This window comes from Labeo rohita, chromosome 3, assembly GCF_022985175.1.
Source record: "Labeo rohita strain BAU-BD-2019 chromosome 3, IGBB_LRoh.1.0, whole genome shotgun sequence".
NCBI classification, from domain to species: Eukaryota; Metazoa; Chordata; class Actinopteri; order Cypriniformes; family Cyprinidae; genus Labeo; species Labeo rohita.
In genome coordinates this window covers 20,770,291-21,015,729 of record NC_066871.1, presented here as the reverse complement: position 1 = coordinate 21,015,729, position 245,439 = coordinate 20,770,291, and the positions used below count along the sequence as shown (strand labels likewise).

At 37.3% G+C, this 245,439-nt stretch overlaps 8 protein-coding genes across 22 annotated transcripts in view; 2 read left to right on the top strand and 6 right to left on the bottom strand.

Annotated features, from left to right (window-relative positions):
• The window catches only part of ccndx (cyclin Dx), a 4,194-nt gene extending 106 nt beyond the window's left edge, over window positions 1-4,088 (bottom strand). Inside the window, exons 1-4 of the mRNA XM_051106271.1 lie at window positions 3,718-4,088; window positions 2,321-2,536; window positions 351-671; window positions 1-263 (exon numbers count right to left, since the gene is read on the bottom strand). The exon at window positions 1-263 is cut by the window's left edge and continues 106 nt beyond it. Of these exons, the coding sequence (XP_050962228.1) occupies window positions 123-263; window positions 351-671; window positions 2,321-2,536; window positions 3,718-3,927 (888 nt within the window). The 5' untranslated portion in view covers window positions 3,928-4,088 and the 3' untranslated portion in view covers window positions 1-122. The remainder of the gene's footprint in view (window positions 264-350; window positions 672-2,320; window positions 2,537-3,717) is intronic.
• An 8,909-nt stretch (window positions 4,089-12,997) lies between these two features.
• tbc1d17 (TBC1 domain family, member 17) lies at window positions 12,998-22,802 on the bottom strand. Its single transcript, XM_051106246.1, has 17 exons — window positions 22,649-22,802; window positions 21,886-21,981; window positions 21,219-21,296; window positions 19,821-19,938; window positions 19,545-19,731; window positions 19,355-19,466; window positions 19,099-19,269; window positions 18,888-19,013; window positions 18,687-18,790; window positions 17,109-17,203; window positions 16,906-17,022; window positions 16,706-16,806; window positions 16,524-16,623; window positions 16,304-16,401; window positions 14,139-14,255; window positions 13,920-14,006; window positions 12,998-13,827 (listed from the first exon to the last, which is right to left on the bottom strand). Exons 1-17 carry the CDS (start codon window positions 22,673-22,675, stop codon window positions 13,642-13,644), a joined length of 1,920 nt encoding a protein of 639 aa, XP_050962203.1. The 5' UTR covers window positions 22,676-22,802; the 3' UTR covers window positions 12,998-13,641.
• A 2,053-nt stretch (window positions 22,803-24,855) lies between these two features.
• akt1s1 (AKT1 substrate 1 (proline-rich)) lies at window positions 24,856-30,952 on the top strand. 2 transcript variants are annotated; one of them, XM_051106268.1, is made up of 6 exons: window positions 24,856-25,011; window positions 25,614-26,230; window positions 26,306-26,579; window positions 27,045-27,128; window positions 28,121-28,290; window positions 28,582-29,086. In XM_051106268.1, the coding sequence occupies exons 2-6, from the start codon at window positions 25,847-25,849 to the stop codon at window positions 28,591-28,593; spliced, it is 924 nt and encodes a 307-aa protein (XP_050962225.1). In that variant the 5' UTR covers window positions 24,856-25,011; window positions 25,614-25,846; the 3' UTR covers window positions 28,594-29,086. The 2 variants fall into 2 exon arrangements, with proteins under 2 accessions (XP_050962225.1, XP_050962224.1); XM_051106267.1 differs by lacking the exon at window positions 28,582-29,086 and adding an exon at window positions 29,857-30,952 and having other exon boundaries at window positions 24,857-25,011.
• Window positions 30,953-35,883: 4,931 nt separating this feature from the next.
• zgc:195001 (uncharacterized protein LOC567531 homolog) lies at window positions 35,884-49,061 on the bottom strand. The gene is made up of 5 exons (XM_051106427.1): window positions 48,968-49,061; window positions 40,599-40,634; window positions 37,066-37,128; window positions 36,822-36,961; window positions 35,884-36,669 (listed from the first exon to the last, which is right to left on the bottom strand). The coding sequence occupies exons 1-5, from the start codon at window positions 49,020-49,022 to the stop codon at window positions 36,259-36,261; spliced, it is 705 nt and encodes a 234-aa protein (XP_050962384.1). The 5' UTR covers window positions 49,023-49,061; the 3' UTR covers window positions 35,884-36,258.
• Window positions 49,062-57,672: 8,611 nt separating this feature from the next.
• On the bottom strand, window positions 57,673-62,052 carry emc10 (ER membrane protein complex subunit 10). Of its 2 annotated transcripts, XM_051106891.1 has the most exons (8): window positions 61,895-62,052; window positions 61,652-61,718; window positions 61,454-61,566; window positions 61,216-61,329; window positions 60,020-60,204; window positions 59,225-59,318; window positions 58,565-58,667; window positions 57,673-57,976 (listed from the first exon to the last, which is right to left on the bottom strand). In XM_051106891.1, the coding sequence occupies exons 1-7, from the start codon at window positions 61,988-61,990 to the stop codon at window positions 58,581-58,583; spliced, it is 756 nt and encodes a 251-aa protein (XP_050962848.1). In that variant the 5' UTR covers window positions 61,991-62,052; the 3' UTR covers window positions 57,673-57,976; window positions 58,565-58,580. The 2 variants fall into 2 exon arrangements, with proteins under 2 accessions (XP_050962848.1, XP_050962847.1); XM_051106890.1 differs by lacking the exon at window positions 58,565-58,667.
• Window positions 62,053-70,375: 8,323 nt separating this feature from the next.
• mybpc2a (myosin binding protein Ca) lies at window positions 70,376-111,203 on the top strand. 5 transcript variants are annotated; one of them, XM_051106215.1, is made up of 32 exons: window positions 70,376-70,493; window positions 85,201-85,236; window positions 85,338-85,352; window positions 88,445-88,462; window positions 92,001-92,021; window positions 92,402-92,416; window positions 92,923-93,006; window positions 94,781-94,929; window positions 95,007-95,124; window positions 95,482-95,530; window positions 96,765-96,821; window positions 97,271-97,443; window positions 98,033-98,165; window positions 98,318-98,442; window positions 99,233-99,338; window positions 100,799-100,959; window positions 101,096-101,261; window positions 101,477-101,583; window positions 101,666-101,695; window positions 101,775-101,917; window positions 102,590-102,749; window positions 102,857-102,961; window positions 103,085-103,273; window positions 103,788-103,922; window positions 104,069-104,236; window positions 105,652-105,740; window positions 105,858-106,053; window positions 106,996-107,135; window positions 109,079-109,238; window positions 109,363-109,499; window positions 109,613-109,799; window positions 111,092-111,203. In XM_051106215.1, exons 1-32 carry the CDS (start codon window positions 70,472-70,474, stop codon window positions 111,121-111,123), a joined length of 3,426 nt encoding a protein of 1,141 aa, XP_050962172.1. In that variant the 5' UTR covers window positions 70,376-70,471; the 3' UTR covers window positions 111,124-111,203. The 5 variants fall into 5 exon arrangements, with proteins under 5 accessions (XP_050962172.1, XP_050962173.1, XP_050962174.1 ...); XM_051106216.1 differs by lacking the exon at window positions 92,001-92,021 and having other exon boundaries at window positions 70,377-70,493; XM_051106217.1 differs by lacking the exons at window positions 88,445-88,462; window positions 92,001-92,021 and having other exon boundaries at window positions 70,377-70,493.
• Window positions 111,204-117,439: 6,236 nt separating this feature from the next.
• On the bottom strand, window positions 117,440-196,983 carry lrrc4ba (leucine rich repeat containing 4Ba). 5 transcript variants are annotated; one of them, XR_007827455.1, is made up of 6 exons: window positions 196,284-196,372; window positions 182,965-183,126; window positions 157,893-158,400; window positions 151,676-155,590; window positions 118,389-118,467; window positions 117,440-118,198 (listed from the first exon to the last, which is right to left on the bottom strand). XR_007827455.1 is itself a non-coding variant. In XM_051106220.1 (4 exons), the coding sequence occupies exons 3-4, from the start codon at window positions 158,136-158,138 to the stop codon at window positions 153,638-153,640; spliced, it is 2,199 nt and encodes a 732-aa protein (XP_050962177.1). In that variant the 5' UTR covers window positions 158,139-158,400; window positions 182,965-183,126; window positions 196,813-196,983; the 3' UTR covers window positions 147,520-153,637. The 5 variants fall into 5 exon arrangements, 2 of the variants coding, with proteins under 2 accessions (XP_050962177.1, XP_050962176.1); XR_007827457.1 differs by lacking the exons at window positions 117,440-118,198; window positions 118,389-118,467 and adding exons at window positions 122,741-123,252; window positions 132,058-132,178; XR_007827456.1 differs by lacking the exons at window positions 117,440-118,198; window positions 118,389-118,467 and adding an exon at window positions 122,741-123,252.
• A 16,646-nt stretch (window positions 196,984-213,629) lies between these two features.
• med25 (mediator complex subunit 25) lies at window positions 213,630-238,507 on the bottom strand. Of its 5 annotated transcripts, none has more exons than XM_051106221.1 (20): window positions 238,310-238,507; window positions 237,709-237,849; window positions 237,589-237,634; window positions 237,395-237,519; window positions 237,132-237,230; window positions 236,938-237,058; window positions 235,723-235,882; window positions 234,353-234,474; window positions 232,310-232,385; window positions 231,974-232,215; window positions 231,780-231,866; window positions 228,754-228,839; window positions 228,601-228,658; window positions 227,102-227,209; window positions 225,758-225,931; window positions 221,991-222,098; window positions 221,750-221,821; window positions 217,064-217,222; window positions 214,333-214,441; window positions 213,630-214,156 (listed from the first exon to the last, which is right to left on the bottom strand). In XM_051106221.1, exons 2-20 carry the CDS (start codon window positions 237,831-237,833, stop codon window positions 214,050-214,052), a joined length of 2,184 nt encoding a protein of 727 aa, XP_050962178.1. In that variant the 5' UTR covers window positions 237,834-237,849; window positions 238,310-238,507; the 3' UTR covers window positions 213,630-214,049. The 5 variants fall into 5 exon arrangements, with proteins under 5 accessions (XP_050962178.1, XP_050962180.1, XP_050962179.1 ...); XM_051106223.1 differs by having other exon boundaries at window positions 214,333-214,438; XM_051106222.1 differs by having other exon boundaries at window positions 228,754-228,836.
• Window positions 238,508-245,439: the final 6,932 nt, after the last annotated feature.

The window sequence follows — 245,439 nt, the reverse complement described above, 5'->3', positions numbered from 1 at the left end:
AATTAGATCACTTCAGAAGTTATTACATAAGACAGAATGTAAATGTCACATTGTGTTTAAATCAGTTTCACTGATAAATAAAAGTGAGATGCAATAAATATCACTCATAAATTAACCCTGTATTAAAAGTCTATTTCTCTTAGGTCTGTGGGTGTGCTGGCTCTTTCATCTTCAATATCACCATCTTTCTCCTCCTGTGCTCCATTTCTCAGTCTCTCCCTTAGAGCTCCTTCTATGAGCTCAGTGCAGCACTGCAACACCGCCTGTTGGCACAAGCAGGAATAGTTTCAGATAAACAGTTAACAAGAGTCACATAGACACAAACAAGCATTCACATATCAGTTGCTTACCACATCAGTCTGACAGAGTGTGGCCAAGGCAGATGTCATGACACTCAGTTCTCCCGCACTCTTGGCCTTTAAACCACGCAGGGCAGAGTTCAGTGCAGCCGCAGCGACCAGTGATGGAGGTGTTCCCAGAAATCGCGAATCACACACACACAAGGCAACAAGTGTATCGCTGTGGCGCCGCAGCGTTGCGAGAAAGTCTCCTGTATCTGCGTCAACATCCTTGAGTTCCCCGAGAGTGCGCAGGAACTGTGGGATAAAGTCTTGAGGAGTCACTGCTGCCACATCCCACCGCAGAGTCGCCAGGACCACACGCTCCATTTCCTGTTGGAGTAAAAGTATACAGTTGAAGTCAAAAGTTTACAAACACCTTGCAGATTCTGCAAAATGTTAACTGCTATACCAAAATAAGAGGGATCATACAAAATGCATGTTACTTTTTATTTAGTACTGACCTGAATAAGATATTTCACATAAAAGATGTTTATATATAGTCCACAAGAGAAAATAATAGTTGAATTTATAAAAATTACCCCGTTCAAAAGTTTACATCCCCTTGATTCTTAATACTGTGTTGTTACCTGAATGATCCACAGCTCTGTGTGTGTGTGTGTGTGTGTTTTTGTTTGTTTGTTTATTCATGAGTCCCTTCAGCATTTTTGTGTATTTGAACCTTTTCCAACAATGACTGTATGATTTTGAGACCCATTTTTTCACACTGAGGACGATTGAGGGACTCATATGCAACTATTACAGAAGGTTCAAATGCTCACTGATGCTCTAGAAGGAAACAAAATGTATTAAGAGCCGGGGGGGGTGAAAACTTTCTGATTTTAAAGATCTGTAAATTTAACTTATTTTGTCTTCTGTGGAACATGTAAGTATCTTCTGTAGCTTCTGAAGGGCAGTACTAAATGAAAAAAAAAAAAAAGATATTTAGGCAAAATAAGAAAAATATACAAATATATAAAATAAATAAAAATATCTTCATTCTGTTCAAAAGTTTACATCCCCGGCTCTTCCTGAGGCATCAGTGAGTGTCTGAACCTTCTGTAATAGTTGCATATGAGTCCCTTAGTGTGAAAAGATGGATCTCAAAACCATACAGTCTCATACAGGTTCAAATACACAAAAATGCTGAAAAACCAAAGAATCTGTGGGAGCTGAAGTAGTTTTCTGAAGAACAGAAGGCAGTTTAACTGTTCAGGACAAACAAGGGACTCATGAACAACTACCACTAAACAAAAACACAGCTGTGGATCATTTAGGAAACAACACAGTATTAAGAATCAAGCGTATGTAAACTTTTGAACAGGGTCATTTTTATAAATTCAATTATTATTTTCTTTTGTGGATTATATGTAAACATCTTTTATGTGAAATATTTAGTATGAGCCCTCTTATTTTGGTAAAATAACTGCAAATTCAGCAAGCTGTATGTAATCTTTTGACTTAAATTGTATATACTGACTTTCAGTGTCTATGTATATGTCATTTTTATTGCTCCTTTATTTCTTTCCTTCAAAAGTTTATGCTTAAATGATGAACTTTTCTACCTTATTCTTTAACGCGGAAGTAAGCCTATGGGCGAGACTTTCAGTTCATTAGCCGCTATAGGGAAATAACAAGAAGAACACCAACGTGCAGTAAACTGTGAAACTGTATGCACTACAAACCAGTGTGTTCATAATTAAGAAAAACTCTGAAATAATATGGTACGACAAACCAATTTGCAATATTTAGAGCAAAACAAGCTATTTTGTACAGCTAAAAATAGTTTGATGCGGATGACACCAGAAACCTACAAATGGCTGCTCCCCCGCATATTGGAAAAATAATGTGGAAAATTGAAATAATAAAAATATAATTATAATATAATATAATTATATAATTATAATAATTATAATTAAATTATTTAATTAATTATTACAATTTTTTTATAGATTAAAAAAAATAATAATATAAACACTCACCCGCAGGTTTGATGAGAGAAAGTCGTACTCCGCTGCCGCACAGAGCGTGTCTGCACTAACTGTGTCACTTTCTGTCAATTTTGAGGCCACCAGAATACAAGCTGCAGCCAGACAGGATGGAGAGACAGGCAGGGATAGAGTGGCCGACAGATATCGATCCAACAGGGAGACAGCCAGGGGAAATACAGACTCATCACAGTCACATTCACAGCACACCTATATGAAAACACAGAAGATGAACAGGATGATTTAAACAACAACAAATCTCTTCATAGTCAAAGCAAACATATAAAAGACTGTAAAAACTTTGTCCCTGTCATTATAGTTAACATGCTTCATGTTGATCTGAAGTCCTCAAATAATTTGCTATTGAAAGGACAGTTCACTCAAAAATGAAAATTGTTGCAATTTGCACATTTCTTTCCAAACCTGTATGCCTTTCTTTATTTAAATTTTTTTTTTTTTTTTTTTTATTTTACCCATACATATGAACATTTAAAACATTATTACAAATATATTCCTTTGTGTTTTTAATTTTTAGGACAACCATTCCTTTCACTATAAATGTGAAATATACTTTTCCGTAGGGTTTTTTTGTAAATGCAGGTAATACTGACATAATTTTTATCGTTGTATGTTTAGAACTAGACTTTCACATTTAGTAGTTTCATTTTTGTCACTTTTTCATGGCTTTTTGCTACTTTCATGTGATAAATCACCTGTTATATAAAGGCATGTGGGTTTAAAACTGATGAAGAGCCTGCAAGCTGTTATTATTTTTGTATTTTTGAAGCCTAGTGCCAGCTTATTTTCTGTTTTCATAACAAATATATTTTTGAACCATTGTAAGCATTTTACCAGTCTTCATAAAGCCCCAAAATCTTATTCCATAGTCCACTTTCCCAGCTTTTCTGAGTGTTTCACTGTTGTTACAAGTGTTTTCTGTGAAAATGATTTAATTTAATTTCACATTTTTATGATTTAATTAATTATTAGCTCTTTGGGAATTTATGTAACTCTAACCACAATTTGGGAATCTCTACACTGTAAAAAATAAAAAACACAATTTGTTGAGTCAGCTTAAAATAATTTGTTACCCTGCTGCCTTAAAAATTTAAGTTCAGTCAACTAAAATAAGTTTATTCAACTTGAAATGTTAAGTTGTACTAAGTAACAACTTAGATATTTGTGTTTGCTAAACTTAACAGATGGGTAAGTAACCCAGGTGCCTTAAAATTTTAAGTTGATTCAACTCAAATATCTAAGTTGTCACTTAGTATTATTTAACATTTCAAGCTGAATAAACTTTTTTTGAGTTGACTGAACTTAAAATTTTAAGGCAGCCAGATTAAAAATGATTTTAAGTTGACTCAACAAATTTTAGCTTATAAAACTACCTCCATGGTCCACTTGGCCAGTTCCTCTCTGCGCTGTGGTTCTCTCTGGATGAGAGAGATGTAGAGAGGAGACGGCAGGTACCTCTCCTCTGATTGCAGAAGTCTCTGAATAACCCTCAGTCCGGAGGCGCTGGGGTCCCATGGGGCTCGAACCGAAGACTGAGTCCTGTCCTGGCCCTCTTCCTCCTCACACCACAGAGACACAGACATCACTCCTGCCAGCAGTTGTGATCCAATACTGTCTCAAAAGTCTTGGTCCTGAGTAAAAGAGCTTGGTCCCTCTTTAAAGTGCTTGGGTTTCAGTGTGCGCTGGTGAGTGAGTGTCTGTGTGCGTTTCTTGCGTTGTTCTCAGCCCTCTTCTCTCTTCGGTCCGCTTATATATCCTCTGAGTGAATGGGTGGCTGCTGAAAAAAAAAATGAGAAAGTGAAGAATAAAAGAGGGGTGTGTAAAATGAGTGGAGTAAAAAAATAAAAGACCACAATACTGGCTGAGCAACAATGGCATCAACAGGTGGAGAGAGGGAGAGGGAGAGAGAGAGGGAGGAGAGAGGAGCGCAGACAAGAGAGGGAGTCGCCCAGAGGGACAGAGCAACAGCTTGTCACCGTCAGTGAGCGAAGAAAAGAGAGAGAGAGGAGAGAAAGAGGTCATCACCATGCTGTGACAATGGGAATGAATAACAATAAGACATGGATGTTTGTTGACAGTGAAGGGTATCTGATAAAGATAGTGCGATTATATTTACACATCTATATATCAAATAAGGATTTAAAACTGCATATGCAGTAATTCGTGGATGTATTTGACTCTGGAAAAGTCTGGCTAGTGGTTGAAGGTCATGGTTTTTAAAGCTTTCTTAAGGCACATTCCACAAATATGTGACCCTGGACCCCAAAGCAGCAATAAGTAGCACGGGTATATTTGTAGAAACAGTCAAAAATACATTGTGTGGATCAAAATGGTTGATTTTGCTTTTATGCCAAAAATCATTAGGATATAAAGTAAAGATCATGTTCCATAAAGATATTTTGTACATTTCCTACCATAAATAAATCAAACTTAATTTTTGATGTAATATGCATTGCTAAAACCTTAATTTGGACAACTTTAAAAGCGATTTTCTCAATATTTGGATTTTTCCCCCCCTCAGATTCCAGATTTTCAAATAGTTGTATCTCAGCCAAATATTGTCATATCCTAACAAACCATACATCAATGGAAATCTTATTTATTCAGCTTTCTGATGATATATTTTCAAGTATAAATCTAAATTTCAAACAGTTTACTCTTATGACTGGTTTTGTGTTTCAAGGTCACATATGGTCTCATAACTTTAGCATTAGTGGTGCAAATGTCATTTTTGTTTTGTGACACCAATTAGAAATGTTAGATAAACTATTATCTAACATAAAATTAATGTTGCAAAAAAAGGAGTGAGTTTTGAAAACCTCAAATAACTGTATCTCTCGGAAATTGTGATTTTGGTCTGTCTCACGTCAGGCTTAGTTTTGGCAAATTATACTGAATTGGTATTCAGTTTTCAGTTTCAGTTTAGTTTTAATGATTAACTCAAATCTGAACTATTCAATCCTATGTTGTAAAGAAACATAATTAAACAAATATTTCTTACGTTTATGGAAATATAATATAATTACCACCTTATAGTAATTCTTTTAAAATTGTGTCTATTCAATTTGTTAGTCACATGCATATGATTATATGTGACCCTGGACCACAAAACCAGTCATAAGGGTGCATTTTTCAAAACCTAAAAACTGAATAAATAAGATTTCCATTGATGTATGGTTTGTTAGGATAGGACAATATTTGGCCGATATACAACTATTTGAACATCTGGAATCTGAGGGTGCAAAAAATCTAAATTTTGAGAAAATCGTCTTTTAAGTTGTCCACATAAAGCATATGCATAAATGCATATGCATAAAATGTATAAAACAAAAATCAATAATTTTGACCCATACAATGTATTTTTGGCTATTGCTACAAATATACACCAGCGACTTAAAACTGGTTTTGTGGTCCAGGGTCACATATTATATTATATTATATTATATATTATATTATATTATATTATATTATATTATATTATATTATATTATATTATATTATGCACATTGGGTTAAAAAGTCACAAATGGCAATAAGGGAATAGAAAACAGAACTCATACAGTGGCCTGCATTAATACTGGCACCCTTGGTAAATATGATCAAAGGTGGCTGTGAAAATAAATCTGCATTGTTTAACCTTTTGATCTTTAATTTAAAAAAACAAAAAATCACAAAATAACCTTACACTGAAGTAAAACAATGGAAAGTAGGGGAAAATCTCATTATGAAATAAATGTTTTTCTCTAGTTCACGTTGGCCACAAGTATTGACACCCAATTATTGTGATGTCCCTTTCCCAAGATAACAGCTCTGAATTTTCTCCTATAATCCCTGATGAGTGTGAAGAACAACTGACAAGAGATCAGAGACCATTCCTTCATACAGAATCTCTCCAGATCCTTCAGATTCACAGCTTTTCTCTTCAGTTTACCCCACTCATTTTCTGTAGGGTTCAGGACAGGGAAATGTGATATCTATGGCAGAAGCTTCATTTTGTGCTCAGTGACCTTTTTTTGTTGATTTTGATGGGGTTTTTTTGGTTTGTTGTTATGATGGAAGATCCAACCATGGCCCATTATAAGATTTCTAGCAGAGGCAGTCAGGTTTAGATTTTTTTTTTTTCTGTTGGTATTTGATAGAATCCATGTTGCCATGTGTCTGAACAAGACGTCCAGGACCTCTGGCAGAAAAATAGGCCCACAACATTAAAGTTCCAGCAGTATATTTAACCGTGGATATGGGGTATTTTTTATCCCTGTTTGCACCAAACCCATCTGGTGGGTTTGCTGCCAGAAAGCTCTTTTTGTAGTTTCATCTGACCATAGAGGCCAGTAAATATTCTGTAGTTTGTTTTTGGACACACAAGGAGATTTTTTCTTGAAACCCTCTTGAACAACATGTTGTGAGGAAGGCACTGTGTGATATTTTGTTAGTCTTTCTGACCCCAAGACTCAACGAATCTCTGCAGTTCTCCAACTGTGATCCTTGAAGAGTCTTTGGCCACTCAGACTCTCCTCCTCAGCATGCATTAGGACGATATAGACATATGTCCTCTTCCAGGCAGATTTGTAACATCTTTAGTTGATTGGGACTTCCTAATTATTGCCCTGATAGTGGAAATGAGGATTTTTTTAATGCTTTAGCTCTTTTCTTACAGCCACTTTCCATTTTGTGAAGCTTGACAATCTTATTCTACACATCTTGGGAATGCAAATTTGTCCTTTGTGTTCCTCATATTTATAATCCTGTGGAACAGGAAGTCATGGCTGGACAATTTCATACTCCTAGTCACCTTGGTGTGCTAAAAAAAGGTACATATGAATAGAAATATACTACAGAGAGATATCTAGGGGTGCCAATAATTGTTGCCAACATGAATTGGAGTTGTTTAAAACAACTGAAAGTGGGGGAAACTCAGTGTTTTTCTCCAATTCAATGATAGGTTAGTATTTTGTGATTTTTTTTTATGAAAGATCAAGAAGATAAACAATGCAGATTTATTTTCACAGCTGCCTTTGCTTATATTTACCAAGGGTGCCAGTATTAGTGGAGGCCACTGTGTAACATTAATACAATAAGATCAACATTTTTTGAAGGTTAAACACCTGCTTTCGCTGACCTTTTTAAGACAGGGATTCCAAATCGTTTTGTCAGGCAGACACCTTTGACCTTAAATATTTACTCGAACTACCCTCTGAGATTTTCATTTAATATTTAAATAATTTAACAGTTCACAGTTCTCAGATGATGGTTAAGGTTTGCGTGACAAAACAAAGATCTAAAAGTGTTTTTAGTTAAGTGCTTTATCTTATTGAATGTGTTCAGTTTTTAGCATTGGATTTTGGAATTTAATTGTGTTTATTTCTGCAGTTTTTGTAGTAACACCCTTTTGAGGCCTCATTACATATTCTAAACAAGACAAAGTTTTTGTCTTGTCTAGAATATGCAATGAAGCCTCAAAAGGCTGTTACTACAAAACTGCAGTAAGAGTGAAACTGATAACCCAGAACACCTGATTTTCCAGGTCTGAAATGACATCAGGCTCAGAGCAGATGGAAAAGCTTTTTGAAATCGGATACAGGAGTGTGAGACGGAGACTGAGACTGATGGGTAGAGCTGGAGAGTGTGCAACTTTTGTTTTGGTCGCACTGAAGTCACACTTACTCACGTGCCACCTAATCACCCCATCACCCCCTTTTTGTGCGGAATCTCATTGTCAAAGCAACTAGTCTCCCATTATGCCTCTCCATCTCGCACAGCACACACTCATCCAGCCCCTCCCTGGGCCTGTGGCAATCTGGTGTCCTGTTTAAAGAGCGGTGAGTCCTCATGGGAGGGCTGGGCGAGGTATGTGCAACAGACAGTGGAGCCGGCAGGTCAATGAGCCGTATTGTCTCTCTTTACAAATCACTGTCAGACACCAGTGCCTGGCCTTCTGCTCCCACTCACTTCACACACACTTCACACGCTCGCACTCGACTCCTGGATGGCCCTCACAGTCACAGCAGGACACGTTTAAGTGGAGACCTCAGGACTGGATTTGTCAGCATGTCTACAGGTGGCCGAACATTTCAGAAGTTGAGCTTTTGTAATAAAATGAGTCACACAAAGTTGATTCTACCTTTCATCACAGCAACAATTTGTAGAATTTAGTGCATTCATTCACAGGAAATTAGGTATTTGTGTGAATTTCATTTGCTTCTATAGCTTTTGTGGTCCAAACACACCAGTGCTAAGACCAAAACTTTCACCAAGTCAACTTTAAAAATTAAGTAATAGGCCTACATATACAGTTGAAGTCAAAAGTTTACATACACCTTGCAAAATCTGCAAAATGTTAATTATTTTACCAAAATAAGAGGGATTATACAAATTCGTACTACTGTCTTGTTACCTGATCCACAGTTGTGTTTTTTTGTTTGGAGATAGTTGTTCATGAGTCCCTAGTTTGTCCTGAACAGTTAAACTGTCTGCTGTTCTTCAGAAAAATTCTTCAGGTCCCACAAATTCTTTGGTTTTTCAGCATTTTTGTGTAATTGAACCCTTTCCAACAATGACTGTATGATTTTAAGATCCACCTTTTCACACTGAGTACAACTGAGGGACTCATATGCAACTATTACAGATAGCTCAAATACTCACTGATGCTCCAGAAGGAAACAAAATGTATTAAGAGCCAGTGGGGTGAAAACTTTTGAACTGAATGAAGATGTGTACATTTTTCTTATTTTGCCTATATATCATTTTTTTTTTTTTTATTTAGTACTGCCTTTCAGATGCTACAGAAGATATTTACATGTTTCCCAGAAGACAAAATTAATTAAATTTACCCTGATATTCAAATTCCAAAAGTTTTCACACCCCAGCTCTTAATGCATCATTTTTCCTTCTGGAGCATCAGTGAGTGTGTGAACCTTCTGTAATAGTTGCATATGAGTCCCTCAGTTGTCCGCAATATGAAAAGATGGATCCCAAAATCATACAGCCATTGTTGGAAAGAGTTCAAATACACATAAATGCTGAAAAAACAAAGAATTAGTATGACCTGAAGGATTTTTCTGAAGAACAGCTTTAGAAGCAGTTTAACTGTTCAGGACAAACAAGGGTCTCCTAAACAGCTATCACTAAAAAAACAGCTGTGGATCATTCAGGTAACAAGACAGTATTAAGAATCCAGTGTATGCAAACTTTTGAGTTCAACTGTAACTCTCATGACACAACAATAACCCTCTAAAACTGATGAAGTTCTCAAATGCACAAAGAAAGACTTCACTCAGACACCATAGAGCTGCTTGAAAAATAACTAGATCTTAACTCAGAGCAGATTGAGTTTGAATGAGACACTCTTCTTGTTTTCTGTTCTCCAGTAAAGCGAGGTCATGCCGGCCGTAAAAGGGACAAGATGAGTCTCAGGAGTAAAAGCGTGTGTTTGTGTACGAGACAAGAAGGGTGGCAGATCGCAGGGCTGTTTAAGTGCCGTGCTAAATTCATAAGTTGCAGCTGTATTCAAACAAACACAGTGGGAAAATGAAGGGAGGGCTAGAGAGAGACGGCCAGAGAAAAGAGGAGGACGAACTGTAGAAAGAGCAGTGAGCAGGACGGTGAGGAGGAGGCGTGGTTCTCCACCCCTCATTTTCCAGCTCATTTGGTAGGACAGTGGGCAACAGTGACCCCATTTACCCTGATCTTTTAACCCCAGTCAGACACCTGCTGATGGAGTGTGTGAATGTGTTTGTTTGTGTGACGACGGCACTGGTGGTGAGCCATGCTGCTCTGTGCCAGACATAAATTAACTGGTTTAACAAAACATATGTCAAATGTAGAAATAAAAGATTTTCCGGTTCATTAATTCATAATTTTTACTATAAACGTGGATGTTTTTGTTTCTAAATTTTAAAAAAAATAAATAAATAAATTCATTCAAAATAAAAGCGATCTAATAACTTCTCATCTCTCAGTTCATTCTTCTTTTAAGACTTTTTTTTTTTTTTTTTTTAAACTGGATAATCTGTTGTTAATCCTCCACTTGATGAAGTGGTTTTGTCAGATTTATTCACTCATCCGAAGAGACAGAGAAGGGTAAAAACCAATAAAGATTTTAAATAAATTTAAAAAATATTTATCTAGGACTCTGGAATAAAAATATCTGAATGAACTTTTACATATAATGTAATGCTAATGTTTGACATCAAAATTATAATGAAGTGTTATAAAGTTTTTTTTAATCACTGTATATTTAGGTATTAATATTAATAATAATAATAATAATAATAATACATTCATTAATAAAAAATAATACTGATTTTAAATAAACGTAAAAATATATATCTAGGGCGTTAACAATGAAGTTGTTTTTTCATTATTATTATTTTTTTTTTTTTTTTAGCATTTATTAAAATAAAAACTAATATTTGAATGAACATATATAATGTAATGCTAGTGCTTTAAATCTGTGTTACAGATTTTGATAGAGTTATTAATAATTATTGATATAGAAAGTCCAGAGAATTGTACTGTAGTGTTTTTTTTCCAGTTTGAGCAAAAAACCTAGGATTGCTAGTTTGTAAAAGTAGGTTTTTGACATCTTCTTGATCATTTAATAAACAATTTGATTGACAGCAGTGGTTCTAGAGACAAAGTTTGTGAACAATGGTGGCTATGTTTTTTGAGATATGCAAATGTCCTTATAGACACTTGTGGCACCTGGGTCCAAGACCATGCACACTGATTTTCATGATAAAAGGAAAAATGGTTGCACCGTTATAGCCATTTTTATGTTTTTTTTTTTCTTCCTAATAGCTCTGCGATTTTTGTCCTGTGACCTATAGGTGTTCTGAGTTTGCAGAGATATCTCATTCTGTTCAGGAGTTATAGGCATTTTACTAAAAGTGGCCCTCCCCTTTTTAAACGTCTTGGTGTCCGTTTGTGATGGTGATTTGAAAGTTCAACTTTTTTAAAATAATTATTGATATTCACTCTCCAGAGAATCTTTCTGCACTAGTTCGGTTCTAACAGGGCAATAAACCTAGGACTAGTTTGCAAAAGTAAGTTTTTCAAAAAAATGTTTTGTCCGGTGTGAGCCAAAGATTCCAATGACGTAAGACACTTACTTACTTAATACTTCATAAGACCAATTTAAAAAAAAAAAACCAAAAAACATTTTTAGTGAATTGTTGGCCTTTTGGAAAGTATGTTCATTTAGTGTATATGTACTCAATACTTGGTAGGGGCTCCTTTTGCTTTAATTAGTGCCTCAATTGGGCGTGGCATGGAGGTGATCAGTCTGTGGCACTGCTGAGGTGGTGTGGAAGCCCAGGTTTCTTTGACAGTGGCCTTCATCTCATCTGCATTTTTTGGTCTCTTGTTTCTCATTTTCCTCTTGACAGTACCCCATAGATTCTCTATGGGGTTCAGGTCTAGTGAGTTTGCTGGCCAGTCAAGCACACCAACACCATGGTCATTTAACCAACTTTTGGTGCTTTTGGCAGTGTGGGCAGGTGCCAAATCCTGCTGGAAAATTAAATCAGCATCTTTAAAAAGCTGGTCAGCAGAAGGAAGCATGAAGTGCTCTAAAATTTCTTGGTAAACAGGTTTTCAAAAAACACAGTGGACCAACACCAGCAGATGACATTGCACCCCAAATTATCACAGACTGTGGAAACTTAACACTGGACTTCAAACAACCTGGGCTATGAGTTTCTCCACCCTTCCTCCAGACTCTAGGACCTTGGTTTCCAAATGAAATACAAAACTTGCTCTCATCTGAAAAGAGGACTTTGGACCACTGGACAACAGTCCATTTCTTCTTCTCCTTAGCCCAGGTAAGACGCCTCTGACGTTGTCTGTGGTTCAGGAGTGGCTTAACAAGAGGAATACGACAACTGTAGCCAAATTCCTTGACACGTCTGTGTGTGGTGGCTCTTGATGCCTTGACCCCAGCCTCAGTCCATTCCTTGTGAAGTTCAATCAAATTCTTGAATTGATTTTGCTTGACAAGCCTCTCGAGGCTGCGGTTCTCTCGACTGGTTGTGCATCTTTTTCTTCCACACTTTTTCCTTCCACTAAACTTTCTGTTAACATGCTTGGATACAGCACTCTGTGAACAGCCAGCTTCTTTGGCAGTGAATGTTTGTGGCTCACCCTCCTTGTGAAGGGTGTCAACGATTGTCTTCTGGACAACTGTCAGATCAGCAGTCTTCCCCATGATTGTGTAGCCTAGTGAACCAAACTGAGAGACCATTTTAAAGGCTCAGGAAACCTTTGCAGGTGTTTTGAGTTGATTAGCTGATTGGCATGTCACCATATTCTGATTTGTTGAGATAGTGAATTGGTGGGTTTTTGTTAAATGTGAGCCAAAATCATCACAATTAAAAGAACCAAAGACTGAAACTACTTCAGTCCGTGTGCACTGAATTTATTCAATACACATGTTTCACAATTTGAGTTGAATTACTGAAATAAATGAACTTTTCCACGACATTCTAATTTATTGAGATGCACCTGTATATCACCTATAAAGCTAATGTTTTTATGAAGTATTGCTGAGAAAGCTTTTTGTACTAGTGGTCATGGCTACAAGGTTAAAAAACCCTTAAAGCTGGGAAGGAATGAGAACGAAGTGGACATTTGGCAAAGAAAAATACCTCATACTCAATCTCAGGAACTAAATTTCAATGTTTTATTCTTAAGCCATATGAAAAAGCCTGATGTTAAAAACTAATAAAAATAGTAATATGAAGTAGCTCTTGCTACATGCATGCAAAATGGTTGTGCACAGCATTATCGTCTGAGTGTAACAGTATAGAGAGGGTAAGGTAAGTGAGGGAGAGACAGGCAACAAACAGAAAGGCAGAGAAAACAGAACTAATATACATCATCATACAATACATAATGTATAACATGGTTTTGGGTACTGCGAGTATAGTTGATCAAACAATTAGATATCTATAACGCTCATAAATGCATAAAATATTAACAGCTAAAACATGAGCTGCGACTATAATGCACACACACTAAGCATCACAAGATGGAAGCGTTTCCTCTCTGTCTGCAATGCCCACAGTCATTCACACATCACTTTAAACAGCATATGGAAAATATTCTGCCCTTCTTAGGAAAGTACAGTATAAAACAGTCAGCTGATCTCACTTGTATTAGATGCTGCAGATCTAGATTTCCATTTGAATTTGAATTACATTCACCATATTTTAGAAACGTTAATCATTATTTTTTGGAATATTCATCATTATAGTTAACTTAAAATTATCTGTTTTCCCTTCTGCCAATCACCTTCTGGAATTATGGGTAGGTAGGAGGCGGGCGCTGTGGTGTCTGTTCATTAAACGGCGGGCAGGATGAAGCTCCTCTGGCCTCTGACTGAGCGAGAAGAGCATCTGTCTCTGCGGGCTCTGAGTCTGGACTCACTTCTGATGAGCTGGATGGGACACGCCGTCCAAGAACTTCCTGTACTTTCAAAGGCAGCTCCTGAGAACAGAGCAGTCAGTGAGCATTATGTAGTATGCATGACCATGGTTATTCTTCAAAGCATATCAGCAGTCATATCTGTCCCGTCTCACCTTGCAGTGTGTCAGCTGCAAATAAATAGCCTCTGCTCCACAGAGTACTGACTGCAGATCCAGCTTCATGGTCAGCTCATTAATGTGCTGGAAACACACACACAAACACACACAAACACACACACACACCTTTAGAACTGACCAACTAACTGACTGTGTATGTCATTTTCCTGGTTCTGCTTCATATATTTCCATGAGCTGAAACAATTCTATACACACCTTCAGTATAGAGTTAAAATCATGATTTGAACCAATCAGCTCCTCTTTTTGTGACTCAAGAATGGAGCAGGCCATAAGTAAGTGGAAGTTTTCACAAGGCAGACGGGTCCACAGAACCTGCAAAACATGGGAAACGGTTGAGTTACGTTTCAGTAACTATTAAAATCATTTTTGTTATTTGAAATAAAATAAAATATGTAACACTTTACAATAAGGTGTCATTTTTTAACATTAGTTAATGTATTAACTAACATGTACGAACAATGAGCAACACATTTATTACAGTATTTATTAATCTTTGTTAATGTTAGTTCATAAAAATACAACTGTTCGTTCATGTTAGTTCACAGTGCATTAACTAATCTTAACACACAACTTTTGATTTTAATGATGCATTAGTGAATGTTTAAATTAATATTAACTAAGATTAATAAATGCTGTAGAAGTATTGTTCATTCTTAGCTCATGTTAACTAGTTAACTATGTTTAACTAATGAACCTTATAGTAAAGTGTTACCATAAACTAAAATAAAATAAAACTAAATTTAAATACTTAATACTTTAATATTTTAAATATTAGATGAAAAAAAAAAAAAAATCAAAAATTAGAATTTACTATTGCATCTTGCAGAAATAAAATTAGCTGAAACTGAAGTACTAAAACTACTAAAACTAAAACTGAAATAAAATAAATTGAATCTAAATAATAAAAAAAATTAACAAAAATGTACAACTACTGAAACAAAAAATAAAATAAAAATAAATTAAATGTAAATACAAACATTAAAAAACTACTAAAACTACAACTGAGATAAAACTAACTTAAATGTAAACAGAAATATTTTTTTAAAAAAATCTAAAACAATTTTTTTAAATATTAGTTGTAAAAATTGAAAATCATAAGTTACCATTGCATATAGCTGAAATACTAAAGTACTACTAAATACTGAAGTACTAAAACTAAAACTGAAATAAAAATAAATTGAATCTACATACAAATACTTAAAACAAAACTACTGAAACAAAAAGTAAACTAAAATAAATTAAATATAAACACAAAGATTAAAACTAAAACTACTGAAACTACAACTGAAATAAAACTAAATTAAATCTAAATATAGATATATTTAGATAGAGATATCTAAAAATATCTTTAAAAAATCTAAAACTTTTAAAAATGACACAAGCACATACAATTACATTAATTAAATAAAATAAAATTTGAATGAAAACTAAAAATATACAAACACAAGCTAATTATGTACATAATATATAACATAGAATTTAAATAATACTAAAATAACCCTGATGAGAAGATGGTTAATATTTAAAAAAATGAATATAACAAATCAATATTAAAAATCTAAACTTTTGTGCTGCTTTTGTGTATGTAAATATAATGTGAAAGCAGATGACATATTCTTTAATTAAACAGTTAATTAGTTAAACTACGCAATACAACAGTAAACGACTGTAAGTTCACATGCTGTATTGTGGTTAACATTTGAATCAGTATGTTTAGCTAAAATATATTAATTATTAATGAATTATAAATGTATTATATTTAATATATTATTTTTGAAGATGGTGCTATTTATATCAATATTTTAAAAATAAAAAAGTGAACAATTTATTTGAATAAAGTTGACTTCACCTTTCCTATCACATTGTTTGTGCTTCCTAAACTTTAGTTTTACTAACTTTAACTTTACTAACTAACATTTTATTCATCAAAGAAACATGAAAAAAGAAACACAGCTTACAAAAAAATATCAAGCAGCACAACTGTTTTAAACATTGATAATAATAAAGATAATAAAAAAATCAGCATATTATAATAATTTCTGAGGGATCATGTGGCAATGAAGACTGGAGTAATGGCTGACGAAAATTCAGCTTTGCATCACAGGAGTAAATTATATTTTAAAATACATTAAAACAGAAAACCATTATTTGCAATTGTTTTTTCTGCATTTTTGACCAAATAAATACAGCCTTAATGAACATAAGAGACTTGTTTAAAAAAAACATTACAAATCTTACTGATCCCAAACTTTGAAAAGCAGTGTGCTGTTTTTTGTTCAAGACAAGAACATACACACACTCACATACAACATAATTGAAAAACACTGTTTAACATAGTTAACTGAAATGTCTCAAATTACCTCCCAAAGACTCAAGATGTCTTCAAAAGAGAATTCTCTCTTAAACCAAATCAGCAACCAACGGAAACAGAAACAAAGTGAACCACTGTCCTGAGAGTCTAAGAGAGTAAAAAACAAACAAACAAACAAAATTAAACCAGCTGTGCCACCATGCATCAGCCGAAAGAGAAAAAAACACATAGGAAGTAGAGGTTCATAGAGAATGTGTGTTTGTGTTTACCCAGGTAGTCACACAGCTCTGGATCAAGTGCTCTCAGTAGGAGGCTGAGCTGAAGCAGCTGCTGTTTCATGGCCTCCTGAGACTCTTCAAAGTTTTGGTGCTAAAGACAAATAAAGACTTTGAGAACCAGAGCTAATGCATCGTTCAAATAACACAATCAGAAAACAAGTGTGTTTACTGACCACTAAATCCATAAAGCCTGTCAAACACCAGAAGGACTCCACCTCATTCTGGGTAACAAAGAGGAGAGGAGACAGCAGATCACTCATCCCCTGGACATAACCTAAAGAGCAAAGTTTGAGAGAGAGCGATTAAGAGAGGTAACAGCATCCTCTAGTGGTCAATAGCTGGAATTAAAATGACATAAGGGAAATGCACATACCCAGATCAAAGTTATACATGCAGTACGTCATCAGCACATCATGAAGCAGCGCAAGTCCTGGGTTCTCATTTCCAGAAAAGAAGGAATTGTGCCTGTCTGTTCGATTCACGTCCCGTTCTGTCCAATCAAAGAGCAGGAGAAAATCAGATGTAGAAAGTGACCGGTTACACATGCTGTAAGATCGATGAAGCAGCTGAACGTACCTATGAGGCTACGGTATCCTCTGAAGAGAGAGTTCCTCATCTCCTGCTCTTCACTAACTGATTTCCACTGAACCTTCATCCTGAAATATTCATCCCTAAAGTGAAAAAGAACAAGTGTAAAGATAAAAAAAAAATTAAAAGAACAATTTAAATTGATATTTCAGGTTTTTAAAAAGGAAAGATGGTAGACACAATGTTCATGTCTTTCTGTATTCAGTTGAAAATAAATTAAGGTTTTCCTGAAAAATATCAGGATTTTTCTACATATAGTGGACTTCAGTGGGGATCAATGGGTTGAAGGTCCAAATTGCAGTTTCAATGCAGCTTCAAAGGGCTCCACACGATCCCAGCCGAGGAACAAGGGTCTTTTCTAGCGTAATGATTGGTCATTTTCTAAAAAACGACCACAAATGCTCATTTTGCACTAGCTCTTTGATGCCTGTGAGCAGAGTGTCTGTGAGCTCATGCAATACGTAATCACGTTGGAAAGGTCATGCGTGGTTATTTCTTCGTCTGTGGACTTCAGTTCAAAAAGGTAGGGTAGGAAGAAAAACATCTCGCTTTCTCCTCCAACTTCAAAATCGCCCAACATCGTTGTTTTACCTTTTTTTGTAAAGGGCGTTTGTCTTTCTTTGCATGTTCTTTTTGCTCAGTACTTCCCCGTCATGCGTGCATGATTATGTAATGCGTGATGTTGAGCTAGTGCAAGATGAGCATTTGTGGTTAAAAACTATAATAATTTTAATGTAGTTTTTTTTGCTTTACATTAATCAAGAGTGACAGTAAAAACATATGTGACCCTGGACCACAAAACCAGATTTTTCTTGTAAGCCAAAAATCATTAGGGTATTAAATAAACATCATGTTCCATGAAGATATTTTGTAAATGTCCTACTGTAAATATATCAATTTTTTTATTAGTAATATGTATGGCTAACAACTTCATTCAGACAACTTCAAAGACGATTTTCTCAATATTTCGATTTTTTTGCACCCTCAGATTCCAGATGATCAAAAAGTTGTATTTCGGCCAAATATTGTCTTATCAAACAAACCATACATCAATGGAAATCTTATTCAGCTTTCAGATGATGTGTGGTCAAAAATGGACCCTTATGACTGGTTTAGTGGGCCAGGGTCACATATATTTTTTTCAACAACCACATCAAAAAAAAAAAAAAAAAAACCTAAAATATTCCTCTAAAATATTAGGCAGCACAACTGTTTTCAACATTGACAGTGCTGAAGACTGAAGTAATGACTGCTGAAGCTTTTCAATCACAGGAAGAATTTACATTTTAAAATACATTACAATAGAAAACAATAGTTATTTTTTAACAGTTTTTGTTCAAATAAAAGTAGCCTCGGTGAGCATTAGAGACTTTTAAAAACGTTTTTAAGAATCTTACTGAGCCCAAACTTTTAGACAGCAGTGCATATCCTGTTCTAAACTTAGACCTAAAGTGACACAGGAAGCCACAATAGTTTCAAATCGTTATATGGGTTGAGGGAACAAGTACACTATACAATGTTTGTCACATTTATGTTGTGTGATAAAACAAAAAGTGTTCAGCTTACGTTTTCATCCTAAGTATGTCCTCTCTTTCTTTGGTTGTGCTGTTCCACGGGTAGAACCCAAGTAAGAACTTCCACACCTCCCTCCGCAGAGATGGAACAATGCCCTAGAACAACAACAAACAAGATTTTATTCAGTGAAAACTTCATTGGTTCGTGGCATGTAAGCAGAATTAGTAGAAGATCACTGAAACGTAGACGCACCCCTCTAAACACAAGCTCCTTGACCTTTTGTGGATCAGTAACACGGCCCTCTGGATCCAAAAACTGATCCCAGTTATCCAAAGGCTTTCCTCTTTTGACCTCCGGTCTGGGGCCGAGCTCTGCCCCCTGGTGGATTACACAATCTCCTTTTACGTTTATACATAATCAATCAACATTTACACACAAACAGCCAGGGCCCTATGTAACTCACGCAGGTAATGAGTTCAAAGCCTGGCTCCTCATCAGATGGGTGTGGGAAATGGGCGTCCTGAGGCGAGCGGTTACTGAGCGGCGACTCTGGATGTCTAAGCGCTCCCCGGAAGAAGTTAGTCACTTTGGAGAAGCCCCCGAACGTGGTCGCGTACGGGTCCTGAATGAACCTCTACAGATACAACCAATCAGATGGCATGTTTACAGGCCCTTTTATGGCCCTTTAACAGCATTAAAACATAACAAATATGACTTACAGACACTAGATCTGCACTGGTATCATCAAAGAGGTGCAGCTCATCAAACGACTGCGACAGGGCCCCAGAATCATGTGGGTATGCCAGGAAGAGCCTACCATCCATGGGAGACCTTACAGCAGAATGTGTCACATGAGTATGCAAATACGTGGGTATTAAAATGCATATGATAAATTAGCATGCCACTCACGGGGCCAGTCTGATGTAACGCTGCATGGCTTTTAGCAGCTCTCTAGTGCCCCCGCGATGGAAGTGCAGGGGAGGGAGAGGATCGCCCCCTCTGGTGGTCAGCACCAAAAAGTTCCTGCCTAGAGAGAAGCGAGCCCTCCGAAGAGAGTACAGCTCTGAAAGGGGCAGGGAGAACGAGCCCCACTGACCTGCCAAAAGACATAAATGTATGTGAGCATGTACAGTATGTAAATACAAGCGCACTTCATCTGACACCAGTATCAGTTTAGCACAGCACCTGTTTCTCTGACTGGTGGATGCTCTTGCCGTCTTTCCCGCTTGACTGTACTGATGACGGCCCAGTCTGGCTCATAGCCTGGGTCAAACTTAGTTTCTTCTTCCCCTCCTTCCCCATCCTTTCAGGAAAGAGAATTCAAGAGAGATTAAGACAGAAGATTAAGTGACAGGATACTATTCAAAAGTTTGAGTCGGTAAGATTTTTAATCTTTATAATGTTCTCACACTCAACAATGCTACACTTATTTGCTCAAAAACACAGTAAACAGTAATACTGCAAATTATTATTACAATTGTTGTATATTTTAATAAATTTTAAAATGTAATTTATTCATGGTGATAGCAAAGCTAAATTTTCAGCAGCCTTTCCTTCATGCTGATTTGGTGCTCAAGAAGTATTTCTTATTATCAGTCAGTATTTTTGTGGACACCGTGATACATTTTTTTAGGATTCTTTGTTGAATAGAAAACAAATATTTATTTGAGATAAAAATTCTAACATTACAGAGTTTCTACCCATTTTCCATTTCAAAATTACATACTTTCCCTGACTTAAATTTACAAACCGCTCAGTAGATTTTCAGATCATATTTAACATGATTTAACATTTAACAATCTTACTTTCAGATTTATATCTGGTATATACTACAGTCGACTGTAAATATTTTTATTTTCTCAGGGTTTTTTCATTTCTTTTCTTAAAGTGACAACATACAGAGTCCCTAAAAATAAAAATAAAATAACAGATATTTTTACATGCACACAAGAAACTTTTTCATGCCCTTGAGAAACTATTCACATGTGCATTCTTTGCATGCTTATGCATTACAATTCCTAGTTTTATATAACCTATTTCCTTATGAATAAAACCAACATGGATGTACATTAATTAACACAGATCTATTGCTTAAAATTTGGCTTTTCTTATTGTATTACCTCTAATATCAAGGCATAATGTCCAATTTAACACGTCCTCTATGGCAGCGCAGAAACCTTGACACGAAATGGGCTGATGACATAAAATTTGCCAAGATCAAGGGTCTATAAAAAGACTGGTACTGTAAAAATTTGGCTTTCACTAGGGCAGTATGCAATATTTCAAGACCTTAGGTCTCTTTAACGCATACTTTGTGGAGACCAAGAAACCACACCACGAAATGAGCTGATGGCACAATAGGTCGCTCAGTGTGCATTGTCCTATATGCTAAGTTTAAAGGTTTCTCCTGGCACATAAAATAAAAGGAATAACAGTATTTTTTTATGGTTACTTTTCTTAGATAAGACATCTTTAATTACGTGTGCAGCCTTCAAATGCGACCTCCGGAGGATGCAGCTATTGATTTTAAACGAACATGTGACAAGTGACCTTTGAACTTTCTCAAGTCATTCTCTTACCAACCTTTTTGGTGTAGAGGACAGCAGGAGCATTTCTCACGTCCTCCTCAACAGGACTCCACTCCAGTGCCGGCTCTCCATCCTGAAAGAGTTTAAATGTGATAACAGCCTTTAAATACTTGTAGGTTTTATAAAAGGGTGTTAATAAATAGACAACTTAATTACTAACATGTAACATCATTATTAATACACCGCAATTTAAAAGTTTGAGATCTTATATATTTTATATAATAAATAAATAAAAATATAAAGAATCCTGGAAAAAGTACCACAGGTTCCAAAAAAATTAAAAAAAATAAAAATTAAGCAGCACAACTGTTTCAAACACTGATATTAAATCATCATATTAGAATGACTTCTGAAGGATCATGTGACACTAAAGACTCAAGTAACAATAATGCTGAAAATTCAGCTTTGCATCACAGGAATAAATTATATTTTACAATATATTAAAATAGAAAAACATTATTATAAATTGTAATATTTCACAATTTTTCTGTATTTTTAATCAAATAAATGCAGCCTTGATGAGCGTAAGAAACTTATTTTAAAAAAAAACATTAAGAATCTTACTGATCCCAAACTTTTGAACGGCAGTGTATAGGCCTATAATAACATCAAAGTGTTTAATAATAAAACATGTCGATCCTGATACAGTCTGTTGATCGTACCCGCTCAACTATCCTGATGAAGCCGGGGATAGTTGTGTCCTGATTGCTCCTCTTCGCATTGGTATGGAGGTAAACACCCTCCTTTTCAAAGATCAGCTGACAAATGACATAATACATCACACTTTTACAGTAGGAACAAATGTCAACAGAAACAAGATGTCAGTACATAATGATTATCCTTTAGTTTGGACCATATCAGCAGCATTTAACAGACACAATGAATCTGAATGTTTTTTCTAATAACCCAAAAATAAAATAATTGTAGCTTTATGACTACAGTGGACATTTTCTGATATACTACAATGGATTGACAATTCAACGGCTTACAAATGATATATTTCAGAAGTTAAATAATTTTGGAACAGATGATCACATGGAGGAAGCGGTAATGTCAGCTGCTAGTTTTCTATCATCTGTAATATATCTTTACGTTATGATCACAGCTCTTCAGTTAACTGGTTTGACCGGTGGCGCCGTTCAATAAAATCCTCCTTGCTAAACGTGTTACCCAATGGGCGACAGTGGTATTTGAAATATCAGTCCAACATGAAGACATGACAGTGACTAAACCATCAGACTTGAACGACATGCCAGTCATCAGCTTGGGCTATCGCTAACTAGCTCCAGCTATGGAAAAACTTATCTTAAGACATTAAATATGTAAAAACGTCAGAACTGTGTATACAGGTTTACGTGATGTCATGTCAATGTGACATCGTCGATATAAAACTTAAGGTTGCTGACAAACACTGTCGCTACTCACCTTGTGACTCTCTGGCTTCGCGTCCATTCCTCCTCCTGTGCTCACGTAGTTTGACCAAAACAATCACACTTCCGTTTTTTTTTCCTAGATGGCACCGCCCACTTTAGCAGCAGCCAATCAGAACGTCACAAATCATGACGTCGCCTTTATATTGTTATTTTCAAGATAGTGATAATGAGTGTGATGTTCTTAGCCCTGTATTTGTTGGTTTTTACAATAATACAATGATCTGTGAAACAAATAAGATGTCAGAATCATGGAGGGGGTCGTTGTTAAAAGTCCTCCAACTGACACCATAGATTCTGTCATCATTTAAATTTACTAATTTTCAATACTCATTACTCGTTTCAACATGCGTTATTATTATTTTTTTTTCCTTCTGTGAAACATAAAAAGAGATTAGCCAGAATGAATGTGATCATTCACTTTCGTTGCATGGAGAAAATATGCAGTGATAACTGAGGCTGATCATTCTGGATAACAATCTCATATTGTGGTCTGTTGAAGTAAGGCAGTCATGTTCAAAACAACATCGGGGTGAGTAAAAATACGCCAAATTTTAATTTCATTTTGCTCTTTAAATTTCCGTAAAAACTCGTTATTATGAATAAGTACAAATCACTATAACTCTTGGAAGTACAAGCAAAATATCTGGAGAAATGTGACACCAGAACATTAGCTTATTGCACATGGAGTCCAGTAAATCATTATATAGCATTTATTATCAGCTTATTTCAATGTCATACCTGCTCTTATTTGTTCTTTCTGAACGTTACCTCTGCAAATGTGTTGACGCATGTGTACGCGCAAGACCACCGCGCGTGCGTCTGCCCCAATGTTGCCATATCCGCCTAAAACGCGTTTTCTGTGCTTGTTGCGATCTGTCTTTGCAGATGAATAGGAACAGTGTCAGTGTTGTACCGAATTCTAGATAGCGTCTATAGGGTCTGTAATGAATTAGGCTGTTGATACTTAAAGGGATAGTTCACCCAAAAATAAAAATTCTGTCATTAATTACTCACCTTCATGTCGTCCCAAACCCATAAGACCTACGTTCATCTTTGTAACACAAATTAAGATATTTTTGATGAAATCCCAGAGCTTTCTGACCCTGCATAGACAGCACCTACCACGTCCAAGGTCCAACAAGAACACTGACAAAATAATCCATGTGACATCAGTGGTTCAACCATAATTTTGTGAAGCTACGAGAATACTTTTTGTGCACAAAAAACTAAAATAACAACTTAGGAGAACAATTCTTCTCCTCCATGTCACCCTAGCACCATGTCGAAGAGTACCATGAGGCATGCACGTGCTTTGATCTGCACGTAAACAACGTATGCGCGTAGTGTTGCTGATGTAGAACACACACACACTGCGCCTTTTTTACATATAGGGGAAAGAACATGCATGCTGACACGGAGTGATTTTCATTTTTGAGTGAACTATGCCTTTAAGAGTTCCAACAGGGTTTATTTGCATCAATGCACCCACTTTTTTCTGGATTTCTTATGTTTTTCCAGCCCCATGATGTGTAAATGTGCCGATAATGGTGGAGGACGATGACTTGGAGAAGAGGAACTTTTGAATAAAGTCTTTTTTTTTTTTTTTTTTTGTGCACAAAAAGTATTCATAGCTTCGTAAAATTACTGTTGAACCACTGGTGTCACATGGAGTGTTTTACCTATGTCCATACTACGTTTATGAGCCTGGGAACATTTCAGGTACATTGCTGGGTCGTGCTGTGCCAGGTCAGAAAGCTCTCCGATTTCATCAAAAATATCTCAATTTGTGTTCCGAAGAGAAACGAAGGTCTTACTGGTTTGGAACGACATGAGAGTGAGTAATTAATGACAGAATTTTCATTTTTGGGTGAACGGTCCCTTTAATAATGTAATGTAAAGAAACTAAATATTTTGCTATTTTAAACATATTTACAATATTAATTTTTCACAGTATAAATTAGGAAAATATATACAGTGGATGGCTTTTACATTTTAGGACGGTGTCCCTCACACAATGATGGTCATATTAGGGGTCCTTGGCATCTAAGACAATAAAAACCCTGGGTAACTTTACGTTGTTTGCGTGTGTTTTCTATGCTAACTGATCAACCCACACAAAGAACGCATGAAAAGAAACAGGTCGCTTATTTAGTGCTTGTTTTTCAGCCCATTTGCGTGTTTCTTTTGCGCAATCTGGCAACACTGGTCTGCTCCTACTGTAAACAGCGCTGTGCGCGTCGCTGCGCTGGAGTCTAGGGGAGAGACAGGCACGGGTAACAGGCTCCTAACAAAGAGGGTTCAATAAAGTTTAGAAGTAAAAGACGATTGTGACAGAGGCGGGAGGATATTACGAGGGTAAGTCAACTATTTGCTTTTCCTTTCTCGAATTATCCCGATGCATTTTTAATTGTGCAAAACGTTGAAATAGATTTTTAGCTGCATTGCTAACGCTGGAGCGCACTGGCCTGTGCATTTCAGTTGGCCACTTACCAATGAACTGATCAACAAGCTCTAAAGCAGTTAATGTCGTAATGCAAATACCCCGCTCTTTAGCCGCCGATTTTGCCAACTGCATATTAAAGCTGACAGTGACAAACAAACAAACAAAAGCAGCAGAAAACAGGTTGGTTGTTCGTCATGTTGTCCCGAAAACGCGAGAAACGGACAGACCCGCTGCATGCAACTATACAACAGGCCTCGAAAATAATTTTTAGTGTTTTACAAAACCCGAGAACGTCTTAAACAAACGTGTACGTGTGTTACACGTGCGAGGGAATGGAGGCGGTACCCGTCAAAGTGAGTGGGGGGTTTGTTGTACAGCAGTTGATGAGCTTGCTGATTAGTCAAACAAACTGGTTTTCAAGCTGCTTAACAGTTTTGAATCAAAATGCATGTTTGTTTTAGCTTGATATTGTGCTCTTGGTATGTATTCATGCATATTATCTTTTCTTTTCCAGGTAACATCAGCAAGTGGTGGCATCCTCCCATCTCTCCCCTAGTTCTCTCACCGTCACCCATTTCAAATGTGCCTCTACTAACAGTCCCATCAGCATTAACTAAACCAAGTTCTCATTACCAAAGAGTGCTAACCACAAAACGCATTTCAGAAACACACCAGCATTTCAACATTCCAAAAGAACGAATTCCCAAAACGGTTCAGCAGAGCCATAGGTTGTTGCATAAACACATCATGGCCTCTGTCACCAAATCCTCTAACCCCGAGATCCCCGATAATCACAAGGAGAGCTGGCTGGCGCTGCTTGCTGCCGCTGAGGCTTACAGTCAGACGTCCGGATGTGATTTGGCCATTCTCACCGCGTATAAAAAGTTCCGTCCTTCCGGGGTTGAGGTAGAAGGAACGAGGAATCATGAAGGTGGCGGATCTCAGGTGCGGAAGTTTGATTATGCGTATCACGTTTGGGGACCAGGGGCCCTAGCTGAGTCATCACGGCGATACATGGATGACATCGCAGTTCTGCACTCCACCACTGTACTGACGGCTCAGAGACACACGCGTTTGAATACAGAGGAAGGAGGAGCCAAACTGGCCACGGATGTGCCGTCTGACAGGCTGGTGAGTGCAAATCTTATTATGTTTATGCATTTTTTGATCGCAACAGCTTTAGATTTACCGTGTCTGTTTCTAAAGACCTTGACTGGAGACGGAGTCGGGACTGTTAGTCCCAACACGAGGCTCTATTCTCAGAGCTACCCGTCGATCTACAGCTCGGCCACTGCCATTGGCCAGCCAGGCGGTCAGCATGGGAACGGAGAGCGTGACAGGGAGAAAGCGGCAATGGAGGAACATGAGAAGGGAAGGGAAAGGACGGAAATTGTGGACTTGGAGGAAGAGGAGGAGGAAGAGGAGGAGGAGGAGGAAGAAGATTTGGATGGAAGGAGACGTAACTTGAATGAATCGGCGGGTAAATGCACCTATTTTTTTTGTTTTTCATATAAGAAGTGATTGTCGTTTCAGATCTCAAATTCAAATTGAATGTAGGGTTCGTACAAGGTGCTTAAAGTTCTTGAATTTGACTTTTGAAGTTTTAGGCCTGGAAAACCCTTGAAAACATTAATATTCCAGAAGAGGTACTTGAAAAGTTCTTGAATTGTTGAAAGACAATGGATCTATGAAATAAGTGTTTAATTTTGTCAATAAGCACACATCTTTTCACAAAATTCACAAAATTCACACAATTAAAAAAAAAAAAAAAAAAACATACAAACAACATTTTTATTTATCTATTTCTCTTTTTTTTAGAATTTGCAGTAAAAGACATTATTTGATTAGATCTCTGATTGAAGTTTTTGGGAAAAAAAAAAAGAGTAGTATTTAATTTTACAGTATTTGTACAAAATCTGTGAATGGATCTTTCTTTCTTTTTCAGGTGTCTTCTCAATGGACGAGGATTCTCTGTCCCGGGACTGCGAGCCCTTCTTTGAGTCTGATGGGGAGGAGGAGAGCACTGATGGTGAATTTATTATTATATTTATTATATTAGGATTTTTTTTTTCTACATAGGAAAGTACCAGTATAAAAATTCTGGTAAAAGCCAAAAATGACTTAAAAGTTGTTGCCTATTTTTTTTCACATTTAGGCATCACAGGATTATAATGTGCAGCATGAAAAATAGTGTTTTATTTATTATTTATTTATTTAATATACAAGTGTTATTTCATTATTAGTGTTTAAAATTAACTTTAAGTGGCTATTAGGTGATGTTTAAAGTTTTCTAAATGTGAAAAAAGGCAAATCAGCAAATATAAAATATCCTAATATTTTAGCAGAGACAGGTTCACCATTGTTCAAAAGTCAGTATGTTTGTTTTTTCTTAATTAATACTTTTATTAAGCAAAAACACATTATATAGAATCAAAAGGGACAGTAAAAAACTTTTTTAAAATGTTGCAAAAGATTTCTGTTTCCAGTAAATGATTTAGTTTTTTCAAAAAAATGCTTTTTATTTTTCAAAAAATAAATAGTGAGACGAAAAATGCAGTTTCCACAAAAATCTTAGGCAGCACAGCAGTTTTCAACATTAAGAGTGATGACACATGATTTTTTTTTCTTTTTTTTGCAGCAAATCAGCATATTCGAATGATTTCTGAAGGATCATGTGGTACTGAAGACTAGAGTAATGATTAATTAAAAATCACAGAAATAAATGACAGTTAAAATATATTTTAAGTACTTTTTAAGTCATTTTGATTTGTAATAACATTTAACTATTACTGTTTTACTGTGTTTTTGATCAACTAAATGCAGCCATTAGAAACTTCTTTCAAAACATTTTAAAAATCTTATTCTGTAATCACAAGCGAATGGAAAAAATTCATAGAAACTGTTTCAAACACTGTTCAGTAAGTGTTGTTCAAAGAGATCATTATCCGTATTATGACACTGTAACATCCATGTGTTTTATTGCTGTCGTTCATATATTTATATCTGTTTTATTGCTGTCAGGCTCTCTGAGTGAGGAAGCTCCTCCCCCTCCACGTGGCCTGGCAATGGGTCACTTGGCATCTCGTTCTTCTAACCCCATGGCAATGGCTCGTTCACTGCCCGTGTCTATACCGGTGTGGGGTTACAGGAACAACCATGCTGCTCAGGGTGACTCCCACAGTGGAGAACGGGTCAGTTACACATCCGCTTCATACCTGCCCTCATCCACATAACCTTCTAAAACAGTTTCATACAGACTGGTAATTTAAATGACTTTTTTTGCAGATTATGTGTGCACTTTCAATACAAAGGATGTGTAAAATTTTAGGTAACAAAATTATGCCACCTACTAGATTACACTAGATTACTCATTAGACCAAAATTTGAGGCAAAATTCTATGTATTATTCATTGATAAGACAATTTCATAATTACTCATCCTCATGTCCTTCCAAATCCATAAAACCCTTTGTTCATCTTTAGAACACAAACTGATGTTTTTGATGAAATCCGCAAGCTTTCTGACCCTGCATAGACAGCAACACAACTACAAAAAATATCTGAATTTGTGATTCTGAAGATGAACGAAGGTCTTAACGGTTTGGATTGACATGAGGGTGAGTCATTAACGACAGAATATTCCTTTAATATGTTGCAACACACCATTTTTGAACAATTTGATTCAAAATGGGGGAAAGGGCTAAAGGAAATACAGATTGTCAGTATAAATACTTCTACATACTTTATAAAAGTTGGGATTGGCAAGGTTTTTTAATTGTTTTTGGAAGAAATCTCTCGTGTTTGTCAAGCCAGTATTTTCCACTTTAAAACTATGTTTAAATACATTTACTTTTTGGAAAATCTATACTCTAAACATAAAGGTCAAATATAAGTTCTAATATTATTGTACTGCATTATTGACCTAGTTACCAATAGAATATTTTGTTACATACACCTTGCAGAATCTGCAAAATGCCCCCCCCCCAAATGAGAGGGATCATACAAAATGCATGTTATTTTTTTTTGTAGCACTAACCTTAATACGATATTTCATAAAAGATGTATACAGTCCACAGGAGAAGACAATAGTTAAATTTATAAAAATGAACCCATTCAAAAGTTTACATACACTTGATTCTTAATACTGTGTTTTTACCTGAATGATCCACAGCTGTTTTTTTGTTTTTTTTGTTTGTTTGTTTAGTGATAGTTGTTCATGAGTCCCTTGTTTGTCCTGAACAGTTAAACTGCCCACTGTTCTTCAGAAAAATCTTTCAGGGCCGACACATCCTTTGGTTTTTCAGCATTTTTGTGTATTTGAACCCTTTCCAACAATGACTGTATGATTTTGAGATCCATCTTTTCACACTGAGGACAACTGAGGGACTCTTATGCAACTATTACAGAAGGTTCAAACGCTGACTGATGCTCCAGAAGGAAAAAAAAAACCAAAAAAAAACACTGCATTTAAAGCCGGAGGGTGAAAACTTTTGAACAGAATGACGATGTGAACATTTGTTATTTTGCCTAAATAAAATGAACAAAACAAGGGACTCGTCAACAACTATCAGAAAAAAACAGCTGTGGATCATTCAGGTAACAACACAGTATAAAAAATCAAGTGTATGTAAACTTTTAAGTTACATCACTTTAATAACGTAATTGAAATATTAATACATTTTAAATAGGGTAACCCATCTGTAATCTGTAACCCATTACATTGCCAAAGTAACCTTCCTGACACTGCTTTTATTTTAGGTGGGCTGTACAGACCTGGACCACATAGCTGCCAGTATGAAAGCCCTGCTGGTCCCTGGAGCCACAGATGGAACGGAGATGTTTGGAGCACTGCCACGACCTCGCCTAAACACGGGCGACTTCTCTCTCAAGCACTGAGAGAGGACGAATGTGTGCGTATGTATGTTCGAGCGTGCATGAGAACGAGAGGGAGGCGAACCGTGAGCATGTTTGTGTGCGAAAGTGATTTGAACAGAACTGGAGAGTTTGATGGATGTTTTTAGCAAAGATGTTGCCAAATCTGAAGCTTCTCCCGCATATCATTAGTATTTCTACGGCACTGAAAGTGGCGAAACCATTACCAACCCTTCACTTCTGCAGCAGAAGGAGGAGAGGTTTGATAAGCATGTCTTAATTGGGAAATTTCTTTTGGTTTTGACTGGATGGTTGTGGCAGAGTTTAGCTACGTAGTTAATTTCATTGACAAACACTAACAGAGCAAATGTACATCATTACATTACTAATCATACCCAGTAACTATCCTCTGCAGTGTGGGATTTACTGATGGAATATGAGCCTATTTACACGCTGAGATACTCGCATCAGATCTGTCACCAGAGGAGCATTGTACATTAGCAAACACTACACTTACTTGGATATATAGACTGCTGTGTTCAGATGTGAATTCAGTAGTGTATATTCCATGGCAGGATTGCCAAAGCTGACTAGATGTTAATGTGAATGCTTGCAAATGATGTCACTCTCTGCCTGTGTGCACTCACTTTTATTTCAGATTCTGTCCTGAAGACTTTCTAAATCAATGCTTTGTAAAGCAAAAGACAGTGAAAGGACAAAACATTAGGGAAACACAAATGTTTGGGATTTTTCATCCAAAAATTACATTTCTGCATTATAACTGATTAATGTGTACGAATGCAGAAACGAGTTGTTGATTCGTATGATAACTTCTCAAATCTTGCTAGACTGAAGGATATGTCAAATACGAGGGTTTACAACACTACAGATGTCAACCAGCTATGTGTTCATCTTAAACATTTCACAACTGTTCAATGTTTAAGTAAATGCGTTTTGAATAAACAAGTTGTCTGTTGTTGAATCCTCTTGCCCTTTGCGTCTTGAACTTAAAAGTTCAAACATTTTGTCTTGGTGTGGTTGAGCAGGCTGAAGAAAATCTGTGTAGCTCTCTGTGGAAACTCGATGCTTCCTGTCCTCAGCAGAGGGCGGTGTTGTTCTTTTGTAGTTTTTATGTACACGCTATCCTTTATACATTTGGCAGACACTTTTAGCTGATGCAACTTCCAAATGAGTAATGCAACAAAACAATTCGTCTTAAATTCATTCACATTCCATTAACACAATTATGACGTTAAAAGTAAAAATTGTTGGACTTATAAGAAATCTGAGTCGAAATTATGACATAAAACAATTACAAAAAGTATGGTAAGTTGAAAAACATCATGACAAAATTTTAAAATAATGAAATGGTTATAGTTGAGGTCAGACGTTCACATACACCTTGCAGAATCTGCAAATTGTTCATTTTGCCAAAAGAGGGAACATGCACAAAATGCATGTTATTGTTATTGTTTATATTTCATGTTTGCATATAGTCCACTATAAATTTGACCTGTTCAAAAGATTACATACACTTGATTCTAAATACTGTGGTGTTACCTGAATGATCCACAGCTGTGTTTTTTTTTTTTTTTTTTTTTTTTTTTTTTATAGTGATAGTTCATGAGTCCCTTGTTTGTTCTGAACAGTTAAACTGCTTGGTTTTTCAAAAAAATACTTCAGGTCCCACATAGTTTTTCAGCATTTTTTGAGGATTTGAACCCTTGCCACACTTTTCTCCTTTTCACACTGAGGAAAACTGAGGGACTCGTATTTAACTATTACAGACGGCTCAAATGCTCACTGATGCTTCAGAAGGAAAAACGGTGCAGTACATTTTTCTTATTTTCCCTAAATATCATAATTTTTTTTTTTTAAATTTTGTACTTTTTTTTAATTTAGTCAAAAATTAGTAGGAAATGTAGAGGCCCCTGCTTTGAATGACTTCACATCTGTGGCTGCAGGACATCACTAGTTTCTCAAACTGTGCTGGATGCCCATTTTCCACAAGTTGATATGATTCTTTAGGGTCTTAATATAAAGTCTATAATATACTTTGGTTAAAAATTCTCAATGGTTGTGCAAAACAACACCCTTTTTACCTTGTCAAAATCAACTCTGCAAAAATCATCCTGTTCTGGTCGAGGCTCCTTTAAATGTCAATGAGCTCTGCTCGCCCCGCCCCTCTCTACTGTCTGTGGAGTGACAAGTCTGTTTAGCCGTTAAACTTGCTAACTAGCACGTTATTAGGAAAAGTGATTGCAGAGATTCATAAAAAAACCCTTATACTCACTTCTGCTGTAAGTGAAGCTGGATCACGAATGATTTGCGCGAACATAGACGCATTTATGTAAATCAGGAGGCGCATTCCCTTTACAAACAAACGTAATCTACTGCATCTTCAGCGGCTCAGATGTCGGGAGTAAATGACGACCACTATGTTCATTATTACATCCAGCAACACAACACCTCAATCACTCAATCGGAGATATTCTTGTCTAACTTACATCCCTGCTCCAGCATCGAAACAAAGGAGGTCAGACTGTTACAGCTGATCTGAGATAAGACACTCATGTCAATCAACTATTGTGGGAGTGGCCTCTGTGGGTGTGACGCAACAACGACAGGCATCTGAGAACGGCTCGATTTGAAAAAGGGGATATTATTTTTACAGATTAATTAAAAACCACTGCATGGATTTTTATCATTATAGGGTAGAATTGTACATACACTGACAACACACATTAATGTTCAAACAACATGAAAAATTGAACTTAGCATCCGATGACCCCTTTAAACGTGCCAAGACAGATCTTTACCCTGTTCAGTGCTGAACTGGCCAGCAATTCCAGCTGCAGTGCTGAACCCATCCCCCATTGAGAATAGGATTTGTCAAATAATGAAGGAAGTAAGCATTATATATATATATATATATATATATATATATATATATATATATATACACACACACAGTAGTCAACATTTGAAGTGGATCAAAACAACTTTCATCAAAGTTGTCCTAAAACCAAAATAATACCCGTTCTCATCTTAGGACAACTTTTTGATCCACTTCAAATGTTGATTACTATATGTATATATATATATATATATATATATATGTGACCCTGGACCACAAAACCCATTTTCCACAAGTTGATATGATTCTTTAGGGTCTTAATAAAAAGTCTCTAATATACTTTGTTTAAAAATTTTCAATGGTTTTGTAAAAAAAACACCCTTTTTACCTTGTCAAAATGAGCTCTGCAAAAATCATCTCATTCTAAGGGGTTGTTCCTTTAAATGCAAATGAGCTCTGCTCACCCCGCCCCGCCCCTCTCTTCTCTCTGTGGAAAGATGCTATTGTTTACATTAGCCGCATGTAGCCGCTAAACTTCCTAACTACCACGTTATAAGGAAAGGCGATCGCAAAGATTCATAAAATAACCCTTATACTCACTTCTGCTGTAAGTGAAGCTCGATCATGAATGATTTGCGCGATCATAGACAGATATATGTAGATTGGGAGGCGCATTCCCTTCACAAACAAATGTAATCCACTGCATCTTCAGCAGCTCAGATGTCGGGAGTAAATGACGACCACTATGTTCATTATTACATCCAGCAACACAACACCTCAATCGCTCAATCGGAGATATTCTTGTCTAACTTACATCCCTGCTCTGGCATCAAAACAAAGAGGGCGGACTGTGACGGCTGATTCAAGGTAAATCACTCATGTCAATCAACTATCGTGGGAGCGGCCTCTGTGGGTGTGACGCAACAACGACAGGCATCTGAGAACGGCTCGATTTGAAAAAGGGGATATTATTTTTACAGATTAATTAAAAACTGCTGCATGGATTTTTATCATTATAGGGTAGATTTGTACATACACTGACAACACACATTAATGTTCAAACAGCATGAAAAAGTGAACTTAGCATCCGATGACCCCTTTAAGTATGGGATAATTTTAGTGCCAATAAGAATGAACATAACTTTATAAAACTGAACGTAACTTTCCAAGAAACGATCAAAAATATGCCACTGCAAAAGAAGAAAAACACAATGAAAATGAAAAAATGAACTCAGTCACGCGAATTTAACATGCTCTTCAAATATGCTTCATTCTTTGTTAATGATTTTCAAAGAATCGTTTTCGCGAATCATGGATTCTGAATGCGTTGCCACAACTTTCGCTTACGCTTCGCAAATTTTCGTTTGCTGTTTTGGCACAAACCTCTCGTGGGGGCGGGCTTAACAGCGATCTACTCTGATTGGCTAATGAGCTTTTGATGGACAGTTGCTCTCTGACCTGGAAGCACAGACGGTGACGTCAGTGGCGCACATATTGGAAAGTTGTTGCAGTGTGCAATACGTCGTGCTTTGTTTATATTAAGTATTAATGTTATTAGTATTTCACCTACGGTCGTCTCTTAGTTTCTAAAGATGAGCTCCCAGGAAAGACACGGAGCAGCATCATCTTCCACCTCAGCTTGTCCCTCAGGGCAGCTTGAAGTAAGTTCGTGTTGCTAAAGTAACGTAAATCAATAACATCGATAAAAGTTTTATTCATGTACAGTGTGCAACAGTTCTGATAGTTTCTATAAACAAAGCACGACGTATTGCGCCACTGACTTCACCGTCCGTGCTTCCGGTTCAGAGAGCAACTGTCCATCAAAAGCTCATTAGCCAATCAGAGTAGATCGCTGTTAAGCCCGCCCCCACGAGAGGTTTGTGCCAAAACAGCAAACGAAAATTTGCGAAGCGTAAGCGAAAGTTGTGGCACCGCATTCAGAATCCATGATTCGCGAAAACGATTCTTTGAAAATCATTAACAAAGAATGAAGCATATTTGAAGAGCATGTTAAATTCGTGTGACTGAGTTGATTTTTTCATTTTCATTGTGTCCTTCAGGTGTTTTTTTAGCAAACTCCATGCAGGCTTTCATGTGTCTTGCACCGAGGAGAGGCTTCCGTCGGGCCACTCTGCCATAAAGCCCCGACTGGTGGAGGGCTGCAGTGATGGTTGACTTTCTACAGCTTTCTCCCATCTCCCGACTGCATCTCTGGAGCTCAGCCACAGTGATCTTTGGGTTCTTCTTTACCTCTCTCACCAAGGCTCTTCTCCCCCGATAGCTCAGTTTGGCCGGACGGCCAGCTCTAGGAAGGGTTCTGGTCGTCCCAAACGTCTTCCATTTAAGGATTATGGAGGCCACTGTGCTCTTAGGATCCTTAAGTGCAGCAGAAATTTTTTTGTAACCTTGGCCAGATCTGTGCCTTGCCACAATTCTGTCTCTGAGCTCTTCAGGCAGTTCCTTTGACCTCATGATTCTCATTTGCTCTGACATGCACTGTGAGCTGTAAGGTCTTATATAGACAGGTGTGTGGCTTTCCTAATCAAGTCCAATCAGTATAATCAAACACAGCTGGACTCAAATGAAGGTGTAGAACCATCTCAAGGATGATCAGAAGAAATGGACAGCACCTGAGTTAAATATATGAGTGTCACAGCAAAGGGTCTGAATACTTAGGACCATGTGATATTTCAGTTTTTCTTTTTTAATAAATCTGCAAAAATGTCAACAATTCTGTGTTTTTCTGTCAATATGGGGTGCTGTGTGTACATTAATGAGGAAAAAAAACTGAACTTAAATGATTTTAGCAAATGACTGCAATAAAACAAAGAGTGAAAAAATTAAGGGGGTCTGAATACTTTCCGTACCCACTGTATATATGTATCAAACACATGTTTTTGTTGTTGTTTGTTTGATTGGTTTTTGTTTTTCTTGTAAAAAAAGTACTTTTAAATGTCTGGGTCTTCCAAACATTGATTAGCCACCCCAAGACCTGTACCTCGTTTTAATAACATGTCAGCAATAAAAAAGAATACCACTCACATATAACACATCACTATTATTTTGAACTAGTTTATTAGACCACAGAGATAAATATTGACTACAGTATTTGCATCTGTCATCACATGGAATATAAAACTAATACAGTGACTATTCAAAATCATTAGTATAAAGATTAATGCTACACCAATGAAACTGCTGATTAAAAATACTAAAATACTACATTTTGAATCAACCTAGTGGTTAGTAACAGGCAGATTCAGGTTTAAAATGCAAGTCTCCATTTACAGTTTCAGTAGTATTACTCATGTTGCTGTATTTTATTTTCACTCCCTACCTATGAGTCTTTCTCAAAGTTTCCTGTCCTCTTTCTTACATCTCCCTTACCCTGTTTCCTTCCAACCCCTACTTCTCGCCACGTATTCACTCCCCTACTGATCCTTCTTTCGGATCCAGCAGTAGGAGTTCCTGCCCACCCAGAAACCAGGGAAGAGCTTCTCCTTGAAACTGGTTGCAAACCGATGAATCAGTCTGACCTCCTTGGAGCCGTTCTCTCTATTTTCAACTAGGAAGAACTTGAGGATGCCAGCTGGCTGGTCGGCGTAGATGCTGATGACGGGACAGAGGGGAGCCTGGAATTCGATGTTCTCTCCGTTGTGCCAGACATGGTAGCAGGATCCGGCCCAGCCCACACCCCATGACAGGTCGTTCTCTCCCAGGCCACACGGGCCATCCTTAGCTTTCCGCCCTGCGCTTTCACACGCTGCCCCGATCACCACCCAGCCCTCGCAGTCCACCTCCCAGTACCCACGATTGCCCAGAAGACCCTCCTTACACAGCACCTTCAGGAGGATATAGTGAAAGTTATCCTAGCAGCAGTTGTCTGTCATTTGTCTGTCAAATAATTCTGTCATTATTTATTCCTCCTTACGTCATTTAAGACTTAAGACACTACAAAACAAACATGTAGAGACAGATACGGAGACTTACATACCTGTGGTGAATGTTCAAATCTCTCTGGCCTGTCCAGAACAGGACACACTTCCTCTGACATACGTGACACTTTGGCTCCACCTTCTGAAAGCCACAGCATTTTCTGAGCAGTTCTTTCATCCAGAGAGAGATTTATCCAGTCTAAGGGAGAAACAACATTTTAGAGGTCAAGGGCCTATTAAATTGTAAAACAGAACTATATAAAAAGCAAGAAACAAGACAGTTCCTGTAATGTTTATGCATACATTTCATCAGCTCTTCTCTAGTAGTGGGTTCAGTGATGTTGGGTTCATATGGTGGCGCCTTTTCTGTGATGGAAGGAAAAAGAAAGAGCAAAAGGTCATTATATTCTATACCATGACTGCATAATCCGATTTAAATGTCAGCTGTCTGATGGAGGCCCAAGCTTCATGCGACTTCCATTGTATTATGATCCTCTCCCATTAACACTGTTAAGACAGAGAGGTGTAAAGGCAGCAGCGCTCACCTTGAAAGAGTCACGGTAATGATCGCACATGCAAACCATATTGTCAGATTTACATGCTATTTTGAGCCGAGTATAAGTGTCTGTTCTAAGAACAGTATGTTCTCCAAACCTTAAATGTCTTGAAATAATGATCTGTGAGATGGTTTTTAGTGAGCATTGAGCTTGGTGAAATTCATTTTTTATGAGCCCTGCAGTGTTTACTGAGCTTTAATGAATGATTAACAAAAACAAGTGACACGTATTAAAACAAATAGTTGAACTTTAGTTCACAGATAAAATATGCACAAAATTTGAAAACTGTTACCTCATTCTTAACAAATTAATATTTTGGGATAATTTTAAAATGCTTAACATTAAATTTATACTTATTTTTAACAAATGTAACATTAAATACATTAATGTAAGCATGAAAATACTATACTATAAATACTCTAAATGTTTTTAATTATTTATTTGTGTAAATACTTGTTCCAGTGGTTCATTATTCAGATAAAACCTAGATTACATTTGAGAAAACAACAGCAACCGATACAATTCTGCTGTGCAGTTTTACCGTAACACTGTAATTATTATTCTGTTTATTAAAACATAGTATTTTTTTTATCATGTTTTTTTTAGATTTATTTTTTTGGCCTTTTTGCCTTTATTATGACAAATCATACAGGACAGGAAGCGAAGTGGGAGAGAGAAGTCGGGTCGCCCATAACGAAACAGCGCTGTCAGTGCATGTCAGTGCATTGCCCACAAGGCTATCGGCGCCGACATGTTAGTGCTTTTTAAGTATTTTTACAATTATTTAAAAAAATAAATAAATAAAATATATATATATATATATATATTAATTACTCATGTGTGTTGTGCTGTAGAACCACGTTCACTGCGCCTTATTTACAAGCAGAGGAATGCACACATCTGTAGTGATACTTTTGTAAACCCACATTGAAGACTGACACGGAAGAGAAGTTGATTAAGTTTTCTTTGTGCACAAAAAGTATTCTCATAGCTTCATAAAATGAAGGTTGAACCACTGATGTCACATGGACTATTTTAATAATGTCCTTACTAACTTTCTGAGTCTTGAAGGTGTCAGTTGCTCCCGAAAAATACAGGTAGTGACAACCACATTTACAGAAATTCTACACAGTGTGTACAGAACCGAACTGAACAACTAGTTGTTTATGACATATTTAAACACGCATCAGAAATGAGTCTTTGTCTTTATGTGAGATGCAGGAAAATAACAGCGGAAGAAGTCTTAACCTTAGCACATTTTCATGTCCGCAGGTTGAAGCAACTCCAATAATGTGATATTAAGCCCCTGGAATCCGAATTTTACCAGGGGAACCCTGCCAAAAAAAACCCTGTACTTTTATCTCCGGAAATGCTATTTTTACCGGGGGACACCCTCAAAATGTGATTGGGCTAGTTTTGAGTAGCAAATGGGCGGATTTTGTTGTGAAAACCTGGCAACTCTGCTAGTTGTGCTCAGGAGCCCTGTGGTAAAGTATCAGTGTTGCCAGATCCTCAAAAAAAACAACAAGGATAGCGCCCAAATGCTTTATGTTTTATAACACAAAAAAAAAAAAAAAAAAAAATCATATATTTCACATCTGCAACAGACCACTTTATTAACTCTATAAAGTGCCTAGCTTTATGAGCTAAGACCAAACAACATGCCTAAAAGTGCTTGTAAATATGAGGACATGGCAACACTGCAAGTCAGCGCTCTCTAAAGCAGCCTCCCGAGCATAAACAAAACACAGCATGTCTATCAGCGGTAGTCTAGTTAAAATCGACATACAAAAATAGTCTTTAGCCAGAAAATGGCAGATGCCAAATGGCTGAATTCGTATTCACTCCCGCCAGACACCAAAACGTTGCTATGGGTACAAATGCGGGAGTGACTGATGTTCCGTACACACATGGAACGATAATTTATGGGACTCACATCAGCATTTAAATGTGGTTGTCACTCCTAGCGATAGCCATTTCGAAGCACTGCTTCATGAACCTTCGGTGAATCGTTTTAAAACAGTGGTTTGGAGAGCGTATCAAACTGCAAACAAGTCATGTGATTTCACTAAATGAGGCTTCATTACATCATAACTGTTTCGAAACATTTCGAAATGTCAATCAGGGTTGCCAGGATTCCACAACAAAACCCGTCCAATTGCTGCATAAAACTAGCCCAAAACTGGCCCAATCGCATTTCGAGGGGGCCCCCCATTAAAAATCATGTAAATATCAAGTTACTGGGGTTGCTTCAATCAGCGGACATGAAAAACAACCCGGGGCGACAGTGTTAAGGTAGCCCAGTTCTGCGGAAAAAAAACGCAAACTTGGCAACACTATGGTTTGCCGTTGGGGGCCCCTCAGTGATGAACCACTGAACCAGCGTCTATGGTTTTTACCTGATCTCAGATCAGTTTCATTAATTTGTAGACATTTTAAATGAGACATTTGTGTAATTAAAAGGATGAGAAGTAGTTATTAGTCTCTTACTGGCCTCTATATAGAAGCTGTCCATATAACAGAGCAAGCCCTGTATATTATTAGAAAATATTTAAAAAACCAAATATTAAACATGGTATATTATATTTTTTATTGCATTTTATGTATTATACTTTCAATAAACCATTTGCAATGGGTTTTTAAAAGCTGTTTTAATGTATGTTTTAGCCTGAGTTTTTGTTGCAGCTGTACACTTTTGACTAGCAGGCATTACTAGCGTGTGGTGTTTCAAATGCTTCGAAGCAGGGAATCATTTTGCGAAGCAATTGGTTTAACTGATTCGAAGCTCCGAAAAAGTTTGTTTCTTTCATCACTAGTCACTCCTGAAACTTGCAGTGTGTACGTGACCTAAAACAGTGATATCTAAGTGGGAGAGGTATGTATACATTTGAAACAGTCTTCCCATAAACACCATTGTTTATTTATTCAGACCAATTTGTGGATGCGGGTCGTGCACAAAAACTACATTTATCTTGTCACACGAACAACACAATAAGCCAATCATAGCGTGATGGAGGCACTTCCTCCTGTCATGTGACTTTTCCCCCATTCATTCTCAATCACCCGCAGTACGCTCAGTGGGCTCAGAGGAGGCAAGAAAGATGCTTTCTGCTGCTGTAACTCTGTACTGGTGTCGCTGTTGGACAGTGTCACTTTAGGAAAAAATCTTTTTGCTGATTTGCTGACATGTTTTTGGACGGTGGGGTTTTGTAAAGCAGCTGTAGCAACAGGGGGCGCTCTGATCAAGACAGTGAAAACTCAACAGGATTGCATAGTTACCTGCAGGATTTGCCTCTGCTCTTGATCCTTTTCTTCCTGTAGGGGTGAAAATGTAAATCAATTAATATCAAAAGTTCCTATTAAACCACTTTGGAAATGATATTGACATTGTACCAGCATTCTAGAGCCTTCCTTTTCCTTGCATTGCTTTTCTGATCCCTCTTCCTTACCTCTCGTGCGCAATAAATCACCCTGCGGTATGCCATTCATCTACCCCCACTGTTGTTAGCACTGAATCATATAGTTTACCCATGCCTGTCAGGGTTTAGGTTACATCTAAGAAGCATGCTAGGCCTAAACTTACATTCACCATGGACACACATCATAGGCTCTGACAGCAGTTTCCAAGAATACATTTTTGTTTCTGCCGCACTTCATTTCCACGGTGTTAGTGGTGTTGGCATGCTTATGTCCAGCACTGGCCTTGCAGGTTTAACACTTTTCTTGTTACTGCTGATTTTCTCAGGCACCTTCTGAGAAATCCATCCGCAATCCTCTGGCTCATGTGTTACAGCTCACACATTTTTGCCACCTTTTGTTAATGTGGACATTAATATTAACTGCCGCCTTAGGTTATCATAATTATCAGTGGCATTAAGTGCACTGGTGAAATTTCAGTTTAAGTGTTAATTGTGGCAGCAGGGCTAAAACTTAGGGCTGAAAAGGAAAATTTGCTTTTTTGAGCCTTGCAATGAGCATTTCTTAATAAAGAGTATGTCTTATATTGTTTTCTGGTTAAATATCAAGAAATTTGAAAAGAAAAATGTTTAAATTTATTAATTTACTTGAGAAGTAACAATACTAAAACACTGATGTTTTAAGATAATGGTACAATAAGGTGTCATTTGATAACATTAGTTAATGTATTAACTAAAGTACAAACAATGAACAATACATTTATTGCAGTATTTATTAGTCTATGTTAATGTTAGTAAATAAGAGAGTCGTTCATTGTTTGTTCATGTTAGTTCACAGTGCATTAACTACTGTTAACAAACAAAACTTGTGATTTTAATAATGCTTTAGTAAATGGTGAAATTAACATTAACTAAGATTAATGTAGAACTATTGTTCATACTTAGTTCATGTTAACTAATGAACCTTATTGTAAAGTGTTACAGAGAGAATATATATGTAATTGTTAAGTCTATTTTTACTACAAACATAGATTTTGTTAAAATATTTTGATAAGAAATGCTGAAAATAAATGTAAAACAGTTTATACACTTGTTTTTGCCTTAAATCTTAATATCTTTTCCAGTGTTGCTCCTGAAATAAATGTTATTTTAAGGTGATTTTTAGAGGTTTTACTTTCAATATTTTTAGATATTTTATTGTTTAATTTTTATATATATTAAGGTAAAAAAAGACTATCTATCTATCTATCTATCTATCTATATGTATACACATATATAAAATATTTTAAAAAATAATAATTTAATTAAATATGTAATACAGATATAACACATTTTTTCAGTGTAGGGTTTGGTTATTGGCTAATTGAAAAAAAAAAGTTACTCGACGAAGAATTGTCTCACTTTCAGTGAAATCATTTACCATCAGCAAAAAAGTCCTGCTGTCAGTAATTCCTCTGTCATGTTTAAGAAAGCCTGAGATGCTGGTAAAAGTGGTTTGTACTTGAGACTCTCGTTTGATTGGCTGTGCAGTTCGGGCGATGGGAGGGGACAGGGTGACTGACATCACTATAATGGGTCTTCGTGACAGTGTCATGCACCTTTAAGTGATCGGGTCAGCTGTGTTTTAGCACATATAGGACGGGGACTTCAGTACACCTGTTCAAGACCCCCACCACTGTTCGTGATCTTGCTGAAAATCACTGAGAACAGACTGTTCAGAGGTCACCATCATCATCATCATCATCCTTATCATCATTTATTTAATTTGTTACTAACTACTATGTACACTTTAGATACTAATATGTACCTTTAAGATACTTATTTATCCCATTTAGGGGTAAATAATATATAAAGATGTAATTTTCTGCTTTTTTACCTCAGCATACTATCTCAGTATTGTATCTTTCTTTCTCAAAGAAACATGCTCTATGGACATTATGACGGGGAAGCCCTTATAGGCCATCAAGTAATTATGAGATACAAGCTCATACAAATGAAAAGAAGCAAATGTCACAGTCATTAATCTTTCTGCAGTGAAACCTTAGAGATAATCCTGGTGCACGTATAAATTCCATCAGTTGCTTGGGCGTTATAGAGGAATGGATGGTGCAGGAGCGAAGGGAACAGAGGTGGTAAAGGGATCAGGGCTAGAGATTAGCAACTGCTGCTGACAGGTCACTCCATCAGTCATAGCCTGTTTCAGCCTCTCTTCGGGACCTCTCCCTTATAGGGGCTGGTATGGAGGGAGTCAGGAAGAACAGGAGGGAGGGGTCGAGCATAACACTCAGCATACTATACTATACGCATGGTCATGAAGCAGAGCTCCAAAATAAAACAAATCAGAAAGGTCTAAAAATGTCGGATGTCGAGGCTGTGTTCACGCAATTCGAAGCCATGCTGACAGCTCTTCCAGTCAGGGTTTTCTCCCTGGTGTGAGATTCAACCCTGGTGTTTTGTGAGTGGTGACTTGGTGGAGAATGACCATGGATGGAAGAATGCTGTAAACAAGAGGTACGCGGAGGGGGTCCGGGTGAAAGCCTTGTTTCAAAATCCCAAATGTCCAATAAGGGATCATTCACAAAGCCCCGCTCACTTACATCTTTCACCAGACAAACACATAATTGTGAAAGACTGATGGTCTGACACAGATTGCAGATCAGGAGTACAAAGAGTACTGCATATAATAATAATTATGATTAAAATGCTGGGTTGTTTTAATCAAACTTTGGGCCAAATATGGATCAACCCAACTTTTTGGTTGAAAATGTGACCCTGGACCACAAAACCAGTCTTAATTAGCACGGGTATATTTGTAGCAATAGCCAACAATACATTGTATGGGTCAAAATTATAAATTTTTCTTTTATGCCAAAAATCATTAGGATATTAAGTAAAGATCTTATTCCATGAAGATATTTTGTAAATTTCCTACCATAAATATATCAAAACTTAATTTTTGATTAGTAATGTGCATTGCTAAGAACATAATTTGGACAACTTTAAAGGCGATTTTCTCAAGATTTATTTGCACCCTCAGATTCCAGATTTTCAAATAGTTGTATCTTGTCCTGTCCTAACAAACCATACATCAATGGAAACCACATTTATTTGGCTTTTATGATGTATAAATCTCAAAAAACCTTGACCTTGACTGGTTTTGTGGTCCAGGGTCACAAATTTGATGGAAAAATGTAACCGTTAAACAGCTGGGATAGTCCATATTTGACCCAAAGTTGGGTTAAAACAACCCAGCATTTTTTTAAAGTGTGGCATTTTTGTCTTGTTTTCCATTAAAAAATTAATAAATACATAATTCTGCACACACTGTAAGAATTAGTAGAAAAAGTGTTTCTTAAATTATTAATTCACTTCCAAATAATTTCTGTTAATTTTCTCACCCCCGTGTCATCCAAGGTGTTCATGTCTTTCTTTCTTCAGTTGCAAAGAAATTTAATTTTTTGAGGAAAATATTCCAGGATTTTTCTCCATATAGTGGACTTCAATGGGGATCAACGGGTTGAAGGTCCAAATTGCAGTTTCAATGCAGCTTCAAAGGGCTCTACACCATCCCAGCCAAGGAATAAGGGTCTTATCTAGCAACAGATAAGACCCTTATAGGAATCTTTTCCTTAAAAAAATACGAATATATATACTTTTTAACAACAAATGCTCATCTTGCACTAGGTGGACATCATCAAAATCTCAATCTTATTTTCTCCTCAAACTTCAAAAATTGTCCAACATCATGGTTTAACTTTTTTTGTAAAGGGCGTTTGACTTTCTATGCACATTCAGTTTGTAAACATGGGGTCAGTACTTCTGCCTATGTCACACATGACCTTTCCATCGTGATTACATAATGCAGTAAGTTGAGTGCAAGATGAACAACTGTGGTTAAAAAGTATATACTTTTTTTTTAAAAGAAACTTACTGATGGTTTCACTAGATAACACCCTTATTAATCAGCTGGGATGGTGTAGAGCCTATTGAAGCTGCACTGAAACTGCAGTTTGGACCTTCAACCTGTTGATCCCCATTGAAGTCCACTATATGGAGAAAAATCCTGGAATGTTTTCCTCTTTGCGACTGAAGAAAGAAAGACATGAACATCTTGGATGACAAAGGGGTGAGAAAATTTTCAGGAATTTTTTATTCTGAAAGTGAACTAATCCGTGAAGTCAATTTATTTTAAGAATATATTTTTATGCAAAGTAAGACAAAAATACTTAAGAACTTTTTTTTGACAGAAAGTTTGTTTGTAATTGTGGGCTGAAATAATTCAAGCGATAAAGAAAGGTCAGATCATTCACCCCAGTGGAAACTGTGAGTGTGGCACTGTGGAAAATCCATGTTGTATTTTGTTTCTACATTATAATTTATAACCTAAACATGTTGTCAACTGAACCTCATTGTCAGCATTTATCAAATATTTAGAGTAAAACTGGCATCATATCAACTGGAACAACCACTGAGTATCTTTGAACTTCACCTCTTTTTAGCATCAGCAGCTATGTTGATGACCTCAGGGTCTTTTCTAGGCTTTGCTGTCTTTCTCTCGTGATGACAGTGCAGAAAGCAAGCTGTTTGTGTTGGACACGTCTGTAGCGTGCCTGGCCAACCCCTACCATGCACCCAGCAGTTACGGGGCACGCTGGTATGGTTCATATTTGGTGGCTGGGTCAAGGAGACGCTATGCATGATGATTTGAAAGGGAAGGCGATAGATTTGATCTTGTGGCCCCCCAAGTGTTGAAAAGCACATGCTGGGTGTCGGCCCTCTGTTGATTGCTTACTTGAAACAGGCCCGATGGAAAATAACAAGAACAGACAGATGCACAAATAGAGGGATTCATGTCTGTAAAGGGAGATTTCAGAGGTGTGACCCATCGCAGTCCTGAGAAAGACATTCTACCCGCTCGCATAAGAGACCTTCTTGGATTTTGGTTAGATCAGATCTCTCTTAACATTGATTGAGTTGGTTTCCGTGCTGACTTGTAGATTGCTGAGTACTACACATTCACTGTGTACCATGCACAAGTGCTGTCTAATCTTCCCAGATAATGCCTTGCCCATTAAGTCAAACCCAACTTGGCTAAATCTCAGGAGGCATAAATAAAACAGGATAGTAGAGCTGTGAAGATGAGTTACTGTGGAGGGTTTTACACTTCATTACCTCCCGTGATCAAGAAGGTGGCATGTCATCATTGATAAGTTAATAAGAAACCAGCAGGAGCCTTCTTTCATCTTTTAATAAGGTGCAAGAGTGTCCTAACAAGGAGAACAGCAGTACTACAAATATTCTATTCTATTCTATTCTATTATGTTTTTTAAAATTTTATATATTTGCTGAGGTATTTCCAAGAGTGTCTTAACAAAGAGAAAAGCAGTACTAAAATTCTATTCTATTCTATTCTATTCTATTCTATTCTATTCTATTCTATTCTATTCTATGTTTTTAAATTTTACATATTTACTCAGGTACAAGAACGTCCTAACAAAGTGAAAAGCAGCACTAAAATATTATTATATTACATTATATTATATATTAGTTTAGTTTATATTACATTAGTTTATATTATGTTTATAAATTTTACATATTTACTCAGGTACAAGAAGGTCCTAACAAACTGAAAAGCAGCACTAAAATATTATTATATTATATTATATTATATTATATTAGTTTAGTTTAGTTTAGTTTAGTTTACATTATTTTTATAAATTTTACATATTTACTCAGGTATAAGAAGGTTCTACCTAGGTAAAAGGCATCACTAAAATATTATTATATTATATTATATTATATTATATTATATTATATTATATTATATTATATTATATTATTTTTTAATTGTTCATGTTTACTCAGTTTTCTGTGTTGTTTTAAGTGAATATATATATTTTTTAATATTTAAATGTACAAAATAAAAATGAAGTTAAAAATAAATAAATAAATAAGCAAACAAACACAATTCTCAAATTAAAATCCAACTAAAATTTAAATGAAATCGAGAGCGAGAGAGAGTGAGAGATAAACAGAGAGAGAGAGAGAGAGAGAGAGAGAGAGAGAGTTGTTGAGATGACAGATGAGGGCGACATGTTAAAGTAGACGGGTGAAAGAGGTACCATGCAACTATATTAACACCTGAAAGAAGATTCATCTTTTGAATGCTTATCATTTCACTTGTATATCAATCTTACTGTGTGATACTGAATTTGGAAACATTTTAAAATATGCAGTGATTTACTTATAGTGTCGGGCATACACAAAATACCTTTTTGTGTATACATAAATGCTGAGTAAACCACAGCTATAAAGCCTTTCATATGGGTACATTATATTTGCATTCGTAGTACTTTAAATAGTATGTAAGTCTAGAGGATTTCTGACAACATGCTTATCTTAAAATATATGCCGGCTCGGGAGAGTGTACAAGGTCTTGTATGACCGTCTTTCCTCTCATAATAATTTGTTGTCAAAAGATTGAGTAGAGCAGCTGCTAAACTCTTTGTCACTGTAAAGACTATTATTATTTTCCTGTGAGATGTTAAGCTGTGCACAAGAGCCTGGAGAGTAACAGTATGACAATAACGCTCAAGGTGCCCTCTCCTCATCCTGTCGCCCATTAGTCTTTCCTGTGTGCCTTTGATCTCGGCTGTCTCAGAGTATACACAAACTGTCAGAATAACCCTCCATCAAGTCAGCATTGTGGTGACACTTTTAGTTTGTGTACTGTCACCAGCACTGTAAATACTGCAGGTCTTAAGCACGTAGACTGGGTCTGAAGTGTCTGGAAATATGTCTGCTTGCATCACCAGGTGCGTACTATAGTCTGAGATGAATTATTGATTACATTTTAGACACACACACATACACGTTTATATAGCATTCATCTATATGGGAACATTTCACAGACTTTTGTTTTTATATAAAGCTAGTTAGAAACAGTAACCTAATCCTAACCTAACTCTGACAGAAATCACTTATATATTCCTGTTTTCTTTGTCTGCATGATTTTTTATTAATTTAATTTAATTTTGAAGACATCCCCAAATGAGATTTTGGATTTTTTTGTCATATTTTTTACAAAATAATAGGCACATTTGTTTCCCCAAAATATGGTTAAGTAGGTGTACACACACACATGTTTGTTTTTGTGAATTGTGGGGACTTTCCATAGACTTCTATAGTTTTTATACTGACAAAACAATATTGTCTATCCCCTAACCAAACCCTAACCCTAAACCTACCCCTTACAGAAAACATGTTTGCATCATTACACTTTTAGATAAACATCATTTACTATTTTTAATAATTTTTTAACATTAATTTCAGGTTTTACTATCCTTGTGGGGACATTTGGTCCCCACAATGTAGCAAAAACAAGTACACACACACACACACACACACACACACAATATTTCCCCTTGTTTTCCAGTTGTACCAGTCAGTCAAAGTACCACATGCAGCATGCATTCATATGTACTATTCCTGCTGTTTTTTATTTTGTGACATACTAAGATGAAAAGGAGAATACATATTAAAATAACATTTAAAAAAAAAAAAAAAAATATATATATATATATATATATATATATATATATATATATATATATATTTACACATGTAAAATACATACAATAAAATATTTACAAAAAATATTAAGCAAATAAAATAAAATGTTTATAAAATAAAAAATAAATTAAATAAAAATTAAATAAAAGATACATATAAAATAAACTAAATTAATATTTTAAATTTAAGTTGTTTTAATGTCCATTTTATATTTTCATTTATACGACTTATTTTATTAATCTAAATAAATATACCATAACCATATAGATTTCGTTTACTAGGGCTTTTCCTCAGACAACTTACTTTTTTCTCTTACATAGATTTGCTATTTTTCTATTCATCATGTTTTATTTTGCATTCAATTTCTATGTACTTGTGTATTTCTATTTTATTATTTATATTATGTAAATTTTCTTTATTGCCTTCATTGTTTATCTTTGTGAAAGTTCATGTACATATACATTAGCACTGTTTTAAAAGATCCTAAAGCTTTACTTATTTATTTGCTAGTGCCAGGTTCTTAAAAATATAAAACAACATCCAGTGATGCATTCATAGGAAGTTACAGATCTTAGTAGCAATGCGTCCTGGCACACAGGTGAATCTGTTCTGATGATAATAATGAACTGATATAGGTGAGGCAATGAGAGCAGCCCTTACCTGCTTTCCTTACTTCAGGCATGATTCCGTTGGTGCTTGGGGTACTACTTGGCATTGCAGGGCTGGGTGAGTGTCTTTCGACTCTAAATTTCAGTCTCTGGGCTCCCTTCTTATTCACTCCGCGAAAAAGGGGGAGGAAAAGACACTGCCTACAGGGAGGGGAGGGGGTCTGTAGGTGGTCGATGTGCTGAACATGAGTTCCATCCTGTCACATAAACCACATGTAACTCACAAGTACCAAGAAATGAGTCAATAAAAGGATACAGCACACATACATACACAGTTATGAGTATGGATCTATATACGCAACGCCACAGTGAACTGATAACTGATACAATAACTGATATTTTGTAGACTGCAAAATAGTATGGCATTTTACCTTATTTTACTAAACGTGTTTGGTACAAGACATTTAAAAAATGAATGTTTATACAAGGAGAAGACAGAATAGGGCCTTTGACCTCAGAGTTCAGCAGGGGGTCTGACATTGCACTCACATTACTGTCACGTCTGAAGGACATCTTCACACGCAACCCAAGGCATTTTTGTTTATGTTGTGGGAAATGTTATGTATCCACAGCAACTTTGATACAGAGGTATCAGAACTTTGCAAATGGATCAGAAGGGTGTCATAGGGAGCTGAAGATTTACATTAATCTTCCTTCCAAAACACCTTGATTGAATGATTTACAGAAATTGTGATTAGTTGCAGCCAGGGGACTTAGAACAGTCCGTGTGGAAAACGCACCAATCGGAGGCGCTTAGATTAGTCAGCACGGAAAACGGACCATTCTGAGGCGCTTAGATTAGTCAGCCCCGGAAAATGCACCAATCGGAGACGCTTAGATCAGTCAGCACGGAAAATGCACCAATCGGAGACGCTTAGATTAGTCAGCCTGGAAAATGCACCAATCGGAGACGCTTAGATCAGTCAGCACGGAAAATGCACCAATCGGAGACGCTTAGATTAGTCAGCCTGGAAAATGCACCAATCGGAGACGCTTAGATCAGTCAGCACGGAAAATGCACCAATCGGAGACGCTTAAGATTAGTCAGCCCCGGAAAATGCACCAATCGGAGACGCTTAGATCAGTCAGCACGGAAAATGCACCAATCGGAGATGCTTAAGATTAGTCAGCACGGAAAACGCACCAATCGGAGGCACTTAGATCAGTCAGCGTGAAAAATGCACCAATCGGAGGCACTTAGATTAGTCAGCCCCGGAAAAAACACCAATCGGAGGTGCTTAGATTAGTCAGCGTGGAAATCACACCAATCAGAGACGTTTAGATTAGTCAGCACGGAAAAAACGCCAATCGGAGGTGCTTAGATCAGTCAGTGCGGAAAACGCACCAATATGAGGCACTTAGATTAGTCAGCACGGAAAACGGACCATTCAGAGGCGCTTAGATTAGTCAGCCCCGGAAAAAACACCAATCGGAGGTGCTTAGATTAGTCAGCGTGGAAAACACACCAATCAGAGACGCTTAGATTAGTCAGCACGGAAAAAACGGCAATCGGAGGTGCTTAGATCAGTCAGTGCGGAAAACGCACCAATATGAGGCACTTAGATTAGTCAGCACGGAAAACGGACCATTCGGAGGTGCTTAGATCAGTCAGCACGGAAAACACACCAATCGGAGACGCTTAGATTAGTCAGCACAGAAAATGCACCAATCGGAGACGCTTAGATTAGTCAGCACAGAAAATGCACCAATCGGAGACGCTTAGATCAGTCAGCACGGAAAACGCACCAGTCTTGTGCATTTTGACCCTGTTTGCAGCAAACCTTAGCTCATGATGCCTCCCAAAATGATATAGCACCTTTTCATAGTTTCTTTATCAAAGGACGGATCATAAAAACAGCAAAGCTGTACTAATCTGTGGTGGATCCACTGACCATTATCACTCAGTAATGAGAGACAATTCTTCATCTCAAAGCTCTGAGTGTTAAACTACATGGTACTTCTTTAATGCTTGAAAGCAGACTGCCGATTATGTAAGTATCTGGCCTGTCTTCATTCCTGATAAATGAGACAGGTGTATTCCTCGTCCCTCAGCCACTCATTCTTTTCACACTCTTCCTCTTAGCACCTCTGTTCTCTCTTTATCATTGTAATGAGAAACAGCTTCCCTTCCACAGACCACTCTGTTTCATTAGCTCCTTGCACTTTGAAGACTTGTAAGCTAGGCAGTGGAATTTTAATAGGTGGCAACTGTATGCTAAGTTTAGCTAAAATAGAGAGCATTGTGTGGGTATGTGAATGTATAGGACGTTTCAGGAGACACCCTAACCATACCTCCCTCTGAAATAGCATCGGCGGAATGACAATGATTTGTAGGCTAACTTGCACATAGGTTAACACTGTTTGTGTTCTAGTCTATTCTGCATAAATCAAGATAGACTATATATAATCTGCATTGCATTGTTGTTCAATGCTAGTTACCTATGATTTATGCAGAACAGATTGCTATATCATTGTGTAAATTATGCTCAGCGATAATAGTAATAAGAATAATAAAAAATTGACGAATGTAAAATATAATTTATATAATTTAATGTAGTTTTGTTATATTCAGAGTATATTAAATGTTAGTATACTTTATTATACTTATATAACATTATTATACTAAATATTATTATGTATTATTAAGTTAATATGGATACTGTCACACCCCTGGACTGTTTTGTATTGGTTTTTTCCTCATGTGCCCATATATGGTTGTTCCTGTTCCTGTCCTTGTTATCATCATTATTAGTTAATCACCATCACCTGTTTGTGTATCATTAGCCACCCTTCATAAGTTTGAGTTCAATGCTTTGTGTCCGGTCTTGTCAATAAGTATGTGTGTTCCTGTCTTCCTTTTGTGGATTTACCTGTGTGGATTATATTAAAGACTTTTCTTAGCATTTCATTGTCGTGTTGCGCCTTCCTCCTCACGTGTTGTGACAGAAGACGGGACCTTTAAAAAAGTAAGTGGCGTGCTACCCCGCTTTTTTTTTACTTAGCGTTTTTGTCAGTTTTGAATTTTCAGTTATGAATAACCCGGCCGTCCTCGTCCTCCTGCTGGAGCAGGGGGAATGCTCTCTTGAGGACCATGCCCCGAGAAAGCCTCGCTACCTTTGCCCACCATCGCCTCAGGACTCCACTCCTCCGGATGCACCTCGTCGCTTTGTCCCACAGGCTCCATTGGGCTCCTCCCTCCAGCTCCGCCTCAGTCCTCTGTCGCTCTGGCTCCGCCGTGGATCTCCGCCTCAGTCGCCTGAGCCTTGGACTCCACCTTGGCCCTCCGGATTCTTGGTGTCACCTGGCGTCTCCGCCTCAGGTTCCACCTCCACTTGCTCTGCCGCCGTGGGCCACCATCATGGCTGCGGCCTGGGTCTTGCCTGGGGCTCCTGCTCCAGGTCCCTTCTGTCTCCACCCTGGCGTCTTGCTCCGTCTGATCCGCCCTGGACCCTTCTGTCTCCACCCTGGCTCCTTCCGCTTTCTGATCTGCCCTGAACCCTTCTGTCTCCTCCTTGGCTCCTCCCTCTGTCGTCACCACCCTGGACTTTGTTTGTTACTTTGTCCTCCTCCCGGGAGTCCATCCACCCCCAGAGCCTCCTCCTACACTGATTTCCTGTTGTCATCCCACATCTACTCCTTTGTCCACCTCCTAAGTCCCCTCCGTCCATCCCTGTTTTTTTTTTCTCTACGGTGCAAGGTTGCGCCTTCCGGGAGGTGCATGTGCCCATATATGGTTGTTCCTGTTCCTGTCCTTGTTATCGTCATTATTAGTTAATCACTATCACCTGTTTGTGTATCATTAGCCACCCTTTATAAGTTGTTTGAGTTCAATGTTTTGTATCCAGTCTCATCAATGAGTATTTGTATTCCTGTTTTCTTTTTGTGGATTTACCTGTGTGGATTATATTAAAGACTTTTCGTTGCATTTCATCGTCGTGTTGTGCCTTCCTCCTCATGTGTTTTGACGGATACATTCATATGAATATATCACATTTGATATTACACTTGTGATATTAGTAATATTAATATTATTAACAACACACACACACACACACACACATATATATATATATATATATATATATATATAGATAATTACTATGTATTAGTGTTGTCAAACGATTAATCACGATTAATCACATCCTTAATAAGTCTTTGTTTATATATATGTGTGTGTACTGTGTATATTTATTATGTATATATAAATACACACACATGCATGTATATATTTAAGAAAAAAATTTTTATTTTTTAAAATTATATAATATAAATATATGAATATAAATATATACATGTAAATATTTTTTTAAATATGTACTGTATATGTGTGTATTTATATAGGCCTATACATAAGTATACACAGTATACACACATATATTATGGAAACAAAAATGTTATTTTGGATGATTAATCATGAATAATCGTTTGACAGCACTGTATTATTAGTCTGTTCTACACAAATCACAAGTACTTATATAGCATATTAAATTATATAAATGTATTATTATATCACTGACCACTTGACCAATGTCAATGTCATGTAAACACAAGCTCAGAATACTTTAAAATCACACTGGCATCCCTGGCAGGTGTGCTCCGAGTAACATGTAGTCATGGCAACGCAACTGGTCACATTGTTCCAGGATGAGAGATTTACGACTGTCCACTGACAAAGGTTTCTGTTTCCTTTTCCTGCAACATGTATGTGCTGCAGTCTCATATGTCATGCAATTCCTTTTTTGGACACGAATGCAGTGGATTTGGTTTGAAAATTAGATGTCAGCAAAGATTGCGCAAGTGACACACACCATGTATCTCCTGCAAACAGATACAGCAACAAAATTTTAGTCAAAATTTGCAGATGTTTGGTATCTTAAATAAAACACTAATTCAGTAAAACTAGCATGTCAAATTGTGTTTGTTTCTCTTATTTTGTGTCTTTCTGTGTGTGCTCAGAAAAAGACAGCGTCAGACGAAGACTGAAAGACTGAGTGAGAAAGAAATCCACCTACCATGGCACACACACCACTGTTCTGTCTCAGTTTCAGCCATGTGCTTCTTGGTATCCACACATTCATCAGAGCTGCGATGATAGTTCTACACTGAATGGAATCCCCATGTTAAGAAATTCAGAGTTACCCAATACCAAAAAAATACAGAGGGATGAACTTTGTAAAGTCAGATACACTTTTTTACTTCTCATTAGCTTAACACATCTAAAGCTGTAGAAACAAATCAACATCTCCTGCTGCACGGCCCTTTGACCTGGTACATTTTAGCCCACCAGAGCTGTTTACAGAGGCCTGTAAGCACAAAGCTGCCAGACCTTTGCATACCAGCAGATCCTTTTACTTCCAAATTCATTCAAGCTCTCTCCTCCTTGCTTTAGAGTTTAACTGTGACATTGACTTTGGCCTGAAGAGACAGAGACCAACAGTGATTGATTGAGGTCATTGACTTGTAGATGTCCTGCTCCATGGGACTACAAAATCTTTCAGAGAACACGGGTGGGTGGTGTAGTTGAGGGTTTAGAGAAACACGATAGATTGTTGTCGGCGCTGAGCCTCGTAAGATCCAGATTTACCACACACTGCCAAAGTTACACATGAACGGACCCCAAGACAAACAGACACACAAGCTGAGAATGACCGACAGCTGACAAAGATAGCCACAGGTCTGCGGGAGTCGTTCTAGAACATTCTCTCCCCAAGTTCTCGTCTGTTTACAGCATACAAACTAATAGCTGCATGATTAGCAACGTCTTAGGAAATAGGATGGGTAAAATCTCGAAAAGCCATGTCTGTCAAAGGTCAAGCTTTGATGATTAATCTCAACCAACTGTGTCCATGAGCTGCTTTTATCTGAATCTCAATGTAAAAAAAAGTTTCGTATCAACCTTATTTTTCAGTGCGGAAGTAAGCCGTTTTCTGTGAATTTGCAAAAAGAATAGAGGGATTGCACTTAAGTCACCGTTTGCTCAGTTACACGGATGCTTGGCCATATTGGCAATACTCAGATGTAAACAACAGCATGGATTGCACGGTTAATGTGCAAATATGCTGTTTGGCTAATTTATGCTGTCTAAACCACGAAAAATGTGGTAATAGGTGGTAAAGCTACGTACAAGCAGTTCACCTACATGACTGGAAATGATAAGAACAAACACGAACGTTGTCAAGATTCTTGCCCTGGAAATCCTGGTTCAGTGTGGCCAACCACAAACACATTTTGCTCCTCAGATGTTTTTTTGCACTCTTCTCCTTGATTTGTCATAACGTTTGGCAGTCTATAGTACTCCAGATGTGTTTACCGCTCCGGCTGATTAGTACAGCCCAAAATATGACAATAATTGACCATTTTCAGCAGCAACGATCAGCAAAATATGCAAGTTCAGTGCCACCAATATGGCCAATTGATGACACGTTGTGAAAACACTCTATAGAGGGTTTGCATTCAAGAAGGTTTGGTCAGTTACCCGGATGCGTGGCCATATTGGTCATACTCAGATGTAAAAAACAGCATGAATTGCACAGATAATGTACTACTGAATAGGTTGTCCTGTTAATTTTCATTGTCTAAACCATGGAGAAAAAAAACCTGTGGAAGCTGCTAACACTGCTGGAAAAAAAAAAAAACAGCTAAAACCAGACTGAGCTGGTTGGTTGGTTTTAGCTGGTCATCCAGCCTAGTCTTAGCTGGTCAGCAGGCTGGTTTTAGAGGGTATTTGGCCACTTTCTTAGCTGGTCAGACTGGGTGACCAGCTGGAACAACTAGCTAAAACCAGCTTGACCAGCCAGGCCTGGGAGACCAGCTAAAACCAGCTACTGCCACCTTAAACCAGCTAAGACCAACCAACCAGCTTGGGCTGGTTTTAGCTGTTTTTTTTTCAGCACGGAAATCATATAGAGAACGACATAGCAAGCAGGAAAGGGCACAATATTTTGCCAAACTGAAGTTAATAGGTGGTAAAGATACAAGTGGTAAGGCTTAAGATATTAGCCTAATATTTCACCTACCTGACCGGGAATGATAAGAACAAACACGAATGATGTCAAGATTCTTGCCTTGGAAATCCTGGTTCAGTGTGGCCAACCACAAACACATTTTGCTCCTCGGATGTTTTTTTGCACTCTTCTCCTTGAGATGTTATAACTGTTGGCAGTCTATAGTACTCCAAATGTTTTTCCAGGTCCGATTGATTAGTACAGCCCAAAACATGACAATAATTGACATTTTCAGCAGCAATAAGCAAAATATGCAGGTTTTAGTTAGGTTCAGTGGCATTGTTTACATTCGGTGCTGCCAATATGGTCGATTGATGACGAGTCCTGACTCACTTCATATGAAAGTGCAGTAAACGGTAAAACTGTTTGCACTTCAAACTCGTGTGTTCATCATGAAGTTAATACATTAAAATAATATAACAAGACAGTCTGCAATATTAAGGAGCAAAACCAGCTGTTTTGTACGAAATAGCTGGACACTGATGAGAAGCTCGTACATTAAGTTTACAAAGGCCCGTGTCTGCTCTTACGAGAAACATAGGGCGAATAAAGCCCATTAAATACTAATTATACTAAATCATTTTTTAAAGTCAAACTAATTTTAACTGAAATAAGAACCTACCTTCCAATTTAAGCTGTCCCACTCTTTTCTATTTGAATGTATTTTAAAACGTTACCTATTCCAGTGATAGTAAAGCTGAATTTTCAGCATCGTTATTCCAGTCACTCCAGTGCCACATGATCATTCAGAAACCATTCTAATATGTTGGTTTACTGCTCAAAAAACATTTCTTATTATTATCTTTGTTGAAAACAGTTGTGCTGCTCAATATTTTTGTGGAAACAGTGACACATTGTTTCCAGGATTCTTTGATAAATACAAAGTTCGAATAACCAGCACTTACGAAATAGAACATCTTTTGTAACAAAATACCTAGTCACTTTAGATCAATGCAATGCATCCTTGCTGAAGAAAAATATTAATTTCTTTAAAAACATGAAGAGTTCAGATGCAAAACCAGCTAAAAACCATCTTGGTCAAAAATGAGATAATGATACTGAGTGAATGCTCCTAAATTCCAGCCTCAGCCCAATCAGAAGAAGCAGTACTTATATAGAAACCTATACAAAGTAGCCAGAAAAAAAAATGCTAATTTTAAAGAAATACGTCAGATGGATTTAGGGGCTTTTGCATCTGAACTCTTCACATACACGTACAATGTTTAGGCTATGTGACTGTAACAATACGCATTTTAATGTTTGATCTGATTTATTACCTAGCCCCTTTGACTTACATTCTAAGTATAATACTGTCAGCTGGATTGTTGTTTGTTTTTACAACTTAATCTACTGTCTTAATAACGAAATCAAAATACTTCAGTAAATCCAAGAGAGCTTAACAAGTCATTTTTGCAGGAATATTTTAGTTTATTTAGGGATGAGCTTATACCACATCTATGATGAACAGATATTTGGTTTACAGTAAATGACTAGTTATTTATGGCATCAAGGTGCAGAGAGGAGTGGTATTACCAGCATCAACATGATTCCAAACAAACTAGCTCAAATGGCACTGGGTGAGGAAACAAGACTAGGATCAACAGACAAGAGCATGTAGAGATCACCTGTTTCAAAATGCCTGTATTAATAATATGAATAGCATCACTTGTAGTAAAAAAAAACACGCTGACAATTTCAACGGTCGTCAAACTATTTTATTAAATCAGTAGTAAAAACGCAATTCAAGAATGCAGTTATAAGTTAAACTTTTCCATCATTATCTCTCTAGAACGTTCCTTCGTTTGTAAATGTATGTCATTATGCGTGTCAATGAACTCAAAATCTGCTTTAAATTATTATGTACAACACAGGAGTTTTTGTTGCCACGGGAATCATCGTCCTCCGCCATTGGCCGCCCCACCTCCGGCTCCGCCTCCAGACTGATCCTGAGCTCCAGACATCATCAGGAAAAGAACGAGAGGGACAATATACATCCACTGGTGATGAAAGAGAAAAGAAAAACACAACAGAAAGCTTTAACAAATTTGTGAACGGTTTAAAATGCAACATGATGGTTCCTCTCCAGAGTCAATGATTAGGTGCAGGACAATTACAGGCCATTGAATTAATTGGTTTTCCCAAGCAAATCATTTTCAGTTTCATCCTTCCTTGCTCTCTCTTTGTCCGACCTCCACCACTTACTGCTTCTTACAAATGACTTTCCACTGGGAGGGAGAAATCAGGAGAAATGAGACTGAAAAAACAGGACAGAGTGAAGCAAGCAGCGTGGGTCATGAACATCTCTGAGCTTGAGACTAAAATTACCGGCCAACCTGATTGTGAGGCCAAAAGGCCCTATTTAATCAAAACACCACTGATTTGGTCATGACCCAGCAGGAAACGTACACAGAAAAGCACAAGGACGCACACAAACAACTGAACACCAAGCTGAAACAAAGGAAGGATCAGAGGATTTGAGTTTGTATGTATGTGGGTGCGTGTGCTGGCCCAGATACACACACAACATTGAGAAATGCAGCTGGAGTGACAGAGTAACCAAGTAGGCTAAAATGAGATTTCAGTACTTGAAATGAATGGAAATCAGCTCTGCTCTCTGGCGCCCCCTGGTGGGGTCTGTGCTGAACTGGTGGCCATGAGGAACACTGCACCTCCCAGAATCAAATACCACTGGAACACAGCACAGACCAGCACAAAGTCAACACAGACACAGCACAGTCACAGCATAGTGAATGCAGAACAGCCGACCACGACACACGGCGCTGGAGAATTAAGAGATCGGTCACAAAGAGGGACATTAGTAATGCTAGGCGTATTCAGCACTGTCTGGAACGGACCAGCAGCTTCAACACTGAGCACAGCAGCAAATGAAATAACGGTTAGCTCAAAAAAACAACACTCGAAAACATACAGTAACGGTCAGCTTAGGCAATGCAGTCCACTAGTTCCAAAACACAAACTGTTAAACAAACAAAAAAGCTAAGTTTAAAGAAACACAGTAGAGCAAAAACTATTAGCAGGAATAGAGGCCATTTGGAAAGGGAGTGGAATAAAGGATGAGAAGAGATTAATGTGATAATACAAAATGTTTTACACTTTTACTACCTAGACAGCTGGGGAAAATGATCACATTAATTAGTCAAATGCATACATAATAATTTGAATGAACTTAACAGAAAGCCAAAGTGAAAAATTACATGTCATTCTGAAAAAATAAAAATACTCACATATTTGGCAAAGAAGGATTTCTGCTCTTGTGGGTTTTTGCCTTTCTTTTCCATTTCCTGCTCCATCCTCTCAATGTAGGGTGCTGTTTCAGGTCTAAACCAGAGCCAGAAGAGACAAACTAATTTCTAAATGAGCCGATAATAAGATATGCAGGCAATGGAATTTGTGGGTGTAACATTTGCATAGTCTATTAAATATTTATCCAAGGCTGCAAGTGGTCAAATAATATAGCACACATTTTTCTCAATTTATTATGGGCCTCTACAAGCTTCCTGGGATTCCCCGATAAGGTAATAAGCTTTATAAATATTTACAGTTAGTTATAATAACAATCTTAATTAAAATGTTAAAAGGAAAAAGGAGGGCCTTGGAATACTATCAAAAAAAGTATCAGAGGTAGCAGTTTGAGAGTGTGCCTGTGTCTGGTATAAACTTACACTGTATAATAACGTGTACTACAACATAAACACTTCCTGTGTTCCCGTAAACCAAAAGGCTTTTTAAAAAAAAAAAAAAAAAAAAATTAAATGGTGTTTTATAGATTAAAAAAAAATTAAATTAATTCAGAATTTAAAAAAAATAAATTAATAAATAAAAATAACTTATATATATATATAATAGACTAATAGACAGTAACGTCCTGTGAGGGCTAGGTTTATGTGAAGGGTTTGGGTAGGGCTGATAGAAAATATAGTCTGTACAGTATAAAAACCATTATACCTATGGAAAGTCCTCATAAACCACATATGCAAGAAAGTGTGTATGTGTGTATGTGTGTTTTTGTGTACACTCACGGAGGTGCAGTGACTGGCGACACAACGCTTACTGTTGTGTTAAAGACTTCCAGGTCAACCTCATCCTCCACCTCTATCCCACGACATGACCCAGGGATTGTTACTATGGAAACGCCAATGACGTATCCGCTGACATCAGTGTGAAGCGTGATGACATCACTGAGGTGGGACTCCACTAGCGAGCACTTGGGAGAAAAGCAAGACAAGATTTATAGCTAAAATGTCAAACTTTAGTATTTATATAAGTAGTATGTATAAATATTTATATAATTTTGGGGTCGGGAATGTTTTCGAAAATCTTGTGCTCACCAAGGCTGCAAAGTACAGTAAAAACACCATTCTAACATGCTGATTTGGTCACCTTTTTTTTCCTTCTTCTTTTTATCATTATCAGTGTTATAAACAGGTGTGATGCTTAATATTTTTTGTGGAAACAATTTCAGGTTTCTTTTATGAACAGAAAGTTCAGAATAGCATTTATTTGAAATAGACATTTTCGTAACATTATAAATGTCTTTATTGACACTTTTTGTCATTATAATCTATTTTTGTCAGATGAAAGTATTAATTTCTTCTAAATAAATTCTTAGTGACCCAGAACTTCTGAACATTAGCATTATGTGTATATATATATACACATACATACAGTCAGGTCCATAAATATTGGGACATCGATACAATTCGATATAAAAAAAACTGTCTTCAGTTCCTGCTTGTTCCTGGGGCATTTTCCCTTCAGTTTTGTCTTCAGCAAGCAGGAACTGAAGACAGTTGCAGTAGAGGCCTGGCAGAGCATCACCAGGGATGAAACCCAGCGTCTGGTGAGGTCTATGCGTTCCAGACTTCAGGCTGTAATTGACTGCAAAGGATTTGCAACCAAGTATTAAAAAAGTGAAAGTTTGATTTATGATTATTATTCTGTCCCATTACTTTTGGTCCCTTAACAAGTGGGAGGCACATATGCAAACTGTTGTAATTCCTACACCGTTCACCTGATTTGGATGTAAATACCCTCAAATTAAAACTGACAGTCTGCAGTTAAAGCACATCTTGTTTGTTTCATTTCGAATCCATTGTGGTGGTGTATAGAGCCAAAAATGTTAGAATTGTGTCGATGTCCCAATATTTATGGACCTGACTGTATACATCCCTAATAAAATATATCTAATGTTGGTATTCGCAGGAGGTTGACTTACAGCTCTAACGAATGTAGTAAGGTAACCTTCAGACTGTCTCTCTGTCTGCCGATCCATCTGTAGAGAGACTCTAGGCACTCGAATCCTGTACAGACCATCAACTGCTGCCACATCCTGAAGGACACAGGTAGAGAAACCAATATTATACCAGAGAGACAGCAGACACGCTTTTAACATGAAATTCTTCCCCCTTTTAATCATAAATACCCTTGATTTCCCACAAGCTGCATCTTCTCACCTTCAGTGTATTCCTGTCTTTTTCAGAGAGCTGGTTTTGGGAGAGATACACACCGTTTTCTCTTCCACCCCTGAATTGCAGGGCACCACGAAGGCGAAATCTGGGGACATCATCTGAAACAAAGACAAGCAGTGACTAAAATGTAAAGAGGCACATTAATACACACACTAATTATTAATCAACTACATGAATACTCACCCACTTCAAATGAGTGCTCTAGTGGCACAGAGAATCCGCTAAAATCGGTGTCCACCGCATCTCCTGACTGGCAGGGGGAAAAAAACATTCACATTCAGTCAGTGTCATACATTCATCTGCATACAGACAGATCACACAGCAGCCTAGCTGCTAGCATGCTAACAAGCGCCCTACGCAAGACAGCAAACACACGTAAAATTCAAACCACGTGACTGTGAGATTTAAGAGATATATTCGTCTTACCCTTCGACCATTATTGCATTCGCCAGACTGTGTCCATAAAAGCGTTACAGTTGACAGGACGGACAGAATAAGCGACAAGACTCTTATCATGGCCATTTTGTCGCAAGCCTTGAAGGACTTTCCCTCTGTGGACCGGAAGTACGGCGTTTCAAAACAAAAGCCGCTGAAACGTGCTAATCAAAGCACACTTTTTTGTTTGTATTCACTAAACACGTTTGGCCCTGTTGTTCCTGACCTTGAAAATATGTTTTTCACGCTCATTTATCTCGAAGTGAGGCTCTCTACCTCATATTTGTGCTTTGTTTCTGTTAACCATTAGAATGAACTAGAGAAGCTTTGCCAGATTTCGGTGCAAAAACGAGTAACCCGCTCTGACAAAACAAGCCTGACATACACAACTCGCCTCGGCCAAAAAGAATATTTATACTTTAGTACTTTTTTTAGTCAGTAAAAAAGCTACAGCAAAACTACGACAAATGTAGGCACTTTTATGAACAAGCTCAAATGCGCTTATATCAAGCGGACATGGCAACACTGCTGTTTTTTTTCTTGTCCATTAGAGGGCGCGCCGCGCACTAGAGCGCAGTCACATTGAAGAGATGTTAAAATGTGCAGTTCTCTCGCCGGGCGCAGTGGCGTGCGCCTGTAATCCAAGCTACTGGGAGGCTGAGGCTGGCGGACCGCTTGAGCTCAGGGGTTCTGGGCTGCAGTGGACTATGCCGATCGGGTGTCCGCACTAAGTTCGGTATCGATATGGTGCTCCTGGGGGAGCTCGGGACCACCAGGTCGTCTAAGGAGGGGTGAACCGGCCCAGGTCGGAAACGGAGCAGGTCAAAGCCCCCGTGCCGATCAGTAGTGGGATCGCGCCTGTGAATAGACACTGCAGTGCAGCCTGAGTAATATAGCGGGACTCAGTCTTTTGTGATTTTCATCATGTTCTCATTTTAAGTTGGATTAAATTAATGTGTTAGCTTATAAATGTACTTTTTTATTTTACTTTTAATTTTATTTGGTGCATTAGTTAATCTTTTCTACTTCCAAAATTAAAAATATGCTGATAAATGCGTTTTATTTGCAATATTGCACAAAATTTGGGTTATTTTAATGCCATTATATTGGCCAGAAAAGAAGTGATGTACTGCCCCCTCTGTTTACGAAATTGAAATTACACCTGAATTTTGTGCAGCATGAATCACTGAACCAGTAGGAGTCGCTGCTCGCATTATTATTATTATTATTTTTTTATTCAGTTCATGAGAGGAATTTTTCTCCTCGGTTATAACTCATATTTAGAAGTCTTTTTTTTTTTTTTTTAAGATATTACTTTATGTCTGCAAAATCATGTGGTCCACTGTAAGCACAAGATGCATTTCCAAAAGACATTAATGGGAAAACTGGACAAAAACATTTTTGAAAAGCATAGAGAAGGTAACGTGAACGTTCAATAAGCATGTTCACCCAATTTACAGGGTTCTCTCTGTGTTACTGTGTTTTGGTTAACCTCATTATACCCGGGGCCAGTTGTTCAAAAAGTTTAATCTGGATCAGAATGATCTGGATTTGGAAATCCACCCTTTAGGGGCCAGAAGTAATCTGGTTGGATTTTGGCCATCGGACTGGATCAAATCTTGAAAATGAGTTGTTCAAAAGAAGAAAGGGATTCTGAATTAGGATTAGATCACAAATCTTGGTTTTGAGCTGGAATAAATCCTCAGTTTGTATTGTTCAAAACATTTTAGTAAAATTGGGATTCTTTTGATTAAAAAAAACAAAAAACAAAAAACAAAAAAAAACTGCATTATTCTGATCCTAGCAGAAGGGTGGATTTCAGAAACAAAAATGCAATAAAACTTTAAAACTGCTTCAAAAAATACAACATTTTAACATGTAATATATTCCCAAATCCCCAATATCAAACAAAAATATCTGTCAATATCAAACAAAAATATCTATATAATTTTAAGATTTTTTTAATCATTGATTGTAAACTACATTGACAATATCATCAGAGATGGATGAGTCAGAAGTTATTTGTCTAAATGCAATGCAAAATTAGAATGCAAAACATTGGCATTTTTTCCCCATCTCATTTTTTCCCCATCACTATGTCCCTTTAGGGGCTCCGTAGAGCACAGGTAATCCAGATTTGGAAATCTGAAAAAGTGTGTATCTGGATCAGGTTCATCCAATCCTATTTCGTTTAAGAAAAAAAAAAAAAAAAAAAAAAAAAAAGTAAGATGATAAGGTAACTACTTGATCCTGAATAGCAAAACATGGGATTTCCAAAACCAGATCATTCTGATCCAGATTAAACTTTTTGAACAACTGCCCCCGGCTGGGATCAGAACAATTTTATATATATATATATATTTTTTTAAAACAAAAGTATCCCAATTCTACTAAAACATTTTGAACAGCACAAACTGAGGATTTAATCCAGACCAAAACCAAGATTGGATTTTGTGATCTAATGCGAATTCAGAATTCTTTTTTTTTTTTTTTTTTGAACAAACCATTTTCAAGATTTGATCCAACCCGATGGCCAAAATCCGATCAAATTACTTCAAATCAACTGGCCCCTGTTGTCAAGGAAAGAATGTATGTAATGACATGAGTTGGACACTAGAGAGCGCTTTAGTTACACAGGAGAATGTGGCCATGTCCAAAACCAATGTAGAGCACAAGGCTCAAGTCATGTGAAATGATTGATGACAAGACTTTCACATTAATCTCAAATGACTGTCTCCAATCATATTATAATTCCAGGATTTTACTGTCAATATTAAGACGTTGAACGCACAGATTTTTTATTTTTAATTACCACAGATTTAAACATTTCCTATTAATTCTGTCTTGAAAATTTATATTTAATTTATTTTTTCCTCCTTTTCAAATACCTTTTTGTATTTTATTATCCAAATCTACCCCCGTCCAAAACTGTCTTTAACTCTGAAAATCCATCTTCTATATAATAATCCAACAAGGAGAAAAATAAACGTAAGCCGTTTCGATTTGTATATGTATTTAAATGCTTTTTTCTTTCTTTCTTTCTTTTTTTACAAAATTGCAACGCTCCCTCTGTTATGACGTAATTCTTTGATGGCCAACAATATTGCCGCTAAAAAACGTACTTCGTTACCAAAGAGGCGACATTGTCAGTCAAGACACTGAAAACCGTGCTTACGATATAAGGACGTGATGTATGGAGAAAACAAAGTAAGTTTAAGGTAATAATATGCAAAAAGTGCGAAAATATTACGTTGTGTGTATTTACAGCAATACCCTGCTGGAAAAAAAAAAGGTCTCCCAGCCTTGTCATAGCTGGTTTATTAGGCTGGTTTAAGAGGGGTTTGACCACTTTTTTAGCTGGTCAGACTGGTTTTTAGCTGGTCAGTGTTGGTCTTAGCTGGTCAGGCTGGTCGTCTCAGCTAGTTTAAGCTGGTCAGGCTGGACTTAGCTGGTTTTAGCTGGTCTTAGCTGGTCTCCCAGCCTGGTCATAGCTGGTTTATCAGCCTGGTTTAAGAGGGATTTGATCACTTTTTTAGCTGGTCAGACTGGTTTTTAGCTGGTTAGTATTGGTCTTTGCTGGTTTAAGATGGTCGGGCTGGTTTCAGCTGGTTTTAGATGGTCAGGCTGACTGGTTTTAGCTAGTTTAAGCTGGTCAGGCTGGACTTAGCTGGTTTTAGCTGGTCAGGCTGGTCTTAGCTGGTTTTAGCTTCTCAGACTGGTTTTAGCTGGTCTCCCAGCCTGGTCATAACTGGTTTATCAGGCTGGTTAAAGAGTGGTTTGACCACCTTTTTATCTGATCAGACCGTATTTTTGCTGGTCAGTGTTGGTCTTAACTAGTTTAAGCTGGTTGGGCTGGTCTCAGCTGGTTTTAGATGGTCAGGCTGGCTGGTTTTAGCTTGTTAGGCTGGTCTTAGCTGGTCAGGCTGGTTTTAGCTGGTCGTCCAGCCCGGTCATAGCTGGTCAGCAGGCTGGTTTAAGAGGGGTTTTAACAACTTTAGGCTGGGAGACCAGCTGGAATAACCAGCTAAAACCAGCTTGGCCAGGCTGGGAAACCTTTTTTTTCAGTGGGAAAAAAAGTTAGTCTGTTTAGTTCAAAAATGACATTTTCATGCATTGGTGGAAATAACAGGGTGGTGAAAATGTTTATGACTTTCCTGCTAAAAAAACAGCTAAAACCTAAGCTTGAAGGTTGGCTGGTCTTAGCTGGTTTAACTTGGAAGTAACTGGATTTAGCTGGTCTCCCCCTTGCCAAGCTGGTTTTAGCTAGTTGGCCACCTGGTCTCTCAGTCTGACCAGCTAACGAAGGGGTCAAAACCCATCTATAACCAGCCTGCTGATCAGCTATGACCAGGCTGGACGACCATCTAAAACCAGCCAACCAGCTTAGGCTGGTTTTAGCAGTTTCAGTACAGAAAACAACATGTTTGATAATCTAGTCACAGTGTCAAAAATTCAAATTTGATAGACTAGTCACAGTGTGGGAAATGTTTTAAGAGTTTATTTCCTAAAAGTCCACAGGGCCAGAAGTGGCCGTAGTTGAAAAAAGACCCTACTGTATAATATAATCATTTAGTAATGTTGTCCTTGTCCTCTGACAAAATGTTTTCCAGTTTAAGCCGTTACCGACATGACCAATGTTGTGTCTGCATAAATATTGCAGTGTTCACCAACCACCTGAGAACCTACTAATTTGCCTGAACATCTGTCATTGTAGTGAACCTGTAAGATAATAACTACATTGACAACAGTTCCAGAATGGACCATCAGGGCCACACGTTAATCAATAGCCTAGATCGATTACAATCAATTACAGTAGCACACAGTTGTCGTACTCCACAAGCTCATTTTGTTCTGTACTGTTCTGTTCCTATTGTACTGTAAATCAAAGTTAATGATTATCTTACACTCTTTCCCCCAATCAATAGTGTACCTATTTGCACCACTCAGTACGGGACCCACGGACCGTCATTAAGATCCAAGGCAGGAGGAAAACAAACACACGCACGCCCTTTCAATTACATTAATCAGATGACAGTGAGGTAAGTGATACAGCGTGGCGTATTGGCATTTCCATAACTGAACGCATAAGAGCGCCTGTATGATTAATAGACGGTTTCAGCAGAAGGGCTCGGGTTCTCCGTGCACTCATGCCATGTGATTTCCAAGACGTTCCTACTTTGAAATGAATATATACCTCTTCCATCTAGTCATTGCTGTCTGTCAGCACGCCTTCAGACAATACAGCCACACACTCCTGCTGGACTATAATTAGCCATCTCCTCACTGTAAAGGCATGCGTGCTACTAGTGCGTTGACATTTTATTACAAAGTGGTGTAACATTTTCTCCTTACATTTCATGATGAGACTCGTTCTGCTCTTATATGTTTTGACATATGATTTATATTTTCTTTACCAAGCACTTATTACGAGTAATTGAATCAAATAAATTAAGTTAGCACTCTATGAAGCATGAAGTATCTTGTTTCCTGCCTGTTGTCTTTAATATATCACTTTCCTTTCCACTGCATGTCTTGTGCTTGTACGTGCGTCTCCTCTGTCTCTTCTCCTCCTGTAATATTTCTCTTTTTTCCTTTTCTCCTTGACACCTGCCTCTCAAGTTGGACTTTCCATAAATAGCACGGTCTCTGCCCAGTCTTCTCTCCCCCAAATTAAAGTTCAAAAGAGCATTTATTGGTGTGTCAAGCTTAATAGAGCGTCACTGAACTCTGCACTTCAAGCATTCGCACCAGGGGCATGACTAAACTCTGATCTCCGCAGTTTTGCCTTTAAAGACATCTGTACACTATACACAGGGCGTTTTGTGGTCATTACGTTTCGCATTTGTACTCCACAGTCGCAGTGTTCATTTCACATTTTTGTTTTAGTCAGTTAACTTGGTCATTAGGGGTGTAATGGTACATATTCGTACTGAAATTTTTCTTTTGGTTCTTTTGGTTCGGTATGCATGTGTACAGAAGAAACACAGCATTTTTTTCCAGGAAATTCAAACAATAAATGCCGTTTTGACAGTCTTTGATGTGGCATGACAGATCGCTGTATAAACGCCTCGGAGAGCCGCTTCTGGGACACTTCAGAAACGTTTTGCGGCACTGGTATAAACACAAGCATTGACTAGAGTGGCCGTGTCGGAACCGTAATGCCCCGCAGACTCGTGCAGTGTAAATGGGGTCCGCGCAAGCGAATGCGATCATTCCTTCCTCTTTACTCCTAGTTTTAACGCAAAATAAACATGAATGAACACCTCTTGTCTTATGTAATCGCTCAATCAGTGTTTCAGCCACGGAAAGACGTCAATAAAACAGCTTCTAAACAAAATGTGACGTAGCATTTCATTTCCCTTAGGCAAGTCATCAGTGTCCACAGCTTGTTAGTTCGCTAGAGAAATGACGTCTACACTGTAAAAAAGTTTTCACCAGTTTCAACTTAAAAACTTAAACCAACTTATAAGTACAAGTAATGTCAACTCATAAGTTCAGTCAACTTAAAAGTACAAGTCATTTTAACTCATTTTATTGTTGTGAGTTGAAATGACTTGTAGTTGTAAGTTTATTTAACTTAACATGTTAAGGCAGCTGCTGAACTTAAGTTTTTAAGTTGAAACTGGTGAAAACTAGAGCATTTCGTGAAATATTAGATTATGTACTCATTATATTTTACTTTACCTGTTAGTCTTAATTATTTAATGCTTTTTTTTTAATTAATCTGTTATGAAACAAGTTATGACAGCCACTGTATAGCTGAATATATTTTAACAACAAATATAAATCTAATTTTTATAATTTATAAGTTATTTTAAAAACTTTTTTGCATTATGTGCAGTTTACATCTTTGCATGCATTTACTTTTTTTTTTTTTTTTTTACTTTTTTTTTTACAGTATTATTTTAATAAATAAATAGTAATTAAATTTTTGTTTGGGCTCTGTTGTTAATTGTAACCTTATAGTAATGTAGCTGAGATAGATTTTTTTCACCAAGAAAATTTTAATTATAACTGAATTTATTTAGAGAAAGAGCAACTTGTTCAGTAAACCACCGTTTAATTAAAAAATAAAAAATAAACCGAACCATGACGTCAAAACCTAAGTACTTACCGAACCATCATGTTTGTGTACCGTTACACCCCTATTGGTCATTATTTTGTTATATCATATTCATTTTAGTCAGTCTTTCGTAACGTTAATTAAACTTTGATGACAAAAATGACATTTTAGTTGATGAAAAGTGAAGTTGATGATAAAAGTTAATAACAGTTGTGCTGCTTAACATGTTTGTGGAAACTGTAATACTTTTTTCAGAATTCCTTAATGAATGGAAATTTTATAAGGACCGCAACATTCAACAAAAAAACTCTGTAGCTCACCCAAAAAAATTAAAATTCTGTGAATAATTACTCACCCTCATGTCACTCCAAACCTGTAAGGCCTTCGTTCATCTTCTTGACACAAATGAAGATATTTTTTATGAAATCCGAGAGCTTTCTGACTGTGCATAGACAGCATCACAACTGACATGTTCAAGGCCCAAAAAGGTAGTCAAGACATTGTTAAAATAATCCATTTGACATCAGTGGTTCAACCGTAATTTTATTAAGCTACGAGAATACTTTTTGTGTTCAGAGAAAACAAAAATAACAGCTTTATTCAACATTTTTTTCTTTCTCCAGGGTCAGAAAGCTGTTGGATTTCATCAAAAATATCTTAAAATTGTGTTCTGAAGATGAACAAAGGTCTTACGGGTTTGGAACGACATGAGGGTGAGTAATTAATGACAGAATGAATTTTCATTTTTGGGTGAACTATCCCTTAAGTTATGCTGACTAAATATCTCATTAGTTTTATATGTGTCGGCATATATATGTAACCCCTCGCCTAAGCACTTCAGTATAACTTCTTTCATTCACTATTTAGCGACTGTTTAGTTATTTGTAAAACACAGTCAGTGTGTGTCCCACGAAGATCTATGTGACTGACTACGGTTGTGAGCACTTATACTTGTTGAAAAGAAAGGAGTGGTTAGAGAGCTATAAGGTCAAAGGTCAGCCTGTCAAATGTAGTTAACCTCTGTCAGCATTTCAGCAGCCTGATTCTTTTCTTGACAAACCTTGCTTTAATTTTCCAGGGTAAGAATCACTTCATAGATGTCAATCACAGGAGTCAAGCAGCTCCATTGTAATGTGCTTCATACAGGCTGTCAGTATATCTACGAGTATATCATGCCATTAGCGAATATCCTGGTTCACAGCACACCTTAACAAGACAACCAATTAATATAGACACCCTGTTTGTTATAACGTTAAACTTTTTCACCCTTGTCTCTGTCTTTCGTCTGCTCGTCCTGTCCAAGTTGTGTTCCCTTAAGATCTCAAGTAACGCTCGTTCTGTCGCTCTCTCTCTCTCTCCCTGTATCGCTCTTTTCTCTCCTCGCCCACCCTTTCTCAAGGATGGGGACGACATGCTTGCCAAGGGAGGAGGGAATAAAAGGGATGAAAGATGAGTAAAGTGTGGGAGATAGAAAAGTCAGGGTGACCGACATATGACGAACCACCATGCCTGAACCGAAGAAGCCAGGTAAGCCTCTTCAAGTTCATTTTCAACATCGATTTTACATTTAACACTACGTTTTTTTAAATCATTATCACTATTTGTCATTTTACATGTCACGTTAATGTAAATGATGCTTTTATACTCTGAGTGTCTGTCCCATACCTAACATCCATAAAGACATCCATTTGTTCATAATTTCATCACTAGTTCACACTTTTTGTTATCTAACTACCTGTTATGGCTGAGAGATGTTGTTTTAGTAAGCGTAAATCATTGGTCTGAATGTTTTACTTGTTGTAAGGAGATGTTTAGATCGTCTCAGTTGTGACAGGTGCTGAAAGATAAATTTTATAGGTTGGGTTGGCAGCAGCAGGAGTGAGAGGTCAACTTTCAGTATGGGGTTTGGCAGTATAAACGACTAGACAGAAGATACCCAGTTTGAATTATGATTGTGATGATTACTTTAAGGCTGGAACAGAGTACACGACTTTTAAAATCGGAACGGATTTTAAAACACTAATTACCGAGGAAAACTGGGCGTAATGCACTACAACAACTGAGCGTAACACACTACCAGACTTTAAAGTTGCTCAGATCACAACAAACTCATGAAGTAACATGTGACTTGTTACTAGGAGACTCATGACAAATGAAAACAATATGTGTTCTAAAATTAGCTCGAAATATCAAACTTGTTTGATATCCTCCATCTGGATGGAATCATCATCTGAATCTGTGAAATATGAATTCTCAAAATCTGCCAGCTGGCTCTGACTTTTGGCAACTCCTCCAGACTGTAACTCTGGCAATGTTGTGTTTTTTATTCTTAATGAAACTCAAACTTAAATTATGTTTTGTCTGAGGTAAAATCACATTCCAAGAGGACTCAAATCTCATTATATGTGAATGCTCAGAGGATATCACATAAACCTGCAAGACTATGGTGTTTCGCCTGCAGGCATATTTTCTTAAAGTCCTTCATTCGACCACTCAATTCTCAATTGACCCTGCAGGTGCAATTCTAATCATTATGAAAATGAATCTATTGATTGAAGCAGTGCACAATTAAAAATCAATAGCACATCAAGTATGTTCCCTAAAGTATGAATGCTGATTTTGGAAGAGGGGTTAGTTCTGAACATACAGTATGATTTCATTTGCTGGCACAGATACAGAGGTGAAAGCTTTTCCTGCCACACCTTTTTATGGAGCTTTTAAAGGAGAGTGAATTGCAGGCATCGAAGTGTAACCAGCAGATGCAATCATTAGCATCAGATATCAGACGCTGGTGTCAAAGGATACCCGTGTTCAGCCGTGTAATGATGTTGTGAACTTGTGTATCTGACTGAGGCTCTAAAATATGACCGTCTTCATTTTCATCGCAAAATACATGTCTTCAGGCAGAACGAAATGACAGATTTGACAGACGAAAAATCTTCAGGTGAAAGAAGCACCGCTGTTAAGGGTAGAAAAGCAGATTTGGAGGGCAAAAAAGAAGTTGTCTTTCAAATCTAAGTCATCCTCGTAGAGAAGTCATTACTCCAGCGACAGCAGGATAATGAGCAAAACCGGCACTATGCCGTAATACCCTCAAAATGCATTTAATGTACAGGGAAGTAATTGTGGCACTAAGCTGCTTAATGGTGGATGCTGTTAAAGAAAACAGATCGGAATGTTTGTAATTACTGGAAATAGAACTGGAAATTTCAGATATTTAGAAGTAGAAAGAAACTGAACCATTTATGCTAAAAATATGCAAATAATTAAAAATAAAATATTTAAATTATTATTATTTTTATTTTAATTATTTGTTAAAATGACTAATTTATACAAATAATTTGACCAGTATAACATGACTAAACAGACAAATGCAGATACAAATGTAAAATCTATTGAACCCTGGATCACAAAATTAGTCTTAAGTAGCACCGGTGCATTTGTAGCAATAGCAATACATTGCATGGGTCGAAATGATTGGTTTTTCTTTTATGCCATAATCATTAGGATATTAAGTAAAGATCATGTTCCATGAAAATATTTTTGTAATTTCCTACCATAAATATATCAAAACTTTTTTGAGTAGTAATATGCATTGCAAAGAACTTTAATTCAACAACTTTAAAGGCCATTTTTTCAGTATTTAGATTTTTTGAACCCTCAGATTCCAGGTATTCAAATAGTTGTATCTCGGCCAAATTTTGCCAAATATTCTAACAAAGCATACATCAATAAAAAGCTTTCTAAAAGCTATTCAGCTTTTAGATAATGTGTATATTTCAATTGCATTTTTGGTCCAGGGTGACATTTGAACATTTAAAAAAAAATAGCAGTAGTTTTTATTTTATTTTTATTTATTATTATTTTATATTTAAATAACCCATAAAAATGTATACAGAGTATTGCAAACATGCATATTGGCAAATTTTCCTAGAAAAAAAGCAGATGTTTAAAAATAAAAGGAAGCTTTATTTTATTTTATTTTATTTTATTTTATTTTATTTTATTTTATTTTATTTTATTTTATGTCATGTCATGTCATGTCATGTCATGTCTGTTGCATTACACATTAAAGGATAAGTTCACTCCAGAATAAATATTTCCTGATAATTTACTCACCCTCATGTCATCCAAGATGTTCATGTCTTTTTTTTTCTTCAGTCGAAAAGAAATTAAGGTTTTTGAGGAAATCATTCCAGGATTTTTCTTCATATAACAGACCTCTCAGGAAATTTTAATTCTGGAGTGAACCAGTCTTTTAAACTGCTCTGTAATGTGACTAAATTCAGTATTCTGTTACCCTGATAGCACACGTACATCACAGAGACGTCTATTTGACGTCTGCATTTACGTCTGGAAGATGTATTTTTAGTGTGTTTGCTCATCTGCAATACGTCTATAGGACGTTTCCTGTCAGATGTCAAACAGACGTCTATTAGATGTCTTTAAGATGTTTATGATTTAGAATTTAGGTAAAACTGACATCTTACAGATGTTTGTACACAGCAGATGCTTTCCAGATCGAGTGATCTTTAACAGACATCTTGCAGACGTGCGTGTGCTATCTGGGTAAATACATCAGTTGGTTGTCATGGGCATGTATTTAGCAAACAAATGTCTCCTGAGAAACGACCCTTTCAAAAATCACAAGGTCATTTCAGTGTCTTTGGTCTTGTGTGACCATGCCTTCTTGAGATCTGCCTTGTGTCGGTTATGATTCAGTTTTTCCTTCTAACTCAGCCCCATGACTTCGTGTTAATCCCAGTCTAGGGGCATGACATAAGAGTGTCAAATTACTAGATCATTTCATTGGACCTGTTGCCTATCCTTCCGTCCCTCTTTCATTTTCTCATTTATCCTACCTTTACACTTCAGCCCACACACGAGGCCCCTCTTTGAGTTTATTGCTTTTTAAAGATCACATTTACCACCCTCCACTCGAGTCTCCCAGTCACATACACGGGCCACTTTGCTCTGAGTGGGGAACTGTCAAGATAAAGTCTGTCTGGATCTCCTGAAGCCGTAGTGACTGGCAAGGAGCACGATTCCTTAATAAACAGCTTCCAGAATAGCCCCGCGGCCTTGAGCAGCTTTTAGGAGGGTATGCGATTTTACAAATGGCCATGTTGACAGTGGAGAAGTGTTCGGAGATGTGTGTCTCTGCATATTGCTCCGTGATTACAGATACTTTGGAATGACAGTACTGTAATAGTGGGTCAAGGCTGTGTGCTATAAATTGTGCATTTGCATTAATATTGGATTGAGGCTGAAATAAAGCCATGTGATATGTCACATTAATATAAATTACTTCACAAAGAGTCTAAGCTTTACCATAATAGCCACATGTCCAGCTTGTGACACGTTGAGATGAGAGAAAATGTCCTAAAGTGATTATTTGCATGTGCTGTTTAAGCATCTTCTGTGACAATATTGAGGCTCTTTTTGCATAAGCCCGTGTTGCCCTGCCAGGCTAAAATCATGTCATTTCTGTCCTGGCAGGACAACAAGAGTTTGGTTCCCTGTAACCCTGCTAATGAAACACCCCGAGTATTGAGTATTAGGGAAGTTTAAGCCTCTTATTTGCCGTCTGAACTGTCATTATTGTGGTGCTCCCTTTTCCCAAATCTCCCTATTTTCACCACAACAAGGCGCAGGATGACACAGACCCTCTCTGTGAACTCTGTAATCCCAAATGGACGTATTCTTGCTCTTTTATTGACCCAAACAAACAAATATTTACTTAGTCATATACTAGTGGTTCTCAATCAGGGGGCCGGGAACCACTAGGGGGGCTCCGCACACCTTCAAGGTGTCTGACAGATGCCTTCAAATTATTTTGAATCATTTATATAAATTTTGACGAGGTCTACAATATTTGATCAAGGAGAATTTGCTAAAAAATTAATGTGAAAATGTAATCCTTTAATGTATAATGCAAAATACATAAAATAATAAAATAAATAAACATTTCTTCCTAGGAATATTAGCCAATATGCATGTCTGCCTTACTCTCTACACATTTTTATGTTATATACATCTAAAATAATAATAAAAAAAGATCTACAACATTTTATCAGGGAGAAATGCCTAAAATTGAATGTGAAAATGTAAACATTTAATGTGTAATGCAAAAGACATTAAATAATAAAATAAAAAATAAATAAAATAATTTAAAAATAATTTAAAAAATAATAAAATAAAATGAATAAACATTTCTTCCTATGAATATTAGCCAATATGCATATCTGCATTACTATCTACACATTTTAATGGGTTATATAAATCAAAAATAATAATTAAAAAAACTACAATATTTTATCAGGGAGAAATTGCTAAAAATTTAATGTGAAAATTTAATCCTTTAATATGTAATGCAAAAAAACATAAAATAAAAAATAATTATAAAATAAAATAAAATAAAATAAAATTAAATTAAATTAAATTACACTTCTTCCTAGGAATATTATCCAATAGATAGATAAGTCATATGAATTACATTTAAATAATCATGTAATATGTTCGGTTTAATAATTTATCTCTTTTTTTATGGTTGAGAACTGCTGTGATAGACAAAAAACTTTTAATATAAATTTTGTAGATACTTATGCCAACCCTAACCCCAAACAATTTGTTTGCATACCATTTTTTAATACAACTTTATTTTATGTACAAATTGTTTTTCCAACTGCACATCTCCAAAGGTAATCCTACCCCCCAACCCCCCTAACACACGCATACACATACACACACATATACAGTGACAGTGATAGGCGTCTTAACATTCAATGTCTCATTTCCAGCTGGGATAGTATAGCATTACCTCATACCCGTTAACATCACAATGCACTCCTTGGCATGCGTCTATTTCATGATGGATCACACGCAGATGTGCGAGTGCTCGCGCTTTGTGCGTTTTAGAATATGTCCTCCAACTTAACATACGTAATGGGATATGTACTGCATGACCTGATGTCGTCTATGACTATATTCATAAACGCTGTTGCATATTCCACACTCCTCTTCCTCCTGGAGATCTGGCATCATTAAATATTCAAGTGAACCCAATGACCTTGATTAGCTGGTTCATGAGAATTTGATTAGGTTTTAACTAAACTCCGCAGGAAGGTAAATCTCCTCGAGCGCCCTGACAAAACTACTGTGCTAATTTGTATCTATTTAACTCCGTTAAATCAACCTCTCCTTCACCTCCCAAAAATCTGATCACCCGCAGTATAAATAATTTCCGTTTTTGTAGTCATTTGGCATTTTTAATGGAACTTTCAAAAGAAAAAAATATGTGTTTCTTTAATAATTAAATTGCATGAGTATTGTAAATAATAAAGTGTTTACATGGCTCAAATATAATAAAGGTCCACTGACCTGTGACGAGTGTGAAAGAGTTTGCCCTGTTCAGTCAGTGATGCGTATTACATGTGTTTTTATGCCTTGCAAATTTCTTTTTTAAAAAATCATTTGTAATATTTTCTTTCTGTTTTTTAAAAAATACTTTTAATTTAATTTAATTTTTGTATATTTCAGATTTATTTTAAGTTGTTTAAAATATATATTATTTATTTTACATTTTGTGCACATGTAATTTTATTTATTTATTAAAAACTATTAAATTATTTATTAATTAAAAACTGAACATTATAACATTATATTATATACACTAACAGTCAAAAGTTTTTGAACAGTAAGATTTTTAATGTTTTTTTTTTTAAAGAATTATCTTCTGCTCACCAAGTCTGCATTTATTTGATCCAAAATACAGCAAAAACAGTAAAATTTTGAAATGTATTTAATATTTAAAATAACAGTTTTCTATTTGAATATATTTTAAAATATAATTTATTTCTGTGATTTCAAAGTTGAATTTTTAGCATCATTACTCCAGTCACATGATCCTTCAGAAATCATTGTAATATTCTGATTTGCTGCTCAAAAACATTTATTATTGTTGTATATGTTGAAAACAGCTGAGTAGAATTTTTTCAGGTTTCTTTGATGAATAGAAAGTTCAGAAGAACAGTGTTTATCTGAAATATAAATCTTCGTAACATTATAAATGTCTTTATCATCACTTTTGATCAATTTAAAGCATCCTTGCTAAAAAAATAAATAAAATTAACATATTATTCTGACTCCAAGCTTTTGAATGGTATAATGTTACAAAAGCTTTTTATTTGAGATAAATGCTGATCTTTGGATCTTCATATTCATCAAAGAATCGTGAACAAATGTACTCAACTGTTTAAAATATTGATAATAAAAATAAATAAATAAAAAAAAATGCTTCTTGAACAGCAAATCAGCATATTAGAATGATTTCTGAAGTATCATGTGACACTGAAGACTGGAGTAATGATGCTGAAAATGGAGCTTTGATCACAGGAATAAATTACATTTTAAAATATATTCAAATAGATAGCAGTTATTTTAAATACGAAAAATATTTCACAATATTGCTGCTTTTGCTGTATTCTGGATCAAATAAATGCAGACTTGTTGAGCAGATACTTAAAAAAAACAAAAAAAAAAACATTCAAAATCCTACAGTGCAAAAACCTTTGACTGGTAGTGTACATATTTAAACATTTTCTGTCAAGAAATTACCTTTACCTAAGAAATTATCCTTTACATTTGAAAAAATATTATCTTTCCATCCTCAAAAACTTGCTCAAAAAACGTTTTTTCCTCCCCATAGAAAACAAAATGAGTTAAAATGTCTGATGTGCTTTTTATCTTAATTCATGATTATCACTGGCTGTCAAGTTCAGTTTATTAAAAATGCAATGTGCTATCCTGAGAGTGGAAGAGAGAAAGAGATCACTGTCAGAAAGTAAAAAGGCCATAATTAATCTCAACATCATCACACCATAAACCACACCTTTTGACATTTATTTTATATGATAGCCTGTCTATACTTCATGAATACAGGGGGAGAGAATTATTTTAATGAACTGTTTTATTTTAAATCGTGTTTTGAGCTGCAGCTCATGTAAATATTTTTGTTAAATCAGCTGAAGTGATAATCCGTTTAATGAATTCATGTAAAACTATAACTATTCTTAAAAACCGACATAGGTTGTGATTACATACACAGCATGACCCATAGCAACCAGTTTATTTTTATTCCCAGATCAGATGATCGTGATCAAGCTGTTTCTGCGTCACCATCTCCCCAATCTTCATCTTTATCCTCACCACCTCATCTTTCCACATATGTGTGAAAGAGATATTTACGATCTATATCCATAACTCAAATCATCAGTACTGTCATGCAGAGACTGATAGATATTGTGGCGTTTCTCTTAAGTGTTTCCTCGCTGCCAAAAGAATCACTCTCTCCATCCTCATAAAACGGGGAAACTTCATCATGTGCGGCCGACCCTCCCTGCACTTGTATCCACTCCAAATGCCTCTAATGCCAAAGACACTCCATCACACACCCGCTTGTAAAAATAGCAGCTTTCAATCTGGGTCTGAGGAGCTGAATGAAGCCTGAGGGGGGAGGAAAACATCTTTTTTTTTTTTGTTGTGATATCCTTAGAAACACTACATATATCACTAGGCTGTTTCCATCAGAGCCTGTTTATTCTGAAATTGAAATATTTTAAAATTCATTATATTCATTTAGTGTCAGAGCTGAAGTCAAAGCCAGCAGCCAGTTTGCAAGAAACTCCTTATGTTAGGAAAACCCTTGTTAATAATAGAATTAGGGTTTTCTTAACTTAATGGGTTTGTTGCAACTGGATCACAGACCCTGCAAGACCCAGAACTCAGATTTGATTGGTTTCCAATTTACAAGCATTTGATTCAATTCTGATTCAAATTTCAATTATAATGTCCATTTAGGTAATGATGGGAATTATGGGGATCTTTCTAAACTAGTACATAAACAGATCAATTGCTAATTAACAGATACAATAATAAAACCAGAAACTAATGCTGCTATTACCACACAAAATAAACTTAAAATTGCATTTGTTGTATAAATCAATGAATACAATTATAATCTTTTGGGCACTCCAGTTATAAACTCCCAAGAAGTGTATACAAGAAAGTTTGTGAATGATTCACTAAAAGAATCGGCTCATATGAGTTATTGTTTGTGACTAGAACTACACTATTTGTGATCTGATTTTGATTCACTGAGGTTCATTTGTAAAACTGATTACACTGTTTCCTTTTAGCTTGTTAAAAACTTTGAGATCATTAACTGACCAAGACGTTTTGAATATTATGTATATTGTAGCAATTATTGTTATTTAGTACCATGTATTTTGTACTCGTCGTTAATTTGTGACCCTAAATTAACTTTAAATTAACTCATAAATTATAACATTTCTGTTTGTTAAAATATATTCAGTTTACACAGTGGCTGTCATAACATGTTTCATAACAGATTATTTTAAACATTAATTAAGGCATGAGATGTTCATTCATGTTTATTTGCATTAAAACTAGTAGTACAGAGGAAAGAATAAACGCATTCACTTACACTCCACGCTGGCATTTAAACTGACTACATTTACACTGCACAAGTCTGCATGGCGTTACGGCTCTAACGCGGCCACCGGGACTGATCGCGGCCACTCTAATAACTATAAATAAAATAATAATGTAAATATAAATAATGATTATAGTGGTCGTCATTTACTCCCGACATCTGAGCCGCTGAAGATGCAGTAGATTACGTTTGTTTGTGAAGGGAATGCGCCTCCCGATCTACATAAATGCATCTATGTTCAGATAAATCATTCATGATCCAGCTTCACTTACAGCAGAATTGAGTGTAAGGGTTTTTTTTTTATGAATCTCTGCAATCACCTTTCTTAATAACGTGCTAGTTAGCAAGTTCCGTTGCTAAATGCGCTAAATGCACCTAAAGTAAACAATCTCTCAGAGCAGGAGAGAAGAGAAAAGGGCGGGGCGAGTAGAGCTCATTTGCATTTAAAGGAACAATCCATCAGAATGGGGTGATTTTTGCAGAGCTCATTTTGACAAGGTAAAAAGGGTGTTGTTTTACACAAACATTGAGAATTTTTAACCAAAGTATATTATAGACTTTTCATTAAGACCCTAAAGAATCATATCAACTTGTGGAAAATCCAATGTGGGCATCTAATGACAAAATGACAAATGACAAAATTTTTGATGCCATAGAAATTTTAGAATTATTCTGACCAGTGTCAATATCGCAAAAAACTAATACTAGCCTAAATAAACACGTAAAACAAGTAAATTGTCAGCAGTTTAAAAAGAATAAAAAACTTAGTACAAGCAATAGAACAAAAAATACTACAGTAGAACAAATAAAGAAATGCTTCATACATTGTATGAAGTAATCAAATGTATAAAAACACTCAGTGTTCTTCACTGTGTAAATGAAATATATATTACAAAAGTGATTTAGTCAAGAGCAGTGAGAGATTTTCTCTCATTTGTTGCTTGATTTGAACGACAGACAGCAGGAATATTAGACTGCTGTCACTTTAAGAGCTGCCTGGATCCAATATACTGTTATACATGTTTTCTTTCTCAACTGTTTGCTTTCACTTAAGGCCTAAATTACTGTTTATGAGGACATTTGCAAAAATTGGCATTTTTGACACATATGAGTGTGTGTATTTAACCATGTATATAGAGTAAAAATAGAGTATATAGAGTATAAAAATGGTCTGTGAGCACTTCATGTGCATATAGCGAAATAAATTTTCTTTCACTGCTGATTGCATTTTAATGGCTTAGAATGACTTGTTTTTAAACCGCAATGCTTAAAAACATGTGCATGATACTTTTTCGTAACCACGTAGCACAGCAATGTAACCGCGATAGAGACGATAGTCCAAAATCCCTGCAGATTGATAAATTTCTGCCGTTAAACATGTCTACCAGTATATCACCTACCACTGTTGTTGACAGTTTAAAACATTCATCTGGGATTAGATTGGCAGTATATGATAAATAACAGTGATCACAGCTTTTTTTTTTGTATTAGTCACACTTGAAACACATTTGAGCCTGACTCTAAACACTCAGTCATCCTTTCAGGTTTTGTTTGTATAACACTGTATGTGACAAGTCGGAGTGCATTTGAAGCATATATGTGCTGATATGCGAAGGGCATTTGTCGACATTAACACAGAGTGGTGTGGGTAGACATGTTAACTCAAGGCCACTCGGAGTGAGGCCCCTGCTTTCACATCTCAAGATGTGTCTGAGAGACTTGACAATGTTGTGAAAGTCTATCTTCCCCATTGGCCTGTCAAAATGGTTGAAATCAGCTGTGTGTATTATTATTATAACATGTTCTCTCGTTTGTTTTTAGACAACCTGAATCGAATTGTCCTCGATCGCATCTGTGTTTTGATTGGTCGGGAGGCTTATGGCTGCAAAATGACTTTTACCTTTGGTGTAGAAAGAGATATAGAGAAGTAGTGAAGTAAATGTCATCAGAGATTAGCTTCGTGAACATTCCACAGAGGTTAGTCGGCCAAACAGAGTGAGGAAGCGCAGAGAGAGAGAGAGGAACACAGAGATTTAGTAGAGAGAGATTTGTCAGCATAGTGAAGGAGAGAGTACTAGCGCTGTAGGCTAATGTAACTAAAGTGAGCAAATTCTGAGCACAGCCACGAATACGATATAGTTTCAAATGCTGATGCTGGATTTGAGCCTGCTCTCAATTTCAGGGCATCATGTGGTTGTTTTGCTAGGTTTCAGAATAGCTGTGTGACCCAGGGGCCAGCAGGGCTGGCGTCTCTGAAACAACCGTGGATTAGCAAAATAGGACCTTCCACGTCTGGATCTGAGAGAAATGAATAGGGACGTAAAAACTGAAATGTTCTCCAGCCTTTATATGGAGTATGTGAGGATGGGGATACAGCATATGTAATCGTAGATGTTGTATTTATGGAAATGCATTCACATTATCGACACAGAGAGAGGCATAGGAGACGAGAGGGCATTAGACCACTCGTTTACACTTTTCTCATATGTTGTTTATGAAACTGACTTTTAGATATCCGAGTCTTCTGCGTGCTAATTTAACATGGCCGCATTAAATTCGGTGCATCTCACTGACCTTATGATCTCTGTCTGGCTGCCTTCGCTCTCCTATGGAAGCACATTTCTGCCTCCCTCAGTGTAAAAGAAGTAAAAAGGTCATTTTGAGGTAAAGTTTTAAATAAAGTCACATAGTGAGATATGAAGTCAAAATTTGGTTGTGTGATGTTAAAGCTGTAATTTATTTATTCATCTTTTTGTTTGTTTGCTAGTTTTGAGGAGGAGGAAACAGACTTGCAAATGGGATTCCATAGTATCGTTATTTATATATGTATGGAGGGCATTTTCTGCCAAATTTAAATGAATCAGTTCAATTATAAAAATGAAGATTAACAGTTTTATTTTAGAAAACTGTGGAAAATATGCCAAAATTGAAAATGAAATAATCTAATTTTCATTTTAATTTTCACTGTGACAATGCATTGTCCCTGTCAAATTGAAAAATAAAATGCAGTTGGTGATTTGACATTGCATTTTCACTGCCATCTCGAGACAAGACTGCCAATATTAAAATGAAAAGGCAAACGTAAAAAAGAAAAAAAAAAAGGCAAATACAGTTTTTACAAAGCTTTTTATTTTTCTATTTGACAGGGACAATGCATTGTCACAGTGAAAATTTAAATGAAAATTATATAATTTCATTTCATTTTCCATTTTGGCATATTTTGTGTACAGTTTTCTGTAATGAAATTGTTAATGTGGTTTTCTTTTTCATTTTTATAATAACTGATTTATTTAAAATTGGCAGAAAATACCTTCCATGTATATGTCCCTTTCAAAGAAAAATAATAAAAATGCTCTTGCTCTCGCTCTGGTTGATGTGTGCATGCACTCTTCTAGGAGAAGTGCCCATACAAGGATTCTGCCCTTTATGACATCATACAGAGCCATACAAAAAAAACTTTCAGAAACTTGCACAAACCCTGAAGGAGTGTCTTTGGCACAGAAATACTTAGTCATGTGTCCAACTCCTAATAAATCTAAATAAGTCCAAATGCATGAAACAGCATTAGACCTCCCCTTTAGTAATTTTAGTGCAGGTTTTAGGTTATTAACACTGATGCTGTGAAGGTGGTTGAGTCTCTACATTTCTGTGCATCACCCAGCAGACACAGGACGTCAATGTAACGTCATGTTGATGCTGGACCCCAACATTGGATAGACGTTGCATTTAGGCTGAGAATAAAAATCGGGTTGATGTCAGTATTTGACAATTTGACATTGACTTAACATTGGATTTTGGTTACACAACATAAAAATAACAAAATATCAAAATCAGCTGACTTGGATGTCCAATTAACATTGACATTAGGCGTTGATGTGATATTGAATTTTGGTCAACTGACATCACAACCAAAATTTAACCAAATATCAACTTCTTATGACAGTCCCAGATTACACACGTACGTCTGCAAGATGTCTGTTAAAGATCACTTGTTCTGGAAAACATCTGCTGTGTACAAACATCTGACAGACGTCTGTAAGCTGTCAGTTTTACATACATTCTAAATCATAAACATCTTAAAGACTAATAGAAGTCTATTTGACATCTGATAGAAAACATCCCATAGACATATCGCAGATGAGCAAACAGCCTAAAAAATATGTCTTGAAGATTTAAATGCACACGTCAAATAGACAAGATGTATGTGTGCTATCAGGGTTGTGTGCCTGCAGGGTTAATGTTTTAGCATTAGCTTTAGGCCTCCATTGGCCTTCTTTTGACTACTTACCTCATCTACACTTTTAGAATGTGTGCGTTTGTGTTGAGTGTGAGTGAGTGTCTATTAGTTTTTAGCGCTGTGGCTGTATGTAGCAGTGACAGTGATCAAGACTTGCAAGATGGAGAGAGTGCTGACGACTGGAAACCAGAGAAGAGCCAGCAGTTGAGTTGAGCAGGAGATCAAGAGCCCATCAGGAGCCCTTAGAGAATTTAAGAAGAAAAATATCATTAAGAAAAGTTATCTGCCTCAGTGTAGTACACACTTTTTATTTAGTATTTTATTTAATATCTTATTTAAGCTTTATTTCAAATAACCCAAAAAATATTTGAACCTTTTTTTTTTTGCTTAACAACAACAATATTAATATTATATTGCATGAGTAAAATTTTGGGACACATTTTGGGGCTGGAATACACTACACATTTTTCCATTTTCAACAGATGAGAGCATGAGAATTATATTGGTTTCCATAGCGACAGCAAAGCACAGGCACAGCATTGCAGTGGTGTTAGCGATGGATGTAAGAGGAAAGTGGCATTTTAATGAAAAGCTGACTGGGTCCTTCACCTCAGCAAAGATTTTTAACTACATTTTAGCCAAGCAAATTAACACTGCCAGACCAATTCATCATGGGTAAGGTGAGAGCTGCTCAGAGCATTCGAGCATTTCCCAGTAGAGTTGTTACAGGTCCCTGTTTGTGTATAGTCGTGACCTTCAGCTGTCTGGTGAACCTGGTGCTCTGTCCTTTTTCGGATGGACATCTTAGCCAGCTCCTTAGATCCTAAGGCAGGGGAAGCATTTATAAATCGCTGGGTCGCCGCATCCCACTCCTCTGGGACGAGGAGATATACCAGAAGTGCCTGAGCCCCATTAACATATTGCAGTCTGAAAGACAAACCTAATCAAAAATAGACGTGTCGGTACTTCGGTATGCAAGCAGATCACGCAATCTGACCCTCAGGGCTGAGGCCAGGTGCGGTGTCTCATATCCTTAACACTAAATAGTAAAGGTCTGACCACTCCTTTCAGGTCCAAAGTCAATCTGAGGCCAAGATTGTGACTTGGAAGGTGACGGTGGCACGATGTAGCAAAGCTGTTTACGCCTACTGTTGGAAAGAGAAACGGACAGAGAGGCTCAGATGCCTGCACTCCAAAATACTTTCTGCCCTCACTCCATATACTGTTAAAATATTTTTTGGATACGTACAGCTTTGAAAATAGTAACTCAAAACTCAAAAATGCTTTAAGAAGATGTATGCGCATATATAGTTTGTTTATACATATATTTTTTGTTTTGATTCTGTAGAGTTTTCACTGTTTACCTTCTCAGAGAGTCACATGATGTGTATTGTATAGACACCTATCAAAACTAATATGAGATTAACAGTTTTGTATTTTAACATGACCACTTTTGAACACTGTGATTATGAATTTTGTTTCAGGTGCCAAGGGACAGAAGGAGGAAGCTCCACCTGCTGGTTTGTACTTGTATCTCTTACTAAATATTCATAATCTGTTTTATGAAATGAATCATTTAAAAGCAGTCAGACTCACTCTCAGCATCTCTTTTTTTTTACAGATAAGCCTGCTGAAGGTGGGTCACCTGCTCTGAATCTTGTCATGAACACCATTTGTCTTCATTCAGTCTGTCAAGGGTACAAGGAATAGCTTTGCTTCTACAAATGAGCTTTCTGTGTGTATGTGTGTTATGGTGGTTAGTGTGAGCTAGTGTGCTGCAAGGGGTTAGGATTAAGTGAGAGGTGTGCGGCATTATACATTCATTTAAAGGGATAGTTCACCCAAAAATGAAAATTCTATCATCAATCACTCACCCTCATGTCGTTCCAAACCCGTTCATCTTCAGAACAAAAATTAAGATATTTTTGATGAAATTCGAGAGCTTTCTGACTAGGGGTAGAAGAAAAAATTGATTCTATGATGCATTGCGATTCTCTTTTCAACGATTTTGAAATATTCAGAATCGATTCTGAGCTTGTTTTATTCCTGCATGTGTGTGCACTAGAGACGTGGCGGGGTTTGCGCTGTGAGAAGCAACTTTTACACCAAACACGGAAATCGCTGCGCTGGCCGCTGGTTTAGCACAGCCTTTCAGAGTGCAGCAGCAAAAAGTTAAACTATTTTAACACTTTAAGCGTGGCGTGTGGCCACTTGCCTGCCAGTGGTGTGCTCCGCTGCGTGTGCGCTTAGGTCGATGCAGAAACAAGCCATCCTTGTGCGGCGCAAGCAATTGAAATGAATGGGTTTTAGCGCAGTGCTTTCGCGTTCGGTGTGAAAGCCGCTAGACACTAGTCGTTTGACAGTGTGTTCTTCCACCCACTGTGTTTTACTTTAGACATGCTTTCATTAATGCCGCTTAAAATGCAGTGCTATTAGATGCACAAAACTCGCGCACTGACAGACTTTCACGTGTGCTTTGTGTTTGTTGTCCTGAAGATCAATTGCGGCTGCGGTTAAATGTACTTCCATTTTTGAATACTTTTATGCGAAATTGATGTTCACACAGTCAGTTATATTTTCAGAGCAGGACAAAACATCTGATATATCAAAATAGATCTGTGTGTTAGTGTGAATACAGTCTGTTAAAGCTGCCACTGTCTATGATCTCATCAGTAATAATCAGACGGCAATAATGCTGAGGAAAAAAGAAAAACCCATAACTATTGTCTGATACTTAAACTATTGTCGGTTACTTAAAGAACACTTATTTTAAACAAGCGATTGATTTAAAAAGTAGACTGTTTATATAATAAAAAATGAAGTTTGCACAAAATAAATTTGATATAAAATTTATATGAAAATGTAGCCATGTGCAGTAATATTGAAAACTGAGAATGTGATGCATAGTGATAATGAGTTGATGTTGAAAATTGTAATTGAACTGAATCATGAAACCAGTGAAGATTCACACCTCTACTTTTAAGATGGCAGTACTGACATACAGAGATTCCAACTATAAACGAAAAGCAAAAAAACTGCAATTTTGGTTAAAATGTGAGGTTGTAAAGATGTATTTGCACAGCAGAATAATTAATTGGGGAAAATGTAGATCAACAATTGTTTTGGAATCGGATAGTGACTCCCAGAATCGGAATCGGATTCCCACCCCTATTTCTGACCTTGCACAGACAGCAACACAACTGACACGTTCAAGACCCAGAAAGGACATCGTTAAAATAGTCCATGTGACATCAGTGGTTTAACCTTATTTTCATGGTACTCTCATGAATGTGTGTCAAAAACTGAAATGGAAATGAAGAAATTGTTGAATAAAGTTGTTATTTGTGAGTAAGTTGTAAGTTTGTTTTCTTTGTGCACAAAAATTATTCTCGTAGCTTCATATTACGGTCCTTGAACTTGTCATTTGTGTTGCTGTCTATGCAGGGTCAGAAAGCTCTCGGATTTCATAAATATTTTAATCTGTTCTGAAAATGAACGAAGGTCTTACGGGTTTGGAATGACATGAGTGTGAGTAATTAATGACAGAATTTTCATTTTTGGTTGAACTGTCTCTTTAACCTGTTCTAATTCATCTTTAAATACAGCAGATACATAAATCATACCTGAAACCAACTAGTAGTGAACATAAAATCTTTTTACATATTGACATATGTGGTGCATAGCTTAGTTGAACAACAATATAATTATTCATCATAACGGCATAATGTATAAAGACTTAATAGTATGGTTGAGTTAACTCCTGCCTTTATAAATAGAAGTGTAGGCGGCAATAATACATTTGAATTTAAGTATGTATACATGCAGAACCATATTTGTTTACTATTCCTTGTCTACACAATTCAATTTACCTAAATTACAGTATATTGTTTCTACCTACATAAATTACATTAGGGCCTACCTAAATCACTGCTGAAAATGCGTTATAAACCCCAGCATATGCTGTATTATTGCTGTGCTGCACGCATATAAAAACATGTTTTGTTTTTTTTAATACCATTGATTTGAAAATATACAAGTCATTTTCCAACTGCAGAGGAAGATGCTGTCAGTAGCATCTATCTATCTACCTATCTATACATACACACATATGGTTGTGCGTCGATTTCCTTCTGGAGCATTAGTGAACGTTTGAACATTAGTTGTGTATGCAAATACGCAAAATATGCTGGAAAACCATATAATTTATGGGACTATTGAGCTATTGTGATTATGTATCCCAATACGAGAGTGAACCCTAAGCTTGTGCATATGTGGTACGTGTTTGCAGTTCTCAATTCATGTTATGAATTTGGTGTCATAAAACAAACATTGTACTGGGGTACAAATCGTTCCTAGTGGAGGAGAGCCAAAGCCTAGGGTGGAAGGTGAGATGTGTACACAGTGTAATGTGGTGTGAACATGTGCACTTTTTCAATCAGATGTGCTTAGGATTACATTTCAGTGCAGATTTGTATGAATTTTTACATGTTAACAGCTTAGAGTGACCCCAAACAGTAAATGTCAAAATGATCACGTTTATTCAAAACTGTTTGACAGGTATGCTGCTTCTCATTTATTTGTCCAGTTCTGTTTACTCTTCCTCTCCAGCTCTAGCTTCCAGAAACAAGACGCTGGGACGTAGTTTGTTATAATGTTGGTGTTTAACCCGTCTCTCTCTGTATGTGCTGCCTTAACCTCATTATGCTTTCATTGTTTCTTTAAATTTAGATGATGAGGGTCGTGACGGTAAGGGAAAGAACACTCATTTTGGCTCGCTGCGTGTGTGTGCTTATTTGTCAATGTGCAAGTTGCTTTCCTGTGACTGTGCATGTGACCAAATGTCAGTCACTGTCTCTGTCGGTGGTCCACAGGTCTGTCACAGGGGTTCTGACTGGCCAAATCAAGACCAACAAGCAAACAAATGGTTTGAAATCTGAGATTGCTTTGGCGAATGTCAGCAAGTCTGTTTTTTGTTCATGTTAGTTCATTGGTCACTAAACGGTGCTTTGTCTTTTAAAGGGGACATCGGATGCCCATTTTCCACAAGCTACTGCTCTCCCCGCCCCTCTCTTCCGTTCTTTATGGATTTGGTGGCACGTTACCATCAAAAACAGAACTAATCCACTGCGTCCTCATTGTCTCTGATGTCGGGAGAAAATCTTATGTTCACGTTTACATCCAAATACAAAACACCTGCATTGTTGTCGCTACAGCTGCTTGAGTGCAGAGAAAATGGCGAACAGTGTACAACTGGCTGAGGGTGGAAATATGCAAATACGGCACAGTCTGTCGCCGTCATCATCAGAGCGCACTTCCACAGTACATTCAGCATCTGGCTCATATTTGCCATCTTAGCCATATTCTCAATCGTTTTCATTTACTTCAAATCAGTATTTTGATCGCTGGCAGCTTATTTACCACATCCACCATCAAAGAACGGTGATATTTAAATTTTATTGCGTACAGTAATTTCTCTGCAGTAAAGCCATTCAAACCAATTCAAATTTTGCTGATGATATCCTTTTGTTTTATGCCTGTGATAATTATGAGTAAAACATCATGCCATTATTGTCTATCAAACAGTGCCACTTCGAGGACTAAAGGTGAATTGCATGTATTTAGTTACCAGATATTTACATATTTGCGCAGGTAAAATAAACTTACACTATTACACACCTCGGGTCTCTAGCGACCAAAAAAAAAAAAAAAAAAAAAAACAGACATTCTTTTATACATATATATTTTTTTTTCTTATAATAATCAGTGTTGGGGAAAGTTACTTTTAAAAGTAATGCATTACAATTTGCGTTACTCCCTGAAAAAGTAACAAATTATGTTAGTTTTAGTGTTACGTTAGTCTTTTTATGGAAAGTAATGTGTTACGTTACTTTTGCATTACTTTTTAAATCTGGGCAGGGCTTGCTTCTTTGTTTTTAATATAAAACAATTCTAATGTAAAAGCCCTTTTACACCAAAAGTGAAATAAATTCACCTTAGGCTGAAAGAAAAGTACATTTATGCAGGAGATCACTCTTCGGCTATAAACAAATGCTAGTTTATCTAAAGTAATTTTTGCTTATTAGTATGGTTAAATTTCATCATCGAAGGTCAGCAGAAAAGACACTGGTTAATAAAATGGGATTAAATATATAAGGGATATTTGTTTTATTTAACATATTTAATTATTGCAGGGTTGTGTCATATTCTGAGTTTGCATTTCACTGTTTTTATTCATTTTGAGGAACTGAATCTGTTTTTTGCGAGTGAGGTGAATTAATGCATGTTCACATTTAGTCTAGAATACAGTAGCATCATGTTTACTCCTAATTTCCCGACAGGAGACTTGTCAATCAATAAATGGGGAAAAAAGTAACTCAGATATTTTCTTAGAAATTCAAAAGTAATGCGCTACTTTACTAGTTACTTAAAAAAAGTAATATTATTACGTAACTCACGTTACTTGTAATGCGTCACCCCCAACACTGTTCATAATGAATAGATTGAGGAATACTAAGAAAGCCGATGTCAAACTTTTAAAAATTAAGGAGGGAGAGGGTAGTAAATGATGTCCCAGGTCACTAAAGACATGAGGTATGCATTTAAGGGTTAAAAATTTTATTATTAAATTATTTTTATCATTGTAGGGTGGTTGTGTCCACACACTGTTAAGACACATTTATGTGCAAAACCATATAAAAGTGAATTTTGCATCTGATGTATCCTTTAAAGGCTATATTATTTTTTGAGACTCAGTATAATAGAAAACAGTCTCCGCTGTCTATTCAAATTAAGTTTCGCCAAAGCATCCGGATGAAGAGTATGTTATAAATATTTTTGCCCTTACAGGTGCTGTAAGTGATTTTAGGCAAATGAAAAAGCACTCAAAAATCCTCATAGATATTACGAATTTTTTTTTTTTTTTTCCTGGCAGTCATTTTGAGTATTCCAGTCATTTTGGTATCATTTATTATTTGTATTATTTATTCTTTTGGATTAAGATTTTATATTTATATTTTCATTGGTTTCATTGTTTTAATTTTTTAATTTTATGTTTGTTTGTTTTTGTCATTTTTGTTATTTTTTAATTTTAATTGTTTTTTTTAAATATTTCTATTCAGCTATGTTTTTGTTTTAGTTTTGTAATTTTTCATATATATATTTATATATTTTTTATTTTACTTCAACTTTATTTCAATTACCAAAATTCATGTAATTAATAGTTTTAGTTTTAGTTAACAGTCAGGGTTTGCCTAGTTAACATGGCCCGTTAGCCCCTGTAGATGTTATAACGCCACCATCTGAATACAAATTACATTCCTCCATTGACTGACTGACTTACAAAGTGAATACATAAAATATTAAAATATTAAACATTAGAGGTTCAGTTTGGTTCCTTAAAGGTTAGCAGTGACTAAAATTGTTTACAGCACCTTAAACTATCCCTTAATTGTAGTTTAGGTCAAACAAGTTTAATTGGAGAAAAACTGGATATATACTTTGTTTATTAGATTGGGTATATATCAATGTGTGCTAGTGTGCATAAACCAAATGATATTTTATGTCAACCTCTGGCCATTTTACATAAACTATTTCATTATTTCATTCAGATTAATTTGGTTGGTGTTATTTATGACCTATTTATCATGAAAGACATCATCATGATGTCTTGCAACCATGTTTTATTTTAACCACGTGGAATTTTTTTTAGAAATGTGTTGACGGATTAAGAAGCCAAGATTAAGCAGTATGATACTGATACTCTGAAGTGGTTGTCCCGCTGAAAGTTTCACCACTGGAAATATCGGGATCTGTGAATGAGATCCAGCATTGAAGTGTGTGAGTGTGAGGGTCAGGACATTTAGCAACATAAGGTTAAGACACCCAGAGCTGGACAAGCATTTTCACAGTGTACATGTTTAGTGGCTGACATTAGTGTTGAACTACTTCTGCATCTATCTTATCTGGGTTAAGTGTATCGGGTAAATCATCTTTATAAATTAGGATGGTTGGGTCTAAACTATATAAGAGAGCCTTATGCAAAACTGTTTTGAATATAAGCCAAACTATGCATTGCGCTGTGACTTTTCGTCCTTGTTCAGTTTATCAAATTAACTTGCATAAACATAAAACGGAGAGTGAAGCTTTTGTTCTCTGGTTTTATGGAAATGCATGACATCATCTGGGCCTGATCCCAGCACAGATAGTATATGTAGCCAGTTGAAGACACACTTTTTGGCCTGTTATATTGTCTGTTTCATACTTACTGTGACTTTTTCTATGCTAGATATGTTTTCTGACTCTGAAGGTGAGACGGAAAAGAATGCAGAAATTTGTTTTAAATAATCAGCCATCAAAGCCATTTCACTCGATTTTAACCAGCATCAACCAACCAAAAAAACTCACCCACTCATGATTATAATGGTTTGCAGGATACTGAAGTTGATTGGTATTGACTGGATATAGAAGAAAATAACTGTAATGATTAATTGCTATGCACTTTCTTCATCCTAAAAAACTGAAGGGCAGAAGGACATCAGTTTCTACATGTATGTGTTAGTATGTACAGTATGTGCATACATGAATGCCTCCTAGAGGGTCAGTCTTAAAAAAACCCAAAATGTCATGCCATATATAACTTGCTAATGGTTTCCTTCAATCTGCTTTCTCTCTTTTTCTTTGATACAGAATTGCCTGAGGATGGTAAGACACACAAATCCTTTAGCATGTATTGTCAATGACATATACATGAAAAAAAAAAAGTTTTCTGTCATGCAAAGGAAATTGTGTAAGTGTCTTTCACATCCCAGTGCAGATCCTAAAGGGATAGTTCACACAAAAATGAAAATTCTGTCATTATTTACTCACCCTCACTGAAAAGAAAGTCATACTAGTTTGGAAAGACATGAGGGTGAACAAAAAATGACACAATTTTTATTTGGGGGTAAACTATCAGTTTAAGGATCTGGAAGGGTTGAAAGGTGAGAGTCAGTAGTGAATAGTTGTGTTTTGTTAGATGGTGCTAAATGTTTTATGGAAGCTTTACCCCAGGCTGCTTACATGTCAATATGAACAGTAAAAATCATGAATGATTCACTGTTTTCAGCCTCTTTTCAGTCCTGGTTGACTATAGCCTGTCTTAGTGTCCATTAATGTGGGCTTTCAGCATTTCATATCAGTTTACACTGTTTCTCTGACTCTGCCGGTAGAACATGTCCCAGGAGAAGAGCCTCAGATGTCTCAGATAAGTGGCCTGTTTGTGGAAAAGCCTCAGACCGTCACTGCCGTTAAAGGTGAGATTCTGAAGTGTCCGCAACTGCACTGCTGAATTCACTCTGAGATTTGTGTGGTGTATTTATAATTTCTTTCCAGGCTCCTACACTCTAAAAAATTGGTGCTTAGTAGCACTAAAAGTGGTTCATTGGATTCTAATCATAGGGGAACCTCTTTAAGTGCTATATATCAACTATGTTTAACAGTGTTATACAGCACATTTGTCAAATGGTCCTGTGTGACCATAAGAGGATCCCATTTTCCTCCTTCAATTTTAGAAATGTTACTCCACTCTCATAAGTTTGGGAATTTACTACAATGGCAAATGCTGTTTTGAAACACTTTTTATGCTTTTCTGAGGTCAAAAAATCTTGTGTGGGGGCCCTGGATTATCTTGAGGGCAAAAAGGTTGAGAACCACGTTATCTTTAGGAATACATTGTATTTCAGGTGCGTTTACATGAAGCATTGTAATTGGTTTAAAAGTCCAATCCGAATGAAAATGCTCCATATAAACACCTCAGTCGGAATACAAATGCTCAACCCGAATGAAATTGTAATCAGTTTGAGAAGGGTGGGATAAACCTTTCTATAAACAGAACAAAATTAAATTTCTGCCATGCAAACGCGTTAAACCAGTTGCTTTGCGTCTACGTCAAGCAGGACAGATGTTGCGCCAAGGTGGGGGGCATTCACGGGCCGTTCCCCCCTGTACATCCTCTTCCTTCTTTGCTAAACGAGCTAGATTTTGAAAGTGAAAGTAAAACCGATAAAACAGCGCGCATAAGAAAGCGACTACACGCGATCACGCTTTGATTCATTGTTTAGCAACTCTTGGTAGAGATATTGTGTATGTGTTCCATTTAAGTACAGTAAAACTTTTTAGTATCACAGTGTAATTCATTTCAGAGCTGTGTTACGGAGGTTCCTACTGTTATTTTATCCCTTACTGCTTTAACATTAAGAAATTAGGGTGATACGATCAGCTGGCTGAGATCAAGCTATATTTTGTTTAGCATTTTATCTGGTAGATTTAATTTAATCAACTTAGTTATTAGAAACTGCAAACGAGAAATCAATCTGGCTCAGTGTTTGGTACGATAGAAGACGGGCCGTATGTGTGTCGTGTTCTGGCCACATGACTGAGCGCTCAAATTAACGCAAGGGATTCAAATATTAGTCCGTTTATTCTAAGCAAGTGCAAGCAGCTATTCAAAATATGAACACAAATACTGGCATTTTCCACTGGTGATTTATATTTGTCTGGCGCTGGCACATATGAACGCCATATTGGATTAGATAATGTCTCATGTAAACAGTCCACCTAATCTTTCAACCGGAATGACAAACAAGTGTACGTGTAAACATGGCTAGTGTTATACAGCATATTTCTCAAAGGGCCTGTGTAGGACGGATATGTCACGAAACGTACATGGTGGTACATATTTCGCATCTTGCGAAAATGTTCCCACAGGTATGTTTTCGTCATGAGATCAGGCTCATTCTGGAACCAAACGCAACTATTGTGTGTTGTTCAAAGATATGCAACAGTTCTTATGGAAATAATTCCATTGAAATTGGGCAAAAATGCACAAGGTAACTGGCAACATTGCGGCTATAATGTAACTTCTGTAAGTAAGAATACAACCAATATATCAGAAACACAACTCAGCTAAAAATTACATTCATAACAACAGCACTCTTGCTTGTGTGATATTGCTTAATATATATTGACATAAATAATGCTTTATCAAAACTTCAGTAATGTTTATTCATGTCGTCTTATTTGTAACAGGGAAAAATGTCACATTTGTGGCTAAGGTGGACTCCTCTCAGATGCTAAGGAAGCCAACTATGAAGTGGCTGAAGGGGAAATGGATGGATCTGGGCAGCAAGGCTGGAAAACACTTGCAGTTCAAAGAAACCTATGATAGGAACACCAAGGTGTGTAAGAACAGCGTGTTTTATTTGAGATTCGTTCATTACAGATCAGAGTTAACATTTATGTTTCTTGATGCCAGATCTACACCTATGAGATGACCATTGTTAAGGTTGTGGACGGAGATGCAGGAGGTTATCGTTGTGAGGTCACTTCCAAAGACAAGTGTGACAGCTGCACGTTTGACATCTCGGTCGAAGGTAGGACGTAATGCAGTTACGGGTAATTAAAAGAACAGTTTTACATATTCTTATATTCACAAACTGACATGTTAACACTGAATCTGGCTATATAATGTAGTATAATGTAGTTTTCAGATGAATAAAGTCAGCTAATACACACCTGGTGTGTGTGTGTGTGCACACTCCACTGTAAATCTAGAGCTGATTCATTATTCAGTAGGTATTTAGCTGATTAGATCCTCTCCTGTTAGTTTCGCAGCACTTCGTAAATCAGCACTACACATTTATTGGCTTTGACAGTAATCAGATTGTGGAGCAAATCAAACACTTACTGTTTCTCATCATCATCACCATGTATTTCATCTTCTCCTTCAGCTGCTGAAGAGACACAGCAAACAAACATTTTGGAAGCGTTCAAACGATCGTAAGTTCATTTGTGTGTCTGTCTCTTACATATTAGTAACTGGTAAGATGTCTTAATGTCGCTTTGTTTTAACACACTGCTGAGATGTTTATCGTTTTTGTTTGGACGAATTTGTCATTGTCAGTGTGACTTTGTTTAGATGCTGCTGTAAGTGCATACACACATGTGTATCGTTGAGGGAGCTGTCTGTTGCCAGAAGCTGCTCTTCTGAGCAGTAATAATCTCATGGACTGATTGAGAGATGTTTTTCCTCATGTCTGAGAGTCTGGCTCCAGGTCCAGCTCCGGGAGGTCCATGTTTAGCCCAAGGACTGAGCCAGGCTCTTTGAGCCACTAGCAATCCCAGGGTCATAGGTTTGGCTACCAGGGAATGCATGAACTAGCAAAATGTACAGTGCCCTCAAAGAGTTTGGAAACGCCTTAGAAAAGTGGGATTTTGGACAATATTGGCATGAATCCTTTTTAATTTGTGATAATTTTGCACTGATAAGGGACAACACAAACTACGAAAACATATTTTATTACATAAACAGTTTATACATCGAAAAAACCATTAGCAGCTATTACAGCTCTGCATAATCTGGGCCTAAATTCACTGTATTCTAAACTTAATTGGTAATCAATTGTTGAAGCTATTAAGGTGTGCTGACTCAAAAGTCTTTTAAAAACCTGGGCCAAGTTTAAACCAGTAACCAGGCATCACAGCTGGCAAAGGGGCATGTCTAACTTTGACATGTATATATTTCCATTATTATGTAATCAAAATGAAAATTGTTATTGCTGGTCTTTAATGATAATGTCAAGTTACTTTAATGTATTTGCACCAAAAAATGTTAAGGATTTATGCTGATATCGCCCAAAACCACACTTTTCCAGGGGTGTTTCCGAACTTTTGGAGGGCATTGTATATCTTCAATGCAATGTTAGTCATTTCAGATGGTTTAGATGCTGCATTTATCCTTAATATACAGTAAAGTTTTCAAAAGTGATGCCATTTTTTTCTTTTTGTGAGTTTTAATGATTTAAGGACACCTTTGTGCAATGGAACGCTTCCATGAATGTAAAAGGTTCTTTATGAAGTCATACATGACAAGAAACTTTATTTTAACAGTATATAACAGTTTTCGTCTGTTTTGTGAATTTATAGTATACAGTAAACTGTACTTATTATAAACATGATGTACTCCTAATTGTGTATTTTTCTTTCTTCTTCAATTACCTTCTGTTATCTATAGGGGAGATGCAGGAGAGGATGCAGGTGATCTGGACTTCAGTGGTTTACTCAAAAAAAGGTTTGGAAGATGTTCTACACCCTCAATGTTTTTTATTTCTTCTCAGTCTGTTTACTTTATGTACAGTTGAAGTTCTTCATTTTTATTTTAACCATCATGCTCTCTTCAAATTGCATACATGGTGATCACTGCCTCATTGTAATTAATGAACAGGTGCCATTTATTCACTGTAGAAACTGAATAGGTTTTAATCTTAACCATAAAGTTCTGTCTGGGGTCTGAGAAATTTGGATGAGTTAAATTTCTAAAATATACATGCATATTTCATGATACAACAGTGTAGCCTCATTAATATCTGCAAACTCGGTTTTGAGTAGGTCATAGAAACGTATTTATAGAATTTGAAGGAAGCACAACATCACTGGGGTCCCTAGGACTCAACATAAAAAGTCAGTCAGACTCAACCAAATATGCAGATTAACCATATTTTTGGTTCCCATGTACCTCAGAGAGAGGAAGCAGAAGGAGGAGCCTGAGATAGATGTGGATGTGTGGGAGATCCTGAAAAATGCCAAGCCATGTGACTATGAGAAGATCGCTTTTCAGTACGGCATCACCGATCTCAGAGGAATGCTCAAAAGGCTTAAGAAGATGAAGAAGGTTGAGCCCAAAAAGAGCGATGGTGAGACACATGACGGATGTGCCATGACAAAGTCATGGTTCCTCACACACACATACATACATACATACGAATGGTTCAATTCCAAACCTAATATGTAATTTCGAGGAGAAGTCAACTTCCAGAACAACAATTTACACATAATGTACCCCCTTGTCATCCAAGATGTTCATGTCTTTCTTGAGGAAAACATTTCAGGATTTTTCTCCATATAGTGGACTTCTATGGTGCCCCGAGTTTGATCTTCCAAAATGCAGTTTAAATGCAGCATAGATGTGTTTGTTTGACAGCCTACATCCTTCATAATTGGATGCATAAATACTCAGTAAATATTAAACAATCTATAATAACAGACAAAGCAATAATAACCACATAATTAAAACAGTTACTCACATGTGTGTGTTGCAACATTACTGTCGGATCCAATACAGTCGGCGCAGCATCGTCTTTTAGTTTCAATCTTTCTGAAAATCATGCATCGAATTGTTCCATGTTTGTAAATGAATCCGTGGTAAAATGAAGTGAACAAAGGACCAATTTGGAATTAGTGGGCGAGTATTGTAATGGACTGAATGTGTGTTTCTGTTTTTAGCTTTTCTAAGGAAGCTGGATCCTGCTTACTCTGTGGAGAAAGGAAAGAGAATACAGCTTAGTGTGGAGCTGGCTGACCCCAACACTCAAGTCAAATGGCTGAGAAATGGACAGGAGATCAAACCTTCTGCCAAGTATGATCCTTTGTGACTGTGTTTAGAAGTACTGGAATAAATAGCACTTTGAGAGGCCAAAAGGTGCCCCGGTCATCTTTGATGACCGCTATTGATGGTTGATGCTCAATGCCTTACATGAGGTTTGTGCTGAATTTCTCTCTTTCTGTTAGATATATCTTTGAGAGTGTGGGTGGTATCCGTAAGCTCACTATTAACAAGTGCACCCTCGCTGATGATGCCGCGTATGAATGTGTGGTTGGAGAGGAGAAGAGTTTCACTGAGGTCTTTGTCCAAGGTACACTGTCATTATCTTCATCACCATCTTCATCATCATCGGCATCATTAGCACAGCCCCTTTTTGTAAATTCATTATTCAGTCTCATTTGTTCTGCTTGCTTATCTGTCGCCTGTGTCCTGTCTGTCCCTGAGTGGTAGACATCTTCCCTATTGATTATTTTAAAGAGATACTTCACCTAAAAATGACAGTTCTGTCATTAATTACTCATCCTCATGTCGTTTCAAATCTGTAAGACCTTCGTTCATCTTCAGAACACAAAATAGATATTTTTGATGAAATCCGAGAGCTTTCTGATCCTGCATAGACAACAATCCAACTCAAGGCCCAGAAAGGTATTATATAACCCATAAATGTAATTTAATGAAGCTGAATTTCTTCTCTTCCATGTCAGTCTTTAATGCACGTTCAGGAGAGTACCTTTCTGAGCCTTGAACGTGTCAGTTGTGTTGCTGTCTATGCAGGGTCAGAAAGTTCTTGGATTTCATCAAAAATAATTAATGATAGAATTTACATTTTTTGGTGAACCATTGCTTTAAAGCTCTGTCTGTGCTGTCTGACTTACCTTGTTTTTACTTAAGCCATGTTTTTTTGAGCCATGTATCTGCGTCTGTCTGTTTTCTGTCTTGTTGTTGTTTTTGTATTGTTTTTGTCTATTTTTTCATGGATATGTGGCATTGTAGCTGCCATCAGCCCCAGAAGTTCCTCTGTATTTTGATTTTTAAAAAATGTTGTTTGTTTTACAGTGTTTGAATATATTAACCACTTACAACTGTGTTTATATGAACAGAACCACCTGTCACCATCACTAAGATGTTGGATGACATCCATGTGGTGGTTGGGGAGAAGGTGGAGTTTGAGGTTGAAGTGTCTGAAGAGGGAGCCAATGTGAAATGGTGAGACACTGGACCAAGCAGGTGACACTTACCTGGTCAATTGACCCTTTGCAGAGATTTTGATTGACGGGCAATCTGACCAATCATAATGTCAACAGACAGGAGAGTGTATTAACTTTGGTGGATTTAAACTTATAAGATGGTGCGTATTGATGTCTTTCCGCAGTTGAAATAAAATACCTTCTGATGTTCATTCATGTTTATTTTTGTGCTATAACTACAGCGACCTGTCACGATACATTAAAGAGCCACAAACGTTATTTATTATTTGAATTTCTTAAAAAATGACAAAATTTGAATGCTGAGACTTTGTTTCATACCAAAAGTAACCTGCTCTGTCTTGTCTGTCGGCTTGTTGTCAGTGTCCTCTTTGCTCCATAATGTATTTTTCACTGTGTAAGAACATGATGTGTGTTGGCACCTATAGCCTTGTGGTTAGTGTGATGACATATAGCGCAATTGCACTCAGGGCGAGCCAAGTTCGAATCCCGCCTCGAGGTCTTTTGCCGATCCTACTTCCCCCTCTCCTCCCAGTACCCTCCTGTCAGCTCTCCACTGTCCTCTCACAATAAAGGTATAAAAATCCCATAATTAAAAAAAAGAAAAAAAAGAACATAATGTGTGGCACGTGAGCACACTGGCTTGTCAGACGTAGCAACAGTAACTAAGTGGGGGCGGGTCTTTGCATAGGGTCAATTGGTCACCAGCTTATTTAGTTAGTTCAAATAAATTGACCAACTGTACAAATTAAAATGCTCAATACATCACCAGCTGACTAAATTAGTTTCAGTACTATCAACGTCAGCATTGCTAATTATTGTCATTTAACATTAACATGCCATTATTAATGTTAAATAGGCTAAACAGCAAATTATCCTACTGCTTTTTTGTTTTCCATTTATTACAAACAGTTATAGAATACTATGACACATTTAGCAACTACTATGGTTATGTCAAAAAAACACAAAAACCTATTAGCCTATAATAAATGGCGCATTTAGTTTTAGATTATGCATTTTTCTCTGTCATTACCTCTCTCTGTTTAAATGAGTAATGTGGCTGAGCACTGTAACTGCTTGTGCTTTCCGACATTTCTGCTCAAGTTCACACAAGCAGATGGAAGAGGTTTCCAGTCTTACACTCTTGTTCATTTTTTTTTCCACTTTGAAATTTAAAACACAAATTGATTTAATAAATGATAAAAGCTCTAGTAGAATCAATCCTCTCCATACACTATGAGTATCATAAGTATATTTCAAGATTGTTTTCTCCCGTACCAAAAGCCCGGACAAACTGTCTTTTCTCTTCCATCCATGTTCTCTTTGTACACGTCCCACTCTTTCTTATTTTATCTTCAGTAATCTTGGCATAGATTGTCTTCCTCACTTTCTTATGAACATTATTTCCATCTTTGTCCCTCTCTGTCTTGCTCTGGCTCTGTCTCTCTTCATCTCTCTCAGGATGAAGGATGGAGTGGAACTGAGCCGAGATGGAAAGTATCGCTTTAAGAAAGATGGGACAAAGCACTGGCTCATCATCAATGAGGCAACCACAGAGGACATTGGAACATACTATGTGTACACTAGCGGGGGGGAGTCCAAGGGAGAGCTGGAAGTGGAAGGTACTTGTTTTGATAGAGCAAAATGACAATTCTCCCATTCTTAGTCCTTCCACCATTTGGCAGATATTTCAGTAACGTTTCTGTATTTATTTTTAGTATGAATCGCCTCACTGTCCTTCTTTCTCTTTTGTTATAGAAAAGGAACTGGAGGTTTTGCAGAGTATAGCTGATCTGACAGTGAAGGCAGCAGAACAGGCTGTCTTCAAGTGTGAAGTGTCGGATGAGAAAGTGACTGGCAAGTGGTTTAAGGATGGGGTGGAGGTCATTCCCAGCAACCGCATCAAAATGACACACATCGGCAGGTATATCGGTCCACTTACAGCTGCCCTCATCGATTCATGCATAAGCAGGCTCACCTCGTCCTTGACCTCACCAATATTGTCTTATGCCAGGACGCTAAAACTGACTAGTCATCAAAATATCCATTATGCTCTTTCCAACTGAAAGAACTGTATTCCTTCAGTAGTGTATTCGCACTTACACTTGTTGTTGTAACATTTTCATCCTGGTATCTCAGGACTCACAAGCTGGTGATAGATGACGTGAAGCCTGAAGATGCCGGAGATTACACCTTTGTACCAGACGGTTATGCTCTTTCTCTTTCTGCCAAACTTAACTTCTTGGGTAAGAGATAGAATCAGAGATTGTTTTTAAATAAAATTGGAAATTTCAACATTCACCTAGCTCTATATTTTTATGTCCACAGAGATCAAGATCGATTACGTTCCTCGTCAAGGTAAATGTCTTACCTACATCCAACAATGTAGTTTTGCGTGACAGTTTTTAATGCCACACTTCTTTCTTTTATCATCCAGAACCACCCAAAATCCACCTGGACACCACTGGCACCTTTGTCAACAAAAACACCATTATCGTCGTTGCAGGAAACAAGCTCCGGTTTGATGTTGACATTACAGGGGAGCCCCCTCCCACTGTGTGCTGGAGAAAAGGAGATACGGTGAGAACTTGCTGGCAAATTGTCATATACTCTCATCTTATGTGAAGCCAACACATATGGGCTTGTTTTCATATCGGATTTAGTGAGAAAACCCTGCTGAAATGCCCAGCGGTGCTGGTCACCAGCATATGTTGTATTTCGAATTGTGTTTCTACCACCCTATCTTAACCATCAAGAGTCAACCAGATTACCCAGAAGGACCATGCTGGTGACCCCATTCACTCAGATTTTGCTGGGTGAACACTTTCATGCTGGTCAGAAATGTGACCTTGGACCACAAAACCAGTCTTAAGCAGCACGGGTACTCTTGTAGCAAGATGTAAAAATACACCGTATGGGTTAAAATGATACATTTTTCTTTTATGCCAAAAAACATTAGGATATTATGTAAAAATCATGTTCCATGAAGATATTTTGTGAATTTCCTACCATAAATGTACCAAAACTTATTTTTTGATTAGTAATATGCACTGCCAAGAACTTCATTTGGACAACTTTAAAGGTGATTTTCTCAGATTCCTGATTTTCAAATAGTTGTATCTCGGCCAAATATTGTCCTATCCTAACAAACCATACATCAATGGAAAGCTTATTTATTTCAGATGATGTAAAACTTCGAAAGCATCTCCAGTATATGACCTTGCTTGAAAGCATGATTTTTCTATGATGCAGGAGATCTCTGAAGCTGAAGGCCGTGTGAGAGTGGAGACCAGGAAGAACCTGAGCTGCTTTGTTATTGAAGGGGCAGAGAGATCTGACGAGGGCCTCTATCATATCACTGTAATCAACCCAGCAGGAGAGGACAAGGCTGATGTCATGGTTAAGATTGTTGGTGAGTTCATCTATGTTAACTATCTCTCTTTCTGTGTTCATTAGCTGCTTTGTCAAATCTCTTCATTACAATTCCTCACCTCTGTACTTTTTTTTTGCACTGTTTAGATGTGCCTGATCCACCTGAGAATGTGAAATGCACTGGAGTGGGTGAGGACAATGCTGCTATCCAGTGGGATCCACCTAAATTTGATGGTGGAGTTCCAGTGAAAGGTAAAACAGATCCTCACTATCCTTGACATCCAATAATACATCCTTGTAATATTTTGTCAGTCTTGGTTTTTTGAAACATACCCAGAAAATATGTAACGCTTACACTTTTGGTGCACTCTCAAGGTTACCTAATGGAGAGAAAGAAGAAGGGCTCTTCCAGATGGACAAAGCTGAACTTTGACATTTATGAGTCCACAACATATGAGGCTAAGAAGATGATTGAGGGGGTGTTATATGAGATGAGGGTATTTGCTGTTAACGGTATTGGCATCTCCCAGCCCAGTGCCACCTCTAAACCCTTCATGCCCATTGGTTAGTTCCTCATTTGACTGTCTGCTACAACTTTTGCTTTATTTTACTGCTTTTTCAATTCAGTTCATATATGTGACCCTGGACCACAAAAACAGTCATAAGGGTCACATTTTATAAATTTCTGAAAGCTGATTAAATAAGCTTTCCATTGATGTATGGTTTGTTTGATTGGACAATATTTGTTCGAGATACAACTATTTGAAAATCTGTAATCTGAGGATGCCAAAAAATTGAAATATTGAGAAAACGCCTTTAAAGTTGTCCAAATGAAGTTCTTAACAATGCATATTACTAATAAAAAATTAAGCTTTGTTATATTTAAGATAGGAAATTTACAAACTATCTTCATGGAACATGATCTTTACTTAATATCCTAATAATTTCTGGCATAAAAAAAAATCGTTCATTTTGACCCATACAGTGTATTTTTGGCTATTGCTACAAATATACCTGTGCTACTTATGACTGGTTTTGTGGTCCAGGGTCACATATTTCAATTCATTCTCCTTCATAGCACCAACTAGTGAACCAACGCGCTTGATGGTGGACGACGTTACAGATGGTACCTGTGCTCTAAAATGGCTTCCCCCAGAGAGAATTGGAGCCGGTGGCATTGATGGATACATCATTGAATATTGCATTGAGGGAGGTGAGGCACACTGTGGACTTTGCGATAGAGCTGACATAGAGTGCCGTCTCAGTTTCAAAAGTGAAGTAATCGTTTTTGATCATTTTTTGACATGTTTACATATCTTGTTGGTTTGCCGCTTGCTTTGCTCATGGTGGAACTCGCAGCCACTGAGTGGGTGCAGGCCAACGAGACCCCTGTTGAGAAGAATAGTTACAGGGTCAGAGGGCTGCCCGTGGGAGAGAAGATGCTGTTCAGGGTGACAGCTGTGAACATCGCTGGTCGTAGCCCTCCGGCTGAGTTGGCGCAAGCTGTTACCATTCGGGAGATTGTCGGTGAGACTCATGCACATGCATACTTGCACACAAACAACATACAACACATTGTCAAAAGTCAAATGGGAGTTTGTGGAGTTCAGTCCATTTCAGACTCCTGAAAACTGCCGAAACGAATCCTTAGGCAAAATGAGCTTTTAAAATATACAGTCTCTATCTTCCAAAAAAATAGGAGAAAATAGGGCTAAATATTGCTGAAAATAACAAAACAACATTGGACTTCACCGACTTTCATTTTGTGGAAATTTTTCCACGTCTTCTTGAGTAAGTGATGACATAATTTTCATTTTTGTGTAAACTATCCCTATAAAGGATTAGTTCACTCCTGAATTAAAATGTCCCGATTATTTGTCATCCAAGATGTTCATGTCTTTCTTCATTCGAAAAGAAAGGTTTTTGAGGAAAACGTTCCAGGATTTTTCTCCATATAGTGGACATCAGTGGGGATGAAGGTCCAAATTGCAGTTTCTTTGCAGCTTCAAAGGGTTCTACACGATCCCAGCCGAGGAATAAAGGTCTTGTCTAGCGAAACTATTGTTTTTTTTCTAAAACCAAGAAAAATTTGTTTACTTTTTAACCACAAATGCGTGTCTTGCACTACCGTGTGCATCTACAACCTTACTCATCCCTGCTGAAAAATCCAGCATATGCTGGTTAGGTATGTTTTGAAGCATAGCTGCTGGTTTGAGCTGGTTTTAGCTGGTCATGAGCTGGTTTAACCTGGTCATGTGCTGGTCCTAAGCTGGTCCAGAGCAGGAGCTAGTTGCCAGTTGCCAAGAACCAGCTTGGTTCTTGACCAGCAGCCATGCTTCAAAACATACCTAACCAGCATATGCTGAATTTTTTCAACAGGGATTACGTAATCACATTGGAAAGGTCCAACCAACGTACAAAATCGTTGTTTTACCTTTTCTGTAAAGGTCGTTTGACTTTTTTTGCACATTTGCTTTGTAAACACTGGCTCGGTATATCTGCCTATGTCACACGTGACATTTCCAATGTAATTACATAGTGTGTGAAGTCGAGCTAGTGTGAGACAAGCATTTGTGGTTAAAGTATACATTTTTATTTTTTTATGAAAATAACCAATCACTTTGCTAGATAAGACCCTTATTTCTTTAAGTCCTTTGAAGCTGCATTGAAATGGCAATTTGAACCTTTTTCCACCCGTTGATCCCCATTGAAGTCAACTATATGGAGAAAAATCCTGGAAAGGTTTCCTCAAAAACCATTTCTTTTCGAATGAAGAAAGAAAGACATGAACATCTTGGATGACATCGGGATGAGTAAATTTTAATTTGACAACACACTTGTCAATGACGCATTGAACATGAAATATATAAACACCCAACTGTCTGTTGTCATTTTCAGCATGTTTTCTTCTGTCTTTTCCCTCTCTCAATCTCCTCTCTCAGAGCGTCCTAAAATCCGCCTCCCTCGGCAGCTTAGGACTAAGTACATCAAACGAGTGGGTGAGAAGGTCAACCTTGTCATTCCCTTCCAGGTCAGTAATGCACATACATTCTTCTGCTCTGTACTTGTTTCATGCTACTTTTCTGTTCAGTCGCTGGGCTTTGCAGCAGTTCAAATTATCGACTAACACCATGTCAACCGTTATCAGGGCAAACCGCGTCCAGCGGTGACCTGGCTCAAGGATGACGCACCTCTAGACGCCGGGCTGGTGAATATCCGCACAAGTGAAGTGGACACTATCCTGTTCATCAGGCAGGCAACCAGAGAGCACTCTGGCCTCTACACCCTTTCCGTGCAAATTGAGAACATGGAGGACAAAGTCAATCTTGAGATCCAGATTGTAGGTTGGTGTCAACAAAATGATTTGGTTGAGGTTTTAATAGGGATATGTACAACAACATAATTTCGAAAGTCAAGAGTTGGAGAAAGTCAGAGTGGATAGTTCACCCAAATGAGAAATGAGCCATTTCTAGTTTTTTTTTAAGTTGTATTTAAGGTTGTTGAAGATGCTGCACGTCCGTTTGTGAAGATCACTCACATCAAGATTGTAAACATCACTAGAGCCACAAATTCAGCGATGACATAAAATTAAAGGATTAAACCGCACAGTTCAAAAGGTTCCTTTCCTTGCGAAGTGAAGTGTGAGTCAGGTTAATTTGGTTAACCCGTAGAAAGTATTTGAGGATCACTTTGAAAAGTGACGCTGAATTTCCAACTCCTAAACTGTCAGAAAGGTTTCATATTAAACACTTACACTTTCACCAAAATCGAGGATGTCATAGGTCAGTTCGGTTGCAGGGATTATTCTGCGGGGTGTTGTTTGGATTATTCCTGGTGTTGAACAAGATTAGGATAGGATTAGGGGACACTCACTCTGTGTTCCCGCTGGGAGGTAAGCTAATGAGAGTGCAAAAACCCTTCAGATGAGCCAGACAGCCATTTAGTCACAGTTTGCTGCCAGCATCCCAGCAGCCTGCCCAGGATTAATGCCAACCGCTCCCAGCCGCAAACTCCAACTCTCTCGCTTTCAATCTTTTTTCTCTTTTTTTAGCTTGATCTCACTATCCTTACCTCACGCTCATGTGCTAACCCTCTTTTTCCTCTTCTCCCTCATTTTATCCCTCTTTCATTTTTATCATTCCATTGCTCACTCACTTGTAGCTTCTTCTCCATTAAGTGCACACTAATTAGTCTCATGGTTGAAATTAGGACAGTGTATTGGTGTCAAGCTCTACAGTAATACCCACAGTCCTTTTTTTCTTTCCATTTTCTCTTCGTGCTCAAAGACAAGCCTGGGCCTCCAATTGCTGTCACTGTAACTGATGTTTGGGGCTTCAATGCTGCTTTGGAGTGGAAGCCTCCAAAAGATAATGGCAACTCGGACATCATTGGCTATACCATCCAAAAGGCAGACTTGAAAACTAAGGTAAACCAGCTACAATATTGGACAACAGTATGTGAACACTTTATAATTAGCAGGTTATGCCCCTTAAATCTGAAGTCTGTGTAAAAGCAGTTCAGAGAATTGTTTCTAAACACTTTATAAATATATTGCTAAAAACATGTTACAAAGACTGAACTATGTAGTACTGAATAGTGGACCATTTTTGTGTTCAGGATTTTTTTGGGCGAGCCTGAAACTGTGTCTCGATGACACATTGGAGCCGCTGAGCATGGGCCCTCCACTAACACTATAATAACTAGAGCACATTACCATCAGTAGTTCGCCAACTCAATCGGAGTTACTGTCATTACTGTTAGTTACTAGCTAGCTATGCATTTTCACGTAAATGCATATTACCTGGTTGCGTTAATTTACAAAACATCTTGTTTTCCTTATTTAAATTTATTTGTATTTCAGAATTGAGAGATGGCAGCTTTCCCACGAGTGGTAGGGTGACCACCTGCCAATATATCTGTTGCGGGACAGTAGATTTGATATTGCGGGACACGTGCGAGACATATATTTTCTACTGTTATGCTATGTAAATACTGATTTACATCCGCTGTCATATGCGCTTATTTATGTTTCTGAGCGAGCACTTGTAAGCGAGAGACAGCATGTCTGTTTTGCATGAGAGTGAAGAGAATCCACCTGTGAGAAAAGAGATTTGTGCTTGCGCATTTTGATGCGCCCTCGCATTACAGTAATGCGCTCTGAACATTTGTCATTAAAATAACGCTATAGAAACCGCCTCAAACAAACTATTAAAATAAGAAGAAAGTCGTGTCTAAAAGCTGCATAATTTTTTTTTTTTAATGAATGGAGAACATTCTGTTTTTCCATGTGCGTTTGACCATTTCCGTTGGAGGTGTTGGATTCCATTGGTCCGGAATGCGTGGAAACTTTTTACTAAATAAAAAGTGTTCTTAAAAAGGCAAAAGAACGTATGTGCGTTTTCATCTGACTGATGAAAATGTGGGACATTTTCTCAGTATACAACATGCGGGACAAGGGGTGAAAATGCTGTGTGGTACAACACAAAGCGGGACGGGTGTTTGTGGTTTTAGCGCCCACAACAGACACGCCACCAGCATTTGAGAGCAGAGAATACTGCTTATTTTTTCAAGATTTTGATAACTTATTTTATTGGTGTTTTTTATCATTCATTCATTTTATCATTCATTGGGTCTTCATGAAATGTCTGCAACATACTTTCATTAAAGTTCCATAATGGTCGTGTTAAACAACACCCATTTTACCTTGTCAAATACAGCTCTGTTCACAGTGACCCATTTCGGTGTCTCTTTAAATGATAATGAGCTACTGCTCACCCCACCCCTCTCTTCCATATTTTGTGTATTTAGTGGTGTGCATCATCAGTGGCTGTGATGTCGGGAGAAAATGAAGACTTGCGTTCACTTCTACATCCAACTACAAAAAACCTCCACTGCTTACGAGACATTGTTGTCGCTACAGCTGCTCGAACGCAGAGAAAATTGGTGGACGGCGTACACTTGGCTAAGGGTGGAAATATGCTAAACGGGACAGTCTGTCAGCAGTTGTGGGCGGGGCCTGAGCAATATGACATCATACTGCTCAGAAAATCTAAACGGCTTGATAATTTATACTGTTTAGGTTTTTTAGGAATTAAAAAGGAGTGAATGATTTTCATCATTGTAGGGTGGTTGTGTCCACACACTCCTAAGACACATTTATATGCAAACACCATATAAAAGTGAATTTTGCATCCGATGTCCCCTTTAAAAAGTAGCAGCATGAGAAAGCTTATGGGGTATCCTAACCAAAAGTGAATAGAGAGTGGTGTATTTAGGTTTGTATTTATGTACAAAGCCAATAACAGCAGATGTTCTTTATTTGTGTAGCTGTTTAACTACAAATCTCTCTTTTGCTCATTCACCTTTTAGGAGTGGTTCACGGTTCTTGAACACAATCGCAGACCTAGTTGTACCGTGTCTGATCTGGTGATGGGGAATGAGTACACCTTCCGTGTGTTCAGCGAGAACATCTGTGGCATGAGTGATGATGCTGGCATCAGCAAAAACACAGCTGTCATCACCAAAACAGGTACCTACAGTCTGGTGGTTTAAAAATTAATCTTGAAGCACTAAGTGTTGTTTTGCATGATGATTATTACCCAAGTGTCTCTGCTGAAGCGATACTTGTAATGTGTAACCCTTATTTCTCTTAGGTCTTAAACAAAAAATGCAACCCTACAAGGAAAAAGATATGTGCAGCTCTCCTAAGTTCATTACACCTCTCGTGGACAGATCCGTTATCGCAGGTTACAGCGCTGCCATCAGCTGTGCTGTCCGTGGGCACCCAAAAGTAAGTGTTAGGATAGTGTCTGACTATATAAAGCCATTCGCCCATGCAGTCGTTTTTAAGCCCATTAAGCAACAATGCACTCTCTTTCTCATTCTCTTTTGTTCTCCTCCCAGCCAAAGATTATATGGATGAAGAATAAGATGATTATTGGAGAGGATCCAAAGTATCTCATGCAGAATAACCAGGGTGTGCTGACTTTAAACATCCGCAAGCCCAGCTTGTTTGATGGCGGGAAGTATACATGCAAAGCCATCAATGACCTGGGAGAGGATGAAGTGGAGTGTAAGCTGGAGGTTCGAGGTACAGCCAAAAATCTCCATTATCTCCGGTGTGAAACTTTGTTTATTAGGGGTGTAATGATACACGTATTCGTATTGAACCGTTCGGTACGTGGCTTTCGGTTCGGTACGCATTACAAACTGAACGATTCGTTGGACCAATGCTATTACATTTGGAAAACAAAAGAGCTTAAAGTGTGTGAAATATAACGTTCTCAGTGCCACTGTGCTTACAGTCCAAACAACGTAACAGGCAACGTGATGGCAGTCCCTCCCACCCCCCCAAAAAAAACAGTAGGGTTGTGACGGTGAGGTAGAGTTTTCTCTCTTTTCCTTGCTTCTATTCGCTTTTAAATAGCTTGTAAATGCCTGTGCGCATTTTACTTTCACTTTCGAATTTGCGGCAATTCAGCATCAAATGATTGAATTGACAACAACAAAACAGTACGACAAACTCACTTAAACATACAAATACACGATGCTATGGCCTAATATAAAATAACAAATAACTTTGTTTAAATAACAAAGTTTAAATAGGCCTGAAAACACTGAAAATCAACACGGTGAACCAAATAAAGAAATTAATGTTAAAAAAGCTTCCAAAATCATCTTAGATAAACGGCAAAAGGCCTTCCAAAGAGTAAAATATTTTTTAATGCAGGCGTTTTTGTATTTCATTTCCTAACTAAATCTTTCGCCAATTTCTTGTCTTTCTCACCTCACTCGTCAGCTCGACTCACTCTCCTCACGTGATAAATGAGTCCTGCAGATGATCTGAGATGCGATTGTTGTTCGGCACACTGCATTGTCCAAAGAAAAAATAAAAGATCATACTTTGTTAGTTATAATTTAAAAAATAAATAAAAATTAAAAATCAAGGACATTTCTCTGGCATTTTGTTCTTTTTGCTGTATTAAAAAACCTACCGAACCATGACACCACTGTGTTGTATCAAACTGAACTGTGAATTTTGTGAACCGTTACACCCCTGCTGCTTATGCAATAATGATTAGAGATGCACAATATATCTACCTGTTGATGTTGGATATTTAATTGTGCATGCTCATTTTCCCTATTTTATATTTAAATTGCATTTGCCTACTTAATGTTACTCATTAAAAACTCATCAATCTAAAATTATTACACTGTTGTTAAATGTAATCTTTAGCAAAGCCCAAATCTATTATACTGTACATGATAATGTTGTGATGCCTAAAGCTCACTTGTAGCATTTAAAATTACTCACTTTAGTTTGTAGCTAAACCCTCAAAACCCTCTGTATTATTTCCTAATGTCATATTGTTTTCTTTTCAGTCATAACAGAAAAGGATGAGGCAAAGAAGTGAACACAGCCATGAAGATACCCTAAGACAGCTGTCAGGCGGCATCATGAGTGTCAGAAAAGCAATAAAAAATCTTAAAATGATTGATTTAGATTGAAATTGTCACTATGCTGTCTTTTCTCTGCATTTTTACTTTTGACGCTTACAAAAAGTGCTGTGGTGCTACCAGATAATACCATTGTACTCAGTGTTAGCCCTTGCTCATTTAGTACTATTTAAAAGCAACTAAGGTAATATGGTAATACCAGTACTGTTTTGTGTTAGTGTAATCGGACTAATAATGTAGTTTTTTTTTGACGGTATGTCAAGTTCATTCGCTTGAAATAAACGCACATGAAAAAAAAATTGTGTTGCTTTCATAGCAAACTTAAAGTAAAAGCCGCCATCGACGTTTGTTTATATGTTTGTGAACAAAATTATATCATTCATCCCCTATGTCTGCTAGCTGATCAGGGAGAGTTAGAGAATCAGGGTCTCATTAGCATATCACACTAGAGACTCATTTACGCACCCATCAACACTGCCCCAATTAGCTCTCTCCCACGTCATTACTGAGCAAACGAATTACGGCTAATTTACACACCCGTAAAACAAACACACCACCGCGGCTCCGCTGGGAGAAGCTGCTGCGGCCCGAGATTCGCTCGATCCAGGGCGGCGTTGCTGAATCCCTGATCCGTGCGACAGAAGGTGGGCTTGAGAAATTGGCTAAAATTGAGAAAACAGTCAGCGACATAAAGACAGGAGGTTTAACTTTCTTGTGTAAATACCGCGTACGTTATTATACGAGGAGTGAAGCGGAGACCGTTGCGTTTGTCAGTTTGTGAACTGACTGAACTGCTGAAGAGCGGGAAACAAACAAAAGCTTCTCGAGCTGACCAGCAGATAGCGCACCTAACTTACTCAACAATAGCTTCAGGACATTCTCATCATTAGACCTGTAATAAAGTTACATTTGTCCCTTACTTGCATCTGAAACATTATAAATTAATAACTTACTGACAGAACAGGATTTAAGTTACTTAAAAGTTTTTCTTTGTTGAGACTGTATGAGAAAATGTACAGACATGCGCAATGTTAAAATACGTGCGTCAAAGCGTCCACTGTTTTGCTGCTTATAAGAAGTTTGAGGTAATTAAGGAGCAAACGCGCATGTAACTTACTGCACGTTAGAGGTTTTCAACTGACTTGATTTTATAAGCTAACGACATTTTCTATAACCTTCCTGTGCCTAACACTCACTCAAATGTTTAATATTTAGAATTTAAGAAGAAACCTAGTGTTTTTAAGCCATTTCTCTCGGCTGCTCGCCACAATATAAGTAAAACCTGACCTACACATCTTTTGTTTTTGTGCTAAAATAATATTTTTTTGCCTATATTGGTAACCCAGAAACCTTTTTGCATTTTTTTGACTTTAGCCTACATAGCTAAATGAGCTTTTACCATCACTTACATTATTTATAAAGCTAACCCTTCAATCCTATATGAAAACGCAATGTTTTTTAAGAATTTGTCCTCAGAGTAGGCTTTAACCAGAGCTGAGTAGTGACTACCCTTACCAAAAAGTAGTATACATTAAGTATTATTTTATTAAGTATGCTTAAGTAAAGTTCAAGTATATTTTTAAGTATACTTTATGTAGTAAGTATAAAAATATCAGTGTACTAGTAGTATACTTGTAAGTGTACTATTTCAGTACTCTTTGGGACTAAATTTGCCCACTTTCTAGTATATAAAAGTATACTTTAAGCATAACAATAGTAAACTTTGAGTACACAATTAGTTTACATCTATGATTTAGTTAGCACTAAAACTATACTAAAAGTGAATTTATAGGTATACTATAGTTTACTGATTAAATACTTGTAGCATTTTTAGTACACTTTGAAGTATAGTCTCAGTCAACTACTAGTTTAATAGTTTAATACTGCAAGTATGCTTGTAAGTTTTCTTTAAGTAAAATTTACATCATACTTTAAGGATATTACTCTGTCCCTATTTAGGTATTAATATTTTGATATGAATATCTGAACATACAAATCATCAAAAGAAAGAACAGGATATCTGTTTGTAAACAAAAACATTTTATTCTAGCTTCATGCATTCTTTTTTTTTAAACACTTAAATGTGGGTAAGTTTAAATAAAAAATTAAGAAATGAACAACATTTTGAAACCAAAGCTGTAAAAACAAACAAACTATGAATTGGATTTAGAATAATATAATCAAAACGTAGATGGGGTCCATCAACACCCCAAAGCTTGACAGTCATTTTTACCCCTTCGTTAGTCGACATTTTATTTCATAACATTACACAGTTTTGACGGTGTTTTGATGTCTGAGGATCCTGTTAGATTACATGTGGGAGCATCTGTTGTTTCAGTTTCTTCTTCACTTGTATTTTTTTGAACATTCTGTACAGAAGATGTGTACCCCCTACCATATAACAATAAAAACATGGATTCTAGGAGCATAAGAATAGCTCAAATATATTTAGACTTTTTGTAAGTATAAGTCAGGTATACTTAAATGTAATTTTAAGCATATTTCTGAGAAGTACACAAAGCCCATTTTTGAGAAGTACATAAAAAGTAGACTAAAAGCATACTTTCCTATTTTAGTTTAAAAGAAGTATACTAATAGCACACTTCTAAACTTCTTTTTCCATAAGGGTGATTACATGAAATCAGGGTTACGTAATCAGATTCCAAGAATTAAGCACCTGTAATTAGATTAAATTACATTTTAAAATACTCGTAATCAGAGTACAGTTACTTTTTTATGGATTGCATGATTACATATTATTCACACAAAGCATTTGGGGAATCAACTACTGATGAACACATTGATTTTTATTTAAATGATCACTCTGTAGGTTAACCATGTATTTTTATGTCTTTGGAAAGATTTTGTCTTTCAAACACATTAAAATTTGACAAACTTTTTTGTCATCTGATACTCTTTTACTTATTATATTTACTTGAAGTAGCCCTGAGATTTTAAAATAAATATGATAATTATCGCATTTGCATGTTCACGGTTCTCTGACGTTGGTTTAGGTCACTTGACATGCAGGTAAACAAATAGTCCAAGTTTTTTATTTTGATTTTAATGATAAATTTATTTTAATTAAACATTTTTGTGATTTAATTAATTAGTAGCTTTTTATTAAACTCATAAACCCCCTGCAGTTCCTTCACAAACATTAGTTTGTCAAACTTTAATGTAGTCTAATATAATGTTTAATGCACTTCATGTTGTTAATAACAAATTGAATATATTTTTATACTCTGTATTTTTATTTCAATATGGTATAATATTATACTATTTAAATCAATGTGATAAACAAGTTAGGTAAAAAAAAGTAATCTAAAAGTACTCTGATTACAGTATATTACCTAAAATGCGTAATGTTACTAACTACAATTTTTGTAGTGTTTGTAATCAGTAAGGATTACAGTTTTTTAGGTAATCTACATAGCGTTGGCTATAACCAAATAAACTCCTAAGACATTTCTAAATAATATCTTACACCCAGCAGTCATGGTCCCATCAACGCTCCACTTTATCTTCCCATGTTTCTTGACTCCCTCATCAGTGACATTCTGTTGCTAAGCATTCTTGCTAATTGTACCTGCTGGGACGTCGCATTCACATTGCCTCCATAAAAATTAAATGAGTGAAGTTGACATCCTTGTGTCTCTCTTACCAAACTCTCTTAACTCCAGAGTACAAGGACTCACACAAACACTCAAACACTCTGAAGCGCACGAGCAGGGAGTGTGCGCCACTTTTTCTCAGCAGGGCCTCTCGCATACTCCGTTTCGACAACGCGCAGGAGAGGCACTGTAAGCCGCTCGATAACGGTTGCGCGATACAACAGCCTACGATATGCCTCTGGATCCGAGCGAACGGGAGAGAGAGCGCTACAGTGAGCAAGACAAAACCATAACGGCAGAATGGAGAGAACTATAATTATGCAAGTAATTATGCATGAATTCCATGAGAGAGAGAGAGAACAGAGGGAGATTTTCATGCATGTAATTACAGTATAGAAACTTGGGAAGGCAGAGGAGTGAAACTCTGTAACATCATCCACCTCATAACCTCATTTATGGCAAACAGTCACACACGTGGATATTCTTGCATTTGCACGTACAAAATTGTTCTTAACGGTCTTACGCAGTAGGCCATAGTCAAATATAAATTAGGCGTTTTCCTTTGAATTCATACGATGTCATTTGAAACGGGTTTAAACTATCCACCTTATTCTTTAACATGGAAGTAAGCCTATGGGTAAGACTTCTGGTTCATTAGACGATACAAGGAGAAGAATAACAACAGTGAAACTGTTTGCACTACAAACCATGCTCATAATTAAGATAATGCATAATTATGGTAAAACATGACAATTTGCAATATCAAGCAGCAAAACAAGCTGTTTTGTACTGCTAAAAATAGCTGGACATGGATGAGATCGGAAGCCAGACCCGTAAAATTTACAAATGGCCATGTCTGCTTTTACGGGAAGAAAAAGTTGAATAAACATCACTATATTGTAGGGCTGGGCGATATGGCCAAAAAAAAATTAAATCTTGTTTTTTTTTCAGAATGTTTGACAGATTTTCTAATTTATTATTATTATTATTATTTATGATTTTTAACTAGTCAACTTGAAAATGTAACTACAGCATGATTCAAGTAACTTTTTCTCTTTATTAACCCTCTAACCCTCTTTACTAACCTTATATTCCGAGTGCACCACACATTCAGCATGATGTAAATGTTAAACAAATCACTTGTTAAATATCTTTGCAGAAAAGATGCATGAACTACAACTACATCTTGTACAAACTTGTCTTAAACTTATTATATGTTAAGAAATAATATGAGGAAAATGCTTTTAAAAACCCCCTCAAAAGTCAAGGCTTTTCATTGTTTTTTCTACGTAAACATTGACACTTTTGACTGTTGCACTTGCATCTCTCGCAGCATCTCAGGCATTAAACGAAAACGCTTAATCACGTATGCCGACGTGGTTGGATCATCCTTTTCTCTTGACTGTTATCATTGACATATTGTCAAAGTGTCTAATTTTAACGTTTGGTAATATTTCTATTCAAAAATCGCAATTCCTCTATTTCTAAAAAATAAAATCCTGGCAAAACATTACATTCAAATTAATCAATAAAAGCCCTGCTGTATTAGTATAGATAACATTCTCCTTAAGCGCTTTAAAGCAGGATGGATTCTCATTGGTTGCAAATATTTTTATGGTTCATTAGCTGGAAAAACGTTTTTAAAGCGATTCCAATTCACCTTTTGCCGGCAGTTTGATTGATCTGACCAATCATAATGCCAAATCTGCTATTCTGTCAGGCAAACAAACCAGACAGCAGAGTAGATTAACGTTGGTGGACTTGAACTTGAAAAATATTGTGTATTGACATTAAACTGTTGAAAGAAGATACTTTCTGATGTTCATTCATGTTTATTTCATACTATAACTAGTGAAAAGGTAAAGAGATGAACCGTTCACGTGCCACTTGAACTGAGGCGTTACAGTGATCTGTCAAGACACATTAAAGAGCCACAAAATGTTATTTATTATTTGAATTTCTTAAAAAAATGACAACATTTTAAAGCTGAGGCTTTGTTTCATACCAAAAGTAATCTGCTCTGTCTTGTCTGTCGGCACGTTGTCAGTGTCCTCTTTGCTCTGCATTGTATTTTTCACTGTGTGAGAACATGATGTGCGACATCAGAGTCATGGCATGCTGACATAGGATCAGAAACTAAGGGGGGGTCATTTTGCAAACTTTTGCGAAGGGTCAGTTCCAATGATATTGTCCAGCTGTGTTGTTATCATTATAATTGTGATGTGGACTCTGCTATTTCTTCTAAATTTAGAATGATTTATAACTATATTTATCGTTATAGTTACTGTTATAGTTGCCGACCTTGGTGTGAACAGGCCTTAGTCACCAATTACATAAAATACCTACAAATTGCCATGAAAATGTGTTGGACATGCAAAAATACACATATTTCCACGTATTTAATGGGTGCTTATAGTGGTGTTATATTTCCTCTGCTGTTCTGTTCATTAAGATGGCAAGCTTTTGACTTTGACTCATGACCAGTATAATGAGCTAACCGCATCTCATCACATCAGTAGCCTATATTCATCATTTCATTTCACAGAAATACAGACAGACTACTTGATGTTATTGTCATACATGAAGTGTTACTTTAAACTTATAGATGTTTGATATTTGACTTAGAGCATGGCTGGCATTTTTATCTGCCTATTGACAATGCTTCGCCAGCCTGCCGAAAAAATTCCTCATCATATCCATGTGAACGCAGTCAAATTGTGGAGACTGCATGGTTTTGCCCTGTTTGGCTAATTGTCAGTGACACTTCTGCTGTAGGTGTGTGGGCTCATCTGCTATCACAGACTGTCTAAAAAGGCTCTGAGGTCTTTTAATTAAAAGAATTACGCTAATTACAGTTTAGTGGCTGTGGGAGAAAAGGAAAAAAGCCTTTTATTTCTGGATGAAAATGGAAGGGAACAAAGACAACACACAGGAAGCCTTAAGACAGAGACGGTGTGCTGGGAAAATATGCTGTTGACGGGTATCTATTAACATCGCTGGGACCCCAGAGCTCACTGAAACAGTGAAGGCATAACTGTTTATTTTGTCAAATCTTAGAAAACCGATTACCACGTAAGGTTTGACTCTTGACGTGTAATTACTGGTAAATTTAACCCCGTAATTAATAAAGAAGATCACATTCTACAACTACAAAAGTTTATTTTTACGCACTGAGGATTGTCTACATTGGTCTTAACAGAACAACTTCTGATATCTCAGCTTTAAGGGACAAAAGAAAACTTGTCTCTGAGAAGAATCTCGCCGTACATACAGGCAAACACATCCTCGTTTTCAGCCGACATCATGCTGGGACTCAGGACCCAATTTAGATCCACACTCACAGGCGCAGTGGGAAAACAGCAGAGGTGGGAGTAAGCCGCTCATATGCAAGTCACAACCAGGTTTCAAGTCTTCAGGTCTGCAGTGAACACAATCAATCAATCAAACAAGACAAGTCAAGTCAGTGGCTCACGGTCACGTCAAGCAAGTCGAGCACTCTGTCACGTGAAGTCAACAGCTCAACTAGTTGAGTTTAAACTTATTTATTTTCCTTTAGGAATTATGAACTTTCTGAATAATGAATTTGACATATTTAAGAGGAAACTTACTCTTGCTTCTACATTACTTTTACAGCTGAACCAACTTGGAGTAGACGTCACAGTTATGTCACATGCAGCTGTGCGCGCACTGTAGTGGCAAAAAACAAAACAAAAAAAACACTGGTAACAAGTGAAGGGAAAAAAGATAAATCCATAGATTAAGAGATACAATGACAATGTATTGTTTTGCCTTTGGATGTCAAAATCAGAATGCAAATCATTTTTATAGAATACTGTCGTCAAAGATGCCATTTTAAGTTAAATGCAGACGTTTAAATGGATGGGCTAATACTATAGATGAATGAAATTTGATTTAAACAATAAATCTACATAATATTCACATATGCAGTTCATAGGGGACATATTCTATTAGCCCTACAGTCACAGCATGAAATACTAATTAAAAACTATAACATTTCACACAACGTTTACCATTTATCTAACTATTTTTTCGCACAAATACATGTTTAAATCTCCTAGTTCAGACTTTATAACTCGATTGACCTTACAATAGCGAGTTTGTCAATTCTGAGGGGAAAAAAGCCAGAAATGTGGGATATAAACTCATGATTCTGAACCGAGGAGAAAAGAGAGAACAAGTTAATTTTTGTTTTCAGAATTGTGAGATATAATCTCAGAATTGCAAGAAAAAAGTCTGAATTTTGAAATATAAACTCAAATGGACATTTTTAATTATTTTATTCTATGGCTTCCACAGACTGCTATATGAAAACTGTTATTTTCTGCTACCAGATATGCTCTGCCCACAAAAAAACATCATCACTGTTTGCTAACACTGAATTGGTCTATACAAACAAAATCAAAAAAATCCTATTTAGGACTATATAAAACTATATTAAATAGGACTATCCTATTTAGGTTTTTATATAAAAAAACCTAACAAAATTTGAGACTTAAGCAATACTGAAGCAATACATAGGCTATTATAGAGGTAAACTACCAGTCAAAAGTTTTTGAACAGTAAGATTTTTTATGTTTTTTAATAAGTCTCTTCAGCTCGCCAAGCCTGCATTTATTTGATCCAAAATACAGCAAAAACAGTAAAATTTTGAAATATTTTTACTATTTCAAAAAACTGTTTTCTATTTGAATGTTTTAAAATTTAATTTATTCCTGTGATTTTAAAGCTGATTTTTAGCATCATTACTCCAGTCTTCAGTGTCACATGATCTTTCAGAAATAATAAAAAAAAAACATTTACTATTAATATAATTACATTGAAAACAGCTGAGTAGATTTTTTTTCAGGTTTTTTTGATGATTCTTTGTACTCAAATGTTTCAAATATTGATAATAATAATAATAATAATAACAATACTTTCTTGGCCAGTAAATCAGTGTATTATAATGATTTCTGATCATGTGACACTGAAGACTGGAGTACGGATGCAGAAAATTTAGCTTTGAAATCACAGGAATAAATTACATTTTAAAATACATTATTTTAAATAGTAAAAATATTTCTCAATATTATTGATTTTGCTGTATTTTGGATCAAATAAATGGTGAGCAGATGAGACTTATTTAAAAACATTAAAAATCTTAATGTTCAAAAACTTTTGCCTGGTAGTGTACACTATGGTTGCATTTATCATGCTTTCATCAATTATAAAAGCTATGCATGTTGTGCATATATTTATTAAAGAAAATAAAATCTTACCCATCTTGCTTGATTATCTCCAATTGATTATCTTGATTATCTCTCATAACCATCTTACATGATTACCATCCACTTAGGAAGAGACCATCTGACTGACATGTAAAGTGACAAATCAATTTTTAATCGAGTTTTGTTTTTACATGCCAATTAGGGATGGGTTTATCTGTAATAGATTAAACCACAATAATGGGTTGACATTGTTTTTAATTATATGGTTGCAGTATCTGCAAATGGTTGTATAGATAACATGAAATGTGAATATAAGATAGGGAATGTGAATATAGGATATGATGTGACAAGAATTTCTGCCTGTCCAAAAGTAAAATTAGGCTACAGTTTTACAAACAATCGGATATCTAGTCAACAAAACTTTTACAAAAAAATTGATGACAATTCAGCAAATCCACTAATTTAGTTTATCTTCAAAAGTGCACAGCCTGGTACCTAATAACATGATTTTGTTTCCAGGCAGATGCCACATTCAAATGAAAGCCAGCCAGATGCTTTACAGTTTTGTGCTCAATACGGTCAGCTAAACACTGCAGGTGGACCATCTGAGACTGAGACGAGTTGTTCTGAAATTTGTGTCATGTAAGTTGAGTCCCTCACCTCTGGAAAACAGAGAACATAAGGTTAACATCCTTTATGGGCGTCTCTCTGGCTCACTTTTGTCCCAGTAAACACTGTTGGCTTTCTTGATCAAACATTGACTGATCTCAGCACGTTACGCTGAGCAATACATTTCTTCAGCTCTTATGGGCCATTTGTAAATGTGCACTGTGCTGTAAATGCTGGCAGTGTGTTAGAAAGCGAGGCATTTGCATCTTTCCACTCATTCAATTTCTCATGGCTGTTTTAAAGCTCATGATTGGTTACCCCTGTTAAGAAGACCAACTACCGCTGCGAGTCTATTTTGGTTACAGCAATTCACTCACTCAAACACAAATATGTCGTTACATGTCAGAAGAGTTTGTTAGAAGATGTGTCTTAGATGTGTTGCACTACTTCCACCAATGCTTTGGTTGATTAAAAACGTGAGGATTAAAAACAATATAGGCTCATTGGAAATACGTGCCTTTATGCATTTCTGCAAAACTGAAAAAACGTACCTATATATACAAATCACTGCAGTTTCCAGTTGAAATGAACACTAGAGGCAGTAAAACTCAGACAACTTTTATTCCTTTTCACATAAAGTATGATTTACGCAGAGTTTTGATTATTAAAGCCTAATTTCAAACAATTACTTACAATAGTGAGTTTGTCAATTCTGAGGGGAAAAAAGCAAGAAATATGGGAAATAAACTCATGATTCTGAGCCGAGGAGAAAAGAGAGAACAACGAGTTAATTTTAGCCACTCATTTTAGCGCCACTCTCTGGACATTTAACTTTGAAACTGCCGCAAAACGTGCAATAAGGTTGCAGTAATTTATATAGAGGCACGTATTTCCAATGAGCCTGGGTTTAGCCAAAGGTATAGCCAAATTAAACCTCAAATGTGATAAACTCCCCTAAAATGTACCAAGATGAAACAAATCTTTTCACTGTTCAAAGTGTTTCTGCTTTGTACTTTTTAGGTTGGATTTATGCATCCAGTAAGCTTTGTGACATGGACTGTAAAAATATCAGCACCCTTGCAAATCTGTCAGAAAATGCAACACTTCTTTCAGAAAATTGTTCCAATTGCAGATGTTTTGGTATTCGCGTGCTTATTGTTTTTGTTTACACTGCAACAATACAAAAAAACAGAGAAGAAAATTCTAACTTGATCAAATTTCACACAGAACTCAAAATGGAGTGGATAAAATTATTGGCACCTTCTCAAAATTGTAAGAAATAATTGCTTTTCAAGCATGTGATGCTCCTGTAATTTGTATTTAGACACAGCTGTGGCAAGTAACAGGTGTGGGCAATATAGTAACAACTTGCAATCAGTTAAAATGGAGAAAAGTTGACTCAAGCGTTGTGTGTCACACTAAGCTTGAAGAAAAGAAAATTTTTTAGAAAAACAAGGACAATCTCAAGGCTACAGTCAGTTAATCCACTCTTGACACAGGTTTGTTAGTTTAACAAATATTAGGGGAAAGAGAGAGAACAGAACTTCTAGTGTTTCATCCATGTGCTTCTAGAGGAAATATCATCATACTGTGCAAATTATGCGAGAATGGAACAAACCATTCCTTTTTGAGGGGGGTTTCCAGTGGGTAACTTAGTTGAAAATGTTTTTTTGGACACAAATAAAACAAGTTATATCACAATAAACACTTATTATTTTTGAAGCACACACCCAAATGTCTTGAAAATCTCATCTAACTAAAGGCTATGAAATCAATTTATATTTGAGGTCATTTTCATGCTTAAATGCAGAGTAGAATGAGCAACTTTACAAAACTGGACAGCTGAATACCAGGGTTGTATGTGATATGAACATCATTTTTGAACAAAAGAAAAGATTTTTTTTAACATATAGTAGCGTGATTGGGAAAAATATAATTGTGTAACTAGCAAAATCAAGCTTTATACTGATGAAAGTATATTTAAAATATACTTCAAGGACTTCATGAGATGTACCCACAATTATAGAATGACCTAAATATATAAATATATTTGGCACTACATCATGACCGTTCAAAACAGCCATATAATAAACTAAATACATCTTTTTATGCTGACAGAGAATCTATTATGCAATACAACATGATTCAAAGGCCAGAGATCATTCAAACAAACTTTAAAACATTTTAATAATTTAGAGTGAATTTATTATTTAAAATTTGTTAAATACATTTAAAAGGATAGCTAAAATCTTCTTTTTAACAAGTTTGAGAACCCCTGGTTAACATCTGGTACATGTTTTCCAGATTTACATGTTTTTTCTTAACTTTTGCTTGATTTAGATGTAACCTATTTTTTTAAACCACTTACTACATTTGGATTATTTGATATTTGGAAATCATTTAATATCTTTATTCATGCACTTTTGACCTGATATGGAAAAACTGGGCAGTCTTTCACAGCACACAAATGTGTTTAACATTCAGCACCCTGAATACTATCCACCGAGGAAATGCAATGTGAGGATGCCAGAGTGGATCAAAGGAAATTTAAATCTGCAATTTTTATTACAAGAAGTAATAAATATAGCTGCTTATCTTCACTGAATCTTCTCTGCAGTCCATTAGCGGTGTGATCCTATTAACAAAAGACAAGATTCACAAATCAACTTTTCACTTCATTACTCAGTCAGATGTTTACCAAGCTGTGCATTTCATTTCAGCAAATTTTGTTCCTTCAAAAACTGTTGTGTAATTGTCCTAGAAGAAAACAGCTCTTGGGAGATTCTTGCTCCCCATCCATTATCCTGCTGCTCTGGGACAGTGAGAGCAAGTACACCTTCATGCTTAATCATTAATGCTGTAGAGCAAGAGTTCATACATGTTAATTAGTAAGAGGTGGAAAGGTCATTACTGTTCCTCTCAGCTCTCCAGATACTGTACAATGCATGAACACTAGATTTATATCCAGCCAGCTGGACAGAGCTGAAACAAGCCGAACTTATGATGAAATTAGACTAAATGGCATGAGACGTCTACATGCAGAAAAAAAGAAAGAAAGAAATCAGTGTTGTGTTGTATATATGCGTACTGCAGGCTTTTGGAACAAATGAGAAATGACAAAGTGATCACAAGGATTGTAAAATGTTTGGTTGCTTCCTCAGGAAGGCATCAAAAATGAATAATATATATAAAAAAAAGCAATGCCTAAGAACTTTATTACATCTGTGGTGTTAACTGGGCATTTGTTGTCTTAAAAAAGTATGTGACTATAGTCAGTAAAACAGCATTCATTTTTTCTATAGGGAAATGGATTTTTAACTTATGAACCTTTAAAGACTGTACTGCTCACATCATTTCAATTTATTTTTCAAAGAATCATTTTTAACAGCACATTTGATGATGAAAAGCTACATTACCCATGATACTGTGCAGAAAATCCCATCAATCAAAGAGCTGCGGCCAGTAAGTCACACCTTCTCCCATGCAGCACCACAAATGCAGTTCAGTCTACCTACACTTTCAAAATGCTTAAACATTTGTGTATACCAATTATGTGCATGTCTGATTACGTTACACGTTTCGTGAGATTGTAATTCTTTCCCCTCACAAGTTGTAATGTCGTGATTCAGCTTGTTGCTGGTTGATTTTTCCCTTAGGGATTTCTTAAAGTTTTTGTTAAAGCCATGAACCAAGGCTTTAACAAAAACTCTTTAAAATCCCTAAGGGAATAATGGATTTAAAAAATAAAGAAATAAAAAATACTTCCAGAACCAACGCCCGTGAAAAAGTGGACAGGCGCTAATGTGCTCTATAATAATAGTAATAAAAATGTTTGTGTTTCTATATCATTTTAGTTGCCGTTTTTAACTTTTTATTTATTTAAACAAAGTATATTAATGTAAAAAATGAATACAGTATTGATTCCTTGCTCCTCATACTGATTGTCCTTGTGAATGGTATATACTTTTAACCTGGAAACTTTTTAAACATCAAATAAAGCTGGGTCCTTTATTGATTACACTCAGACATACCCTGCTGAAAAACAAGGCACTGTCCACAAAAACATGGTTATTTTCAAAACCATAGCTTTTTCTATACAGTTTGGCCACTTTTCCACACACAAATGGAGCATCAGGTCACTGAAACCAAACCTTTTTGAAAACTTCTGCCAGGGTGAAGATTTTCAGAAACTCTGGTTGCAGTGTTGTTGTGTAGCCAATGAAACTGGGGATTTTGCTATGTGACACTGGAGTGCACATTTTTTTTTAGGCTTCTGACTGGACAACATGGCTTTACAGTTCAGGTTATATAGCCACCTGTTGGTTTGGTATGCTCTTGACAGCGCTTCGTGGGGTGTTTTTGAATTTTCATGTGGACGAGATGCTTTTTTTTTTTTAACCAAAGAGGAAAAAGTCTGTTTATAAAAATACCCGTGTATGTGTGGCCTAAGGCTAAGGTCTGAGACAGTGTTTTTGTTGATAAAAAGTGGAAAATTTTGACAACACCATTTTTGCATTGTAGAGTAGACTGTGAAAATGGAGGCTTCTGAAACTTTTGGAAAATGCTTGAAAATACTACTGTGGACGAAGAGTGTTTTAAAAACAAAAATGCTGTTTTCAGTTGTAGATGTGAATGTAGACATAGCCTAAGCTGGCTGGCTGGTTTTAGCTGGTCTTCCAGCCAGGACATAGCTGATTTGCAGGTTGGTTTTAGAAGGGTTTTGACCACTTCTTTAGCTGGTCAGTCTGGGAGACCGGGGACAGTTGCACCAGCTGCACGCACACCCGGTTGTAAGACTAGGCTGGACGTAAAAGTCATGCTTAGAATTAATACCTGTTGCACCATCCATGATTTGCTTGGATATTTTTAGCTTTTAGGACTCATGTCTGTCAATTAAATTATTACTGCAGACATGAACTGTAATGTTTATGGTCTTTTCGGACAGGATAAGTGATATCAATCGCAAAGCTCAGTGTAGACTATGCTCTGCCGACAGTAACCGAACTAACACAAAGTGTATTTCTGCATGTATTTCTGCATTAAAATATATGATTATTCATCATCTTGCTTTAAGGGACAGCATAAATGCTTGAAAATAATTAGTATAGCCCACATAAGTACATATTTTAGTATAATAAAGTCCATTCATTATTTGTAACCCACCTGCTATCTAATAATCGCAACAAGTTTGTGCTTTGTTACTTTTAATCAGAAATAAAGTATAAGCTTTCAAATTCCGTGAATTTGATCAAAATACAAACTATAAATGTTGTTTTCAGGCTCTTTAATGTGGCGTTCACTGTTGCACCTCAGTTCAAGCACATGAACCAATAATCTGTTCCTCTATCCCTGATAGCACGCGTACATCAAGGAGAAGTCTATTTGACATCTGCATTTATATCTGCAAGACGTATTTTTTTACAGCGTTTGCTCATCTGCAATACGTTTGTAGGACGTTTCCTATCAGATGTCAAACAGACATCAGATGTCTTAGAGATGTTTATGATTTAGAATTTATGTAAAACTGACATCTTACAGACGTCTGTCAGATGCTTGTACACAGCAGATGTTTTCCAGATCAAGTGATCTTTAACAGAAATCTTGCAGACGTACTTGTGCTATTGGGGTAGCTAGTTATAGCAAAAAATAAACATGAGGGAACATCAGAACCCTGATAGCACACATACATAGCGGGGACGTCTATTTGACATCTGCATTTACATCTGCAAGCCGTATTTTTAAGAGTGTTTGCTCATCTGCAATATGTCTACAGGACGTTTCCTATCAGATGCCAAAAAGACGTCTATTAGATGTCTTAGGGTGCGTCCCAGTGAGCTCCCTAGCTCCCAAGCTTGTGAATCAGTATAGCGTGTACACAAATTTGGTCACTGGTAAGTTGGCTCACTGCATGTTGGGACGGAGTTCACTAAAATTCCGATGACATGACTACGTACAGCGTCAAAGGACAACATTATAAAACACCATTGCTGAAATTAATAAAGAAGCAGGATCTCTTTTTGATTTTATCTTTTATTCTCTTTAAACACATTGTTCTGTTACATGTTGTTACATTTCAGACGAATATTAATTATAAATGTTAATTAGATGTGTTCATGACCTGTCTAGCCATGTGTGTTTAGGTTGAAATATACTCAAAAACGGTTTGTCTTTTCAAATCTTCTATTGTGTGTCATTATATTAATCACGTTGACTCGTGTGGTTTACAATTCAAAACTGTGCCGTTATTTCGGGTAAGGGAGCATAGTGAGCACTGATTTTCAGGGAGCGAACGTTCCAGTGCACTGGAAGGAATTCACGATTGAGACAGCCCTTAAAATGGCTGACTCCCTGATCAGTGCCCTGACTACTGAACAAGGGAGCTGATTGAGACGCACCCTTAGAGATGTTTATGATTTAGAATGTATGTAAAACTGACATCTTACACACGTCTGTCAGACATTTGTACACAGCAGATGCTTTCCAGATCAGGTGAGCTTTAACAGACATCTTGGAGACGTACGTGTGCTATCTGGGAAAAGAGCTGAAAGAAACCTCATTCATCAATCTGTTTTTCAACCACATAAAGACTTAAATGTGTAAAACATGAAAAATGTAACTTAAAAAAATAACATTTACCTCAGGAAAGATATTCATTATACATCAACTCGATAGTCAGCTAGAAAAAAATGTTTGTTTGAAGAAATCTGTCATGAGAATGTGCAGAGAGACCAGATATAAAAACGAAAAATAAAAAGACTTGTTAGGAAATATTGGTGCGGAGCCTTCACCTGTTTTGACGTTTTGAGCAATTCAGTTCTTTATTATTTTTAGTTGTAGCCACTGCAGCATGAAAGTCGTCTCAGCTGTCACTGCGGAAGAATGTGTTGAAGTTGCACCTGGTCGTAGTTTTAGTTGGTGCAACAAGTGTAAATATTCATCGTAAAGCTGGACGTTGCAAAGCCTAGCGTAGGGGTTACACCCAACTTTTTTTTTCTGGCCCCAGTTGACCAACCAGCTAAAACCAGCCGAATATCAGCTAGACCAATTAATATAAGCTACAACCAGCCAACCAGCATAGGCTGGTTTCAGCATTTTTATTTTTTTTTGTTGTTTTTGTCTCAGCAGGGTGGGACAGTGTTGCCAAGTGCATGGTTTTCCACTTTAACACTGTTGCTGCGGGTTGATTTGGATGTCCGTCATATTTAGCTCCTGAAATGCAAAAAACGTGTATTTTATCCCCCAGAATGAGATTTTTAATGGTGTAGCCCCCTTCGAAATGCGATCGGGCTAGTTTTGAGTAGCTGGGCGGGTTTTGTTGTGAAAACCTGGCAACCCTGGGGTGGGAACTTTACTTCCTGATTTCAGATGTCCAAAATAGGTGACATATTTGCACTAGTTTTGTTTTACCAGCATAAACCAACCTAGAAATTTCTTGATCTTTTTTTTTTTAACAGTAAACTACAGCCTATATAAACCGTATTTCTACTCTGACCTGTATGTTTACAGCTGTGTTGGACATCCAGTGGGGTGACTACACACTTCCCACCTGATAATATTCAGTCAAATGCCATTTTTATCGTGCGTATGTTCGCATGGGACGCGACCGTAGCACCTGTGGAATCCACACGCGTGTGTTTGTGGGCATATGCAGCAGCTAGCTCACAGCAGCGTTCACATGCTAACAAGTCGCATGCTCATTTATACCCACAGTCGCATGCATACGCATTCACTGGCTGACTAGACGCTCGGAGAGGGAGAGAGAGGGGGGGATGAATGCAGCAGTTTTGAAAGAGCGTTTGGCTCGGTTCAAATAGTTGCCATGGTTTCGAGATGTTGCCATGGAAACACAAGCTGCCAATAAAACGAATCTGAATGCAATCTTTGCGGCGAGAGAGGGGATGAAGGGAGGAGAAAGGTAAAGCGAAGCTGAACAAGAGATAGAAAGCGCCCCTCCGGATTGCGTCCCACAGTAAAGTGAGCAGCACGGCGGAGCATTGGCGGGGTGGGGATGTGAGCTGGGAGGTAAGAGAAGAAAACAGCGCCGCGGAGAAAGCAGGGGGTGAGCGAGCGCTAACTATTTTAGGCCGCCTGTCGTCATAGTAACGACGGCCTCGCCATAGCATGAGGAGGTAGTGTGAGAAATGTGAGGGAGAGAGATAAACATATAGCAACGCCTTGGGGGCTCAGGAAATGTGTCCTGCGTGAGTCACGTCGATGACTCTCCTGAAAATGTCACGCTTCCTGCGCGGGAGCCGCAACTTCGGCTGTTCCCCGGACCGTCTGCGGGCCCCGTTTCTCTTTCCGCGTCTATTTGCATCTCTCGCTCGCGGTCCCCTCAGCCGTTTCTCACCCCCGCGCGCTTTCCTCCTTGCCTCGCGTTCCCTCTTGCTCCCTCTCTCTGAAGGACAGAGGTATTCCCACATTTCTCGGTCGCCATGGCAACGCTGCAGCAAGAAAGGAAGAGAGAGGCCGCGAGAGGGAGGAGGGGAGAAGGAGAGATGAGGCTGGGGATGTGTGAACAATGCTAATGCTACTTCACTGATCACCAATTGTGTATTTACTCCACCTCCACCTCCTCCTCCGCTCCGGCTTTCTCCCTCTCTCCTCTCGCCCTCACCGGCGCTGTTTGTCTTGCTGTCCTCCGCCGCGCTGCCGTCTGCTCTCCCCGCGGGCTCGAAAGTCTCTCTTTAAACAGTGCTGCCATTGTTATCGGTATTATTGTTGGGTCATTTAGCCGACGCCGGTATCCAGGGTAACCGGGGAGATGTGACATTGGTTCTCCACGTGAATACAAATATAGACAAGTATTCATCAATATCCAAAAGAGCCATTATGGGTGTAATGGCCGAGGCATCCCTGTCAGATCGCTCTATAAATAATGCAGTTTCATTAGAATCCCGCCGCAAGTCCAGCAGACTTCATCTCAACCTGATTGAGTTTATGCCCTACCTATGCATGTGTGTGCGTGTGTAACGCTCAGGACCAGAATGAGTAAATAACCCTGCCGGTAAATCAGCTCAGGTACTGGATCTGGCGTCAACAGGTGCGTGTGTGTGAGTGTGTGTTGGCACAATCACCTGCATTTACATGCAGAATTCATCCTCTTCTGCCTCACAGCGTGTGTCTCATCCTAAAGGCTTTTCTTGGTTTAATCCATAAATAGATATGCTTTGATATCACTAATTTAATTGAACGCAGCTTGTTATCACCTTCTGAAGCCTGTTGAAATGGCCTTTTAAATGGATAGGTTTTCTGAGAAATTAAACCATGAAATCAAAATTGACAATTTGTATTTCTTTTTGTGGACTATTGCAGTATTTTTATTTATAAATGAGTTTTCCGTGCACATCATATATATATATATATATATATATTTTTTCCTAGTTTGAGAAGCTGTTTCATTCGGACATACGTCATAATAGGCACCAAAAGGCTATTAAAACTTCAGTTCAATGCGGATAGGGCTAGAAGGGATACAGCTACGCCCCCAATGCTTACTGAGCATGCGCACATCAATATTGCATAATTTTTTTGTCACATTCCACAACAATAGTTGCAGTATTTGCATTACTGTAATTGCATTATTGATAATCAAACTGTTGTAATAATAGTAATAATCACTATTATGCATTCATTCAATCAGTTGGACTAGGGAATCAAATTTTGTTTGTCATTAAAGACTATCATATTACTTTAGAGGATGTGCAATATCACACCAAAGTTTTTTTTTTTTAGCTAAATTATTTCAGCTTGAAATTTCGAGTCTATATTCAATTGAATAGCATTGAGTCTAGTGGTTTATTTCTGTTTAATTTAAAAAAGGACAGAGTAAGTATTCATCAATATAACTTCATAACAACACTAATTATAGAACACATTTGTGCCATTAATTCCCTCCTGCTTATTCAGTGGCGTTGATTCAAAAGTTTTGGGTTTTGTTTTTCATTAATTTTTCCAAAATGCACTTTTTTATAAAGTCTTCATTGAAGCACAAGAAGCCATGATATTTGATATTTATTTGAAGCCTATTGAAGCCTAAACTATTAAAACTATTCGTTTCTGCAACTTAAAGTTTACTAATTTACTTATTTTACAGAAAATATTTTGTTGTTAGATTTCGTATGAATTTCACTGGTAGCCATTTACTTCCGTTTTTTTCTTTACTATGAAAGTCAGTGGCTACCAGGATCTGTTTAGTTACTCACACTCTTAAAAATATCTTCTTTTGTGTTCAACTGAAGAAACATATTCTTACAGGTTTGGATCAATATGATGGTGAGTAAATGATAACACATCTTTTCATTATTGGGTGAAGTATTTGAACTATGTGAAGTTGATTGCAAAATGTAGAAGTAAATAAACAGTATTTAGAGAGACTGACTCGATTATGTTATTCTGACTCTCATGAGTAATGTGGTTTTTCTCCAGAAATTCACTCCAGAAATTCTTTACTTACAGTTTTGTTTGTGTTTTTGGAAACAGTGTCAGTTACAGATTCAAATGATAAACCAAAAAAAGATGCGCTATTAGGCCTATTCCCTAAACTGCTGGAATCACTGTTTCATGTATTGGATTAAATGATGATAGAAAAGTCTTTTTTTGGCCAAATTATTCTTTAAATCTACAGTCAGCAGTCCATTAAAGCCAAGCATGAAGGTTCCATTTGTAAGTGCATTTATTTTTCATGTGTGAATTAAAGCCATCCTGCAGTGGAGTCAGCTACATGCACTACACACCGCTATCTTGAGTGTGAACAGCATTGATTTTGAAACGATCCACGTGCATGCGAGCGTGTGTAAATGCACGCACAGCTAAGACATAGTGCCGCCTTCGTCGAACTGCGCCTTGTTTAACACGTACTGTATAGGGAGTCGGTAGGAACAGTATGTTTTCGTCGCGCGCCCTGCATTTCTATAACCAGAAAAAATGATTTTGAACTCTGAGCACACAGATCCTCAAGCCCCTCAGTGCCATGGAAACAGCATATCTCCGATAGCAACAGTGACCGTGGTGACATTTGTGATGTAACCTGATGTTCTGTCATTTCTGCAGTGGAGTGTTTTTAATTCTTTTTTTTCCCCCGTGTTTCTTGACGTCCCTAATTGCAGCTCATTTGGAAGCAAGAACGCATTGTTGTCTTTAAAGATGCATATTAAAATCAGATATCAAAGCAGGCTGCTTCGTCTCATCGCCTCAAATGATCTTTTGTCTGACAGAGGTGTGAACCTGGAGACCTGTAAATTTAGCTGTCTCGCACATATTTTTGCGAGACTTTTTAGTCGAGCCGTAGGCAGCATAGGCACAGACTGCTTGTTATGTCACCATCGGTGCTGAAAGGCACTATTAATAATATTTCGTTAAGAGTACGTGCACGGATTGTGCAATACGGTTCATCTGACATAAGATTGTTGTTATGTTGTTGATGTGTCATTGTACTCACTCTCCGACTATCATCCTGTCTTTCTTTGCTTCGCTCACTCACTCACGCACCCTGCTTTGCAATCAATAACTCATCTTTCAGCGTCGATTTTCCTCTTCCCCACAGGAAAACAAACGTCCTTCTACAGGACAAACAAAGGGGAGAGAGGGGGAAAGAGATGATGACACACCAGAAAGAGAGGACAGGATGCGAGGCTTGATCATTGGAAAATTACTGATAACCCAGTAGATATACTGAAACTGAACCATACCGGCATTTAAAGGAAAGGGAAAAGTGGGCCAGGGGGGTGCTGGGGGAAGATTGAAAGGGTAGTTATGGGATGGATGATTAGCCCTTGTCTCCAAGGTTACCTTTTACAACTGTATCAGCGCAGAGCGGATTGGAAGAGGCGAGGAGGGGTTGTTTGGGGGGACGGCATATGGAAGGGATGGAGCTTAAGTCAGCGCAGAGATCAAAGACCCGCATTGACCCACGGTACAGCTGCATTAATTTCATATAACTTGGGCTGCGAAAGATAGACAGGTTTTAAGGCTCACAAAGTGAAAATGGTACTCGGCTCAGGATTAAAAGGCAGCTGTAATGCTGAGTTTATGACTAGGAATCTTCTTAAAGAGATAGTTCAGCCAGGAACGTTTACTCAACCTCATGTAGTTCCAAACCTGTATGACTTTCTGTCTTGCGAATAAAAAAGGAGAGGTTTAGCATCTGCTCCTTACCATACAATAAAATTGAATGGTGACTAGGGGCTGTCAAGCTCCAGAAATGACAAAAAGGCACCATAAAAGTACTATAAGGGGCCGTTGACACAGAATGCGTTTCCATTCCGCTGCACTACTCTTCCGTTGTTTTGTAAATGTGCCAGATGGATGTTTTTGACCGCTGTTGTGTTTTTTTTTAAAGGATTAGTTCGGTTCCAGAATAAAAATTTCCTGACATTTTACTCACCCCCTGTGTCATCCAAGATATTCATGTCTTTCTTTCTTCAGTCGAAAAGAAATGAAGGTTTTTGAGAAAAACATTCTAGGATTTTTCTCTATATAGTGGACTCCCGTGGGGATCAACAAGTTGAAGGTCCAAACTGCAGTTTCACTGCAGCTTCAAAGCGCTCGACACGATCACAGCTGAGGAATAAGGGTGTTATCTAGTGAAACAATATGTCATTTTCTAAAATAAAAAAAAAAAAAAAAATAGTATATACTTTTTACAATTGTTTGTCATGCACTAGCTCGACTTCACGCATTATGTAATCACGTTGGAAAGGTCACGTGTGACAAGCGAACGTGCATATAAAGTCAAACGCCCTTTACAAAAAAAGAACGATGTCGGGCGATTTTGAAGTTGAAGGAGAAAATGAGATGGACCCTACGTTTTTGAACCAAAGTACACACTCGAAGAACTAACCATGTGTGACCTTCCTGACGTGATTAAGTAAAGCTAGTGGAAAATGAGCATTTGTGGTTAAAAGTATACAGGAGTCCTTTGAAGCTGCATTGAAACTGTTATTTGGAACTTCAACCCATTGATCCCCACTGAAGTCCACAATATGGAGAAAAATCCTGGAATGTTTTCATCAAAAACCTTTATTTTTTGTTGCATTTACACACCTCAATAAGTAGATGTCCTCAACATGCATGTTTCGAGCGCATTTAAACAGTGAATTTAGCACAAACTATCTGATCTCTAACGTAGTCAATGTAGTGGAATGAAAACAAAATGGACTCTTTTCTACTGCACCTTCAAAGGAGGTAAGACGTTGTTGTCCAAACTAGCGCTAAATTCCTGAGGTAATTTTATGATTTATGTCACTCTGTTTGCTTGTAAATGCAAAAGCCCTTTATTATTCGAATTAAGTCTGATTAGCTCTCAGTGTTTTATCATTCATCAGCTGTAAAAAAAAAAAAAATAATGTTCTGAACGTGATCCCAACTGTATTGTTATCATTATAGCCGTGATGCAAACTCTGCTATTCTCTTAAATTTGAAACGATTTTTAGAACGTTATCTTTATAGTTATCGTCCTTGGTGTGAACATGGTGTGAAGTACAACTTTTAAAAAAATACATCTTAATGCCTTGTGTTTTTTTCTCCATTCCACTGCCCATGTCTAAATGTTTTGTGTGATCTCTGATCCATATGACTTGAGCCCCATAATCGTATCAATTCATACAATCACACAAAACTATCCACCTTTTTCCTTAGTAACTGATGAACGCTGTATGTCTTGCATAAACAATGACAAAAGAAAACAAGCATTGCTCGCAGTGCTTCAGTTAAAATATTGTTCGCAAAATAATAAAATAATGTGTTAAAATGTGTGCTCTAATCATTTTGTGAACAAAATTCCACCAATTTCCCCTTATCGGGAGCTATATGTGCAATCATCTGTTTTCAACGAAGCTAACCGTGCTTCGCTTCATGCCATCTACCCACTCATTAAACTACAACAGGTAAGTTCCTGCAAAAAGACGGTCACTGCAACACTAAAGTGATGAAACTATGCTGCCATGTGCTTTTCCAAAACCATTTTTCTAGGTTTAATGTTATATTATCGGCTCAGAAAATATGTTAATTTGACTAGAAACACCGGAGAGCATCCTTCCAGTTGGGCGAGACTTCCACATTCTGTAAAAGGTTTCTGTAAAAAGATTTTGAATATAGCACAAATCATTTCGTTACAATAGACTCTTAAAAATGAAAGTGCTTTAAAAGGTTCTTCACAGCGATGCCATAGAAGAACCATTCTTGGTTCCACAAAGAACCATTCAGTCAAAGGTTCTTTAAAGAACCATCTTTTTCTTACGTTTTTGCAATCTGAAAAACCTTTTCACCACAAAGAAGCTTTTGTGAAACAGAAAGGTTCTTCAAATGTTAAAGGTTCTTTATGGAACCATTTAGACAAAAAAAAAAAAAAGTTCTTATATGACATCGTGAAGCACCTTTATTTTTAAGAGTGTATGTAGAAACAGAGCAGGGCAAATGTTCTAAATCTTTTGTGGTCTGAGATACAAATAAAATCATATGGGAATAAGTTGAGGGTGAAAAAACATTTTTTTTTTTTTTTTTTTTTTTTGGCTGTACTGTCCCTTTAACCTCAAAACTACAGAGAACAGCTGGAACATCTATTAATAAAAGATCTCAACAGATGTAGTATGTAGCTTTTAGTGTGAGAGCTGTTCTGTTTATTAAGTTCAAGGGTGGAAACAAGGGGCAATACAAAACCCAAAACCTTCAATAAAAAAGCAAACAAACACAATGTGACAAGATTGAATTCGCTGGAAATAGGAAAATAAAAGATGACCGGCAGAGAGGCAGTATTTTCACAATACAAAAGTTCAGCTATTGAAAAAAAAATCTAGAGCATCTCTAAACTCTTACTACATGGCTTTTGGTTTTCAGTGGAATTGTGTTGATATAACCAGACCTTGACCATTTCAGACATAGTTTGCTGGGTATTAACAGTGATGGAGGATTCAGGGATACAGCCTGGGTCATTAGTAGCAGTGTAAACATTCTGCATGTTCAGATGCTCAAAAGAGGTGTGAAAGCAGAGCCCAGTCGAGGCTGTGGTAACACTAGTGTACGTATGTATGTGCGCCTTGAGGTGAGAATGAGGATTGTTAAGCTGCTTACATAATTTATTCAGTGCGAGTGTGGATCGGGCACCCTGGGTGAGGTGTGCCATAGCACTGTTGTGAAGGGCTGCTTAAACACTAGGCTGCCTTCAGCTGATCTCCTCCACTGAACTCTATACCAAGAACATAGGGAGGACATCAGAGTTTGATTTTTAACATTTATACATCAGGTTGCTTGTTTAGTAAAACTAAAAGTGAATTTTGAGTTGACAAGCATGCTTTTATTTATGCACGCCATTCTCACTGGGGTGGAATGAAACCTTTACAAAGAAGCACAGCACCGCTCTGCACCGTTCTGCATGTCCCTTGTTTTTGTATCTAATATGCAAAACACAAATGGACATGAAGGAACACAATCACAATGTCACCCTCACACACAGACTAACACGCACACCCTTAGGTTAGCCAATAATTGTAACCCTGAGTCAGTAGTATTCAGACGCTGACCCCGTAGCTAACCCCCACCCAGCACAGGAGGCGTGTAGACTGCGGGCTAAACATCAGCCCAGAGAGACACACGTACACACATGCTCGCTCACACAGTGCAGGCGGAGGTCAGCCATCGGGGTCAACTTAAACACCCTGCAGCTAGCCAGTCACAGCTCTAGTGTCAAAGCAGCGATAACACATTGACATAATAGCTGCTAAACGCACATACATCGATTCAGGACACACCCAGAAACTCACACCAATCACTGAGTCAGATGTTTAATGTCAACATGACATCAAAATGAACCCTATTAACTGTCTAAATGGTCTTAATGTGTGTGATACATCAGTGCATGCTGTTCCATTGGAAAAAAAGGCTATATAGTCTAAATGAAATGACTTGCTCTGCCTCTTATAGAGCCCTCGATGTGGATAACGTGAATGGAATCGCAGAATCCAGTCATAAAACTGGAATTTACAGTATAACGCGGAACGTCACCAAATTTGGTAACGTTGGATGAACATATCAAAATAGGTCAGTACACTTAAATCAAAATGCGATATAGACCAGTGTCTGTGAATATTAAGCCACAAAATACTATTTAAATGTGATTCCTGCAAATTCTGCGTATCTCTGTGTGAATGAATGGCGCAGACACACTGTTTTAATTACTACTCGCATACTGAAGCATGTGACGCTTGTGTTTTCAGCCTCTGTCGCCTCAATATATGAGTACATGAACACAAGAGCACAATCTCTGAATATAATGAGCATTTTACAGTTTCTTTTGAGAAAATCTATTCATCTATCATTTACAAACAGAAACTTAAAGATTTTCACAGCAACCCATCAAAATAAAAGTTTGGTTTAACTTGAAGAAACTGTGACAGAAATATATTACTTAATGTAGTGATAGTACAACTACTACTAATAAATTATTATTAAAACATTATTTAAGTAATATTTACCAGCAAAATTATTTACCAGAAAAATGTAAATACACAACAAAGTATTTCTGAAAAAAAATAAAGAAAATAATAAATTTGTTTTTGATAAAAAATAATTATTTAGAGATGCTTTTGATTTTTGAAATGTAATAAAACCATTAAATGTCCAGAAATATCCAGAATAATCCAGAAAATGAAAGGAAAACAGAATTTGGAAAAAAAAAAAAAAAAAAAAACAGGCTCATGAAAATACATGCCTCTATATACATTTCTGCAACATTGTAATTACGTACCTTACTACACATTTCGCGTCAGTTCAAGTGAAATGTCCACGGTGTATATGTGACTGTGGTACATTTTTATTATGTTGGTAAAGGCACGTATTGCTGTGTTTTTATTACACTGCTTGAGGTACGTATTGCAGCTGTTCATAATTCAAATATCTGGGGAGTGTCGCTAAAGGTTAATGCTCTATCATGTTGGAAATATCCCCTACACCAAACCTAACCCTAAACCTACCCGACAGTGTTAACAAATGCAAAATGGATATAAAAATGCATTTGTTGATGCATCCGTGTTATTTTAACTTCCTTATGCGGATTGTCAAACCGTAGTTTCACGGGGTTCGTACTGAAGATCTTCATCATTCAAATGCAAAGCCATATTGCGTGAGCTACCGAGCAAACCTACTACATTAGAAAACTCAAGCTGTATATGTGATGACGTCGTTAAAAAGTATCAGTTTTCATATCACGCAGCGTGTTAAAATTGTTTTGAAGCATAATATTCTGCAAGTAATTGTGTGAAAATTAGGCTTTATTAATCAAAACTGTTTAAATCATACTTTGTGTAAAAAGGAATAAAAGTTATCGGAGTTTCACTGCCTCTAGTGTTCATTTAAACTGGAAACTTAAGTGATTTGTACATATTGTACATATATTGTACATACAAGTATGTTTTTTTTTTTTTAGTTTTGCAGAAATGTATAGAGGCATGTAATTCCAATGAGCCTATGCTGAAATAAAACTACATTTAAGGAAAAAAAAAAAAAAAACGTATTTCATAGGGCCTTAAAATTTTATTTTTGTTAAACATTTAACAAGCTGCTGTTAAATTGTGTGAGTGTTATGATTTCAATTAATTAGACATGATTTTTGTATGTTATTAAAATTTAATTTAACCATTAAAGTGTTTAGAAAACTGAATTTGGAAAAAAAATAGAACGGACTACATAGGGCCCTATACTTATGTAACTTTTTGTCCCTCCTCTCTACTTTTCACAATCCAATCAAATCCCACTCTCCATTTGTTTCTGTTTCACTGAGAAATACGCACATTTACTGAATTAAAATTGGCTGCGAATGTTGTTTCATGTCGATTTTTAAATGTACGTCTAAATTCATACAAGCAGACATACAAAACACACACTCATGTTCTCACATCCCCCGTTTTGCATTTGTCGTTTGTTTGATCCTGTTTTTGTCATGAAAAACATCCAAAATAACCACCCACAGTTCAATACTCATTTTGTGAAAAAAAGAACATCTTTTATTCCATAAATTTATCAGTATGGCACATGAACAGAGATTGAATGGTCTGAAAAAGATTTGGCACAGAACCATTACAGCAGAACGAATCTGCCCTCCTCCACACACACACACACGCACACGCACACGACACATTTCAGATGTTAATAATACACACATTCCAGAGCGATTTATCCAACAGGTTCAAACAGAGTCAGGAGAAACAATCACATTAACAACTACTTTCAATATTTCAGAGGGACTCAAACAACCCGAAGTGGCAGATGGGGGGAATGTTTAATTGAACAGAGGGAAGGAAATATCTGAGGCATCAGTTTGCTTCTCTGTTGTGTTTCTGTTTTTTCTTCCTCTCAAGAGAGGATTGTGGTTGCAGCGTGCGTGTTTGTGTGTTAGACACCAGACAGTCGTGAATTTCTAGTCCTTCAGGAAGAAAAGGATCAACGAGATGGGGGAAAGACTGAGAGAGAAAGAAACAAAAAGAGATGAATCTGGGAAAATAAGGTACGACGACAAAGGAATAAAGGGATCGTTGCTGAATGAAATTATGTCATCTTTTGCTCACCCTCATGTCGTTCCAAACCCAAATGAATTAATTCCCAAAAGATTAATCTTTTAACAATACTCTGGACACATTTTATATTTAATAAAAGTGAATGAGGACTCAAGCAAGCTGATTCAGTTCATTAGTTCAACTCACTGACTCAAGAAATTATTGAATGAAGTTGTTATTTTTGTTTTCTTTGCTTACAAAAAGTATTCTCGCAGCTTCATAAAATTACGGTTTAACCACTGATGTCACATGGACTATTTTAACGATGTTCTTACTACCTTTCTGGGTCTTAAATGTGTCAGTTGCGCTGCTGTCTATGCATTTTTAGAAAGCACTCGGATTTAATCAAAAATATCTTAATTTATGTTCTTAAGATGAACGAAGGTCTTACAGGTTTGGAACGACATCAGGGTTTCATTTTTGGAGGAACTATCCCTTTAAATTTCAGACTGGTTGAGTCCATAGACTTTCATGGTATTTTGCATCTTTTTTTGAAGCTTTACATTTGAGCTTTATTTTATAGCCTCAGTTTAGTCATATTGAAAAGTTTTTCTAGAATATTTTTCAAAAATTCTTTTGAAAGCCATTCTTTCTGGAACAGGTTTGGAACAGCATGAGGTTTACATAAATTATGACGTGTTGTATGGTTGCTGTCCACAAAATCAACAAGGTGAGTAAATGATGTAGATTTCTGGGTAGAGCATCCCTTTGAAGGGCTGAATGAACAGCATAAGGTACGGAGAAAAAGAAAGTCCCTCTTTTCTCTCTTTCAGCTTCTTTCTCTCTTAAGCTGGTGACTCAGAACGAAAAGGTCTGATGTGTTATCCGCATGTTGGAAGATATAGATGTAGGGAAGGAGGAAGAGGGTGAGAAAAGGAGAGAGAGGGGTGATGTCAGCTGTGCGCCTCTCATTCCTGCAGGTTACTAACAGTGAGGTCATCACAGCCCACAGCAACGCTTGACATACAAGGATAGCAATGTCCCTGCACGCACACACACACTCACATGCTTGCACCGAGACACACATGACTCAAATTGGCAGACGGACGGACGTCCACAGTCTTACGTACACACACGCTGGCTGTCAATGAGCAAACGCAGCATGTTCACAGAGACACCTACAACATACAGTATGCACCTTCACACACGTCACACAAACGCATCAACTCGTATGCCCACACACTCATTGTTTGGTGGATGTACAAACACCTTTCTTACTTAGTTCACAAAGTCATTGGCGCAGACATGCCTACACGCACACACACTCAAATAAGACGTGATGAAAAGTGACAAGACATGTCCGAACGTCCTATGACAGCCAGCCTCATCTCATTCTATTTTCTCTCTTGATCTTTTTCTTTGTCATAGATTTATCAGCAGAATTAGCACGAGTTTGAGAGTTTATTTCCATGCTTTATTTTAGCCCTCAGTTACATGTTATGGTCTAGAGGAATGATCATTTGACCAGAGCGCAAAAGGTCAAAAGTTCATAACCTTTAATAAACCATTTTAAAATGTATTATTTTTGTTAGTAAATTAGCACTGGGTGCCACATTCGTTTGAGTTTTATTTGGTAATGGAGAGTGGCCCACAGATGAACCAAAGAGGTCAAGGTTGTGCTGGTTTGGATGGTCTAGTTCATCCCCTGCTGGTAGATTCCCACAACTATAAGAGTCCATGACAATTGTGAAAATATATGAGGGTTGTCAAAGTTAGCATGTGCATTTAAAGAGGCTTTCGCACCGGAGGAACCTTTTTCACAGTTCCTACAACCATTGATGGAAGTTCACACATGAACTAGGAACGTATGTAGTTTTAGGATCCTGTTTGGGGGAACTAAATTAGCTCCTAATTCAGAGTAGGGTCTCATACAGTTCTATATGAACTACCAGTGACATAAGCGTATGCTGGCCAAACACATACGGAAAACACAGGCTATCTGACATTTTGAAAAAGCTGTATAAAAACATTGACTCCATGAACATGGAAAGCATGATAATAACGGCATTTAGCTATCTGTTGTCTGCAGTGTTGTGTTCTTTTCTCAGCCTCGAAGAAATGTAACATTGCAAACCATGAATAAATAACTTGATGAGAGTCATACTTGGCTTCAATAAATAGAATATTGATTACATTGTTAATATAAAAATCTAAAATAGAATTGTTTCTCTCTCTCTTTCTAACATTAAGTAATGTTTACTTAAAGAAAATATGATTGGTACATGAATTAAAGAAAAAAAACACTGAGGGCTTTGCCTCCTCATTCCTCATTTTAGAACAGCACTGCACACCACTGGAGTCCTTGACATCCAAATGTTTAAAAACCTCAGGGCTAGTACATGAACGTTGTCTAATGTGACGTCTTCTGTGGTTGGGGTTTTGGGAAAACCCCACTGGGGAAGAATAGAAAGGAAATTGGTTTACAAAAATGACTGCGCTACGAACATAAATCAAAAGCTTGAAAGCTGACAGAAGGGGGGGAGAAGTTTAAAGTAAAATCAATAATTCTAGTTAAACTTTATTTCATATTGATAAATGTTTACTGTTATGTCACTCTGTGCCTTTTAAACTTATTGCACCAAAATCAGTGCGAGATTTAATGTGCTGAGATAATAGCACGCTTTTGTTTCGCCTCTTCTGCAAATCTTGTTCTGCGTTCCGCCGCACTACACTGTAACTGGGTCACATTTAGATCATTCGGTTCGCTCAGTCTCAGATGGCACCGGCGCTCTGACCCCGAGAACCCAGATCGGGTTCTCCTGCGGCTCTAGCGTGGGTTCGCTTTATGCCCTCACAGCGTGAGCGGGTTCTTCATAAGGTGATCAGGTCACAGCTCATTGGTCTTTCACCAGCCTCTCCACAGGCTGGCTGGAGACTGTCCACTTTAAAGTTTTTTCCAATGCACTGCCTCTCAAACATACAGCATCCCTTTTCAACTTCATTCAAAAACATCTCACAGGGAATTGAGCCAATAAGATGCCCAAAACTCATAACAGTAACAGTGTTGGAGGCAGAAGAGCAAAAGGCACGGTCTGAAACTCAACTGAGAGTTCATCCTCAGAGACGAGCCAAGATGCTGCTTCAGCCGTTTTAACAGGGCCGACTCATTCAGGATGCTGTTACACATTTACACAACCCTACACTGCAGAAAATCATTTTCATAACCAGTGTTTTGATTTCCAGTAAAAATATCTAAACGTCCTTACAACATAAGGATTTTGCTACTTCAGCAGCAAAACTGAGCAAGCTATTAAGATTTTATAAGAGAATATATCTTAAATTAAGTTTATTTTTCCTACTCAATTGGCGATGTGTGGTTTGTTTGTTTAAGGCTGAAACTCATTTGTTATATTTATGTGTAAAAACAGAAAAGAAATTGCCAGTGGGGTTAGAAAAATAAACTTTATACATGTATATTCTTTGAACAGTACAAGCCTTAATATCTTAAGCCAGGGGATTTTAAAATGTGGTCCATGCACTTAGGTTATGAAATGCAATGAAATATGAAGAGTTCAGATGCAAAACCAGCTAAAAGCCATCTCGGTCACAAATGATATAATGATATTGAGTGAATGGTCCTGACACACAGTATACGTCCATCAAATACTTTTACTTCAAACTTGCTAAATTCCAGCCTCAGCCCAATCAGAAGTGCCAGTACTTACATAGAAACCTATACAAAGTAGCCAGAAAGAAACGCTCTTTTTAAAGAAATAGGTCAGATGGATTTAGCTGGTTTTGCATCTGAACTCTTCATATGTTTACATAGGCCACGTTCACACAGCAGCTGAATATGGTTGTCAGTCCTCTATTTGAGTCTTTGATACGGTTACGTTCACACACAGCACGGTAATTTACGGGTGAGACAACCGCACTCTATAAACGAACTCACATCCGTAAATTTTCAGGTCTCACAACTGCACTTTCGGAGCACTCCCGGTCCGTCTTATTTTCTACGCGTGACTCAACTACTCCGCTCTTCACCCAAATTTAAAAGCTGCTGTCGGTTAGTGAAGATTTGATGAATGAACTCGCGGTTCGATTGGACAAGATTGTCGTGTCAGAAAGTGATAAAATCTTAAAATTTATGGGCGTCGCCATCTTTGATATTACTTTGGTCACTGTCGCTATGGTTACTGGTAAGGTAACACAGGCTTGACTCCAGTTCATACAGACAGTATTCCAGACGCTTCTGTAAGCTGCTATGTGAACGGGACATTTAGAGACTCACACCTGTAAGTAAATGCGGTTGTCAGTCCCAAAAACTGACAGTGTGAACGTAGCCTTAAAGGGACATTTCACCTAAAAATGAAAATTCTGTCATTAATTTTTCACCCTCATGAAAAAACCCGTTCCAAACCCGTAAGATCTTCGTTCATCTTCGGAACACAAATTAAGATTTTTTTGATGAAATCTGAGAGATTTCTGACCTTACATAGACAGCAATGGTACTACCAAGTTCAAAGCCCAGAAAGGTAGAACATCGATAAAATAGTCCATGTGACAGTGGTTCAACTGTAATGTTATGAAGCTACGAGAATAATTTTTCTGTGCAAAGAAAACAAAAATAATGACTTTATTCAACACTTTACTCAACGTGTGTAGAAGACTGACCCGGAAGAGAAGAAATTGTTGAATAAAACCATTAATTTATTTATTTATAACTTTTTTTTTTTTTTGGGCCTTGAATGTGTCAGTTGCATTACTGTCTATGCAGGTTATGTTAGAAAGCTCTCAGATTTCATCAAAAATATCTTAATTTGCGTTCTGAAGATGAACGAAGGTCTTAAGGGTTTGTAACAACATGAGGGTGAGTAATTAATGACAGAATTTTCATTTTTGGGTGAACTATCCCTTTAAGTATCATCTTTAGTTTTACATTCACAATGGCCAAATTTGATATTACTATTTAAGTTTTCTTGAGTCAAAAATCGCAGAGATTAAGATTTCAAAATCGCAAGATTATTATCATAAGATTATAGATTATTTAATTCTATTAACATTAATTTGCCAAAAATATTTTAAAAATTTAATTTAGTAAAATGACAACATAAAAGCCAATTATTTAAAAATGATATTGGTTTTTAACTATCACACTTTTTTCTCACACAGGAAACACATGAAATTTTACACCTGCCTTTATATTTTAGTTAGGTGGTCCCTCACAACAGGATCATCACATTTGAGGGTCCTTGCCTTCAAAACTCTACATCTAAAGTGACAACAAGACAAAAACACTGATAAAGAAAATGATTTTTTGCTGAAAAAAAGAGACTTTCTAAACCAGCAGAGCAGAACACCTCATGGTGTCTCTAAACCAAAGAGCATTGTGGGAGGACACACAGGACTGAAGAAGAACGAAAACAATATTACAAGGGATTTCCAAGGAAATAAACGCTGTGAACTGAAATTTAGCAATATAATTCATTCCCATTAGCAAACACACTCAACTGCAACCTTATCTTCATAGCCTTCGCAAAACCTAACAATAGCCATTTTTGTTTTCAAGGAGTCAATACCCAAAAATGCAGCCTTTCTGATGTTTCTAGGAAACACGAATGATAATTAACCACCATCACGAAAGCTAGTGTCATCCCTCAAAGTTAGAAAGGAGCTGAAGCAGCCAAGTCAATCTACAAAATGCAGCCTCCTAAATCAGACTTAGAACTTGTCATGGGGTACGGATGGATATTACTGCAGACATGCGGAAGCACCCGTATAAATACATGCATACATGTCTGGCCCATGTGCATTTACCAGTCAGTCAAGTGCCATCCAATCACAAATGACAGTGACATTTGAGAAGCTTGTACCACGGAGGATTACATTAGATGACAAGGCACAAACTGTACGAAATTACAAAGAAGACACTGATGCGGTTTCCGAGTCTGAGGTGTCACATGTAATTATCAATGCCTCTGTCCGCAGGCGCATTTTTGAAGGAGGAGGCGGGTAAAAACGCTCTTTATTGACTGAGGTGAGGGTCTAGGATACAATTTTGCATTAGTGTGTGTGTGTGTTCAGGGGCAATCAGTGTTTGACAAGCTGCTGCGGGCTCTTGTACAGATCAGCGCGATGACGCAAAGAGACGTTGTGAACGACTGATCTCATTCTCTTTATAAAACCCCTCAAACACACAAGCACATAAATGTCCTGATGGGTATCTGGAAGCCCACACAAGATCTACAATGGCAAACGAGGCACATGTTCAAACAAACCATACACACGCTCCCTAACGCGATAAATCATTATGTGTGACTTCTGCCGCACACACTCAAGCTGCTTTAATGCTCAATTCCAAATCTGTCACACACACTCAATCTCAGGGGCTAAATAAGTCTTCAGGGTTGAGCAACACACTGGTCCTCTTGCTCTCTTTCACCCTCGGCATCAGAGCAGAGGACGACAGTTTTACATGCATTGAGCGGCAAATAACAGTAATATGTTGCCAATTACAAAAATAACAGAATAACTGAGTCTGGCAGTTTAGGCCATAAAAGAGAATTATTACAATTTAAAATAACCATTTTCTGTTGTAAATAATTTAACTTCTTGTGATGGGATACTGAATCCTTAACATTACTCCAGTCTTCAGTGTCACATGATCTTTCAGAAATTAGTCTAATAAGCTGATTTGCTGCTCAATTAAAATCACTTCATATTATAATTATATTGCAAGATTGCCGCTACTATTTTTGCGGAAACTATAATATGTTTTTGATTCTTTGATGAAAAACAGAATTGATTAAAAATAGAAATCTTAAGTCTTTACTGTAATTTTTGATCAATTTAATGCATCCTTGCCATAAGCGGAGCGTGTGCAAGGCTGGCCACGAGGACTGGGGGCAAAAACGCCACCAAATTAGACAAAAATGCACAGCAACAAATGATGTTTTAAGGTTCGGGAGGAGCACGTCAGATACCTAGCCTAATTAACACAACAGGAGCTCAATCAAGTTAATCAACGCTATAGATTCAAATACAGCTGACTTACCTCTATCCTTCTGATGGTTTATCAGCATTTCCTCACTCCGAGTTCTCACTACACCTAGGGGGGTTCTGTGGGTTCGGAGCCCTTCCCCGGACAGCACGCCAAATATGCATTACTATACTCGTGAATTAAGTTAAATCTATTATGTCTGTTGCTAACAGAGTGAAAATGAATAAAAAGTGTCGATTGCTGCACGGAATTAAGATCTGCTGATTTTGCACCATATTTCTTTTTTAACAGCATTTTTTTAGAGCATTGCACGTTATAACCAATATACATGATCTCATGACGAAAACGTACCTGTGGGAACTTTTTCGCAAGACGTGAAATACGTACCAATAAATACATATCACTGCAGTTTCCAACAGAAATGAGTGCTAGAGGGGGTAAAACAGCAAGCTCTTGTAATAATTTTCGTACACAGTTATGATTACAGCTCCATATGTTTCATCATATGTAGCTCAGCCGGTGCAGAATTGGACTTAGGATGTGGAATCCTTGAGTACGAATCCTGTGAAAAACATGACTAATGGTGAAAGAGCTGAAAGAAATTGAGGAACAAGCTAAAACGGCATGCGTGCAATTGTGTTTTTTAGGTGTAGTGCAGGTACGTTATTTTAAAACGTCACAGACAGAGCATTAGAGTTATAGCGCCACTCAATGGACATTTCAAGTCAGAACTGCAGTGACATGTACAAAACCAACCTCATATAAAACATACCATATGTACGTTCATCTGTTTTAGCACCACTCAATGACATTTCGCATTGAATTTGCCACGAAACGTACAAGGCGGTACGTATTTAGCGCCTTGCAAAAAAGTTCCCACAGGTATGTTTTCGTTATGAGACCAGATTGAACCAATCACACGTTTCTGTTGAGCTTAGGAATGCATTGGCCAATCAGACATGTTCAGATGAGTCATCGCTGAAAGACCTGATTAGTTGAGTGTGCGCACTTGCTGAATGAATTCTACATTCTTGCAAATTCTCTCATCATAAACAAAGTGCAGATGTTCATACAATGCAAGTAAGAGATTCATTTCACAGTGTAGAAAGCTTTATTGATTATAACGATAGTTTTTTTGAGAGTGCTTAAACTCACGATAGATCACAGTTATAATGTTCTTCGCCCGCTTTTTGTAAATAATTGATTCGCTCATTGAATAATCACAGAAATTAAATAATTATAATTAGCAACTTACAATTTTTTTTTAGCCTACATGACACCCATAACTGGTACCTGGCTAAAAAGACAGGTTTATGATGTTTGGAGTTAATACATTACACTAACATTAGGCTACTTTTAGCCTAACCCTGTAGCTGGTTCACCATCAGCCTATTATCGTATAATTTTCTTTCCAAAAAAAAAAAAAAAAAGTAAATAAATAAAAACATTTCTCACTGACACCAAACTTTCAAATGTGTACAGAAAATATGGGCCATTTTACAGAATTGTTTTAAAGTCAGAGTTGGAAACATCTTGGAAAAAAAATGTATCTTTTACCACAAATTTTATATATATGCAAATTGTATAATATCCAAGGTACACATTTCTAGTAATTATGCTGTCAATTCTCATACTGTACTTTCAGAATGTTTTGGAATATTTGTCCTCCACAAATTTGTCACTACCGAAACACAGTAATATATAATTTAATAAGAAGGGTTATATTGACCTATTAAGATTTTGTTTACATTTTCCTTGCATTTTTTTTTTTTAATTTTTTTGTTTTGATTTGTTGCATTTTGAATACAATTTTTCTTTGTAAAAGACAAAAAGTTTATCATACTGATTTTCAAACTTTTACACTGAACCAAACACTACCATAACATCTTAGTTGATAATTGAGTACACTTTATTTTTGACAAAACATCCCATGTTTCGGTCGTGACAGCACATTTTCAGTAGTGACTAATGCTTTGGTAGCGACCACATCACATTACAGAATACTGATCACATACTAAAACACTAATAAAACATACTAAAATAATAATAAAAAAAAAATAACTGTTTATTTCCCCCAAATGAAGAATTGTGTGTTCCCTTTTGCCACTACCGAAAAAATAATGACATGTTTTGGTCGTGATTGTTTCGGTAGTGACAATTTTAGGGAATAACACCCCAAAAAACAAAAGATGTCACTACTGAAACACCACCAAATGCTAATCAGAACATGGTTAGCTAGCACAGTTCAGAACAGTTGTACACATATAAAAACTAAATGTTATTGAATAACTTGCTGAAAAAGTGTGCTTAACTGCAGAAAATGTTCGGTAGTGAAGTTCCTTAAAGTTACACACAGATTTTCAGACTTTTGAAAGCAAATTACCTCGAAATGATGGGACCTATCTACGCACACCATGTAGCTATGAAAAAGGGGGACATTTCCTGATCATAAATGTAGGGGTGTAGTTGAAATCAGTCTCAGCCAATGGACAAAAACATACATTCTTTCGGTAGTGACGTAAAATGCAGGACACATGTGAAGTTACATTTTTTTAACTTCACTTTTTTACAAAATCAAAAAGATATTTTTAAAAACAACAGTGAAATAAAATACAAAAATTATTTCCATATCATTTTCATAAGTTGAAATTTAGGGGTTAGGGTTCAGGACAGTCACCTCCCAATTGAAAATACCCAATAAATTATGTTTTTATATATATATTAAGCTTACTGATGTTTTAAATACTATTGTGGGTTTCAATAGATAATAGAAGGATCTTTAATGCTTTTCAAACATGTTTTTGGTTGTGGGACAGCAGTTTGGACCAATTTTGTAGAATGGCCCATGTATTCTTGTTTTAAACTAAAAAAAAAGGTTTATGCTTAATATTATTTGCCAGTTGAGCAAGAAAAATAAAGTTTAGATTTACCAATGATATCTAGACACTCAATTTACTTGACAAGTTCTTTTTTGCCATTGCACAATGCTGTTCCTCACAATTGGGAGCATCGGTGTCAGAGCGCCGTGACGGTCTGTGCAACTCTGGTAAAAACTGAGTTTGTTGGGGACACAAGCTACATCCACACCCTGCCATGAAAGATTTGTCTGTTCTGTCTAGCCCTGACAATTACAATGAACTAGTTTTATATGTGAAGAATGACACCATCCCTCACAGCTGCTTTAGAAATGGACCAGCACCAGCAGTAGGGCTGAAGTATGATTTGGACGCAATTGATATTCCGGCGACACACTCTCAAGTGAGTAGAAGCGAGTTCGACTTGGTTTTGCGAGCAACCAATGCTATAGACCTTCTGCTGATAAATCCAGGACCAAAGTGCAAACGACCAAACACAAATCTTTGAAGTAACGCTAGAATAAGATATTTACCCCCAACACCCAAAAGCAAGAGCTGCCCTAGATTTGTCTGTCAAAGCCTGAGCGTCTGCAACTTTAACGCACAAAAAATCGGGGACCACTGTCGCACGTCTGAATTTCTGAATTATGTATCACGAGCGCTACTAGGGAAGTACCTCCCACCGCTTCAACCGGTTGGAAATTGGCACGACTGCCCCCTGACTTCTCAATTGGGATATGAGGGGAAAAAAAATAGAAAGGAAAATCCCAACTGATGTTTTTTCCTCCATTCTAGCTAAGAGCATCATTCAGAAGATCATACACAAGCCTGAAGCATAGGAAAATACGCTAAAGTGATTTAAACCGGGGATTTAAAATGGATGTCTGACTCTCACGACAGTCTCTAAATAACACAGATGTCTCAAACACACACACACAAGAGCTCACCACGTGCACGCTCAATGACAACAGAGTCTCTTATTGTAAAACACACTCGCTCCGCACAAACACTCTCTCTCTCTCTCTCACACACACACACACACACGAGAGGGCAACAAAAACGATATCAATGAAAAACATTGGTTGAAATACATGGATGTCTTCAAATAAGCGTACAAAAGCTGAAATGGCCATTTCCATAGTTGTCATACACTCACACACAGACGCACGGTTAAGCCGAAACCCGCGACACCACATTCTCTGGTGCTCTTTGCATAAGTCCTAACCAGCTGGTGGGCAGGGTATTTCTCTGCAAAGCGTGTTTATGAGAGAGCCGAGTAGTGTGTGTGTTTTGGGCCCTGTGACTCAGATACCGCAGTGCTACGAGGGAGAGAGAGGGCTCCTGTCTTCCTACCTTTGTCACAGCGTTCGTAAGACTTGAGGAAGCGAGAGATATCTGAGGTTGCAGGCTGGGTGAAGATCATGAGATATGTGCTATGTTATAACAGTCTCTGCCCTGTCCCACTACCAATCTGCTTGGCAATACTTTCTTGTAAGTTGCTTTGGAAAGAAAGCATATGCCTTGAGCACAAATGTAATGCGATTACTGTCTGGTACACACATATGCACACACACACACAAACAGATGTGTATGTTAATCACTCGAGAAGCAAATGAACATATGCAAATCTCCGGCGCGAGAGGGAGAATATGTTAATTTTCGAGCGCAGGGGATGATGTGCCTATGGAAGATCAATGGCGTGTTAGATACGGACATCTCGATGACTGCTACTCAAGGTTCGCTGCGAATTTCAAAGCTAATTTCCGACCGACGTCCTCGCATTTGCATCCGAGACCCGAACGCCGTGATGGGGACTGTCGCAGCAGCAACAGTTGCCAGGGAAACCTCACCATAGGAACCTGTTGGGACGCCGTGCCAGAGTATGGGTGCGCCAATATGCCGGATGACAATTGACACGGCGGTGTGCTCGCGTGTGGATATTTGTACGTGTTGTAGGCTAACAAGGTTTGACAAACACAGGCACGGGGACCCACAAAGATGGCACCCTGGCTCTGACAGTGTTTGGCACATTAGTGCGAAGGCGTGTTGCCGTGGCAACAGGGTGTTGACACGGCACAGTCGCACTTCTCGGCACTGATAATGGGTGACATTCTGAGAACGAGCGTGTATCAGAAAGCGGGTCTCTCTCTTTCCTCTCTCTCATATCTCGTCCTCTGCAGAGAAGAACGCTACCACCAGCCAAATCACATTCTGTCTGCATCTCGGGAGAACTGTCTCCAAGCCGTAAGCTCTAAGGGTTACATACAGTGATACCTCAAATACATGAGAAAAAGAAAAGACAAAAACATAGAACAAATCAATGCCACCAAGTTTCACAATTTCAGTTGCCAGTTTGTGTGCCATTTATATATATATTTATATATATATATATATATTTATATTTATATATATTTTTTTAAATTTCGAAGTGACTTCTGCTAACAGAACATTTTTCATAATTATAACGAGTGTAATATTAGCTAATTATAATAACAATAACAATATTACAATTAAGATAACACTTGATTTTGAAAAAACGAAACGAAACGAAAAGAAACTAGATAAAAACAAATAATGAAAGACACTTATTATCATAATAGTTTTGTTTTAAAAGAGCTCTATAAGTTTCTATAGTTGTCATTTATTTGTCCATGTTCATTTTTTTTAAAAAATGCTTTCCAAACTCCAGTCTCGCTCACTGAGTGGGTTTTCTCTTACCTTTCGAAAGCTGTCCTCCGTTCGCTTTCTGCTCAAACAGTAGTTCCGTCCACATGTCTGGACACAGTGTTCGCAATAATCCATTTTAGCCCTGCGGCAATCGCCAGAGTTTGTGTTCTGTCCTGAATCTCGCTGATTCACGTTGGCAAAAAAGCAGGGTCCTGGTAAAGTTTGTTTGTCTTGTACAAAACCGAGGGGACAGGCCATTGAGGGAGCCATTTTAAGGCCCATCCCTTTCTTTGTTTGGAGAAGTTGTTGTTGTTGTTGTGGCTTGGTAATGCTTCAAGCAAATCGCTGTCATTGTCAGTACGTCCACTGCTATTCCAGAGGGGATTATCAGCTGTAGCGACAATCACTTTTTTACACAATGAAAAACAAACACCACCTCTAGGTAAAAAAAAAGAAACCGACTAAATCCGCTATGCTTTTTGACACTTGACGTTTTTCCATAATGATGATAGTAGTAGTAATGTAATGTCAACCGGAGCCTCAGCTTTCAAATCGGATTTTACTAAAACTTCTCACTAAAAATATGTTTTCTCAATATAGCAGCATGTAGATCGACGTTTACAGTGTTGTTCTTTCCATTGCATTGCATACTATCATCATTATTGTCTGTTGGTGATGGTGATAACCGACATCGACCCAATCTCAAACGCCCTGCGGAATCAAAAGTAGTGTTTTTATAATGTTAATTAAAATTACTTCTCCTCAATGACCCTGTTAGTTATAGAACAGGAAAGGGAAACCTTTTAAGACTTAAAAAACAAAGCCAAAGTATCTGAAATCAAACACAATTTCCAGAATAGCCATCCCTGGCCCTCCGTCTCCTCAGGATGCCCTTAAGTCCTGTGAAGGTGTACCAGTTTCAGACACGTTTTAGTTTTTATGCAGAGAAAGGAATTATCAGTGACAAAGCGCTACAACAGCAGCTGCTAATTCTTCAAAAGCCGTGGCTTTCAGTCAGAAAAAAATGTAAAGATTCTTCATAATTTATTTCTCTGAATGAAAATATATTTATATATCATGTATACTTTCATAGTTTATATATTCTCTTAAAATTTGTATATCTTTCATTGTCTTTTTGCGCTTTAAGTTCTTGTTCGTTTTCCTCTCTTCCCCTCAACTGTGAGAGCCTTCGAGAAAGGGGAGAAACTGAGTCCATCATGACGAAACATAAGCCCTCTACACAGTGCTGGTCTACTAATCCATCTTTCCTTCGTAGGACTGCGAACCTCTACAAAATCTTAATGATCCATTTTGTTATCTGAGCTTTACGGTTCTCTAAACCACTTACACGCGTGATTTTTCGTTCTCAGCCACTGTCCATAAATACTTAAGGTTGTTCATGTATTTCTATATACACTTCCTACCTAATGGTGCGTATGGTTTTGATTTTTGTAGCATCTCTGCGTTATTGATGGAGGTCTGTATACGGTGGTGTACAGTATACGCGCAGATCTTTTCATCTTCTGAAATGTGCCTGTACACATGCGTAGTGAGGCTGATGTGCAAAGATTTTGCTTTGGCACAGATTGGTGCAAGTTTGGCACATAATTATCGATCTTGCATTACACAAAAATGTATCGATTCATATCGTATTGGCAAATGTGGTTTTGTTTGCTGATGTCGTCTGATGATCCCCTTCGCACGTGTGGATCAGAGTAACGTAAAGACTGTGAATTTAAACTGCGGAGTGGTTGCCTGTCTTCCTTCTAGAAATTCCCCCGCTCTTTGCCAGCGCATGTACTTGGTAGTGATTTCACAGCTGTATCTTGTATTCTTGTGTAGGTAATATTTCATACAATCCTGGGTCTGCCTTTCTCATTACTCCTGAGAACATACCCATAGGGGTTGAACAGCCAATACCCTTCATCTGTTTCTGTCTCCCTGATACTCTTTCTCCATCTTTTATCTGTACATTTACCATTCTCCCTCTCTCCCTTACTCTCTTTCTCAACTTCAGATCTGGGTTTCTTGGACATTCTCCTTGGAGCCGCTCTTGAAAAGCAACGGCTCAATCTGTGGGTTCTGCCCTTTACCCATCAGGCCTTTCAGTGACCCATGGATGCCAAGGGTCGGCAGAGGCATTGGAGAAGGCATGGAGCATGATGTACTACCTGCAGATACTGGCACCTGCGTGCAAGAGATAGGGGTAGTCTGGGCCTGGGAGCAGGGCGAAGGGTTGTTGTTATTGTTTAGGCCTCCACCCGAGCCTAGGCCCAGACCCATCATGTTATTGTTAAAGTGATGGGCCTTGTAGTAATGATTGAGATGCTCCGCTCGCGCAAGGTTAGGGAGGTTGACGATTTCAGGGTGGTGCAGGCGCAAGCTCTGTCCTCCTCCGCCAGACCCTCCTTGCGGTACTGTGGACCCTCCTGAGATGCCGCTGCCACGGATGCCCGTTCCTGCTCCGATCTCGTCTTCGACGTTAATGATCTCAATGGCTCGTGCCGGCCCGTGGTGTTTGTGCAACTGATGCTGCTTCCTCAGCTTGTAAAACACCACCAGCATGACGGCAGCCATGAAGGTGATGGCCACGAAGCAACCAATGATGATCTTGGTGGTCTTCATCACGTCGTCTAGTCCAGAGGGATAGTTGGGTTCAGAAATGGGGACGGTGAAAGTGGGTTTGGTTGCTCGGGGAGAGGACGACGAGCCAAGGATTGAGAGAGAAGAGGCAGTAGTGGGGACAGCTTCATGCCAGAGGTGCCCAGAAGGTGTAGGCCCAGGAATATGGATGAAGGTCTCGTTGAAGGTACGCAATGCAGAATCTTCCTCTCCCGTAGTCTCCACAGTTTCTACAGTGACTGTGGTGAAGTAGGTGTAGTTAACACTGACGTCTGCTGCAGTCACATTCAGGACAGCCGTTGCCGTTGTGTTCCCAGCTGAGTTGGTCACCATGCAGGTGTACTGGCCGGTGTCACGCAGAGTTACGTTGGTGAAATTCAGTGTGCCATCATGCAGAACGGAAATCCTGACCCGATAGGAGCCATGGGTCATTAGGGTGCCGTTCGGTGTGATCCAGTTCACCGAGGTCATGGAGGTACCGGTGCGACACTTGAGCTCCGCAGCCATGCCCTCGGTCACATTGAGGTCAGTGGGCGGCTCCACTATGACGGGGGCATAGCAGGTGAAATGGCTCTGGTCTAGCTCTCCTATGTACTTTCCCTTAAGGTAGGGTGGTGCGTGGCACCGCGCACAGCAAGTTGTGTTGCTCGGCACGGTTTCTTTCAGCCACCAGCTTAACCAAAGCACATCGCAGTTGCACACCCATGGGTTGTGATTGAGGTGCACTCGCTCCAGCTTCTGCAGAGGTGTGAAAAGGTCATGGGGCAAAGAGTGCAGGGAGTTGTGGGACAGGTTAAGCTCCTCTAGGTTCTTGAGATCATCGAAAGCATTGCGCTCGATGACCGACATCTGCGAATGCATGAGCCATAGTTTCCGCAAAGATTCCAGGCCTTGGAAGGATCCAGGTCTGATGATTTCCAGTCGGTTCCCAGACAACTCTAGCTCCTCCAGTCGTACCAGAGGAGTCAAGTTAGGGATGTCCTTTAGGCCACACATACCCAAGTTCAGGTAGCGCAGGTTGATGAGTCCAACAAAGGCTGCGTCCGATATATAATCCAGCTTCTTGAGCTCACCTAGGTCAAGACGCCGCAGAGAGGGGACGCGGTGAAAGGCGTAGCCTGGTAAAGTCTCAATGGGATTGTTTCGTAACCACAGTTCCCGCAGCTTGCTGAGGTACTCAAAAGCTTGCGATGGCACCAGCGTGAGGCGGTTGTCGAACAGTTCCAGAGTGTTGAGGTTTGGGAGGCCATTGAAAGCACCCACTTCTATCTGCCGAATCTGGTTCTTGGAGAGCTGGAGGATCTCCAGGTGCCGCAGATGTTTGAATGTGTCTGATTTTATCACCTAAGTGAGAAAATTACAGGCATAAGTTTAGGATTAAAGGTGTGTGTGATCTATTTGTTCCTGTGAAGGATGAACATTTTAGAAAATATAAAGTCATAGACGAAGAAAGCACATTCATTACTGATTGTCGTGCTTTACAGATAAGTTGTTCTGCAAGTTGTTACCAGTCACGCTTAATGTTTGAAGAAAAACACATTAAAGGAATAGTTCACCCAAAAATAAAAACTGTGTCATTGTTTACTCAACCTCATGTTGTTCCAAAACCGTATGCTGTTATTTTTAATCAGTGAAACACAAAAGAGGAACTTTTGAAGAATCTTCAAGCAAGTTTCTTTTTCAGGTCATGGTGACCATTTTTTTCTTATCTCCAAAAAAGACAAAAAAAAAAAAAATCACTTTAAAATGAATCCATATGTCAGCTTTGTGCAAGGAACAGAATAAAAGTTGCTGTTCACAGCAAATCTTACCCTCTGCTATAACACTCAAATGTAATTTGACGCATTTGAACTGGCATTTGAACCATGTTCAGTTCTGACACACACAAACCAATGCTGTTTATTGTCTATGTTAAACCTGGCACGGGGCAATGGACCATTATAGAGAGGAAAATATGAGTGAATAATGAATTAAAAACATTACATCTGTTCTCACACACCATTATCATACGGCCTCACAACAGCGCATGTAATACTTTTATTGTTTCTGTTTGTTTATGTATCTTAACAGAAACTGTTATGAACTAAAAGGAAAAGCACTGAATACAGTTTTTAAAGGGATAGTTCACCCAAAAATGAAAGTTCCGTCATTAACTACTCATCCTTGTGTCGTTCCAAACCCGTAAGACCTTCGTTCATCTTCACAACACAAATGAAGATATTTTTGATGAAAGCCGAGAGCTTTCTGACCCTGCATAGACAGCAATGCAACTGACATGTTCAAGGCCCAGAAAGGTACACTCTTAAAAATAAAGGTGCTTTAAAATGTTCTTCACAGCGATACCACAGAAGAACCATTTTTGGTTCCACAAAGAACCATTCAGTCAAAGGTTCTTTAAAAAACATCTCTTTCTTACCTTTTTGTAATCTGAGGAACCTTCTTTCACCACTAAGAACCATTTGTGAAACAGAAATGTTCTTCAGATGTTAAAGGTTCTTTATGAAACCATTTAGACAAAAAAGGTTCTTCTATGGCATCGTGAAGCATCTTTATTTTTAAGAGTGTAGTAAAGACATTGATAAAACAGTTCATGTGACATCAGTGGTTCGACTGTAATTTTAAGAAGGTAAGAGAGCACTTTTTGTACACAAAGAAAACAAAAATAATGACAACAATTTCTTCTCTTCCACATGCGTCGTGGTACTCATGGTAAACGGCTGCGGAGACTGACACGGAAGAGAAGAAAATGTCTACATTTGAATTGTCTAAATTTGAATTCCGAAGGTAAGGTTTTAAAGGCTTGGAACAACACGAGGGTGAGTAATTAATGACAGAATGTTAATGTTTGGGTGAACTTTCCCTTCAAAACCCAATACAAAAAGGCCACATAAAAGGCTTGCAACTGTAAATCTCAGTAAATCTTATTAGAATGTGCAAAAACTTGATGAGAAAATAAATGAAAAGACTAGCGAATATTCACACATCCTAAATGCTATGGGTTCTAAAACAATTTGTCTCTGTGCATCTGATGTAGCCAGAGCTGCTTTTCTTGGGCAGCAAGAAGCTTCCTTCTGGCCTACTGCCACAATCCCCTCTGTATATAGAGCAGGGGAGGGGAGGAGGGTGTTAAACACACTAGGTTGGGGGTGTTGAGGAGGAGGGTGGAAACTGTCAGAGCTGCACTCTTGTGGTAAAATGCTATGGGAGCGAAAGAAGCCAAAGAATCTAGGATGCCTTCAGGTATTAAAACATTTTTAGATTTTTAATCATTTCAAGTGGGGCTCGAGGACACAACAAACCAAATCAGAATTTTTATGCTTAAATGGAGGCTTGATGAAAAGTATTATTATTCTTCTTCATTTTTAATAGGCTTGTTTTTGGTTAACACTTTCGCTGTTGGGGTAAGCAGTGTATTTGCTGTTATCTTTAGAATAAATCTAAACCTTCACACTCAAAGTAGGTCATATTAACACCTGACTCCACACTAAAACCTCAATTTTGAGCGGGGCTGAGCCATTTCTGCTAACACAACTCGGTGTTCAAGCAACATTAGTGAAACTGACACTCAATAAATCTAAGAAACAAACAAACATTAACATCATCTCCCAAATCCTGATGGGAAAAGAATGGTGTAGCCAGTATTTACCTGTATTGAGTTCTCCTGTAAGTTGAGGTATCGTGTGTTGTTTGATATACTATCGGGCACCTCTTCTAAGTTTCGTCTCGTACAGATCACTCGACTAGCTTGATTGGAACAACTGCACGGCGTTGGACAGGTGGAGGCAGCTCCGACTGCCTCTCGGCCTGGGATGATGAGCCACAACAGCAGCTGAACCAATAAGAGGAGGAGGGGGGAGGGACTAGGAAGGCTGGTCACCGTGGTGATGCGCATGGCAACTGGGTCATGACCCTTCCTGTGTTTCAAAGAGGATGGTAGGCTGATTCAGATGGCTCTTGAATACTGTCTCTTTAAGTGTTGAAGGTTCCTCCCGCCAATGGATGTCACTTCTGCATTTTTCAGTGGAAATATTCTGTGTCTTCGGTGGCGTGTTTTGTCCTTGTTTATTTTTTCATACAGATACAATTATATAAGTTGTGTCGTCTTTGCCTTAACAGGTCCTCGACAGGCCTCTTTGCGATGAATGCATGTTTTACTGCAAAAGAGAAACAAAGAAGAAAGCCATGTTTCGTCACTCTTACAGAGTCAAATGTTTCAGGTTCACATAATAGCTAAAATGCCACATAATCATTATTGAATGAATGTGAAGAAAATTAATGCATCAAGCTGAAAGGGATAAAAATAATTTTTAGGGATGCAAAGACTAATGATGTTACATATGCAGTCTCTCGTCTGGAAAACACAACAACTGTACATTGGTAATGCACCTAGATTCTTGTCTCTCTGATGGTGCCCTGATTTTGAACTTTCAAAATGCAGTTTAAATGTGGCTTCAAATGATCCCAAATGCGGTTGTAAACAAGACGAGCATTTGACATGAAAACGTATATAAATTGTATTATTTTTATGAAAATAACCAATCGTTTCGCTAGATAAGACCCTTCAGTTGGGATTGTTTACAACTGCATTTGGGATCCTTTGAAGCCACATTTAAACTGCATTTTGGAAGTTCAAACCATATCAGTCCATTATATGGAGAAAAATGCTGAAATGTTTTCCTCAAAAAACATAATTTCTTTACGACTGAAGAACGAAAGACATGAACATCTTGGATGACAAGGGGGTGAGTAAATTATATGTGAATCTTTGTTTTGGAAGTAAACTCCTCCTTTAATGAACCTCTTGAACATCCTAGACTTCAAATGGACTGCTGTATGCAAGGTCCAAAATCAGCTTTGTCACAATTTGGCCAGTGGCAGCTGAATGAAGAAAAATTGCAAGCTAAATATTTCATACCAGCCATGAAAGTGTATTTTTCAAAATTTTTAATAAAAATCCTTTTGTTCCTATGACTTAAATTTAAACCATGCTTTAAAAAAACATGCATTTATTTCAGACTAAATATACCTCATACCCAATAAATGGAAAATTCACCCAAAAACAGAAATTACCCCATCATTTACTCACCCTCAAGCCATCCTAAGTGTATATGACTTTCTTCTTTCAGACGAATACATTCGGAGTTATATTAAAAAATATCCTGGCACTTCCAATCTTTATAATGGGAGTGAATAGCTGTTGAGATTTTGAAACAAAATAAAGTGCATCCATCCTTCATAAAAAGTACTCCACATGACTCCGGATTAATAAAAGCGGTTTATAACGTTTTAAATATGGATATTTTTCTTACACAAATGCATCTATTTATTTCAAAAGGCCTGTATTAACCCTCCAGAGCTTCTTTTTAAGATGGATGGATGCAGTTTCTTGCACTTCAAAATTTCAACAGCCATTCGCTGCCATTATAAAGCTTGGAAGAGCCAGGACATTTTTTAATATGACTCTAATTGCATTAATCTCAAGGAAGAAAGTCATATACACACCTAGGATGGCTTGAATCATAAGGCAGTTTTTATTTTTGAGTGAACTATCCCTTTAACATATTTATTGGAATATCACTTAAGACTTATTAATATAAAAATCAATGTAAATGCAAAATATTTTAAGTGTACCTGAAGTACACTTGCAACAGTTGACTTGAATGCAATCAAATATACTATGTATGTCTTCAGTTGGACCTCAGCACTACTTCCACCCAATTAAAGTGCATTAAGCACAAAATGAGTTGTTCCAATTTAGCAGACTTTAAGTATACCAGTTTAGTATGCCAAAAGGGTATTTTTATTAAACACACAAGTATGTAAATGTATTTGTAGTATACTTCGCACAAAAGAAATGTATTTCAAATACATGTATTTTTTACTAGAGAGTAACAAACATTTTCGTAAATGCAACAACCACATTTTACTCGTATTTGGCAAGTGTTAATTTTGGATCCTGGCTTTACGCAATACACAAAACCGATCTAGCAACACTTTCTCACCTTCACCGTATATGTGCTTATCTCCCTCATGCTTTTCTACATTAATACTGCACGTGTGAACTATGGTACTAATCTTTATGTCCATACTCGCCCATAGACTCGAGGCTCATGGGGTCTTAGAGCAGCATTAACTGGTGCAGTGTGCTACGGCTGATGGATGGCTAATTCAACCCGAACCCCATGCAAGGGGGCTGAGCTCTCTCAGGTTATTTAGTCTCCAGTAACCTTATATAAGGGTATCCAATGAGACACAGGCCGTTACTAATGATGATGGCTCTAATTATCGTACTCTGACATGCATGTTCATTTAACACAGGATTTTACACTCGGCGCTGTGAAAAATAAGAGAGGAAGAGAGGCAGGAGATGGAGAGAGAGGAGGGCAGAAGGCTGAAGGATGGAGAGATTATTAAACTGATAGATGACTGTACAGCTGCAGGGATAGAAGAGAATCATCAACACTAATAGATGAATACTGAGACAGAAAGAGAGAGAGAGAGAGCGATCCAAGTGAAATGTGAACGAGAGACAGACAGTAAGGAACAGATATAGAGAGGGGGAAATGTTAAGAGGATGAGATAGAGGGTGAGGAAAGAGAGAAGAGGGAGAAACATTAATATTAATCATTTCTCCCAGAGAGAGATGCATGAGGAAGGCTTAATAGAAAGGGATGAATATGAAACAGACAGAGAGATAGAAAGAGGAGAACGACAACATAGGTGCATCAAAAACAACAAGAGCACAAGAAAGATGGGAGAGATGCAGAGAAGACAACACAAGCGAATGAATATAAAACAGGTAGTCATAGAGAGAAAAGAGATAACTGAACTGATGTGTGTGTATGTGTGTGTGTATGGTGATAAAATTAGTTTGAACAGTCAATGGCAATACAAACACACTGGGTCTCGTTCACTAACATGCAAGTGCTTATTTATGTGCACTGGAAAGGTTATGAGACAAATTCCTGCCAAAGTGTGCCTGCACATAAATTTGTGTTATTACATGCTGTTTTTTGTTAAGGTCACATTAAACTTTAAAAACTACAAATTACTTAAAATATCTGCCACTGATGATGTCACACGCTTTGCATTTTCTTTTGAATAATAAAAGAAGCAGAATCATCTACTCCACTTCGTTCACATTCTTTGTATTGTTGAGTCAAGTGGGCAGTTGTTCAAATGTCTTAGTCGAGAGTTCACCAAAGGTAAAAAACAAAACTTCTTTACATCTTTTAACATTTGCATGCATATGGACGGAAGCAAGAGGAACATTAAGTCTGCACCTGTCTTCACCCATTAAGCCATTTTTTGCTTGTTGCAAATTTATTCTTATGTGGTCTGAAGATGCAAGATCTTTTCCCCCGAGGAGGATTCTCAAGAAATGCCAAGTCTGTCATTCTTAAAGGAGAACTCCATTTCCAGAACAACAATTTACAAATAATTTACTCACCCCCTTGTCATCCAAGAAGTTCATGTCTTTCTTTCTTCAGTCATAAAGAAATAATTTTTTTTTGAGGAAAAAAAAAAATCTTCCAAAATGCAGCTTCAAACGGTCCCAACCGAGGAAGAAGGGACTAATCTAGCGAAACGATCGGTTATTTTAATAAAAAAAAATACAATTTATATACTTTTTAATGCCAAACGCTTGTCTTGTCTTACTCTGCCTGGACTGTTTTTGTTCTGGTTCATGACAATTAGGGTATGTCGAAAAACTCCCATCTCATGTTCTCCCTTAACTTCTAAATCGTCCTATATTGCTGGTTTACCTTTTTTGCGTGTTCACTTTGCAAAGACTGGGTCTGTACTTCTGCAGCGATGTAGGATAATTTTGAAATGATTTTTGAAGTTGAGGGAGAAAATATGATTGGAGTTTTTCGACATACCCTAACTGTCTTGAACCAGAATACACAGAGTTCAGGGAGAGAAAGACAAAACGAGCGTTTCAGATTAAAAACTATTTAAATTGTATTTTTTAATGAAAATAACCAATCGTTTTACTAGATAAGACGCTTTTTCCTTGGCTGGGATCATTTACAACTGCATTTGAGATCGTTTGAAGCTGCATTTAAACTGCATTTTAGAAGTTCAAACTTGGGGCACCATATCAGTCCATTATATGGAGAAAAATCCTGAAATGTTTACCTCAAAAAACATTTCTTTATGACTGAAGAAAGAAAGACATGAACATCTTGGATGACAAGGTCCTGTACATTATATGTAAATCTTTGTTTTGGAAGTGGACTTTTCCTTTAATGACATAAAAATAATAAAAAGATTACATATGACCAACTGCCATTTTAAAACCAAATCCAGATTGAGCTATAATGCACATCATATTGTTAAATGAAGTAGGGACACTTACTTATTCAATTCATTAAGAAATATTTGATATAAAAAACATTTTGGCTTCACGCATTTCCTGTTTTTATGGCCACTCCAATTCTGTGGAATGTGTGGTTCATCCTAAATTTAGACAAAATATAAGTGCGAAGTGAATGAATGAATCATGATTTCTGCCTAAAAATGTTCGCCCACTCGCTTTAATGAGCACAAATACAAGGTGATGAACCCTGGCTCAAAAACACACACTAGTCTAGGGAACAAATGTGACGTCCCCTGCTGCTGCTTGACTGTGACCATAACCAGTGTTTTACTGTAAGCATTAGCATGCCGTTATGGGCAAAAGCCATTTGTAGAGCTGTCATGTAACAGGAAGCCATGCCCCAGGCCTTCTTCTACAAACACTGCAACTCAAGCATCACTAATACAGTCACTGCTACCTGCAGCAATACCTGCCTCAATTCTCCCCTACTGCATCTGCTGGTAACCAGGTGGGTAACCACAGTCCTGACTATTAGGTTATAGCCCCAAATGTGTTTTCAACAGCCAATGGACCTTATGTTCTGTCTTTCCCGCAATTTAAATAGAAGAAAAAAAAAATAACGGTGGGAAATATTCATGGCCAAATGAAAATGCCAACTGACAATGAAACCAAAGCTGTAAAAAATGACCTACAGTTGGCAGTGGTTCTCACCAGGCAGCCCTTTGTGGGCCACAGAATGTTTCGCCAATCATTATTACATATTCGGGTTACATATTTAGTGACCCAGACCTATATATCCAGCACAGATGGATCTCTAACTGTTGAAACAGCATAAAACTCTTAATATTTTAAGAACAATTACAGACGAATAAAATAAAGCATATTTTGTTACCTTTTGAAACTTAGAAGGGTTCAATTTGAGCAGATGATTTTACCATCACTGTCAATATCAGAGCACACTTCCACAGTAGATTCAGCATCTGGCTCATATGCCCGATCTCAACCATATTCACAAAACTATCGTTTTTAATGACTTCAAAATCTGTATTTTGATAACTGGCAGCTAATTCACCACATCCACCATCAAATGACAGTGACATTTATATTTCATTGCAGTAATTGCTCTGCAGTAAAGCCATTCAAACTGCAAACCAGTTCAGTTTTTGATGATGATAATATTTTGTTTTATGCCTGCGGTATTTATGAGTGAAACACCACGTCATTATTGTCTATCAAACAGTGCCACCTCGAGGAATAAAGAAGCATTGCAGGTATTGAGTCATCAGATATGTAAATGTTGTACAGGAAAAGTATACTTACACATTTACAGACATACACTGGATGGATGCACTTTATTGGACTTCAAAATATCGACAGCCATTCACTGTCATTATAAAGTATGGAAGCTTCAGGACATTTTAATGTAACTCCAATTGCATTCGTCTGAAAGAAGAAAGTCATATACAACTAGGATGGATTCAGGGTGGGTAAATCATGGGGTAATTTTCATTTTTGGGTGAACTATCCCTTTAATAATAATCTATTACATGTTTAATATATACATACATATATATATATATATTCTCCCCCTCAATAACTATTGAGCCCAACAGTTTGGGAATACAGATCAATCACAAAATAAACTATATATATTACATTAATTGGTCAAAGTTATAATAAGTTTCATTAAAAATACTGGAAATATCTTAGTGTATATGGGAATATTGTGTTGGAAAACAGGGGGCCTTTGATTTCAATTCAAAATGGTTACACTGCCTTATGGTTTCCTTAATAAATTAACTTTTGGTTAATTTGGTTTTAAAAGTGGTCCATTTAACTCATGCACTATATACAGAAATTTTAAACAAATCTTTATTTTGATTCTGTTGATTTATTTCACAAAACTGGTCTAAATGATTAATTCCCTTATCAGACTGATCTGGTTCTTGACTTCAGCTCATCGACTCAGATGACTCAGACTCAGTCGCAGTGGTTCTCAGTTTAACAGCTCACTGGAGGAGAAGATTCAGTATATAATGATTTAAATTTAGGTCTTTTTCTCTCACAGAGCTGTTGTATGACTTCAGCAAACAGCATCAGATTTATTAAAGAAGCCCACTTTCTAAACAGTGTGGAGCAGAAATCCTGCTGTTAATACAACCTAGCAGGAATTTGTCCTTAACAGACATTTAGAGATCTATATTTGTAATATAACATTGTATTATATTGTTTACATAATAACAATTTCACGATAATACGGTTTTGGTATTACACACACTTCTAGCAAACATACCAGTTCAGTGTGGGCAAATGGGAAACACAATGTACCTGCATTTGCAAGGAGGTTACCAGCATGACTTAACCAGGTTACGTCTGATGTTTAAAATGGATCATGGGCTCAGTCCCTGACGTATGCACAATCTCATCACACTCGTTCGTAACGCCGCATTTTGTGAGCCGACAGAAAAGGGCAAGAATGCTCACCATGAAGTAATTATTAAAACATCATCCTGGAAATTACGGTCACCTTATTTTATCTATCTGTGTTGTGTCATCTTCATGCATGATTGACAAGAGCTACAATTAGCTCAGAGTGCCAACTGCCAATTAAATGGCTGTAATGGGAGATGGCATCTGCTGCGATGTTGATGGGAAATGGAGTCCAAAATGACAGTGATGACAGGAAATTGAGTCAGCTGTGAGCCTGTTGGGAAATGTGGTTTGAACGGTTGGCTCCCTTTGCACAAAATGTGTTTGAGGTATGCACGTGAGACACCGTGATCCTGTTATGGTCACTGGCTCACACGCACTCGGATTCTCAACCCACCTTGAGCCCTTTATCGCATGCTTTGTGTCTCTGTCCATACCCGTGTTAAACCCCGCTGATTGCCTTTATCCTCTCTCCCTTTCTAGCACCCTCTCTCACACTCCCTCCGCCTATGTGCGTCCTGTCTGTGTCCAGTTGGTGTGTAAACACGCCGTTGGCCTCTAAGCCTGATGAAAGGTTAACCTGCTGCACTGAAACATATTAACCCTTTAGCCTGTGCTCTGCATCAGCATCCTGGAGGATCTAAGTCTCACTCCGGGTTTCAAATCTTAGCACGGAGAAACCATGGTTACCTTTCACCAAACTTTCTTTCAACAGTGATACCCCTCTCATACAGTACCTCTAACACACACAGACGTTCAAAATTTAAGCTGGTGGTGGATCAAAATCTGCACTGCATACATTTAAAGATACATTAAAGATGAAGTGCGAACATTTCAGCAGTGAACCAATCAATGTTTTCAAACAAATCTTTTAAATGAATTGTTCTTGTTCAAATATGCAGTAAACATTATGCATTTAACCAGGGGTCAGGGGTCACAGACACCCCTGCATTAAACAGATGTTGAAAAATACCTGGATGACCTACTACATCTACTACAACAGTTTTACCATCCATTGAGGCAATGGAAAAGGAGTTGACAATGGTGGAAAGAGCAAAGCGGTCACACTTTCTATACACCGAGAGTACGCTCACATCAAGAAAGATAACAACAGCCCCTTTCACACATACAGTCTATACTGGTAAATTACCGCTAAATTACCGTTAAGAGATTATGTGTGAACAGAACCTTTTGAAAAATACTGGTAAATTCGTTCTGGCAATTTACTGATATGAGAAGTGTAACATTACCGATAAATTACCGGTAACGTAATATGAATGAAGAAGAAGAATACTGCTATGAGTTTAGAAAGCACTGACGTAAGACGTCTATTTTGGGCCAATCATAACATTCTGGCAGGTAACACATTCACTTAGCTGCACGTAGCACCTCTGTCTTTGGATGCTAGTGGCATTTTTTTCCTATAGTTCAGTAGTTTGTTTTTAAGTCGTCTAATACGACCAAAAGCAGCTGCATGAATGTGAATGTGACACAAAATGAAACTGCAACAAAAACACTGACTGTCTATACCCCTCTGTGTTTACAAAACCAACACCGGGAGGAGCAGCCATTTAGAGGTCATTTCCGGTTGATGATGTCACAGAATTTACTGTTATTTTGAAACTGATATGTGAATGGTGCTTTACCGGTAAAAAGACGTAATGTCATTGCCTGTGCGCATTTTTGTATTTACCGGTAAATTAAAAAATAATAATAATTTTTACGGCAATTTACTGCTATTTCTGTGCCATTAAGTATATTGGCATTCATACCAATGGACAATAATGTTTGGTTTATTATAAGCACTGAAGTTTTGTTGACTGCCACTTTTAATGTTCACACTCAAAGTCTGATTAGATGTCAATGTTTTTATTAATCATTAGCAGGAAATAAACATTTTTGAATATGATTCCAACCATACTGTTTGTCTGTGTGGTTATTATCACTGCTGTCAAGTGGACTTCCCTATTCTCATGGAATCATTATTAAATCTTTATAGTTGGGCAAATCCAGCGTTATGGATGTGACATTTTGTTTTATGGATGTGACATATAAATGCTTAGAGAATGTCTGTGTTACCAATATACTGAACCATCTGTTTATATTTTAATAAACCCTTGTTGATAGAGTCTAAAGATCAGAAATATGTCAGTCCATGCACAAGTGTTCTATGTTAAAAAAAAGGGAATTAATCAAGACATCAAGACTACATACTTTGTAGGATTTCTGCGAATTAAAATGCACAAACCAGACGCAATAATATCCAACAAACAGAGAAGCGATGGCTCTTCACAGAACATATAATTATTACTTTATTTTAATTTTCATGTGCCTGTTTATGAGGAATATGTACTGTTATGGATGTGACAAGCCTTAAAATAGCACTTACCAGATTATGGAAAGTCATGCACTTAAAAAAAAAAAAAAAATGCTTTAAAAACTTTAAGAGATACTTCACATGGGTATTTGAACCACCAAATATTAACATCTGTGCTATCAGTATAGTAAAAACCTTTGGTAAAAGGTAAGGTTGACATTGGTAAGGTTGACATTTTCATGGAAGTACCTAGTTATAGTTATTGTTATAGTTTTCGTCCCTGTTGTGAAAGGACCTTAAAGCTTCAAAAATGACAAACAAAAATACCCTCCCCAGTCCCCACACACAAAAACAATCCTAACGAACTACATTAAAACTGTTGTTGTTGTTTTTGGAACCTAACAGCCTAACATTTCATATCAAATTAATAAAGGTTTAACAAAAATGACATGTTTAGGGCCCTCTGAAATGTTGTATTTCTTTTCCACCATATTTTTTACTGTTATCAAATTGTGTGTTTGAGCATGTCTAATTATTTGAATGCATACTTAATTTATTCAAATGTATTCTTAAAATAGCCTTACGAAAGTTTTCTTTTACCCTCAGAAATTCTGTGTTGTATATTTAAAATGTTCTGGTTATCAAATGAAGGCGTAAAAAATTAATTTATCTTTTAATTATTGAAAATTATGCAAACTTTTTTTTTGGCAAACAAAGGGGAATTTACTATTAAAATTAAAACATGGAAGAAATGTTGTGTGATTATACCCTAAAAAATTATGTTTGTTTCATTTTAGTAGTAGTAGTAATAGTAGTAATATATATCTGTCACAATGTCTTCAAGTTAAACTGGACTTTTATTTTGATGGGTTGCCTTGTCTGCCTTTACATTTCTGTGTGCATGATATAACGCCAATTTTCCTAAAATGGAACGATCAAATGCTCATGAAGAGACTCTCAGCAGATATTTTTCATGTATTTATGTCCTCATTTAGTGAGACGACAGACGCTGAAATCACCGCGAGCGTCACGCGTGCTTCAGTGTGTGCAGTAAACAAAACTGCTCGCCTGCTCCATTCAGTAAAACAGAGACACGCAGAACATGCAGGATTCACATTTAAATGGTATTTGTGGCGTAATATTTACAGATACTAGTCCATATTGTGGTTTGATCTAAGTTTAATGACCTACTTTTGATAAATTAATTCAAACTTTGACAAATTCCGCGTCATTCCGTGTTATTCAGTAAATTCCGTTTTTATGACTGGATTCCGTCAGCGTTTTCCGCATCGCGGAAATCATAGGGCCCTAAGTCTAGTTGCTGATATATTTCTGTGTGCGACAGTGTGGAACGACATCAGGGAAGGCAGACATGAAACTGAGGAGGAAAAAAAATTAGTATGCGTATGTGTATGAGCCTGTTTACAAACCTGTTGTCCAACAAAGATGTAATTTACTGACATGTTTTTTTTCACCAAATGAACTTAATAACATAGTCGAGCGTTTGAAATAACTTCTTTTTGTGACCAGACGTGGTTTCATATTACAGAATGACAGTATTATATACAGTGATGAAGGCTATGTCGATTAGTATTGCACTATAAATATAATTTCCTTATAAAAAACAGAAGGGAAGTTATCACAATAAATACCAGAAATATCCTGATACATTTTTAATACCATATCACCCATCCTTAAAAAGAGCTGCGTTTTACCCGAAGTTGAACATTCTTCAATTCTCTGCGCAGAGAAAAAAAAACAGTTGCGCAGCACAGAAAAACGCTCAGTGACTCATCACGCTCTTGCCGTTTTAAAATATATGGCATCCCCATTGAAAACAACCGAAAAAAATATGCTAGCCTCGAGAGAAAAAATGCTTTGGTTATGTTATGTATTACATATATGTTTTGTTTCGTTAATACTATATTCCATAAGGAGCCTTCAAGTGAAAAAGGTTGAGAAGCATTGCTTTAGGGTGTGAAAGGAAAAAGAAAATGACACACATCACCTTTAACCTCTCAGTGATAACACTCACCCACGCACGGCTTACTTTTAGCACAGATACTGTACACAGCAACACAGAGCGGTTGCAGAGCACAGCTTCCTCCTGGGGGAAAGTCCAATTTTAGGATAAGACACTAGCGTGGATTCTGGGGCTAGCGACGTGGCCTCTTTGATTCAGCTACAAAACCTTCTATTATATCATCTGTAATAGAGAGGTGATGCCTCAGCATTACATTTAAGATCCCATCATGAACAAAACACACACTGCGGCGAGAGAAGCAGCGTAAACGTGAACATACCCCCGCCCCCCCCCCACCTCATGTCTGCCAGCTGATGCGGAGAAAGCAAAAAAACGCCTATTCTATTTTTACATCAGAGTTCAGTCCAGCAACTGTGTTTATTCCTTTTAGAGGGAGATGTTTGAGGTGGTACGCCGCAGACGAGGGGGGCCGCTAAAATAAGGGATTCTGCCGTGTAAGCAAAACCCCAGAGATAACCCATTCGTCTGCTGTTACACAACAAAACATGTGGACCTATGATGAAAAATGGTAATTATTGGTCGGGCAGATTGCCATTGACAGATGCACTGGCACAACAACAATGTGTATGTTGAGCTGTTATTGTTTCCCCTGTAATAAAATTGTGACAATTAATTTTAGTGGCTAACACACTGGGTGGCTGCTCTATTTCAGCTTAGACGAGAGCACTGCGGTTAAAAACAGTGGGGTTTTTCAGAACAAGACATCAATAAAATGTTTGTAAATCGCTGGAAACATACGTGAAAATACACAGAATAGCCTCTGGCGTTCAGCAAGCAATACATCTAAACATATCTGCCGATCTGGGTGTGAAAAGCCGAGACCAATGGTGCAAATAACACAAAACGCTGCTGATTCTCAGCGTTGCCATGATGCTAATGAAATGTAACTAAATCCAATAACTGGGCCATACATTCCTCACACAGAGCTGTACAATGCGTTAACTAGGCTCAGCAGTCGGCTAAGTACCTTATCATCAGCACAGACAGTGAGCGAGCTAACATAAACTCCACACAAACTACAGCAGCCGTTACCATTGGGGAAAGACTTTGATTATGCAAACATAACGGAAAAGAAAAACCATACATACTTAAATCTGGATTTGCTCTAAACGGCAGTCGTCTTCGCAGACAGGCAATTCCAAAATAGCAGTTAGTTAAAGGCTATCGGATGGTTTTAGTATGTAATTGTAATTATGAAGACATGATGACCCTGACATGACTTATAAAACTAATTTAACGCTTTATTAATAAAGACTGCGATTAGGGATATCAGAACACTGCCAAAGCGTTTAGACAACCTACAAAATTAAAATTGACATTTCAAATCATTATTATAATAATAATAATACTAAAAGTCTCTCTATGGTATCTTAATGTCGAAGCATGCACGTAAATCTTTCATTAATTATCAAATTGAGAATGGAATGCATACCGAGTCTGCATGAATAGGTCTTCGTGCTGCTAATAATATAGAAATGAAAAAAAGCCAGGACTTGAGGACCAAGACTCTTTGGTGCGAGTGGAGTTTCTAGTGGCACTTGCACATCCTCGATACTAATCTGCAGGTCAATTTTCTGACCAAAAATTACAGAGCACAAAACCCCCGCAGGATTTTTTTTTTTTTTTCCCAGATCTGCTCCTGGAGTATATGTGCCTGATGTCCTTTACTGACAGACAGAAAGTTCACATCGCCTGTCAGTCAAGAACTCATCTCTTTCTAAATAATGATTGAACTTGGTGCGTATGTTTGTGAATCTGATGCTTGTTAAGTGTTTGTTTCATGAAAGAATAAAAGGCAAAAAGACTAATAAAAGCTTAGAAGCTTAGTACAAGTTTTCATTAAAATACATGCATCCTCAAGTGTGAAATTAATAGATTCAGTGTCAATGAGCTAGATTGTGCTTATTAAAACAATGCAATTTGTAAGTATTGGTCAAAAGCATAATTGAATCTGCTGTATTGATATGATGTTTCACACTGTCAGCATTTTTGTATATTTCCCTGAATACTTGATGTGGCTGTTTTTCGAAAAACCAAATGTCTCGATCCAGCTTGCAAGCTCAGGATGCATCACATATTCAGGTGTTTTTTTTTTCTGTCTGGAAAATAAATAAATAAATAAACAGTAAACATACCAAGTTCATATCAAGAATAGCATTGCTAAATTAATATTTTACCCAGTGTTTATAGCATATCTATTTCTAGGAAGAATTAAGCTCTGTTGTGCTAATGTAATGTGACGCGTAGCGATATTTTATTTTTAGGCAGTCACATGGGAGTGAGGCTGACATGGTTTTTATTCTGTTGCTTCACTATGGGCAGCAAAAGTGCATCCGTCAGTACTCAACCACAATAAGGTCTGTGTTACAACTCGTTTTTTAACTTTTCCCTCCATTATTTATCAATTCGGTAACCTCAAAGAGGAGCTGCAGTTTTCTGCATGCCTTAGGTTACAAAGTCTTTCCCGATCTTTGGTGTAAGAAGTGTGTGCTCAGCCTCATTTTCATCCCCATCTTGTCTCCCATTATTGTTCTGGTCCTGGGATTTCAAACTGCCATGCTGAATCCAAGTAAAACAGCCTCAGAGATGCACTGAGCCAAGACTTTTACATAAATAAATGTGCTCGTTGTGCAACGTTATGACACTCACCCACTTAAAAAAAGACCAGAAATCACATATCGAACCAAAAGGCTCTCTTTTTCTCAAGCTGTCTGTTTAAATGAAGAAGGCTATACTTGCATATAATACTTGAATACTTTCAAGTTGCTTCTACCCCATGTTTAGGGTCTGACAGTCTTCAAAGTCGTTAAAATAGTTTAAAAAAATGCATCAGGCTTGAACTTTACCAAATCCTATGAGACATGATTACTAACTAACTCGACAACACACTTAAACTCACCATTTAAAATTTTATTAAAATGTATAAAACATAGATAAAGGCAATAAATTATCCATTGCTATAATTCAGAGGAACATATTAAAAAAACTAACTGCAAAATAAATGTCAGTATTAGCTTAGCATTTTTACTTGCTCATATTTGCATCCTCTGTGACTCTAAACATAAAAAAAAACTACCTGGTCTCATGACAAAACTTACCTGGGGGAACTTTTTCACAAGACACAATACATAGCAACAGGTACATATCACTGCAGTTTCCAACAGAAATAAAAGAGTGTGTTTTTTTTCCCTGGAACAGACGAATGTACATATGGTACGTTTTATGGTAAAGACTACATGGTATACAGATGTACTGTACAATAATTACTGTTGTTGGGTTGGGGTGTAGTGTAGATGTTAATAAAACACAATCTAATAGATAGAAAATGGTATTTATTTGACGTTTTAAAATAATGTAACATCTGCACTACACCTAACCTACCCGATAGTATGAACAAAAGCGAATGTGATGTAAAAATACAATTTGAAAACATGCCATTTTAGCTTGTTTTTTGATCTCTCATCTTTCAGGTCGTTCTTTGTGAGTCATGTTTTTCATAGGATTCATACCCAAAGATTCCAATTCCATGCAAGCTGAGCTACCGAGCAAGCTTGTTACGTCCGGTGTTGTGTCTATTTGTCATGAACACCTACCCCCAACCTTAAACCTACCCTTACTGTATTAAAAATACAGTGTTGGTAGCATAATCTCATAGGTAGCACCATTTGTCAGAACAAAGAAAAGCCAAATATATGGAGCTGTAATCATAACTGTGTACAAAAACGATTACAAGTGCTCACTGTTTTACCACCTCTAGTGTTCTTTTGGAAACTGCAGTGATATGTACTTATTGGTACGCATTTCGCATCTCGCGAAAAACTTCCCCCAGGTACGTTTTTGTCATGAGACCAAGTTGCAAAAAATATGACTAGGGCTGGTTAATAAAAATATTGATTTCCTGATTTTAACTGATTCTCGTTTTTAACCATTTCGATTCTTAAAACCAATGAATCGATTAGTCTAGCCTGTTATTTGTTAATGAATGGAACATTGTAGCACAACTCCCATTCAACAAATCGTAATAAGCTTTGTGCTTTGTTACTTTTGATGTCAGATTTCAAATTCTGCCAATTTTATTAGAGTATTCAAACAATAAATGTTGTTTTGGCGCGGTTTAATGTGGAGTGACAGATTGCTGTAGCGCCTCAGTTCGAGAGAATAATACCAGTTACAACACAAAATAAACATGAATAAACATCCGAAGGTATGTAAAAAGAAAGAGTACAACTTATCGAAATCTATGTGTCTCACATAATTGCTCAATCAGTGTTTTAACTGCAGAAAGACGTCAGTATAACAGCTTGCAAACAAAAAAATATATTGTGACCATAAACTCATTAGTCAGCTAGAAAAATTAACTCTAGAGAGGATGTATGCACCATGTAACAAAATTTGTTACAAATATAATTGTTAGTTTATTATTATAAAAACTTAACTGAGTGTAACTTAAACGTTTATATACAAATCAGTTCATTTTAACCTCCAGTATTATAGTAATGTAGTACCGACTGACTCTCGGATGTATATTTACAGCATTAATTGATTTTTTTTCTTGAGAAAATCTGGCATGTACTATACCTGATATCTATCCAAAATAATCAATATCGAATCGCAAGCTTGTGAATCAGCATCGAATCAAACCTTGAAATTTGTGTCAAAACCAAACATTTAAGGAGATTTTAGCCATCTGCAAACATTGTAGCTGTTTAAACCCAGTGAAAGACTTGAACCAATGAATGAGGTTTTGACGTCACGTGCCCACGTCCCACACACACTCCTCCACGCGTATGCACGGAGCTTGCACAATGCAGCCGGCTCCAGCGGTCAGAGACATGACTAATAGTATGCTAACTCGCCTGCTTTGTGTTGGCTGTGTAGTGGCTGATTTATGTGTAGGCTCGTTGGGAGAGAAGCCCCCCAGGTTATTGAAATATTCTACATGGGGTTTGAGGCTGAATGTTTGTACAGGTAAATCGATGGTGGCAGTCAATATTCTACCCACGGCTAAGCGAGTCGAGAGGGCCGAGCAGGGCCGAACGGGAGCCTGCGCCGGCACCTGCCCACCTCCGTACAGGTCACATCAAGTATCGCAACAAATTAATCCCAACCTCCATTTTACTTTCACACTTTATTTTTACACGCCAGAGTTACGCTGCCATCTGCCAAGGACATGATCTGTGCGTGGCCGTATTCGAGTGGTCTGTGAGAGACTGCAGGGCTGGATGAGATCTGATGGGATGTGATTGGGAATGATGGGGCTGCTGATGGTAGAGGAGAGATCCTCCTCTCGCATGTGTCATAAAGTTTTAGCGCTCAGCCGCGGCGGGGCTTTGCACAGTGATGTTACGGATCAGGATGAAAGATGACGTGCGGGACTGTACGACAGTGCGCACATATGCAGGCGTGTAAACAACTCACACCTGCGGGGCACTTTGAAACCTCGAGTGTGCATGGGAAAACAAGTCATAAGTATTTTGTGATCCTCATCCAATCAGATGTTAAGTACACACAGACACTCTAAGATCATAAGCGCATGTACACAGCACTCTCTCACACATACATACAAACACTCTTTCCTGATTTACTCACACTAACAATTCCTTTCTGAGACTACTGATACTTTCTGTCTGACTGCATTTTCATTTCTACTTGTTAGGATGCAACTGGAGGGTTGGTGTCTGGCCTCTTTGTATGAGGACACTTATCAAAATAAATATAAGCTGACGCAAAAACACCCTACGTTAAACATACACTACCATTCAAGAGGCTTTTTTTAAGTAGCTAATGCCTTTCTATCATGACAACTCTCTGAGATTTTAGCATGGTAATGTCCATGAAAATGTTAATGTGTTTGGTCTTGCCGGAATAGATCTGCTACATTGCTGCTGCTGTGACAGAGCGAATACGGAGACTTGCTACTGCCAATACATCCACAGACTTGCTGCTGTAAGCATGTAAGAAATACTGCTGCTGCACATATAACATACAGATCACCTCGTAGCAGATCCACACAGGTGGAGCTGGGGAAGGTGGAGGGTTTCTGAAGTGCGTTGCAACTGCTACAGCAAGCACAAGCCGAGTATTTGAATGTTGTGCAGCAAAAAAACAACCACTGTGTGACTAATGACGTCATTAAATCAGACTGAGATGGAACCTATCGGACTGCGCCATCTAGAGTTTCATGACAGAACTTTGGATATCTGTCATGGCAACTCTCAGAGAGTTTATCATGGTAATATACATGACAATGCTGCTGTAAGCATGTTAGAAATACAGTACTGCTGCTGCAAATATAACATATGAAATAACACTTCATATATAACATACATGAAATTACTCTGTAGCAGATCTTTACAAGTGGAGCTGGGGAAGGTGGAGGGTTTCTGAAGTGCACTGCAACTGCTACGGCTAGCATTAGCCGAGTATTTGAATGTTGTGAGCAAGCACATTGGCTGCTGATATAAAAAGCAACCAATCAGCTGCGCCATGTGATTAATGATGTGATTATATCTGACCGAGTTAGAACCTCTTGGTCTGCGCTATATAGAGTTTCATGACAGAGTTGTATGTATTTATTCAGCAAGGACACATTAAATTGGTCACAGACATTTATAATGTTACAACAGATTTCCTTTAAAAAACCCACTAAAAATGTATTATGGTTTACACAAAAACATTAAGCAGCACAACTGTTGAATATTGTCAGTTAAAAAAAATGTTTCTTGAGCGTCTAATCAGCATATTAGAATGATATCTAAAGCATCATGTGACACTAAAGACTGAAGTGCTCACTGCTTAATATTAATATTAATATTAATAACATATCACAATGTTATGTTTTTTTCCTCATTTTTGATCAAATTAATGCAGCTTTGGTGAGAAATATTATATTATGCACAAAATATATGCATAATATAAGAAATCTGCATAATACATTACGCAAATAATAATCAAACAATAAATAAATAAAAATCATCCCGACCCATACTTTTGTGTAAATGCATACAGTAGTTTAAGTCAATGCCTAAGCCAAGGTCTTATTGTGTGTTCACACCAAAAGCGAATTTAATTATTCGTGCAAATGGATTACACACAAAGTCAATGCAAAGATGCACAGTTTTTTATGATCATGATTTTTTTAACAGAAATCTATTGTAAAATTAAAAATGTCTGTGACTTTTGATCAGTTTAATATATCCATGCAGAATAATTACATAAAATGACTTATTAGGTGACGTGATTGCCGTGAATGTGCGATATGCATTTTATGACATTTTTCGTGCAAGTTCCAAAAATTTTAAGTGAAAAATGCATCACGCAAGCCTGTCAGCATAGAGTTGTTGTGTTTTTTTTTTGGCATTTTTCATTTGACAGGACAGTGAACATATGACAGGAAGCAAGGGGGGGGCGGTGGTCCACAACTGCGTCATTTGTTGGCGTGCTGTACTATAAAGTGTTCTCACGGTTAATGGCATATGATGTTGTAACGGACACTAGAGCATTTACGGTAGTTTTGTGGCAGACTGACAACTCGCTCTGCCGTCATCTGTCTCTCTTTATTTTATACATTTCCTTTCTGTTTGTGACCTGAGTTGAATGCATGCTTGCTGTACATTTTTCCTTGCATGATCCCCATGTGTGGATGAGTGTATCGACGCGTGAGGTGTTTTATTAAACTCTGGAAAACTCCATCTTCTCGTCTCCCGTGCATTATTAGCACCACAGTTTTCCTATTTGGGCTGTTGAACATTTCAACTCGTTGTTACAATGTATTGTAGTAATGCTGTCTCTGGTCGTCTAGTCTGTGTGCGTTCATGCGCTCGGAAGGTGTGGCTTTGGATGGCGATTTGCAGGGAAAGTGGGACGTTCGCTTTCAGTTAGCATTTTCCAAGATCTCCTATTGCACCTTTAAAACCTTGTGCAACTAAAGAGATCATTCACACAAATACAATGACAGAATTTGAATTTTGGGTGAACTGTCCCTTTAAACTTCCAGTATTTCTAGTCATTAAGTTTATCTAAAGGATTACTGATTTAAACTACAAATAAAATCTATTGTTGTGATGGGGTCAATTTAAAAACTAGATCTTACTGCTAGAATGTGCAGTATTATGACAAAGTGAGTTGTAAGTCAATCATTATTACTCACTCCTCATGTAACAGATTTGAACAAAATTTCTAATGGGGCCTTTGAAGCTACAGCCACCAAACTCAGTCCTTCAACCTGTTGTGCCTTAGGTTGTCTAACTCTTTTCTAAAGGGCAGTTTTACTAGTGGATAATAAAATATCCCAGAGACTTCCACTGGAAATTTCTGACAGTATTTCCAAGAGCTTTCAAGCCATAGTCGCTTAGGCTGCTGATTCAGTACGCTATATTTTCAAAATCAAGAGACTCACGGTTTTACCTTAAGGCTTGTTCTGCCCCCAAAAACGTTGATGCAACAAAATTATATTTTATGTATACATTATGCAAATAGTAAAAATAATGTGAAACCTTTTAGTATGGTAAAATATTAGCAATTAATCTATTACAATTTGCATCAGTGCATTTAGTTTCTTTTTAAGAATAGAAAACAACAAATATTTAAAAATCTATCTATCTTCTATTAAAAAAAACTTGAGGCCTAAACCACCTTCAGTCCTCAAGGCTTTTTAAACTTTCAGGCGAGACTTTGTTTGTCTTGCCGAACTTTGCTTTTCTAGCTTACTCTATGTTGTTGCTGGGGTAATGCAGCCAAAGTTTTTCTCCGCTTGACTATCTCTGCAATAAAAGAGCTTTTGTGAAGCGAAACACCCCTAGGTTGTGAGACATATATACACGTGCTTCTGGCAAACAATTAATTGGCACTTTGCAGTGCTAAAAGTGTTGATACACTTGATTCCTGTTTGGCTGGGAGGGGAGCAGAGCAGCAGCCATTAATCAGAGTGTCTCTCAGCCATTTACAGAAGCATGTAAACTATCACACTGTTGCAGTGGCGGCGCAGTCGCAGCCTTGCCAGCTCATCTCAGTGATCCGTGTTTCCAGGGCCTTCTGTGAAAACTTACTTCAGCAATTTTGACCACCTCTCTCTCTTTCTCATTCCTCCCGCTCCTGTGATTTCATGTGGCTCTCCAGGCTAGAACTCTGCACATGCAGACGCTGTATGTCTCGGTCAGTGGGGTGCGAATAGATCCTCTTGTGAAATCAATGCTTGTGTCCGCACTTGTGTGTGTGTGCTTGATTTTGTTTTCTGTATAAACATGTTGGTGAGTGTATTTATCTTTAAAGTTTAAAGGGATAGTTCACCCATAAATGAAAATTCTGTTATTATTTACTAACCCTCATGTCTTTCAAAAACTGTATGACTTTTCTTCTATGAAACACAAAAGACATTTTCAAGAATGTCTTACTGTTTTTGTTTTCTTTTTGTCTATGTCCAATGTTGTTTTAGACCCACTGATTTTCATTCTATCGAAGAAACAGTTTGAAACAAAAGGTGAGCAAATGACGTCAGACTTTTTTTGGTTGAACTATCCCTTCAAAAGTAAAGTGTGTCATTTCAGCACCACTAGCAAACAGGACATTAAAAAAAATTGACTGTTTCCAAACAGGTTTCCTAACCACCCTGTCTTTCATTACTGAGAGAAACAGGTAGTATTTATTATAAACGTTTTATTTAAAAAATAAATTATATATATATATATATATATATATATATTTTTTTTTTTTAATCTTTTGACAAACAAACCAGACAGGAAAGTAAGTAGATTAATGTCAGTAAAGTCAAACTTAAAAATGGTGTATTAACATAACATCTGATGTTCATTCATGTGTATTTCATTCTATAACTAGAAGAAAGAGATTGATTCACGTTTGAACCGCTAGAAATTAGGTGCTACAGCAATCTGTCACATTAAAGAGCCCCAAAAATAATATTGTTTGAATTTCTTTCAAAAACGTCAAAATTTGAAAGATGAGACTTTAATACCAAATTGTCAGCGCGTTCAGTTTCCTCTTTACTCTGCAATGTATTTTTCACTGAGTAACGTTCTGTGCTGTGAGAATATAATTGCCTCAGTTCAAGCAGCATGTGAACATCATCTCTTCCTCTTTACTACTAGTTATAGCATGAAATAAATATGAATGAACATTAGTTATGTTGTCTCAGGAAAGATGACAATAAACCATATTCCACTAACGTTAATCTAACTTTCCTGTCTGGTTTGTCTAACCAAAAAGCATGCAGCATTACGATTGGTCGGATTGCCTGTCAATTAAACTCCAAGCGAAAGTTAAATTCCCCTACATTGCAGAAGCCATTTATAGATTGCAATAGGGAAGAAAAGAATGTGAAGAATACATTGCAGAGCAAAGAGGAAACTAACAACACGCCGACAGAAAGGTCAGATCAGGTTACTTCTCTTCTTGTGCAAAGCAAAGTTTCAGCTTTAAAATTCTGCCATTTTGTGGCTCTTTTATGTGTCGTGACAGATCGCTGTAGCACCTCAGTTCAAGCAGCACATGAACCGATCATGTTTTCATATTTTCTATTTAAAGCACGAAATAAACATGAATGAACATCAGACGGTATTTTATTTCAAGCGTGTAAAAATGTCAAAACACAACATTTTTTTTAAGTTCAAGTCCACCAACGTTAATCTTCTTTCGTAACTGGTTTTGTTGGACAAAATCCAGATGGCAGATTCAGTGTTATGACTGGTCGGATCGCCTGTCAGTCAAATTCCTGGCGAAGGGTCAGTTGTGCACATAATTGTGCACATTGTTGAATTAAATTCACAACTTTGGATGGAAACGTAGCTATACACTCTGTTATTTTCCTGTTTAATACCGTATTGTATAAAGCGCTATATAAATAAATGCAACTTGTAGTGTGCTCTGCACAATAAACCGGAATAGAAGGGTTTTAAAGTTTGTTTCGAACACACACTCACACACACACTGGTCCCAGTCTAAGAAGGCCATAAGGCTGCACCCCACACTCTGAGTGACACCATGACTAATACAAACACAGATAAACACCATCTATGACAAACATGATAAGAGTGCGGCGCAAAACTCGCTGACAAACACCCCCAGATCCGCATCCCCATGGAAACGCTGACACATACTGACTGATGGATGTCTCCATGGATACCCGTCACCGTGGAGACAGACACCATGTCTCTCTCAGTGCAGTGCCATCAGAATCAAAGTGAGCGAGTAAAGCAGCAGGGAGGGAGGTGTGGGGAGATGGACATGAACAGAGGAGAGCAGAAGAAAAGCTGCGTTTATCTGACAGCCAATGCTGCAGTGTTTCTTTGGAGGTCTCCTCCCTCATGCGAACCTGTCGGCTTGTTGCACCGTTCTGCAGGTGGACATATTCATCTCTGTCCGTTCTCTTTTCTATCTACCGACTTTCTCATTCAACTCTCTCTCCAGCCCTCCTTGGCCTTCACTTTAGGGGCGTGGCTACTGCCGGGTTGATTTACCACCCGATAGAAAATCAATTAAATTACAGTTTCAGCTTTAGCTTGTACATTTTTCCCAATTGATTATTGGCTATTCAAGTGTCGACAGTCAGCGCTGCATAATGACAACTCAGTCCAAGCATTTCGATTCACTCCGTGTGCTTGTTTTAAAACCTACTAAGCATAGTTAAAAATATAAAGTTTTCATTCAACGAAGATAAGCATGCAAATGAATACAGAAAAACTGTATTTAAACCTAAGACTCGTCATATTCAAAGTAAAAACCTTATCTAGGGCTCAACCATATGGATTATTTTCTGCTGGTCTAGTCAAGGAAGTAGTTTTTACAGTAATTTTCCAATGCCAACATTTTCATCTGCACCTCAATACAACCCTACTAAAAAAGTAATATTTAAAATACATTAATTTCTGACTAATTATAGTCCAAATCAATAACTGCTCGTACTACTTGCGCAAAATGCACATTTCTTAATATTAAGTCTATAATGTTTTAATGTCACTATTAATGAGAATTGTATGATCTTTTAATAATATCAGTCTTTAAATGCAAGATATTTAAAGTGTACCTAAATTATATTTGCAGTAGTTCCACTTTAGCACAATCAAATACACTTCAGTATATCTATAGTTGTACTTCAGCACTACTTCTGCACAATTAAAGTGCATTAAGGACAAAATTAGTTGTTCCATTTTAGCAGACTTTAAGTATACCAGTTTAGTATACCGAACGTACAATTGCACGGTATTTTTATTAAGCATACAAATATGTAAAATGTATTTGTAGTATACTTAGCATGAAATAAATGTATTTAAAATAAATTTGAGTATATTTATTTTTTTAGGGAAGAATCATTAATTGTGACCCTGGACCACAAAACCAGTCAGAAGGGTTAATTTTTTGAAATCTGAATGCTTTCCATTCATGTATGGTTATAATATTTGGTCGAGATACAACTATTTGAAATATATATCTGGAATCTGACGGTGCAAAAAAAATCTAAATATTGAGAAAATCACCTTTAAAGTTGTCCAAATGAAGTTCTTAGCCATGCAAATTACTAATCAAAAATTAAGTTTTGATATATTTACAGTAGGAAATTTACTAAATATCTTAATGGAACATGATCTTTACTTAATATCCTAATGATTTTTGGCATAAAAGAACAATCTATATTTTTGACCCATACAATGTATTATTGGCTATTGCTACAAATACAACTGTGGTTCTTAAGACTGGTTTTGTGGTCCAGGGTCACAATTATTCATTTTTAACAATGTAGTTTCATATTTGGCAGAATTTATTTATTTTTATTAAATTGTCTACAAGTCTACAAAAAGCACACTTTTTTTGTTAAAATTACAATATTTCATTTATTTAAATTAATCATTAATTTATTTAATCATTTAAAAACTACATCTTCTCTTTAATAAAAGGAAAATTTACAACAACCTGGAAATTCTACACAAACACACTTTTGCTGGAAAACAATGAAATATGCAATTCATACCAAAGCTTTCAAAATTATCATAGGGTTGTCATTTTTGCAATTTTTGACAAAAGCTCATCTATGTTTGTCAGTTGGATAACATTGCCTGTGTGACATATCAGCAGAATTTGCAACAATATTGTAGAAGACCAAGTTTTCAAAGTATGAATTGTCTGTATTTTCAGTGGCAAAACTCTCTCACACTGGTCCTGGGCCATCAGGCCATCCTTATTGTTGTGCCCTGTTACCTTTAGACCAACAAATCCAGTCTATTTTTTAAAAACAAAGTGACAGCTGAGTATTTGAGTGAATAATCTGGATTGCAACAGCAGTGCTTCACCAGTCTGCTAATGGCAAGCCATTTTTCATGGCAAACTTAACAATTTTCTTCAACTGAATTTTATTTCCTCTCATATTAACTTTAGCTGCCCACACCACATCTCCAAATGCCCACCCCAGAAAGTCATCTTAGTAACACCATAGCATCGCTCTTTCCCTTCTCTGCTCTCCAGACCCTTCCGAAATCCCTATAGCTCCTGGCAGCCTTCTCTTCAATGTTCTCCCTCCATCATTCTCTCTCCCACACTGGGTGAAATGGAAGCACGCTCTGAGAGCCTGGGGTTGCTATAGTAACAGGCTCACTCACCATCTTGCATGTCACCATCACACGAGCTCCTGACGACCACAGCCCAGCTCCGAGGCTATGTGGCTGGGATGGCTCCATCACTCTGCTCTGGGGATTCAGAATCCCACCTGGGACTCCCTGTCTCTCTCTCAGCGCTGCCACTGCTGCTACATAGGGCTGTATCTACACAGGGAGAGATGACAAGGTCGACCAAATAATTAACGAACGGGCGACTTAATGAAATAAATAAATCCACACGCCTGAGTCAACTCTCTGTAGACTTCCAACACCCACAGCAGGGCTCAATAATAAGCTTTTTTTTTTTCTTTCTGGGCTGGGTCGTTCGAGTCAGATTTTTACTTGCCCTGCCAACATTTACACTGGCACCCTCACAATTAAATAAATAGCTATTTTTAGCCACATATTTTGATATGCATCAGAATATATATGTGTGTCTTCTAATGAAACATATAAGTATTTTGTAACAAAAAAAAAACCTTTATGACAGCATTATGACAGCAAATAAATGTATTTTTAAAATTACTACAACGAAAACCCGTTGAAAAAATAAAGCAAAACAAAAACGAACATTCCAAAAATACAAAAATAAAAGCTAATTCAAAATAATATGAATAAATACTATAATAACGTATAAATAAAAAATACTAAAATAACAATATGTTGCATTCAAATATGGAGCTATACCAGAACGTATAAATAGACAGATAGACAGAGAGACAGAGAGACAGATAGATAGATAGATAGATAGATAGATAGATAGATAGATAGATAGATAAAAATAAAATACATTTTTGGCCTGGGTTTGTTGAGTCAGATTTTTTGAATTATGACAGCGAATAAATAAATCCATATTTCATGGCATAAATAAATAAATAAATAAATAAATAAATAAATAAATAAAACATTTTTCCCTGGGTTGGTCGAGTCAGATTTTTACTTTCATCCTCACAATTAAACAAATTTTAATATGCATCAAAATATAATTAGATTTATCATTATACATATTTTAAGTTTTTTTGTAACAAAAGAACCTGAATTATGACAACAAATAAATAAATCCATTTCTCATGGCATAAATATATAAATAAATATATGTAGTAAGTTAAACATGAAAACTGCATAAAATAAAATAAAATACAACAAAATAAAATAAAATAAAATAAAATTTGCCCTGGGTTGGTCGAGTCAGATTTTTACATCCTCACAGTTAAACAAATAGTTATTTTAGTCACATATTTAGTATGCATCAGAATATATTACATTTTTCATTATGCATATTTTTTTTTTTTTAGTTTTTAACAAAAAAAAAACAAAAAACTCAGTTATAAATAAATCCATCTCTGTGGCAATAAATGCAAAATAAATAAATAAAAATATTAAGTTAAATATAAAAAATAAATAATTTAAATTAAAAATAATAAAAAACTATAAATTTTTCACAATTTTAAACAATGCTTCCAAGACCCTCACTTGTTACATAACATATTTAAACGATCAGAATTCACACCAATGTTTAAAACATCTCAGAAATCCAAATGTTTAAGTTTTCAAGGCATAAAAACACATGTACAAGCTCAACAAATGTAATGTGCAGTGACAGCGCGTCACTGGCCCGATAGGGAAGCTGGCAGTTCCGTCAACTGGCTCAAAACTCTCTTACACTTGCCCCGGGCCATTAGGCCATCCTTATTTGTAGAGGCCTGCACAAGATCACTGAGAAACCCGAGAAAGCGAGAAAGAGAAGTATATGTGTGGGTGAAGGAATAAAGCCAGCACATTCGCATGATGGCACTCTGCATAATCACTCTAAACATGGAGCCAAGGCTCTGATTTATCACAGTAACAGGGCTGACGTCACAACACGGACACTTCTGCCTTGCGCTACCTTGCTCTACCCTTCTCCATCTTTCTTCTTTTGCCCTTCGTTCTCTCCTCTTCTTGTCACAGCACTCTCACCTGAAGACAGGGAAAGTCAAATTTTCACCTCCGCCTTTTCACTTTGATAAACACCTCACTCACTCTTAAATCAGAATAAATGTAAATGAGCAAAGGTGTGAATTTTTTTAATCGAGTCTTTCTCTAATGGACCTATGTATAGCGCATATATATATGGCACTCATAATATTGTTGGAAACATAGAACCAGTTTTTATTATGTTAACAATTCTTCAACCTCTGCATTGTTCTGCTGATGCAGACAGAAAAGTGCTTCTTACTAAAAGTCAATGTGACTAATTCGGAGTAAAACAGGATACTAAACAAGCAGAGATTAAGGATGGGATGGGATTTTATCTATCAGGAATTGATTGGACTGTGAAAAGTGGATGTTGAAATTAAGGATGTGGATGAAAAGTGGATAATATTAAGGTTTTTGAGGAAAACATTCCAGGATTTTTCTCCATAGTGAACTCCAATGGGGATCAACGGGCAGAAGGTACAAATTACAGTTTTTAATGCAGCTTCAAAAGACTCTACACGAGCCCAGCCGAGGAATAAGGGTCTTATCTAGAAAAATAATCTGTCGTTTTCTAAAAACTTCAAAAAGGTAGCGTAGGGTGAAAAACTCCATCTCATTTTCTCCAACTTCAAAATCATCCGACACGTTGTTTTATCTCATTTGTAAAGGGCGTTTGAGTTTCTCTGCACATTTGCTTTGTAACGGTTCTTTCGCCTACGTCACGCGTGACCTTTCCAACGTGATTACTTAATGCGTAAAGTCAAGCTAGTGCAAGATTTGTGGTTAAAAAGTATAACAATTTTTTACATTTTTTTTTTTTTTTTTAAATGGACAATCGTTTCACTAGATAAGACCCTTACTGCTTGGCTGGGATCGTGTAGAGCCCTTTGAAGCTGCACTGAAACTGCAATTTGGACCTTCAACCCCTTGATCCCCATTGAAGTTCACTATATGGAGAAAAATCCTGGAATGTTTTCCTCAAAAACCTTAATTTCTTTTCGACAAATGATACCTTATTGTAATGTGTTACCACTAAAACTTGTTAATTGAAATAAATCTGCAATTAAATAAAAGATGAAAACCTAAAGCTGAAATAAAAATATTTGATGAAATCCTTAAAAGTATAAACGAAAATTCAGGGGAAAAAAAAAGTTTACTAAAACTTAATAACTAAATATAAATATTAAAAACAATAATAAAAATGTGAAAATTACTAACAAATTTAAAAATAAACGCTTATTCAAATTATTAATAAATACTAAAACAGCACACTAAAATAAGACTGTGTTGCATTTAATTATGGAGCCAGACTTGAATCTGATGCCTAAATGGGTAAACAACTTTTTTAAAAATAAGAAAAATAAAATGTTAGAGAAAGTCCATGTTACTAAATTTAATTAAAGAGTACAAATAAACTGAAAAGTCTGGGATCAATAGGACTTGATTTTTATGGTCATTAAAGCTGCATTTATTTGTTCAAAAATACAGAAAAAAACTGTAATATTGCAAAATGTTATTACAATATAAAATATGTCAATATACTTTAAAATATAATTTATTCTTGTGATGCAAAGCTGAATTTTCATCAGCTGTTACTCCAGTCTTAAGTGTCACATGATCCTTCAGAAATCACTGTAATATGCTGATTTATTATTAGAATTATCAATGTCGGAAACAGTTGTGCTGACAAATATTTTATTCAGGATTCTTTGATGAATAACAAGTTAAAGAACAGCATGTATTCCAAATATTATTTTTTCTAACAGTGTAAATCTGTGCTATCACTTTTTATTAATTTAACACATCCTTGGTGATAAAAGTATTAATTTCTTTCAAAAAAAAAAAAAAAAAAAAGAAAGAAAGAATAAAAATGTACTGACCCCAAACTTTTGAACAGTGGTGTATATTGTTAGAAAACCTTTCTAATTTAAATAAATGCTGCTCTTTTTAACCTTTTATTGATCAAAGAATCCTGAAAAAAGTATCACAGGTTCCAAAACATGTTAAGCAGCACAGCTGTTTCCAACATTGACAATAAATCAGCATATTAGAATGATTTCTGAAGGATCATGTGACACTTAAGACTGGAGTAACAGCTGATGAAAATTCAGCTTAGCATCACAGGAATAAATTATATTTTAAAGCATAAACCATTATTTTATATTGTAATAACATTTTGCAATATTTCTGTTTTTTTCTGTGTTTTTTGAACACATAAACGCAGTCTTGATGAGACTTCTTTAAAAAACATTACAAGTCTTACTGATCCCAAACTTTTGAGCGGCAGCGTACATTACAAATAGATTTCTTTTGTGCAACACACAATAAGTAAACAAGAGAATCACAAATATTATTACAATGAGATGCTTTTGATTGCGCTGGCTGCGCATAACAACAAACATACAACAAATTATTTGTGAATTAATGACTCTTCAGTTCTTTTTAATGAGTCAACCAAAAAGACTAAAAAAAATAATCTCCAACTCATTAGTTATCGCTCTGAATCTGTCTAATGAGTCACGCACTAACTAAGTCACAGTGTTCTTCCTCAAGTACTAAGAGAATCATAAATTGAATCTTTAAGGAACCGCCATCATTACGTTCCTTACGACTCCCAGCTTTAACCGTGAAAAACGTGCATAATTCAAGGTCCTTCCTTTGCTTTAGACTCTACTCGCCCACCCCCCCCGGAGGACGGCATTAAGACGGTCCCCAAACGCGCACAAACACACCTCGTGGTGACCACCACTTCACAGTAAATAAACTCTCCCCCAGGGACAGTGTCTACTTAAAGCCTCACGAAAAGCAGCACAGATGAGGCTCTGAATCCGGGACTTCTAATCAGACACCATCATCGTCACCGTGATATACTGTATTCTGGCTGGCCTGCTTTGTAAGACACAGCCGACACGGTCGTTCTCGCAGAGAAAAGCAGGCACGCACACATGCGCGCATCCACAACAGGAAAATCCCCTTAGCCAGAGTCTACACTGCTGCGCCGAGCCCTCCTCCTGCCCCGGCTCACTTATTCCTTCGGTGACCCGAATCAAACTCCTTCCAGATAGTGTGGCTCAATGCGGCGGCACCGCCATAGTGCTTGCCTCGCGAGGTCACTGAAGCCTGAATGCTCTCATTACCAAACTGCCTCTCCAAACACATGAGCTAACCATAGCCTGACCACTTCCATTACCCCAAGTCAGCTTTACTCACACATGATCGAGCCATTGTCTGACCACCCTTACAAGTCAGGCTCTGTCCGTTTAGCCATGAAGTAAGCCGCTCATGACAGTCCCCATTAGGGAATATCAATGCGGCAATCCATTATCTATATAACATCATATTACGGCCGCCTCTACGGTCGCCTTGAAATCGATGACTTACGAACACGGTTGAATCTTAGGTTGACTTGCAGTTGACCTGCCGCTTTTGCCAATATGCGTTAGGATCATGGCTAAAACACTTCTAGATGTACAGTTCTTGGTGTTTTGAGTCAAACATGATGGGCTAAACATAGAGCCATCACTTGCAGTTAGCATTAGTCACGCATGGATAAACCTCAGCATGGCTGCAGTCACTACAAACACATTGCACCGAGTATATGTTCTGAAAGCATCTCGGCCGGCGAGCTTTCTTCAAATAGCCACGCAGAGGCCAGCATCTGTCATGACTCAACTTATTTTATGGAGCGAAAACCCAAAAATACACCATGTGTGACCTTAAAATCCCTCCATGTATTCTGGAACAAAACTAGGATCCTAGGAAATCCGTTTGATTTTTTTCCTAAATTTCATTTTTTCTGTTTTAATTTTTCTGGATTCTATTTTTTTTTTTCGTTTCAAAGTTTTAATGGTTAAATAAAAAAAATATTCATTAAAACACATGTCTAATTAATTCATGAAATCATGAAACTTAGCCTACAGAATTTAACAGTAATTTATTAAAAGATAAAAAAAATAAATAAATAAAAACATTTTACTCAAATTCAGTTTTATTTTGACCAAACTCTGGATTCCATTTAATGGTTTCATTAAATTTTAATAAATCAAAAGCATGTCTAAACTGATTTAAAAATTGAAAAATAAATAAATAAATAAATAAATTTATTATTATTATTGTTCCCAGAAATATTGTGTTTATTATATTTTCATTTTCTGGTGAATCATTTTTCTGGAAAAAATTGTTTTAATAATAATTTTATTAGTAGCAGTAGTACTTTTGATGGGTTGCTGTGAAAATCTCTGTTTCTATTTGTACACTGCCAGTCAAAAGATTTGTCATGTTTTTAAAATAAGTCTCTTCTGCTCACCAAGCCTCCATTTATTTGATCCAAAGTAAAGCAAAAACAGTAACATGTTGGAATATTTTTACTATTTAAAATAACTGTTTTCTATTTGAATATGTTTTAAAATGCCATTTATTCCTCTGATTTTAAAGCTGAATTTTTAGCTTCATTACTCCAGTCACATGATCCTTTAGAAATCATTCTAAAACTCTGATTTGCTGCTCAAAACATATGTATTATTATTATTATTATTATTATTATTATTATTATTGTTGAAAACAGCTGGATAGAATTTTAAGGTTTCTTTGATGAATAGAAAGTCCAGAAGAACAGCATTTATCTGAAATAGAACTTTTTTGTAACATTATAAATGTCTTTATCACCACTTTTGATCAATATAAAGCATCCTTGCGAAATAAAAGTATAAATTTCTATAATTTCTCATGAAATGACTGTCAGAGCAGTTTGAGATTGTTTGTGTGTTAACGTACTCATACATCAAGACAACAGAGGCTGAAAACACAGCGAGCGTCACACAGGCTTCAGTATGCGTGCAGTAAACAAAACGGCACGTCTACGCCATTCATTCACACAAAGACACGCAGAACATGCAGAATTTATATTTAAATAGTCTTTTTGCGGCTTAATATCCACAAACACTAGTCCATAGTTAGTTTTCAAATGTACTAAATAACTTTTGATTTGTCCATCCAAAATGTCTTAAATTCCGTGACATTCTGCGTTATACAGTAAATTCCACTTTTATGACTGGATTCTGCAATTCCGTCTGTGTTTTCTGCATCACCTGCCAACAACAACAGCACCAGCAGTGCTACACACACTTGCACGAACCAAGCCATGAAAATCTGCTAATGTACACATAATCTAAAGTGAGTTAGACTGCTTTATTAACACACGGCTGCCTATTTTGCCTCAAATCCACAAAGACTCATTAATAATCCCTCATGGGCAATTTACTTAACTCGGCACTGGCCATCCGTGCCTACTGTCCGTCTTCGCGAACACGCGATCAAGATGTCCCGCCATCTCCCCTCACACATGACAGACCTCTCGCCCGAGTCCCTCCATGCCTAAAGCCTTTTACCTCCACATGAACGCACTTCCATCGCTCCAGTGGATTTCCAGACCTCGCCACGGGAGACTCGAACGCCACGAACGCTTCCTGCCTGGGGAGACATTTCCACTGTTTCCAATTATGTCACTTCGGGGCTGGATTACGGTATTAATTTTATATCGCTAACCACTGCCATTCCTTACTGACAATTACTCAATAATTAAAGGTCTGACAGTCTTCATTGTTCCCCTGAAGGACCAGCACGCAGGCCTGGACCGGGGAACTCAATCAAAGCAATCATGGCTAATTATGCCGTGGCCCTCTTCCTCCACGCCCCCACTCTGCGGGGAGAACGAAGGAGGCCAGAATCAGCACTATGGATGGGTCAGCGCTCGCACGGCTCAATCCACCTCGTTTATTGGTTTTGAAAGCCGGCCAGAGCATGCAGAACGTTCACCGCGTCATTTCGCCCGTGTCGGCGCAGGCAAGGTGACACGCGATGATTTATACGAAGCCATCTCCATATCGACGTAGGCCCTTGGATTGCTAAGTTAGGCAGTGGTCAATTCAGCAGTCCGGCCATCTCTTCAATGAAGCCTGCAGATGGCCTTCTCACGATCCAGCCGAGAGCGGCGTGTCTTGAATGCCACTAAGACGTTTTGCATGAAACTCTGACTTCTGGCTCGGCAGATCGTTTGAAAGCGGTTCATGCAAAGGAGGCGGCCAAGAAGGGTCATCCTTCTCCCTCGCTTAAACAAGGGGATTTATATTTTATGCGCGGTGCATTAAAATAAGACAGAAGTGTCTCGCACTTGCCATGATGGTGTAACTGTTGTCCCTAGACATCACTTCAGACTTATTCATTACACTTTTATAACTTTGCTCAATGTCATAATTCAGCCAGCCGGTAGACGTAACACGCTGCAAGATGCATTAAACGTCCTGTTCTGGCATAGTGTTATACGGCCTTGAATACAGACTACGAGTGCGGCCGGTGCACCGTAAAGAGGCGTCTGTGCCGTTATCTCTAGGGGAAATCGTCCGGCAATGTAATGGCTTAAAGATTATGGGAGATAAAACTAAAATTCGACACAGGCTATGATTTTTTGGCATCAAAGAAAGGTCTGTGGAAGCACTTAGCCCTCCGACAATGCCTGCTTTTGATAAACCCGCTCTGGACTGAGATGGAGCCTTACAATCAACAATAACGTACTGCAAAATTTCTCTGCATGTCATCAGCCAGATTTTAGCTCCCATGGCACAGGAGCACCAAAGACTAGTGGATGGCTAACATCATCCAACACACTACAAAACCCTCCCACGCCCCTTCTGAATTACAAAAACAGACTTTTATTGTTGTGCAACGGATATTCCAGAAAAAAAAGACTTTGGGTGATGTGTCACCTGGCATGTGCAAGAAGAAGCCTATGAGGCATTTTAGCCCAGTGGAGTGTCTGTGTGTGTGTGTGTGCGTGCACACATGTGTGATCATTTCTGTGAGTCATCTGAATTTCTTGCTAAGAGACAGGTGCGCAGGTGTGTTGAACCATGTCCCATGTGCGAGCGTGTGTTTTTGCTTATCATTGTCATTGTCTACGAGTAAACAAGACAGATTTATGACTCTAATAATTAAAGAGCGTTCCGGTTTAATTAATGCATTACTGTACACATCCATCATTGATTTTTCCTAATGGAAATAGAGGTGAACGAGGGTGAAGTAAAATAAATAAATAAAATTTCCAAATTGAATACATAAAGTTTGCTCCCTGGACATCCAGAGGTTGAATGCTTTATTAAAGGAATATTTCAGGATCGATACAACCCTAGTGAAAAATAAATATATCCTAAAATGTATTTAAAATACATTTATTTCATGCTAAGTATACTACAAATGCATTTACATATAATGTACTTAATAAAATACCCTGCAGTTGTACTTTTAGTATACTAAACCGGTATATTTAAAGTCTGCTAAATTGGAACAACTAATTTTGTACTTAATGCACTTTAATTGTGCCAAAGTAGTTTACTAGTGAAGTTAAGCTCAGCTTCCAGCATTTGTGAGATAATGTTGATTACCAGAAATTATTTTGACTTGAAAAAGCAAAAATTAAGGTTACTGTGAGGCACTGGTGAAGCATAATGAAGGTAAATGAGGCCAATTTTTGAGAAGCAGAATTTTTAGAAGCACAAATGTGATTCTTTTATTTTATAAATGCAGTTACAATAATTAATTCCTTTGACAAAACGTGTGTATTATTTGAGCTATAAAACTGTACAAATCATTTTTACAGTCATTTTGGGTTCCACTGCCCTAGTAAACAAATAATACATTTAAAATAAATGTATTTCAAACTAAGCATAGTTCAAATCTATTAACATATTTACTAACATATCGCTCAAGACTCAGTGATATAAAAATTATAATTAAAATGTATGTGGAGCACTACTTGTGCACAAATGCGCATTTCTTAAAATTAAGCCTAATTTTATTGTAACTACTGATGAGGATTGTATGACCTTGGTCTTTAAATGCAAGATATTTAAAGTGTACCTAATGTATACTTTTAATAGATCCACTTTAGCACACTCAAATATACTTTACTATATCTTTAGTTGGACTTCAGCACTACTTTTGCACAATTAAAGTACATTAAGTACAAAATATTTTGTTCCAATTTAGCAGACTTTAAGTAAACTAGTTTAGTGTACCGAAAGGGCATTTTTATTATGTACATAAATATGTAAATGTATTTGTAGTATACTTAGCATGAAACATTTTAGTATATTTATTTTTACTAGGGTGCATTCTATTGTTATGGTGACAGATTTGTAAAATTGCAGAGTTTACACAATTTTTTTCCCCTCAAACTGAAACATGTTAATAGATCTTGTTTACATCTCTACTAAATTATTTTCAAAATCTGAATGCACATTTCTTAATATCAAGCCTAAAATATATTTTAATGTCACTATGGATAAAGATTGTATGATCTTTAAATAATATCGATCTTTAAATGTAAAATATTTTAAGTGTACCTAAAGTATACTTGCAATAGTTCCACTTCATCACAATCAAATATACTTCATCTTTAGCTGGACTTCAACACTACTTCCACACAATTAAAGTGCATTAAATACAAAATTAGTTGTTCCAATTTAGCAGATTTAAAACCAGTTTAGTATACAAAAATACAACTGCAGGGTATTTTAAAGTAAATAATATGTAAATGTAATTTTAATATACTTAGCATGAAATAAATGCATTTCAAATACACACTAGCATATTTATTTTTCACTAGGGCACTGTAACCCAGATTTTTCTTTTTGTAAAGAAAAAGGCAAAGCAGAAATGAACTGTTAATCAACATTATGCCACAAATGCTGTTGATTGAGATTTAACCTATAGAACCAGGAATATTCCTTTAAATATCTAAAATACGTTTATGAGGTTCAACAACAACAAAACTTTTTAATATTCAAAAATACACAAAAAAAACCTGCCAGTTTCTGGCAGTTTATCCCTCTAATAGATGATCAAGGCTGTAATGTGCAAAGTTATCATGCAACACTATGCAACAGCACCTTGCTCTCCACATGCACATAATCTAATCCCACTAAGGCGGCCGGTTCTGTTCTGCAGCTGCGTCTTGTTTTTCCTTGATGTCAACCGACTTTCATCGCCTGTCTCTAAACCACCTTTTAATCATTATCTAATTATTTAGATCTAGATTTGCCGCAGGCGCCGAGGAGCAACTTGCTGAGTTGCAGCCCTTAAGGGTCTGATTGGAGCAGAAGGGTTGAGGGTGCAACGCTCTCTGTGAACTGCTCCCCAAAGCACGTCTGCGTAAAGCCTTTCTCTCTGACGGCTGATGTCTGTCACCTTTTGACCCACTGAAGTTAAAAGCCCCTTCATACATTTAAAAAAGGCACATGAAACGCAAAACTAAGGTGAGGCATCAAAGGTCGACTAGCGCACACACATAAAAGGTATCATTTTATAAAGGGCCTTTTAGCAAGAGAAGCTTGAAGCTGATGTAAAATAAAACAGATATCATTTATCAGTTAGAACTTCACATGCAATACATCGCACGGTCACAGAGAGGAACGGAGCGTGAACAAAGGCATTTAAATGATTATTCATAAAACTTCATGTCACCTTTAAATTTAACACCTGCGTGTTAAGAGAACCCATTGGAAAATCCACAGCAGGTAAATGGCTCACTTCAAACCATTCAAGAGGCATTAGAGAGTTATTAACGTGCGTTAATTCCAACATGGTGGATGGTTTTTATGAATACAGCCCTCGGTGAATCCAGAGTTTAAAGGGATAGTTCACGCAAAAATTAAAACGCTGTCGGCCTCATGTTGCTTCTAACCTGTATGACTTTTTTCTCCCAGTCACTATTCACTGCACTGCCTTTTATCATACAATGAACGTAAATGGTGACTAAAGTTGTCATTTCCACCTAACACGAACTGCAGCTCTGAGGAGCTCCAAGAACTGAAAAATGTACAATTATTGAGTGTTTATAAACACACGTTATGATTGTGATTGCAGCCATTTTGGCCCAGCGATACCTGGCTTGCAATGTGAAATGTCTCCCTCAAAGCTTGTGTTGAAATAAATTTATTTATGTGATGTGTCATGGCTTACGTTGCCAAGGGAACATATATGATAATGAAAGCACATTTCTGCTCCCTTATATATGCGCTCTGGATGGAGCCTGAGCTCTCTGTAAAAAGCCTCAATCATTCTCGTCCAATATGACAGCATGACTCAAACTCCGCATCATCTGATCACTCACTTTTTACACCATAAACTTAACCTACAACCCATTTACTTCTGAAATGACGTAGCAATAATGTATCATCACTGGCATTTGCTATTACTACACAAAAAACAAAGAGATAAGGCAGAGCTTAGTTCTTCCGTAAATAAGACACAGCACGAGAAACCTGTGTGAAGAATTGCACCCTGTTCCTTCAGCAACAGATGCCCAAGTCATCACCACTCATGTCACACACACACACGCACACACACACACACACACTATCAGAGCGCACAGCACATGCCTATGGGCTCATTTTCTCTCAGCTGAACCACCGCGACAACACATCAGCATTTAAAGCCTTCGTTTCATGTGTCACAGATAACAGCAGTGGATCTTCATTCATTGCGCTTAATCTGTTTGTTTCTTGTTCGCGAGCGGTGGAGCGCTTTAGTGATTTATCACAGGCCACACAGCGCCTTCGTATTTATACCCATAAATTTGGACAAAGCGTCCTCCAAAGTGAAAACACTCAATCATTTACCGAAAATACAACTGTAAGGCAAAGTTTAAAGGCAGCTGATTTAGTATTTGCCACACTGGTTATCGGTAAACCAAGAAACAGCGTGACAAGTAAACTAAAGAAAATGCGCATTGGAGAGCATCCTTGCTTCTACACTCTGACAAATACGCATTCATAGGCCGATATTTACGTGTTATGTAGACAACTCTAAAATTATTACACACATAGGCAGCACTGACTAAAATAGCGGACGTTACGTTTTCAGACTAGTTTTATTAGCCAGTGTGTTTAAAACGAATAACCCTTCATTCCGCGTCTTGCAACCAGCAATCCTATATCCTAAAGTAATCCATCCATAATTTATGACTCTGGGTCACTACATATTGGTGAAAGGTGTCTCGACAGCACCAATTCATTAGTTTACATCGACGCCCGGACACACACGCGTGCGCGCACCCGCGCGCAACTGGACACATACACAGAGACACACACACTGCCGCATTAATTCCTTCGTACTCATATACATACTAAAACAAGGTTTTTGTCATCACAATCGTTAACACAACTGGCAAATAATGGAAAATACAAAAATTAGCCTTTTTAAACGCAGCTGTTTACGAAGGCTATTGATGCACAAATTTCCTAGACTACCGAACGTGCGTACAAAATGTTTGCTTTGCAAGTAGTATTACTATATTTATCCAGTCTTACCTCGTCTATTCTTCCTTTGTTTTTAATCTAAATATATCCTTCAGAAGCTTTGGTGCGGAGTCGATGTCTCCTCTCGCCTGTCTTTCTCCGTCTCCCTAGCTCTCTCTCTGTTCAACCCCCTCTCTCTCCCTCTCTCTCTCTCTCTCTCTTAAATTGATTCACCCTTTCGCAGAGCTAGAAGCACAGCACTGTCTGCCTGTGAGTAGTGGCGGGTCAGATGGAAAAATACACGCAGGAAGAGATAACAGCCAACTTTACCAGAGTACGTCTTTTGATGAAATACATGTAGCATATTAACGTGACCGTAAAACGTGAAGTGTGGTTAAAAGCCAATGGGATGAATTAATTATTATTAGATTGAATCAAATGGCACATTAGCGATATAAGGATTCAATTGTAAAAACCGACAACTTTCGAATATAAAAGTGAACTCTTGTTTGTCAATCAAACCTAACCGTGAACCGAAGACCTTTAAAACTGCATATGATCCTTAAATGTGCTGTTAATAGGCTATAGAAATAACATTTACCTGTCATTTAGAAGCAAAACAAGCAAGTCGACTCTTAAGTGTTTGAAGGCCTCGGTTCGCTTTAGTGATGTGAAGTTTTATATCTGGTTTTGCTTCTTTCTGGTCTTTCTGTATATTCTCTTTTGAACGTTTTACTGTTAAAGTTGACAGTTGAGTAACGATAATCGCGAACGTGTTGCAAGTCCAACTGTACAAAAACGGCTCCATGTTCACGTGTCAAGCTCTTAGCTTCCGGATTTCCACATATGGCCTCTGGCCACCAGGTTGCTAGTGGGCGTTCTCACTACTGGTTGCCTTGACAGCGAATCAGGTTTCTTCCCGCTAAACACAAAAAAAGTTAGAGGCAAAAGACTACATATAATATAAATATAAATTAAATCTGTGCATACAAACAAAAACGAATGAGAAGCAGAGCCTACTTTTTTCATTGAGTATGTTTATCTATGGCTGAGAGAGGAGAATGATCACATGAGCTCTACCGTCTTCTTTCCTATTGGCTGTCGCTCCCGAAAGTCGCTCTTCATTTGCATAAAGTTGAGGGATTCTCAACTTTGTCGCGTTGCTGGACACGCCCCATCCGGTCGCCAACGGTCGCTGTAGCTCGATGTCGCGCTTGTCGCCGGAAATCACCAGCTCTCCATTGAAATGAATGGGATCGTGTCGCTTTGTCGCTGCGTGTCGCTTGTAGTGTGAACGGGGCTGTAGCTCGCTGTCGCTCTTGTAGTCGGAAATCGCCAGTTGTCCATTGAAAAAAATGGGATCATGTCGCTTTGTCACTTCTTGTCGCTTGTAGTGTGAACGGGGCTTAATGAAATCTTTAGAATCGCGTAAAGCCTGCACGATTTTAGCAATCCTATAAGATCATTGCTGATCACACTGTGCGACATGGATCTAATAAACTTGGGTACGACATGCATGTAAACTGTATGATGATGACTATTGACTCGTAGGCTATGACGCACATTACTAAAGAAGAATAAAACGTCATCAGCATGTGCTAGTGGTAAACAAAAATGGCGTAATAAATCATACTTTGGCAGTTGTAGTTTTTATGTGTGCTGAAAAAAAAAGCAGCGAAAGAGGAAGGAATAAGAGCTTGAGGTCAGCCGTTTATGTTTTAGCACCATGTCAGGTAATTTTGATGTCGCATTTTTATTGGCTTGTCAGTAAATGTGGTATCGTGGCAGTACCATGCGCTGATCAGGCTGAATTTCTGGCACTGTCAGAAAATTATTGTAGGCTATCTTTGGTCGCAAGACTGTGACAACGGCCATCTTTGAAACTCTCTCACAGATTAGGAGCCACGATCATAGAAATCACCACGATTGTTTCACGATGCCAATCTTTCGTCTGGGACAGCCAAAAATCGTGTAGTGTGTAGAGGGCTTAAAGCCTTCTACACATTGCATTAAGCCATGCATAAAGATTGGCATTGTGAAACAATCGTGGCGATTTCTGTGATCGTGGTTCCTAATCTGTGGTCCTGTGTCGTACAGTGAGAAAGGTTCAAAGATGGGTGTTATCACGGTCTTGCAATCAAAGCCTACGATCATATTCTGACAGTGTCAGAAATTCAGCCTGATCATCGCATGGTGTGTTTGCTGCCACAATCCATGTTTTACAAAAGTACTAAACAGATTTCAGAACTTCAGTAGGTTGGTATATATTAGTTACTGAAATATGGTTTTTAAATGTAAATTTAAGTTAACCTAAAATGTTGCTACTGCATTTTTACAGTAAAATTCTGGCAACCACAGATGCTAGTTTTTTACTGTAAATTGTAGGCTACAGAATTTTTTTACAGCGTGAAATATTCCTAAATCTATGAAATATTCCTAAATTTCTTCAATCTCTAAAATACATGTTCTTTAGAATCACCTGAGAGGCAGGAAATAGGAAACAAAAAAATGAACTAGAAAAATGTGGAGTGATTACAGCTTCTAGCTACTGATTTGTGTTGCCAAGTCCACTGTTTTACCACGGAATTGGGCTGTTTGTGCTATTATGTTTTTTATTCTGCAGAACATGATTTTGACCAAGGTGGAACTCCCTGAAAAGGAATCTTGACCTCCCAGAAAGTGATTTTTGAGTGATTTTGAAGAGATTTTAATAGTCAGTGTCCCCTTCAACCCTGTTGGGCTAGTTTTGGCCCTGACCCTTGACCCTTTTGATTGACAGGAGATTGACTGACAGGCGATCTGACCAATCATAACACCAAATCTAAACAAACCAGACAGGAGAGTAGATTAATGTCAACAAACTTGAAAAATAGTGTGCATTGACATCTTTCAGGGCTCAATGCTTACTTTTCTTTTCAGAAGCACTTAACTTAAAAAATTTAGAAGCACGGTCAAAACTTTAGGAGCTCCTTCTAATCAATAATCAAAAAATCTTATCAAAGATTAGTCTTCCCATTACGAGGTAATATTTGACTCCTTAAAGTGATTTAGAAGGGAATTTTGTTTTTACCTCTGTAATGCATTTTTCTAACTTCATTAAAAGTATGTCATCTTTTATGTCAAATTAAAAAAAATATCTATATATTTGTATTATGTTTTCTATAAATATTAATTTTTATAATTTTATAAGCTTTTTTAAAGTTTCTAATTAAAACAAGAGAATAAGAACAAGTAGAATAAGAAGTTACCAATCAAACGTAATCAGTATTAACAAAATTAATTTGTACTACAAAGGTGGCACAGAAGAACACAAAAGTGGCTTGTAGGTGCATTTACATGTTTAATGAGGCTCAGAGGTGGCATGAGTGCAATCAAATTCATAAATTCATGTTAAGATTAATGTTTTAAATATAAAATTTTGAATATAGAAATATTAAATGATTTAAATAACTGAAAAGATACTTTAAAAATGAATCTAAAACTGCTAGTAGGTGGTGGCAAGTCACTGATTCAGTCTTTAATTACTGAACCATTCATTCATTTGATTCGTTCAAACGACTGATTCATTCAGAAATAAAGCGACTGTCTTTATAAATGGAAAATTGAGTCATTGACTCACTAGATTTGTTTAAAAACGCATGTTCATTCATAAACGAAACACCACTGTGTTTGAATGAAGATGCGAAGTGGCTCAGTTGTGACTTGTTTCAGTAGAGTATACAGTAGAGCAAAATTAGGCAATAGTGTTATAGTCAGACAATGTAAATCAGTATCTCATTAACAAACTCCCTTAAAAATCATTAAAAGCTGTCACTCATCTTAGTTCATCTTGATCTCACAAAGTTCCATTATAATCAACAAAGCTCTCTACACTGCACAATAAATCTCTTATTTACACTCTCTCCACACTTTGTTTATGAAAGGATTCGTGAGATGTGTCTGTGATACATTACTCAACATTGCAAAAACACGTAGAAACCTTTGAAGCTCCACTCAGCACAAACACAAATATGCTAATCGGGTCAGTTGCACTGGTGCTCCTAAATATTTTTTCATAGATGTACACAGTAGTTTTCGGTCGCACTTTAGAGCCCTGTCTTTCCACAGGTGGAACAAGGTACCTTCTGATGTCCATTCATGTTTATTTCGTACTGTAACTGGTACAGAAGAAAAGATGATCGGTTCACATGCCTCCTGAACTGACATGCCACAGTGATCTGTCACGACCCGTTAAAGAGCTACAAAACAGTATGTATTTGTTAGAATTTCTTAAATTACCAAATTTGAGAGCTCCACAATGTATTTTTTTTTCACTGTGAGAAGGTGTGTTGCATCAGAGTGTCAGGTCATTGCGAAGGCTCAACTGGGCTGGTTTTGTTATGCAGACCTGGCAACCCTATTACTGTTGCTCTACTCAACTCACAACCCTGTTCCAGTATGTGTGTTGCCTGAGATTGATGCACTGGCCTCTTTTAAAACTATTTTTGTCAGTCTTGCCAAATTTAGTTCGAAATGTAAGTTACTCACAATTTACTTACTGTTAATTGAACTATTTCTTCTACTTGCTCTGAGTACCTGAAGCCGAATCACTCGCTCGAATCACAATATCGTCCTTTCATAAAGGTCTGTGCAATAAGAGAGACAACCACATATGTAGATCTTGTAACTAAAGGGACAATTACTTATTTAATGAGCAGTGGCGCAGGTGAATGTCACTCAGACCGTATTTCATGCTCCTCACATCAGAACGCACAGGACGTGTCAATCAATCGATGCACTCTATGGTAGAGACAGACATCTGTCCTTTCATCGACACGAGACAGGCCTGCTAATGCATAAGAATTCCCTGCTCGGCTTCACACTTTGTGTATTTGTGTAGGAGTGATATTTGCGTGTGTGAGGTACAGAACGCATGTGCGCGGCCACAGCGCTTAGCTTTGGATGTTACGTTGGCATAGCAACGCCGAGTCGCATACAGTAGCCGAATCCGCCCCCCACTCGCTCGGCACCCAGCATCTGGCTTTAAAACGCTTCCACCGCGCACCTTTTCTTACCAATTTAGAGTGAGGTTGCACGATAAATAATTGTGAGGGATATCGCTCGATACACGGGGGCGTGACAACTTGAGTTGGTTCTTGTAGGAATTGGGGGGGTAAATGAGGTGTGAGAGGGGGAGGGAGAGGTCAGTGGAGGAGAGAGAGGGATGAGGGATATCAGATGGCTGATTAGCACTGAATTGATAACATTCTAAATTCAGACACTAGGAATCCGTCACTGCCTCACTCTTGATCCGCTTTTAACTCTGCATGTTGCTCGCAATAAACGTCTGAGAGATGAGATTGCGGCTGACTTTACCTCCCTTTACCCCTCTTTTTTTTCTCAGGACGGATATGGAACACAGCTGCTGTGTCTTTCAGCCCTACAATGATATTCGCATTTGGCTATTCGGCTTCCTCGAAGGGGCTTGTACGGTCCAGTGGCCAATCCCGGCACCCTCGCAATCGGCGTGCCCCCGGACGAACTGTCTTCACCTCACTTTCGTCCTCCCCTCCTCCGTCGCTCTCTGCGGCGCACTCGCTCCACTGACATCACATCTATACCATTAGCACCCTCGCTCTCTTTGAATACCCCCGCCCCCCTTCCCTTCCTGCCTTTTGCCCCCGAACTGCGCTCAATGCAGTAGTAGAGGAGGCATTGTTCACAGCCCACAGCTCAACCCTGGAATTCTACACCAGTAGGCTCTCTCTCTCTCTCCTCTCTCGTCCAGCTTCAGCATCCTGCTCCTTCTTCCTCTCCCTCCCTCTCTCTCTCTATTAAATTTCCAGTCACACAACAGTGCAGTGGATATCCCTCCCTCCCTCCGGTTTTCTCTCTCTCTCTCTCCTCTTTCCAATCTCCTCCTCTCTCCCACAGATACCCTCCTATGTTGAAATCTTCCTGGATCTCTGTATGTCTCCCTGTTGACTGCTCTCTCTCCGAGTCAAAGCCCTCAATCTCCATTGATTAAGACTGCAAGCTGTCCCCCTCCTCATTTACAATCGCCTCATCTCTTCCGCTTTCACCCCAATTAAAACAAAACCTTTCTCTAGTTTAGTTCCCCCCTCTACACACACGCACACTCACTTGCACTTATCCGGCATGGCATTCGTGTCTGCGCAGTGTGTGTGTATTTTGACCATGTGGACTGTGTTTTTCTCGGTAGCCTAATTCTCCCTCTTTTCGGTCTCTCTCGCGGGGGCTGAGATGTGACTGATTATGTGGACACCACAGGCCATTAAATGAACAGTGATGCGGGCCGGCTGGAGGATTAATGCAGTTCGCATGATGAAGACAGAACACTATAGGTCCTGTGTGTGTGATTACCGGCCTTCACGGGGAGCTGCGGGAAAACGCACGGCCCTTTGAGCGCCGCGATGCTTTACGAACACGTCGCGTTTCACGCCACGCTTCAGAATTAATGCTCGCCGCCGTGTCCTCACCCGCAGAGTGAAATACTCCTAAACCACAGTGTGGGACGACACGGTGCTCTCGGGATGAGTTTGTGTTCAATTTTGCTGTGCCTGCTAACTGTTTTTGTCATGTGGGTCAGTGGCATGATGAGTTCAAAACTACATTTGAAAAGCTTCACATATACAGTGTGTTTGCAGTAGCCTACAGTGATTTGAACATAGATGTATTTAACTTAATTTTGATCAGTACAAAATGTCAGAATGATGCTGTCCTGACACAACTGATACTATTATTTCTTGAATAAACAGCACTGCTTATCTTCATCTGCTTATCAACGCTACTTATCTACTTCACTGCTTATCTTTATTATTATGTTTCAAAACAAGATATGACATGATAGAGTGGCAGTAACTGATTACATGTCATCTGGATTATGTAATCAGATTCCAAATATTAAGTACTTGTAATTAGATTAAATTACATTTTAAAATTATTGTAATCAGATTACAGTTACTTTTTTATTGATTACATATTGTTTACACATTAGTAATTAATTATTTATAATTTATTGGTTCTCACTAACTGCTCAACTTTTTTTTTAAAATAAACTTTTTAAATTTAAAATTAAACTTTTAAATCGATATATTTGTCACATTTGCTAGAGACATGCTTGTAAACAAATGAAGAGTACATTTGCAAAAACATAGCGTTTTAATCATTTTCAAAAACCATGTTTTTCATTGTGCATTCCAATTAATCTCAATCAAACTGCAGTTGGGGTATTTTGATTAAGTAAAAATAACAAAAAAAAAACAGCTAACTAACACAATAAAAACAGTTGTTTCAGCTTAAAAAAGTGTTTGTGCCACCTTAACATTTTAAGTTTTCATGTAGTACAAAACATTTCATGTTGACTAAACTTAAAATTTTAAGGCAGCATGAACACTTACTTTTCAAGTTGAAACTACTTTTTTTAAGTTGTTTTTTTTTAGTGTAACATAAAAAAGATGATTAAAAAAAAATGAGTTACTTGTTTTTGTAAATAGACTCTTCAAATACAATATTAAAGTCTTTTATTGTGATTGATTTTATTTTAAAATGATTTATTTAGATTTTTTATGATTTAAATAATTATTTGCTTTTCATTAAACTCACAAACCCCCTGCAATTCCTTTACAAACCCCAGATTGGGAAACCTTGATAATGTAATGTAATGTTTAAAGCACTTCATGTTGTCAATAACAACAAATGGAGTATATTTCCTTACTCATTTGTATTTTTGTATCAATATGGTACAAAATTATGATCATAATTCAAATCAATGTGATAAACGACCTAGGTCAAAAGTAATCTAAAAGTAGTCTGATTGCATAACTTAAAATGTGTAATGTAATGGATTACGTTACTAACTACAATTTTTGTCATGTAATTTAGAATCAGTAACGGATTACAATTCGTAACATTATTTTTGACATATTCAACATGTAAGGAAACTGCAGTGGAACTGAACTAAATTAAAAAAGAACATATAAATGTTTTACAAAACCATGCAAACCCAGCATGAAGGAAGAGATTTTGACATTTTTTAAGTTTTTTAACTCATAAAGTGTAAATTAAAGCATTTCCTACAAGTGTAGATCTGAGCGTGTCTAATGTAAAATCTGTGCCTCTGTGTTTGTGTAACACTTTTTTTTTTTTTGTACACAGGTCCACCAGACATGTAGAAAGCGCTGCTTCCTCTCTGCTGCATTAAACCATGTCAGCAGATTTAGCCACATGAAAATTTGCTATTCTCAAGGGCATGTCAGAAAATATCTAACGCAGTAAGTAATTCATGCCATGTTTGTGTCAAACCCTGTGTTGTCCTCTCCGGATGACAGAAAGGTCGGGCTACTGTTCTTTGCGTGCCTTTTTGAAAGGTAGCAATACAAAACAATAATACGCAACATGATGTGTGATGTAACCATATGTGACACTCCATGGGCCATCTTGCGGTTTCTTACAATTGCATTAAAGTTTAACTACTGCATTAGTACAAAGCACACTTTCACTGTTAACTGCATAATGTTAGTGCAATGTAAGCACTTTGCTCAGTGCTGATTGCTGAGATGTTTGTATGTACAGATGCATATGTTCCCTGTGACAGCAAATATTTTCTGAATGGAAGCTTAGCATTGCAGGAGTGATTTAAATCTAAAGCTGAACTGCACAACAAACACTTCCTGATTGCGGACTAATAAATCTGTACACAAGCCCTAAGCCATACATTATTCATTTTTGCCTTGTTTTGTTGTGATCTTAATACAGTTTTGAACTCTCAATTTAAAATGTGTTTTCTCTTGGTGCAGCAATATCAGTACAGTATATGCATTCAGAATGGCCAAGATTACAAGAAAACAAAAATGCACAGTCTCTTTGGGATTTAAAATAAAATATTTCCAGCTGTGGTAAACAGCTTATGATACTACAGTTCTAGTCCAGAATACCGGTGGAATCAGCAGTATCATACCCATTCAAACTGTCCCTCAGATCAACAGCACTGTGATGTGTTAAAACCAAATTTTCATGTGTTGTTAGCTTCAGCACATTGTGTTCGTCTATACACATGATTCTCAATCAAATGACATTTATTGCCAATTAATGCAGAAAAACAACAAATTCGTACTTTTTCTTGCCCTGTGCATACATTTATATTTTATAATATATTTAATATGATATATTTAAAATATTTTCTCATAATATTTTATAAGTCATTCATCATTAGGATAAATTTTGTCAGCAAATTGTCAAGTGTTTTTTAAAAACAGATAATTCCGGTCCTTGGTTCTGTTTGTTTGAGCCACATTCTAAGCTGTTGTAAATTACTTCACAAACATACACCTTTGTTTACTTCTGGGTGTTGCTTGGCAACCACTTTGCTGGAACCGCAACTGTTTGTGAGGAACTACATTGTTTGGTGGAAGAATAATGTTTTTAATTCATATCATTACACTTTATTTGCTCTGTTTTGTTTTGTGAAACCTTACTATGTATATGGAATAACCGTTTTATAAAAGCAATAAGCACCATGAAGTCGTGGTTTACAGTGAATTTATAACAGCTTCACGTCGTGCCTAACAACGCCCCTTAGCTGTTATGAATTTGCTGTAAACCACAGCTTTTTGGGGCTTATTACTTTAGTCTAAAACACATTTTGGTATCAGTATCAATGTGATAGGTGCAATGGAGACATGCCTTTCGCAGATCATTTGCTTTAACAGTGGAAATTCTTATCCTGCCTTCACGCCATGTCATAATTACCGTAATTCCGAGATGACAACACGTAACATTTTAGTCATAGCTTTCCATGTTGTCGGACCTAAGTAGCGCGAAAATGAACCTGGCAGCACTCAAGTGGTACATCTGTCACTGGTCCAATTCGTAGCTCTCAGAATATTCCGAGTTTACAAGTTGTAAGTACGAGTTCAGGAACGCCTTGGCGTTGACAGTGTTCCTATAGAAGCACATAATTTAGATATAGTAGAATGAGTAGAATGTCACGTGTTTTCATCTCGGAATTACGACATGGCGTGAATGCAGCATTATTCACCCTCATGTTGCTTGAAATTTTATTTATTGTTCCTGTGGAGCACACAATGAGTTAAAAAAAATCAAAGCTGCCTTTTTACAGTGAAAATGCATGGCAACCAAGGGAACTTGAGTTCACCTAATGTATGTTAGTATATAAAAAGCTTTTTGTTTAATGTCATTTGTTCATGTTTTGTCTTGCCTGGGGCACAAGAACTGAGCTAGCACTGCTTCCGTTGCCCCTTCAAAACAAAAGGTACACAACAACCTTGAGTGGAAAAGTGAGATTAAACAGTACAGTGGAGATCAAAATCAGACAACAGTTTATAAATACTTGATTTTTTTTTTCTGAAATAATGTTAATATTCATCGCTTGAAATCTGAAGGAATATTAGCTGTAGGTATACCACTGTTCTACAACATGTTTGACAAAATATCCAAGGCATTTCAACAAAAACCTTTATTTTGTGGAAAACACAGTGATCAAAATTAGAGAACAGTAACCGCTGTAGCATGAAAGAAGATTAACCCTAAAATTTTGGAGGGTTACAGGTGTCAGAAATTGCTTTGAATGACTTCAGCACATCTGTGACATCACTAGTTTCTCACACTCCGCTGGTGTGATCTTGGTCCACTCTTCTTCCACTCTCTTCCATAGTTTGGTAACTGTAGTGGGTTTCTTAGCCATAGTTATGGATCAGTTTTTGGGACTGACAACCGCATTTACTTACAGGTGTGAGTCTCAGAATATCCCGTTCACACAGCAGCTTAAAGCAGCCTCGAATACTGTCAGTACGAACATGCAACGGGAGGCAACGCGACAACAGCTTTAATTTTTGGGTGAAGAGTGGTGCATTTGAGCTATGCGCAGAACACAAAACTGATGGGAACAGTTACGATGGAGACTGGATATAAAACTTTCAGATGACACACAGCTCATTTCTCCATCACTGTAAGTTACTGAAAACACATATGAAAGCATGCGACACACAGTAGACATACCCGTAAATAACCGTACTGTGTGTGAACGTAACCGTATTAAGGACTAGCTCAAGATATAGGCCACATTCATAGACCAGCAGAATACGTTTGTCAATCCTGTATTTGAGCCCTTAATACGGTTACGTTCACACACAGTACGGTTATTTACGGGTGTGACAACCGTATTCTGTAACCGAACTCACACCTGTAAAATTTCAAGACTTACAACTGCATTCTCGGAACACTCGCGCTGTGTGAACGGAACAGGTCTGGACAACTAGTTGTCCGTCACGTCATTCAGTGCGAGAGAGCCGCTCTGCCGCACAAACGCATTTCTACTGTGTGTTGCGTGCTTTCATGTGTGGTTTCAGTAACTTACAGTGACAGAGAAATGAGCTGCGTGTCACCTGAAGGTTTTATGTCTTGACTCGTTCGCATCAGTTTTGTGTTCTGTGCGCGACTCAAATGCTCCACTCCTAACCCAAATATAAAAGCTGCTGTCGGTTAATGGAGGTTTGATGAATGAACTTGTGGCTCGGTTGGACTCTGTTGTCAGAAAGTGAAGTAATGCAGAAGTAAATGTCGTGGTCAGTCTCAAAAACTGACAGTGTGAACGTAGCCAAATACAGGACTGACAGCCGTATTCTGCTGCTGTGTAAACGAGGCCTTTTTCACAAAGGATTTTCCAGTGATTTTAGTTGGGTTTAGATCAGAATTTTGGCAGAGCCATTTAATTATTTCAGTATTCTTAGCTTCAAAGAACTGCTTTACCTGTTTTGTGGTGTGACGTGGCCATTGTGTTGCATTAAAATTGCAGGCTGATTGGGAGATGGAACTGGGAAGGAATTGCATGTTGCTGAAGGAGGAGACATTTGCATTCACCCTGCCAAGTTTCTATATAATGGGCATAACTCTTACTGCAGAAAACATCCTCCAAACCATGACATTTCTTCGTCCACCTTCGTCCAACCTCTTTATGCACTTTGGCTTCAGTTGTTCCTCATTTTGACACCAAACAAAATGTTTCCCATCAGACCCAAATAAATTAAACTTGCTTTCATCACTAAAGTGATCTTTGTACCAGTTCTCCTCTGGTTAATATGCTCCTCAGCAAAGATGCGCTTAGCCTTTTGATTCTTCTGCTGAAGATTTGGTCACTGTAGAGTGCACTTTCAGTCCGACTTCTCTTAAACATGCCGAGATAGGTCCTTACCCTGTTCAGCACTGAACCGGCAAGCAATTCCAGCTGCAGTGCTGAACCCATTCCCAATTGAGAGTCTCCACATTGTCCTGTCTTCTCGTGCATTTGTCTTACATGGATGACCAGCCTTTTTGGTGGACTTGAATGAATTAGTGTCACTGTAAACCTGCAATATTTGAGAAATCACAGATTTCAAATGACCAACTTCTCTTGCAGTGGCTGAAAGGTTCATCCCTTTGGCCTTCATCTGGACAACCTCCTGTCGCAGGGTATGTGTCACCTTAGAGCGACCCGTCATCTTGCAATCTCAGTGAAAATTTAAGGAATGCAACCAGTTAAATAGGGTTTGTCATATAATGAGGGAAATTAACACCAGGTGCCAGATTAACACCAATAACTTGGAGGTATCTGTAAGTGTCCTCTAATTTTGATCAGAGTTATTTTTCAAATATGTCATTTACATTTTTAATACTGTGCTTTAGAATACAATTAATTTACGAAGTATGCTTAAAAAACTGCCCTTCTACTCCTGTCAGGATATCTTTAAACAGGACTAATATAAGCACCATGAAAGTGTCACTGCAGTGAACCCGTTTTGATAAGCTCTTGTGTTACCATTCTACACAGTGTCTCTCAGTGGGCTGTGCTATTGGTTAATATATTTCCCATCAGACCTCTCAGTTGCACCTCCTTTTCTTAGGTGCACGTCAGCCGCTGTACCACATCAGGTCAGGATTTGCAGAAGGCTTATTCTTGCTGTGAAAGAAATGCATTACATCTTTCTTTCTCCTTTTTTCCCTCCTCACACGGTCTGACCCGTTCAGAGAGAGGGCAACGTGGTTCTCCAGTGCTTCTATGCGATTAAGCCAGAACTTTTGCCCCACCTCACCACGGGAGCTGCTTTTGCCTAACCGTGACAAGATGCGTGTAATACAAGAAACAGATCAGCTTCCCTACAGCGGTGCAATTATAGCCAATAAACATCTTCACTGTCAGATCACAAACCCTTCAAATGCTCCCTCATAGGCACAAAAACCCTTAATCTTCAACCCAAATCTTGGCCTCCGAAAATCACAAGAAAACACACCTGCATGCCAAGCCTCCGTCAAAGCACATCCATTAAGGCCAGAGATGCTGACCCGGAGGCCCAACAACCACACCGCTTTTTCCCGTCAGTGCAAAGCTAATGTCTCTACACTCTAAAAAAAAAAGCTGGGTTATTTTTTTTTTTAACACAAATGCTTGGTTTAACTTGTTGGGTCATTAATCCTGGGTTATTTTTAATATTTATACCCAGGTGCTGGGTAATTTTTAATGCTGGGTTATTTTTTTTTCTACCCAACTGCTGGGTTGAACCTGTCTCTGACGAAATAACCCAGCTGCTGAGTTACAGTCAGTCAAAGCACAAGCTTTTTGAGTCCTCTACAGGAGAAAGCGGTTCTCAGCACCAACGATTTGCACTTTTTCAGCAAAATATTGTATACAATTTGTATACATTTTTTATTTATAAAGTCTTTACTGTGCTGTAAATTGTATTATTTTACGCAATTCAACATAAGGACAAGATGTCAGTCAGCTGCGTCAGTCAGCTGCGTCAGCAGCGGTTGTTTCTCAGGATGGAAATGCTGTTTGCCTTGCATAACATAAATGGATTTTCATAAGTTTAATCTTACAATATGTTCTCTAATGTCAGTACTGTTCATTTATTGGCAGTTTTTGGAGTATCTTTCAGCTGCGAGTGAAACGTGAGGCCATGGTCTAAAGTTCGCAGTTAACCCGGCGAACAGCAGCCCTTCAATGGCTCAGATTTCGGCAACACACTGGCATGAGAACTAGTGTTATTTCGGTAAAAAGTGATTACAGAGAACGGCTGAATACATTAAAAATAAAATTCTACTTTTAAATGGTACATTTTTGTCTAAAATGGACAGGACAGGTCTAAAATGGTGTGGCCAAGTATGGTGACCCATACTCGGAATTTGTGCTCTGTGTTTAACCCATCCAAGTGCACACACACAGTAGTGAGTAGTGAACAAACACCCGGAGCAGTGGGCAGCCATATTGCTATCGCTGCGGCGCCCGGGGAGCAGTTGCAGGTTCGGTGCCTTGCTCAAGGGTCTCACCTCAGTCGTGGTATTGAGGGTGGAGAGATCGCTGGTTATTCACTCCCCCCACCTTCAATCCCTGCCGGACCTGGGACTCAAACCCGCAACCTTTTCGGTTACAAGCCCGACTCCCTAACCATTAGGCCACGGCTGCTTGTTAAACAAGTTTAAATGTATGTAATATTTTATTATATTATATTATGCTGTATTTGCCCAAATAAATTCAATTTGTCTTGTATTGTGACCATGTGGTCTTGCTTAATATTAAATGTTCATCTTTTGATTATTGCTGTTGCCTCTAGTAATTCTGTGTTTTTATAAGTTCCAGTCCATTTTAAACCAGCAATACAATAATTTTTAAACAATAGTTGACTTAAATAAATAACCCAGCATATCTGGTAAAAACATTTAACCCAAAAAATAACCCAGCATGTATTGTGTCCAATATTTACCCAGCGCTGGGTTGCCAAATAACCCAAGTTGGGTTGTTTTTAACCCAGCATTTTTAGTGTAGGAGTACAATACAACTGAGCTTCCGTTCTCCTGCCACTGTGTTTTATATTTAAAAACAAAAGTCAATCAAAGCAATCGCCCCTAAAACAAACTCTCCGTGGCTCCGTGACCCACTTATTCCCTTGGCCACAGCTCAACGTCGATTGAGCAGACGCTGCAAGATTAAATGCAGCCATACGACCACTGGAACTGCAACAATACTCGCTCTTCCAGATGAGTGAGCAGAATGGCCCAACTCCTCACGTTAGGCTTAATATACTGAAGCAGAGGCACCAGTCATCACTGTCTGCGCTGCAGCGATTTACTCACTGCGATGCTACTTTATTTAGACAATAATGAGCCAGAAAATGTGCATCAACACACATCAAACTGTGATAAGTGAAAACAGTCTGCGTATCCCAAGGAGTGCTATCTAAACACCGAGCTGGCTTTAAATAGGAACAAGCACAAACAAGAAAGTGTGAAAGTTTAAAAAATAAAAAATAAAAAAAAACACACACAAAGAAGGAATAAAAGCAAGGGCGCGTAGCCCACAGTTCTTCAGCTGTTGACGTGACCTGGATGGCAGCGAAAGGGATGAGCAGCCGTCACTGCGAGACAGAAGAGCCTCTATCTATGAGTGTATGCGGCGTGTGTGTGTGAGGAAGGGATGGAGAGAAAGCTTAGAATCAGATCCCAGTGTCAGCGTATCTTAGCAACCGTCTCCGTCTCCCAGGTGACAGGGACTAACATCACTTCCTGTCTGTGTGAGAATGTGTGTCTGTATACTAAAAGGTCTGCACGCAAAAAAACGTGCATGATACTAAAAAAAAAAAAAAACGGACGACTGCTTTCTGACTGGAGGCCGTTTAATTCTCCTGAATGTTAGCGGTTGGAATCTGCGCACCCATGTTCCCATTACTGGTGCGGTGGATTCAGAACACGCATTCCTAATGTGACAGATATGTAGTAAGGTCCCACACGAATCACATGTTGCTTCATAATTAATGCCGTAGGGTACTCTGAAAGAATAGGCATGATGGGACAGTCACATTTGGTCATTAAAACCGTTCGTTCATGGCTCATCAGAACGGTTCAGTGTCAGATTATGCATATCTGCGTATATGTGTGGATTGTAGTCGTACATTGTGTCTGTGTCCAGCCTGATTACGTGTTATGCCAAGAAAAGCGTGGCCAAGTGCTGCCATCTGGTAGAACTACTTGGCACAGAGGTCCACTGTATGGTTCCATGACATATTGGAGTGGTTAATTTTAACGCTGTGACACCATTTGGCAGAATCAAGCGTTTTGCAACCTATCATTCAGTCTATTTAAGTCACTCGTCCGCTGCTATCACACCACTACCAGGTTGACACACAAACAAATACTCTGCCTTAAAGGTACAGTCCACCAAAAAAACTGAATTCTGTCATCATTTGCTCATCCTCATCTTTATCTAAATTTGTAACGACTTCATTTTCTTTCTTTGGAACAAAGAAAAGATATTTTGAAGAATGTTGGTTACCGAACAGATCTGGTTCCAATTAAAAGGAGTAGTTCACTTTCAGAACAAGCATTAACAGATAATTTACTCACCCCGTTGTCATCCAAGATGTTCATGTCTTTCTTTCTACAGTCGTACAGAAATTGTTTTTCGAGAAAAGCATTTCAGGAATGTTCTCCATATAGTAGACTCCAATGGTGCCCCCAAGTTTGAACTTCCAAATGCAGTTTAAATGCAGTTTCAAAGGACTCTAAACAATCCCAGCTGAAGAAGAAGGGTCTTATCTAGCGTAACGATTGGTTATTTTCTAAAAAAATTACAATTCATATACTTTTTAACCTCAAATGCTCGTCTTGTCTAGTTCTGTGTTGTGCATGCGTAGTCTGTGCTTCTCTGGGTCAATACAGTTAGGGTATGTTGAAAAACCCCCATCTCATTTTTTCCCTCAACATCATCCTACATCGCTGTTTTAGATTTTTTTGTAAAGGGTGTTTGACCTTTGGATGTTTTCTTTGTAATCACTGGGTTAGTACTTCTGCAGCGATGTAGGACGATTTTGAAGTTGAGGGAGAAAATGAGATGGGAGTTTTTTTTGACGTACTCTAACTGTCATAAACAGGAATACACACAGAGCAGAGCTAGACCAAGATGAGGGTTTGCGGTTAAAATGTATAAAAACTGTACATTTTTGTAGAAAATAACCAATCATTTTGCTAATAAAAGACCCTTCTTCCATGGCTGGAATCATTTAGAGTTCTTTGAAACTGCATTTAAACTGCTTTTTGAAAGTTCAAACTCCATGACCACTATATGGAGGGAAATGCTGAAATGTTTTCCTCAAAAAAAGGAAACAATTTCTTTACGACTGAAGAAAGACAGACATGAACATCTTGGATGACAAGGGGGTGAGTACATTATCTGTAAATGTATGTTCTTGAAGTGAACTTCTCCTTTAATGTCCATTAATGTCCATTGTACGGACCAAACAAAAAACAACTGAAACTGGATATCAACACTAATCAAAGCATCTTTTATGTGTGTGTTCAACAGAAGAAATCAAATGCATACAGGTTTGGAACGACATGAGAGCAAATGATGACAATGTTTATGTACATGGGTGGATTATCTCAAACTCAAAAATTGCTTGAGAAAATTAACTTTATTCATTTTCATAAAACAACATACTAAATTTCAAAAGACAAATTAAGAAAAAGTAAAACCGACAGAAAGTAAAACTTTCATAAAAATACAATAGTAACCGGATTCGTCTGATTAATCTTGAGGTGCTGAGTGATGAAAAAGAGCATGCTCTTTGCTCTTCGGTCCTGTCTATATGAACAGTCAAGTTATAGCTAACATGATACGGTGACAGGTTTATGCATCAACGAATACGTGAGTATGAAAATAAATTCCTGATCTCACCGCTAATCTTCCTCTACGCACCTGCTTCTAACAAAAAGTAAAAAGAACAGAGCTTAGATGCCTCTCGTATTGTGTAATGAAACCTCTGAAGCAAAGAATGATGGGTAAAGCAGTCCTTAGATAAGGTCCATAAGAATTTCATCCTCCATAACGCTCGAAACGGGAGGCATCCCAGGATTCTGTGCGACTGGACCCCGTGGACCTGTAGGGATCATCAGTGGACCTGTGGGAAAATAAAACTTATCGCATAAATGTATCTAAGCGGTTTAAAAAAAGATTACACATAAATAGCAGCACAAGCCACAGCAAATAAATGAAATCTCTTACACAATTAACGAGGTCACAGATGTGATAAAAATAAATTGTGCTAATGACACTGTACTGGAAATTAAGCGCTACCTTGGTGCTGCTGCCTCCACTGAGGCTGCATCTGAGCGCCCCCTCCTGGTGCAGGATGGACCATCTGCTGGATGGGATGCATTCCCTGCATGCCCGGCATCCCGCCCTGCTGCAGAGAGAGATTATGGAATACAAAAGCACGTAGAACTGTGAATGGCACTCTTCGTTCCTTTGACTTCAAGTACGTATGCAAATGCGGGAAGCAGGAAATGCAAGCTCATGCGAATTTCGCTGCGTTTCAAAATTCAAGTTTGGTGAACTCTTGACCTGTGAATTCATATCACATGAAGATGTGCGACCCATAGATTACTGATGTGTCATAATGTAACCTCTTATTTGAATTAAAAGAATGCAAGCTTTAAATAAGCAAGATTGAAGCACTGCAGTAAAGTGGAGTAAACAGCACATTTTTGCATTTTGGGTGTATCATATGCTGATTTATAAGTTTAATTATGTTAAAATGCTTTAGCGTGTACCGTCATATTGCAACTGTAGAAATTTCACATGCTCAAATTCTAGCTTAAAGGGATAGTTCACTGCAAAACGAAAATTCTATCAATAATTACTCACCCTCATGTTGTTCTAAACCCCATCTTAATTCTAAAATTAAGATATTTTTGATGAAATCTGAGAGCTTTCTGACCCTGCATAGACAGCAATGCAACTGACACATTCAAGCCCCAGAAAGGTAGTACGGACCAGCGTTGGGGGTAATGCATTACAAGTAAATTGTGTTATGTAATCAGATTACTTTCTTTCTTCAAGTAACTAGTAAAGTAACGCATTACTTTTTCATTTACAGTAAAATATCTGAGTTACTTTTTTCAAGTAACACCAGCTCTTTTTTCCCCCATTTATGGATTGACAGGTCTCCTGTCCCCATGATAAGAGAAATTGGGAGTAAAATGTTACTGTAGTTCTAGAATAAATGTGAACTAAGTAATTCATCTCACTTGTAAAAAAAATTCAGTATTCCTCAAAATGAATAAAAACAGTGAAATGCAACTCAGAATATGACGCAATTAAATGCTAAATAACACAAATATCCTTTATCTATTTAATCCCATTTTACTAATGGAGAACAAAAATGTACAGATAATTTACTCACCCCCTTGTCATCCAAGATGTTTATGTCTTTCTTCCTTCAGTCGTAAAGAAACTGTTTCTTGAGGAAAACATTTTTTCCATATAGTGGACTTCTACGGTGCCCCCGCGAGTTCAAGCTTCCAAAATACAGTTTAAATGCAGCTTCAAAGGGCATTTGATCTTCTTTGCATGTTCACTTTGTAAACACTGGGTTGGTGCTTCTGCAGCATGTAGGACAATTTTGAAGTTGGGAGGAGAAAACGAGATGAGAGTTTTTTGACAAACCCAAACTGTCTTGACCCAGATTACACAGTGTTTGCATGTGCATCGCAGAGCTAGACAAGGTGAGCATTTGAGGTTAAAAAGTATATTACTTGTACATTATTTTTAGAAAATAACTTATCGTTTTGCTTGGTAAGACCCTTCTTCCTCGGCTGGGATCATTTAGACCCATTTGAATCTGCACTGAAACTGCATTTTGGAAGTTCAAACTCACGGGCACCATAGAAGTCCATTATATGGAGAGAAATCCTGGAAAGTTTTCCTCAAAAAACAATTTCTTTACGACTGAAGAAAGAAAGACATGAACATCTTGGATGAGTACATTATCAGTAAATTTTTGTTCTGGAAGTGAACATCTCTTTTAACCCACGTCTTTCCTGCTGACCTTCAATGATCCAATACAACCATACTAATAAGCAAAAATTACTTTTTTTTATTGCTGTAATGTGTTGAACTTCTTCTGCGTTCTACTGTACAACCAGAGGCTTATTCATTTCACTTTTGGTGTGAAAGGGCTTTTACGTTTGCCAAAAATAGAACTTTTTTATATTAAAAACAAAACAAGCAAGCTCTGCCCAGATTTTAAAAATAACGCAAAAGTAACGTGTAACATTACTTTACATAAAAAGTAACTAAGTAATGTAATTATTTACCTTTTTAGGGAGTAACTCAATATTGTAATGCATTACTTTTAAAAGTAAGGACAGTTTTAAAATAGTCCATGTGACATCAGTGGTTCAACCGTAAAGTTATGAAGCAGCGAGAATATTTTTTTGTGCAAAGAAAACAAACAAACAAAAAATGACGGATGGGCTGTACCTTGTTTACAAGCAGAAGATGATACATGCTATACATAAATCAATCGTCTTTATGTCTGAAGATTTCGACAGAGAAGATGACTTGCAATTTTTTGCCCAGCCTTACATTTTTAAATGCTGACACCTGCGTCAGCAGCAACACATGCATCTGTTGAGATACTCTCGTGAACGTGTGGCGAAGACTGACATGGAAGACAAGAAATTGTTGAATAAAGTTATTTTTGTTTTCTTTGTGCACAAAAAGTATTCTCGTAGCTTCATAAAATTCAGGTTGAACCACTAATGTCACATGGACTATTTTAAACAATGTCGTTCCTACCTTTTTATGCGTTGAACGTGTCAGTTGTGTTACTGTCTATGCAGGGTCAGAAAGCTCTTGGATTTCATCAAAAATATCTTAATTTGCGTTCAGATGAACGAAGGACTTACGAGTTTGGAACAACATCAGGGCGAGCAATTAATTTTCAGAATTTCATTTTGGGGCAAACTATCCCTTTAAGGAAGTGCTGTGGAAGGGCTCCATGTGCTATTCGCCACACACTTACAGGTTGTTGGCTGAGAAGGAGGCTGCGGAGTTGGGGGTTTGCGCCTGGGTTTGGGAGGCGCAGCATGCCACCAGGAGGCTGGGCTTGAGCTTGGGCCACCTGGTTGGGCGGAGCACCTGTGACCGGCGGCTGCTGATTGCCTGTTGCAGCTGCTCTTAGCTAATGGAAATCAAAACCAGAGTGATGAGGATAGAAAGTAAGTGGACATGAGAGGGCTGCTGTAAAACACCGTATTACATAAGTGCTAGTTCAGTGTGAGAGTCTCACAGGAGAGAACCGTGAATACAGAGCCACTGTAACTGTGTTAAGGTATTAAAGGGGACATATTCCACACTTTGTAGCATTTTTCCCAGAAGTCTACTTATAATACAAGCCAAGGCTTCTCACATCAAATACAGTTGTAACTTCGTTTTACATAACCATTTTCCAATCTCTTTTTAGTCTCAGCCCACGGACCAATATTCACACAGATATTCAGAGTTCAGTTTGACACAGTTAAGAACAAGTAAACTAGATATTCACAAGCAGAATTGTTCATTCAAAGGATGGGAACCACAGAAAAACAATGATTTCAGGCTATTTAATGATGTCTTTTTAGAGACAGAATAAATGCAATTCAATATTTGGCCTTAACTATATATTAAATAATATAAAAACAAAATAATGTAGTAAAATTTCATGCATTCATTGATTATTTTTATAAAATACTACTTACAAATTCATCTGTTTTAACTAAACATCATAAGAACAAACAGTCAGCAACTACACCGACTGAAATCTCGACACCCTCAGGTAAAACATCAAACATACTCCGGTAGCAATGTAAACTTTTCATTTTATTAAAAAGAACCAAATCAAAAGAGTCACTGATTAGGGAATGTTTTCTGTGAATCATAAATATTCAGTGCAACCAGTGTAATCCATCCCATTTCCATACGAATGACTCATAAGAGTCAATTATTTTTAGGATATCCGAATCAGCGCATGACCAGTGTAGTCTGATTCCCAAAAGAATGACTCTTTGATTTGGCTCTTTTTTTTAGTGAACCATAACTATACAGCGTGATCAAAGAGTCATTCATCTGGGAATCAGACTACACTGGTCACGCTGTATTATTTGGATTCACTAAAGCGTATCAACTCATAGTAGTCATTCATACAGTAATGGGATCACGCCGTAAAAGAACCGACTTAAAAGAGTCATTCATTCAGTAATAGGATGGACTACACTGGTTGTGTTGTTTATGTTGGTTGCTGTCTATCAAGGTGCTACTTAGAATAAGCTGTAGGGCTGTAATGATTCCTTGATTCCATTTAAGTATTCAATTGAATAAAAAATCCTCGATTGCATTTTGCCTGTGTCGAGTAATTGGCAAAATACTGGAAGTGGCGCATACCACATATTAAACCCATTTAAAATCATAAAAAAGCAAAATGCTATTAAGAACTCACAAACACTATGATTCAATTAAATAAATATATAAGATACAGGTTTAATATATGCGCTTTAATTATTTACATGCATGTAGGTTACGTACACGCATGTCAGAGCGGCTCCGTTCACAGTAAATGTCGCTACACAAACTGTTGTTATTTACATATGTGGAGCGTCTCAAACTCCATCTCTGTTTGGGTTCATTATAACGTTCATCTGGGAACGCAACATACGCTATTTTATCAGATTTGTGAGATAAATCATTTACAAACCTACGCAAACATGATTACATCTATCTCAATATGCTAACTGTTCATTCATCGCAATTTCAAAATAAAAGTTTAAACCCTCACTCTGAGTTTACACGTTTTGATGTCCACATATTCAAGAAATTCAGTGGCTGTAGCTTTTCTATCATAAAGAAATGGCCAGATACTAAAGATTAAGTGTAAAACAATCGTCAGGTTGTTGACGCCCTCTGCATGCATTTGTTTTAATGCATAATGTACATTAGCTCTATTTATAATTCATTACGTATTTTAACAGTTTTATTTAAAAAAAACAAGATTTCTTGCTTTTGATACTTTATTTGAACTACTTATTATTGCCTCATTGCTATTATATATGCATTTTAAAACATTTTCAAGGCTACTGTTCACTGTTCACAAAAATTAAATCTAATTATTCGATTACTCGATTAATCGCCAGAATAATCAACAGATTGCTCGATCAACAAAATAATCATTAATAACTGTCCTAATAAGATGCAAAGCAGACCTGACTTTATTGTAATGTGACACTGCCCTCATTTTGACTCTAAATCAGGCTGTATCTTTAACCCTCTGGTGCTCTTCGGTCACTTTTGACCGAAAATGTTTCTGTTTTAAATTTTTAAAAATCACAGCTTCATCGGAATGGTATGAAACTCTGTGACTTTTATACCATTTGGAATGTCAACACAAAAAAAAAATTGAGGGCATGATTCAAGCAGGCTAAGTGGTCGTAAAAAAAATAGTCACACTTGTGCTCTTCGGTCTAAAATGACCGACCATAGGAAATGAATGGGAAATCGACAAAAATACAAATATTCAGAGAATTTTTGTGTGTACAATCTACAAATCCTCCACAATGCTGAAAAAAAGTACACAGCAGTGAAGGGGTGACACTCTAAAACACACCCATTCATAAACACACCCATTCACACACACAGACACACACACACACACACACACACACACACACATTATATACACACCTCTCTTCGGTCACTTTTGACCAAAACATTTTCGGTTTTAAATTTTTCAAAAAAAAAAAATCACAGCTTCATCAGAACGGTACCAAATTCAGTGACTTTTATGGCATTTGGAATGTGAACACACATAAAAAAATGAGGGCACGATTCCAAAAAAAACAAAAAAAACAACTTGTGCTCTTTGGTCAAAAATGACCGACCACAGGAAATGAATGGGAAATCGACAAAAATACAAAAATTTAGAGAATTTTTCTGTCTCTTTCTCACACATCCACACACATGCACAAATTAACTGTAACACAGCAAATTGAGAATATGTAAAATAAAAAATATATATATATAAAAATTACATATCCAGAGTGCAAAAGACACACACTCTCTTGCATATACAAATTCAGAGAGTATCTATGTATACAATGTACAAATCAGCTGCAACGCTGAAAAAAGTGAAGGGGTGACACTGATGTAGACACATCCACTCACACACAGACGTGCACACACACACACACACACACACACACACACACCTATGAACTACGGTGTCTTTAAACAGAGCAGAGTTTTGAGAATTAATTTTAATTATTCTCAATGGCAAAAAAATGGATATTAATTACAGCATAAATATTAATTATTACCACAAAACCCTCTCAAAATGCAAAATAAAAAATATTATTAAACAAAAATGAATTTGAATGGTTTTACTGAAAAAAATTACAAGATGCGTTACAGGTGTCCGGTCACTTCTGACCGCGAAGAGCACAAGTGTGACTCCGAAACAAATTACATCTGCTATGTTTGGCTTTTTGCATTTGAAATTAGTAATATCTAATATCAACATTTTAAATTGTAATAATATTTCACAATATTACTGTTTTACTGCTTTTTTTATTTAAAGGAGAAGTCCACTTCCAAAACAAAGATTCACATATAGTGTACTCAGGACCTTGTCATCCAAGATGTTCATGTCTTTCTTTTTTCAGTCGTAAAGAAATTATGTTTTTTGAAGAAAACATTTCAGCATTTTTCTCCATATAATGGACTGATATGGTGCCCCGATTTTGAACCTCCAAAATGCAGTTTAAATGCAGCTTCAACGATCCTAAATGCGGCTGTAAATGATCCCAGCCGAGGAAGAAGGGTCTTATCTAGCGAAACGATCAGTTATTTCCATTAAAAAAATACAATTTAAATACTTTTTAATCTCAAACGCTCATCTTGCCTTTCTCTCTGAACTGTGTATTCTGTGTATTCAGTGCAGACAGTTAGGGTATGTTAAAAAACTCCAATCGTATTTTGTCCCTCAACTTCAAAAATCATTTTAAAATCATCCTACATCGCTGCAGAAGCTCCAGCCCAGTCTTTGCAAAGTGAACATGCAAAGAAGATCAAACACCCTAAACAATAAAGGTAAAACAGCCATATAGGACAATTTTGAAGTTGAAAGAGAAAATACGGTTGGAGTTTTTCGACATACCCGAACTGTCTTGAGCCAGAATACACAGAGTTCAGGGAGAGCAAGACAAGTCGAGCGTTTGACATTATTTTTATTAAAATAACCGCTAGATACGACACTTCTTTCTTGGCTGGGATCGTTTACAACCACATTTGGGATTGTTTGAAGCCGCATTTAAACTGCATTTTGGAAGTTAAAAATCGGGGCACCGTATCAGTCCATTAAATGGAGAAACACGCTGAAATGTTTTCTTCAAAAAACAATTTCTTTACGACTGAAGAAAGAAAGCCATGAACATCGTGGATGACAAAGGGGTGAGTAAATTATTTTTTAATTGCTGTTCTGGAAGTGGACTTCTCCTTTAATAAATGCAGCCTTGGTAAGCATAAGAGACTTCTTTCAGCAATGTCCCCTTTAACACACAACGCTGTTTACAAGATTGGTGCTGAAATGGCAGAAAATCAAGTTGTGAAACCCTGCGCTTGCGGAAAGCATGGTCCTACGTGTGTGCGTGCATGCATGTATAATCATGTTTCTGATTCTCACCATGTTGTTCTGTCTCTGCTGGTCCTCCATCAGTGTGACCTGACTGACGGAGGGCAAGCCCACCACCACAGACTGAGGCAGAAAGAGAGGGACAGAGAGGAAGGAGACGAGGAGGGTTTAGAACAGCATGCACATCTCAAGCCGAGGAGAAATACAAACGGGGTGAGTGCACAGGGCCAGAGACTGAGATAGAGAGCAGGGCAGGGGAGATAGGAGAGGGGAGGAAGCACTGCTGCTTTACCTGCTGTTGCACGTTGCCATGCGTAACGGGGATGGGGCCCGGCGGTCTGTTGAGGAAGTTCTGATTGGGTGGGACCTGTCCAGGTTGCATCTGAACAGCATTGCTCATCTGAGTAAAAGACAAGCGATGGATTACTGACAGAATTAAAGAACAAAGCACAATTTAAACAAGTCCACAAAATTATGTTCATTTCATGAAGGTGTATTTGTGTGTGAGTATGTTTTCATTATTGTACATGTTGTTATGCTAGAGTTCACATGGCATGCACATTTTCAAGCGTGTGACTATAATTGATTTTGTATGTATGTGCACTCAAGTTTGAAATCTTTTTTTTTTTTGCAGCAATTTTTTTTCTAGATTCAATACAAGTCAAGCTCAATCAACAGCACTTGTGGCATAATGTTACAAACAAACAAAAGAGCCAGGGTTATGGCAAGCCACTTACAGTGAAAGTAACAGTAACCTTGCGCAGATAAGATTAGTAATTTTTTTTTTTTTCACATGAAGATGATGTGAACACATGATTGAAACAAGCACTTATTTACTTATTTTTAAAGTCAAAATGCCTATTTTGGTAATCAACATTATGTCCAGTGATGCACAAATGTGAAACAACTGCAGATGAAAGAAAATGTTCATTGAGAATTTATTGCTCCTACAAATTTCAAACAATTTTTATATGACATAATGATTTAAAGTTGCACTGGCTCTGGAAACAAAACTAACTAGACATGAGTCTTTAATTCACAAACTGTTTAATGAATTACAATTATGACAATTACATACAATTTTATTATGGGGTGTTTAAAGGTATAGTTCACCCAAAAATGAAAATCACCCGATGATTTACTCACCCTCAAGCCATCCTAGGTGTATATGACTTTCTTCTTTCAGATGAATCCAATCAGAGTTATATTAAAAAATGTCCTGGTTCTTCCAAGCTTTATAATGGCATTGAATGGCTGTTATTTTTCAGTTGTCCAAAAGAAGTGCTATAAAGTATATCCATCATAAAAAGTGCTCCACGTGGCTCTGGGGGGTTAATAAAGGCCTTTTGAAGTGAATGTAAGAAAAATATTCATATTTAAAACTTTATAAATCATAATGTCTAGCTTCTGCTAACTGTCGTTCACACGTTCGTAGGACGTAGGCGTAGTGTAAGCTCCGGTGAGAAGTGACGAACGTAGAAGTGCAGAGAAGAGCAAAATAAAATTAGAAGTACAAAACAAGAATTTGTAAAGAAAAATGTCAGAGGATTTTGATATAAGCCAGGAGGAGACTGGTTTTCATAGCTAAACAAAGGAAACTTTGCTTCCTTTGCTCCTGTAAACAAAACTAGGTTCTCGCAAAACTAACATATTCTCACTAGGGAATACGTCACAATCTATGTCATCTGCTGGAACGCCACTCTCTCGCGAATGTGCAAAGGACACTTAGCAGAAGCGAGAGATTAGTGTTTATAAAGTTTTAAATATGGATATTTTTCTCTCACAAATGCCTCAATTTGCTTCAGAAGACCTTTATTAACACCCCGGAGCTACGTGGAGCACTTTTTATGATGTGTGGATGCACTTTATTGGATATCAAAATCTCAACACCCATTTACTGCCATTATAAAGCTTGGAAGGGCCAGGACATTTTTTAATACAAATCCGATTGTATTTGTGTGAAAGAAGAAAGTCATATACACCTAGGATGGTTTCAGGATGAGTAAATCATGGGGTAATTTTATAATTTTTTAAAATTCATATTATGAATTCACTGGCCTGTAAATCACTCACATTAGAATGTAACCAACTTACATCAAGCTTAATATCGCTATAGCATTATGCTTTTCTTTTTTAAACAAATAAATAAATCCCACACCTCCTCAATCCTAAACAGAAACTCTCTGGATAATCTCTGGATAATCTCTCAGAAACTCTCTGGAGAAGCTCACTGGACAATCATGTTTGTCACTAGGGTTGGGTATCCTTCCTATATGCGGTTCTTTTTTTTTTTTTTCCTTCATCTGTGAGGACCCGACCTAGCAATCTGCCAGGACCTTGCTCACTAACCTAAGCGCATAGCGCTCCCAAGTATGGCTACACTTGCAATCAGAAGTCAAAAAAGCAAAGTAACCTATAATTTTGTGATAAGCTAAACATGTTGCAATAGATGTGTCACCACCAATATGACAAAGCATGTTAATTTAACTGATCATTAAAGATCACAAACACGATTCAAATACCAACGTGATTCTGTTCCTAAATTACAATGATTCATTTGTTTGATTCCTCAACCTTTCTTCCGTGCACCATACAACCAGTGTGATTTGAACATTCAAATCTGCATTGGTGCTGCCACTGACCTAAAGAGAGCCACTGTCATGTATATGAATGAAACAGTTTCACAGTCTTTTCAACCACACAGTTCATTATTTCTGTGTTACAAACATTCAAATAAATCACACAAATACTGGGATAAAAGTTCATAGTCTGGATATAAACACTGACATGTACGGCAGAGATCAAAATAGAGTAAATCTTCCTTTTGGAAGTAAATATGATATTTCAAATAATGTTAAAGATTTATTGATTGTTAATAATGTATTTGTCTTTGATCATTCATTCAAAAACACTGATTCATCTAGTAATGAACCAAGTAAATCTTGAGTGAATCACTGAATCATTTACTTATAAATTAGACCTACATGTGATTTTGTTTAGTTGTTTAATGTTTTTTTTTTTTCAGAATCGTAAGAGAATCACAACTATCATTTAAGAAAACAACAACAACAACTCAATTTATCCAGAATCACGCAGCTCTATTTTGCAAACAGCTCTTAAGTGAATCTTGTTTTTATGTAGCCTGTTGATTTTTGTTCATGATATTCAGCTGCAACTAAATGTTTCGCAAAAAAAAGAAAAAAAAAAAAAAAAGAATAAATACGCTTGATATCATCTTTTATCCACATTGGAATCGAAACTGGGAATCGAAATATGATAATATTCTAACGATACCCAACCCTATTTGTCACCAATTTCAGATAAATGTAATACATCTTTCGAATCTGTAGAGACTCTACATTTACTGTGCACTCACAATAACAACGAAAGGTTGCGCTTTTGTAAAATAACTTTACAAAATAACTTTATGTGCATGCTTGAGCGCTTAGTGTATGTAGGCAATTAAAGACCTATTATTATGATTTAATTGGTTTATTAATAAATATTTAGCCGACTAATGCTTAAAATGAATGACTACTAGTCGACCAGAAAGTGGAGGACAGCCCTAGTCTCTGGTTACCTCTATTTCTCCCCTTCTAATAAACAATCACTGAAACAGTTTACTGGCATGTTGATGTCAACCAGGATGTGTCAGGGACACATGGATACAATTTGACAATGATTTTTATGTTGTAGGTTCTAAGATATTTACTAGCATTTGTTTTAAATTGTCACAGCCACTTTTAACTCGCACTCAGAACCTAGCAAGTGTTAATATTAGGTGCTATGTGCACTGTGTGAGCAACATCAAAGCAAAACCAGAGACAGCTGCTCACAAGGTGCAAGAAACATAACAGGATCAATTTCACTGTTAAATAAACTGTTAAAAACCTCTCAATCTCTTTTACAAATATTTTACAGGAACAAAAAGATTGTGCTACTTTAGTAATGTGGACATTTTTTTGTATTATATTTATAATTTTACAGGTTGTGCTGTGCCTGTATCATATCAATAACTATGTCTGTTTATAATGAAAACTTCACTATTTTGTGACTCACCGAGCGCTGCTGCTGCACTTGTTTGTGGTTAGTGATGACTTGCCGAATGCCATTGACGAATCCGCTCTGGTCATTAGGGATGAGTCCCATGAAGATTCTCTTCCTAGACGAGTACAGCAGCATCAGCACACGCACCTCACACGGAGCACTGTGGGGGAAGTGCACACAACCAGCCTACACGCACACACACACACACACACACACAATATATACATCAAACTATGTGCCAATCCACACATCTAGACAGCAGATTGACTGGAGAGCTGCCGGGGCGTACGCTTATATTTGAAGACAGGATTAAAATGAACTAAGCAGCCGTTTTCCAGACACAGATTGAACCTAAAACTGAATTTAATCAGTGTTAATGGTGATTCACTACTGACAGATCTCTTAGTCTGCGTCAGGGGATCTAGCTCCAGGGTAAAGGTTCATTTCAGAGCCTTTCATTTTCAGCAAAAATGCTGGCTATGTGACTTTGCTGATGATTTTTTATTAGACTTTTTCACAGCTAAACGTGAAAATCTTTAGATTTTACTGCAGTGACACTCAAAAGCAGAGGAAGAACTCCCCCAAGAGGATGAAGACCATTATTACACACATCAAATTTTCTTTAAAAGTCTGCAATGGGAAATACAGACACTTGTGGGAAGGGGGAAAAAATAGATATATGCATAGACAATAAAAAAACTTGGCCTAATTGAGAACTTTCTAGCTAGATTATCATGTTGAGCTGACTGATGTACCTTACAGTACAGGTCTTCTCGGGTCCTAAAATAAATGGATACATGTTCTGAGTTCAGCTTCCAATTGTGACCAATAGATTTGAAAAATAAACATGATAGTTTGACAAAAATTAAATCAACAGCCTAATTAATCATAGATTCGCTAGAGTTGTCTGCAACATTATTCACCTCATCTCTGGTGAAGGGCTTCTGCACGCAAAAAAGAAAGCCCTGCATGAACACGCAGCGTAATGAAGAAAGTGTATTTTTCCGATGGATCTCAAATCTATAGGCTAAGATGGATTTCTGTGTGCGGGGTTACAATAGTATCCTTTTCTGTCTGCGTTTTTCAAAAATGTATTTAACACGAACGCTAAAGTAGGCTACGTATCTGGAATAGTTTAAAATAATTCTGGTCTTATTGGGTCCTTTCAGAAAAAGCACATTTATTTTAATTACTCAAGACCCGAGGCCACTAATTCCGAACCCGACTCATAGAAGTTTTGGACCCGAACCCAAACGGGTCTTGGGTCGGACCTCGGGTTTACGGATCCAAGTGGACCCGTGCAGACCTCTACTTTACAAGAGGAGGTTATGAATATGATGCTGTTATTGTACTTACAAATCCATTGGTCATGATGCGATACAGTCCCTTCAAAGACTCCATATCTTTATTGGTAAACAGAAACTGCACCATGCGAGAGTTCCTGAACAGAGGGCCCAGAGTAGTCTATGGAAAGACAAGACATAGGGATTATTTCATTAATAAACTATATGACCCAGATTTTTAACCTACCACGATTCAGCATGTATATTAGGATGACATCAACAAAAGCAGTTTGAAATCTACATTTTAAAGTTAAAGGGATAGTTCACCCAAAAATTAAAATTCTGTCATCTTCATTCATCTTCTCAACACAAATTAAGATGTTTTTGATGAAATCTAAGAGCTTTCTGACCCTGCATAGACAGCAACGCAACTACTACATTCAAAAAATAAAAGCAGGACACAGGAGCCGGCGTTCTGATTCTCTTGAACGTGCGAAGACTGACATGGAAGAGAAGAAATTGTTGAATAAAGTCGTTAATTGTGTTTTGTTCATGTACAAAAATTCTCATAGCTTCATAAAATTAAGGATGAACTACTGATGTCACATGGGCTATTTTAACAATGTCTTTACTACCTTTCTGGGCCTTGAATGTGTCAGTTGTGTTGCTGTCTATGCAGGGTCAGAAAGTTCTTGGACTTCATCAAAAATATCTTAAATCGTGTTCTGAAGATGAACGAAGGTCTTACAGGTTTGGAACGACATGAGGGTGAGGAATTAATGACAATTTTTTATTTTTGGGTGAACTAACTAATTAATGAGAGTGTTTGCAATTATAATTTGCACTACAATTTTATAATTTTAAGTATGCTGAACTTAAGTACAATTAAAGTTATTAATTTGAACAAACAGCACAGTCTATAAATGATTCTACTCATTATGCATTTTGCATACTGTGCATATCAGGGAAATACGCATAATCCGGCATGGGGACTGAAAGCACAAGGACAAGTAAGTACAAGGACAAGATGAAAGAAGAACAGAAGATGATGGTGATGTTGTTGAAGATGACAAGTAGAAGAAGAAAAAGAAAGAGAAAATAATTATGAGATGATGAAGAAACAGAAAAGGAGATGACAATTACAGAGTAGAAAAAAGATTGAGAAAGACTTAAGAGAAGAAAAAAAAGGCCGAGAAAAATAAGAAGAGAAAAAAGATGAATAAACAGAAAAAATGATGATTAAGGAAGAGGAGGAAATGATTATAAAGTAGAAAAGGAAAGGAAAATATTGAGAAGGAGATGATTAAGGAAGAGGAGATGGACTAAAAAAAGATGACAATTATGAAAGAGGAGGAGATAACAATGTAGAAAAGGAGGAGAAAAAGATTGAGACAGAGAAGAACAAAAAGAGAAGATGATACATGATGAGGAGGAAAATAAGGAGGAAACCAAAAAGATGGGGAAGGAAGACAAAAGAGATAATGAAGGAGATAAAAAGAACAAGAAGAAATCCTATCTTCCTTCGCAAGCCCAGTAATACATCCTGCAGGGAACAACAATATTCGCATTTACCAGAAGCTGTTGAGGGATGAGCTGCATGATCAGCTTCTGTGGCCACTGGTCCGTATTTCTGAAACAAAAAAGGAGGGAAAAAATTCATCCTTTCTGTTCATCTCTAACATATATTCTACATTATGCAAATATGGGCGAAACGGAGTCACTCACAGATTCTCCCCTTGGCTGACCTGGACCTGGCAGGGCAGGGAGCGTGTAAGTTTTGTGTTGGAGTCCATGGAGGAAGCCTTGGGCTTCTGCGGTGATTGATGGAGACAGAGGGAGAGGTGACAAGGGGAGGAGGGAAAAAAGAGAGACAGAATAAGATGAAGAGGTTAACATACAGAGTAAAAGACCTTGCTGGCAGAGATGGATGGTGGGATATACAACCTAGGTTGTATATGAAAAATACAACCTGTGTGTGCAACTTCCAGAACAAGAAAGATCACACTGACAGTGAAAGAGCTGCAATGTTATTATGTCAATCAAAACAACGAGCAAACAGACCATCTCAAGAACCTAATTTTCTCAAAGCCTCATTTGGATCAACACAACAAACTTGTTGAATTTAGAAATATACCAGTTTTGCACATCCTTACTACAACCACCGTACAGTATCGCTGCAACAGGACAGTGTGGAGAAACGCAGGACTCATCTGCAGATCGACAGAGTTGTGGCGCAGAATTACTATTGATTTAATTTACATAGCGCTGCTTGGCAGTGTTTGTGTTTGCGAATAGTGTGCGGTGAGCTGAGTGAACTCATCATCCAGATGGTGACTCCACGACAGGCCTCAGCAGCCAAGCGTGTCGCGGTGCTTGATAAGCGCACATTGGTTTGCTGGCATGTTATTGACCAGATGGTGATAATGGCGGTGGTGTGTGCGTCTGTGTTTTTGTTTTCTGATCATTTGTGTTGACCCAGTGTCAAAACAAAACATTTCAATAGCTGATTGTGTGTTTGGGAACATTCATTACTGAGATGATTTTGTGGCCATTGTGGAATACTCAATAGCGCTTCATTAATCTAAAAAGATGGCCTCTCCCACAAATCAAATAGAAATCAAGAAACATCATTGATCCCATTACAGCATGTGCAAATGGCACCCCAGGCACAATACCCATGGGTCACCTAACAATACATCAATGAAACACGACTAGATAGTTTTACCAGATTTACTCTCAGTGATCAAATCAATCTTTTTTACACATTTAGAAAAAAGTCGCAGGTGAATTAAGTCTCTCAAATAGATTAGACACTATCCATACAATTTTACTTTTGAATTTGTATTCAGCTTCATTTTTATTTCTGTTTTAGTTTCGGTAATTTTAGTGTTTAAAGGATTAGTTCACACCAGAATTTAAATTTCCTGATAATTTACTCACCCCCATGTCATTCAAGATGTTCATGTCTTTCTTTTGTCAGCTGAAAAGAAATTAAGGTTATTGAGAAAACATTCCAGGATCTTTCTCCACATAGTGGACTTTAATGGGGATCAGCGTGTTGACGGTCCAAATTGCAGTTTCAATGCAGCTTCAAACACAGCTTCAAACACGATCGGCTCTACATGATCCCAGCCAAGGAATAAGGGTCTTATCTAGTGAAACAATTTGTCATTTTCTTAAAAAAATAAAATAAAAAATTCTATTTTTTTTAACCACAAATGCTTGTCTTACACTCTTTGTGACCACAACTTCACTCATTACATAATTACGTTGGAAAGATTACGCATACCGACCCAGTGTTTACAAAGCGAAAGTGTAATGAAAGTCAAATGCCCTTTGCAAAAAAAGTAAAACAACGACGACAAACAATTTTGAAGTTTGAGGAGAAAACGAAAAAAAATTGGAGTGCTTTTCACCCTACTCTATCTTTTTAAACCAGAGTACACAATGCGTGACGACGCTCATCACAGAGCTAGTGCAAGATGAGCATTTGTGGTTAAAATGTATATATATATTTTTTTTTTTTTTTTTTTTAAGAAAATGATGATCATTTCACTAGATAAAATCCTTGCTCCTTGGCTGGGATTGTGTAGAGCCCTTTGAAGCGGCACTGAAACCGCAATTTGGACCTTCAACCCGTTGATCTCCATTGAAGTCCACTACATGGACAAAAAACCTGGAATGTTTTCCTCAAAAACCTTAATTTCTTTTCGACTGAAGAAAGAGGGAGGGAATGAGGGAAATCAGGGAATTATCAGGAAAGTAAACTAATCAGGAGTAAACTAATCCTTTAAAATTATTTTATTTCAGTTAATTTCTAATTTAACTTTAGATTTCTTTTTTTTTATTTGACATCTATTTAATTTTAGCTTTATTTCAATGAAGAAAATGTTAATTCGTTTACTTGACATTAACAACACGACAAAATATTAGTTGCCTCACTTTATTCAAAAATATTAAATTAATTTTAATGAATTATTTTGTAAAAATTGAATGATTCAATGACACACCCATAAATACTTCACTTGTTCCATTACTGAATGAATCAGCGTTTTTTAACAATTCTTTTGAATGAATGATTCAATGACAAATAATACATTTATTTTATAAAACAATATAATTAACAAAAGTTATTCAAAGTGCCAGTTTGAAGTGAAAATGACTTTCAAAAGATGATTTGCTCCATTTTGATCGTTACCATAGACCTCTGTGTTTATGTCTGACCTATAAACTTTTATCCCAGTATTTCTGTGAGAATATAAATGATTGTTAGACACAATAATACTGTGTGGTTGAAAAGACAGTTTGTGAAGCTGTTTCATTGCTAAACATGATAACAGCTTTCTCTGGGAACTCTTGACTTTGTCAAAAGTTTAACAGACAGACGAATCATTGTCATTCTGAAATAAGATTGAGTGGGTGTTTGATTTGAGATTGTGAGTTTTCAACAATTAATCATGCAACTCTATCTGGCACACTGTCAGAACATGCATAAAGTTTTTGTCAGTGCCCTCTAAAGCTGCCTTGAGATTTACTTTTTTCCCCATCTATAGTCATATATTTCAATATAAATTAATGTGACAACTTGGACTGAAACATATACCAATGCCATTGTTTTCTTTCTATAAAGCAAGAGATTCAATGAGATCCTAATTATGGTTCATTTTCCAGCAGTAAACCACAAAATTGGTCTGACGAAGACCATTTAGTATGCAAATTTTGCTATGACATCACTAGTATAAGTTTCTCACCTCCTGCCATTCTAGAACTCCACTCCATGCCACAATCTTATTAGCAACACCTTGCTGTGCCCCAGCCGGAGGTGCAGGTACAGCAGCCTGTAAAACAAGAATATACCAAATAGATTGCATGCACTCCAAATAAGTCTAAATGGGACAGAATACTATTTATAATAATATTTAGAATAATATTTCTTAAATCTGACCATGCCAGGCTGCGTTGTTGGCGGCGTCTGCTGATTGGTGGGCTGTGGCTGAGGGGCCTGAGGAGGTTGCTGGTTGGGTGCGGGTGGGCCTTGTGGTGGGACTTGTGGTTGCTGTGGTGGCTGCTGAGGTGGAACTTGTTGCTGCGTTAACACTGGCGGTGACACTGTGGTAACTGTAGAAAGATTGGGTTTACCTCCTGATGTGAGTGATTGGCTGAAGGGAGTATTTGGCATTTGAGGAACTGCAAACAAAGCATGAACAATTTAGCAAACGGTGTTTCAAATATGTAAAACACAGCAGAAGATCCAAAAATACAGGGACACAATTTGACTCACATCGAGTCTTCTGCTGCTGACTGGCTACATCTAGCACCTTCTGTGCTGCTTCGTGGGCCGCGTTTAGAGAGGGATTCTGTGGGAAGAGAGAGAGTGTGTATGCAACAGAGGGACAACATTCATGAGGCCTCATCATTAGTGTGCACAGCCTTGCTTGAAAACAAAGCCAGATCCTTGCACCAAATACAGATGCATTCATGCACATCTCATCTAGCACTTAGATCTATTCAAATGAGATTATAACAGCAGTTAGTCTTAATCTTAAGAATCAAAATGAGGCTCTGTATGCTGAAAATTACCAATAATGTGCCTCCAATTACAGAAAGGTTCAGAATGAGCAGACCGAGATTAGCCTGTTATTGAGAGAAGCGCTCTGATTACTCTACATCACCGAAGCAATGAGACAGACTGGGTCCAAAATTAACCTTTTACCTTACATGCCAATGGTAAGTGAACTGCTCATTAAACCGTGCATATATTTTTTGCTGTCCCTGTTTCTCCTTTTTGCCCCCATCTGCCTGTGGCAAACCTGTTGTATACATTTTCTCTGGGTCTGACTGAGTTTTTCATTGAGTTTTTCATTGAGACTATTAGACCCTGGACCACAAAACTAGTCTTAGTTAGCACGGGTATATTTGTAGCAATAGCTAACAATACATTGTATGGGTCAAAATTATAGAATTTTCTTTTTATGCCAAAAATAATTAGGATAGTAAGTAAAGATCATGTTCCATTAAGATATTTTGTACATTTCCTACCCTACCATAAATATATCAAAACTTCATTTTTGATTAGTAATAAGCATTGACAAGAACTTCTTTTGGACAACTTCAAAGGTGATCTTCTTAATATTTAGATTTTTTTATTTGCCTCAGATTCCAGATTTTCAAATAGTTATATCTCGGCCAAATATTGTCTAACAAACCATACATTAATGGAAAGCTTATTTATTCAGCTTTCAGACGATTTATAAATCTCAATTTCAAAAACATTTATCCTTATGACTGGTTTTGTGCTCCAGGGTCACATACTATTTTAATATAACTACAGCAGAACAGATACTAAAATGTTTTACCATTTCAAGATTTTAATACCACAAAGTTTTCAAATCTCAAATAATAATAATAAAAAAATCAAAATAATTACATATTATGTACTAATGGTATATCATGTAATATAGTCACATCCACAATGCTTCCAAATAACAATTCAGGCACCAAAAATAACATTCAACACCAAAAAAAACTAGCTTTGTTTTGCTTGAAATTCCATGCAAATACATACAGTGCCATTCAAAAGTTTAAGGTCAGTAATATTTTTTTTTATGGTTTTGAAAATCACATATGCTCACCAAGGCTGCATTTACTATACAGCAATACAGCAAAAACAGCAAGTGAAATATTGTTGTAATTTAAAGTACTGTCACACATTTTAATATATTTCAAAATGTAATTATTATCATGCTGCCAAAGCTGAATTTTGCACAGCTATTACTCCAGTCTTCAGTGTCACATGATCCTTCAGAAATCATTCTAATATGCTAATTTTGTGTTGAAAAAAAAACTATGTTGCTCAATAAATAGAATGTTCAGAGAACAGCATTTATTTCAAAATGGAAATCCTTTACAAAATAAATGTATTTTTACTGTCACTTTTGAACAATTGAAAGCATCCTTGACAAGTATTTGTTTTGAATTTAAAAAAAATCATTGACCTTTAACATCTGAACAGTAGTGTAAATGAGTAGAGTTGTCAGAAGTACCGGGTTCAGTACTTTTGGTACTGAAATTTTAAAAACGTCCATTTCCCGCTCGCGTGAGGAGCGTGAGGCGCGTGAGGTGCTTATCATTGTAGCCAATCACAGTCATGTCTGTTGAGCTCATGAACACTACGGTCAATCAGCGATGTTTACAAATCGGCTTAACAGCGTTCAAATGTGAGCGGGAAATGGGCGTTTTTAAAATTTCAGTACCGAAAGTACCGAACCCGGTACCTTTTGACAACCCTATATATGAGGGTAATATTAATTCCATTAACACATACCTGGTATGGAAGGGGAGGAGGAGTCTGGGTTACTGAGCCCATAGAAGGTTGGGACACAGGCAAAGACTGAGGTGGCAAGACTGGTTTAAGGGAGACTGGACCAGAACCTCCTCCAGGAGCAACTGGACACATACAGACATTACAGAAAGCATTAATCAGAGCAAATCTAATAATACAATACAATACTACTTTATCTCAAATTCTCCCATCTGCTGTTCAGCTGCAGACAAACACTGTTACATCTAGTGATCGACCGAAATTGATTTTTTATAACCGATACCGATTATTTATCGGTTATCGATTATTACCGATTATTTGCATAATTATGTGCCCAATAACCGATATGCAGAACCGATATTTATTTACTGTTATAAAGTAAATCAGTGACTGAGTGAAGTAAGTACATACTTCACTTTGGTTTTTCCTCCTTTCAGTCGTCTTAAAAAACGTTAGCAGTCTTGTTAGTGTTAAAAAATTAGCAGTCTTTCATGTTAGATTTAATCTTCATATTACAACAACAAAAACATTTTATTTATAAAACGCATCAGCTGCAACACTAATAAGCAAAATGAATAAAGGAGAGGAGTCATATCAACTTTGTTTTAAGCTACAGTTTATACGCTGTTTAATAGGCTAAAGAGTGAAGAATTCACTGGATAATGTTAATTCACTGAATAATATTCTCTGGAATATTGGAATATAATAACATTGTATTTTATTGTATTTCTCAACTGGTATGTTATATCAGAATTACTAATGTTGTATTCATCTTTCTATTCTGAAATGCCTGCTGACAGCGCGGTTTATCGAAGCATTTACATAGAAGTATACTCTGTGATTGCTGGCGAAGATAATAAATAATTTCAATAGAGTTGTATATATTTAGAAGTGTATTAGAAAAATAATGGTTATATAGTAAATGTTAATATAATTGAGGATGTTTTAAACAAGTGAATCGTGTTAAAAGTTATATGCGGTGGCCATCAGAGCATCAACCCGGTGAGTGAATGGCAAAATGAAAGCGAGACGAATGAGTATAGACAACAGAGAATTAAATTCAGTGCTTTTATTTTCAGCTAGCGCTAATTTATGGCTGTATTACTTAATTCATGCAACGTTTATTGGGACAGGACTTGTCGGATTATCTGACGTGACTGTGAGTTCGAGATATTTCTTATGACGGTTTAAGCCTATACGTGACTCCGACTTCACAAGGCTAATGATGAGCATTTATCGATGAACCTGATATTACAAAACCGATAACCGATTATGGTAAATATCGGGAAAATATCGCTAAATCGATATATAGGTCAATCTCCAGTTACATCACTGCACATTCACAAACATATCAGGACAAGTGTCTTTCTTACCAGGAAGTGCAATGCCTCGGACTAACACCATGTGAAATGGGTCTTGACTGTAGTCTGGGTGTGAGGATTCTGGTGCACCTGCTACTGAGGACGCTCTTTCAAAAAGAGATCGAAGCGCTGGAAGTTTCCGTGGAGCAATTACAGAAAAATGGATCCCCCGCTACAAAACAATAAATAATAATAATTTAATTAACTACATATCAGAAACAGACACCAGCTTTTATACATAAATTTGCTTGCATTTTTGGAATTTCTGCAAAATTTCTGCAAAAACATGTTCACCTGTTACATCAAGTTGACAAAATATTGACAAAATGACAAAAAAAAAAAAAGTTTCTGAGAACCCACAGCATATTCAGTGATTTAAAGTCCCCATGAAATCAAAATTGAATTGTTTTGGCTTTCAGTATAAATATGTTAGCCTTAAGGTTGTTACGTTAGTTCACTGCAAAACAATGACAAAATTTGCATTTAGAAGATGTAAGCATTCAAAACTTACATTCTCTAACTTTCACTAATATGGATCAATGATTTTGATGACATCACCCTGCACTTCAGCTTCTCATTAAACTTTCTGTCCAATCAAATGCTCTCTAGAATCCAAAGCGTCCCACCCCCTACGCTATAAATAGATGCTGAAACTGTGGCTGAAATCAAGTGAAATCACTTGTTCACAGAATTAGTATTTTTTTGTATGGTGAATGGCACGTAGTGCATTTTATAGGAGATAGGGAATGATTTAGACAGTGTAGCACTGTGTCACACGTATAGCAGCAGCGCACACACAGTCTGCTCCAGTCCAGAGACACGATAGCATGGAACAGATTGTATGCGTGAATCGGCAAAAACCATAAAAACGATTCTACACAGAATGCTATATTTTATGGCAACATGGATGAGATTGTGGCTGTCATATGCTGTCAAATGCAGCTTTACTGAGCTCAACAGCTCTGATCCAAGCTGTGAAATTAACAAAATGCGACTGGCTATTTTAAAAAGGGGGTGGGACATATCAAGCACACCCTACCGTTTCAGTTAAAATTGTGTCAACACATAGAATAAAGCTGCGTGCTTCAAAGCACTTCAGTTTACTTTTAAGGTTGCAAAGTCCTTTGAAATCCTGGTGGTACTGATTATATTACAAAATCTATCATTACAAAAGAACTCTGGCAAACAGACATATGTGATAAAACAAGTATATCAGTGTAGACTCACATCACGTATGATCTGGACCAGGCTGTCTGCGGTGCAGCCCGTATAGCTGACGCTCTCCACAGCCGGTAGTAAGTACGGAGGAGAATTACACAGCAACACGCAAACCTTGTGGGTCTGACCGCTGCATAGAGAAACAATCAGAACACACATACAACCACAGAATTTTGATTCGCAGAACAAGTTAATGAACTCACATTTGCTCCCTCATCTTTTTGAAGTCATCAAAGAGCTGCAGGGCCACGGAAAGACCCTCAGCTATGAGACTGCAGCTCTCTGCTCCGCCTCCCATGAACCTGCACAGAATGCATCAGTGTAGAAGTTGCAATTCTCAGCTTTTCTAAACGATGAAAACCTTCTAAGCAGATATAGATTTATAACATACAGCTCAACTAAACAAGCAAAGTACACTTTTAACTACCACAAAATGTAAATATCATTGAATCATGGCAGCCCTTACTGAATGCTGTCAATCCAAGAGACGAACTCAAAAGCAGAGCTGGTGGGAGCGTGGCACTGGACGTAGGATTCTGGAGCACAATCCACTGTGTTGAAGACCACAAGTCCATATTGAGTGCCGCCATACTACAAAAGCAAAAAGATTATCAGATGACAGTGCTAATGTAAAGAAAAGGTGCAAATGGATCCACTTACATCTCCTCCAAAATCTGTTTCAGCAGGTGGTCCTCCATTAAAATACCTGGGATCACACAAAGCAGGTCAGTACAGACGTCTTACAAATGCCAGCATGAATACACAGGTGATGACTCTTACTCTATAGTCGGTAGTATGTAATTCTTCCGAAGTGATTCAAAATATGGACCAAGGTTTGCAGTTCCTTCTATAACAAACACCACATCTGACACCTGATTTAACCCAGACTTGGACGTCGGGTCCATATGGGTCGCCTTGTGTCTGCAACCAACACAGACATCAGTTCAGTATCATACAGAAGGTTTACTGTAACTATTAAACAGTTAGATGTGATACAGAATTCATATTTTTATCCTTTACTGTGATAACTGATTCTGAAGCGCTATTTGTTTTTTATTATGTATTAGCATGTCTGTTCTAAAACCATGACAGAACCGAACCATGACATATATTATGTCTTAATACGATTACAAGGATATTTCTGTATGATTCAATGATTCAGTCCGTGTCAGGGATGTCTGACAGCCTCATTTTTGACTGAGATATTTTTTTTTCTATTCTCATTCAATTAAACGGTAACTTCATAGAAAGATAATGCAAATAATCAAATAATCAAAAATCAAAAACATAAAATGTGAACGCGTTCAAGTTTTACACATCCAAGTCTTAGCATGTTTGTTAGCCGTTATCCTCAAATGCTAATTCAGCTCGTGTCTCTTACCTGCTAGTATTAGTAGAACTGACTTCTAATAAAAACAAAACAGACTGATACAGTCATTTATCTTGTTTATATCGAAACCAACCGCTTTAAGATGTATTATGAAAGCTTCACCCAAACGTTAATGTAGACCGTGATGACAACAAATATCTGGATTTACGCTCGGCGATCGACAATACGGTCTGGTCTAAGATCTGGGAGCTGGACTGGGTTGGTGAATCGATTTATGAGTGATCGATTTCTATACCAAAAGTGCTTTAATTTCAAGCCTACCTGAAATGTAACTATGATCCATCCATCTATCAGTTAATTTACAGTTAATTTGTTGTATGGTTGCAGAAATGCTGGAGCCTAATAATACGTCTCGGGACAAAAATAGAGAAGCACCGTAGATCGCCAGTTTATATCTCTACAACTAAACATAGAAATTATTGTTTTTGCTTAAGGAAATAAAACGTATGCTTATGTAAGTAATCTATAAATGCATATCATTACTCATAAGGTATTAAGTCGATTTTGTTATTATCGTCATACTGTTTTATTCTTGAATTTAACGTAGCCTATCATTTGTTTCTTTATTATTTAGTTTTAATTTCCAATTTTCTTCGTTTATTCCTATTATATAGCGGGTCTCATCTTAAATTTTATGATACATGATTGCATTTTATATTTTACGTACCTGGTGCTTTTTGGTGCTTGTTTTTTCATTGTCAATCACTTCTTGTAGAGCTGCATTTCATGTAAGAAAGACCTTCATATAAGAAAAGTGCTATACAAATAAAGTATTATTATTATTATTACTACTACTATTATTATTACTATTTACAATGGCGTTATTGTACTTACACTTTTTTTTAAAAAAAAAAAAGTCTCTTCTGTTCACCAAGCCTGCATTTATTTGATCCAAAATACCGCAAAATTTTGAAATATGTTTTTACTATTTAAAATAACTGTTTTCTTTTTTAATACATTTTAAAATGTAATTTATTCCTGTGATTTCAAAGCTGATAGGGATAAAGAGCTTTTAGCATCATTACTCCAGTCACATGATCCTTCAGAAATCATTCTAATATTTTGATTTGCTGCTCAAAAAACGTTTATTGTTATTATTATTATTATTATGTTGAAAACAGCTGAGTAGTATTTTTACAGATTTCTTTGATGAATAGAAAGTTCAGAACAGCATTTATCTGAAAAAGAAATCTTTTGTTACATTTTAAATATAATCACATTTGACCAATTTAAAGCATCCTTGCTAAATAAAAGTATTAATTTCTATAATTTCTTTCCTCAAAAAATCACATAAATAAATAAATAAAAATAAATTATACTGACTCCAAGCTCTTGAACTGTATAGTGTATAATGTTACAAAAGCTTTTTATTTCAGAAAAATGCTGATCTTTGGATCTTTCTATTCATCAAATCCTAAAAAAGCATTTAAATATTGATAATATTAATAATAATAATAAGTAATGATGCTAGAAATTCAGCTTTAAAATCACAGGAATAAATTGCATTTTAAAATAATATTCAGACAGAAAACATTTTTTTATATAGTAAAAATATTTCAAAATATTACTGTTTTTGCTGTATTTTGGATCAAATAAATGCAGGCTTGTTGAGCAGAAGAGACTTCTTTAAAAAACATTTAAAATCTTACTGTTCAAAAACTTTTGACTGGTAGTGTGTGTTATAATTATAATATTTAATGTTATTATTATTATAGGTGACACACAACTTTTTTTTTTTACAGTGGGTCTTCTAAACTTAGGAGCAATCAGTAAAGTAAACAGTAGATGTCACCAAAGTCAAGCAACCAAAAAAAAAAAAAAAAAAACAACAGCTGGAGAAACAACTGAATCATACTGTATATTACTGTCTATTTTCTTGAGCATTCACATTATATGTGGATTGTCTCTGAATTAGCCTAATGTCCTAATTATACTTTATGTTACCTATATAGAATCATTCTGGTCTCCGCTCTGTGCTTCACTGAATATCAAAAAACAGGAGACTGGTAAGTTATTGAAGAAAGAATCATGTTTTTAGGTCGGTGTGCAACCTGTTTCCTGTCCTCATTGCTCTTTACTGCAAGAATGTGCATAATTACTCAGACGGCCCTGAGCGACCCAAACTGCTGTCAAATCAGAACAGCGTGCCGCGAGCTAAGTGGCCCTGAGGCTTGCGCGTTCTCTCTCTTTCCAACAATAGAATCTATTCTCCAGCGAGTAGTGCACATAATTAAGTTCATCATATTTAAAACCTCTCATACAAACAATGCTCTGAATCAGTTTAACCCATTTAGAGCTATTCTCTTATACCCCCCCCGGCTGACTTCCTTTGCTTTTTCACGGTCAGTAAACAGAAGAGTGCCCCTAGGGTCAGTTGATGATTGTCCGGAACTCAGGACCAGTGTCCTGTATCCAAAAAAGAGATGCATTTTCTGTGCTCTCTATTCCACATCCATCTCCAGGGAGTTTTCTTTTGTGGAGTGGCACAATTTTGGAGGCTTTAGCTCAGCTCTGTGATCTGGGTGGCCAGATTAGATGGATTTAAGCAGAACTATGGAGCTGTGCAGACAAACCCACTGCTAATCTTTACTCCATATATTGATTGACAGCATCACACCACTCAAAGAATTTCCAGTATCCACCTTATAGAGTGTTTTCACAACACGTCATCATTTGCCATATTGGCGGCACTGAATGTAAACGATGCCACTGAACCAAACAAAACTTGCATATTTTGCTAATTGCTGCTGCTGAAAATGATCAATTATTGTCACGTTTTGGGCTGTACTAATCACTCAGACTGGGAAAAACATTCTGAAGGACTATAAACTGCCAAAAGTCATAAATTAAGGAGTGCAAAAAATTGTCTGAGGAACAAAAGGCATTTGTTGTTGGCCAGACTGAACCAGGATTTTCAGGGCAAGAATCTTGACAACATTCGTATTTGTTCTTATCATTTCCAGTCAGAATATTACGCTAATATCTTAATTAATACTGCTGGTATGTATCTCTACCACCTATTAACTTTAGTTTGTCAAGATATTGCGCCCTTTCCTGCTTACTACTCTATAGTTTAGACAGCAAAAATTAGCAAAACAGTGTATTCATCAGTACATTAACCATACAGTCAATGCTGTTGTTTACATCTAAGTATCTCCAATATGGCCACGGATCCTGGTAACTGACCAAATCATGATGTAGCTTAAATGCAAACCCTATATTCTTTAACGAAAGTGAAAGTAACCCTGATAGCACACATACATCACAGAGACATCTATTTGACGTCTGCATTTACATCTGGAAGATGGATTTTTTAGAGTGTTTGCTCATCTGCAATACGTCTATAGGACGTTTCCTGTCAGATGTCAAATAGACATCTATTAGATGTCTTTAAGATGTTTATGATTTAGAAAGTATGTAAAACCGACATCTTACAGATGTCTGTCAGATGTTTGTACACAGCAGTTGCTTTCCAGATCAAGTGATCTTTACCAGACATCTTGCAGACATACATGTGCTATCTGGGAAGACTAACGAGAAGAATAACAACGTGCAGTAAACGGTAAAACTGTTTGCACTACAAACCAGTGTGTTCATAATTAAGATAATACATTAAAATAATTTGGCAAGACACACCAATTTGCAAGCAGCAACAATCTGTTTTGTACCACTAAAAATACCTGGGCATGAATGAGACCAGAAGCCACACCCATAAAATTTACAAACATCCGCACCTGCTCTTACAGAAAGAAAAGGTGGATAACAAATAAATAAATATTTATTTAGTACTTGATACAATTAGAATTGTAATTTATTTCTGTAATGCAAAACTGAATTTTCATCAGTCATTACTCCAGTCTTCAGTGTCACATGATCCTTCAGAAATCATTATAATTCTTATTATCAACAATCAAAACAGTTGTGCTCCTTAATATTTTTGTGAAAACCATGATACATTATCTATCTATCTATCTATCTATCTATCTATCTATCTATATACACACAAACTGGTTCATTGACCTTGGACAAATTTTGAATAGAAATTTCCCAGGACTACAGACAATTTTCCCAGATGAACACCCCAGCGGACGGCTTGATTTTAAGTGAATATCTTTGTTATTATAAACAGAGGGAGAAAAAAAATCTATGGTAATGAATGAGGTGGCCCATAATTTCTTTTTATTTGTACTGCACACAGAAATGTAGATGCTCATGTGCACCATTAATGAAGATTTATGTTAGCATATAACTGTAAATATATCACCTTATAAAATTCATGTTATTTGCTTATAGTGTGAAATTTTCTCCCACCAAAAAAAAAAAAAAAAAAAAAACATGCATGCAAATTTACTGTTCTTTCTTAAGATCAGCACTTTCATGTGTGCTTTAATAATGAAAAGGCATGTCTGGGGTGTACAAAAGCTGTCATTGGTGCAGTACCTTTTCAAAATGATCACCTTCACTCTTAAAAATGAAGGTTCCAAAAGGGTGTTTTTGCAGTGATGCCATAGAAGAACCATTTTTGGTTCCCCAAAGAACCTTCCAGTGAACAGTTCCTAAAAGAACTAATTTGAAGAACATTTTAAAAATCTTTAGGTTCCATGGATGTTCAAGGTTCTTCATAGAACCACTGATGTCAGTAAAAAACCTTTATTTTTAAGAGTTTTTGTACCTAAAGAGTGCATATTCGTACCTAAAAGGTACATACATTAGTACCTTTTGAAAGGAAACTGCCCCGGGGAGAGCTTTTGCACCTATTTGTCATTAGCTCCTCTGCATCACCGAGGGGATTTATGCATTCCACTTCAAAATCCCGCAAAATGTTGTCCTGTTTCAGGATGTCCGACATTATTCTCAGGAGAGGTGTCCTCCAGGTGGCACTGATTAAAACAAGAAGCCTTTACTGGTACTCTCTGCTGGGAGACAGGAGCCATCTGGAACTCACACCAGGCGACCAGAGCGGACAGAACACGCCCATATACATACCACCGCTATCTGGGTCACTGGAACTACAATAATATGCCTCCAAGGTACATTTCACAGGGCACAGGTGAGGAAAAACAGGTGCGTGATCACGTACACATGCACACACAACACCTCCTACATTAGACTAACATTGTCCCAGAATATTCACGGTTGTCATTACAGAAATGAATCTCCATTTCGAAACGGATGTCTTTCCCTGAGGCTGTGAAAATGAACATAGCATTCTCTATTACAGTCACAGCTATTAGCAGTAATGATAATTGCACCATGTTACTAATTTCACTCCCTTTTTTTTTTTTCCATAGTGATAAAAACAGCTCTACACCACGCCCGCTCCTCAAGTTTTTCTCTTCTGATCTCTCTCTCCCCCTCTCTATCCCTCATCTCTCTTTCAGCTCAGTGAGCCGGGTGAAATATCTTTCTGACTAAATGATTTTTTTGCACTGTGGGAACGTTGCCATGGAGACTGCGGCTCCCCCGACCCCCACCCCTCAGTGTGCGCGCGTGTGTATTGGGGAATGGGTAGTTGTGCTAACTGGCGTGTCTTCACCTCAGCAGAGTCTCCGGCTGTGCGGTTCTCACGCTGCTCTCACAGGGCCGATGTGTTGCAGGTGCGCACGTCTCGGTGTGCATGTATGCCAGATCGGTCCACCTCTTCCTCTCGGTTTCTTTCATTCTTATTTTCTCCTTACACACCCTGCACAGAATCCTTAAATGTCCCGGGTTCAATAAAAGCCCAGTCGGCAGCATTTATGGCATGAATGAATGAATGGTGAAACACAATGGAAGTAAACAAGGCCGATGGGGGACCTTTTCTTTTAAATGAAGCATAAAGAAACAGTACAGTGAATGAATTCCTAGGTCTAATTCTAGTTGTAAAGTAATCATTTTGAATTTAGCAAATAATATTTTAAAATATTCGCATGTGTAGGCTACTTTTATTTGTATACCTAAAATGTCGAAAACGCAAAACTCATTACATTCTGTAAAGAATTACATTAATCACGTTACATGATACATTTTCAGTTCAAAACGGCCATATATGAGAAAAAAAGTTGAGTTTGAGACCTAGTTTACATCTGGATCTTGCTGTCGGTCATATAACATTTCTACTAGTTGTCAAATATTAAATGTTTTGCTATCTTACCACTTTTAACAAAAACTGTTCTTTCCTTCTTGGAATTCACGCTCTGCTTCTGTAAACAATAAACCCAAACAGTTCAAAACAAAATCAAAACAGTTTTGACTGGCCATTTCAGTCATCCCAGCAGGCACCAGACGTCAATACAACATCAGGTTGATGTTGGACTCCCAACGAATTGTTTAATAAAATCTTTATTTTCTTTGCCTACAAAAAGTATTCTCATAACTTCGTAAAATTACGGTTGAACCCCTGATGTCAAATGGATTGTTTTACCGATCTCCTTACTACGTTTCTGGACGCTGATTGTGTTAATTACATTGCTGTCTATGGGAGGGCCAGCGAGCTGTCAGAATGCATCAAAAATATCTTAATTTGTGTTCCGAAGACAAACGAAGCTTTTATGGGACTGGAAGACCATGGGAAGTGATTTGACAAAATTTTCACTTTGGGGTGGACTAACCCTTTAATAAAATTGTTATTCCTTGGGGGTGTAAAAATACTTTTTTCACTTTGTCATTTAACGGATACTTTTCTTAAATGAGCCTCCGAAATAAGACGCAACAAATGAGCATGATGTTATTGTTTACATGGTCATTAAGGATACACAGAACGAAAGAGGAAATCCACGCCATCGCTTTCAAAAGTCTCAGTTTTTGTCTGTTTACACCGAAACGCAACCCCAGAATTTTCAAACTAACGCCCTGTTTACACTAGTGCGTTTTCTTTTTAAAACGGCATTTTAAAATGAAAACGATCCTCATCTACACTGACGTTTTTACTGCGTTTCAGAAATGATCTCCATCCACACTACACAACTGAAAAGGCATGCCACATGACCACTCATGCAGGTACAACCATAGATATGTATAGGTAGATCAGTCCCATTAAGGCAAGTCATTTCACTCGGCGGCCATCTTTGAAACGCCTCTCAGGCAGGGAAGTGCAACTCCTATCTATTTGAATGGAGAAACATCAAACTCTCAGTGACAAG

Coding starts and splice junctions, on each gene's coding strand:
- zgc:195001 (XM_051106427.1), bottom strand. CDS start 49,022: ATGCCAAGTAGTACCCCAAGCACCAACGGAATCATGCCTGAAGTAAGG. Junction 40,635..48,967: donor GCCTGAAGTAAGGAAAGCAG/GTAAGGGCTGCT, acceptor TCACCCCTACAG/GAAGAAAAGGATCAAGAGCA. Junction 36,670..36,821: donor GATTTGAACATTCACCACAG/GTATGTAAGTCT, acceptor ATCCTCCTGAAG/GTGCTGTGTAAGGAGGGTCT.
- mybpc2a (XM_051106214.1), top strand. CDS start 91,886: ATGACATCATCTGGGCCTGATCCCAGCACAGATAGTATATGTAGCCAG. Junction 95,531..96,764: donor TTGGAAGCGTTCAAACGATC/GTAAGTTCATTT, acceptor TGTTATCTATAG/GGGAGATGCAGGAGAGGATG. Junction 101,696..101,774: donor CGATTACGTTCCTCGTCAAG/GTAAATGTCTTA, acceptor TTTATCATCCAG/AACCACCCAAAATCCACCTG.
- emc10 (XM_051106890.1), bottom strand. CDS start 61,990: ATGGCCATGATAAGAGTCTTGTCGCTTATTCTGTCCGTCCTGTCAACT. Junction 61,567..61,651: donor AGAGCACTCATTTGAAGTGG/GTGAGTATTCAT, acceptor TCTTTGTTTCAG/ATGATGTCCCCAGATTTCGC. Junction 60,205..61,215: donor TTACTACATTCGTTAGAGCT/GTAAGTCAACCT, acceptor TTTTCTCCCAAG/TGCTCGCTAGTGGAGTCCCA.
- med25 (XM_051106221.1), bottom strand. CDS start 237,833: ATGGACCCGACGTCCAAGTCTGGGTTAAATCAGGTGTCAGATGTGGTG. Junction 235,883..236,937: donor TGGTCCAGATCATACGTGAT/GTGAGTCTACAC, acceptor ATTGTTTTGTAG/CGGGGGATCCATTTTTCTGT. Junction 232,216..232,309: donor TCAGCAGCAGAAGACTCGAT/GTGAGTCAAATT, acceptor CTTTGTTTGCAG/TTCCTCAAATGCCAAATACT.
- akt1s1 (XM_051106267.1), top strand. CDS start 25,847: ATGGCCTCTGTCACCAAATCCTCTAACCCCGAGATCCCCGATAATCAC. Junction 26,231..26,305: donor ATGTGCCGTCTGACAGGCTG/GTGAGTGCAAAT, acceptor CTGTTTCTAAAG/ACCTTGACTGGAGACGGAGT. Junction 26,580..27,044: donor TAACTTGAATGAATCGGCGG/GTAAATGCACCT, acceptor TTTCTTTTTCAG/GTGTCTTCTCAATGGACGAG.
- tbc1d17 (XM_051106246.1), bottom strand. CDS start 22,675: ATGGACGCGAAGCCAGAGAGTCACAAG. Junction 17,204..18,686: donor GACATACTTAGGATGAAAAC/GTAAGCTGAACA, acceptor TTTTCACTTTAG/GGATGAATATTTCAGGATGA. Junction 14,256..16,303: donor ACATCTTGAGTCTTTGGGAG/GTAATTTGAGAC, acceptor CATGTTTTGCAG/GTTCTGTGGACCCGTCTGCC.
- lrrc4ba (XM_051106220.1), bottom strand. CDS start 158,138: ATGCGCATCACCACGGTGACCAGCCTTCCTAGTCCCTCCCCCCTCCTC. Junction 155,591..157,892: donor TACAGGAGAACTCAATACAG/GTAAATACTGGC, acceptor TTTCTCACTTAG/GTGATAAAATCAGACACATT.